The following is a 232676-nucleotide window of genomic DNA, read 5'->3' on the forward strand; positions in this document are numbered from 1 at the left end:
AAGAGCTGAATCGTCAGATGTGCAGGTAAAAACAAAAATAATTATTATCTGATGATTCAGCATTAACGTTACGATGTTGGGGCACCTTCAAGGGTGCGCAATCAAAATGATCATTCCTGCCCGTTTGACAAGATGGCCTTGTCTCCCACCACATACTTGCCAATTATCGCATGAAAGCTCTTTCATATGATAATATCGGTGCGTCTATGGCCAACTTTAATTTGCAATAATCAAGGAAGGAAAAACACAAGACTGAAGACTGATCTTGTTGTTTCTAAGATAAGGAAAGTTTGAATACATAAGCATAAAGGTGCTGAAATACCTTAATAAGTCATTGTGAATTTGCCTAGCAGGAACATTCATGGCATGTTGCACAAAATTTTTTTTCCAGCATTCCCTATTTATATATTTATGCTATAACAAGCAAGGAAAGAGTGAACTCTAACAAACCCTCTGATGCTGATCTGCCACAGCTCTGAGGGCAGGTACACCCACATCATTTTAAATGTGTAATACTGTAGCATATGGATGGTAAATTTCACTGATCATTAGGCAGCATTGAAGGGATTGTGCATCTTTGTAGTTTGGGGCAATGCAATTATGCTAATATATGTACATAATCTGGTTTCCACTGTGATTAATTACACCAGAGGCCTTTTAAGGGGGTCACATGCATAAAGATGACCATACATTTCACCCAAAAAAAGGGTATAAAATATGTGGCCAGCTTTATTATAGAGGGCTTCTAAAAGCATAATAATGGAATATTGTTTTTATAGCCATCACACACTGATTGTATTTGTAGACTAAGAAACTGCTATGGGCCATTCATATAAATATAAGGAATAGGAAAGGTCACATTTGTCCCGTGGTATCCCCAGTATTTAAATTTTCAGTATTATTTTTGCAAAGCCAATGCAGTGTGAAAAAAATATCTGACAGGGATGAATATTGAGTTGCCAAGTGTGTATTTACTGATAAGTGTGATGTGGTATAACGGTCAATTAACGGTAGCTTGTGTTGTTGCCATCTGTAAATGAAAGACCATGCTCTAAATTGGGATAAGACCTTTTCTTACCACAAACCCGAGCTGTTATAGAGAGATAGCAAAGGAGTGCTGGAAAGCAACACTGCCCCTTACTGACCAAACACTGCTTAACACCACATACGCTTTCTCCCAGCCTGCACCAAGACAAAAAATATAACAGTTTCTTGATCTTAGTGAATTATCCAGACACAAAAAGCAAGCATTTTCCTGAAACAGATGAATATAGCAGATAACAAACTGAGTAAACCAATAAAATGCCACAATCTCAGTATTAGTACATTTTCAGTACATTTTCAGTTCTGATCAGTGCCACTGTTTACCCACTTCCTGCTTCTTTTTCCAGGTTTCTCATATCTGTGGGTTTGACACGTATCCCGGATGCTTTCCCCCAAGTGATTGGCCACCATGAAATTTAAAGTTCTGTGTTTGATCCATCATGTTATGGATGGACGCAGGCAGCTGCTCAAAGAGACGTAGACAGTAGTGTAACTAGATATTACAGGGCCCCACAGCAAATTAATTCTAGGGCCACTACCATATCCAGAGGTTGCCCTTTTTTTACCAATAAATGTTGAAATTGCTCATTATTTAGGGCCATATGGGGCCCCCAATACCTCCTGGGCCCCCTGCAGCCGCAGGGTCTGCTTCCTCTATAGTTACGCTTCTGGACGTAGATAGTCTGAATGGAAAAAAGCAGCTCCAATGAGTATTATAGAGTACATATCCCCAGTTTCTGTATGTGGTGCCTTTACTTCAAGGCTACTGTAGATATATATATATATACCCGAGGGTGAGGACACATGCTTCTTGGCACAAACCCCACAATGAGATCAGGAAATTGCTGAAAAAGACCATTATAAAGACAATATAATGGCATGCTTACAAGTGGTTAAAGTAAAGTAAGAAATTAGCATAGATAATTCAACCAATAGATGCGCTTTTTCTCTACATGACTTACATAGAAAGTTTGTTGGAGTCAATCTTTTAGAATTACCGTAGCAATTTTACACGATTCAATATGCTTGTTAGGTGCTAACAGTGTGAAATGCAACTCTACTTAGGGTGACACAGGGCAGTGGGATTATGGGATGTAAGCAACAGGAGACCAGCAGTGCACCAACAGGCACAGGTGCTCGTCAGCTGCACTATAAATGCAAACTGAAATGTAAAAATAGAGAACAAAAATTTCCATGACATTGCAGCAATGCACATAAGCATGTATATATTTAAACCAGCCATGTAGAAATGTGATCTGTCACAGGGATTTGCAGCCTTTCTGTCCCAGGGCGACCAGATAGTAAAGGATGTTCAGAGACATAGTTCTGCAGCAGCAGCCTGTCTGGCAGAAAATAGATTACCAGAATAAGCCACTTGCAGACCTGGAGCTAAATTAAAATGGACCTGTTCCAAGAAACGCTTGAGATAAAAATAAAAATGTAAACAAGGGAAAAATGTTTCTAAAGCTGTAAGTTGTTCTAAAACAAAATAGGAGCTGTATTCTCCCTGTGCCCGGCTGACAGTATGCCCCATGTGCCATTTCCCTTTAACACCAGTACTTTTTAACCACCAGTTCGAGCATGCCGTATTTATAACCCCTGGAAATGCCATATAAATGTGGCTGAAAAGTAAAGGACTTAGCTTAAATCATTAAGTTACATTTTTCTGCTCTTAAATCTTCTTCTGTGTGTCAGGTATAGAAAACCTATCCACAACTTTTTTGTGAGCAGTATTAGATTAAAACATAAAATAAAAGACTGCAAGGGGAAAAAAGACATATAACTGCACCCAAAGCAGCCAGTATAGGTATACCCTTACAAACATGCTCAACACTGAAGATTTAAACAGTATATTGTTACAGTATTAAACCTGATTCCCTACAGACTGGCTTCTACTTTTCCTTTAACATACTGTAAATATGTTTTTGTTCTTTTTGTTTTCAAATGTACTCCATCAGGCATTTTGATAGTGGGCTCAGACATTTAAAAGATGTTCTTACTTGAACGCCAATGAATGAATGAAGAGCATATATGGTTGCGCCAATATCTCAATGGTAAATGCATACAGATAAAACAAATCCACGTTTTTTAAAAGGAGACATGTTTTTTGAAAAGTAAAAAAAAAAACATAATCTGTGGCAGAATGGCCGTTATTTCAATATACACAGATCTGACATGCCATCACAGCACAGTTTTCCACATGGGAACCCCCTTTTTGGACCCCAGCCTTTGAATAAACTCTAATGGAACCCTTCTCCCAAATCACTGAACGTACTGTATATGCTAACCTGCTAGCTTCAGTTCCATCCATCTTTAATCGGGCATTTAAGAAATGGAAGAACGAGTTTCCAACACTGTCCAAGGAATCATAGTACAATCAGGAACAATCTAAAAAACAGCTATAGATGGATTGGTAAAACCTTCCTTTATCACTTTATAGACATTAAGCAGCATGATGTAGAGTGACATCTTCACGTTATTGTGCTGATACTGTACATTATGGCAAAGTGTAGATCAGGGCTGTCCAACTGGCGGCCCGTGGGCCGCCAGTTGTCTGTTTACCATATGTAAGGTTTAAAAGGTATCACTAAAGAGATTAACTGGCCCCTGCATTGTTTAAACCTCAAATTCAGAATGTAATCCCCTGTATTGTTTACACCTGTGATCCTCCTGCATTGTTCACACTTGTGACACCTCTATTGTTTATATCCTAAAGACTTTACTGTTCACACCTGAGATCCAGACTGAAACTGCCCACATTGTTCACCTGTTCACACCTTATTCAAAATGCTAATGGGGCACGAGCACTGTGTCACTGTATGTAGTACATATTAGAATGATAGCTTTCCCTGTCTCCTGCTCTGTTGTGCCTTCCCGCCATTCTCTGCTTACTCAGTGCTGCTCGTGTGTGCCATTCTCTGCTTGCCCAGTGCATGCTCGTGTCTGCCATTCTCTGCTTACTAAGTGCTGCTTGCGTGTGCCATTCTCTGCTTGCCCAGTGCTGCTTGCGTTTGCCATTCTCTGCTTGCCCAGTGCTGCTTGTGTGTGCCATTCTCTGCTTGCCCAGTGCTGCTTGAGTGTGTCATTCTCTGCTTACCCAGTGCTGCTTGTGTGTGCCATTCCCTGCTTGACCAGTGTTGCCTGTGTGTGCCATTCTCTGCTTGCCCAGTGCTGCTTGTGTGTGCCATTCCCTGCTTGCCCAGTGTTGCCTGCGTGTGCCATTCCCTGCTTGCCCAGTGCTGCCTGTGTGTGCCATTCCCTGCTTGCCCAGTGCTGCCTGTATGTGCCATTCCCTACTTGCCCAGTGCTGCTTGTGTGTGCCATTCTCTGCTTGCCCTACTCTACCTGTGGAATAAAAGCCTGTTAGGGGTTTGTTCTTGGGGTTTGTTAGCATTTGGAAATTGTTGTTAAGGGCCCCTAAGGTGTTTAATCATGTGTTGGGGGGTTGTTGTATTATCTACAGGGGAGGATGAGGCATATGGATTTAAGGGTATGTTTTAACATAACTTCAATTTTTCACATATGAGTGATGAGGGATTTCCCTGCAGTGAGCACCAGCCATTGGTTTTTTGGTGTGCTACCACCGTTAATGTGGATATGATCTTAAAAGTTCTTGTGGTAACATGGCTGTGGCTTACAGTGGGTGTGGTTTAAAAGGGGGAGTGGCCAAAATTGTGCCCCTCGGTGCCACAGAAGTTGGACAGCACTGGTGTAGATAATTGATTAGCATCATTATATTTTAATTGGCATACCACCCCACAGTAAGCACTGCTATTTCCTTATTGTTTTATGATATATATATTTGTATCTTTCCATTCGTTCTACTTATGAGTGGAAACCATCAATAATATTATGTTACTGTGACCCCAAATCAGGCCCGGACTGATAATCTGTCCGATCGGGCATTTGCCCGATGGGCCGCTCCAGTTTGAGTAAAGTGGGCCGGGGAGCCTGCAAATAGAAGCTGAGAGCCACTGAAGCCGGACACACAGTGATACAGACTCCATCTCCTCTGCCCCACGACGTCCCGCGGTATTCTAGGCCGTCAAACCAATCGGGCCGCCGTGGCTGCATGCTGCTCATCGTCCCTCGCTTCCCGACCCCCCAGCGCCAGAACCTTAGCTGTCAAAACAGCAGATAAGGTCCCCGGGCGCAGTACGTCACTACACGGCTTCCTAGAAGGGAAATATGGCTCTAACGTTACACGGCCGCGTGTTGCAAAGTAATAATAAAAAAAAAAAAAAAAAAAGGAAGACTCAATTGGCAAGCATATTGACCAACCACATTCAGCTTCTGGAAAGGTGTTGCCCAAATAGCTTTAGCTGATTGGCTGGAGGGGCAGCGACAGCTCTGTACGCACATTATGGAGCGTCTGTTTCCAGCCCATTCCTGGTAAGATACTGTCCTCAATTTTATCCCAATCCCACGGATCATTTTCGGGACCTTTGAACAAAAGCCGCTTGTCATGCTTCACTGTTTATCCTGCTTCGCTAACAGCTCTGATGATAGCGCACATATGAGGCAAAGAGAACAGGGAGATTCAAGTAATTGTTTAGTCGCGCATTGTACATAAAAGAGGGAATAATAAAGGCTTTGATATAAAAGCGGTGCAGGAAGGCAGAGGAAAAGGATGGGATAAAAGCAGAAGGATAAATAAGGGTTAAACGGGTGGTTCACCTTTGAGTTAACTTTTAGTTGTTTAAAGAATGTCCAATTCAAAGCAACTTCTCAATTGGTCTTCATTATTTTCTTATAGTTGTATTACTTCTTCTTCTGACTCTTTCCAGCTTTCAAAGGGGGTCACTGACCCCATTGAAAAAACAAATGCTCTGTAAGGCTAAAAATGTATTGTTATTGCTACTTTTTATTACTCATCTTTCTATTCAGGCCTCTCCTATTCATAATCCAGCCTCTTATTCAAATCAGTGCATGTTGCAATGGTATTTTGGACCGTAGCAACTAGATTGCTGAAGCTGCAAACTGGAGAGCTGCTGGATAAAAAAGCTAAATAATTAAAAAAAAAAAAACACAAATAATAAAAAAAAATGAAAACCAATTACAAATTGTCTCAGAATATCACTCTCTACATCATACTAAAAGTTCACCAAAAGGTTAAGATAACTTTTAGTACTTTTAGATAACTTTTTGCCGGGGACCTGTCACAGCAGTGGGTAACCTCTCCTCCTGATATCCCGGGCAGCCGCAACCTTCACCGGAGAGAGAAAAGCCCTCAGTATGGAGCTGATAGTAACGCTGGGCCGCCCGCCTTCGGGGAGGAGAATAGCGGCAGCAGCAGTGGGGGTGAGTAGCTTTAGCCGCCTCTCTCACTCACGGATGTGCAGCTTTGGCCAATGGTCTTTTTTCCCCTGACCACCATATTTTTGTTTTGTTTTATGGGGGGGCCGACCACCAATTTTTATTTTTTAACTTGATGGGGGGGGGGGCAACTGGCCGCAAAAGTTGCACATTTCTATGTGGGCTGCTTCGATTTTTTGCCAGGGTTGCTTTTTACTCCCAGTCCGGCCCTGCCCCAAATACAATGTATTTTAGTTATTTGTATATAATGCAAGGCATAGATGAAAATATGCAATGTTCCTGTACCCTACAACCATACTTTTGGAAAAGAGAACAAAGATTTATGTTTTAACAGTAACTAAGAATATAGGACCAATGTTACAAGAAAGTCATACCACAACAAATGTTTTTTAGAATGTGATTCACACATTTTTGTCTATCTCTATTAAGGTAATGGCACAGTTTCTAAGCAATGCATTGGTAGAATCCAGGCATTTAGTCTGTGGAAGGGCAGTTGTGAGTGCTTTGGTACCAATAGAGCTGAAAATTCTACAGGGGCAAAAAGCCGGCAATCGGCTATGGAATGCTGACGTTTCTTCTTGGGTTAAGGTTACATCATTCTGTAACAGTCAGAAACATTGGAACTGGATCAGATACTTGCTGTCTTTATTCTACCAGCAGTAAAAAGAGCTATCTGATATTTGGTTGCTATGGGTTATTCCACTTGGGCAAATTCACCCAGAGAATCATCGGAGGCGGGTTCCAGGCAACTTGGCACGACCTAGTGATTTTACCTTTCCTTTGCCTTTAACTGTTTTCATTGTGCTGGTACTGGTCTTAGCCATAATGTCTTTACAGAGGCCTGCAGCAAAATATTTTTAGACCTCACAAACATAGTTTACTCCACCCACAAGTTACCTATGCTCCTGAACCACCCAGCCATAAGGACCACTTCCCCTATTGTTACACCCCTGACATATAAATATAACAGAAATAAGGAAAAGCGTGTCATTTTTATAATTATTTATATAATTAATGATATATAATATTTAATTAATAATATATAATTAATAATATATTATTATAAATTCAGACATGCTCTGCCATCTAGTGGTTTTCCTTGTAAGTACTGGTATTTGTTGTGAAAATGTAATTTAAAGCAAATTTGAAGCAACTAATAGCAGAATATATAAGAAGAAAAAATAAAAAAAAATTACTAAATAAAATATGAATAACAAATGAGTTGCCGTCCATTCTATAAGATTGCAAAAGTTGGTGAACCAGCTCTTTAATATCTGCAACATTTAAAAATATGGTGCAAACAATATATGGTGTTTTATATATACATGAATTGTGGTATAATTAATTGTATTTATTAAATTGATATTTGTATAGCATTTTTCACTGTTTTTGTATTTGGAATTAAAAAACCTCAAAAAATTAAATCATACATTTTTGGGCTCTCTGAGGATTTATTAATTTTGATTAATATATTACATGAAGTAATCTACAGTGTGCGGAAAATAAGATCTATAAAAATTTTTTGTTGTTGCAACTAATTATATCTATCTTACGCACCGCCGTACATGGCTTTCTAAGCTTCTATAATTTTAAATAGTAGTGTGCGCTGCCAACATATATACATCTTTAATATCTGCAACATAACTGTTCTGTTAATGTGGCCAATGCAGGAGAAAAACAAAACATTTTAGAATGGTACATCCAAGTAACTAGTATATAATAGAATTTGGTATAGTTGAGTGTGCATTGTACATTGCTCAATCATTGATATTTAAGCTACATCATTACTAAGCACCACAGTTGCATACATGCACATACATAACTCAGCACAGCAGTAATTGGTAATTCCCAACTAGTAATTTCCAGACAAGCTCAGTAGAGGGAAGCTTTGACCTGGTTATGCAGGCCATAGAGAGCATAAGGTCCTGTTAGGAGAGTAAAAGGGCAGGGCTTACCAGGCGTGGAGGCAGAGAGAGAGACAGCAATCTTCCTGAATCATCAGTGGGTGCAGAAGCCCGCCTGTCCTCCCCTGGTATTGGAATTGTGACAGCTCTGGTAGATGGTAAGTATGGTGGGGTTGGTGGGGGAATGCTTGTCTGAGTGGGGAGATGGGGTACTATTTCCCTGCAGTGTCGGACTGGCCCACCAGGAAAACTCCCGGTGGGCCAGGTGTCAGTGGGCCCTCTTGCTTCTAACAATTTAGCCTATTTCATGGTCACTCCCTATTGTAAAAATGTGTAATGATGGAAGAATAGAGTATAGTAAGTAGATATAAAAGACTAGGAAAATAAAGAGGTTGAGTGAGGGGAGAAGGAATAATAGTTTGGAAAGTGGGCCCATGGTCTACGTTTTCTGTTGGGCCCCTGGCATCCCAGTCTGACACTGCTCCCCTGCCATGAAGTGTGGTGGTACGTCTCCGGGTAAGGGTACCAGGAGGTAGGTTTGAGTGAGGCCATTCGATCCTACTTGCCCATACAATTGCAGCACATTTGGGTGGCCGGCATTGCAGTGGCCCATTCACTCGGTGGAGTAACTGGTTAGGCAAGCATTACAGTGGGTTAATGGTATAATTAGGGTTACCACCGTGTCAATCGTGGGGAACCCTGCCCAGTTTTCATTATTTCCTTCAAAATACCGGGCCGTCCGGGTCAAAACCTGACAGGTGCCAACCCTAGATATAATGTAATATTACAGTTACATGTTATCATGTTGATTTGATAAAAACAACAAATTGTTCTTCGAATTCAGCTTATTCTTCGGCATCTTCTTATTCTTAGTGCCACCAATTTTCTAAACACTACTCCTACAGTTTTAGGGGTACAACACTCAAACTCTCCAAATGTCTTCAACCTATAGCGGAGCAGCTTTCTTGTACTTTTCTTAGCGATCCTGCCCTCGGTCTTTTTAGAGTGGCAATCTGTGGGCTTTGGCAAATGCCAGGCTGGAAGATTACATAGACAGTCACTATATATAATGGGCCTGTGGGGGCTGTTTTTGCCTCTTTGTACTTAAAATGCCAGGGCCCATTTTGAATCTCAGTCCATTCCTGCCCCCAAAATATGCAAGATAGAAATCTGTTCCAATAGGTCATTCTCCCTTATGAAAGAAAGGCTACTATAAAACCGACATTTCCCTTTATGTCTGCCATGCTGCCTACCTTTTCTAGCCTTAAAGGAACAGTAACACCAAAAATGAAAGTGTTTAAATGGAATGACAATATAATGTACTATTGCCCTGGTAAAACTGCTGTGTTTGCTTCAGAAACACAACTATAGTTTATATAAACATGCTGCTGTGTAGCCATGGGACAGCCATTCAAGCACAGGATACACAGTAGATAACGGATAAGTTCTGAAGAATCCCACTGAATCATGTAGTGTTGCCCTGCACTGGTAAAACGGATGTGTTTGCTTCAGAAACACTACTATAGTTCATATAAACAAGCTGCTGAGTAGCAATGGCGGAAATTGAAAAACGGCTAAATGGCACAGGATAGATAATGGATAACAGATAGCATTATGTTCTACAGAGCTTATCTGCTGTCTGCTGTGTAACTTGAGCATACCTCCCAACTGTCCCTTTTTCGGAGGGACAGTCCCTCTTTTTACAGCTCAACCTGCAGTCCCTCATTTGTACTGGAAAGTCCCTATTTTCTCTGCACTGAATAGCCAGAAAAAGAAATAACGTTTCTCACTTAATTGGCTTTTAGCAGAGAGCACAGAACAGCTAACAGGTGCAAATAAGATACTTTGTAACAATTTTGAGACACAAAAAAACAGTTTAGATAAGGAGAAGTATTTTCAAACTTTCATAACCTGCCCAATTTTGTAAAATGAACATGGTAATTTGGGGGTGTGGCCACAGAAAGGGGCGTGATAAAAACATTTTGCTGTTCTACGTGTGAAAAACATTTTTGTCCCTCTTTTTACTTCCAAAATGTTGGGAGGTATGCTTGAGCCTTTTCTCCTTTGAATGGCTGCCCCATGGCTACACAGCAGCTTATTTATATAAACAATAATAATGTTTCTGAAGCAAACAAAGCAGTTTTACTAGTGCAGGGCAACACTGCATTATATTTTTATTACTTTAAAACAATTTAATTTTTTGATGTTACTGGTCCTTTAAAGCTGCCCTGAGACTATACCAATATTGCGCAACTCTAAACATGACGCACTTCCTCTTTTGTAAGCGATCTTCATCTGTAGAATCGCCATCTTTCACTCTGGAAGGATTTCCTCCGCCAAATCAGCTAAACCTCAGTCAGCGCTCAGATTCCAGGGTGGGCGTGCCCAAAGAAACGACGGACTTCAAGATCTCTGATTGGTTGCTAGGTGCCTGTGTGTCGCTTCGTCTTTTCTTGGCCGCGCCTGTGTCCATTCCGGAAGTCGGAAGTGGCTCCCGGTACACAGCACGGCTTGACACTTGGTATCGAGGGGTTTACCGGGGTGGAATTCTGAATACAAGCGAAGTAAAAGAATATTAATTTGATAGGTTCCGGGTCACTTAAGGACTCGGTCATCATTCGAATTCCGGTTTCCGAAATGTTGCCTCTATCTATTAAAGATGATGAATATAAACCTCCCAAATTCAACTTGGCTCGTAAAGTGTCTGGCTGGATCAGGTGAGTCTTTAGTAGTTTAAGACTTTATTGAAATGACTTTTTATTAAATCTAAATGAAGAAGTGATAAAAGGCAGGTCTTGGTAAACTCCACCAGGATGTGACTCTCAGTCAATATTTACACATGTGGAGGCTGGAGATCCATAAGTACAATCACGGGACCTTTCTCTATGCTCTGTGTGTTTAACCCCCACCTTGACTCACAAGCACATTTTCACTCTAAGGTTAAGGCCAGACGAGGAGATTCGGGGAGATTTTGTCGCCTGGCGACTTATCGCCACGTCTTTTGCGCGACTATCTCCCCGAACTGCCTCAGCGTTTTTTCCCCATAGGCTGCGCTAATGCACACGCGGCGATGCGTTGAGGCAACTTTGGGCGACTAATCTCATCGAAAAGCCTTTCCGCTGGCTAGAATCTAAATTGCCGGCGGGATGGCACTCTGAGCGGTTCGTTTTTCAAAGTCTACCAAAGTTAACTTGTGAGGCGACTTTGGAAAACTATGCGCTCCGAGTGCCATCCCGTCGGCAATTTAGATTCTAGCTGGCGGGAAGGTTTTTCAGGGGAGATTAGTCGCCCGAAGAAGAAGTGATTTGTCGCTAAAGCAGTAGGATTCAGGCTCTTTTTTTTTTTTCAAGCCCCCCATCATGTGACATTTGGTCTGACCCACCCCACTTGGCCCCAGATATGTGAGAACATTGCTGTATCAGCCATTCAACCTTAGTTCACCACAACCACAAAGGTGTTTGCCCCATGAATTCCAGTGGGTCTTTATGCTAAGTTCCCCGGAACATCAAATAAAGCAAGAAGGTATTGTCCCCGAATCTCAGTTTGGGGCCCTGAGGCAAGGTTCTGAATGTCCCCCTCCCCCCAGCCACATAATTTGTGAAATACTGTAGAGAATATTTTGTATGGTATATGCACAAGTGGATGGAAAGTGCCTTTTTATGTCCTCTTTCTTCAGAAATACCTCTTACCTTTGCTTATATCCCAGAATGTGTATTATTTATATTTTTATTTGTAAAGCGCTACTTGTGTACACAGTGCTGCTCTATAGAATGGCATAATTGCTCTCTGTAACTGGGTAGTTCACCTTTAAATAAGCTTTAAGTATGACCGTAAAAGTCTTTGGTTTTTTCAGATTATATGGCTAGGACTACACAAGCGATTTGGGCGCGATCCGACGTGCTGCGACAAAACGCATGCAACAAAAATAAGGTAAGAGATAGAATTGTCGCGTGGTGTTGCAACGTTGATCCGACGCAACACGACTTTCATGTTGCGTCGGATCAACGCTGCAACAGCATGCGACAATGTTATCTCTTACCTTATTTTTGTCGCATACGACAAGTAGCATGCGTTTTGTTGCAGCGCGTCGGATCATGCCCAAATCGCTTGTGTAGTCCTAGCCTATAGCTTTCTGCTATAATTTTTTTCAATTGGTTTTCATTATTTATTTTTTAATAGTTATTTGACTTTTTCTTCTGACTCTTTGCGGCTTTCAGGTGGGCATCACTGACTCCCTTCTAAAAAAAAAACCAAATGCTCTGTAAGGCTACAAATGTATTGTTATTGTTACGTTTTTATTACTGATCCTGCTATTCAGGTCTCTCCTATTCATATTCCAGTCTCTTATTCAAATCAATGCATGGTTGCTAGGGAAATTTGTACCCTGGTTACCAGATTGCAAATTGAAGAGCTGCTGAATTAAAAGCTAAATAACTCAAAAACCACAAATAATAAAAGGTGAAAACCAATTGCAAATTGTCTCAGAATATCACTCTCAACATCATACTAAAAGTTCTCAAAGGTGAACAACCCCATTAACAGGTGTTGTTGGTAGGGTGCAGTTTACCCTAGAAGTCAGGCAGTGGTTTCAGTGACAGACTGGAAAATAAACAGAAGGGAGCCTGAACTATAATACTGAGCCTGAATAATAATACTGAACTATAATATAAGTAATAGACAACAACAATAAAGATGTAGCCTTGCAGAGCAATAGGTTTTTAGGTTAATGACACCTCATCAACCATCCAGCCTTTTAAATTGCGAAAGAAGCTGAAAAGAGGGTAGAAGACGAAGACAATTAAGATAAAATATTAATTGAAGAAAACTGATGTAATGTGTCATTCTACCTTTTCTTTAATATGGAGAAACCCAGTGCATTCATCTGATAATATTACAGTTCCATCTTGGTATCTTGTTTCACCTTTTACTCTATATATCTGTTGTTTACCCCCTTATATTGAACATCACTGCAGAATATGTGAGAGCTTTATAAACATTTATGAGTAATACAAATAAGGCTTGTGAGAGCTGTGACAGATTTTGTGGATGGATTTCTGTCATATTGCGCTGACCTGAGAAAAGCAAGGCCCTATTATAGTTGTCTCAGCTCTAAGCAATATTCTTAGGCCCAGACCACTTATTTCTGCAACAGAGATGCTGGCTAGTATTAGTATTCGTGCGTCCCCTAATCCTATGTCACATGCATGTGTAATGATTGAGCTGGCTCTCATTATGCGCTTGTGTGTGCCTTGATAGGGCCCCCAGCACAAAGATCTTTCTCTCAATGTGGGGACCAGAGCTCTTGAAAACAAACTTAGAAAAATACTATTGCTTTCCTCTCTGGGGTGTGGGCTTTGAATTGGAAAACACCTTTTTAAGGTGATAGTTGCACTTTAATATGTACCTTCCTCCCTTTTACTAGTGCATATAAAAATCTCCAATTTTTAGTGACATCTGAAAATCTGTCATGTAATAGTGAAAATTATACCACAACCCTTACTTTCAGTGCTTATTAGTGTTGTCCTGAGCCCCATTTTTGTCTTTAGTGTCCTATTAACTGCTACAATCCCTCAAGCTAAATGTGAAACATAAGTACAACTTGGCATTGTTTCCCTAGTGTATCTTTTTTCCCTTTCTTATCAATTCTCCTGTTTTGTTTTCATAGATCCATTTTCTCCGACTCTACATCAAGGAACCTTTTTTGTTTTCTCTGTCTGAATTTGTCCTTTGCATTCGTGGAGCTTTTCTATGGAATTTGGAGCAACAGGTAACGGTCACAATCTGGAAATGCGAGGTTCATTTGCCTCTTATTATTTAAAGGGCAGGTTCACCTTTTGGACAATAGTGCCATTTCATAAAAACATTTTTTTGTAATTTATCTTTATTACTTTAAATGTTTCCTTTCAGAGATACATACCATAGAAACTGGGGATCGGCGCTGCTAAAACGCTCTCAGCTTTCTCCTCTGTTATGGGATTAGCGACAGACTCTGTGTAAGAAGCAGGCTGCTCAATAAGGAAGTTCAGGACTTAAAATGCACTGCACATGCTTGCTTTTTCCTTTATTTATATATTTTCGATTCCATTGGCTGGCAATATTTAGCCAATTGGATAGATACATTACAAAAAGTTTTTTTATGACATGGGCTGTTAACTAAGCACTATTGCTCAAAAGGTGAACTTCCCCTTTAACTGAAAAAAAAAAATATATATATATTTATATATATATATATTTATAGATATTTATATATATATTTATATCTATATATTTATGAATTCATTCATTTTGATGAATGTAGCACATACACTTGTTCAGAGCGCTATACTGTTTCCTAAGATATTAGCAATGTTTTAATGCTTATCTCAGGCTTTTTTCGCACAAGCACTAACTTGGAGTTGGCATCTTGGGTTTAAAATTACTGTGCACAAGTGTCTACTGTAGATTTTAAAACTGTACTACAGGACAAGTGATCCTGATGTACTAATGGAGGAAAGAGTGAATTTGGTCATTTTCCAATCAATGACAGGACCCAATATCTCGCTATTAATTGGGCTGAGCTGGGCCTCTTGCAGTTGGCACAGCTTAAATACCCCTTGAACTTGTGTGCCTTTATTTTCACTGTAGTCAACTTGAAGTCTTTCAGTTCCAGAACATTTTTAAATAGTTTTGGAGTTGTAAAAGGAGTTGGGGAGCAACACTAGCATGAAAAATGTTCTTGAGGTTCCAAATAAGTGCTGTGATTGGCCATTTGGTAGCCCATATGTGGATTGCCAACCTACATTAAGGCTCTGTTTGGCAGTGCACCTGGTTTTTATACAACCAAAACTTGTAAACCAAATCTTATTCAAAAATAAACACATGCTTTGAGGCCACTGGGAGCAACATCCAAAGGGTTGGAGAGCAACATGTTGCTCACGAGCTACTGATTGGGGATCACTGCTGTAACGCCATCTCTCCATTGGCTTTTAGACTGGAGGGTTTGTTTAGTAATCTGAGCAAAGAAGAACTGAGCATGCTCATAAGTCAACAGCCAAAGCAGATTAATGAGGAAGGGGGCTGAGAATAATTCTCTATTGCTATATGTTATTGCAACAGATTTCTAATCAAACTTGTACTTTTGGTATTACCTGAATGTTCATTGATATGTAGCAAATCATGATTTGTCTTTCTTTCAGCCTGGGTTTGATCTCTGATTCCTTCCATATGTTCTTTGATTGCACTGCATTGTTGGCTGGCCTGGCAGCTTCTGTAATCTCTCGGTGGAAAACAAATGAGGCTTTTTCATATGGGTAAAATTTGATTTTCTCATTTAAAATGTATGAATAAAGTCTGCATTTATTTAATGCCATTGTACACAATGTAATGATGAATGTAAGCAAGAAAAGCATGAAAGCATGAAAACCACTATAATCCTTTCTAACACACAAATAGCCAGTCTCCCTTTCTGCCATAACATAATGGTAGGGAACTGAATGCAGCATACTGCATGCCACATCTTATTTGTGATCATTATTAACATTTTTATAGAAGCTGGAAGGTTTGGAGACATTGTTTTTAATATTTTACTGATTGCAATTTACATTTTTAAATCATACCTTTTACTGCAGAGTGCTAGTAGTTTGTCTAGAAATGGGCAACTGTTGTTAAGTTTGGTTTTTTACCAAGTTGCCCTTCCACTAACTTTTAACTTAAAGGAACAGTTCAGTGTGAAAATAAAAACTGGGTAAATAGATAGGATGTGCAAAATAAAAAATGTTTCTAATATAGATAGTTAGACAAAAATGTAATGTAATAAAAGCTGGAGTGACTGGATGTCTAACATAATAGCCAGAACACAACTTCCTGCTTTTCAGCTCTATAACTCTGAGTTAGTCAGCGACTTGAAGGGGGGCCACATGGTACATTTCTGTTCAGTGAGTTTGTAATTGATCCTCAGCATTCAGTTCAGATTCAAAAGCAACAGATATGACCCATGTGGCCCCCCCTCAAGTCACTGATTGGTTACTGCCTGGTAACCAGGGTAACCAGTCAGTGTAAACCAAGAGAGCTGAAAAGCAGGAAGTAGTGTTTTGGCTATTATATTAGACATCCAGTCACTCCAGCCTTTATACGTTACATTTTTGCCTAACTATATTAGAAACAGCCTATCTATTTACCCACTTTTTTATTTTTACACTGAACAATTCCTTTGAGTGCCCAGTTTAGTTACGTGCAGTGAATTATTGCTCAAAAAAGATGATGACAATTTGAGCAGGAATCTTCTGCCTGAAACCGCACTGGGTGTTTTCAGACATTTCAGATCAAAGTTGAGTTGAGGTGTTTTATCCCCTGCCCAGAAGCTGCAGAACTCTTGAAATCATCCCATGGCCCACTGTTAATTTACTCATCAAAATATAAACACTGCATAGATTTTAAATATTCAGTATCCACTATATGTTGTAATGCTAGATTGATCATTGTATTTTTACTGCTAGCCCTGCTGCTGTGGCAGCTACTGACCAACTCACAAGCACAAACAACATACTTATAATCATTTGCTAAGCCTTATCAGATCCCAGGGTCATCCCATAGTAAAGGCAAATGGAACTTGTAGATTATGTAGAAATGCCATCAAATATTGCAAGTGTTATTTATTGTGTACAAACCTTTCATTGCAATTTACTTTTATGGTTTTATTAAAGGGGTTGTTCACTTTCCACAACTTTTATCACTTCAGTTATTTTCATATAGTTTGTCAGAAATAAAGACTTTTTGTCAATTACTTACTATTTTCTATTTATGATTGTTTTTTAATTTTGAAAAGAAAACTGTAAAAAAAGAGACATGCAAAGCTATTTTCTGGCAAACAATCCGAAAACAGCTGAACTGAAAAAGTTTTTGAAAGATAAACTGCCCCTTTAAACACTTTGATTTTAGTTTTTTAGGTAACCAGGATTGGTTGCTTTTAGATTAATTCTATGTAAGGTGTGGTTTTATGAGTTGTGCCTTTTCTCACTGTTAATAGTATACCTACACTGTTCACAGCTACAACTTCCTTCAGCTTATGCTTCAAAATAAGATGCATCAAAAGTTCAATGGGCCAATAGATGCATGTTAAAGGGGAACTATGAAAATTAAAATGTATTATAAGCTCCATTATATTGAAATAAGAAACTTTCTAAATATAATCAATTAAAAATGTTGCATTGTTTATGAAAAAGTTTATCTTCTAGGGATGCACCGAATTCACTATTTTGGATTCGACTTAACCCCTGAATCCTTTGGGAAAGATTCGCCTGAACCGAATCCTAATTTGCATATGCAAATTAGGGGTGGGATGGGGGAAACCTTTTTTACTTTGTTATGTGACAAAAAGTCACACGATTTTGCTTCCCTGCCCTTAATTTGCATATGCAAATTAGGATTTGGTTTTTAGTTCGGCCTGGCAGAAGGATTCGGCCTAATCTGATTCCTGCTAAAAAGGCCAATTCCTGGTCGAATCCTGGATTCGGTGCAGCCCTGTTATTTTCAATATCCCACTCTCAACATCTGTTTCTCTTCATTCTGTCTTCATGTAGGAGTTGAGTGTCAGATATTCATTGACAGTAAAATCCAATAGATCTTATAGGGGGGCTCCTTTTGCCTCGATAGAAGATGTATTAGAGCTCACTCTATTAAAATCACCAGAAATCCTGTCTCTCTACATGCAGGATTTGTGCAAAAGGCAGTTATTGTGTTAGATTTTGTTTGTTTGTACTGGAATCAGTTATTTGAGTGAGTTCTAATTCATCTGCTAGGAAAGGAAGCCCTCCCTATAAGATATATTGGATCTAACTGTCAATGAATATCTGACACCCAACTCCTGCATGAAGACAGAATGAAGAGAAACAGATGCTGAGAGAGGGATAATGAAGATAAACTTGACTATTTGATGCAGAATATTTTAATGGATTGTATTTAGAAAGTTTCTTATTTCAGTATGATTAAGCTTATATTAAATTTTCATTTTCGCGATAGTTCCCCTTTAATGTATTAGCCGTAGTATAGTTATGTGCACCCAGGTGACTATTCTTACTAATGATCTTTTTTTATTTGATCATTGTGTTGGTGGATTGCACAACAGCAGTGTAGGTGATCATTGTTTCTTATTAGATGAGCGTATCTGGTTTTTCAGTGTATAGCTGGAGTGCTTTTGCAAATAGATTTGTTCACACTTCTGATAAACACTAAGTTTGGGTTGTGGCGGATACAAAGTTATACATTATTTGCTTAGCAAAAATCCTAACAATGGAAACAGGATCTCAAACATACAATAATGTTGAAATTTGCTGGCTATGTTAACCTGTTTGGTGCCAGGGGTAGCTCAAATTGCCTGCCAATACTGTAGGTGATTATGGTTACGCCAGGAGACTACTACAGGTATGGGACCTGTTATCCAGAATGCTCGGGACCTGGGGTTTTCCGAATAATGGATCTTTCCGTAATTTGGGACTTCATGCCTTAAGTCTACTAGAAATTAATTTAAACATTAAATAAACCCAATAGGCTGGGTTTGTTTCCAATAAGGATTAATTATATCTTAGTTGGGATCAAGTACAAGCTACTGTTTTATTATTACAGAGAAAAATTTGGATTATTTGGATAAAATGGAGTCTATGGGAGACAGCCATTCCGTAATTCGGAGCTTTCTGGATATCGGGTTTCAGGATAAGGGAACCTATACCTGTACTATTTCCCATAAGAGCTTTGCAACGTGCTAGATATTTATTCAGATTGATATTTCTAGTATCCTGATGTTCACACATTAACTGAATTATATTTTCTTCCCCAGGTATGTTCGCGCAGAAGTACTGGCTGGCTTTGTGAATGGACTATTTCTTATCTTTACAGCCTTTTTCATCTTTTCTGAGGGGGTTGAAGTAAGTCAAGTTTTGTAACTTCTTAATCTTTTTTTATTTAAAGGCGTGTTTCACCTTTAAGTTAACTTTTAGTATGTTATAGAATAGCTAATTCCAAGCATCTTTTTAATTGTCATTTATTCTTTCTTTTTTTATAGTTTTTAAATGATTTGCCTTCTTCTTCTAACTCTTTCCAGCTTCTAAATGGTGATCACAAACCCCATCTTAAAAACAAATGCTCTGCAATAATGAAAAATTGTTATAGCTACTTTGTCTTCCACATCTTTCTATTCAGGCCCTCTCCTTTTCATATTCGGCTTTTAGAGGAAAATATTCGGCATGAAGCACCTCTTTGATATGGACACGTTCCTATGATTTTTATAGGACCATGTTGGTATCACTTTTAGTAGTATAACCTATAAGGTTTTGTTTGCAACTACTGGAAAAACCTGTAAACTGGATCTGTTAGTATCCTATTGTCATAAATAGAAAATGCCTTAGATCAGCTTTCTTGACCAATTGTTAGCCAAAACTGCACTTTTGGTTAATAATGACAGATTGGGAGGAACATGTATCTAGGTTCGAATTTTGAGTTCATGTGAATTTTGGATTCATGTGAGTTTTTTTAAACTCCCTTAAAGGAAAACTATACCCCTAAAATGAACACTTAAGCAACAGACCGTTTACATCATATTAAGTGGCATATTAAATATATAGACCAGTTTAGTAAGATTCTTTAAGTAAATCTTGCCCTTTTACATCTCTTGCCTTGAACCACCATTTTGTGATGGTCTGTGTGCTGCCTCAGAGATCACCTGACCACAAATACTACAACTCTAACTGTAACAGGAAGAAGTGTGGAAGCAAAAGACAGAACTTTGTCTGTTAATTGGCTCATGTGACCTAAGTATGGTTTGTTGGTATGTTTGTGTGCACAGTGAATCGTACGATCCCAGGGAGCAGCCCTTATTTTTTTAAAATGGCAATTTTCTATTTATGATCGCCCATAGGCACATACTACTAAAATGGTTTATTTACATGATGCAGGATTTTACATATGAGCTGTTTTATGTAATATATTTTTATAGAGACCTACATTGTTTGGGGGGGTATAGTTTTCCTTTAAATTCAAATGAATTCAAAATTCGACTTGGGGAGATTTATAAAAAAAAATAATCAAATTTGTAAAAGTCGGACTAATTTAAACCACCCGATAACTCAAATCGAATTCGATTTGAATTCAGTCAAACTTTGTTCAAGTTTTTTCTCCGAAAAAAAAACTAGAATGTCAGGAAGGCTACAAAAGACTCCAAATTGACCTCTCCCATTGACTTAAACAGTAATTTGGCAGGTTTTAGGTGGCGAATAGTCAAATTTGAATTCTTAAAGGGCCAGAGTATGATAAATCTCAAAAATCTAATTAGAATATTTTTTAAAAACTCGAATCAAGTTTGGATAATTCCCTAGTTGAATTTGAGAGTTTTGACCATAAAAAAATTTAAATTTTCAATTCGACACTTAATTATGCTGCCCCTTAGTGTGACCCATTGTTCTTACCATTCATGTCAATTGAAAGTTAAATATTGAGGGTTGCAATTATGTGCCTTAGACTTCAATATTTCTCCCATACCCTTGTGCTTTCTCTTTCTCCTCTTTTCTTGATGGCTAAGCTTCTCTGTTCTATGCATTAGCCATTTATGTGGAGGTCACAGCTAAGCATGGGGTCACTTTGGGATGCTGTGATACATTGGGTTGACCTCACATATCCAAAGGAATTTCTAATGTTACTGAAAGATGGAAGCAATCGTTACACTTTATTGTGATTATATTGCTACTTTAAATGCAGCATAGAGTGCCCTTTGGCTACTGTACATAGGCTGCCTTATTCCTTTTAATTCTTCTTAATATGTATTCAGTTTGTGATTCATGACCATGAGCTAAATCTTATGCTGGGCAGCTATAATTTCCTGCATTCATTGTAAGCTAATGTATATGCTAGGAACTGTAAGTAGCTACTTAAAAGAATCATGGTTTAATATCAAGAAAGGTGTGCGTTTGTATTCACATAGCCACAGACTAAAGCTGAAGATCATTCATCGATTTCACAGAGGAAATAATTTCTAGGAAAAGTTGTAGCCCAGCAGCAGCATTGCCATTGTGATTCAATATCACGATTGAAAGCTTAAATTCCACATTATGTGCATGCATTAACAAAACAATCAATATTTGGCATGGAACGGTGCACGTGGCCAGCAGGGAATTGTAGTTCAGATTAAATCACTGCCAGCTGGATTGAAATGCACAGATCAATGAATTAGATCTATCAATATACAGGGAACATAATCCTCACTTTCTTTATGTTCAGCAACAAACATTTGTTTTCTACCTATTGCGATATACATTTTTTATTTCACAGTACAATAAAAGAATGGTTTCATTTTACATGTGCTCTCACATCCGGGATCTTTTTAGATACCGTGTGCGAGGTATTTAGTAAGCAAAGATAATTAGTCTCTAAAATGAATTCCATCTATTTTAATATGTAGAAATCAGTTCTCTTTCCTCTAATTCATATTCCTGGGGGCAGTGAGTAACTATATGAACAGTCTGTTCTCTATTCATGTTTTTTCAATATACAGTAATGCCAATTTAAAAGAATTTTTTCATTATAAAAATAAAAACTAGGTAAATAGGCTGTGCAAAATAAAACATGTTTCTAATATAGTTAGTTAGCCAAAAATGTAATATATAAAGACTGGAGTGACTGAATGTGTAACATAACAGCCAGAACACTACTTCCTGCTTTGCAGCTCTTTTGGTTTTCACTGATTACCAGACAGTAACCAATCAGAGACTTGAGGTGGGCCACATGGGTCATAACTGATTACCTTTGAATCTGAGCTGCATGCTAAGGATCAATTGCAAACTCACTGAACAGTTATGTGACTCCCCTTAGGGCAGAACTACACGGCAGACTTACCTGCGTTTTCGGCGGATCCGACGCTGGGTGCCAAAACGGATGCGACGAGTAGGATGCGACAGGAACAAGGTAAAGTAATATGAAGTCGGATGGTGTTGCAGCTTTGATCCAATGCGACACGACTGTCGGATGAAGACGCAGCTTGCAGCATTTTCATCCGACAGTCGTGTCGAGTTGGATCTGACTTCCTATTACTTTACCTTGTTCCTGTCGCATCCGTTTTGGTGCCCAGCGTCGGATCCGCCGAAAACGCAGGTAAGTCTGCCATGTAGTTCTGCCCTTAAAGGTGCGGACTGATTTTTAGCTAACTAACTATATTAGAATAATTTTTTATTTTGCACAGCCTATCTATTATCCAGTTTTTATTTTTACATGGAACTGTTCCTTTAAGTGGCACTTATCAAATCATATATTCTGGTTTATAAATTCATATATTTTGGTATATTCAGTCTGTGGGACTCCAGTGATGTCCTTTATTTTAGTTTTTTCATTAAGATATTATATATGAATTTTCTTTTTATGCAGAGAGCCCTTGACACACCAGAAGTCCATCATGAACGTCTGCTTCCAGTTTCCATAATGGGATTACTTGTGAACATTATTGGCATATTTGTGTTCCAGCATGGTGGAGGACATGGGCACTCACATGAATCTGGTATGATTTACATAAGCTGATAATGAAAATGGGGGGATATATATATATATATATATATATATATATATATATATATATATATATATATATATATATATATATATATATATATATATATATATATATATATATATATATATATAGTCAAATACAAGAGTCCTCTGCACTCAACCCATTATCAATATATTTAAGACAGCGACATTTTGTGCATACTGCTACTAAAAAATGCCTTACCCTTTAAACAAAACAGGGATTGTTTGTCCATATATTGCAATATATTTAAGCTGGCCAACTACGTCAAAGTCATCCCATATCTGGCCAGTCCTATGCTCAATTTTATCTGATTCATTAAGAATTCTATTGCTTCATTATACATTTTACAAAGGGACTAGGTATTACCTGCAACTTAACTTGCTGCTTTCAAAGTAAACCTCCATACTTGGCTGCCCTTTTATTAGACACCAGTGGGATCACCTGACTATAGCTGGGAAGGGTGGGAGCTACAACATAGAGCTGGTCACTGCTCCTGTATAAACTATAACAAACAAGGGAAAGTTGTGCTCACCACTATTTTTTAAAACCATTAGGCGGGGGTGCAATGAGGCTGTGACCACAAAATACATATAGTCAAATACAAGAGTCCTCTGCACTCAACCCATTATCAATATATTTAAGACAGCGACATTTTGTGCATACTGCTACTAAAAAATGCCTTACCCTTTAAACAAAACAGGGATTGTTTGTCCATATATTGCAATATATTTAAGCTGGCCAACTACGTCAAAGTCATCCCATATCTGGCCAGTCCTATGCTCAATTTTATCTGATTCATTAAGAATTCTATTGCTTCATTATACATTTTACAAAGGGACTAGGTATTACCTGCAACTTAACTTGCTGCTTTCAAAGTAAACCTCCATACTTGGCTGCCCTTTTATTAGACACCAGTGGGATCACCTGACTATAGCTGGGAAGGGTGGGAGCTACAACATAGAGCTGGTCACTGCTCCTGTATAAACTATAACAAACAAGGGAAAGTTGTGCTCACCACTATTTTTTAAAACCATTAGGCGGGGGTGCAATGAGGCTGTGACCACAAAATACATATAGTCAAATACAAGAGTCCTCTGCACTCAACCCATTATCAATATATTTAAGACAGCGACATTTTGTGCATACTGCTACTAAAAAATGCCTTACCCTTTAAACAAAACAGGGATTGTTTGTCCATATATTGCAATATATTTAAGCTGGCCAACTACGTCAAAGTCATCCCATATCTGGCCAGTCCTATGCTCAATTTTATCTGATTCATTAAGAATTCTATTGCTTCATTATACATTTTACAAAGGGACTAGGTATTACCTGCAACTTAACTTGCTGCTTTCAAAGTAAACCTCCATACTTGGCTGCCCTTTTATTAGACACCAGTGGGATCACCTGACTATAGCTGGGAAGGGTGGGAGCTACAACATAGAGCTGGTCACTGCTCCTGTATAAACTATAACAAACAAGGGAAAGTTGTGCTCACCACTATTTTTTAAAACCATTAGGCGGGGGTGCAATGAGGCTGTGACCACAAAATACATATAGTCAAATACAAGAGTCCTCTGCACTCAACCCATTATCAATATATTTAAGACAGCGACATTTTGTGCATACTGCTACTAAAAAATGCCTTACCCTTTAAACAAAACAGGGATTGTTTGTCCATATATTGCAATATATTTAAGCTGGCCAACTACGTCAAAGTCATCCCATATCTGGCCAGTCCTATGCTCAATTTTATCTGATTCATTAAGAATTCTATTGCTTCATTATACATTTTACAAAGGGACTAGGTATTGCCTGCAATATATATATATATTTTATATCTAAAGTGTACAGGTATCCATTTCTTGCTATGATGTGGAAGCAACTGTTTTAGTAGCTTAGTGTAACATGGATGACAAGGAGTTTTTACATAAAAGAACATAGAACCTTGAAATGTAGCTTTGAGAGCGCAGTAGATTCTGCAATCTACAATACAAAGGGCCAGCTTTATCAAAATATGCCTAGTAGTGAGACAGCTTTGAGATTATGGTCAATTGTATAGTAAAACCTGTCACCATTGCAGCAGGTGCAATTAACACTTCTTTTTCTCTGTTTTTGTTTTTTTCAGGCCATGGACATAGCCATTCACTTTTTAATGGAGCTGTTAGTCATGGGCACAGCCATGGAGGGGGACATGGGCATAGCCACGAAGGGGGACATGGACACAGCCATAGCCAAGGAGTGGGGCATGGACACAGCCACGATCACAGTCCTAAACATGGCTATGGCAGTTCTTTTCATGGTGGGTGAAGAGGCTGTTTAATGTTTTTGTCCACATGTAATATCTTGAGTAGTAAATGACAATAGTAACAGAATGCTAAACAGGGCAATGCTACAGAAGTCTATTATACATAGAGTGTTCAATGTATCACCTGCTTTCATAGCTTTTATTCAAAAATATTCTACCAAGAACACGTCATGTGAGCTGGATTGGGCAACACAAGTGTTACTTATAGCTCTGTGTTGTGTGGTAGCATTGATTTTTTGCCTACACTTTTCTTCCTTTATAAAAAAAAAAACACACACACAAAAGGTTGGAATTTTGTTTAGATTAATGAAATAATATATGAATAAATAAAAGAAGAATAAATAAAGCAACATAAGCAAGTTTGCAGGTAGCAGACATCAGTGCGGTGCTGCAATTATCTGATACACGAGTATTCGCTCATGGCTGTTTGCTACTTTTTTTTCCCTTGCTTGGCTGGTTTTGTTTTGTTTTTTTGTTTTTTTTGCCTGGCTTGTAGAATTGTTTCGGTCTACGGGAACTGATCTGGCTTGTGAACATATTTATTTCTGCAAGCATGTGAAGAATCTTTATTTCTTATTATAGATGAGCCACCAGAGGAGCATAAAGGATCCAGTAAACAGATTTTAGAAGGTAGGTATCAATGACAACCAATACTAGCCAACTGTGTTATGGTAAAAAATTGATTGTCAGCTAGAGAAGAATACTTTTTATCCTGGGTTCTCTTTCATTCCAGTACTGATGTATGTCTGCATTAAAGGGAATGTGAAGTCATTCTTGGCTAAAATATACTACATCACAACGCCTATTTGTTTAGAAATTGAGTCTAGAATATTACATATTTTGTACGTTGGGTGTCTATTGTTGTTTGGAATTATTTTATTGAATTACATTTATGATTACCTTTTATTTACATGCATAAAAAAACTTAATGTCAGGTAAAACAATCATCAGATTATTTTCTGCTCCTGGTAGCTTTGTAACTTAACATGACTCAGTCAGGCCACCCCTTTTGGGACACCCATAACGACCTACACTCTTTGCAGTATCCACCCCTCCACTTACCAGCACACTTCTTCTTGGCCACTGGGTATTGTACAGTTAAACATAAGCCCAGGTTAATGACTTGCCCTTTTTATTATTGATTATTATTTGTGGTTTTTGAGCTATTTAGATTTTTATTCAGCAGGTCCCCAGTTGGTAATTTCAGCAATCTAGTTGCAAATCAATGCAACCATGCATTGATTTGAATTAGATACTGAATATGAGTAGGGGTGGGTGTGAACAGAAAGATGAGTAATAAAAAGTAGCAAGGGTCAGTGACCCCCATTTGAAAGCTGGAAAGAGTCAGAAGAAGAATGCAAATAACTAAAAAAAATTATAAAATATAAATTACGAAGACCAATTGCAAAGTTGTTAATTGGATATTTTATAACATACTAAAAGTTACCTCAAAGGTGAACCACCCCTTTAATATCATTTATAGCAGGGATCACCAACCTTTGGAACCCGTGAGCAACATTCAGAAGTAAAAGGAGTTGGTGAGCAACACTAGCATGAAAATTGTTCTTGGGCTGCCATATAAGGGCTGTGATTGGCCATTTGGTAGCCCCTATTTGGATTTTCAAAATACATTGAGGCTATGTTTGGCAGTGCACCTGGTTTTTATACAACCAAAACTTGCCTCCAAACCTGGAATTCAAAAATAATCACCTGCTATGAGGCCACTGGAAGCAACATCCAATGGGTTGGAGAGCAACATGTTGCTCACGTGCTACTGGTTGGGGATCACTGATTTATAGTAATCTTTTATATATATATATATCTATATATCTATATATCTATATATCTATATATCTATATATCTATGTATCTATATATCTATATATCTATATATCTATATATATATATCTATATATATATATCTATATATATATATATATATATCTATATATATATATCCAGTCTCATGCAGCATGTTTTAATGACTTCCAGTTACCATCAACCTATGACAGCCACAGTTATACTCTAGAATATCCCTGTATTATATTTATTATATAATGTTCAGTATAAAAAGGAATTCTAACTTGAATCTCTGTATAGGAGAAAAGAAGAAAAGTATCCCCGTCTTCTTAATAAGAAAAGTTACAAAAGAGTCTTTTGTAAGTCTTTTGTAACTTTTCTGATTAAGAAGACGGGGATACTTTTCTTCTTTTCTCCTATACAAAATTAAATACTGACGGAAGTCAGATCCCCTCCTCTTAGTCAATTTTTTTTATATATCTGAAGTTAGATCATTCTTTTTTTATTGAAACTTGAATCTCTGCTGATCTACAATTCTCAGAATTCCCTGTCAGCTGAATATTGTGTGGGTCTGCTGGAAGGTCTAGAACAGGTAGATGACTACTGGTAAAGCACTTCTTACATGGGACATAGTCATCAGAGACTTGAGGGGGGGCCACATGGGTCATATCTGTTGCTTTTGAATCTGAGCTGAATGCTGAGGATCAATTACAAACTCACTGAACAGAAATGTACCATGTGGCCCCCCTTCAAGTCGCTGACTAACTCAGAGTTATAGAGCTGAAAAGCAGGAAGTTGGATTCTGGCTGTTTTATTAGACATTCAGTCACTCCAGCCTTTATACATTACATTTTTGGCTAACTAACTATATTAGAAACATTTTTTATTTTGCACAGCCTATCTATTTACACAGTTTTTATTTTCACACTGAACTATTCCTTTAATGTAATAATGCAGCTGACTTTCATGTGGCTCTTTTGCAGGTGTATTTTTGCACATTGTTGCTGACACTCTGGGCAGTGTTGGGGTGATTTTTTCCACCATCCTGATGCAGCGATATGGACTGATGATTGCAGATCCTATTTGTTCCATGCTCATAGCCCTTCTTATTTTTGTAAGGTAAGTGTTGAGGCAACCTGTGGGCTTTAAAATCTTTTTTTATCAGCACATTGTAGCAGCTCATTGTCAAGATACCAGAGAGTAGCAACCAATCATCACTGCTGCTCTCCCCACACATACAGTATGTACAGATGGTTGGGAAGTATGGTCGGTATTAACCTGAGCAAGTATGGCCAGCTTTAGGATTGGTCCAATCAGTAACAGACTTGATATAGGGCTGTTAAAGTCCGAAACGTTGCCTAGCTTGAGCCACAAATAAATCACATTTTTTTCACCAAATCGGAGTGCTGCTGAAATATGTTTCTCGGGGGCCAATCAGTAACCTTACCACCATCCTCTGATCTCTCTCTGCTGTGTTTATAGACAACAATTGGCATGGCATAGATTTTTTAAACCCTAAAAATAAATATGGTTAGAAATGCCAAATTGTGTACATTGAACTTATTTAACCAGCCTAAAAGTTCATCATCTTTATAGTAGTAATGGTCCAGACCAAGTTGTCATAGGAGTTTTCCATCTTAGATTTAGTTTTGTTTTTTGTTTTGTTAGGAGAGTTTATGACACAGTGCTTTGAGAAGCTAAGCGTAGGGGTCATCTCAAGCCATGAAGCAGAAAATTAAGCTGGCCTGTCATATAAACTGGTGCTACAGGACTGATCTATTTAAATTCTGATGATAATTGTGCTGGTTTCTGAGCTGCCATGTACCACTAATTATTTCCTAATCTGCCTCAGCCTTATATTATGACATTTATATTGTAGATATTCAGTATATTGTGCATTGGTCCCTAAGCTCAGTAAGTGACAGCAGCGCAGAGCATGTGCAGTGAATCAGCAGAAAAGAAGACGGGGAGCTACTGGGACTTCTAAAGAGGCACAGGTCTTTTACTGCTAAAAGACTATGGTTGCCTTGCCAAATTATTTGCTAAAATATATATTTTTGAAAACAAAATGGCATGTGCATTGCCATTTCTGCCCATGTGTTTGGCCTTTTTGGTGCCCAAGCAGGATTCAGTTTGGTATTTGGCCAATTCTGTAGCCCTGGATTCAGGGATTTGCCCAAACCCTGAAAGGCTGGATTAGGGAAAATCCCTAAACATTTCTGTCCTTCTTTTTTGGTTAAGCTTTAGTACTCTATTAAAACCTATGGTGCTGCAATCATGTTCTTGAATTCAGCATATATATGGCACGTGTTGTACAAAATTAAAAAGAGATACTGCCACCAGAAATTATGCATTTTTTACATCTACCATAACACTGACTTTGCATGCTACTTATAGTTTTGCCATAAAGTATTTGCCCAATGCTTTTATATTACCTATCTGACTCCCTGTGTTCCTGTATGAGGGTGCTGTCATATTTGTGCAGCAGGAGTCCGTTAGCATTAAAAACTTTAATTGACTGGCTGAGATCGGACAGTCAGGTTGGCAAAACATTCAGGTTTAGAAACTTCAACTAATAATTACTTACAAAAACAGACCTCTCAGCAAAAAACGATCAACATGACCTATAGGTAACTTTTAATGTACATTCATATTTTAAAAAGTAGTTTTTTAGTGTCAGTATCACTTTAAGTGTATCTAGCCACTTCATTACTCACATGTGCTTTCCTGTCCCTGCACAAGGTGCCACGTACTTTCCAGAGCTACTTTAATAGATTATATTTCACCACGAGTTCCACACCCAAAAATACTTATAGCCTTAGACCAACTCATTTGCCTTTCCTGCATTCTAGAGATTTGAAATGTATTTCCTGCCATGCTGTGAGTTTGAAGCAGTACCAAGAACCAGTGTGTGGCATTTTTATGCCGCTTTATGTTTTTATTATAAACCACAAAGGTTATGAAATACTTCTTTAGAACAGTTGCTTGGGGTGGAGAGTGGAAGAGAATATAAGGCTCCCAGGGCCACCAGAGAAACAAAGTAGCTAGATGAGGAAGTTTAACAGAGCATCACCTAAAGTAAGAACCCCACCTAAACGGGCCTCTTATTAACTCCTGGGTGGGCAGTGCAGACCTCTTTCATGGAATTTATATGCAATGCCACTCTGAATTTGGACTATATACTATTTATATAAACAATAGTAGTGTTTCTGAAGCAAGCACAGCAGTTTAACCAGTGTAGTGCAATACTGCATTATATATTCATTTTTTGATGTTACTGTTCCTTTAATAGCATGCATTATAGGGATGCACCCAATCCAGGATTCGGCCTTTTTTTTTAGCAGGATTCGGATTCAGCCGAAGCCTTCTGCCCGGCCTAATAGAATCTGAATCCTATTTTGCATAAGCAAATTAGGGGCGGGGAGGGAAGTCGCGTGACTTTTTTGTTACAAAACAAGGAAGTAAAATATGTTTTTCCCTTCCCATCCCTAATTTGCATATGCAAATTAGGATTCGGATTCTGTTCGGTATTCGGCCCGAATCTTTCACGAAGGATTCGGGGGTTGGTCTGAATCCAAAAAAGGGAATTCGGTGCATCAGTAATGCATTATAAGTAGCTTGGCAATCTTGGTATGGATGTACTTGATGGTGGTCTTGCATATACTATTTTTTTGGCTAATTACACCATATTATTTCTCAGCCAAGACTTGCTTGCATCACTTGTGTATCCTGTTGTAGGTTATGTTTGAGCTACATTGCCTCCTTTTGACTTCAGTGACCCTGGAATGCTGCATTGTGGGAAAAACACATGCTCAAAATTGCACTTTGCTCACTGCCCCTGTGGATTTACATGTGCCTTTATTTCTGTTTTACTTACACTTGCACTCTAGAAAACCACAAGGGGGCACACAGGTTTTTATTATAATGTTCTTTACTTGGGTTTCATCTGAATAGCTTTTTTTTTTTTTTTTTTTTTTTTTTTAAAGACAGAGCTGGCATCACCTTCCATATTCTGACTTGTGTGTGCGCCATAGAGTGGGCTACATGTAAACTCATTTTAGGTGCCCTTCCTTGTACCAAATGGAATCCTTTCTGGAAGCAGCTGATTTATTTGCTTTTGCTGACAGAACAACAGAATGTGTGTTTTCTTCACTGCACAGGGATAAATTGTCACAATGTATAGGATATAATGTTTCATTTGTCTTCCTAATCCTGGCCACACATAGCATTTTTAATTAACTAGTTTGAATCTTTCACTAATCCAATCTTTCTCTGTTTCAGTGTTATACCTCTTCTTAAGCAATCCATTGGTATCCTGATGCAGCGGACTCCACCTGCCCTGGACCATGTCCTCCCTCAGTGTTATCAGCGGGTATGTACATGAGAAATCATTTCACTTGTTACCCCCTCAAATAAACATTTCTAACACATGGATTTGCCTGACTTTTTAAATACCCTGCAAACTGGGACAAATTTTTGGCTAGTATTACCTAAGCCCCCTCCAAAATATTGTGTGCAAGGGTTTTTTTTTTTGCTTTTTATAGCATGAATGTCAGTGCAACATCAGAATTGAAAGTAGTGATGAGTAATATTTTACACCGAGTTTTGCTGCCAAAATGACACCCATAGACTCCAATAAGTGGAAAAAAATGGAAGCGCAACAAAAAAAAAATGGACAACTATAGACTTCAATGCATTTTGGCAAATATTGCTGTTTTGTGAATTTTTGACAATTTGACAAAAGGCTTAAAGGAGAAGGAAAGCTACCAATGCAGTTTATTGCCAATTGATTAGCCACAACAGTGCAAGCTAGAACGCCATTTTTATGCTTTAGAATGCTTTTCAATACCTGAGTAAAACGATCTAGACATTGTCTCTGTTTGTTTAGGATAGCAGCTGCCATATTAGCTTGCTGTGACATCAATTCCTGTCTGAGTCTCTCCCTGCTTGCTCATAGCTCTGAGCTCAGATTACAGCAGGGAGGGGAGGAGAGAGAGGAGCAAACTGAGCATGCTCGTTCCCAAGCCTTGCAGGTTTAAACTGAAAACAGTACACAATAGAAGGAAAGAAATGTGGTGTTCCTTTTGACTCTGAGCAGAATTACTTTAATACAGATCTCTGATAAAGCTTACTTAGTTTTAACCTTTCCTTCTCCTCTAAGTTATTTCTCTAATGAATATTCTGTGTTTGGTAGAGTTGCACTTGCCATACAAGAAGCCATACTATCTCTTTTAGACATGAAACTGATTTTGTTTTGTTTTTTCTGCAGGTGCAACAGTTACAGGGTGTCTACCACCTACAAGAGCCGCACTTCTGGACTCTCTGCACGGACGTCTATATAGGCACACTGAAGCTAGTCATTGGACCAGAAGCTGATGCCCGCTGGATCTTGAGCCAGACTCACAACATCTTTACACAGGTGAGATACATGGAGAAAGTTATGAAATAAGCTAAATCTTTTACATTTGTAATAGAATATAAATCTAGTATTACTCCACAACTACTTTTAGAACAATGAAAGTTGTCTCTGTCATATCAATTTACTCTGGCAGCTGTTTTTGTCTAAATATACCAAGATGCCTCCCTCCGTTTTGGTAAAGGTTCTTCCTGTTTGTATGCATGTACTTTTTCTTGTGGTTACTAGTAGTCGGCAGTATGTGACCAGGAGCGAGACCAGAGTTTCTCATCTGCCCTTATCTTCTAGTATGCAAAATGAATTCACATTTTGAATTGGCACTACCTATCCTAGCACCCAGATATCTTCTGAAATTCCAAGCTAGAGAGATGTTAAATCATTCAAAAATACATTTAAATAATATCACCTAAATATCAGTGTATATATCTTACTTAAAATGAATTTAAAGGATATGTAAACCCTCTCCACAAAAATGTAATCAGTGAACAATATCTTTGAAATCTTTAGATAACTGCCACTCTGGTTGTTAAAAGGTTAACAGTACGGCTGCAGCATCCTCTTAATCACTTAGAAATCCTTCTCCTCCTCTAACCCCTTCTGCCCCCTCCCTCAGGAATTTGCTTTGGCCTTTGACTTTTGAGGACGCTCGGTTCTTCTCAGCTCAGATTACTTAACACACCCTCTAGTCTAACAGCCAATAAAGCGATAGCATTGCTGGTTCCCATAGAAACGCTGCTCTAGCTGTCTGATCCTATTGTTTTCTCCTAACCACCTCTCCTGAGCTCAATTTAACCCTTTCTGTGCTCAAGCCCAGCATAACTTTTTATCAAAGTATGCTGTGCCTGTGTAAACCTGCATTCTGCATTGCATGAACTTTACAGCATACATGTCCTGTTTGCAGATCTCAATTTTACTGATGTGTCGAGAGAAAATGGCCGCCGGGTGAAAACTGATATTTGTTTTAGCAAAATGTGATGATGCTGGCAAATGGAGGGGGTATATGCAGTACAAATGTTGTGGTTTGGGTGGGGGAGATGTGCCCAACTTATATACATGGTAGGCTTTTTTTCTTCATTTGTTCTTCATGAGACTTAAAGAGGCAATGATGTCTTTTCTCCTATCTCCTTGGCAGGCTGGTGTCAGACAACTGTATGTACAGATCGACTTTGCGGCTATTTAACCCACCAGATGGCTTCGCGGGACCAAAGTGCAGTACAGAACACTAGGATCTTCTCCTCTTATGCGATCCAGCAAAGTAGGGGTGCAGCCATTGGGACCAAATCTTGTATGACTCCTCTATGAGGAGCAGCCTCCAGTGCTTGAGGCCATGCCATCTTTTGTAAAACTCCCTTTTGTACAGAGATCTGACCAAGTCTCAGTTGTTGCCTTTTTTTTTTTTTTTTTAAACATCTGCAGAACCCATCACCGGCTCTCCCAGACTGAGATCTGCAGCAAAAAAGAACTGTATTGATCATGACCACGTTCTCTCAGTTACTGTACCAGCACTTTACCTCAGTGACACCATTTGTGTCAGTGAGTTCAGATTAGCATCAGATTAGGAAATAATTGTAGTGCAAAAATGTGATCCTCCTGCCAAAGGCTGCTTCAGCCCACCAAAAAGGGCTGGCAGTTTTTTTTTTTAATATATATATATAAAGTCAGCTTGTGAATCTCACCAGTGTTATACAGAGATGTGCCAGCTTTGTTCTTTTGAAATGAAGCAAAGAAGATCCATTGTGGGGTTTGTACTGACCCTTGAAGGTAGTATGGGACCTGCAAATCCCTTGTTCTAATTAAGTGCCTTTCCTCATCTTGGCTGGCCCTGTCCTGCCTACTACAGCTCAGCCAGAGATTCCAAGTGCTTTTGATTTTTATATATATATATATATATATATATATATATTCCAAGTACCATGTGAATGATTTGCTGCTGTTGAAGCCCATACACCTCAAAGTCATTGGATTACTGGTGTAAAATTGAAATATGAAATGACATCCACAAAATAACTTTACCAGTAAGTAAAAATATAAAAAAAAAATGTAATCTATTTCCTCTGAACCATTTAATATGAAGAAGACATTACAAAGGCCATCTTGCACAATGAGCTTTCAGTGCATCTTAACTGTGAATGTCTGGAATTCTCTGAGGAGCTACACAAGAGCCAGAACTCTTTTAACTGGAAACAAAACTGTCTGTTAGGATGATTTTAGCCATAGCCACTACTTGTGTTTTCCTATCTATATATTTGTTTTGTTTTTTTCTTCATTTTTTTTTAATCAATTTTTTTTTATCCTGTTCAATGGAAAGGCTTTTATATGAAGGTACTGCAGACGGTTGGAACACAGTAAGCAGGGAGAATATTTCAGTATTTTACTTACTGCACAAACTACAGGAGTAAAATTTTGCTTTTGTGTGCAGCGATCTATATTATATTGATTTTAAATTAGGAAACAAATAGCAGGTTCAGTGGAGTATATTTGATTAGCATTGACATGACGCAAAGATGTTGGTGTGTAGCAAGCTGTAAAACCTTAAAGGAGAACTAAAGCTTAACTAAAAAAGTAGCTAGAAATGTTGTACATTATGTTTTGGGCTTCTGTACCAGCCCAAGGCAACCACAGCCCTTTAGCAGTAAAGAACTGTGTCTCTGAAGATGCCCCAGTAGCTCCCCATCTTCTTTTCTGTTGATTCACTGCACATGCTCTGTGCTGCTGTCACTTACTGAGCTTAGGGGCCGACTCACAATATATAGAATAGAAATGTCACAATATAAGGCTGATAAGTAATTAATACAGATAATTACTACATGGCAGCACATAAAGCAGTACAACTAGCATCAGAATTTAATAATCGGACTTATAGCATCAGTGTATATTACAGACAAACCTCATTTTCTGCTTGATATTTTGCGACGACCCCTAAACTAAGCTTCTTAACTCACAGCCCACTGAGCATGTGAGTGTCACAGACACTTTCCAAGATGGTGACCCCCTGTTACAAGTTTGAAGTCCTAGATCATTGCTGCTATTGACAAGCTGAAACTTTAGGCTGGTACAATACGTTCTGTATATAAAATATGGCATTTTTAGCCATTTTCATTTTTAGGGTTTAGTTCTCCTTCAAACACAAGTCTGTCCAATTGATTAGGTTGTCCTGAATGATGTGGAGCTAGCTCCATTTGAGCTTTGTTCAGCTGCTATGCGCAACAGGGAAGGTGAGCCCCCACTATGCCATGCTGATAACAGGAATACATCCAGCCTGGGGCCAGGCCAATATGGCAGGTAGACTACAGCAAGACAAGCATATATCAGCCTTGGAGTATTTGTGTCTCGTTCAGGCCAACAGACAGAAGAGAGGGGTCTGCATTGACCTAATTTGGGATTCACCTACCAGTTCAACCTCCACCATAACTTCCCAAACAACAGGTTTTACTCACAGGAGCAAGTTCCATTAGCTGGCACCATGCTGGGCAGGGTATTGACACTGAGAATATGGCCTAGACAAGAAACCAGGTAGGTTTCACAGATCTAATATCCCCAGCATGCATTGCTTTCATCCAAAGAGAAGTTCAGTTTGCCCATCAATCACTTTCTTGTTACATAGGCCTGAGAATTACTCACTGAGGGGCAAATTGGAAGGGAAACAACATTATGATTTTAACTTTAACAAATAAAAAGTGCTGGAATTTGACTATTTTTTTTTGTTTATTGCCCAATTTTATTCATAAATAATAAAATACAAGTTTTTTTTAATGAGAATTTTTTTTAATTGGTTTGCTAGCAACTGCCATCTATGAAAAGCAATTTTAAAGGAGAAGGAAAGCTCCAAGACAGTTTATTGTCAACAGATTAGCCACAATAGTGCAAGCTAGAATGCTATATTTATTCTGCAGAATGCTTTACCACACCTGAGTAAACAGCTCTAGACATTGTCTCTAGTTTGGTGTAACATAGCTTGGTGTAACATCACTTCCTACCCCCAGGCTCTCCCTGCTCACTTACAGTTCTGAGCTCAGATTACAGCAGGGATGGGAGGGAGAGAGGAGCAAACTGTGCATGCTCAAGCCCTGCCCTGGAGTTTTATGCTGAAAACAGGAAGTCTGATACAGAAGCCCATGTGTACACAATAGAAGGAAAGAAATGCTGTGTTTATTTTGAGAGAGGACTCAGAGCAGCACTACTTTGAGGGTTTACTGGTGTATTTATATAGACCTTTCTGATAAAGTTTACTTAATTTCAGCCTTTCCTTCTCCTTTTAGCTGGCCATACATTCTATGATCCTCTTAAATTTTGAGGTTGCCAAACAAGTGGACCTGTCACTGTTATTGCCACTTTGGGGAGAGCAAAATTGAACTAATCCCATTGTTTGGCCCTTAGGCCAGTGTTCAGATCATAATATCCACTGTGCCAGCTGTCTGATCATTGACTGTATTAAAGCAGGAAAATGAAACCTGCAGTGGCGTAACTATAATACATCAGACCCCCGCGGTTGCGGGGGGCCCGGGGGACAGAGGGGCCCGGACCAAGGGGTCTGCTGAACTGAAATTCCTTGCACGCTGTGTGTGGCGACCAAGATTTCCGCTTGCCACAAGTAATTTAGCGGCGGAGCGCGGGGCGGATCTGAGGCTTTCCGAAGGGACTGCCTCGTGTATGCGAAGAGACAGCGCGTGTATGCGCATGCAGGTGTACGTGCGTGCGTGCATGCAGCTAAGCCGGGGCCCCTGAAGTTTTTTTTGCAGGGGGTCCCGGTTAGCTGTAGTTACGCCGCTGGAAACCTGCCTCATGGACGACTAGTCTGTTTGCTACATATTATGTTTTTGGGTTCCGTACCAGCCCAAGGCAAACGCAACCATTTAGGAAAGATATGTGATTTCAAATATGCCCCAGTAGCTCCATCTTCCTTTCTGCTGGTTTACAGCCTGTGCTTTGTGCTGCTGTCCCTTACCTGAACTTAGAGACCAACTCACAGTATTGCTGTATATATACACACAAAGCTCAGCTGCTTTAAGGTAACTTTTAGTATGTTATAGAATGGCCAATTCTAAGCAACTTTTAAACTGGTTTTCATCACTTATTTTTTTTATAGTTTTAAAGTTATTTGCCTTATTCTTCTGACTCTTTGCAGCAGGGTCCACAACCTTTTTTTACATGTGAGCCACATTCAAATGTAAAAAGAGTTGGGGAGCAACACAAGCATGAAAAAGTCCCTTGGGGTACCAAATAAGGGCTGTGATTGGCTATTTGGTAGTCCCTATGTGGACTGGCAGCCTACAGGAGGCTTTACTTGGCAGTATACATTGTTTTTTGCATTTAAAACTTGCTTCCAAGCCTGGAATCCAAAAATAAGCACCTGCTTTGATGCCACTGAGAGCAACATCGAAGGGGTTGGAGAGCAAGCAACATGATGCTCACGTGCTACTGGTTGGGGATCACTGCTTTGCAGCTTTCAAATGGGCGTCGCTGACCCCTTCTAAAAAGCAAATGCTCTGTAAGGCTAAAAATGTATTGTTATTGCTACTTGGTATTCCTCATCTTTCTATTCAGCCCATCTCCTATTCATATTCCTGTCTCTTATTTAAATCAATGCATGGTTGCTAGGGACTTTGCACCCTAGCAACCAGATTGCTTAAAATATAAATTGAAGAGCTGCTGAATAAAAAGCTAAATAACTCAAAACCCTTAAATAATAAAAGATAAAAACCAATTGCAAATTGTCTCAGAATATTGCTCTCTACATCATACTAAAAGTTATCGAAAAGGTGAATGACTCCTTTAACAGCTGCTCAGAGCACACTGGGCATGTGAATGTCACTGACACTCCTAACAAATTCCAGGATGTTGTGAGTACAACTTTGAAGACCCCAAACATTACTGTTATAGAGATTCTGAAACTTGAGGTTAGTGCAGTAAGTTCAGTATATACAATACGGCATTTCTACCCTATATGTTTTTTGTAGGGTTTAGTTCTCCTTTAACATTTTTCAATCAAATGGTAAAAACACAAGTAAGGGGGTTAAGGTGACTTTTTTTCTTTGATACACAATAAATATTGACATATTATGAAAGTAGACAAGGTTGGGGATGTTTTCTTTGGAAAAAAGGTGCTTGCGAGGGGACATGATTACACTTTACAAGTACATTAGAGGACATTATAGACAAATAGCAGGGGACCTTTTTACCCATAAAGTGGATCACCATACCAGAGGCCACCCCTTTGGACTAGAAGAAAAGAACTTTCATTTGAAGCAACGTAGGGGGTTCTTCACAGTCAGGACAGTGAGGTTGTGGAATGCACTGCCGGGTGATGATGTGATGGCTGATTCAGTTAATGCCTTTAAGAATGGCTTGGATGATTTCTTGGACAGACAGAATATCAAAGGCTATTGTGATACTAAATTCTATAGCAGGGGTCCTCAACCACCGGGCCACGAACAGTCCTGAACTGGGCTGCCGAGCCTAGCCCGCAATTAACGCCGGCACGCCAAGTCATTTACATATATGGACACAACTCGGTCTCACACAGTCAATGAGAACGTGTTGGTGACGGCCACAGGCAGCATCAGCTCAAAGGCTGCACTACCCCAGGCATTTGGCAAACATTTTTGTATATATTTAAATAATCTATTATTCATATTTCACTGAACCCACTGCCTAGGAAAAAGGTTAAGTGCCTTCTCAATTTACACAATCCTGAAGATTTATCTGGAAACAAATATTCTGACAAAAGTGTTTTTGGTAATGTGACTGCTGACTATGATGCCCTTCTCTCTTACAGCCCATGTTATAAAGGGGAGGCTTAGGAAATATGATTTGGTTTTCACTAGTTTTCTTTCATACTTCCTCTTTCAGATTTCTTCTGTTTTAAAAAAGCAAATATTAAATGCACGGTTCCTTCTACATTATTGTAAAATTACTTCATTGGCAGTTTCACCTCCAGTGCGTCTTGTGCAAGGGGAAGTTGAAACACGTTTTTCTTTAGGGCCTTTAAATTTTGAGTGGGGTTTTATAGTGCTAGAATTAGAAGAAAATGATTACATACTTAACCAACACTTTCTTACTTCCTTACCAGATAGTATCATTTACAAGAGGGACTTTCCCCTCCCCACACAGCCAACTGGATGTAACAGTAACCTCAAAAAATGAAAGTGTTTTAAAATAATAAAAATATAATGCAGTGTTGCCCTGCAATTGTAAAACTGCTGCGTTTGCTTTAGAAAAACAGCTATAGTTTATGTGAACAATCTGCTGTGTAGCATGGGGCAGCCATTCAAGCTCAAGAAAAATAGTAGAAGCTTTGTAAAATCCCATTGTCTACTACAGAACGTATCTGTTATCTGCTGTGTAACCTGTGCCTTTTCTCCATTTTCAGCTTTGAATGGCTGCCCCCATGGATACACATCAGCTTGTTTATATAAACTAAAGTAGAGTTGCTGAAGCAAACAAGCCAGTTTTACCAGTGCAGGACAACAGTGCATTATATTTTAATTAATTTAATACACTTTCATTTGTTGGTGTTACTGTTCCTTTAAGCCCATTGCGTACTACGCACCCCTGTATGTTATGGCTTGAATTCTCCTTTAAAGACTGGGGTCTTTAAAGGAGAATTCAAGCCATAACATAAAAAAACCCTACCCTATCCTTAAGTTTTTGGAAATGTTCGCGAGTTGTTTGGGACCAGAATATTACTCCAACTGTGCATGCGCCGAAAACAACGGTCTGCTTCCGTAGTTTAACGAAGAAAAAAGATGGCTGCCATGAACTCCCGAGGACAGAATCTGCACCAAGGGGTAAGTATAAAGTTAGGGGCATTTGCTCCGGGTACCAGGTAGGCTGGGGGAGAGGAGAGAGGGGTCTACGTAGGGTAGGGTTTTTTATGTTACGGGTTGAATTCTCCTTTAATCTTAGCTTTTGACAAAAAACTTAGGGAGGGTCTTGCAAATAATGCTCTGGGAAATGACAAACTGTTAACCGTGTGTAATAATTTTCCCTAACAACGGAATCCTTTGTAAGACATTAAGTACCCTAGCAATGCAATGGAGGAGGTAAAACAAGACCTCACACCTCTTTTGCTCAACAACAGAAAAACAGCTCATGTTAAAACTGATATTGACTTTACATCCAAACTGTAGTGTTCAAGAAAAAGTGTAAAAAGCAGCTCCATCCTGTGGCTTTAAAGCATCTTCTGGAGAGACAGAAGTGTGTCTGCACTACACTAATTTCTTTTGATCACTTGCTTTGGGGATGGCCGTCACAATCCACCTAGTAATTGTAGTTAATGAAGCCTCTTGACCTGTCTTACTTCCTCTAGGGTTGATGAAGATTCTCTCCAACGCTTTTCACATAGACGGATATGCATCTTACTACATCTAGTGATTTCATTTCACCTCTTGTTGGGTCTTTGGTTTAGGAGAAAACATTGGCAATACAACTTCTGCATTTAGATGGAAAGATGTGGCCACTTTGGGCACAGAGCTTGGATCTAGTCTATGCACCACTATATCTTCATGAACTAATGTCAATGGTTCTCTTGCTGGGCAAAGCCCGGACTTCACTGACTCTTTTGGCTGAGGCAATGACTGTTAAAAGAACCATCTTCTGTGTTAACAGAGTATGTGATAGCTTCTGAATAGGCTTAAAAGTCATCTCAGTGAGGGCATCAATACCATGGTGTAACACTTTTCTCTAGGCAGTCTTATTAGTGAGACCCCTGATATGTGTGGCATATTGATGGGTATATCACCAGTTCTTTACCAGTAAGTTGATATTGCTAAGTAAAGTGTTCCAAACCAAAAACTGCTTTGCAGCCCAGCTTGTAAAAATTCTAAAAGATGTGAAACTGACAGATCTATCAGAATCCCTCCATAGGCTGGAGTCCTGTTTTCATTTGTTCTTAGGCTATCGAGGGATCGGGACGCCCCCAGTCAAGCGTGACTGAAACAACTCAGGAAGATGTTTTAATGGCGTCGGATGGTCGCCGTTACTAAGGTTTGCCGGGCTGGGGGCGGCTTTAGGGAGCTTTTAGCGGATTATATTTCTCGTGCAGCTTCTAGTTGCTGATACCGGCACGTACATATTTTTATAGGAACGAGTCAGTATCACTTTAAGTAATTTTGTGACTATATACAATGAATATAACGGACAATCCGCTATACTGGGGATAAAGTAAGAAGAGGGATATTCCTTGTAGAATGTAGATGTTTATTGATGCAGCACACTTACTGTCCCGTGGCGTTACGCATAGTGAGCGCACAGATTCTTGCCCCCTAATTAAATCAAGTGCTATTATATCTCTCTCTCTCTCTCTATCTCTCTATCTCTCTATATATATATATATATATATATATATATATATAATATATATATATATATATATATATATATATATATATATATATATATATATATATATATATATATATATATATATATATATATATATATATATATATATATATATATATATCTCTTCTGATCATGCATACAAATGCTGCATTTTGCATTTTTGTGAGAACTGAACTGGAATGGGTACAGGCAGGCAGATTAAAATAGAATGGGTTAGCTCATGTGCTTAGGTGTGCCCAGCTCTGCATATCAAATTTGCATGAACCCCCCGCCATGTGCACAGGCCTTTTCACTACTACTTCTACTATTGCTACGAATCACAAGTTGTTTATTTGAAGTTAAACTTTATTTTCTCACTTCGTCAGCTGCAGATAAAACCACAATAAAAAGGAGATGGGAAAGCTGAACAGATGGTACTCAAGCTGCTCATGCAACATGTTTATCTATAGAAGTTTCAAAAAAGCTCATGAACATGGGCTGCTCTCCTCTGCAGTAAATTACTCCTCAGCAGAACTCAGGCTTGCTTTCTCATTACAACAGCCATGCCACCTGGGTCAGTTGCATCGAGTAGCAAGATGGCACGTTCACCCAACAGATGTCCATCAGAAGGGATTGAACACCCCAGGACTGCTTTACTTGCAGTATAATTTAGTTGGTCTGTTTAGGTGGTTATGGGCTGATGGCAGTAGCCTCCCTTATGACTCCAAGAGTCATCTGACTGCTTTTGCACTCAGGCTTATCACTATCACACTTACATTTTTACATGATTTAATAATTTTAAGACACTTATCAGGAAGACCTTTCCGGCTCATAAATGAGATGCAATTTCAAATATTATTATGGTTGACCAAGGGTGGTAACAACAAGAACATCTCTGGCTTGGCCATATGTGGACTTGTTTTGCCTTTACTGGTATCATGTCAGCCTTTTTTAAGAACAGGCATAGTTTCAAGTAATCTTTGAAAGAATTATATGGCACACTAGTGGGGGGATGTAACATGTTTAGTTATCGCAAAACAAGTTCACAAACACGCGCACATTAGTGACCTGTTTGAGAACAAATGGCTTTGGAGAACATGCGTAGTGTATGTAATAAAATTTCACAATCGCAAAGCATATTTTGCAGCAAAATATTTAAGGAAACTCCAGAGCAGGTGTTAACGCTAACCTTAGCTAGAGATAGTGAGTTATGTAATATTTGCCAGCACATGATTTTACATTGCGAGCAGTTTAGCGCCACTCTCGCATACTTCTTTAGTTACCAGTGCAGGCGCGTCAGTATGTCTATTGAGACCTTCAGTCCTAAAGAAGTATGAGAGAGTGGGGCGTCCCCCCAGTTAGTGTCTATTGCACCTTCAGCACACAGGCAGCAGTATAGACCAAGTGGCAGATCATTTCACTAATGTGCCCAAATATTACGACTACGCGATTCCTGAAAGCACTGTGCTGGCGGGTCACATTATTATTAATTTTATAATGGAGGCTGAGGGCCGTTGTAAATCTGAAAAGGGGCCGCAATTGGCCTGGCTGATTTCTACATTGTATCAAGGGTCATAACCAGTAGCACAGAAAGGGACAGACGAATTATGCTTTAAATATATTGAACAAGAATAGGGCAGTGGCCATGGAAACTCACTATGACGAAACTATTTTCACAGTGACTGTGCATTTTTCACTTCTGCTGCTTACAGACACAGGAATCTGCTGCTTACAGACACAGCAGAGTTAACGGCAAATATAACGTGTATATGCTAAAACATAAGCACCCTCAGTAAGAGATGCAACTAATGTACTCAACAAGGCTAAAATATTGCAAGGTATCCATAGCAATATATAAACAGTGAATGTGGTACTTTGATAGCAGGTGCACTTGAAAACTCTCTGCTTTGCTGTAAGGGCTTTAGCACACTGGCAGATTTGGGGAGATTTAGTCGCCTGGCGACTAATCGCCACTTCTTCGGTGCGAAAATCTCACTGTACTGCCTTCCGCCTGCAAAAATGAAAAATCGCCTGCGGCAATGCACTCACGGCGCTCCGATTTTTGAAGTCTCCAGAAGTTGCCTCACAAGGAAACTTCAGGCAACCTTGGAAATCAATGCACCCCGAGCGCATTGCCGCAGGCGATTTTTCATTTTAGCAGGCGGAAGGCAGTATGGGGAGATTGTCGCCCCCAAGAAGAGGCAATTAAACTAAATCTCCCCGTGTGCTAAAGCCCTAATAGTTCCAGATACTTAATATCAGTATTCCTATAACACACCCTTCTACTACAATGCTTTCAGCAGATTGCCTCCATACATTCCTTAGGCTAATGGCACACCAGGAATTTCCTGCCACCAAACAAACTCCCAAAAACCACCAGATTCACCTGCCACTAAGTCTAATAGCAAGTGTCTCTGATCCTGTATACGGAGAGGGAAATCGCATGACTTTTTGTCACAAAACAAGGAAGTAAAAACTGTTTTCCCCTTCCCACCCCTAATTTGCATATGCAAATTAGCATTTGAATTCAGTAGGTATTCGGCTGAATCTTTTGCAAAGGATTCGGGGGTTTCGGCCAAATCCAAAATAGTGGATTCGGTGCATCCCCTATCTGTTATCCACTATTTAACCTGTGCCATAAAGCATGTTTTCAATTGTTGCCATTGCTCCACAGCAGCTTGTTTATATGAACTATAGTAGTGTTTTTTGAAGCAAACACATCAGTTTTACCAATGCAGTAGTACATGATATTTTCATTACTTTAAAACACAAATTTTTTGGTGTTACTGCTCCTTCAAGGCCTGAATTAGAAAGGACAGTGGCAACAAAAACAGGATTTTCTTACCGGTAAATCCTTTTCTCCCGGGCCCGTACTGTCAGTGCAGACGTATGGGGTTAAACCTGGATATCTCCGGAGGCAGGACAAAAGAAAAAACTTTAAGCCTTTGAACTCCGCCTTCTCCCTTAATTAACCGGCTCTGGCCTTGCCACTTCAGTTTGCGTACCAAAGCCCTGGACAGGAGAAACTTGGAAAACATGCAAGGCATAATGGTATCAACATAAACAGTCATACTATTGACTATGAAATTAAACATCCTTTCTCTTTTTTTTTTTTTTATATATATTTAATTCATATATATATTAAAATATTTTTATTTCTTTTTAAATAATATAACAGGTAATTCTGGTCCGAAAGGAACCTTGGCAAACCGCCAACACCTCCTCTAAAAAACGGGAGGGACTTACTGCACTGACAGTACGGGCCCGGGAGAAAAGGATTTACCGGTAAGAAAATCCTGTTTTCCCAGGGCAGCCCGTCCTGTCAGTGCAGACGTATGGGGACGTTCAAGAGCCGTCTTCCCAGAAAAACAAGGGAGGGAGAACTTAAGGAGGTACTACTGCTTGCAGCACCTTTCTCCCAAAGGCTGCCTCTGCTGAGGCGAAAATATTGAGCCTATAGAACTTTGCAAAGGTGTGAACTGAAGACCATGTTGCCGCTTTGCAAATCTGTTCTGCTGTGGCACAATTCTTCAGTGCCCATGAAGTACTGACGGCCCTCGTAGAATGAGCTTTGACAGGAAACGGTGGCCGTCTCGAAGATTGCTTGTATGCAAAATTGATAACTTCAACTAACCATCTTGCTATCGTTCTCTTAGAAGCCGCTTGTCCTCTCCTTGGGGGCCCATAAGAAACAAAAAGAGCTTCTGATTTTCTAAAAGCTGTACGGTTAGAGTAATATTTTAGAGCTCTAACCACATCCAGAGTATGTAGACGTTTCTCTGCCTCGTTCTGTGGATTGGGACATAGAGATGGTAGTACTATATCCTGGTTCAGGTGAAACTCTGACACCACTTTTGGTAAAAATGATGGTATAGTCCTAAAGGACTACTTTATCCTTGTGGAATATCATCCAAGGAACTTTTACCGAGAGCGCTTGCAGCTCGGATACTCTCTTAGCTGAACAAATTGCCAGAAGGAAAACTACTTTCCAAGCTAAAAATTTGTCAGAAACAATCTGCTAGAGGCTCGAATGGAGGCCCTTGTAACACCTTTAGCACCAGGTTGAGGTCCCATGGAGGGGTGGGATCTCTGTATGGAGGTTTGATATGCATAACCGCTTGAAAAAATTGCTTTACTTCAGGTTGAATAGCCCATTGAAACTGAAAAAGCACAGACAATGCTGACGTCTGTGATCTTAGTTGCTCCCACACTAAGACCCTTGTCAAGACCTCCTTGGAGGAAACTTAGGAATTGTTGAATGGAGCAATTCTTCCATGAAATTCTGTTCTCACTACACCACGACTGGAATATTGACCAGGTTCTGTGATAGATTTTAACCGTAGAAGGTTTTCTTGCTCTAACTAAGGTTTTAATCACTTCCTCTGAGAAACCTCTGTCTCTCCAGATCTGGGTCTCAAGTGCCATGCCGCTAAGCGTAACATTGCAAGTTGTGATGCCTGACTGGTCCTTGCAACAGCAGATCTGGACGCAGCGGAAGACGCCATGGTGGTGAGACTGACATGTTCACCAAGTCCGCGTACCACGCTCGTCGAGGCCAATCCGGTGCAACTAGAATTGCTTGCACTTGCTCTTGATGAACTTTCTTTATTACTCTTGCCAACAGTGGAAATGGTGGGAATAGATAAACCCTTGTGAACTTCCATGAGATGACTAAGGCATCTGTTACTTCTGCCCTTGGATCGTTTGTTCTCGAACAGTACCGTGGAAGCTTGTTGTTTCTGTGTGATGCCATGAGATCTATCTCTGGCTTTCCGAATTTCTGTATCAGGAGCTGGAACACCTCTGGATGGAGAGCCCACTCGGCCTGATCGATCTTGTTTCTGCTGAGATAATCGGCCTCCCAATTTTCCACACCTGGGATGTATATTGCTGACAAGATTGAGCCCTGGTTTTCTGCCCACCGAAATATTTTGGATACCTCGTTCATCGCTGCCTGACTTCTTGTGCCTCCTTGGTGATTGATATATGCCACTGCAGTCGCATTGTCGGATTGTATTCTTATTGGACAATTTTTTAGCTGGTGTGACCAAACTCTCAGTGCTTTGTAAACTGCTCTCAATTCTAGCACATTTATGTGCAGCCGAGACTCCTTCTGCAGGTGGCAGTGACCACAGACAGCCTCTCGCAACATTTCTCTCCTCTGTCCACCACATCAGTTCTTTCCTTAGATCGTTTGTGAGTGGAATGTTTTGAGACAGATCTTTGTGATCTCTGTTCCAATGAGACAGAAAATGCCTTTGAAGCGGCCTCAGGTGAAACCGTGAGTAAGGAATGCTGTGGGCTGCATCATTCGCAAAAAACTTAAGGTCGCTGTTTGTAACCCTGTTACTTTGTCGTTTGGCAGTGCCACCAACCTTGTCCTGGAATTGAACTGCATTCCTAGAAACTTGATTGATTGACTTGGTAACAAGTTGCTCTTCTTGGCATTGATCAGCCACCCGAAGTGACGAAGTATACTAAGCGTTTGACGCGTCTGTTCCTCTGCCAATTCCGCCGTAGGAGACATAATGAGGATGTCGTCTAGGTATGGAGTTGCTTTTATCCCTTCCGTTCTTAGAATGGCTATTACTGGAGCCAATACTTTTGTAAACACCCGAGGTGCCGTGGTCAATCCAAACGGTAGGGCTCTGAACTGGAAGTGATTTTGACCCACCGCAAACCGCAGGTATTTCTGATGACCCAGATGTATCGGTATGTGCAAGTACGCCTCCTGCAGGTCGATGGTTGTCATAAAATACTGTGGCTCCATGGCGTTGATCACTGATCTTAGCGTCTCCATTCTGAATTTTTGCTTTTTTATATGAACATTTAAAGGCTTGAGATTCAGGACAGGCCTGTAACTCCCTCCCTTCTTTTCTACCAAAAATAAATTTGAATAAAAACCTCTGAACCTGAATTGGTGAGGAACTTCTACAATGACTTTTGCTTCCAGCATGTTTGAGATGCAGTTTAGCAAGCCTTTCCTTTTTACTGGATTGCGTGGTAGAGAAGAAGGAACAAACACTCTTCGAGGAGGAAGGGATTCGAAAGGAATTTTGTAACCACTTCTTACTATTTCTAGTGCCCACTCGTCGTGAACGAGCTCTTCCCACACTGGGTAGAAACTTAGAAGTCTCCCGCCAACTGCTTCGATTCCACCTGGTGCTTGATGACCTTCATGCATCTGAGGTCTTGGGCACGTTTTGCTTTCTAATTGGCTTGTTCTGACTTGGCCAAGTCGTTCTCTTACGTGCCACGTAGTTTGATGAACTAGTCTGGTTATATGAGTTACGTCTGAATGGACGAAAGGACCTAGATGAAGCCCCCCAAGATCGGTTGGACTGTCTTCGGTACTGATCCGGACGATTTTTTCGCTCCTTGTGGTAGAAATGCACTTTTTCCACCAGACACATCTGAAATTAATTGTTTCAATTCAGGCCCAAAAAGATGCTCCCCTGAATAAGGCAAAGAAATTAATCTACCCTTTGATGCATTGTCTCCTGACCAATGTCGAAGCCATAGAGCCCTTCTACTGACTACTGTATTGGCTGAAGCTCTTGCTGCCAATCTTATGATTTCCAATGCTGTTTCACCTAAAAAATCAAAAGCTGTGGTTATTCGGTTAAGCTCAGCTGTGAGAAATGAGTCTTGTGAATAATGTTGTAACAGTTCTTGAGTCCAGAACTTTGCAGTACGTGCCAGTCCTGATGCCGCTGTAGCCGTCTAAAAATGGCCGTTGTACTTGCGCAACCTCTTTTAAGAGCATTCTCCATTCGCTTATCCATTGGATCTCTGAATGCCATAGCATCCTCAGTGGGGAGAGTTGTATACTTAGACAATCTAGAGACCGCAGAATCAACCTTTGGTGGTTTATCCCACTTCGGTTTATATTCTTCAGGAATGGGATACTTCATAAAAAATCTTTTACTAATATTCACTCTCTTTTCTGGGTGATTCCATTCAGAATCAATCGTCTGTGTGATAGACTTAAACACTGGAAAACACTTTTGTTTTCTTGGCTGCAAACCTAGCACTCTATCTGCTTTAGAAGCGGGAGTAGCCGTGTCCTTTATCTCTAAAGTTTGTAGCATATCCCTCAGAAGGCGTCTCACTTGATCCTGCTGGACAAAAGCTGGCCCTTCCGATTCTGAATCTGAAGAATATACTTCTGAAGTTTCTTGACACTTATCTGAACTTCCCGACAAGGATTGATCAGAACTGAAAGATGAAGATGATGGAGACCTGTGTCTCCTTTTATGAATCGGGCGCTGTTTGTAACGACTGTTGTACAGTTGTTTTAACCCATTTAACAAGGTCAGAAAACTGTTGCTGCTGTAACCCAGCCGATGAATCTAATGGTGGCAACTCTTCCTCAGCTAAATGCCCTGTGGGGAATGTTGTGCCAATGGGCATGCCTCTTGGGTCAAAGAAGGGACTGGTCCATCCAACAAAGGCCCCACCTCAGGATCAGAGCTCCCTTTTGCACCTATCCCCTAGTATAATTGGAGGAAGTTGGAGGACTGGCTCCCCTCTTTGTGCGTTTGGACTTGAGCCTGCTTTTCCTGGACTTTGCCTCTACTTGCGGCATGTCCTTAATTAAATCCAATAATGTCTCAGGAATTTCAGAAATCGACATGGCAAAAAGGCGAGATAATACTCACAAGAATGCCTCTCAATCCTCGTTACAACCCAGAATTGCGGTCAACTCAGCCTGTAAGCAGCTCTACCGTGCTTTCTGCTGCACCTCCAACGCACACTTGCGCCCTCGAGCGAAAAGAAAAAAATACTTCCGCATTGAACTAACATCCCGCGAGAACAGAAGTACGCACGCCACGTACTGACATCCACTGACGTCACTCGCATCCGGCAACTTCCTGAGTGCGCTCCAACAGCCTCTGCGCCCATCGCAAAAAAACACAAGGCGGGTAAGCACTTTTAATCACCTCGCCCCAGCAGCACTCAGTGCCCCACCTAAGCCGGGACTCTAGACTAGTACCCTGGTGTGTAATTGCTCCTTATTAAAAACAGGAGTCAGAGTGCACTCACCTCGCTGATGCTTTTTCCTGGTGCAGGCGATTCTTCCTCTTAAAAAAGAAAGGGGGAATTCGCCTGTTCATTAACCCCCTGCATGGGTTAACAACCACTCTGCAGCCTCTCCCATCGGGCTGTCTTGGGTGTTGGTAAAAAAGATTACAGTGAACAGGCTCACTCTTTACACCTCCTGGGCTTATCTGACTGGGCGCTTAAGGTACTTCAGACATCTCCACTTGGCAGTCACAACTGGCAAGGAGGGAGAGCCGTGCCCAGTCCCCTAGAGAATGGACTCCGCACATTCCCTGAAAAATAAAACTAAAAGAGCTAACTACTCTAATTAATTACAAGGGGAATAACCCCTGGTCCTACCTCCTACTCAGGACAAAAGAAAAAAACCGAAGTGGCAAGGCCAGAGCCGGTTAATTAAGGGAGAAGGCGGAGTTCAAAGGCTTAAAGTTTTTTCTTTTGTCCTGCCTCCGGAGATATCCAGGTTTAACCCCATACGTCTGCACTGACAGGAGGGGCTGCCCTGGGAAATGCCATGTAGAATGTACAACTGCTTGCGCTCATTTATACTAGTGCTGTGGGCCAATTAACCGCTTGTGCCTACTTTGGTAGATCTTAAATCTTTTAGGGAAAGTACTCGGGAGTGATTTTGGCCAGCCCTTCAACTGTCCCTACGCAATGGAGAAGTCACAGGAGAAGACTAACGCCAGGTGAGAAGGATTCTCTTCAGTCCAGTGTGGCCTTAGCGTTGCGTAGGTCAGTTTTTTAAGCATATAGTGCCACAGATTATTTACTAGATTGAGATCAATGCCTGAAGGCCCTTCATGTTTTCTTGTTACACTAAGTCAATATTTAAAAAAAAAAGAAAAAAAAAAGCTTCAGTTATTTAAACAGGCTTGATCCTGTCCTCTTGCATTAGCCTAAATATGCAGCATCCTTTCTTTTTTCCCATGTTTAACAATATTCCAGGCCCAACTGATGAAAGCATCCCACAGCATAATGCTACAACCAACTTACTTCTCTGTATGGTGTTTTTGAGGTGTGGGAGATGTTAGATATGCACCACATATTGCTTCAGACTTTGACCAAAATCCTCTTTTGGTCTCATCTCACCACAAAATATTTTATCTATATAAATATAAAGAAACTTATCCTGGCTGAAGGGATACAATCACTCCAGGACAGTGTGCAAAGCTGCCACACACTTACCCTAAAAGACTCCTTTTAATTTCCACTGGAAAATGAGAGAATTGAAAGAATACTTCTGTATAATAAATAATGTCTTCTTTATAATATCACTTAATCACATTATTTCTGGGGGTGCTGCTTAGGCAGTAATAAAGCAAAGTAGAAGGAGTATGTTGGTCTGTCAGCACTACATGCGCTCGGTCTCATGTACTATCCAGCTAATATAATAGTGAAAAGATTTACAGTTGAGGCTGTTCCGTTCATGAGAAATGTTACTTTCCTTCTTTTAAAGCAGCAGCTTTATTCCTCGGATACCACAAATGAAAACAGTGCCTTTCAAGTACAAAAGCAGGGGAGCACAGCGAGCAGAAAGAAAATCTATAACAAACTTGGGATATCAGTTTTGTTTTCCTTTCATCATCTCCGTTTTAATAAAAGCTTTGGACAGTTCAGAATCCTTTCAAGATAACAATTTGGCTTGAGTATCATCCAGAATACATCCCCACTTAACATTCTTCATATATATAATAGGTAATTAAATATGGAATCACATAAACAGCTTTGCTTGGGTTTCTGTTAAAAGTATCACAAAGAAATGCTTTGCACGTCTAATATGTAACTGGCCCCTTGATAGAGACATAATATGAACAACATAACACAGTTAATAAATGGTGTGTTACTGGCATTGCATTGGTTATTGGTATACAGCAGGGCTTTCCAATCTGTAGTTGTCCGCTATTTGTGTATTTTAATTCCAGCATAGCCTGTAAGGCTTTCTCTAAGGTTATCTGCTATATAACAAGAACTAATGATGCGGTGTATATGGATTCTACTATGACAAATATGTGGAACTATCTTCTATATTTATCTGTTCAAAAGTGGATGGTTCCACAGCAAAGAGCTTTAGCATGTCCAGTTCTAAAGGGTGCATACAACCACTGATCGCCAGAGAGTGAAGAGGACCCCCAAAGTCCACCGAGCTTAGCTGCTGCAGGGTCCCGGCTGATATTTTCTGGTCCGAAGCACCAACACGAGCCAGTCCCACACAGATTGTGTTCTCCGTTAAAGCTGGGAAAAGAATATGAGAATAACAGTAAAGGCAAATAAGCAAAGGGAATTTTCCAGAACAGCCTCATACATGTTGACATGGGTTATGGCTATTGCTAATCTATCAATTGTCAGTACTTGTTGCTTGTCGCTTTGTTTTCCAAAGTCACCGTTTCCTCGCAAGGCAACTTCATCCCACTGGCGATTTACAGTATTGCTGACGGGAAAGCATTTTCAGGAGATTTTTTGTTATATATACTGTGCTAAGCAACCGCACTCTGTACACCGGACTTCTTGTTATTGTTTGCGGGTGCAGGGTCAATTGTTTTCATATGCAGAAGTAGTATATAGACCCGCACACCAATGTTTCTTTCCAAATGTTTATTTAGTGCATTAATCCGACGTTTCGGCCCACATTAGGGCCTTTTTCAAGGATAAATGATGTGCATTACAACTGTGCTTTTATACAAACAACCCCCATTTGAATTTGGCGCCATATCTGACGTCATCCACATCAAAAAAACTTTTTTTTTCTTCTTTTTTTGCATCACCCATAGTACTGTGTACCTTATATACAATATGTGCAATTTCCTACCACCAGGTGGCATCAGCGTGCCACCTGGTGGCACATCTCCCTGTGTTTTAAATGATTTTAATTGTTTTTCCAAGCTAAACAAGCAGAAACTTTGACAAAAGATGAAGGCTGAACAGTGAAGCTCATTCAGTTATAAAACAGTAGATGGAGCCATCTTGATTGTTCAAGAGATTAAGACCAAATCTCCCTGTGTGCTTTTGTCCTTAAATGATAATTAAACCTTTAAAATTAGTGAATGGAAAATTGACAGCTATTGCGAGCTATTCTAAGCACTTTTGCAATGTAGATTCATTATTTTTTTTTTATGTATATTCATTTTTTTTATTCTAAGCACTTTTGCAATGTACCTACATTATTTATTTATTTTTTAATTCCGAGATATCAAAGAATACATGTACTGTTGATTAGGGATGCACCGAATCCACTATTTTGGATTCGGCTGAACCCCCAAATCCTTCGCGAAAGATTCGGCCGAATACCGAACTGAAATTTGCAATCTGCAAATGCAAATTAGGGGTGGGAAGAGGAAAACATTTTTTACTTCCTTGTTTTGTGACAAAAAGTCATACTATTTCCCTCCCCGCCCCTAATTTGCATATGAAAATTAGGATTCGGTTTGGCTGGCCAGAAGGATTTGGCCAAATCCTGGATTCGGTGCATCCCTACTGTTAATATGAATTAATTTTGTTACATCACCACCACCTGCTGGTCATTTTCCAACCATTCTGACCACCTAGTAGTCAAAGAAGCGTTTTTTGGAGAAAGAAAGAGGCTGCTCTGATGTACTTCTGGTTGGGAAATGTTAGAAACCTTTCTCAAATCTTTCCTAACCAGAAGAACATCAGAGCAGCCCTTTCTCTTTCTCCTGACAACTTCTTTCTTGATTACTTGGTGGTCAGAATGGTTGGGAAAATGACCAGCAGGTGGCGATATTGTAACAAAAACTCATTCATATTAACAGTACATGTATCTCTTAATATCTTGGAATTTAAAAAAAATAATAATAGAAAAAGTGCTTATAAAGGTATAGGATCCCTTATCCAGAAACCCGTTATCCAGAAAGCTCCTAATTATGGAACGGCTGTCTCCCATAGACTCCATTTTATCAAAATTTTTAAAAATGATTTCCTTTTTCTATGTAATAATAAAACAGTACCTTATACTTGATCCAAACTAAGATATAATTAATCCTTATTGGAAGCAAAATCAGCCTATTGGGTTTATTTAATGTTTAAATTAATTTCTAGTAGACTTAAGGCATGACGACCCAAATTATGGAAAGATCCATTATCAGGAAAACCCCAGGTCCCGAGCATTCTGGCTAACAGGTCCCATACCTGTAATAGCTCTCTCGTCAAATTTACATTCAATTATTTTAAAGGCTTACTTATCCATTAAGCTCGTGAGCAACAGTGTCGGACAATGAAATGGATAGGTCTCCACACATTAGGGGCAGTTTTATCAAGGGTCGATTTGAAAATTAGAGTATTTTTATGGTCAAAACTGTCAAAATCGACTAGGGAATTGTTAAAATTCGTTTTAAGATACGAACTCGAATCGAATTCAATTTTTTGGGTCGATCCTATTCGCTCAAGTTTTAGAAATTCAATATATATATATATATAAATTTTGATTGGTCAAATTTCGAGTTCATGGCAGTTTATGGGCGTTTTTAAAAACGCGCATGAAAGTGCAAAATGTATTGTATAGGCTTATAGTGGAAATATGGGGTTGATGGAGATCAGGGCCTGGGCCCAGCAGAATTTCTCTGTTGCTCTTCCTGGTATTTTTAAATATTTTTGTTTCTTAAGTTATCATATGACTGGGGGGGGTGACTACACTTTTTTCTTTAAAAACAACATTTTCTGTAGCACATCCGACCAAATTTACAGGCCTAATTCACTATGGCTGCTTTAGAAGTTGTGTAGTTGCCGACTTGTAATATGGCTGTAGGAGGCAACCCAAATTCCAAAATTAAGTCAAGTCTGTAAGATTGCCAGCTGAACCCCTGAAAATGCTGTTATTACTAAAATAAAGTCACTGGGCCCTAAAGGATGGCAGTCATATGACTAGTGCAAATATTGTATATCAGTATTCAGTTATTTAAATGGGATCCATCAGACAAGTAGATGAATCCACCTGCAATGTTTCTGCAACCACATTTTTCCAGGAGCAATGCAACCACAAGTATAAAATGTATATGGGCCAATGTAATAGAACGTTCTATGTACTAGGTCTGTTAACACATAGGGGCAGATTTATCAAGGGTCGAATTTCGAAGTAATGGGAGTTTTTTTGAACTCCCATAACTTCGAAATTCAAAGAAAATAGACCAACCGAAATTTATAAAAAAAATAAAAAAAAAAATAAAAAAAAAAAAATAAAAAATCGAATTTGAATAAATTACTTAGATTTTTTTCAAAGTCCACCAAGTCAGTTCTAGGAGATCCCCCATAGGCAAAAACAGCAATTTGGCAGGTTTTAGATGGCAAATGGTCGAAGTTTTAAAGAGACAGTACAAGATAAATTTTGATATTCGATTAGTCTAATTTTCTTCAAATTGAACTTTGGCCGATTCGAATGGTCGAAGTACACAAAAATAGCTCAAAATTGTCATTTTTTTTTACTTCGATACTTTGATAAATCTGCCCCATAATGATCAGGTTTCAAACAGTACACCATCACGACCTGTCTGCGCAGTTTAAATGAACGCAGATTTCAGTCCCCCCCCCCCCGAAAAGACAAAAATAATTTGTGTTCATGACGACAATGGCACAAACTCCTGGCTGAGTCAGTTACATTTGTGTACTTATTTAATGTACTTATTTTGACTTTCTGTTCAAAGCATCCTCCCAAATGTCTGGAGGCACAGGAAAGAAGACACACCCAGTGCTCAAGATGAAGTTGACCTGTGTCTCTGCAGGATGTGGTATCCACACCCCTCAGGATGTTTAACTGTAGCTCTCAGTGAGAAACTACTAACAAGGATGGCTGTTTCATATTTGAACTTTCAGTTCACACTCGGCTAACTATCTCCCTCTATCAAATGGAGGACTGCTTTATATGTGAATTAGGGGAAAATCAGTTGCATGAAGGATTTCTATGAAAGCTCCCTGTGCCAACTACAGGTATGGGATCCGTTATCCAGAAAACTCATTATCCAGAAGGTTCCAAATCAAAAAAAATGCGGTCTCCCATAGACTCCATTTTATTCAAACAATCCAAATGTTAAAAAAGGATTTCCTTTTTCTCTGGAATAATAAAACAGTACATTGTACATGAGTCAAACAAAAAATATCATTAATCCTTATTGAAAGCAGAACCAGACTATGATTTTCTATTAGACTTAAGGTATGAAGATCCAAATTACAGAAAGATCCAGTATCTGGAAAGCCCCAAGCATTCTGGATAATGGGTCCCAAATATGTTGACAGTGACATCTTGGACATATTCATTTCAGGATTATTTATCAATGTGCAAAACTATCTCCAAAGAATCAATCCATTTTTTTTACTATTTTTCTTGCTTTATCTATTCATTGAACAGATATTCTGCGCAAAGACAATTTTAAAATGACTGAAATATTCACTGCCATAGGAATTTCTTGGGTATATTGGACTTTCAGGAGATATGGTTATATCTGGCACCTTTCACAATACTGCTGGGAGGCCAGTTCTACAGACTATACTTCTCTCTCTTTAGTAGCTTAAACTGGCCAAGAATAAATGAAAAATATACAACAGCCACAAATGTGTGGGTAAGACCTATATTTTCTTTATATAAGTTGTATTAACAAGAGTGATACTTACCAAGCTCTTCACCCAACTCTCTTCTGTTCTGTACAATTTCTAAAAGCTGATCTACTGCCTGATTCACAGTCATATAACGGGGCGGCTCAAAGACTTTCTTCCCTCTGATAACAGCAACGAACATATGTTAAATTAATTGCTTTTTGAAATCAAGTTGCCAGGATAGTCCAGAATGGGCAATGATCGCCTAATCACAACAATAAAAATCAGTCAATTATCTTCTCTCCACCAGGGCTGGGTATCAGGTATAGCAAACGCAGCCCCTTACGGTGGCCATACACGGGCAGATTAAAACTGGCGATTTCGATCCTTTAGACTGATTCGGCAGTTTATCTGCCCATGTGTGAGGGCTCCTGACGGGTCCTCCCGATCGATATCAGGCCAAAAATCGGGCAGTCAAGTTTTATTTTGTTTCTACGAACCAGGAGCGCATTGGCTAGTTGATAAGATCCTGCGACCCGTTGGCACCCATTTGCAGCATTGTAATCCGATCATTCGGCCCCAGGGCCGACCGCTCGGATTCACCCGATATCGCCCAGCCATTAGTGGGCATTTCAGGTTTAAGATCTGCTCGCTTGGCGACCTTGCCAAGCGAGAGGCTCTTATAGTGTATGGCCACCTTAAGTTAGTATCACAATGGAGACCAATAAATACACCAGTGTCAAGACGCAGTTATAAAAATGCATCCAAATTGCATTGGATATTTTGCAGATACAAACCCTTTATTTTGTTTCAATTACAATTCAGTCAATCTTTTGATACGTTGGGCAATCTAAACTGTTATTTCATGCTGGAATCAGTTTCATCAACCAGGAATTCTCAAAGAATTGTGACCGGATTGCTTTCGTTTCTATCAATCATACACGATAAAGTTGTCTGCAGAAGTAACAATGGCTGAGGGATCCTGAACACACTAGCTTGAAAGGGGTTTAGGCAGGTGAAAATCCAGTCCTTTCAGAAGTGCTAAATCAGAAGTGTCTGTGGACATCAAAGTGTGAAACTACAACTTCCTCTTTAGTTTGTCAGGGGGGGGGGGCTGAATTTAGCAAACATCAGGGTTGTTGGAGTTTGCAAATACTGAACCTGCCTAGCAAACCCTATCAAAACTACTCTTCAAACTACACTACAATTGTAAATTCTTCACATGGCTAACATGCAGGTATCCCACAAGCAAATCTCCCAAGATATAATATGTGTAGCCTGCAAGACATCCCCACATTTCATAAAAACGTTCTTCACTTACTTCATGAGGTTCTCTATTGATTGCTCTTTCACTTTTATATCTGCACATAAACAAGAGAAAGATGGTTACATTCAATTCCATTTATTTAAATGTGTATTTACACATCAGTTTAAGTTTATATATTGCTTCTCACAAGACAACAATAAACATTACGACAAAAGGGCCATAAAAAGTGTGAATGAGATGAAGAATGCCTCTCCGGAGGCAAGCAGCTGGGAAGTCATAATAAAACATATTGTATGGACATCTAGGCTTCACACTTCTGTTCAAATGCGTTAATGAAGAGTGGCACAGCAGTGCTGGACAATGATTAACTGCTGCTCTGTAAAGCTTATTATATCGCATGGAGGATTTTGAGCACCTGGTCCTCTCAATGAGGTTCAGAGTGATCAGAACTACTGGAGTGTCACCAGCCGAGCTCTATTTCACCCATGACTGAATATGGACAAGCCAAGCAGTCAAAGGAACAACTGACTTTGCAGTCCAGTTGTGGTGGATGATCAGTGGTGAACCCAGCCTCCACCATTATAAAGTTCCTGCCACAAGTTTTGGCAGGAAAATAAATTCATGGTAACAATATCATAAAACAGAAGATTATTATTCAGAGTCTCTCAATTAATCCAGCAATCTCATTAAGACCTCTGATTCAGGGTTACTTTCATCTGCAATTTTACATTTTACCTCAAATAATATTATGTACCACTGATCATTACCTTCTGTAATAGAGTTATATAAAGTGGTAAAGCTGAATATTATATGAAAGATCTCACCTAACAGGCACAAAGTATGCATCCCGCTTAGTCGGTTCCTCCTAATTTTGTCATAGAAGCTTTCGGGCTTCCACATGTCTGTCCAGAAGACTATTGAGACTGTCTCTCCAAAGTTATAAAGCTAGAAAGTAAATACATGATACTTAGAATGACAGGAACGGGCAGAAACAATCTCTTAGATGAACATTATTGTTATGACATTGGTGCCAAATAATGCCAATAGATAATAGAGACTTCCCACTGTTAAAAAATAAAAATTGGCTCTCCATGTCCTCGTTTCTTTACATACACAGTTCACCCTTTTTCCGTATGCTGTGCACACCCACCACTGACATATGTACCATGAATCATGAACTGTGGTCTTAAATAGCCATGCACAGGCCAATACTGCCTGCCAGCTCCACCACTCCAGAACACACTGGCAGCTGATTGGCCCCTGCATCAAACAATGGCCCACCCAACTGATATTTGGATTGAGAAATACTGGGGTCCTTGCCACAGCAGCCAGCGATCCTGACACACTACCTCCGTAACAGAATGAAATACTGATATTGGTAGGCTGCATTTCAGGCAATCAGTTTAATGAGAGAATTCTCCTACAACTACTGGGTTAGTTTAGGTTACAGAAGGGTTGCCTGGGGAAATTTAAGTAAAAGAAAAGTAAACTCAGATTGGTGTGTGTAGGCACAGCAGAAGTGCGCTTCATTCCACTGAAACATTCATATAATTTTGGTTCTGTAGATTCTGGCTATCACTGTAAAGACAGTCTATTCAAACAGCACTGCTGCTAAGCCTTCTGAAGGAATCAGTGAGCCAGAGTGCATTTCTTTAAAGGGATACTGTCATGGGGAAAAAAAAATCAAAATGCATCAGTTATTAGTGCTGCTCCAGCAGAATTCGCACTGAAATCCATTAATCAAAAGAGCAGACAGATTTTTTTAATATTTATTTTGAAATATGACATGGGGCTAGACATACTGTCAGTTTCGCCATGTCATGTGTCTTGTGCTCTGATAAACTTCATTCACTCTTTACTGTTGTGCTGCAAGTTGGAGTATTATCACCCCCTTCCTTCCCCCCCCCCAGCAGCCAAACAAAAGAAAATGGGAAGGTAACCAGATAGCAGCTCCCTAACACAAGATAACAGCTGCCTGGTAGATCTAAGAACAACACTCAATAGTAAAAACCGATGTCCCACTGAGACACATTCAGTTACATTGAGAAGGAAAAACAGCAGCCTGCCAGAAAGCATTCCTCTCCTAAAGTGCAGGCACAAGTCACATGACTTGGGGCAGCTGGGAAATTGACCAAATATCTAGCCTCATGTCAGATTTCAAAATTGAATATAAATAAATCTGTTTGCTCTTTTGAGAAATGGATTTCAGTGCAGAATTCTGCTGGAGCAGCACTATTAAGTGATATCACCCCCTCCTTTCCCTCATAGCAGCCTAACAACAGAACAATGGGAAGGTAACCAGATAGGTAACAAGATAACAGCTGTCTGGTAGATCTAAGAACAGCACTTTCACACAGTTACATTGAGTAGGAGAAACAACAGCCTGCCAGAAAGCAGTTCCATCCTAAAGTGCTGGTTCTTTCTAAAAGCACATGACCAGGCAAAATAACTTGATGGCTGCTTACGCACTAATATAACTTCTAAAAGTAGACAACTATTTGCAGTGTAATTTAGAAAAAAAAACTACATCATAAAAATCAAGACAGAATCCCTTTAACTTGTGTATGGCAGGATATAGTGCTTAGTGATGTGTGGGCCGCGGTTTGGCGGACCTCGCACGCTTCGTCGCAGGTGGGTGCGGGTTGAGCTCTTCTCCTGCTCTCCCTGCCCGTCACCATCAAATGCCGGCTTCCGGGTTCGTCTTTTATAGACACTGCGCCTGCTGGCCCCGCTCCTTTTGTGACGTCATCACTGGGGCGGTTCAGGTCTGTAAAAGGAACCCACAAGTGTGGAGGCGGCGGGTGCGGGAACTAATAGTCCTGAGAGATATTGATAATGCTATTGGGCAGGTCTACAAGTGAGAGTGTATTGCCACCTTCTCAAAGGGGATGTTGTCCTTCAGACGAAAGTCTGAAGTTTGTGAAATGAAAAACTTTTTTAACTGATGTTTGGTTTTTAAAATGAAGATGTACAAAGATATTTAACTCTTCAGCTCCCCTTTCGCTGTTCTAAACAATCTTCTGATTACCCATGGAGCTTGGTTTCCTGTTTCTGCCCCCTGCAGCTTGCCAAAAACCCAAAGTGCTGTTGCCCATGTGTCTTTCTTCTGGTTCATTTTCTTATCATTGATCTGATTGGCTGGAACCAAATCCAGGATTCGTTAGGGATTTTGCCTTTTTCAGCAGGATTCGGCCGAATCCATATGCCCGGCCGAACCAAATACTAATTTGCATATGCAAATCAATCGGCTGGGAGGAAAATCGTGTGCCTTTTTGTCACAAAATAAGGAAGTAAAAATGTTTTCCCCACTCCTAATTTGCATATGCAAATTAAGATTTGGTTCGGTATTCGGCAGAATCTTTCGCAAAGGATTCGTGGATTCAGTGCATCCCTACCTTTAATAGAAGTCCAGAAAAACAGAAACCTTATTCAGGCTACTACTTGGGTTTTACATTAGAGCTTTTAGGGATTTGTGTTTCAGCAGCAGGACCTCAATCAAGTGAAGTTATATTACTAGAACCAAGGACTAAATAAGGGGAATCCTAAAGATTACTACTGCTTGTAATCTTTGGGTTAAGTGGTCTTTTTCCTGTGGTAGGAATGTATGTAATTTTTAGCAGTCCCACTTTTCTACAAGCGAAGAGGGGTATGGGGCACTCAAAAAGAACTCCACAAGGGCCGCCAAAAATAAAGTTAAAAATGTAAATATTTATTGTAGATTTATTACAAAAGGAACAGTATCTCCATTGGCCCTACGCATTTCGTGCCCCCCCAAGGTACTTAGTCATGGGCTATCTTTAACTACCATGAAGTAGGTATTTATAGGAGACTTGACCAATGAGAAACAAAATTCAAAACATATTTAAATTCAAAGCAAATATACAAAATGATTGAATATAAAACAACATATTATTTACATACATATTATGAATATTTCAAGTTTAAGTTAGACCCTGAAGATACAAATGTATTTAGATAAATATAAGGCTACACTCAATTAAACTTTTTTTGCAAATAATGCCTGTAAACATATTGAGGTCAAGGCTTAAACTTAAATTACATGTATTGGTGAAGAGGATAGAGATACAACCAAGGGGCGGGACAAATAGTTCACATTGGGGGGTGTGTGTGTGTGTGTGTGTGTGTGTGTGTGTGTGTGTCTGCTCTGCTGGGAAACAATCATACTTATGAACAGTAGGGGGAGCCCCTGCCTTATTTCCGAGCCATTCAAAACTCAAGCAGCTTTGTTTGTTTCCCTAAGAGCAGTCGGGGTGACTGTGTAGAGATTTGTATTGGATTTTATTTTTGTCTTTACATCCCCATTTACTGTTTCCAATTCCAACTGCAGGGACAAAGATCATGGAGCCAGATTTAAACAAATTAACTGGGATTCTATTTGGAGGATTATTTTGCTGCAGTAACTAGTTCTGCAGAGTTGGAGAAAGTTTGTATTAAACAATACAAAAATGATACAATCCACATTTGATTACATGACAACACAGGACCCAGTGCAGTCTGCATATACTGATTATTAATCAGTCTTGCTGTATCAGCTTCTGGCAGATATTATTTGACTTGTGCTGTTTTGATAATTTATGATGATCCCTAAGCAGCCCAAACCACACTGAGCATGTGCATTGTCTTGGTCTTGCAAAGATGTTTAACAAAGTTACAAGATGGTGACCGCATTTTTTTATTAGGCTTGTGGTGCAGTAAGTTCATGTTTATGTTTAGTATACAAAACACAGCGTTTCTAGCCTTATTCTATTTTATACTTTACTTCCCCTTTAACCCCTATATTTAATTGCAAACAATACAAAACATAAAGTGATGAAACTAAGAATGTTACGGTTTTCAGAAAAAAATATGCTCATTTTGAATTTGATGCTAGCAACAAGTGTTATATTATTATTATTATATTATAGAAGGTTACGTTGCAATATAAGTTATTGTGTTACACTTTTTTTTTGCTCAATATCCTTTTGGCCAACTGATTACAATTAGGTGGAGTTGCAGTTCTAACAGTGTGCCAAGTCTGTACCCAGCACTGAATTTCTGCTATATAAAAGAAGATTATAATAAAGACATTCTGTCAGCATTCAAAGCATTAGGAATACGATGTGCACACACACACTTTAAATTTGTCAGACAGTGTATACTTATACATTCTTTCCCAGGACTCTGGAATGACTGCAACCAGCACAGCTCCAATGGGAATTGCATGGAATCTGCTTCCATCTGTACCTTATCACAAATCTAGGGGACCAGATGTCAGATTTTTTCCCACAGAAAATATACACTTAACTCTTTTTACAAATTGTGTGTACAAAATTCACTATTTTAGGTTCCTTTAATGCCTCATACAGGTAAGTAGATTCTCCATATTTAGCTATTACAGATTAGTGGCCAAGATTCAAATAACACTGGAAAGTATCTCTCTATGTAAGAATCATACCCCTATATGTAATAAAAAAGTTTGCCCAAGAGCAGTAGCTCATAGCAACCAATAAGACGTTTGCTTTTAAACAGGTGGCCAGTAAATGCAGTGCAAAGTTGACAAATATTATACCTTGCCCAAAACACATTAAAAACAATGTTTTCTTTTGTTGTGCTACTTCATCACAAAAGTAATACTGCTAATAACTCCAAATCTATACCACCATAGGTTTTTTCCATGAAAATGTTTTTTAAATGTATAGCTGAATTATTTGACGTAGTCTTCTGTCTCTTTCCAGCTAGCAATTTCAATTGCAATGTGGTTGTTGGCTGTCACTGAGCCTTGCAGAAAAACTACCACTTAAAGGTGGCCATACACAGGGAGATCCATTCGATGTCGCCAAGCGGATCTCTCCTTGATATGCCCACATTGAAGTGGGCGATATTGGGCCCAACAATCGGATCAGAACGGAGGCCAAACGGGACTGCATTAATGAAAAGATACGGCCGCGATCCAACGGGATTTTCTAACCTGCCCCTGATCGGCATCTGCCCGACTTTCGGCAGATATCGATTGGGAAAACCTGTCTGGGGACTCTACACACAGGCTGATAAGCTGACGACTTGGTCTGTCGGCAGCTTTTATTGGCCCATGTATGGGGGCCTTAAGACACTACTTTTTTTTTGTCATTTTTTTATTACTTACCGTTTATTTTTATTCAGGCTGTTAATTCATCTTACTGAAACCACTAGTTGGTTGCTAGGGTAAATCAGAGAGCTACTGCCATGTCAAACTGAAGAGCTGTTGAATAGAAAGCTAAATAATGAAAACCAAATGCTATTTGGGCAGTGCCATATTGCCAACCCCAACTTCATCCTACTGGCTGGCAGTCAGCAATCCTGAAAGATTTTCAATGCAAGACAACAGTGTTGAAAAGTCACTGTATACAATTTCAACAAGGATTTACTGTAACTTGATTTTGAAATGAAGTTTTGTTTTAAAATTCAGCTCTCACATAAATATATTTTATTCATATCAGAAGAGCTGGAGAAAAATGGTTTGCAGTTACATGCGTATAAGGCAGTTCTAATGTTTTCAGCTTGTAAAGACTTAATTTACTTATGGGTCAATTCAAGAGCAGTAAGGGATGCAAAACTGCACTCTGCACCTTGCATTTGAGCAGGTGCTAAAGTTCATGGCTTTAGCAATGTCTTGCATGCCTTTGTACTCCTACCTTGCATAGGCTGAATTACTCATAATGAAGGTGCATTGCAAGGGGTTGCCTAAAATCCACCCCTCCGCTCTTACACATGGTGATTGCAAGTTATGACCACTAGTATGCCATTCACAACTTTCTGCACTCCACAATAGAGGTGCAAAGAATTGCCCTTGACAGTACTAAACACAAAAAAGGGGTGTGGTACAAGCCATAAATATCTTGTAAATGATATCCTTAGAAACGGTGAGTACCGATGTCATCAGTTATAAACGGTGAGTAGTGATGTCATTTCTGTCACATGATTCACTGAAACTTGTGTATTATAATAAATAATAACTTGAGAAAGGGCACACAAGGCCCGAAACATATTGTGTGAATGGTAGTCTACACAATAAAAATCTAATCACAGCAGTAATGCAGCAGTTAATATATATATATATATATATATATATATATATATATATATATATATATATATATATATATATATATATATATATATATATATATAGTTGGTATCGATCTTATATAATCTAAGCCAGCATGTTTTCTGAGACAGTGGGGGTACAGCCTTTAGAGTACAGATGGGCGTTTCCCATAGCAGGCCCGGACTGGCAATCTGTGGGTTCTGGCAAATGCCAGAGGGGCTGCCATAACATGCCATTTAAAGTCAATATTTAGTGGGTTGGTGGGGAGCTGATTTGGCCCCTCTGTACTTGGAATGCCAGGGCCTATTTTGACTCCCAGTCCAGACCTGTCCCATAGGATATTGAACTAGTCTTTAAGAAAGAAAAGAAATGACATAAGCTACAGAATGCTTTATATACAACATATGCTTATTGGGGGAAGTTGTACTCAAGTCTTTTTAAATACAGCTTATTACACACAGCCCTTCAGCTGCTGCCACATACAAAGTTATGCAAAATTATTGTGACAGAGATGCATACGTCACAAAAGGACAGAACATACTGTTACTTCAGTTCATGTTACAAGTATTTCAGAGCGTTATTGCCATATAAATGTTGGCATTCAGTATGGGGGGTCAAACCCATAAAGAAAAGTAATCTTATGAGCCCTCTTCTGTGTACTTAAACAATAAACATTCTCTATTTTTAAGTAGGTTTCTGGCATATTAGCAGTTTTAGACTGCTAATATAGGCAACGTTTTCAGAGCTGCTGTACTATATAATAACTGGTAATGCAAGCGTCCGTCTAATAATTGCTGCTCTGCCCAGAACCGACAGGCAGAGAAAAACAACACACCACCAAGCATCTCACCTGAAGACCACAACAGCCCACAGCAGTCATGATGGAAGCATTGTGAATAACATGGTGCTGGATTCCTGCCTTAGCTGCTCGTAGGACCAGGTCACTATGGGTTGTAGCCCTGCATGACAGATGAGAAATTTAAACAAAAATCACTGAAATGAAAGATGCATACAGTGTTGCTTATCGGACAATGTAATGATGCATTTGTATAGTATTTCTGCACAATAATGGATTATTATTTACTGCCTGCAGCAAAAATTCACATCACAACTCACAAACCTGTATAATTGCACAGTACATGAATGAACAGTCAAACAGGTTTGTAACCTTTCTATAATTCAATCTACTGTATAATGCAATTAATATTTTTGGAGTCTTAGACATTTATGGGCAAATTCACTAAGATGCGAAGTTGCAACAGGCGCAACTTCGCCAGGCGTAATTTCGCCAGCGCTCCGCAAATTCACTAAAATCCGAAGTTGCTCTCAGGGGTAGCGTAAGGTTGCGAAGTTGCGCTAGCGTTGATTCGCTATGTAAAGCGAAGTTACACTAGCGAAGGCTAATTTGCATACGGCGCGAAATTCAAATTTCAATGGAGGAATACATATCAGCACTACAAATGCCTAGAAAACCTTCAAATCAGCAAATAAAAATTTTATTTTGCCCTACACATGTGCCCACTGTCTAGGTAAGTTGCCATGAGTCAGGAAATGTAGGGGGGAAGGAGGGGAGCCCCAAAAAATTTTTTGATCTTTTTCAGCCTATCACCCATCATGTAGAAAACACGCCAGCGTTATTTGGGACTTAGAAAAAATGTTGACTTTTTTTGAAACAATCCCTATCTACTCTATTGCGCTTCGCCAGGTCTGAGGTGGCGAAGGAAGTCTAGCGTAAAAGGTAGCGTTCAGTACACTGCGGAAGTTAGTGAATTTGCGTATACGTCGCTAGCGAAAATTCGCCTGGCGTAAGGGTGCGAAGTAACACTAGCGAAACTACGCCAGCGTTCGTTAGTGAATTTGCGCAGTAACGAAAATGCCAAAAGCTAGCGAATTAACGCTAGCATTCGGCGCTTCGTGAATTTGCCCCTTAAACTATTCATCTAAGCCAGAAAAAGGCTTTATTATGGCTGGGCCCCTAAAATGAGTAAGATGATGGTAAACATACTGAAGGAAATGAGTACTTCATGTATCAGCAGTGTAACTATGTGCTCTGAGTCACACATATATGGTGTCTATTTTCTCTGTTTTTTGAATATGCATACATACAAGACCATAAAACAATGCACATAAACTACCAGAAAATGCCTGAAATTGGACCATAGATTAATTTTGTTAAAGGGGAACTATTGCAAAAATCAAAATATAATATGTTTCCTCATCCTGAAATAAGAAACTTTGCAGATACAATCAATAAAAAATTTGAAATAATCAAGTGCCTCTCTCAGCATCTGTTTCTCTTCATTCTCTCTTCATGCAGCATCTTCGTGGGTGTCAGATATTCATTGACAGTTAGATCCAATATATCTTATAGGGTTGCTCCTTTTGCCTAGATGATGTATTAGAGCTCATGCTAATAAAATCATCAGAAATCCAGTCTCTCTACATGCAGAATTTGTGAAGTCAGTTATTTTGTTAGATTTTATTTGTACTGGAATCAGTTATTTGAATGAACTCTGATACACCTGCTAGAAAAGGAAGCCCTCCCTATAAGATATACTGGATCTAACTGAAGACAGAATGAAGAGAAACAGATGCTGAGAAAGGGATAGTGAAGATAAACTTGATTTCAGAAACAATGCAGAATATTTAATTGATTGCATTTACAAAGTTTCTTATTTCAGTATGCTGAAGCTTATATTAAATTTTAATTTTCGCAATAGTTCCCCTTTAAGCTGGGAAACCCATTAGGTAATATTAAGTACATAGGGATAACCCGATAAATCTCATTCACTTTCCAATTACTGCAGCCAAATATTGTGGATCCAAATCAGACTTTAAAATTGGACGTCTGTCATTCTGATATATGGAGGTCTCATTCAATGACATTGTGCCCCCAGTGATATATGTAGAGGTCACACACAAATGGTCCTTATGGGACACAATGATGCTAAAATGCTTACAGAAAGCAGTGTCCTGGGAAAACCAGTGACAAAAGAATGGGTGAATAAAAATGAGGCATTGCAGTTCGATTTGTAATGAGGAATGTAGAATGCTACCAGATATCCCCGGGGATGGGATCAGACGACCCCACTCGGCTTCCAATGCTGATGCAATATCCATTGGGGCACGCACAAGATTAAAGTGTATAACGCCTTTAATCAAGATGGATTTATATGATATGGCATTTTCTATCATACCCTGCTTTGAGCCTCAATAACATATTAACAGGTTGTTCTGATAGCTAGTTATACATTTGTTTCAAAATAAAGCACAAAATGCCAAAGAGGGTGCGGTTTTATTAAAGAAACAAAAATTGCACCAGCTTGTCATAATCCTGTTAAAATTCCTCATGAAATAGCATAATACATAATCATAGTATGGTGGGTGGGTGATTATAATCGCTGACCTAGGACCTCAGGCTAGCATTCTTTTTTGCTAAAAAGTGCAGCATACTTGCATACTACTGTAGAAACACCATGTTGCCATCTTTTTCCTGGATTACCCTATAGCCCAGTCCAGATGCTAACAACTTAAAAAGCTGGCTCTTGTAACACAGATGATCTAAGCAGAAGATGATGGTTGCAAAGTGATACTCTGGTACAAGATTATAATCACTGGGAGGGTACATAACATTTAGGTAACCCCCCGGTGATGAATCTTTCATTCTTCTTTGAGAGAAACGCAGAAGTTCAATACACTAATGGTAAAGTATAAACTCTACTGGACTATTGGACTGAACTGGTGGATAAAAACACTGGCATTCACACTTGTAAGATAATCGAGAGTCCTCTCTGGTCAATTATTTTTTAGAACTTTGTCAGCCATTAACTTTCTTCAGAAAAACAGAAACAAGAACATTAACAATTATAATCCCAGGGTCTACACAAAAGATTTGCTTGTCCAATTAAAATGTACCCAGGGAACACCTCAACCTAGCTAGACTTCACAACTTTTCTATCTTTCCTTTTTATTTCATGTCATCATGAACAAAGAGCTACACCCCCCTTGCCTTTTTGTGCCTGGTTAAAGAACTGGCTCCTAAAACCAGTAACTATCATTATCAATGGGGCTTTCTGTTCCCTTGGTTGGGACAAAATTAGTGCTACAAAAGAAAAAGCATTGCTACGGCTTTTTCTTTTTTAAGGGTTTTCGAATAGTATTCCTTGTTAATATTTGAAAATGTTCAGCTTATTTAATTTTTTTCTATTTCATTTTCTGTAAGTCATTTTTAAAAGACTTACAGAAAAGTCTTATTGCATTACGGCATTTCTGTATTTTCAAAGCTACCACAGCAAATCCTCTGTTTTGCTAAATTTTTGTACAGGTATAGGACCGGTAATCCAGAATGCTCGTGACCTGGGGTTTTCCCGTTAATGGATCTTTCTGTAATTTGGATCTTCATACCTTAAGTCTCCTAGAAAATCATGTAAACATTAAATAAACACAATAAGGATTAATTCTCTTAGTTTGGGTCAAGTACAAGGTACTGTTTTATTATTACAAAGAAAAAGGAAATTATTTTTAAAAATGTGGATTCATTTATTATAATGGAGTCTATGGGACTTTCCATAATTCATAACTTTCTGGATAATGTGTTTCTGATAACGGATCCCATACCTGTATAGTACCCTGGTGGCTAAATTATAATAGAAAATAACGTTTAGATTTTCCCTACAGACTCAAATTTGTGATGAGGGATATCTGTTTCCCTAGTGGTGCATTAAATTTAGCTTTAAATATGTAATGGTATATTTTTCTGTGGCATTCATTATTACATCACTCTTACCCAAAAGGATCACCAACCACGAGAAGTGCTACATCACTGACAGCAGCATCGCGCAGTATTTCGTCAGCCTCTTGCTCGACTGTCTCCCGGTCAGCAAGGATCAACTCCCTTCCATAAAACTCTTCCTATAAAGAAAGAAATTAAAACTCAACACATATGAAATCTTAACTACAGCCCCCCATCCTACCCAAATAAATCAAACCTGTAGTTGTACAAATGTCTGTGTTCCACAGTTAAATAATAGGAGCCACTACCTTAAAGGAACAGTAACGCCAAAAAATGAAAGTGTTTTAAAGTAATAAAGATATAATGCAGTGTTGCCCTGCACTGGTAAAACTACTGTGTTTGCTTTAGAAACACTTTATATAAATGAGCTGCTGTGTAGCAATGGGGGCAGCCATTCAAAGGAGAAAAGGCTTGGGTCACACAGCAGATACGCTCTGTAGAACATAATAGTGTTATCTGTTATCTACTATTTAACCTGTGCCATATAGCCTTTTTTCAATTTCGCCATTGCCACAAAGCAGCTTGTTTATATGAACTATAGTAGTGTTCCTGAATCAGTTTTACCAGTGCAGAGCAACAGTACATGATATTTTCATTACTTTTTTTGGTGTTACTGTTCCTTTAATGGCAGATATATAAACACACACATGTGCACCTCTGTAAAGTCCTTTTAGGCTACACCTTTTTTAATAAATGCAAAAGGTTCCCAAACTTTGGTGGAGGCAGCCTGCATTTTACCCAGCAACATTTGGTCTGAACGCTAAACTGCTATATACATTATAAAAATACAGTTATATTTTTGTGGGCTAAATGGTGCCTTGATATATAATACACATGCCCTGGAAACCAGGGCACCATCTGCAAGGTGTTTGTATTCCCAGCATGGGCTTCCTGTGGGTAAAACTACATACAGGCAGGTTAACCAACTCCTCATGAACCTGCCCATAGTGTGAATGTGATTAGATTGCAAGCTCCACTGGGCCAGAGTCTGATGTGAATGATGTATGATCTCTGTAGTGCACTGTGGAAAAAGTTGGTGCTATATAAAATGATATAATAGGGTTGTGGGGAAGGATACCTATGCAGCATCAAATATGCAAAAATAAATTAAAAAATGTTAACTTCCTGGTTCTATGACAACTAGTTCTGTTCATTAAACACAACTACTTATATTCCCTTTATTGATTGAAAAGAATCCAAATAATCTTATAATTCAATCACTGAACCAGACCCATCTTTCAACTAACCTTTGATTCACTCTCTAAGAACCCTTTTCTATTAAATGTATTCCTGAACCTCTATTATGATTTCCCTATAGCAATAACAAAATTACTAATGTAAGACTTGACTTTCTAAAACATTGTTTATTTCATTCAACTATTGGTGCATCTGGTGCTGGTGGGGGGAATGGGCACTCGATCCTTTAAAGGAGTAGGAAAGCTACGGAGGCATTTTATTGCCAATAGATTAGCTGCAAAAGTGCAAGCTAGAATGCTATATTTGTTCTGTAGAATGTTTTAGCATACCCGAGTAAAAATATTTAGAAACTCTCTGTTTGTTTAGGATAGCAGCTGCAGTATTAGCTTGGTGTGACATCACTTCCTGCCTGAGTGTCTCCCTTATCGCTCTGGGCTCAGATTACAGCAGAGATGGGGGGTAAAGAGGAGCAAACTGAGCATACTCACGGCAAGGAGTTTTAAGCTGAAGGCAGGAAGTCTGATACAGAAGCCCATGTGTACACAATAGAAGGAAAGAAATGCTGTGTTTCTTTTGACAGGGGACTCAGAGCAGCATTACTTTGAGGATTTACAGGTATATTTAGGTGGACCTTTCTGATAAGGCTTACTTAGTTTTAACCTTACCTTCTCCTTTAAATAGAAGGCACTTCCACAAAAGCAGGTAGTTGCAATAATAGTTACAATAAACTGGTCTGTGTTAACTACAGTATATTTCATCATATCACAAAGGACAATAAGCAATGCATGATTACTATGAGAGGCAAAACATATTCCAAGAAAGGAAGTACATAATAGACAATTTCACAGACTATACAAATGCTAGAACTGTGATAGATAATGGGGCCATAGAGATGTGAATGGCTGCAGTTATTAACCTACTGTTAAGCTTTATCACCCTGCCCATAACAGCACCCCCAGACAGTGTAGGTCCCACATATAAGCTGATCTGACCTAGGATACCTGTGGACTCAACAGTGACATCTTGCTACTTCTTCTTAAAGGGGCTGTTCACTTTTAAATTAAAACTTTTAGTATAATGTAGAGAGTGATATTCTGAGAGAATTTGCAGTTGGTTTTCATTATTTGTTATTTGTGGTTTTGAAGTTATTTACCGTAGCTTTTTATTCAGCAGCTCTCCAGTCTGCAATTCCAGCTATCGTGTTGCTAGGGTCCAAATTACCATAGCAACCATGCATTGATCTGAATAAGAGACTGGAATATGAATAGGATCGGGACTGAATAGAAAGAGGAGTAATAAAAAGTAGCAATAACAATAAATTGGTAGGATTACAAAGCATTTGTTTTTTAGGTGGGGTCAGTGAATGTCATTTAAAAACTGGAAAGAGTTGGAAGAAGAAGGCAAATAATTCAAAAACTACGAAGGCCAATTGGAAAGTTGCTTAGCATTCGCCATTCTATAACATACTAAAAGTTAACAAAAGAGAAGGAATGGTTAAAACTAAGTAAGCCTCATCAGAAAGGTCCACCTAAATATACACCAGTAAACCCTCAAAGTAATGCTGCTCTGAGTCCTCTGTCAAATGAAACACCACATTTCTTTCCTTCTATTGTGTATACATGGGTTTCTGTATCAGACTTCCTGCCTTCAGCTTAAACCTCCTTGCCCCGGGCTTGAGCATGCTCAGTTTGCTCCTCTTCCCCCGCCATTTTTGCTGTAATCTGAACCCAGAGCTATAAGTGCACAGGGAGAGACTCAGGCAGGAAATTATGTCACATCATTATAATACATAATACTGCAGCTGCTATCCTAAACAAGTTCTGTGTATAAAAATATCCAGGGGAAGTAAACTGAGTGGCTATATATATATATATATATATATATATATATATGTATGAATTAAACAATTTAATATCTTTATCACACAAATGCTCAAGGCATGCAGTTCCCATACACATATCCACTCTGTGACAAATAATAATATACAGAAAATGAAGAATTCACACATTGTAGGCACAGCATCCACAACATGAATGTGAGCATGCACCAGAGCAGCAGACAATTGGTATCCTACCAACGTTTCCTTTCTGACGGTGAGTATAGAGGTGTAAGCTTCTAGGTACACCCTGGCACAGCTGCGGATCACCTCCAGCCCTTTTAAAGTCACATCCTTCTCATCTCCGAGGCCTAAACCTATCAAATACAGCATTTTATCAAGGCAAAAGTCCTTTCTACGAGGGAGATAATAATAGTGTATCTAAAATAAGCCCTTTCTAATACACTCCATTCATTCTCACTGTACCCTCTGTCATCCCTAACCAGCCTATACTTAGAACAGAATTACTACAGAATCACTGCCCTGTCCAAAGAAGTGCCTCTGCCTCGCTGCCAGGCCGCTGCTCAGTCCCACGCTGTCAGTCCCTGTAGCGTTACGTCATACGGCAGAAGCAACGCCGCTGTGCTCGCTATGTTTGAGCGTCCATTTTTATCAAGGGCAACCTCTCAAGACGCTTAGCAATACGGGCTCCATTTGATGCTTACGCCGAGGACGCAGGAAAGCGTCGCCATCTTCAGTACTGGCATTTTTTTTTTTTTAAATTTTTATTTGAGTTCTGAAATGCAAACCTCTTTAAGGCTGCGCCATGTCTAGAGTTTGTTACAAAAGCCGGACTCTAGTTAATGGTTTATGAAATTTACTGTAGATTAACATGACAGCATTTTACTTTCACTTGAAGTGACTGGTGGCACTTGTAACTTACTGTTCTGAGGATCCTACATGGATAGATCTAAAATCCCAACTGTGCCCCTGTCTAGTGGGCATCACATTCCTCTGCTGGGTCTGGGTAAGTTACTATGGGATCTACTTTGTTAACTCATTTCTGTTTTTGTTGGTACTGATAGTTATGCTTAGGAAATGTTTTAAAAGAAAAGGGGCTATTCTACTAACTGCCATAGGTGCACTGCCACCTACTATTCTTCTATAAGCAGGGATGCCAGGTCGTTCATTTAAATTAGGGATGCGCCGAATCAAGGATTCGGCTGAATCCTTCTGCCCGGCAGAACCAAATCTGCATATGCAAATTAGGTTCGGAGAGGGAAATCACGTGACTTTTTGTCACAAAACAAGGAAGTAAAAATGTTTTCCCCCTTCCCACCCCTAATTTGCATATGCAAATTCGGATTCAGGTCGGTATGCGGCTGAATCTTTCGCGAAGGGTTCCGCTGAATTCAAAATAGTGGATTCGGTGCATCCCTAATTTTTTTTTAAAGAATGCTTTTTATTGATTTTCCAACAACAAAAAAAATTAGAGGATAGGAAAGAAAGAAAGAAAACAATAGACAGCAATAAGGTGGCTGGAGAAATAAGTGACAGTTATGGCGAAGTCGCTAGAGATTCAGTCCATGGAGACCAGACTTCTTCAAATTTCCCTGGACACCCTCTTGCCACATAAGTAAGCTTGTAAAGTTCCAGTTGAGAATTAACAAGAGCAATCCAGTGCCGCAAAGTCGGGGGTGAAGGTCCCATCCAGTGTAGAGCAATAGTCTTTTTCCCGTAGAACAAGAGCAGTCTCATTAAGGTTCTAGTTCGGGCTCTGGGTACCATGGAATCTACTAGTCCCAACAAACAAGTGGCAGGGTTAAGTACCTGGGGCAAGGCTAGTTCAGTTCCCATAAATTGAGTAACCTGGTGCCAGAACCGTTGCACAACTGGACAGTGCCACATCATATGAATAAAGTCGGCTAGCTGTTCACTACATCTCAGACAATGAGGTAAATCACGTTTACCCATAGCATGCAGTTTTTGTGGGGTAAGATAGGTCTGATGCACAATTTTAAACTGAACAAGTTTATCCCTAGTGCTAACAAGAGGTTTGTACAAAGATTCGATAATTTCGTCCCAGTCATCCTGAACTAGCTGAATCCCACTGGCTTCCCACTTATATTTAACCCTGGGTCGTGGATCATATTTCCGAGACAGAAGCAATTTGTAAGTCTTCGAAAGGAGCTTCGTCTTAAGTGGGCGAGATATCAGATCCTCAATATCAGTATGCTGCACAAGTGGGGGCGTGGGGAATTGGGTAGTACACAAATGTGCAATCTGCAGGTACCTAAACTCAGAGAGGTTGGGACGGGAGGTGACCTGTTGCAGGAGGGGAAGAGTATGCAAAACATTGTCGGTGTACAGGTGCCTAATTCGTTTAACTCCAAGTCTAGCCCATGTCCCTGCCTCCGTAAAAGTAGAAAAATGCACTAGATTGCTATTGCCCCACAGTGGCATTTCCGGAGAAATGCACCCCGTTTTATCAGTTAGGTGTAACATGGCATCCCAAGCTCTCTTAGTAGCGTCAAGTACCGGTGGTAAAGGGCTTATATCCTTCCTGCTCCTATATAAGGCATTCTTAAGGCTTTCTATGGAGGTAAGGTAGAGAGCTTCCAAGGTCGATGCAGGGTTTTCAGTGTCAAAGCACCACCAATTAGCTACGGGAGTACTCTGCGAAGCTAAGTAGTACAACTCATAGTTAGGGAATGCCAGGCCTAGATGTTCAGGTAAGGCATTCAGAGTAGCACGAGAGAGTGTCGGGGTTTTGTTCCCCCAAATGAATGCGGATTGGATACGATCGATCTCTAGTAAGGTTTTTTTTGGGATATGACACGGTGTGTTGCCCAGAATGTACAAAAATTTTGGCAGGAAAACCATCTTGCAGATATTAATTCTGCCGATGAGAGTGAGGGGTAGGTTTGTCCAATGATCCAAGGTCATTTTGAATTTGTGTAGAAGTGGCTGGAGATTGTGTAAGAGAAATGTAGACGGCTGCTTATGAATGTGTAATCCTAAATTCCCAAAGCGCTTGACAATACCCAATGAGGACTGCAAAGAGGTGCGGTGGTCAGCGAGATAGAGTAGTGTGTCGTCTGCGTACATTGAAATTTTTTCCTCAACTGTTTTATAGAGAAGCCCTCTCACTAGGGGGGAATGCCGAATCTCAATGGCCATAGGCTCAATGGCCAGAGCGAAAAGGAGTGGGGAAAGTGGACAGCCCTGCCGGGTGCCCCGAGATAAGTGAAAGGCGGGAGAAAGAATCCCATTAACTCTAATGGCTGCTTGGGGTGCACTGTACAGTAATTGGACCCATTTAATAAAAGTAGGACCAAATCCCATTCTAAGCAAAACTTCCCAGAGATAGGGCCACTCAATGGAATCGAAGGCTTTGGCCGTATCAAGTGAAACCACCAATCTGGATCCTATATTCTCATGAGACAATTGTAAATTGAGGAATAGCCTTCTAAGGTTAAATGAGGTAGATTTGGCAGGCATGAATCCAGATTGGTCAGGTTTCACCAAAGTCGATACTACCCTGTACAGCCAGTTAGCTAACACTTTGGCTAGGATTTTAGGAGGAGCATAGTAGTTTCCCTGGTTTTGGAATAAGGACAATGGTCGCTTCAGCAAATGATTTAGGAAGGGAGAAGTCTCGAAAGGCAGAAGACAGTGTTTCGTGTAGAATGGGGACAAGTTCTTTGACATGAATCTTGTACCAGTCTATAGGAAAACCGTCCGGTCCAGGGGCCTTCCCGGAGGGGAAAGATAAAATGGCTTCAGCCAATTCTAGTTGGGAGATGGGGGAATCTACAAATTTAGCTTGGGCCTGAGAAAGTTTTGGTATGCGTATGGTATTAAGATAGTCGTGCAGTTCTGCATTGGAGTAGTGGGCGGTAGAAGCATACAAAGCCTTGTAGAACTTGCTAAACGCCACGGAAATATCCTTAGGAGAGGTAAGGATATCACCAGAGCACGCTCTAACTTTGGGAATGGCTGTAGAGGTTTCCTGGGATTTGGCTAAAAATGCCAAGGGTTTCCCATTTTTATCTCCGAAGGCAAACATCGTGCTTGTATCATGGAGCATCTTTTTTTTAGTTAGTTCTATCCTGTACAGATTAAGGCGTCTAAGAGCAGCCGCAAATTCGGTATGGTTGTCCAAGGATGGGTCAAGTATGTAAGCAGATTCCGTGTCTCTCACAGCCATTTCCAAAGACCCTAAATTATCTTTACCATGTGCTCTCACCGCAGCTATAGACGCTATTAAGTTACCTCTCATAACAGCCTTGAAGGCATCCCACGTTATTTGCGGGGAAGCAGAATGTCGGTTATCCTGCCAATAATGTTTAATGGCAGTTACGGAATTGGCTACAACTGTCTCATTCCTTAACCAGAAGGGACTAAGTCTCCACTGTCTAGAAGCGGGATCTGGGAGTAATTCCAGGGAGAGTAATAAGGGAGCATGGTCAGAGATTGCTCTGGGTAGATATTTGACCTCACGTACTCTAGGCAAAAGGTCGGAGGAGAGCAGAGCTAAATCTATCCTAGATAAAGAGTGGTGAGTGGCAGAATAGCAGGAGAACTCCTGCCTCTCGGGAAACTTCCACCTCCAAACATCAGTCAAGCTATAAGCCATCGCCCACTCGGCAAGTTTCGAGGCGGCTGGTGCCGCTGCAGATAGTCTATCTATAGCAGGATTAAAGCAGGCATTAAAGTCTCCCATAATGCATAGGGGGGCAGGGGGTAATTGCACTATACCCTGATATATTAATATAATATAATATAATATAGATGGATTGGTCGGGCTTCCCTAAAATCGGTCGTTCGGCAAGAATCGGCGCGTCTATGGGGAGCTTTAAACGGATACAAAATACCTTATCTGGAACCCCTTTATCCAGAAAACTCCACATTATAGGATGGCTCTCACTCATAGAGTCCATTATAATTAATAATTCTAATTCTCTGTAATAATAAGAGATCCAAACTAAGCTGTTTGAATCCGAATTGGTAGCAAAACAATCCTATTGGGTTTATTTCATTTATATGATTTTTAGCAGACTTCAGGTACAGTGATCCAGATAACCGATAGAGCCCATATCTGAAAAACCCAGCTCCCAAGCATTCTGGATAATCCAATTTTTTTAAGAATTGGCTTATGCTTTGAATCCAACTCCGAGTGCAAGAATGTTGCATCTCTGGTCCAATCATAATTGGACAAAAAACACATCCTTGTATATATATCTCTATAGCTTTACAAGGAGTCAGATGTATGCACAATCAACATTTTTACCACCACTACTGTGGAATGTCTGTAATGCTGAAAATAAAAAGGTTTTGATGGCCTCATGTTATCTGTCGAGAAGGTCTGCAGAGAATTTGTTGGAGTTGTTAGATTCCTCTTATTATACATGGTTCGAGTTTTATCAGTAATTCACTTTGTTACATTTGTTGCAGTGGTAGTGTTATATTACTTGGTATCATAAAGCATGCAATTAGTGCTTTAATGTTAAACACACAGGGGCACATTTACTATGGGTCGGATATTCGGCCATCGAAGTTAAATCCTTCAAATTCGAATATCGAAGTTGAAGGATTTACCGCAATTCGTTCGATCGATTCGAAGGATTTTAATTCATCGATCAAATGATTTTCCTTCGATCCCAAATTGCTAGGAAAGCCAATGGGGACCTACCCCATAGGCTAACATTGTACCTCGGTAGGTTTTAGGTGGCGAAGTAGGTGGTCAAAGTTTTCTTTAAAGAGACAGTACTTTGACTATCGAGTGGTCGAATAGTCGAATGATTTTTAGTCGTTCGATTCAAAGGTCGAAGTAGCCAATTTGATGGTCGAAGTAGCCAAAAAAAAAAATCAAATTCTAAGTATTTTTATTCTAATCCTTCACTCGAGCTTAGTAAATGTGCCCTACAGTGTTAATTCAGTTTTGTTTATTAAGTTCATACCTGTTGGGTATGGTTTTACATTTAAAATATGTTTGTTTGTATTCTGTATGTGCACTGAAGAATAAGTGCATTTGCCTGAAACCTCTTAGACAGTAGTACTTTAGATGTAATAAATCTCATGCTCAGTTTGTTTAATGTTTGTAATATTTACTGTGATCTGCAAGTGGTTGATTTAGTTAGATCCAGAAGTGCTGGCTCACATCTTTTGTTGTAATTACTAAAAATGTAGAAGATGCACTCGGTGCAATGCTTCACATAGCAGGAGTCCTGTTAATGATATCAAAGTTTTCATATCAACACTTCAAGTAAGACTGATTCTCTGGTTATCCAAGGCCATGTTACATTTTTTATGTCCTATCATATTTTTAGTTCTGAACAGTACCTGAACAGGTGTAACTGAAGTGATTAGGAACAGTCATCATGACAAAAGCAGGATGAACACTTTGGGGGAAATTTACTAAAGGGCAAAGTGTCATTTTGGAACTTCACCGATTTACTAACAGGCGATGGCGTAATTTTCGCCAAGGAGATAGACATTGGCCCAAGTTTTTTATTTTACTGACCGTTGCTTCTATCGCCAGACTTGCCTTCGCCACCTCAGGCCAGGTGAATAAATAGGAGTTCCTCAAAAAAAAAGTAGAAAATCTTTCTTAGTCCCAAAAAGCTGCAGTTTTTTCCTTTTTACAGGGTGATAGGCTGAAAAAGATCAATTTTTTTGGGGGTACCCTCCTTCCCCCCTACATTTGATATTACACCTAAACTAAACTGTGGGCACATGTGTAGGGCAATATAAGACCTCTATATAATTTTATTAAGGTTCCCTGGCCTTGTGTAGTGTAATGTATTTGCTGCAGCATATATGGCCATTGTACTTTAACTGCACGTCGTATGCAAATTAGCCAACGCTAGCGTAACTTCGAACTGCTGAGCGTATTTTCGCTAGTGCAACTTCGCCAGCGTTCGGTACCCTGTGCTCAACTTCGGATCTTCGTGAATTATCGTTTTCCAGGCAAATTTACGACTTGTGAATTGTTGTCGCCTGCACGAGCGAATTTTCGCCGGTTAGTGAATTTGCCCCTTGGACCCTATGTAGTGTATGAAACAAAACACCTTCTTGCACCAGTATAAGGGTGCTTAGGTATACAGGTATGGGATCTGTGAATTGGAAATCCATTATCATAACCCAGAGTGCTTAGGAAAATTTTCTTATTCCAGTTTAAACAGTTCATTTGTGATATTATATTAGTGGTTTAATTTCTCTATATTCTAATTATCAGTGCCTTTTATTTTATAGTAACTAAGCTGCATACATCCATTTTAGTGGTAAAACAATTCTTTTTGATTTTAATAATGTTTAATTATTTTAATTAGCCTTAAGGATGGTACAGAAAAAAACCTTTATAGAAAAAAGCCCAGCAGTTTACTTTTAAAGTGGGTCTGTCACCTAGACATAAAAGCTGTATAACACAAGTCATTTTCAAATTAAACATGAAACCCAGATCCATTTTTATTAAAACATCCATACATATTGTATGGATTGTATTTGGAAATTTTAACTGTAAATCATATATTCCCTTCCCTGCCTATATGTATCGGGCCTAGCAATCATTTTCACTTTCCATTCTGCACTTCCTTAATGCCACTGCACTCCTAACATCTCTCCCTAATCATACTAAACCATACATTTGATTTTGGAATTATGCAACGCTTGTCTTGATAATAGCTTCAGCAAAATGTCACCTACGTGTATGCTCTAGTTGTGGATTACAAAAGAATGAAGAAAACAAGATTTAAATAATAAAATATCTTTACTAGTAATTATTTAGGCCTTCAAAGTTGGCAGAGGCTGATTTTAGGGATCATCACCATCATCCTAATGCTAATTGTTCTGTTTTCTGGACTGCCAAGTATCAATAATCGGAATATATATATATATATATATATATATATATATATATATATTTATATATATATATATATATATATATATATATTTTATATATTTTTATTTATAGATGTTTTTTCAACCACTACTAAATGCACAGAAAAAGCTTATAGTTTATTTATTTATTAGATGATCCAAATAAAAAAAAAAGCATGAACATATAGCAATGCAAACAAATCCAAAGAATACAAAAACCTCAAATTTCTTGTTTGTTTCTTTGTTGTTATACACAGCTCCCATTGATTTCTACATGGCCTTTGATTTTAGATGACGTACTTTTACATTGGAGTTTTTCATGGTTTTTACTCTTAATAAATACCAAAAATGTTGTGTTTAACAACCATTCTTCACATGCAAGATTTTTGAAAAAAAGTTTGAATCATAGTAAGTTAAGCTGAAAAAAAAAAAAAATATATATATATATATATATATATATATATATATATATATATATATCCTGCCTAACTGCTAATTGATCCAGAGGAAGGCAAAAAAAAAGCCTCTCCAGTTTGCCTCAGAGGAGGAAAAAATTCCTTCCTGACTCCAAGATGCCAATTGGACCTGTCCTTGGATCAACTTGTACTATGAGCTATCTCCCATAACCCTGTATTTCCTCACTTGTTAAAAATCCACCCAGCCCCTAAAGCTATTTAATGCATCAGGCAGCACAACTGATTCAGGGAGAGATTTCCACATCTTCACAGCTCTCACTGTAAAAACCCCTTCTGAATATTGAGGCTACTTTCTTCTAATCGGAATGGGTGACCTTGTGTCAGCTGGAAAGACCTACTGGTAAATAAAGCATTAGAAAGATTATTATATGACCCCTTATGTATTTATACATAGTTATATCACCCCACAACCTCCTCTTCTCCAGCGTGAACAACCCCAACTTGTCCAGTCTTTACTCATAGCTGAGATTTTCCATAGCTTTTACCAGCTTAGTTTCCCTTCTCTGGACCCACTCCAATTCAATAATATCTTGTTTGGGCACTGGAACTGTATGGCATATGGGGGTTTACCAGTGCTTTGTACAGTGGAAAAATGACCCCCTCCTCCAGCAAATGTTATTGCGTATCTATGCCCCTTTTAACAGCTCAAGACCTTGTTTGTCCTTGCAGCTGCTGACTGGCATTGCTTGCTGCAGCCAAGTTTATTATCTATAAGGACTCCAATGACTTTTTCCAGTATGGATTTGCCTAGTGCAGCTGAAGGTCCTTTTTTAAGTCCCATTAAGGGTAAAAGTGGCTTGCATATTTTTACATCCCAGGTGCATTACTTTACATGTATCTACATTGAATCTCATCTGCCACTTAGCCATAGTTTTTGCATAGTTTTGTGTCATCTGCAAACACACTATACATTATTCACAATTCCTTCCCCTGAGTCATTAAGGAACAAGTTAAATAAAAATGAACCCAATACAGAGCTTATTCCAAGTAGAGAATGTACCATTAACAACCACCCTTCCGATCCTGTAGCCAGTTTCTCATCCATGTGCAAAAATTTTGAATGTGATTCCTTAACAAATAATATGACCACCACGGATGTCAAACTTACTGGTCTATAATTGCCAGACTGAGATCATAATTCCTTTTAATATATAAATGACATCATCTTTCCTCCAATCCATAGGTACCATACCAGATGAAAGAGAGTCTGAGAAAATCATAAATGGAGGCCGGTCTAAAACTAAACTAAGCTCTTTTAGTACCCAAGGCTGTATTCCATCTAGCCCTGGTGCCTTCATTAATTAGTTAGGCACTCTCCACACTGCATATAAACGCTAACCTCAGATCCTAGACCAGCACTCCTTGTCTCTGAATAACACTCAGGCCCAGAGTACAATGCTAATGAGCAAAATCCCCTCTTGTCCTATAGCCATGCGCATATGCAGTGGAGTAAAAACAGAACTTTTAGAACAAAATCTGAACTTTTAACAACTACTCATGTGCATGACTCAGAGCAACCACAAGGGACCCCTGGGACAAGACAGAATGTGAAAACACTCAGAATAGTACCTTAGGGTTTAAGGTTAGTATAATTGTTCATTGGTGGGTGTGTAAGATTATGTACTGCTCGGCCATTAACCTTTTCTTGTTTTTTAAGGTGAATCTCCACCCAAAAGTAGCAGAAGGCAGTTCTCCTCCAGGTCTGGTGGCATCTCAGGAGTAAGAACCAGAGGTCCAGAGAAAAAAAGCAGGCAGATATATATTGCTTTCAATAGCAAACCCATTTATAAATTACTTTAAAATCATTTAATATTTTTAATGAATGTATATTTGAGCATTGCCTAGTATTACAGTTTGTTGCAAAAAAGGATTTAGGTGAAGATCCTCTTTAAGTCTAAACGGGTGAACCTGGACGCAAACCACACATTTTCCAAGAAATTTTTCTCTGCTGATAGCTTTCACTATACAGTATGCTTCATCTTGTGGCATAAAGCAGAATCCTATGTCAGACCAAGAGGTACTTGCATCCAATGCAAGTACTTCTTGACCAGCTTCCCTGTGGTCGCAGCAGCAATGGCAACTGTCCCTGCCAGTGACCATTTATTTAAGTGTGCTGGCTGTATTACCAAAATCTTATAATTTTGAGAAAGAAAATGAAGATCATCCCATAATGTCAGAGGAGGGTCAGTAGGTCGATGAGAACAGAGAAAAAGCAAATTCTGAACTGTTATTTTTTGTCTGTTTCCTTCTTAATAGTCCCAATTTCAGTAATACAACCAATGATGCATGGTTCAAAGAAGAGGAAATTCAAGAGACTAGAACATGTAAAGATAAACAAAGGTCCAAGACGAGATGTCATTCATTCCAGGGTACTAAATGAGTTTAGCTCTGTGATTGCCAAACCTCTTTACTTAAGTTTTCAGGATTCATTGAGATCTGGCATGGTGCCATGGTGTGGTGCCTCTATTCCAAAAGGAATACAGTTCTCAGCCTCAAAACTATAGGTCGGTTAGTTTGACATCAGTGGTAGGAAAGCTTTTCGAAGGGGTATTAAGGCATAAGATACTAGACTTCATTGCAAATAATAATATTAGTTTGTGCCAGCATGGTTTTATCCTAATGTTTCTATTTTTGCTGATGATACTAAATTGTGCAGCACTGTAAGTTCCATGCAGGATGTTGCCTCTTTGCAGAGTGATTTGACTAAGTTGGCAAACTGGAAAATGAGATTCAATGTTGATAAATGCAACGTTATGCATTTTTGGCAAAAATAATATAAATGCAAGTTATACACTAAGCGGCTTTTTTATGAAGCCTTTCAGGTTCAGGTTTTTTAAAATGGAAAAGATCAACATTTTTAAAGGGTAAAAAACTTGAATTTGTTAAGATTTATTATGCTCTGAAGCAGCTAAAAATCCAGCTTAAACCTGTCGAAGTCATGTAAAAGTAAATGGCCAGATGGTCCCTTTAATAATTGGAAGATGTGTTTTGCCTTCATGATAATGGATAGTTTCAGGCTGTTTGACACTCGTTTTCATTCGATTATCCTAAATATTTGTAGTTTTCATTTGATAATCCAAGTTTTCAGGTGACAATTTTAAATAGTCGCATGAATCTAAATGTTGCTCGATTTTGTCGCGACCTTTCTCGCATGTACTAGTAATTTAAGCCAGATCATGGTTGCGAGTTAGGTTGAATTTGTTTCATTAGAAAATTAGAAAAATATGAATTTTAGTAAATATGCCACTAAATGGCAGTGTGTTGGGGGTTTCCTTAATTAAGAAGAATCTATGGATTTTTGAAGATATCAAGTTGTCAATTACAAACAGTGTCATTTTGTGGCCACTAAAGCAAATAAAAAAAAAAGGGCATAAACTCAAGGGATGAAAACATAATTTTGCCTCTTCATAGGTCCCTGATAACTTGGCCACACCTGGAGTATGCAGTGCAGTTTTGGACTCCAGTCCTTAAGAGGGATATAAATGAGCTGGAGAGAGTGCAGAGACGTGCAACTAAATTGGTTAGAGTGATGGAAGACTTAAATGATGAGGGTAGACTGTCAAGGTTGGGGTTGTTTTCTTTGGAAAAAAGGCGCTTGCGAGGGGACATGATTACATTTTACAAGTACATTAGAGGACATTATAGACAAATAGCAGGGGACCTTTTTACCCATAAAGAGGATCACTGCACCAGAGGACACCCCTTCAAACAAAAGGAAAATAACTTTCATTTGAAGCAACATAGGTGGTTCTTCACAGTGAGGCCAGTGAGGTTGTGGAATGCCCTGCCGGATGATGTTGTGATGGCTGATTCTGAGGGGCTTGGTTGAATTCTTGAACAAGCATAATATACAAGGCTATAGTGATACTAAAATCAATAATTAATATAGATATGGACAGATTTAGTTTATGTGAGTGTATGGAGGGGTCATTATGAGTGTGTGTAAATGTATGTGTGCTGGGTTTCGTTTGGAGGGGTTGAACTTGATGGCCTTTGGTCATTTTTTCAACCCAACTTAATTATGTGAATCTTGAGGAAATTGAGCCCATGGGAAGGCACACTAGTTATTTTTTTATAAAATTGCCAGAATGCCTTTAATCTTGACTCCAAGTAAGTGTATTAAATATATAGTTCGAATATATCTAAGATTGCTTAAAGGAGAAGGAAAGCTACGGAAGCATTTTATTGCCAATAGATCAGCTGCAATAGTGCAAGCTAGAATGCTATATTTATTCTGTAGAATGTTTTACCATAGCTGAATAAAAAGCTCTAGAAACTCTCTGTTTGTTTAGGATAGGAGCTGCAGTATTAACATGGTGTCACATCACTTCCTGCCTGAGTCTCTCCCTGCTCTGGGCTCAGATTACAGCAGAGAAGGGAGAGGGGGGGGGGAGAGGAGCAAACTGAGCATGCTCTTGCCCAGGGCAATGAGGTTTAAGCTGAAGGCAGGAAGTCTGATACAGAAGCCCATGTGTACACAATAGAAGGAAAGAAATGCTGTGTTTCTTTTGACAGCGGACTCAGAGCAGCATTTCTTTGGGGGTTTACTGGTATATTTAGATGGATCTTTCTGATAAGCCTTACTTAGTTTAAACCTTTCCTTCTCCTTTAATGCCTAGTGGATGTCTAATACAAAAGAGTCAGACAGATTATAAAAAGAAAAAATAAACTTTCAGTTAGCTGTTATCTCAATTTGTTGCTTTAACCTGCTAATCCTTTGGCATTGTCTGAATGTAATTTCCAGAAGTGCATCAGACAAGATATCATGTCTTTCCTAAGGACTGATTATTGTTGTCTGTCCAGTGAAAACATGTCTATTTATTTTTACGTTGGAAGCTCTCTTCTATGGCACTGGGGGAGGGATATAAATGAGCTGGAGAGAGTGCAGAGGACGGGGAGATTTGTCGCCTGTGTTAATATCTGTGCTACCACAGCAGAAAAATGTCCCCGTCTGCCTGCACCCTTAGATTATAAACTCTAATGTAAAATACCTTCTTTATCTCCTGTGTTTGTATGTGATATTCTGTATATGTTAGTGCTTTATTAATGCTTCTTCATATTACAATTTATTTCATTATTAATAATAAATTGTACAAAATAAAATCTGTCACTCAGTTTTGAAAGGAACTACATGAATCTGTTATAGTCGTTTCACCATTTGGGAAGGCAACTTGATATGGTGAGGGATGTGTGTCTCCACACCCCCTTTTTAGCAATAAAATAGGTTATTTTGTTAGTATGTTATTTATTTTATTGTTTTAATAACTAATTTCATGCTAGTTTTTTACTTGGAAGTTGAGCGTTTCCTGATGATGCTTAAAGTATAGCCCCCATTTTTGTTTATTGGGCTTATATAAAAAATGTGCATAAACGCCATCTGTACATAAATAAATATTTTTACGCAGACAAACCTGATTCCACAGATTGAAAGGAAACAATGAGTGTGTGCTTTTCAATTCCTTACCCCCCCCCCCACACACATGTTTTGACTGTAATACAACTCTCCCTTATCTTTTTCCATTTTGAGCTGATGGATTCTGCGAATTGAAGTCCCTCTGCTTTCCAGAGAATCTGTTCACCACCCATTATGGAAAGCAGAGGAAGTTCACATTCCAGAATTCATAACGTCACAATGGAACAAGGTATTTATATCTGGAAGATCAGATAGTATTTCTGCACCTTTACTACATAAGTCCAACTGAAGGAGCTCAAAGTTAGTATATTTTTTTTTTATGCATTTATCTATGTTTAGCCAGAGTTCAGGGGGTCCTAAAGGGGGCCTGCTTCCTCATTAGTCACCCGCAATCTTGTTTGGGGTTTGGGGGTTACAGGACCAATACATTTGGGATCCGTCTGAATCGTTATTTTCAAATCAAAACAAGGAACAGGGAGAAACGAAAGATATTCCATGTTTGATTTTGTGAGGTAGATAGAAATAAATTATCAGTACACAGATGATCCCCCCAGAATAATACTTAATTGAATGCAGGGGGGTGTTTATAAAGAGCTCAGAATCTGTTGCCTAACTGCTAGTAACCGCTACTAATATGTTATTGTTTTAAAACAAGTAACTCGGCAATATGCAATTTTAATTAAATTGGCATAATGTGTGTTTAAGCATAAGTTCTAGTTACATGCGCGTGCCTGTATTGGCAGTTAACTGTTTTATTCAATGTTTGCCTGTTTCCAAAGCAACAGCACTTTCCACATCACTGTACACAATAGAGAAAATTAGATATGTATTCAATTCAATTTTATCATCCCCACTACCCCCCGATGTGTAATGCTATTCTTGCTTTCACCTTACTGATATGATTGTGTAGTGATTCATAACACCTTGCGAAGCAGAAACTGTTGTGTGTATATAGATCCATATGTCTATTGCTATAGGTTATTGTGTCTTTGGGAAGTGACCCTATACAATATGTCCTATGTACAATATTTCATGGGAAGATATATTTTTTCTGCTTTCTGGTATTTAGGTTTGTGTGCAAGAGCTGCCTATTCCTTGTAGGGATGCATCAAATCCAGGATTCTGTTCGGGATTCAGCCAGGATTTGGCCTTTTTCAGCAGGATTCGAATTCACACAAATCCTTGTGCCGGGCCAAACCGAATCCTAATTTGCATATGTAAAGTAGAGGCAGGTAGGGAAATCACAGGAATTTTCATCACAAAAGAAGAATTTTTCCACTTTTTCCGTCCCTGCCCCTAATTTGCATATGCAAATTTGGATTTGGTTCGGTATTCGGCCGAATCTTTCACCAAGGATTCGGCCGAATCCCAAATAGTGGATTCAGTGCATCCCTAATTCCTTGTATGTTTGAATGTTTTACATTAAAACTTGAATTGGCACAAAATGATGAAATCTACCTTAAAATGTCGTTAATCAAAGACCAGGAAATCCTTTATCTTTGTGTTCAAGGGAGAAGAGTCCCCTGTTCTGAAAAGTTGTCATATTTTTGTTAGCTTCAAAGAGTGTTTGAAATGAGCTAAGGAAGGAAGCTGTTATAGACATAGACACCACCCTGTTCCTTAGAGCCTTAATTTTCTGGACCTAATCCACATATTGGCTCAAAACAGTAGAGGCGGTTCTTAGTGCTTCTACATTTATTTCTTAAGGAATACATTGAGAACAGTAATGATTTAATATCATTTTAAAGGACAACCACTTCTGTTCTGTGTTTTTAGCAGAAAACATAATGCCCAATCTCTGCTCTGAATAGCAGCCTTTAAGGAGCTAAAATTAGCTTTTCTGAAATTTAGGGGTTTTGTTGCCCCAGTGTATATTTGTTTTTTGCACCATGATGAGATCACATTATGGTCACTATTACCCAGGGGTTCAATTACTTGCACATTTGCTATAAGTTCTGGGCTATTAGAGATCACTAGATCCAGGATAGCATGGTTTCTAGTTGACTCTTCAACAACTTGTGCCATATAATTGTCATGCAACAAGTTTATAAGCTTGTTGCCATTAACTGTCCTTGCAGTACTATTGCTCCAGTCAATATCTGGGTAATTAAAATCACCCATTAGCATTACTTTCCCCAAACAAGCAGCTTTTTCTATTTGATACAGTCATATAATTAGAATTCATTTCATTTATTTCATTAAGCAAGAATCATGTTTTTGTGAAAAGCAGCATATTCCTATATGCTGGCACTTAAATCTGGGATTTGACCCAAGCCAGAAATGATTTATTCTGCTTACCGTTTCTGTCTTTCTAAAGAAGTGGATTTTCTGTAGGAAATTTCACCTCACCCGGGTAACTGTTGCTGCTGAAGTAATGCATTAGGGGGTGCTGGAGACTGGGAGGGAGGAAAGAGGACCTTTGAAGTAAGCATTGGTCTCTCATTGTGAGTACTTTTCACCCTCTCATACCCAGCCTGGCACATTGTGCTGCTCAAAATGGGTTCAGTGAACCTGGAAATCTCAATTGATTTCTGTTGAGAGGCCCCAGGCCTTCCCATTGGCCAGATTTCTATGGAAAAAAAGAAGCTTCTTTCACCAGTTTCCAAGGCAACCTCTGAAAGTTGAGGATCCGAGAACAATTTGACTGAACTGAGAACAGGTCTGAGAATTGGTGGGAAAGACTGAGAGGGTAAAAAGAGACCCCCCTCCCCTACTAACTTGGCAGGAGTTATAAAGGACACATCAAGTGGAGCCCTTTAGAAGTTCTGTGCATGTCCTGCTTACTGAAAGAATTAGTTCTGTCTTCTCCATAAAGTAAATTTAATTTCTGTTTTTATTTGTGATTGAATTATTCATGTAAAGATGTACGTGTGTATATATATATATATTTATTTATTTTCAAGGTCACTGAGGGGACTGAAACGTCACGTTGGCTGTACATGCACCTTATAATACATTGTTTTTGATTATAAGAAATACCGGTGTTGCTGGTCTTTTTTAGCATAAATATGGAATCTCTTACAGTGCACCCAGGGATGATTTGAAAGCGGAGTGCTGCCCTGTTTGTGTGTGTGTGTGTGTGTGTGTGTATGTGTGTGTGTGTGTGTGTGTGTGTGTGTGTGTGTGTGTGTGTGTGTGTGTATATATATATATATATATATATATATATATATATATATATATATACACACACACATACATACATATAGGTATGGGATTTCATTTTTTTCTGTAATAATAAAACAGTACCTAGTACTTTATCCAAACTAAGATATAATTAATACTTATTGGAAGCAAAACCAGCCTATTGGGGTTATTCAATGCTTACCGTAAATGATTTTCTAATAGATTAAAGGTACGAAGATCCAAATTACAGAAAATCCGGAAAACCCCAGGTCCTGAGCATTCTGGATAATGGGTCCAATCTTTGTTCATATAGACTTGCTGAGGATATCAGAAGTTACCTTGGATGTCCATGGCTTCTATAAAAGCATTCTGCCTTGTGTCTTTATTTGGCAGTAGAAAGCCTCAGTGACTTATAATATCCTTATATTTTACAAAATCATTTTTGTACATTTATATTGTGTCTAAGGGAACATTTTATAATAAACCTAACCAAGAAAGTGCATACAAACTAAATTAAGAACAATTTTGGTATGTGAACATTGTCATTGGGAGTCTAATTCCAGAGCAGAAGAGGTAGTTCCTGCCATATGTGAGGAGTTCTTTTGGGTCACACCAGAATTGCAGGTGCTCCTCACAAGGGACACAAGCCTTACAGTGTTAATTTTTATTTAGGAAGGTCATAGTTATTCTAACACCTCTCCATGACCATTCCTAACAGCCTTCCTCTCTCATGCTCCACCTGAGATGAGGCCAGAGTCAAAATCTTTCCATTGCCATAGGAATTGGGCTCACAAATTTGATTTTGCTCTGTGGAATGTTTTTGCTGTTTTTGCCCATCCCATACTGTGCTGCCTGAAGTGAGGCATTGGTCTTGCCACGTGTATTTGATGGTAAATTACTTCTAAAGTAGTGTGAATTCTCCAAGATACTTTATATTAAGCAGTGCTTTTGACATGTGGACACACAGCTTTTGTTTATAAAGACAACAAAACGTGGCCAGGTAGGAGGCATGTATAGGGAAAATGTACAGAAATCAATGAAATAGAGGGCACTTCCACGATGGGCACATCCTGCCTTTGTGCCATAACAGGTTGACATTGCAAAGTTTTTGCTTTCCTGAGTGTTCTGCCAAAGTCATTAGTGCACAAGGAGGATTTGTGCTAGCTGGCAGCCTTTCTGAATAATGTCCATTCGTCCTATGCCTGGCATTCTACAGCTCATCTCTCACAAGCAGCAGCTCTTGAATCCTACCAAGCCAACTTAACTACTGGGAAATTGGCAGAGAGTGGAAGTGGCACAGTTACATAACTCCTGTGTGTGTATCATTTTTTTCTCAATCAGAACCAGACACATTTCAGAGAAAATCGGTGTTGATCTTGCAGAACACATTTTTCAGTTTTGTGCCTGCCCTGCTCAAGCACCTCTTTTATTTATTTTTTTGGCTTTTTGCTGGTTTACTTGGATTGAAACTTGCTTTCCACTCAATTTGTAAAATTTTGCAATTTTATATTATAACATGCAAAGTCATACTTTCCAATGTGAAATTGTATCAGTGTGGAAATCACTACTCATTCCTCTCGGGTAACCATGGCCTGATAAAACCACAATGCAACGCCAACATTTTCCTCACTATTCAAACCCTAGCCCCATGCAACGGCCATACAAATATAAGGTCCCACTAATTCAACTTCAGTCTAGTTATTCAGATAGATTAGTTGAGTTGATCATGTACTGCATCCAAACTCAATCCTTGCATAGCACATTTTGGCACCAAGCACCATTGTGCCCGGTGTGCCGGTTGATACAAAGGAGTCACCACCACCTTAAAAATGGCAGTAGCTCCTGGGTTCCTAGAGTTACCAGCATCAGTATGTGCAGTGGAATTGCACTTAAAGTGGAACTATCGCAAAAATGAATATGTAATATTAGCTTAAGCATTCTGAAATAAGAAACTTTCTAAATACAATCAATTATAAATCCTGTACCTTTTATAAAATAATCAAGGTTATCTTCAGGAAAGTGAGGTTGTGGAATGCAATGCCGGGTGATGTTGTGATGGCTGATTCAGTTAATGCCTTTACGAATGGCTTGGATGATTTTTTGGACAGACATAATATCAAAGGCTATTGTGATACTAAGCTCTATAGTTAGTATAGGTATGGGTATATAGAATTTAATTAAAAGTAGGGAGGGGTGTGTGTATTATTTGGAGAGGTTGAACTTGATGGACTTTGTATTTTTCAACCCAAATTAACTATGTAACTAACTATGTAACTATGTAATTCACTATTCTTCTCTCAGCATCTGTGTCTCTTCATTCTCTCTTCATGCAGGAGCTGGGTATCAGATATTCATTAACAGTTAGATGCAATATATCTTCTCTTTTGCTTAGAAAATGTATTAGAGCTCACTCTATTAAAATCACCAGACATCATGTCTCTCTACATGCAGAATTTGTGCAAAAGGCAGTTATTTTGTTACATTTTGTTTGTACTGGAATCAGTTATTTGAGTGAGTATAATTCATCTGCTACTAAAGGAAGCCCCCCCCATAAGATGTATTGGATCTAAATGTCAATGTATATCTGACACCCAGCTGCTGCAAGAAGACAGAATGAAGAGAAACAGATGCTGAGAGAGGGGTAGTGAACATAAATTTAATTCTATGAGAAACGCTACAGAATTTATAATTGATTGTATTTAGAAAGTTTCTTATTTCAGAATGATGAAGCTTATATTACATTTTCATTTTTGTGATAGTTCCCCTTAAAAGAATGGGTGCAGATGTAATTTTGACTCTGAGTACAAATGACACCATCACAATGCAATCCAGTGCAATTGCATGTAATTTGATTCAAAGAGTAATTGTGCACATTTTAATTCACTGAATTCCATGGTGCCATGTACAACAAAGGACTAGTTAGCCACAAAAACAAGAAGGCCATTAAAAAGTAATAATAATAAAATTGTAAGCCCATGGAGCAATAGGGCTGCAGGGGTCAGTGACCACCATTTTGAAAGTTGTAGACGTGGAAGGCAAATAATTTCAAAACTATGAAAAATAAATATTGAAGACCAATTGCAAATAAAGTTGTTAGGAATAGGACATTCTACAGCATACTCAAAGTTAACTTAAAGGTGAACCATCCCTTTTAATGAATATGATAATGTACTTTGCCTCTAAACTGCTACTGTTAACTCCAGCTCTCATTTTGTGTGATCCTGTATTCTTACTAAATCAGGAATGTGCCCAGACTGCAACTAGGTGCATCTGTGTTTGCTTTTCAGTTTAGTGCATATGAATTTTCTTGCTTACCACTAACACCCAGACCAGATGGAATGTATATATTATGTTATGAGTATTTTGTTATTTCAATAAACAAAAAACAACTTCAGGACTTAAAAAGCATTGAAAAAAACCTGTTTGTGGGATTGCCAAAGGGGAAAGCCTGAACGGCGTCTGAAATTCTTTAGAATCAGTGTTCCAGCATGATTTATTACTGTATCCCTGAATTATGTATTTATTTAAAGGAAAATGGATTCTTGATAATAAAAACATAAGCTAGGGGTTATAATTTATATCAGTTAATACACAGCTGTTGGGATATGATGGTATTATAATTCCGCCCTTCTTTATATGCTGTAACTATCATGTATTACACCTTATAAAAGTTAGCCTATAAATGTTATACTACATGTTCCCAACAGGAATGTCTCATAGTGGAGGGTATTCCCACAATGCACTGCTCTATGCTTTGACAAAATGTGGCATCCGCCATATTGACACAGCCAAGAGATATGGGAATGAAGTTATGGTGGGGAAAGCAATATGTGAAAGTGGAGTGAAGAGAGAAGAGCTGTGGCTTACCACCAAACTGTGGCCAGGAGACTATGGGTATGAGAATGCAATACAATCATGTCTGGATTCATGCAAGAGACTAGGAGTAGACTATCTAGGTAAGTACACTACCTACCTTTCCTTTTAGCTTGGAATATTTAAATTATAAAGGTAGATTGTCAAGGTTGGGGTTGTTCTCTCTGGAAAAAAGACATGAATACACTTTATAAGTACATTACGGGGCATTTTAGACAAATAGTATGAGATCTTTTTTTCCCATAAAATGGATCACCGAACCAGGTTTTAGGTTGTGGAATGCACTGCCGGATGTTGTTGTGATGGCTGATTCTGTTAATGCTTTTGAGTGGCTCGGAGTATTTCTTGGATAGGTATAATATCCAAGGCTATTGTGATACTAAAATGTACAATTAATATAGATATGGGCATATATAGTTTGGGACTGTATGGAGGTGTCATTGTGAGTGTGTGTAACTGAGTTTAATTTGGAGGGGATGAACTTGATGGACTTTGGTCTTTTTTCAACCCAACTTAACTATGTAAGCAACACAAAGATTTTACCATCAGTGATTTCAGTTATTGTAGAGAGAGAGAGAGAGAAGTATTTTTAGGAGATTTGTTGCCTGCAGTCATGCATTTTTATCTCCGGTTGTACACTCCCTTGTTTCTGCATTAGTGCAGGTCTGCAGTTTTCTGCAGCCTATTAAAAAGTGCACTGATCTGGTATTGATCCCACAAATACAACATTGACTGCATTATTCAGTTCTGAATGGCCCCTAACTTGAACTTCATTCAGACACACAGAGGGTGCAGGCCACAAAGGGGGTGGGTTGGTGGGGATAGGGTTGGCCTGCGATGCTGCACTCTGCACCTAATACTGGATTTTCAGTCTGAAGAGTACGGTATTGCCCCAGGTACAATTGCTTGTTTAAGTGAGCATAAAGGGGCAAACTGTTGCGCCCCTTAGTGCTCTAACACTTGTACCTTGGGGAAAGTAGATGCCCCCTAATGTATACCCCCTAATGTGTACCCTATTTCTTTGTTATTATTTCATTTCCATTCTTTTTGCTCATCGAGAGTGCAATATAATATCAGTCTGAAGGATAATTATAATATTCACTATTCAGCATTTTGTGCTGTGTAGAGTTGTACAAGAACTAGCCTGCAGGAACCTCATTGTTCCCAGATGGTTGGTCTTTCAGCTGTCTTGATTGCAGAACAGTTTTTAAGGACAATAATTAGTGACCCTCCAGTTGTTGAACTACACCTCCCAAGGACAACCATGACTGCATAGTACACCTGCAGTTAGTGTATCCCTGTTTAGACTGGCCTGATACTATAGCTGCGAATATTCCACACAGCCATATGTGTCTGTAATCACAGCAATATTTTTTTCCAACACTGAGATTAAATATTTTCTTGTTGCTGCCTTAACTATCTATATAAAAGTGCAATGCAATGATTCTGTGTACCTTTCCCACAACCTCCATGTCCAATATTTGTAATGAGTATTATTTCCTTTTCTTACAACATTTCTTGGTACAGATTGAAGAATCTATTGGGTAACCATGTGGCAATCCTTTTTTGAATCATGCAGCCCTTCTTCACAATAATATTCTGGGTGCATTTCTTATTTATATTTATTTACAACTGCAATTGTTGTGATGTATTATCCAGGAACCTGTTCTAAAAACTCTGGGAATCCTGTCTTCCACACAGTCAAATTTAAACAACCCTGTTTTTTACTGTTTTGATTTCTCTACCTTTTATAGTATTTAAAAATGGTAGTCCAGATTATGGAAACGCCCCTTATTTAAAAAGAAACCCCTAGCCTAAAGGATTAAAAGATCTGATTCCTATACAATTTAATGTCTTTAATTTTAATATCTCGCTCTGTCTCTCTCTCTCTCAATATATACAGTAATACACAAAAGCCATGAATATCTTGTAAATTATATCCTTATAAACGGTGACTACTTATGTTATCAGTTATAAACGGTGAGTAGTGATGTAATTTTTGTCACATGACTCACTAAAACTTGTGTATTATATTAAATAAAGGACCCCTTGTTGGAAAATATGAGGATATTAGAAGTCACTTCGGAGTTCCATGACCTGTATAAAAGCCTTCAGCCTTGTGTTTTTATATGGTCATGGAAATCCTCTGTAACTTATAATATCCTTATATTTGACAACAGGGGGTAATTTATTCACTATATATTTGTGTATATATATATATATATATATATATATATATATATATATATATATTTGTGTATATATATATATATATATAGATATATATAGATAGATAGATATATATATAGATAGATAGATAGATAGATAGATAGATAGAGATATATATAGATAGATAGATAGATAGATAGATATAGATATAGATATAGATATAGATATAGATATAGATATAGATATAGATATATATATATATATATATATATATATATATAATATATATATATATATATATATATATATATATATATATATATATATATATAGAGCGTGAAATGCCGGCACAACACGTGTAGTGATATAAGGTGCCTGGGTGCAAAGCTGAAAAAAGTGTATACAAAGGCACAATGGAAGCTCGCACTCACAGGTCTTAAAGTGAAGCAAAAAGGTTTTATTACAAAAAAGTACAACTAACGTTTCGGCTAGGGACCTACCCGAAATGGTAGTTGTATTTGTGTGTGTGTAATACCTTTTAGGGCTATTCCACACGGGGAGATAGCGACGCGTTTGCGGTCGCGGCGACAAAGCGCCGCGACCGGCGCAGGCGACAGTTTTGTATGGGCGCCTATGTAAAAACGCCTGTGCTAACCACACGAGGCGATGCGCTTTTCAACAGTCGCCTGAAAATGCCTCGCCAGGCTTTTTCAGGCGACTGTTGAAAAGCGCATCGCCTCGTGTGGTTAGCACAGGCGTTTTTACATAGGCGCCCATACAAAACTGTCGCCTGCGCCGGTCGCGGCGACTGTCGCGGCGCTTTGTCGCCGCGACCGCAAACGCGTCGCTATCTCCCCGTGTGGACTAGCCCTTAACTAGATTGTAGAAATGTATGGGAAGCTTCAGCTCATGTTGCTCCTGCAAGAGAGTATTTTGTAACATCCATATTTGGAGATTAGAAATCTATGGGGCAGATGTGTAAACATAATTTAAAGGTCTTGCTAGTTTTCCCATGTGCTTTTCTGTTTTTCTTTCTTACCAGGTGGTGTACAATGTTATTTAATTTCTGATTTTTTTCATTGGGGACTTTTTTCTTGTGCAGAAATGCTCCAGGAAGTGTTTTTTCTTGCCAAGCTCAATATTTCTATAGGCATTTATTGTCAGAATTTATCATATGAAAGTAAACGTTTTTCTAAATCGTTTTTTTTGCTAGATTAAGGCTCAGTTTATTATATATGAGACAATAAGGGCTCAATTTAATAAATATCAGCATTAATGGGTGTCCTATGCTGAGCTACACTGCCTTCTCACACCAATTGAAAATAAACATGTTCCACTGCTTAAAGGGGTCTTCCAATACAGTTGCCACCTGGCTGGAATCAGGCCCCCAACCCGAAGCCCGGTATTAGGGGAAAAAACTTTTTTTTCCCATAGTAAAAGAACATTTTAATCAACCTACCCGTATACATTTATTTAATATGTTTCATTGTGTTTTAAGTTGTTTTGTAAATACTTTTGAAAGCAATGTCTGTCTGTCCCTTTCCCTTCTAAATGCCTTAAGCTGGCCATAGACGCAAAGATCCGATTGTACGAATCGAGGACCGAGGCAGAGATCGGTCGGTTGGTCGATCGGACAGGTTAAAAGATTTCTGTCGGCTGCCGATAATATCTCTTGCTGATCGTACGATTTTCAGTGGGAGACTGTCACCAACTTTCGTACGATTGCTGTCAGGGGCAGAACATTGGCTGATCTGTTCTTTTGTTACTTTATTTGATCTGAATGGTTAGTGGCAGGTCAGGAGATTGGGAAGTCTGATCGTTACGAACGATTGGATCTTTGCATCTATGGCCAGCTTTACGCTAAAGCTGTGTAACAGTAGTCACTTCCCCTTTAGGTCTTTAATCAGCTGGCTTGCAATTGTATAACCTGCCAGACAGATACTGCTTTTAATAGTAATAATTAGCTTTTAAAAAAATTCAAAAAAATTCTGATGAATTCATATTGAAATTTTGTTAAAATTAACGTATATTAAAAAGTTGAGTATAATTAGATTTTCTTCTGTTGTGCAACCAACTGTGTTTTTGGGTGGAGGACCCATTTATGGCAATAGCAGAAGGTGAGATTTGTCACCCCCAGGAAACCTGTTCTACCCCGAGGCAATACATTTTGAAAAAATGCCTTTATATTTAGATACAATTGAGTCACTATATGTCAAACTCTTTACATGTGGAAATCCTGCTTTATCTCTGAAAAATGCAGAAGAACTGATAAGAACAAAGTGGCAGGTTTGGGGGGGATAGCTTTCAGGAGATGCTACCTTTTATGTGAGTCTTTCATTTTCCATTTAATAAATCCACCCACAATTATTTTTGCAAATGTTTGTTTTTTTTAGTTTGTTCTCATTAATGTAAAAAGATTGAATAGGACATTTTTTTGCAGCTAAACAGACAGAATACAAAATTATTTTCTGGTCCTAAGGGTAACGATTTGCATATTCTATCATCTCTGCACACAAAGCAGCTCCTCAATGTATTGCATCATTTTCTTCTATGCCCTCTTGCTTTGTTGTGGGAAAGTAGCTGGAAAATAAACCAAAATAAACCTTCTAGGTAAAAGTAAACAGGAACAAAGGCATTCCTGGCCAGAGAAACAACATTGTAATGGCAACTCCACCTTAACTGGGTACTTATAAACACGAAGTTATGAGCTGTGGGCACTCGGCTCCCTGACAGAGAAGGCTTTATACATCATTGTCAAAACAATTTAAATACATCCAAAGGAGTGTTCAAGTAATAAAGTAGTGTATTAATAAAGCAATGCATTGTACAGTGTGCATTCAATTCTGCTTATATCATTAATTCATACCAGAAAAAATGGTAGTGCAGAGCACCCATGGCCTTGCTATACAATAGGGTTGTATTACAAGCGCAAGCGTAGTGTTCAAAGTGCATAGTTTAGATGGTGTAGCATATGAACAAATAGAAATTGTCTTCCAAAGTGGCAAATTTTCAACAACAACAATAATTGTGTCATTGGGACCCCTCACTATCTAGCTCATCCCTGTCCCCTTCACCACCACTAAAAAGCAATGATAGCCCCTAAATTAGGTCAGATTAGTTTGTATGTAAGTGTAAAATAAATACTTTTTAACTCAGAAGCACTACTGAATCTGATATATATATGCTCTCTTTTGTCATTCTGCTTACTGACTCTTTAATTTAGTGTGAGCAATACTGAACTAAACCCAGTGCAAAAAGGCCCTTCTTTTTTATATTAGAATAGTGTAAAGGGGTTGTTCACCTTCCAAACACTTTTTTCAATTGAGTCATTTTCAGATTGTTCACCATAAACAAAGACCTTTTGTCAATGACTTTCCACCTTTTATTTTTCAAATTTTTCCAAAATTTAAAGTTTATTGTTCATGTCTCTAGTGTTCCAGTCTAGCAGCTGAGTGATCCAGGAGCATCTTCTAAACTGTTAAATTTGCTACATTTAATTGATATATTTCTCAGCAGTAGCTGTGGAATAAGCAACAGTTGTATCAATTTTAACAGCTGTCTTTAATGTAACTCAGGGATTCTGCTCAGCAGGGACAAGATAACAAATGTATTAACTAAATGTATTCATTTAAAACAGTTAAAGAGTTGGTGACCCCCACCCCCCCCAGAGGTGCTGTAAAAGGTGAAAATGATAGGAAACGTTGTACTTTTAATATTAGAAAAACAGTCACGGTGATTGGAAAAAGTATTTTGGGTGCACAATCTGAAACCAACTGAACTAAAAAGTGTTTGAAGGTGGACAGTCGTTTCACAGTAGGGGTTCTTTTGTTTTCAAACATTACATAAAGCAGAAAATGTAACTTTTTGAAAGCTTGCAGGCTGCTATTGACTGCCAACCAGACACTCCTTACTGAACTAGCAAACTTTGGCCAATATGTCGTGCCAGAGGATGGCCGGCTGAATTCATTGGGCATGGTCAGATACATTGATGCAAAGGCTTTAATAGCCCCATTACGTGAGGAATGCATAATGCCAAGTGTGCAGCTTTGTCCCAACACATCTGGGTGACCCAATCAGTGTCCTAGTTGCAAGTTATTGGATCAAGTTGATTTGGCCCACCACTTGGATGCTTGACAAAGGGGCGTGACCCCGAAACGTTGCACTACTGCATAATAAAATTGCAAGGGCTTGCCCTGCTACTACAATTCCTGTGTGCCGGTGAAATTCTTCTTACCCACCACTTGGATGGCCAGATTAGGCAAATATCTGCTTGTTTTGTGGACCTCACAAAATGTGATTTTTTAGAACAGCTTTACAATGCAGCCCCCCTTTGTCTATTTTGCATGTACAGCTAACTTTCCCAGGTATAATAAGGCCAAAGACAATTACAAAGCAAAAAAAAACAAAGCATTGTGGGCAAAGAACATGGCAATTTTTGCCCGTTTTTGCTCTTTTTCCAATACACCACATTAGTAAATCAGCCACTTTATATAATTTTTTTTCAACTACTAATCTTCCAAGTGTGTTTGTATTACAGTAGCTGGAGGGCAATAGCTTGGACCGTCCTACAATAGAGGCCAGCAAATTCAATGTCACCTTGCGTCTCACCTTTGCTAAAGACAAGACTGGGTTTGGTAGTGTTTGTTATTAAGTGACATTACTATATTCTGCAACCAATAAAAGTGAATTGTGAAGCAAACAGTGTAAACCCATTTAGGACAGCACAATTGCCCTGTCTGTGAATTTGTGTAGCGGGATGTGCTGGAGACAATGCAGCCTCTCTGAACTGGCCTTTTCAACTGCTCACAGCTTCCCAAGCCTTCTCCTAGTGCTTGTCAGGACAGGAATTTATTCTTTGTGCCATTTCAATGACCTTCATAAAAGAAACCTAATGGGGGGGGGGGAGGTATGCAAAGCTGTTAGAATCAGAATCTTAACCCCTTTATATGTCAGACTTATATGAGGATTTATATTTTTTAGTAGAGTAAATGGAGGTGATTTCAACATGGCACAGTATGGGTTCTGTTCCTGCAATGTGTGATCAGTATCTGTGATTTGTTGCAGTCAAAGGTCCTGATCTTTTTGTAATTTCGATTATATTTTGTAGAAACAGTATATGATGTCAGACTGCAGAAATATCAGCCTACCAAAAAGAGTACAGCACTTAATAATGTTAAAATATCTCGACTCACTGGATGCACATCATCTTCTCAGAACTTAACAGAAATAGACAGAGGGGTGTCCATGCATTATTAATACTTTTAATAGAGAAAATTTAGCTGTGTGCAATTTTATTTAGTGGAGCAGTCCCCAGAAGGGGGGGCGTAACTAGGCCTAGACTACTTCTCACAATGTAAATGTGGGGAATGGAAACATAAATTGAAGTATGGGGTTTTACAGGTTACTACCAGTCCCATCTGTCTGCAGACCATCCTGTGAGGGCAGGGTCTTCTGTCTCTGTCGTTAGGTCACTGCTCAAAGCATACCTCCCATTGGTTCCATGTTTTGCAGTACAGTTCTGATTGGCAGATAGTGATTGGAAGTTTCTACATTATAGTCAGATTCTGGGGTTTATTGGGTGTGTGTCAGGATGTAGCTGGATATGGCCGGGAGTAGACTGGCAAGAGTCCTCTGCACTCAACCCATTAACAATATATTTAAGACAGAGACTTTTTGTGCATACTGCTACTGAAAAATGCCTTACCCTTTAAACAAAACCAGGGATTGTTTGTCCATATATTGCAATATGTTTAAGCTGGCCAACTACATCAAAGTCATCCCAAATCTGGCCAGTCCTATGCTCAATTTTCATCTGATTCATTAAGAATTCTATTGCTTCATTATACACTTTACAAACATGGACCAGCTCCATGTTGTAGCTCCCACCCTTCCCAGCTATAGTCAGGTGATCCCACTGGTGTCTAATAAAAGGGCAGCCAAGTTTGGGAGTTTTACTTTGAAAGCAGCAAGTAAGTTGCAGGTAAAACTTAGTCCCTTTGTAAAATGTATAATGAAGCAATAGAATTCTTAATGAATCAGATGAAAATTGAGCATAGGACTGGCCAGATATGGGATGACTTTGACGTAGTTGGCCAGCTTAAATATATTGTAATATATGGACAAACAATCCCTGTTTTGTTTAAAGGGTAAGGCATTTTTCAGTAGCAGTATGCACAAAATGTCTCTGTCTTAAATATATTGATAATGGGTTGAGTGCAGAGGACTCTTGTATTTGTCTATATGTATTTTGTGGTCACAGCCTCATTGCACCCCGCCTAATGTTTTTAAAAATTAGTGTTGAGAACAACTTTCCCTTGTTTGTTACGGGAGTAGACTGGAGCATGGTCTAATTTGCCATAATTGAAATGTTGGTGTTGCTGTAGGGCTTTTTGGACAGTGGGTTTGGTTTGGGGAATATCATGCGCCGTCTGGCTGTGGCCAGGGTTTCCACCTGAGGTACTTCACAGCCTGGTAAAAAAGGTGCTTGATGCTGAGTCAGAGCTTTCTTGTTTCCATTAGGCAACACGTGTAGCCCACACAGTATATACAGTTGGCTATCTGTGTAAAACATTTTAACTGCTATACTAATATTTTGGGGAACTCTGGTTTTCACTTAGTACTTTGCCTTAATCTTATCTATCCAGTTTTCCTGTTCTTGCATACTTTGTCTTCCACCTTCAGCGAAACCATAACTGAATGACATGCTGTTTGTGTGAGGCAAGTAGCCATATGAGAGCCTTTTGCATGGTTGGAAATACACAAATGTGGTGTTTTGTACACTATGGGTAGCAGTAGGCTGCAACTTCACAAGCTAGGGTCAACTAATACAGTAGTTTGTCGCTGGTTAAGCACCCTGCTACAGGTTTACATTGTCACCAAGAACCAGACTGAGACATTGGTACATAACAGTGAAGTTGTTCGGGTGCAGCCTGTTGAAATGAAGCATGGCAATTGGCAGCTAACTAATCTTCTTGTAAAAATCCTATTCGCATTTTATTATTTAGCTTTAATATCAAAACCAATTTAATCTGTCACTATCAGTGGGATCAATAAAATAACATAAGGTCAAATCATAAGTCAATTTAATATTATGATGTTCGCTTGAAAGGAGTACATATATATGCTGCATAGATAGGCCTGCAAGAGCAGTTGTTTGTATGATATACTTACATGAGATATGAGCAGGACAGAAGTCGATTAATAATATTTATAGGGAAATGTATAAGGAGGCTGGGGAGACAGGATACTGAAAAGTACACAAAGATATAACGGTAAGATGTCAGTTTATATAAAGAGCATAAGCTCGGCAGGAAGTCAGCAGGATGTTAGGGTATATTGAGGGTTTGAACAAGAGGGAAGGGTTAGGCAATGTAAGAATATAGTGAATAAAGTACCCCCTCTTGTAAAATATAAGGATATTATTAGTTACCGAGGAGTTTCATGACCATATAAAAACACGAGGCCGAAGGCCGAGTGTTTTTATACAGGTCATGAAACTCCGAGGTAACTTCTAATATCCTCATATTTTACAACTGGGGGTACTTTATTTATTATAATACACAAATTTTAGTGAGTCATGTGACAGAAATGACATCACTACTCACCGTTTATAACTGATGACATCACTACTCACCGTTTATAAGGATATAATTTACAGGATATTCATGGCTTTTGTGTATTATAAATATATATTATGGGAAGCACAACAAGTAAATAAGGAGTACAGTAAGTTATTTATATGCATAAAAAGGGTTTAACAAATGAGTTTGGATTCACTATTATCAAAAAGCTCACTGCTTTTTGTGTACTTGAGTGTTTTCTGGCCAAAATCCATCCGATGTTTGTACAGTGGTAGATGCCATTCGTGCCACTGGTTGTAGGTACAGAGCATTTTTAGGTATTTCCTCCATCATTCAAAGACTTGCTGGCACACCTTAGCTTTCCTTATACATGTAGGCTGGAGGTTTGTAAGCAACCTATTTTGCAATCTAAAAAAGAACATGCACTGACACAGAAGTGTGTTTGAATGAAATATACTTGATGAAGGGGTTTGCTTCTGAAACATGGCACTTTAAACTTGCCAATATCATCCATGCTGTGCAACTGTACATTGTTTCTGTTATCCAAAGCAAGGAGTGGTGAAATGACTTTTGGGGTTCCATTTATTTTGAAAATTAATCAGATACCTTAGCTGGTGAACCCAAAGTCCAACAAAATGTAATTGATTTGACAAATCAGAATCACAAAAGTTCAGCCCATGCAGTTCCAAGTTAGCTGATAACTCCAGGCACATGCCAATAGAACTTGTTTTCCCAGTTCTAGTGATGAGCCATATTGGTGGGTGTACAAAAACTGATGCTCATACAGTTTAGCTAGAAATTACCAAACTTTATTAAAGTATTACCTTAGATCTGTGTGATCCGCAAAACGTATCTAGATGCAACTTTGGCAAAAGCTACAAAAAGTTAAACCATTGAAAAAAAGTTGAAAACATGTGAACCCATCTTATACAGCGGTATAATAGTTGGAATAGGAGTGCTTCATTATTGAGGTTAGTGGGGGTGAATATAACATGATAGGAGTTCATTTTCTCATGTCTTGTTTGATAATATTTTATTTTTTTTAGTAAAAAGTGATTTTTTTTCCCCCCCTCTTCTCAGACTTGTACCTTATGCATTGGCCTGATGCTCATGTACCAGGTAAGAGTGCCAGGGAAGCAAGAGCAGAGACTTGGCAAGCACTGGAGGAGCTGCACGAAAAAGGTTGGGAGCTCAATTCTTTGTGTTTCATTCAAGACTATATGATTTGATGCAGCATTACGTTGAAAGTATGTTTCACCTTAATTTGCAGTTTGAATTATTGTAACATTGGTTTCCATGTTATTGATTTTGGTTTAGATCAATCTAGGTAACAGGACTTATTGAACATGAGAAACTTATTAGGATCTATGAAACCTGTTCATTTAGTTCTTCTGTACAGAGACGATTGCTATCAGTAAAAACTTAATCATAGATCCTGCCAAGCTTTGTAGCAGGTAAGGTATCTCCAGGTCTCACTGAGGAACCCACACATAGCAACATTTTTTCACTACCTTTATACTGGCTTGATGTGATCTCTTGTCTTATAAAAAGTTCTTATAATCATTTATACAGTTGTCATTACATCATGCAAACTACCCAGTTTTCTTAATTTGCAGTGTGCCATGATGGGAATGTAGTATCACTTGCTGTATTTGGAATCCAAGACAATTTAGTATCAGCTCAGTCACCTACTTAAACCTCAATGACACAGGAGACATGTGGGAAGTACAAACAGAAAGTGAGAAAAAAATGAAGTTAAGTATCCATATGACCCAAGCAAGGTGCACACAATTAGTAGTAGCCAATTGAGGCCCGCATAAGAAGAGGTGTCCACATTTACTTATTATTGATAAATTTCCCCACAACCATATGGGACTTAGCCTCTATATGCAAATACAAATACACAATACAAAATATCCGGGACCATACAGATTATCTTAAAAAGCAATATTTATTGTCACCATGCCAAATGTCTAAAATCAATTAAAATAAGCAGCGCTGCTTAGGGGGTGGGGATCCCATTTATCCTATTTTGCATATGTAATACAATACAACACAATGTAAGAAACTGCGTGCACGCTATAGATCAAGACCTCCAATATATGTGGATTGCAACCAACTGGATAAATCCGTAATTGAGTGTTCATAGGATGAGGAGAGCGACAGTCGTCGCGGCTATAGTATGGGTAACCATTCAAGTGCTCAATTTGATGGTAGAAAAAGTACTTGTTGGAATCAGTTATGAGATATCTGATTTAGAACGGCATGTGAGTATAAATATAGGCACTAGAGGAGGGAATATCCTCTATACATATCCAATGGACATTCAAATTCCGGTGCTCTGGTGGTATGGCAATCGCTATATGATGGTATTTATCCCACCACTCCGCAGCAAACCACTGTTCAAGATAGAAAAATTACTGACCGTGATGGATCACCTCTCACACCGGCTGCTCATCGCTCCATACTCACATCCGACTCCCGCAATCATTTGAGCTTCTGATGCGCGTCATCCTCAAGACGGAAAACAGGAAACCGCAAATCCCCTCCATCACGGTCAGTAATTTTTCTATCTTGAACAGTGGTTTGCTGCGGAGTGGTGGGATAAATACCATCATATAGCGATTGCCATACCACCAGAGCACCGGAATTTGAATGTCCATTGGATATGTATAGAGGATATTCCCTCCTCTAGTGCCTATATTTATACTATTCAAGACTGCATCATCACGGGCACTAAAGAATTAACCCCACACCGGCTTCGCCCTCACATGCCGTTCTAAATCAGATATCTCATAACTGATTCCAACAAGTACTTTTTCTACCATCAAATTGAGCACTTGAATGGTTACCCATACTATAGCCGCGACGACTGTCGCTCTCCTCATCCTATGAACACTCAATTACGGATTTATCCAGTTGGTTGCAATCCACATATATTGGAGGTCTTGATCTATAGCGTGCACGCAGTTTCTTACATTGTGTTGTATTGTATTACATATGCAAAATAGGATAAATGGGATCCCCACCCCCTAAGCAGCGCTGCTTATTTTAATTGATTTTAGACATTTGGCATGGTGACAATAAATATTGCTTTTTAAGATAATCTGTATGGTCCCGGATATTTTGTATTGTGTATTTGTATTTGCATATAGAGGCTAAGTCCCATATGGTTGTGGGGAAATTTATCAAAAAATGAAGTTAGTTATCTGGTGGCAGTTAGGGTTAATTGGCAGGCCATGCTGTTTAGTTAGACATACTTAGAGCTGCACTGACCAGATAAGCATTGTTATCCAAGTGTCACCCTTCTGTTGTGGTAAAGTTATCATAAACCTCAGTTTCTCTGCTGAAAATTTTCATGGTGTAAAGTTGCCTTTGAAACAAACAATGTCAGCTGCACTTTTGAAAATAGTGGTAGTAGCAGTGGTGATGGTTATTCTCAAGACTCAAGGTTAACATTATAAAATGCAATAATCTAAGAAGTAGTTGAGAGCACCCTTTTATACAGCAAGTGGAAGCTTTACTCCATATTGTTAGAAAGAGCAATGTAACAAATATTTATTGAATTCATGCACTGAAAATACTAAATCCTATACGGAAAAGATTTGGCCGAATACCAAGCCTTAATTAAATTAAATTTAAGGTTGATAAGAAAATGTAGACTATATCCACCTCATCAAAATGAGAGGTCAAGCCTAGAGGATGCTTCTATCTGAACTTATAATAGATAAAGCAGATTACTATGGGCCCCCAGCAATGCACCTTTTGCTCATTTAATAAAGCCACTGCTGGGTAAAAGGTGCAAAATACAGGGTGCACACAGATCTATTCCTTAAGGAGCAATTACAAAAGCTGTGGCTTAATTTTGCTGGAATTCTTGGAAATTATTGAAAAAAAAAAATGCACACTGAACTTATTTTCAAAATAAGCCGTAAAAAATTTAACAAGTATTTTATTATTTTTTATATTATTCAGCTCATTTGTATCTTGTCCTTTCATAGGCCTTTTTAAGCTTGAACCACTTATGTGTTGTTGGTATCTTTAATATAATAATTTACAAACTCATTTTAACCCTTTAAGTGCCACAGAACGTAGAATCTACGTTCTGTGGAAAAGTAACTTGAAATGCCACAGAACGTAGATTCTACGTTCTGCAGCACTTCCGGGTTCTGGAGCGGAGGAGCGGCTGTTAGAGCCGCTCGCTCCGTTCCGCATCGATCCCCTGCCCCTAGGCAACGAGCAGAGCAGGGGATCGAGTGGCCCCTGGGGCGCGATCGCCCAGGGGCCCAAAAACAGCAGCAGGCACGTGTAACTTACGTGTCCTGCTGCTGCAGCCTACACCGCGCTGGATATCTCCGCCCCCACAGCACAGGCACACAGAGGACGTCGCAGATCTCTTCCTGAGGCCCTTCCAGATCGCCTGCAACAGTCTCCAGCGATTTTTTCAGGTTAGTGCAACAATTACACACACAAACACACCAACACACACTTATTACAGTAATACACACTTAGATTCACACTTACACACACTTACACATACATTTTTGGGGATTGGGGGGGTCACTTACACTCACTGCACTTACACACATGTGCACACGCACACACGCGCACATAACATGTAATTTACCATTTGTACACACGCACACGCACATACATGGCATTGTGGCTTTTTTTTTTTTTTTCTTATCGCATCGTTTCTTTTTTTGGCTGAAAAAAATGTTTTATTGCCATTACGAATAGCGTATTCGCTAACCGTACTGTGCAATATCTTTTTTATGTTATTTCGGTGATTATATTGCAATTTTGGGTATTTTGGTGCATTTTTAGCATTTTTATTGAATTTTTAGCCATTTTATTGCATTTTCAGCTCTGCGTATGTTGTGTTCACTTGTTTCTAGCCATATAACCTGTTTGGCCCAGCTAAAATATTCAAACTGTGATTCTGACGGCCGATAACACGAGTCTGGAAAAAAAAACATTGATTTTTGTGGTTTTATTGGATTTTTTTGCATTTCACTCTTTACTGCCTTATTTTGTTTTGCCTTGTAAATTTTATTTACTATATATCCATTTGGGGGTCTCTGTGCACCACATAGTTTGGTATATCTATGCATATTGGGCATCAAAGTGTTCAGTAGACCCCTGGCGTTCATATTTAGGATGTTTTATGCTGATACGTTACGAAATGTGGGGCATATAATGGGGTAAAATTCAAGCTTTGTGACGATTTTCAGAAATTTCATAAAAACCGTTATGTTCAGCATTGCTTTGCAGTTTGGCAGTTTACAGTAGAAACATTTATTTACCCATATTGTATTCGTCAGAATGTGTACTTTCTGAAAATATATGGTTTTCTGGGGTCTCTGTACTGTTAGGGGGGTCTAATGTCGCATAATACACACTCCAGGTGCTTATATTGCAGCAGCCAGCGCGTCAGCCGTGAAAATGTATATACACTATTGTCATTTGGGGGTCTCTGTGTGCCACATAGTTTGGTATATCTATGCATATTGGGCATCAAAGTGTTCAGTAGACCCCTGGCGTTCATATTTAGGATGTTTTATGCTGATAAGTTACGAAATGTGTGGCATATAATGGGGTAGAATTCAAGCTTTGTGACGATTTTCAGAAATTTGATAAAAACCGTTATGTTCAGCATTGCTTTGCAGTTTGGCAGTTTGCAGTAGAAACACTTATTTACCCATATTGGATTCGTCAGAATGTGTACTTTCTGAAAATATATGGTTTTCTGGGGTCTCTGTACTGTTAGGGGGGTCTAATGTTGCATAATACACACACCAGGTGCTTATATTGCAGCAGCCAGCGCGTCAGCCGTGAAAATGTATATACACTATTGTCATTTGGGGGTCTCTGTACGCCACATAGTTTGCTATATCTATGCATACTGGGCATCAAAGTGTTCAGTAGACCCCTGGCGTTCATATTTAGGATGTTTTATGCTGATACGTTACGAAATGTGTGGCATATAATGGGGTAGAATTCAAGCTTTGTGACGATTTTCAGAAATTTGATAAAAACCGTTATGTTCAGCATTGCTTTGCAGTTTGGCAGTTTGCAGTAGAAACACTTATTTACCCATATTGGATTCGTCAGAATGTGTACTTTCCGAAAATATATGGTTTTCTGGGGTCTCTGTACTGTTAGGGGGGTCTAATGTTGCATAATACACACTCCAGGTGCTCATATTGCAGCAGCCAGAGCGTCAGCCGTGAAAATGTATATACACTATTGTCATTTGGGGGTCTCTGTGCGCCACATAGTTTGGTATATCTATGCATATTGGGCATCAAAGTGTTCAGTAGACCCCTGGCGTTCATATTTAGGATGTTTTATGCTGATAAGTTACGAAATGTGGGGCATATAATGGGGTAAAATTCAAGCTTTGTGACGATTTTCAGAAATTTGATAAAAACTGTTACGTTCAGCATTGCTTTGCAGTTTGGCAGTTTGCAGTAGAAACACTTATTTACCCATATTGGATTCGTCAGAATGTGTACTTTCTGAAAATATATGGTTTTCTGGGGTCTCTGTACTGTTAGGGGGGTCTAATGTCGCATAATACACACTCCAGGTGCTCATATTGCAGCAGCCAGAGCGTCAGCCGTGAAAATGTATATACACTATTGTCATTTGGGGGTCTCTGTGCGCCACATAGTTTGGTATATCTATGCATATTGGGCATCAAAGTGTTCAGTAGACCCCTGGCGTTCATATTTAGGATGTTTTATGCTGATAAGTTACGAAATGTGGGGCATATAATGGGGTAAAATTCAAGCTTTGTGACGATTTTCAGAAATTTGATAAAAACCGTTATGTTCAGCATTGCTTTGCAGTTTGGCAGTTTGCAGTAGAAACACTTATTTACCCATATTGGATTCGTCAGAATGTGTACTTTCTGAAAATATATGGTTTTCTGGGGTCTCTGTACTGTTAGGGGGGTCTAATGTTGCATAATACACACACCAGGTGCTTATATTGCAGCAGCCAGCGCGTCAGCCGTGAAAATGTATATACACTATTGTCATTTGGGGGTCTCTGTATGCCACATAGTTTGGTATATCTATGCATACTGGGCATCAAAGTGTTCAGTAGACCCCTGGCGTTCATATTTAGGATGTTTTATGCTGATACGTTACGAAATGTGTGGCATATAATGGGGTAGAATTCAAGCTTTGTGACGATTTTCAGAAATTTGATAAAAACCGTTATGTTCAGCATTGCTTTGCAGTTTGGCAGTTTGCAGTAGAAACACTTATTTACCCATATCGGATTCGTCAGAATGTGTACTTTCTGAAAATATATGGTTTTCTGGGGTCTCTGTACTATTAGGGGGGTCTAATGTTGCATAATACACACACCAGGTGCTTATATTGCAGCAGCCAGCGCGTCAGCCGTGAAAATGTATATACACTATTGTCATTTAGGGGTCTCTGTACGCCACATCGTTTGGTATATCTATGCATACTGGGCATCAAAGTGTTCAGTAGACCCCTGGCGTTCATATTTAGGATGTTTTATGCTGATACGTTACGAAATGTGTGGCATGTAATGGGGTAGAATTCAAGCTTTGTGATGATTTTCAGAAATTTGATAAAAACCGTTATGTTCAGCATTGCTTTGCAGTTTGGCAGTTTGCAGTAGAAACACTTATTTACCCATATTGGATTCGTCAGAATGTGTACTTTCTGAAAATATATGGTTTTCTGGGGTCTCTGTACTGTTAGGGGGGGTCTAATGTCGCATAATACACACTCCAGGTGCTCATATTGCAGCAGCCAGAGCGTCAGCCGTGAAAATGTATATACACTATTGGCATTTGGGGGTCTCTGTGCGCCACATAGTTTGGTATATCTATGCATATTGGGCATCAAAGTGTTCAGTAGACCCCTGGCGTTCATATTTAGGATGTTTTATGCTGATACGTTACGAAATGTGTGGCATATAATGGGGTAAAATTCAAGCTTTGTGATGATTTTCCGAAATTTGATAAAAACCGTTATGTTCAGCATTGCTTTGCAGTTTGGCAGTTTGCAGTAGAAACACTTATTTACCCATATTGGATTCGTCAGAATGTGTACTTTCTGAAAATATATGGTTTTCTGGGGTCTCTGTACTGTTAGGTGGGCTAATGTCGCATAATACACACACCGGGTGGTTATATTGCAGCAGCCAGCGCGTCAGCCGTGAAAATGTCTATACATATTGTCATTTGGGGGTCTCTGTGCGCCACATAGTTTGGTATATCTATGCACATTGGGTATCAAACTGTTTAGTAGACCCCTATGTTTATATTTAGGATGCTTTATGCTGGTAATGATACATGGACAATACGATGCTGGAAAGTTGAAGCTTTGAGGCAATTTCCAGATATTTCACCAAAACCGACAACTTTGGGAAAGCCTTGCGACTCAGTAGTTTGGAGCAATAAGGCATGGGTACCCATTTTAGATTCTGTAGAATGTGTACTTTCCAAAAATGTATGGGTTTGGGGGGTAAACATATATTTCTGTGTTTTTACCCCACAAAAATGCAGTCAATGTGTTGATTTTTCATTAGCTGAAGTTACCCACGGGACTGTTTGTATGCACTAACTTCATTTTGGGGCCTCTAAATGCCAGATACTTTGGTAAACCTATGAACAATGGCCACCAAACTGTTCGGAGGAACCCTGGCAATCATATTTAGGGTGCTTTTTCTTGGTGCATAACGATACATGGGTGATATGGTGCTGAGAAGTTGAAGCTTTGAGGAAATTTTCAGATATTTCATCAAAACCGACAATTGTGGGAAAGCCTTGCGACTCAGTAGTTTGGAGCAGAAAGGCATGGGTACCCATTTTAGATTCGGTAGAATGTGTACTTTCCAAAAATATATGGGTTTTGGGGGGTAAACATATATTTCTGTTTTTTACCCCACAAAAATGCAGTCAATTTGTTGATCTTTCATTAGCTGAAGTTACCCACGGGACTGTTTGTATGCGCTAACTTCATTTTGGGGCCTCTAAATGCCAGATACTTTGGTAAACTTATGAACAATGGCCACCAAAATGTTCAGAGGAACCCTGGCAATCATATTTAGGGTGCTTTTTCTTAGTACGTAATGACACATGGGTGATATGGTGCTGGGAAGTTGAAGCTTTGAGGCAATTTTCAGATATCTCACCAAAACCGACAATTGTGGGAAAGCCTTGCGACTCAGTAGTTTGGAGCAGAAAGGCATGGGTACCCATTTTAGATTCTGTAGAATGTGTACTTTCCAAAAATATATGGGTTTTGGGGGTAAACATATATTTCTGTTTTTTACCCCACAAAAATGCAGTCAATTTGTTGATCTTTCATTAGCTGAAGTTACCCACGGGACTGTTTGTATGCGCTAACTTCATTTTGGGGCCTCTAAATGCCAGATACTTTGGTAAACTTATGAACAATGGCCACCAAAATGTTCAGAGGAACCCTGGCAATCATATTTAGGGTGCTTTTTCTTAGTACGTAATGACACATGGGTGATATGGTGCTGGGAAGTTGAAGCTTTGAGGCAATTTTCAGATATCTCACCAAAACCGACAATTGTGGGAAAGCCTTGCGACTCAGTAGTTTGGAGCAGAAAGGCATGGGTACCCATTTTAGATTCTGTAGAATGTGTACTTTCCAAAAATATATGGGTTTTGGGGGGTAAACATATATTTCTGTGTTTTACCCCACAAAAATGCAGTCAATGTGTTGATTTTTCATTAGCTGAAGTTACCCACGGGACTGTTTGTATGCGCTAACTTCATTTTGGGGCCTCTAAATGCCAGATACTTTGGTAAACTTATGAACAATGGCCACCAAAATGTTCAGAGGAACCCTGGCAATCATATTTAGGGTGCTTTTTCTTAGTACGTAATGACACATGGGTGATATGGTGCTGGGAAGTTGAAGCTTTGAAGCAATTTTCAGATATTTCACCAAAACCGACAAATTTGGGAAAGCCTTGCGACTCAGTAGTTTGGAGCAATAAGGCATGGGTACCCATTTTAGATTCTGTAGAATGTGTACTTTCCAAAAATGTATGGGTTTGGGGGGTAAACATATATTTCTGTGTTTTTACCCCACAAAAATGCAGTCAATGTGTTGATTTTTCATTAGCTGAAGTTACCCACGGGACTGTTTGTATGCGCTAACTTCATTTTGGGGCCTCTAAATGCCAGATACTTTGGTAAGCCTATGAACAATGGCCACCAAACTGTTCGGAGGAACCCTGGCAATCATATTTAGGGTGCTTTTTCTTGGTGCATAACGATACATGGGTGATATGGTGCTGAGAAGTTGAAGCTTTGAGGCAATTTTCAGATATTTCACCAAAACCGACAATTGTGGGAAAGCCTTGCGACTCAGTAGTTTGGAGCAGAAAGGCATGGGTACCCATTTTAGATTCTGTAGAATGTGTACTTTCCAAAAATATATGGGTTTTGGGGGGTAAACATATATTTCTGTGTTTTTACCCCACAAAAATGCAGTCAATGTGTTGATTTTTCATTAGCTGAAGTTACCCACGGGACTGTTTATATGCGCTAACATCATTTTGGGGCCTCTAAATGCCAGATACTTTGGTAAACTTATGAACAATGGCCACCAAAATGTTCAGAGGAACCCTGGCAATCATATTTAGGGTGCTTTTTCTTAGTACGTAATGACACATGGGTGATATGGTGCTGGGAAGTTGAAGCTTTGAGGCAATTTTCAGATATTTCACCAAAACCGACAACTTTGGGAAAGCCTTGCGACTCAGTAGTTTGGAGCAGAAAGGCATGGGTACCCATTTTAGATTCAGTAGAATGTGTACTTTCCAAAAATATATGGGTTTGGGGGGTAAACATATATTTCTGTGTTTTTACCCCACAAAAATGCAGTCAATGTGTTGATTTTTCATTAGCTGAAGTTACCCACGGGACTGTTTGTATGCGCTAACTTCATTTTGGGGCCTCTAAATGCCAGATACTTTGGTAAGCCTATGAACAATGGCCACCAAACTGTTCGGAGGAACCCTGGCAATCATATTTAGGGTGCTTTTTCTTGGTGCATAACGATACATGGGTGATATGGTGCTGAGAAGTTGAAGCTTTGAGGCAATTTTCAGATATTTCACCAAAACCGACAATTGTGGGAAAGCCTTGCGACTCAGTAGTTTGGAGCAGAAAGGCATGGGTACCCATTTTAGATTCTGTAGAATGTGTACTTTCCAAAAATATATGGGTTTTGGGGGGTAAACATATATTTCTGTGTTTTTACCCCACAAAAATGCAGTCAATGTGTTGATTTTTCATTAGCTGAAGTTACCCACGGGACTGTTTATATGCGCTAACATCATTTTGGGGCCTCTAAATGCCAGATACTTTGGTAAACTTATGAACAATGGCCACCAAAATGTTCAGAGGAACCCTGGCAATCATATTTAGGGTGCTTTTTCTTAGTACGTAATGACACATGGGTGATATGGTGCTGGGAAGTTGAAGCTTTGAGGCAATTTTCAGATATTTCACCAAAAACCGACAACTTTGGGAAAGCCTTGCGACTCAGTAGTTTGGAGCAGAAAGGCATGGGTACCCATTTTAGATTCAGTAGAATGTGTACTTTCCAAAAATATATGGGTTTGGGGGGTAAACATATATTTCTGTGTTTTTACCCCACAAAAATGCAGTCAATGTGTTGATTTTTCATTAGATGAAGTTACCCACAGGACTATTTGTATGCGCTAACTTCATTTTGAGGCCTCTAAATGCCAGATACTTTGGTAAACCTATGAACAATGGCCACCAAACTGTTTGGAGGAACCCTGGCAATCATATTTAGGGTGCTTTTTCTTGGTGCGTAACGATACATGGGTGATATGGTGCTGGGAAGTTGAAGCTTTGAGGCAATTTTCAGATATTTCACCAAAACCGACAATTGTGGGAAAGCCTTGCGACTCAGTAGTTTGGAGCAGAAAGGCATGGGTACCCATTTTAGATTCGGTAGAATGTGTACTTTCCAAAAATATATGGGTTTTGGGGGGTAAACATATATTTCTGTGTTTTTACCCCACAAAAATGCAGTCAATGTGTTGATCTTTCATTAGCTGAAGTTACCCACGGGACTGCTTGTATGCGCTAACTTCATTTTGGGGCCTCTAAATGCCAGATACTTTGGTAAACTTATGAACAATGACCACCAAAATGTTCAGAGGAACCCTGGCAATCATATTTAGGGTGCTTTTTCTTAGTACATAATGATACATGGGCGATATGGTGCTGGGAAGTTGAAGCTTTGAGGAAATTTTCAGATATTTCACCAAAACCGACAATTGTGGGAAAGCCTTGCGACTCAGTAGTTTGGAGCAGAAAGACATGGGTACCCATTTTAGATTCAGTAGAATGTGTACTTTCCAAAAATATATGGGTTTGGGGGGTAAACATATATTTCTGTGTTTTTACCCCACAAAAAATGCAGTCAATGTGTTGATTTCTCAGTAGCTGAAGTAAAGTCCTGAACAATTTGGATGTGCTAACTTCATATTGGTGTCTCTAAATGCCAGATACTTTGGTAAACCTATGCATAATGGGTATCAAATTGTTCAGTGGACCCCTGGCAATCATATTTCAGGTGCTTTTTCTTGGTACCTAATATAGTTTGGGATATGCGGAGCAGCAAAATAAAACCTTTGAAATGATTTTTCAGAATTTTGAATTTTTTGTTGAAAAACCGCTATGTTCAGACAAGCTTTTATGTTTGGTAGTTGGGAGTAGAGAGACATAGTTACCCATTTTGTAATCGGCAGAATGTGTACTTTTCAAAAATGTATGGTTTTCTGGGGTAAACCTACGGTTTCAGGATTTTTTTGCCTTGGAATCTAAAGCATGCCGTTTTCTGCCTTAGTGCTTTCAAAATTCGGTAATATACTGCCGGGAGTTTTTGCTGTACAGAAATCCTAAATCTCCCTAAAACTATACATATCTGGTATTGGCACGTTCGAGAGACATAAGGCTTTCCAAATCAGTTGGATTTTCATCCGTAAAATGAAATATTTTTCTGGTATAAATTGATATACGATGAAAAATGGTAATTTTTCATTTTTTTTTGGTATTTAGCACTATAAATTTTTTTGCACAGGTGGAAATACATGAAAACTCAGGCAGATTTAGAAAGCTCAGTTTCTACCGAAAAAAACAATGTATAGTTTTCCTAGGTAAACTATAGGTTTCCCCTCAGAAAATGCCCCTAAAGTGAGAGAGCACAAAATGTTTCAAAAACGGCTGGCATTTCGCGTAACCAAAATGTGAAATTCTGCTGGCACTTAAAGGGTTAAGAAATATTTGACACCATCTACTATGCAATATTAATCACACGCTATTGTTGATAGTAGTCAGGAAAACGTAGAAAAATTCTTAGGTACTTGTAGAACTCACCAGTTTTGAAGGGAGGTCCAGGTGCACTGCCCTGAACCCTCAGCTTAGGGAGCGGACCACCATATAAAGAATAAGGGCAGGCACTAGCAGAGACCGGTCTTCCAAGCAGGCTTGTCAAAACATATAGTAGTTTATTTTGGAACTCAAGGATACAACCTCACCACCATACGTGTTTTATATCTCTCAGATACTTAATCATAGTCTATGATTAAGTATCTGAGAGAGCCTATGATTAAGTATCTGAGAGATATGTAACACGGAAGGCGGTGAGGTTGTATGTATCCTTGAGTTCTACAATAAAATACTATATGTTTTGACAAGCCTGCCTGGAAGACTGGTCTCTGCGAGTGCCTGCCCTTATTCTTTAAACCATCTACAATGCGTCTAGGCAGAAACAAAGTAACTTTATGGGCAGCACAGCTCAGTGGGTAGCACTTCTACCTTGTAGTGCTGGGGTCCTGAGTTTGATTATGTATTGAGAACTGTCTGCAAGGGGTTTGTATGTTCTACCTCTTTTAATTTTACTATGGTTACTCTAGTTTCCTCCTACACTGTCCTACAGGCTAATGTGGGTTGGAAGGACTTCAGATTTGTCAATATGTAAAGGTCCCCATAGACGCAAAGATCTTTCGTCGGTGAACGATCGATTTCAGTGCAATCCGACCAATTCATCAAATAATCGTGAAGTTAGTGGAAATCGAACGATCGTACAATTGATCAGCCAGGTTAAAAAAATGTTATCGGTTCCAGTGCAATCTATCTATGTTTGCAGGGCCAAGCAGGCAGCTACCTTCAGTTTTCCTGGCAATATTGCCTGAAAGTGTCTTTAAGTTGATGGACAAATCGTACATTTAAACGATCGTTTCGAGATAATGGTGGTTTCACGATAACAAAAAGATCTTTTAAAGATCTTTACATCTATGGCCAGCTTAAAAGTCTTATTAAAGTCTTATAAATGGGGCAGTGTGAAGAGTGAGCATAGTATGAATGCTATAAAAATATAGATTCCCAGGTTGTTTCTACTGTAAATTACAAGTAAAACAGTGATCAGTGAGCATTCAGTTGAATGGGAAGCACCTGGCTTACACTGGCTTATTGTGTTTTTAAGTGCTACCAACAGCTTCTGGGTGATCTGGGGAGTATTGGTGCTTTAATGGCTACCACTAGTAGAGGTAATCGATATTCTGTCTGCTTTAGCCCTCTTCCTATATACGGGAAAAACAATGCTAAAAATTGAAATGGGGAGCTGAAAGTTCTAGTGTAAGTAGATGAGACTCCTGATACTTCTAACAATAGATGAAATTCTGTTTGGGAGGTTTTTTTTGTGCACTGGGTTCATATTCATATGCTACTTAAAACATATGCTATATAAAGGAATAAACTGAGCAGGGGCTGCACAAAATTCAGTTTGAACATGCATATAATCAGATGGCAGATAAGCAAACTATATATTTATTCTGTATCTCATGTTGAATTATGATTAGGTTAAATATTCATTAACCCATGGGCATACAGTAGTTCATTCAGCAAACAATTATTAAAATGTAGCCAGTCAAATTAAATAATAATAAAATAATAATAATCTCCAAAGAGGCTGTGTTTAAAGTGTACTTAAAATAATTGGTAGAATACTTGCTTGGCTTTGCAAAGCAATAGTATTTAAGTGAGCATCTCTACAACCAAGGACTACCTTTGGTTTGCTCAATACAAAAAAGCCATGTAAAACCTTTAATATTGGCAAAGTAAGCATTTAGCATTTGCAACGGTTTCACAGTTAACTGCAAACTTGTAGGTTTATTGTGTTAGAAAATGATTAAATACCATATACATATTCTGACCATTTATGCTGTTATTAATTTTTAGGAATTTGTCGCTCTATTGGTGTTAGTAACTTTCTAATCCATCACTTGGATCAACTGAAGGAAGACTGCTATGTTGTACCTCACCTTAACCAGGTTAGCACTGCATTTTAAAGTTTAATGGAGTTGCACTGAGAAAATTACCTGTCTGGGTCCCCTTTCTTGTAAACGATTGTATACTCTATTGAGCAGGGTCCTCTATACCTCTATTATGGATTAGTGTTTGTATGGGATTTCATACAGCGATGCAGAATATCTTTGTGCTTTATAAATGCACAATAAATTAAGTCAAAGTCAGCCGGACATATTTAGGCAAATTTATCAAAATGTGAGATTAGGACAGAAAAACTCACTCACTTTCTATTCATTCCTATGGGATTTTTAAAAGCATATATTTCAAATGGTGAACACCATTGATAAATACAGTTTGAAAAATCCCCTATGAATGAATAGAAAGTGAGTGAGTTTTTCCGTGGGGAGTTCTAATCTCTTATTTTGATAAATCTGCCCCTTAAAGGGGTTGTTCACCTTCCGAAACAATATTTTCAGTTCAGTTTAAAGACTTTTCAATTAATTTCCATTATTTATTTTTTACTGTTTTTGCAAAATCCAACTTAAAATTGAATGTTCCTATCTCTGATGTTTCAGTCTGGCAGCTCAGTAATTCAAGCGCTAACTCTACATTGTTACAATTTTGCAACATTTAGTTGATTACTCAGCAGCATCGCTGGCGTATTAGCAACTATTGTATCAATTCTAACAGCTGCCTTTAATGAAACTCAGAGATTCTGTTCAGCAGGGACAAATATAAGAAATGTATCAAGTTAGAACAGTTTACAGGGTCGGCGACCCCCCTCCCAGAGCTGCTTTAGAAGGCGAAAAATTACACTTTACACTTCAATATTAGAAAAACAGTGACACATAGAAAATAGAAAGTAATTGGAAAAATTTGTTATTTCTGATGATCTATCTGAAAACAACTAGTTATTTGAAGATGAACAACCCCTTTAAAGTTTTTCTTGAAAACGTTTCAACTGAGTTGAAGTGAAGAATTTTCAAGAAGAATGTTAAATGGTCAGTTGCCTTTGACTTAATTCTACTAGATACCGTACTAAATTTACCAAGTTAGAAGAATTATTGCTGAGATAGGCAGGTTATGTAATAGAACTTTAACAAACAGATGAGTGGGTTTACTTAAAAGGTACAGTAAAATCCTTTAACGAAACGTAAATGCAATGAAAACCATTATAAGCCAGAAGGTATTTGGGCAATTACTGCTATGTAAATAGAATTATCCCACAAACCCCCCCAAAAATGAGGACTTTAATTCTAACTTTAGGAATAGTGGGCAGAGACCTGCAAAGCTCACGGATCAAAGGCCCCTCTAGAGAAGAATGTAAAATGTGTCTTTCATTTATAGTCCTGTCAAAGTTACCTCTCTTAATTGGAGGTTTGATTTGGAAAGGGCCTTCTAACAGGCGTATCTTTTGAAGGTCTTGTAGCTTACAGTTGTTTATTAGACAGCTTGAAAGGATGTTAGGAAATACTGGGAATATAATGTTATTCTGACATCATGTGTCAACAAAGTTGTACAAATATTCATATTTCAGAGGAGAATTTTCAATTAAGAGTAAAAATCACTCTCTTTTGCTTTCATTGCTACAAATTTTAGCAGTTTCTCTATTAGTTGCACTCCCACTCTCCTTGAGCCCCAGCCAGCTCATTGTTTTCACACCATTGTCGTGTGTTGTACTAAAGATATGAAACAGGAAATGACCAACTTTCCGTATTACTGGGAAAGAACTGTTCAGAGCTACATACTCCTGACTACTTTCCACATGTTATTATTCCTGCAAATTCCTCTGTAATTACAAAACAATGAGGTCACTGGACAACAAATTAAGTGGAGCTCTCCCAATGTAGGAAAGCAGAGGCCTAAAACTATGGCCCAGCTGAACATATATTTGTTGTTCTCGCATCATTTCCCATTATGTACGTATCTATCTACTTTGTATTTTTAGGGCAGGGTTAGAGATAAGGGGATTGTTTATTTTACAGCCTTTGATTATAGTTGTGGGGAGGTGCTAGTTGTAATACAGTAGAAGTTGGAGGGCAAAATGTAAATATTGTTTATTGCAGAATGTAAAAACAGATTTTTTGGCTAAGTGCCCCTTTTGAGGTGCTGGACAAATGCATAGAAAGTTCTAAAACTAGCCGTCTTAATGAGTGATGAGCCTACTACCAGTGTTTTCTCTTGATGATAAGGCATTTATCATTTTCACGCACACACATACACCCATATTGATATGATTGATATTGATAGGATTGCATCATTAATTATTTTTTTCCACAGGTTGAGTATCATCCATTTCAAAAACCACAGGAACTTGTTGATTATTGTAGAAGGAATAATATTGTATTTGGGGGATACTGTCCCCTGGCCAAAGGACAAGCCCTGAATCACCCTACAATTCAGAAAATTGCAAAGAATTATGGGAAAACCCCAGCTCAAATCTGTATACGCTGGAGTATCCAGGTGAGCAATTTGTAACATGTGGCATAGTGGCTTGGAAGGTATATCTCTCCCTGTCGTGTGAGTAAATATGGAGCATATCAGGAGCTGTGTTTAGTGAGACTGAAAGGCCAGTTCAGGTGGTGGGATCACCTGTTGAAAAGGAGGGCTGTGAGTGAGTGGGTGCAGCTAGGAGACCCCTGGAGAAAAGCTAAAAGACTTTGAGTTATATATTAGTAATTTTCCTGGATTCATTTGCCCTAATAGTGTATGAGGCACTATCCAAAATTTCCTATATATTCAGCCAGGGGACCAATCTATTCTGTTATAGGTATAACTTTCATTTGGTTGTTGCATATGCAGTGCAGTTTCCTAGTTTTTTGGAAGAACCTTTCTTTGAACAAAACATAGATGAATACCTACTTGAAGTTACCCTGGGTGTAGCTGTTTATTGCTTTAAAGAATGTATTACCACTTATCCAATTTAAATGAATTCCCACATGGTACTAAGACTGGACAGGCAGCAATGACACAAGTCCACCTAAGATGTAATTGCTTGTGAAGTACCATAACCAGGTTCGGTTTTCCATTTTAATATAGTTAGCCAAAAATGTAAGCTTGAAAGGCTGGAGTGACTGGATGTCTAACAGAACAGAACACTACTTCCTAAGATTGCCATATTGGTTAATTGTAGGCTATTTTGAGGATGGCTGCATGCAAAAAAATGCTGATAATGTTGCACATTACCCAGAATGAATACTATTATGACGTAACAACTTTCTCTCTTTAGAATGGTGTTGTAACTATCCCAAAGTCAACCAAAGAGGAGAGAATCCAGGAGAACTGTGAGGTGAGATCTATTTGATTTTCCTGTTATTCTTGCAGTTAGTATTTTTATAATGTATATAAACTAAAGTTGAAGGTGCTTATAGCTATATATATATATATATATATATACATACATACATACATACATACATACATACATACATACATACATATGTGTGTGTCTTTATTAATTCTCACATTTATGTCTTAATACTGTCTGTAAGCTAATTGTTTTGTTTGGTTGAATTCAGAGAACCAGTTTTTGTGACTAATATGTAATAAGAGGTACACACTGGAAGAAATATGGTTTAACATGCAGTGGGGTAAACAGGAAATTATCACACAAACTTAATTTAGATAGGATATATTTAATGCAATATTGTGCAACAGAAGAAAATTGTGAAAATGTATATTTCCCTGTTCTTAAGGTAGGTGGGCTGTTTTTTTTTTTTTATAAAAAACTATTGCTGTTTTTTTAATTTTTTTATTTCTTGTCTTCCCCCATGAAACAATCACATAATATCCTATACTAACCTATCCTATACTGCATACTTCAAAGTCAAATAGAATTTGGCATCTTTCTGTTTCTGGTGGCTTGAAGGTCCAAAGCAGGGCTTTAGTAAGGGATATCGGGTATTTGTGGCCATCCACCAGCCAGATTAGTACATAGCACACAGCTAGAACCTAGGAACAGTGCTGTCCAGCTTCTTCTGTATACTGACTAGTTATCTGACATACCACATACTTTTGGACCGCATTGTATTAAAATAATCATGTTACACAAAAACTTCTTGGGAGCCCTTAGACAGATTGGGACCCTCAGAGGGGTGCATTTGCCAACTAGGTTTCTAGTTGAATAGGTCTGCACTGGGATCATAAAATGTATTATAAAAGAAAATCTAGGATTATAATTGGAATTGTTTCACCCAAAACTACATATGTCAAGCACAATTCGCCTGGACAACGATAATTCGCGAAAATCCGAAGTTGCGCACAGGGTACAGAACGCTTGCGAAGTTGCGCTAGCGAAAATACAATCAGCAGTTCGAAGTTGCGCTAGAGTTGGCTAATTTGCATACGGCGTGCAGTTAAAGTACAATGGCCGTATATGCTGCAGCAAATACATTACACTACACAAGGCCAGGGAACTTTAATAAAATTATATAGAGTTGTTATAATGCCCTACACATGTGCCCACAATATAGCTTAGGTGCCATATGTTATCAAATGTAGGGGTGGGGGAATGAGGGTACCCCAAAAAAAAATTTCTATCTTTTTCAGCCTATCACCCTGTAAAGAGGAAAAGACATCAGCGTTTTTTGGGACTTAGAATTCTTTTTTACTTTTTTTGGACTAAGTCCTATATATTCTATTGCACTTCGCTTGGTCTGAGGTGGCGAAGGCAAGTCTGGCTATAGAGGTAACCTTCAGCAAAATCAAAAACTTAGTGAATTTGCGTAGTAACGCTCTTTCGCCAGAGCAAAATTCGTCTGGCATTACAGTGAGAAGTTGTGCCAGAGTCTATCTCCTTTGCTAGCATAATCACGCCAGCGCCCGTTAGTAAATCAGCGAAGTGCCGAAATGTGTCATACTGGCGAATTTTCGCCAGCGTTGGCCAATTCGCCCTTTAGTAAATTTGCCACATAGAGTTCAAGATCTACTTAAAGTGCCATTTCTAGTAGTGGGCAGACCAAGGTGTAAAAGGGTGAGCCTGCTGATTATGAAATACCAAGCATTTTAAACTGCATGGTCCACTCCAGTGGAACAATGGCACTCAAAAGTCCGTTCTCTGCAGACAGCCACTGTATAGAGGACACTGTTTATGGCACTCGTGTTTTCTATATAAAAGCAGTAACATAACTCCAAATGATCTTGATATAGATGGGACAGTTCACAAAGGGCGACAAGGTTTTGTCCCTCTGGGCTACTCATAGTATGTTGCTTTTCATTGGCCTGCGGGGAGTAGTAGGCCCAGAAAAATTGTCCCATTTAACATTATGAAAAGAAGGGAGTTGCAGATAGGGGAACATTAAGGGGGTTATTAACTAAAAATTCCCCGAAATCTGAAAAATTTGTGATTTTTTTTGTGTTATAATAGGCTTTTTCAGGAATTTATTAAACCCAGAGGGCTAAAAAGCCCGAATATAAAAACACAGCATCTCAAACCTGTCAAGGTTGCATAAAAGTCAATGGGAGCATGTCTCCGTCCCCCTCCTTTGACTAGCAGAGTCATTTTATTCCTCCCTTACCTTGTTCCATGTTAAAGTGATGGATTCTCAGACTTGATGTCCCTCTGCCTTCAGAGTTTGGCCACCATGTATTTTACCCATTAGGGGTCATTTGTAACAAGGGAAGCAGGGTGCACAGTGCAAAAATGTACACAATCCACTATGTATATGCATATTGCACCCTGCCCTGCATGCTAAATTAGGTCTCTTTTCCAAGCACAGAGAACTGTGGATGCTCACAGGAATGCATTACTGCCTGCATTTGGCAAGTTAGGGAGCAGAGATGGATAGAGGCTGCAGCATGGCTCTATAAATGCTTTAAAGCATGTGGTAAGGATAGGGCTGGCTTGTATCTGCTGATGCCATTCTCTGCATAGAACATTGAATAACGATGGATTTAATTTCTTTGACACTGATCAACAGAAATAAACTTGTTAAAGGTATAGTTCAGTGTGAAACTAAAAACTGTGGAAATAGATAGACTGTGCAAAATAAAAAATGTTTCTAATATAGTTAGTTAGCCAAAAATGTAATGTATAAAGGCTGGAGTGAACAGATGTCTAATAAAACAGCCAGAATCCAACTTCCTGCTTTTCAGCTCTATAACTCTGAGTTAGTCAGCGACTTGAAGGGGGGCCACATGGTACATTTCTGTTCAGTGACTTTGTAATTGACCCTCAGCATTCAGCTCAGATTCAAAAGCAACACATATGACCCATGTGGCCCCCCCTCAAGTCTCTGATTGGTTACTGCCTGGTAACCACGGTAACCAGTCAGTGTAAACCAAGAGAGCTGAAAAGCAGGAAGTAGTGTTCTGACTGACTTGTTATACATCAAATCACTCCAGCCTTTATACATTACATTTTTGCCTAACTAACTATATTAGAAACATTTTTTATTTTGCACAGCCCATCTATTTACCCAGTTTTTATTTTTACACTTAACAATTCCTTTAATGTCAAAGTGAAAACAGGTCTCTGCAAAGTGATTTAAATTGATGTGCAATGAAAACGTATATATATATATGTAAAGTCCCCTTTAACATGACACATGTAACTCATCACTGGTGCGGCCGATTTATTTGCCAATGCAGCCGATGTTATTTTAAGGTGATATAATTAGTTACATGGAGATCATCTGTGTGTAGTCAAGGTGATTATTGTATAAATATGAGTAGATGCATATCAGCAAAATCAAACTTCTGACGAGTCAGTATTGTGGCATAATCTGTGGCACTCCAAACAACTCTGTGAAAAAGCGATTGAAAACTACAAGTCAGGTGATGGATACATGAAACCTTCCTCTAAATAAGTAAACCTTTGAATACTATTAAATCAACTGTTAAGAAATGGGAACAGTATGACACTGCTGTAAATCATGGAGAAAATCTGATGCTGTGTGCAATAAACCGGAAGGGTCATTTACAACAACAGATGCAATGCAGGGTAATAACAGCCATGAGGGTGAGACGCATACAACGCAATGGTGGCCGATGAGTCAAAAAACACACAACTGTGCAGACACAGTTTAATGAATTTCAAACGCTCAGCATTAAAATAGCACCTCTAAGGGATTATTTAGGGACAAGTACATTCCATATATTGATGCAGCTGCTGCGGAAACCTAGGAGCTTCTGCGACTTCCAAGGTAGCAGTAGCTTTAGGGTGCCCCAGCGCCAATAGGCAAATTGCCAGGGATCCAAAACAGAATGAATAAATGAATGCACTTGGATGGAGCACCACTATGCAGAAATGCAAGGAGCGACATTTGACTCAACTACAGTACCTGTAATGAATTACATTGTTTTGAGCAATGACTGCATCCATTTTTTGTGTGACCACATCTGCAGTTGCAGATATAAATGCCACCTGTAGCTTGGGAGAAGATTTGTATTCCATTGATGACCGCCAAGCATAAAGCCAAAATACGCAAGATTACATTAAGAACAACAATGTTAATGTGCTTTAATGGCTAGCAAATAATCCAATGAATAATTTGTGGCTGAACTTGTAAAAGGCTGTTCAGTTCATTCATTACCATGCAACCTAACAGCTTCAGCAGTTTTACAAAGATCAATGGGAAGAAATTGTAGTGTCTGGATATGCAAAAATGATAGAGACCTATCCACACAGACTCAAGACTATTTGTTGCCAAAGGTGCATAATACTGACTTGAAGGAGATGTGCACTTATGTATTTATGTATATTTTTATTTGTATAGCGCTCCTTGAGGGCATAAGCACTGTATGTAATCAGTTAATGTTATTTTCATTGTCATTAATGTAACTCACCTTGCAAAAGCCTAAAAACCAAAGAGGAAGAAACATAGACATAACTTGCTGGGTTTCAATAGGTGAAGCCTAAAAACCAAAGCGGAAGAAACATAGACATAACTTGCTGGTTTTCAATAGGTGAAGCTAAAAACCAAAGAGGAAGAAACATTCTGAGATCTTATAGCTCTGCTTTTAGCCAGTTCTCATCAATAAGAAAGAAGGGACATCTGTGGTTAGGATCTCTAATGTGTGTTTTCAAATTCTTATGCTTAGAAGGAAGAAGGCTGTGGTACATTCATTCTACAGGCAGCATCTAGATTAAGCATTAATATTAGTTAAAACCAATGGGCAGTATACATACATATTTTGTGAAAGGCTATTATAAACAGATTTCCCTTATAGTATAGTTCCTTGTACCCCGAATGGCAGATCTGGAATTGAACTGTTTAGTTGTACAAATCAGCATCTGGTTGGACCCCTATTTGACTAATACTTCATATATTGGACATACAACATGCCCAAGTTAAATCTGTTCATTAATAGTTCATTAATAATGCTAAAAAGGGAGCTAGCTGTCATAACTCCAATTTAATAATGCAGGAAGTATGTTCTCAAATCATCATGTACTATAAGAGCAGCATCTCCTAGCTGTTATAATAAAGGCCTGACACAGTGACTAGTCCATAACTGTTTTCTTTTTCTCTCATTCGCCATTTCTTTAAATGATCTCATTCCCTTTATTTTTCTTCTTTAAAAATCACATTCAGATACTCATTGTGCCTCGACTTCCTCTTCACAACCCTCAAAAAACACTTATTAGCCTGCTTCTACTACCACACCTTTTTTTTTATTTTTGGACCTAAAAAAACTGGCATTTAGCACAGTGTTTGGCTCTGCGATTCCATGCTTTTGGCAAATGCCTGCTTCTACCCTCAATCTAACATGGTTGGCTAGCATAAATAAATAACAGTCTGTCGGCCATAGGGGTGCTGGTGGACCAATTGAATAAACAACATATTGCTTTTTATGCTTAAGCATTGGAGTTGGGTATTTGATGCCCATGTTAAGGGACCCTTTGCAATACAGTATTCTAAAATATTTTTCCTCTCTAGCATAACCACTTAAATCTTGTTTTTGTGATAATGTATATTTAACAGGAAACTATAACTGGGAAAGTGAGCTACAGGAGGCATTATCTCCTTTGAGACACCAGTGCAATACAATGTGCAATTCTAAAGTGCAGTTTTATTGAGCAGCCATGCAGGTCTAGTGCACAAAGACAGGTATTCTATTACTAACAATAATGTGATCAATCAAGAAAATTCCATGTTCCAAATAGTTTTTTTTATCATTATAATCTTATCTATCTTCAAAGCCTTCTGTATGTTAGGGGAACTGACAGACAGTATTTTACCTGGCTATCTAAGGAATTCCCATTATGTGGCATACAGTACTTTGTCTCTGAGTGCTTTTATAAACAGTCGAGTTCCCAGTGTACTTTTTATTTCAAGTGCATTCTTTATTGTCTTCTGCCACTTTTCTACAGAAAATCAAAATGAAAAAGTAGGCACTATCAGTAATTTCCAAAATGAGTGCATTTCCATTCGTGCCAATTTACTTAACGAGTACAAGATACTTTCTTTCTCTTATTCAAGGGATAAACCAAATCAGCCAAAAATTAAATTACAGCTACATAGCTGAAAAACATAGGGTTGAAAAAAGGCTTTCAAGTACATCAAGTTCAACCCCTGATACAGATCTATCTTACATACACTTACATATATAAACTATACACCAATACATATGCTAACTAACATATGCAAAGGCATTAATAGAATCTGTATCACAACATCACCTGACAGGGCATTTCACAACCTCACCGCCCTCACCGTGAAAAACCACATTTACCACTTCAAATTAAAGGTCAGTTCCTCAAATAGGAGTCTCTGCAAAATCAGATTGCCATATTCAAAGCTTTCTGGATAATAAAGGTAATATACCTACAGTATTTCTGTTGAAACTAGAAAGTCCATCAGTTGATGCAGGCAATTCAGCATTTAAAGAATTTCTACCTAGTGTGCAGATTAAACGACCTATGATCCCTTACTGCCCATATTGCCCTTAACCAAGAATACATCATTAACTTTAGTTTGTAGATTTAATGGCGTTTGATGCCCAATGGACATTTCTGTTAGTGTCTGGTTGTCTTTGACAAATGAAAACAAAACACGTTCATAAAATAATGATTTTTGACTTAAAGGGGAACTAAAATTTAATAAAAGCTTCAGCATACTAAAATAAGAAACGTTCTAAATACAATAAACTAAAAATTCTGCATCGTTTCTGAAATAATCAAGTTTATCTTCACTATTCCACTCTCAGCATCTGTCTCTCTTCATTCTGCATGCAGCAGTTAGGTGTCAGATAGTCATTGACAGTTAGATTCAATATATCTTATAGGGGGCGTCATTTCCTAGCAGATGTATTAGAGCTCACTCAAATAACTGATTCCAGTACAAACAAAATGTAACAAAATAACTGCCTTTTGCACAAATCCTGCATGTAGAGAGACATGATGTCTAGTGATTTTAATAGTGAGCTCTAATACATATTCTATGCAAAAAGGAGCCACCCTATATGATATATTGGATCTACCTGTCAATGAATATCTGACACCCAACTACTGCATAAAGACAGAATAATGAGAAACAGTTGCTGAGAGGGGGATAGTGAAGATAAACTTGATTATTTCATAAACGGTAAAGAATTTTTAGTTTATTGTGTTTATAAAGTTTCTTATTTCAGTATGCTGAAGTTTAGATTATTAAATTGACATTTTTGCGATATTTCACCTTTAAGGAAGTGGGGGTCATTTACAATCCCCAGGGGACACAAGTATGCTAAGGGCTTATTGAGCACTGGTGCCTCCATGGTTGCTGCTCACTGCTCTGAGCATTGGATAAAAAATGTGCCATTCTGTGAACAGAGCAGCGTTAGGAGGTGGGTGTACTTCCTAACACTTCATACCCTGCATTTCTGAATGACGCAGGAGGAGGGACATTTACCAGCCTAACCCTGCCCACCCCTCACTAATGCAGCACGGTATGACTAATGTAGTCAGTGTTGTATTAGTGAAAAGAATGTCAAGGTCTGTGGCTATTTGCATAAGGTCGAATGCAGTGTGAAAAATGCAAAATAATTTTTGTCTTTTTTTTAAAAAAAAACTTTGTACATTGACTTTTGACTTCGGAAAAAAAAAGCCCCATTGTCTAATTTCTCCAGTGTGTACCCGGTACAAACTCTTGCATGTGACCTACATCATGTTCCTCAATGCATACTAACCTTCAATACCTGCATTTCCCCAGGTGTTTGGTTTTGTGTTAACAGATGAGGACGTTTTGACTCTAAATTCCTTGCATGATGGCCGTCATGTTTCCTGGGATCCCTCCAATATTCTGTAGCTGTCACAGGTTTGACCATTCTCCTGTCTTATTAATGCCTGTTGACTGTGACTGTTTTTGTGCCTGATCTCTCTCGTGGCACCAGAAATGCACTACCAGATAAAAAAAAAACCAACTATTTCCCAGTGCAGTGCATTCAAGTTGAATAGAATCAACTAAGTTATTTTTCTGTAGGGAACATTTTTGTTGATTAAACATACATAATCATTGTGATAGAAAGCCCTCCCAGCACTTTCTACTTTAATCGTAGAAAGTTTCATTTACAACAAATTCAGCTATACAGTATCTTACACTAAGATATCCATACATGGGATGATGCTTGACTTGGTCACTCTTGGCTAAATTGAGTTTGTCATCACTTATTGATTGTGGCAGCTTGAATTTGTTGTTGGCCCAAAAGCACATCAGAATGTTAATGTGGCCCACAGGCAACTAATCCACACAGGCTCCCTATGCCATCTGATCATTGGCCCTAATCAGATATTGACAGAACGATCATATCAACCCAACCATCCACTTGTTTGTTTACTTGACCAGATGAGTGGATCTTCCTATATATGGAGGCCAACTATTCCCAACTGGATTGAATTCTACATAGAACACTGCAATGAAGACGGAAAGGCAGAAGTCTGAACTCTCCTTTCATGTTCCCTAGCACTCCAAAATAGTTGGTCCAATGTTTTTTCTTGATCGTCTAGCATCAATGACATCTTGACAGTCAGTATTATATCAGTCTTCTTGCTATCTAAGAAAAGTAGATTACTGTGCATTTTTGGTTTGCAGCTACAGGTATGGGTCAGTTTCCTGGAAACCTGTTTTCCAGAAAGCTTTGAATTACGGAAAGTCCATCTCACATTGACTCCATTTTATCCAAATAATCCAAATGTTTAAAAATGATTACCTTTTTCTCTCTAATAATAAAACAGTACCTTGTACTTGATCCCAGCTTAGATATAATTAATCCTTATTGGAAGCAAAACCAGCCTGTTGGCTTTATTTAATATTTAAATGATTTTCTAGTAGAAATAAGACATCATGATCCCAATTCTGGAAAGATCCATTATCCGGAAAACCACAGGTACCGAGCATTCTGGATAACAGGTCCCCTACCTCTATTACATTTGAATTTAATATAAAACCATTATATATCAAAGTAAGCATTTTAGCAAAATCTAACATACAGTTTTTAAGGAGAGTAAAACATAGAACTGTAATAATTAATCTGCAGATTCCCTTAACCACCAATGTCATATAGCCTAAGCCTAGCCTCCTATCAATTGTTCTATCCACTCATGAGGAACAAAGCAAGACTGGCTTTAGTCCATGTAAAAAAAGACCAGAGGCTTTTGAACAGAAATATAAAGGGAGACCACAAGGAAATAAAGCTGCAGCATGTGAAATCAGCGTTATTGTTGCCCCAAGGCCTGGGCTTAATATTTATGTTGCATTTACCTTTAATGAAATAATCGCGGCTGTGCTTTAATTTTATATGCTATTTGTGTCTACTGCCTCTTGTGTCTTTCAAAATTAATCTGCCTGATACATATGGCTGTTGCTGGTTTTGTCTCCTGAACATATGGACTATAGGCACTGAGGGCCTCCAGTAAGAAAATACTTTTTGCTATCAACAAAACCACCAGACACAATACTAGATCATCCATTCATGGTTTCATCTTCAAACATATCTATATAGTTTGAGTTCTAAACATCAATAACAATTTGCAGACTTCAGTAACAAACAGTTCACATCATTTTCAAAACACCATATGTTTCAGGAAAAACAAGAAGTGCAGGAACTGCACTGTGGTTTAACTTCAAAGAAGGCTTTTGTGTTGGTTTTTATTTTTTTTGTTTATTAAAATAGTTGGTCAACTAACATAGGCCAGTATTGCAACAAGTTATGCAGCCTCACTGTGCAAGATAAACAGCCCAACCTCTCCTATTATCAATAAAAAAATATTCCCACACATTCTCACTCGCCCCTTGTCTGCTGGGCGAAAGATCAGTTGCTTTCATGCCGCTATAATAAAGAAATCTGTTTTGCATTATCTTTGTTTATATACACACACAGAACTTTGCACTCGTGTATATGGGGTATGAGTATATAAATTGCTTCTGGTTAGTAGCTTATCACTTTCACATCTTCTCTTTCATCTTTACCATTTCTTAATTTTTTTTTTTTCTTTGATTCCTGTCTCATCTTCTCTTTCATCTTTACCATTTCTTAATTTTTTTTTCTTTGATTCCTGTCTCATTTCATTGTTCGTTTTGTTAACCCTTTTTTTTGTGCACTGGTATACTTTTGTACCTCACAGTGTATGCTGGTGGTAAAAAAAATGTAGATTTGACTTTAATTTGTGTTTTTTAAATGTTTATATAATAGGATGATTTTTTTTTTTTTGCATGTCCCTCTTTGCTACCTTGTGTGGCTGCACAGATCAAGCAAAAACCATGGTTTTAACTAATACTGTATATGACATTATTTTTTTGTTCTCTAAAATGCACATATTAAAGGAGAAAGTGGGCGCGATTACGTTTAAAAAAAGCATTGGGGGCTAGAAGTCGTTTTTACTGCATTAAGGTCAGTTTTTGAATCTGACCACTTGTGCAGGGTACTAGGGGTGAGTGATGTTTTGGGAAGATCTACCCCCTTTCTCAAGAGCACTTGAGAAAGGGGGTAAATTCCTTTGAAACATTGTGTGGAGATCTCAATAAACCAAGAATATAGAGCACATTTTGCAGTGGTGAGTGCCATCTGATATTCTATATATAATCGGGACTCATATGGATCCCTTGATCAGCAGAGTTCCCGGATAGAGCACCATATTTCTTACACAGAACCTGGAATTGTATTGGGTGAGTGATGTGGTAGAGGTTCTGTAAGACGCCTATCCCCTGCACAGCAGGTGTACTGTGTGACATTAGGGGACCCTTCCCCCTTTAGCAGGGTAACCGTAGGGCTGTTTCCTAGGCGGGGGCATATATTCACTTTCTAAAAACCACTGGAAAGTAGGATCTGAGACATCATCGGTCATGAGCAATTATTTTATGGTAAACCCCAGAAGAAAAGTAGGCTGTGGTTGTGTTTTTTTTAAAATAACTCTTCACCAGACAGAATGGGGTTGTCATACGGCTAAAAGGCATCCTAAAGAACTCTATTGATTAGAACTGGATTTTAAAGTTTGTTTATGCTCCCTCTGCCATACACTGTGCAGAAGCCTACAACCATAAGCAAACTGCCATCATTTATTCAATATATATAGATATAGATATATATATAGATATAGATATACTATAGATATAGATAGATAGATATAGAGATAGATAGATATAGATAGATATAGATATAGATAGATAGATAGATAGATAGATAGATAGATAGATAGATAGATAGATAGATAGATATAGATGGATATATAGATAGATATATATCTAGATAGATAGATAGATAGATATATATCTAGATAGATATAGATAGATAGATAGATAGATAGAGATAGATATTTATAGATAGATATATAGACATATAGATAAATATATATATATATATATATATATATATATATATATATATATATATATATATATATATATATATATATATATATATATATATATATATATAGCACAGCATGTATAGCTCATTGAAATGTGGACCATGACAGGCGTTCTATTTTGAGCCTGCTTATTTCTATTTTCATATACATAGTTGTACAAATAGGCATTTCTAAATAGAACCACTGGCTTTGTGCTGCAAGAACATAATTCCATTGCAAAATAAGGAACAACAATCCAGATCTGTACATTTCCTGCTTACTGTGATATATATTCCAGTTATATAGATAACTGACTTAATAATCAGAACCTGTATGGGGCTTGAGATCTCTCATTCAAATAGTAGTGTAATCGCAGTGCTGGATGGGCCCATGTAAAAGTCCCGATTGAGGGATGCAAATTACGCAAGAAGAAAGAGGGCTTACTGCCTCCAGCGTGAGAAACTGAGGATTCTCCAGATCACTTCAAAAAATCATCATGTCTCACTGTCTATGTTTACAAGACCTGGTGTTATCCAGCCCTGCTGGTCTCTGCTCTAAGGGAGATAACTCTGGAAGCTCACATTAAGGAGGATGTAGTGTCCCTGACCCAAAATTATATTTAGACGAATCATTCCCTTCTATATGTTCACATAAAGGTAAAGTTTACATCCTCCAGATAAATAAAGCACATATGAATAATAATCTTCCTACAAAAAGAGTGAACTCTTTATTTACAGCATTTTAACTGTGACATTATATTTGATTAAATACTATACATTTACCCAGAATTCCGGATAATCATTGATATCTCTAATGACCATAGTAAAAGACTGATAAAGGAACACATTAAGAATCTTGGTCCATTTGATAGTATTTAGAAACCAGGGCCACATCTCACATTCTTCCTTCCTTACATTCTTGTTTATTTTTATTACATATCACTTGCCTTCTTAACAGGCATCTGCCTTCCTCCCACTTCCTTTCTTTCTCACTCCTCCATATCATAAATATCTATATGTCCCCACTGCTTTTCTACTGGCTATTTTGTTTCTAGCACAGAGAAGTAGTAAACTACTTGGACATCCTTGGTTTTGATGAGGTGATGCCTGACAAGTGTATCCTTATTGGTTGCTTAGCTTTTAATCCCTTTCCTCCTGAGGCTTAATGCACTTGGGACAGCAACACAGATGTCAAACTTATTTCCTTACAGCGTGCATTACCTATACCTCACATCATCAGGATGGCCGAGGATGTTGGGAATTTCACTGTCCAATTTCCAAAACCCACCAGCACATCCTGGCCTCTCAATACAGTTGAAAGGGATCGGCAGCCCTTGATTAACACTGTTAGAAAAGAAAAGACCGACACTCAGGACTCCCTGCAAGCGGGCCAAGCCCTGCGTGTTTAATGCAACGTTACGTTTCAGGGGCACACCCCCGAAACATTACGTTGCATTAAACAAGCAGGGCTTGGCCCGCTTGCATGGAGCCCTGAGTGCCGGTCTTTTCCAATAGGGAATTTCACTGTAACACAGTTTGTGGCCTGTGGGCCTCAATTAACAGGACTCAAGTGCCATTGCAGTGTTGTTTTCCCATAATGCTGCATTTTTTAGGATTCCCACCTCATTGCACCCACTGCTAGAAGGAAGTGTTACTAGGATGTAAGAACAAAACTTGAAAGCTGCATCGTTATGGGTGCCAGGAAATATGTGTGTTTCTTTACACCAACAGTTGCATGGAATGTTGCACATAAACCTAGTACCTTAGCCTGCAATGGCAGGTGTAAAATACAGGGTTCCATAAGCCTTTGCTGTGTTGCTGTTATAGACTAGACCTGCAGTAAGCACTTTTCCATGGCATTTCAGTTCCTGCAATTTCCATTTATTTTAATGCACCCAAATCATATGACCAGTCTTAGGAGAGCTCATATTGGAAAGCAAGAGCATTAACGGCTACAAAATTGAATTCGTATTGATGCAATTCAGAAAGGTGCTTGCCTCCATAAATGGTCCTTAGCAACTTGCGGTGAACACCAATGCTCCTGCTTAGCTTGCTCTGATGAAAGCAAACACCAGTCAGTTGGGTTTTCTGTTTGGGCATTCGTATAATGATCATCCTGAGGTGCTTTAGATCATTTTTGTTGCTTTAGTTGCAGCCTGTTTTTCAGATTTTTATATTAAACCGATATATATTGTACTGTGCAGCATTTAAACATAGAGAGCAATGGTTTGACACCTTTTTATCAAATGAGATAATTCATGGCTACTTCTATCAGTGTTGCCCAAGGGCTGGTCAGACTATGATTTTGTAGTCAGATAGAAATGTTCCCCGTTTAAAGGTATATCAGCACCAAATGTGTTTTAAAGTGTTTTAAAGGAATGACAATATAATTAACTGTTGCCCTGCACTGGTGAAACTGGTGTGTTTGCTTCAGAAACACAACTATAGTTTATATAAACAAGCTGATGTGTAGACATGGGAAAGCCATTCAAGCCATTCAAGCAAAGGATACACAATAGATAGCAGATACGTTCTGAAGAATACCATTGTACACTACAGAGTTTATCTGTTATATGCTGTGTATCCTGTTCCTTTTAACCTTTCTCTAGCTTGGCTGCTCCAATGGCTACACAGTAGCTTGTTTATATAAACTATAGTAGTGTTTCTGAACAAACACACCAGCTTTACCAATGCAGTGCTACATTACACTACATTATGGGGGTAATTAATTAAGCTCCGAATACCCGAAATCCAAAAATTTCAGATTTATTAAAGTCCGATGGAAAACTCGGCATCTCAATGCTCTCGGGGTCCTGTATTAGTTAATGGGGGAGGTCCCAGTGTCTGCGCTGCTGTCAGTATTGATATCTGATGATTTCAGGGATTTTGGGACAAAAATCTGAAAACAACGAAATATTTGGGGTTTTTGCGAAAACTTCAGACTTTTCAGTCAAAGGTCTGAAGTTTGCCCAAACCTATTTTTTTGAATTATAAATAAGGTCCATTCGGGAATACAGAGTTGCTCGGATTTTTATCTTAGAAATACTGAGATAATAAATAACCCCCTATATTTGTATGACTTTAAAACACTTTTTGGTGTTGCTGTTCCTTTAAGATAAAGTGAAGACAACTTTTTAAGTTTTTTTAAGACAATATTTATTCAACTAACTGTAACATTTTGCTCATTTGCTGTCTTCTCAGGGCACAAATAAAAATGTATTGCCGCTGGACAAGACACTTTTCGTACATGTTTGTTGTGGGCAGGTTGGACCTGTTGTTGCTTTGAAATTTCTGCAGAGCATTAAGGAAATAAATGGCTTGCATGTCTCTAATAACTGCTGCCAGATGACACAGCAGCCGAATTGTCATTGAAGTGGTTTTTGTTTCTGCCCTCATTTCTAATAATGAGAGTTTGTTTACAAAGACCAAACAGTAAGTATATTCAGAGCAGTTGGATTTGAGGGCCATTAAGTGCGTTTAGCTTCTTGTGGCTCATTTGCTGAAGGGTCACGTTGCAGCAATTTGCATAGAACCTGCCACTTTGAACCAAACTGGCAAGTTGTCCTTTTCCAGTAGCCCCACAAATAGAGGTGGCTCAGTGCATGAATGACAGAATGGTGTTTAAAGGGTAAATTGGAACATGCATTGGATCTGAGTGAGACAAAAGAGATGAAAAGTGAATAGAAAGTATGCAGAAGCAGTGCAGGAAAAACAACTTCTGTTATTGATTGTTATACCATGTGACCGATTCAGAGCTTTACAATTTAGGCCTGTATGAAATTGCCACACTAGTGAAGATTTCTACGATTCACAACTTCTGTTTACTGTATGATAGATTGCACCCTAATGTAATGCTTTCAAGCTAACAGTCTATACTGTATGTATATATATATATATATATATATATATATATATATATATATATATATATATACGATTCTGTGAAACAAGCCTGTGAGATATCATACCACAGTCCTTATATGTAGCTTACCAAAGCTTTAAGATAAATCGGACCCTCATACATAGTTGGTTATGTGCCAGGGTTACCACCTGGTAGTTAATTTACCTGATACATAAGAGTACTTGAAGCCCATGTTATTAATGTTAACTCTGTTATTAATAGGGAAGATAGGAATGGTAGGCAACCCATTAATTTACCAGTCTGGAACACAGCATCTTGATGCACAGCTTATAGCTTGACAGGCTGAATATCTGCACACTGATGTATAGAGCACTGTATCATAACACAACAGAAATTTACCGGCATAGGTGCACCAACAAGATATAAGCTGTCAAGTCATGTTCAAGCTCTTATGATAGGACCCCTCCAAGCTTGCTGTTGGAACAATCATCATCATCATCATCAACAATCCACCTCTGATAAGCAGCTCTCAATTTGGAGGCCTGTTTTGCATGTACATGATTAGTAATTAATATAGATAATTACTACCTGGCAGCACAGAAACCAGTGCAATTAGCATCAGAATTTAATAATCAGACTCAGTTTATATTACAGTCAACCTAATTTTCTGCTTGATGATTTCCAACGACCCCAAGCTTAGCTTCTCAACAGCTGCTCAGAGCCCACTGAGCATGTGAGTGTTGCAGACACTTTCCAAGATGGTGACCCCATGTGACAAGAAGTCACCATTGCTGCTATTGAAAAGCTGAAACTTTAGGCTGGTGCAATAAGTTCATTATATAAAATATGGCACTTTAAGCTATATAAATTTTTTGGGCTTAGCTACTTTGTGGGATGATATGTATGCGTGGTGGGCTATATAACAAGTTGGAGGGAGAAGCCTGTATTTTTTGGTAGATCATGTGTAATGAGATGACAGGCAGATGAGAAAATGCTGTAGACCAGTGCTTTGCAAGCCCTCTAACAATGCAATGGTATATGTACATTAGATAGAGACTGAAAGAGGAAGTGCTAAACACGTTCATAATGAGCTTGTTATACTATAGAAATGTCAGTTTGGTTCTGCTGTACCACCAAGCCTCACATACGTGTCACAGTCAACACCAAGGCCTCAGGCCCTCATCTATTCAGGACACCACAGCTGAAAATTCAGTTATAGCTACTGTACCTGTGTACTGTATAACATTTTAGAATGCCTTCACAGGACAAAATGGATGATCATAACAATTGTAATGAAGTGAGAGAAGGTACGTCTTTGAGGCCCTACCACATAAGCAAGAGAATACAAGTTAGTATGGCCTTAAAGTTTAACAAATCAGCTACAAAAAGGTATTACACACTCCAAAAAATGAAAAAAATATACTGTAAGTTTATTCACAACAAATCACATGCACATAATGTGGTTAATTGTTAAACTCTTCGTGTTTTCAATTTTTGCAATCCCTTTTTATGCTTGATTTCACAATCTATGGAGTTAATTAATGGGCGGCCGCCTCCTCAGGATTAGCACCTCATCTATGTCTCTGGGTAAGCAATACTCTTGAGAAACACTGCCCAAGTACACATTGAGGCTTCTGAATAAGAACAAAGTGGTTGGCCTGTATGAATACAATAAACCCATTACAACAGCATCTTCCTGGATCAGTCTTAGTTCAGTCTGTCAAGTATTGCTATTTTTATTCCTAGCTGCATTAATTTAGGTTCTGTCTTTAAAAGACAAGGAAAGTGATAATCGCCAGAGGGTGCCAATTTATTAGGAACCCTAGCTTGTTTGCATCTATGGACAAGGGCTTTTTTCTTTCTTGGAAACTAATTGACAGATGGGTGAAGGGGAACAAATTGTTGTAAACAAAAGTCTGACCATCTTATAGATTTATTTTAGGAGGCCTCATCATTTTTATTTCTTTTACTGTGTTCTAACTTCCTGAACTTGCCTTCTCTGCGGCGCTGGTGTTTCAAAGGATAACTGGCTATTATCAGGCAGGGATATTCAACTCCAGCCGTATTGTTATTGGGATTCTCCCAGGCTACCAACAATGCACTCACTGTTCTCAGTGAACAGAAGAGATTTACTTCTTACATAATCTAGGGAATATCAGGCAGAGCAAACAGTGTGTATTATAGATAGCTGCATATACATTTCCTGCATATACACACTTGTTTGTTTGGTGGTTTGTGATAGATGGATGCCAAGTTGGCTTGGACCAACAAATGCTATGGTATACATTTTTATTAAACATTCTACAGTTGATTTATGGATAACTTGTTTTATTGCTTGCAATTTTACCCCTTAAACCTTAGTATGTAAATTAATTCAGGGTCACTTTAAGGCAGTGATCCCCAACCAATGGTTCATCAGCAACAGGTTACTCAACAACCAGCTCCACATAGGGGCTGCCAATTGGCCTTATTTGGCCCCCCTCAGACTTTTTTCATGCTTATGTTGCTCCCCAACTGTTTTTACATTGGAATGTGGCTAATGGGTAAGAAATGTTGGGGTGATATTCAGAGACAATTTTCAGTTGGTTTCCATTTTTATTATTTGTGGGTTATTATTATTTATTGTTATGTAGCTTTTAATTCAGCAGCTCCTCAGTTGCCATTTCTGCAGTCTGGTTGCTAATTACCCTAGCAAAAGCTCAGTCACTTAAATAAGAGACTGGAATATGAAGAGAATGAAGAGTCAGACGGCAAATAATGAAAAAACTATGAAAAATAAAAAGACCAATTGAAAAGATTCTTAGAATGAATCATTATTTATAATACTAAAAGTTAACCACCCCTTTAAAGCTTATTCTAGTTTTCCAGGTCTCCTTTCCCCAGGCCAGTAATATCTGGGCACACCTGACTTAATAGTGCAGAGTATAAGATCACTTTTATCATGAACATATATGAAAACGATGGCAAACGGGGCAAATTACACACTAGATAAATTGGGAAAGTAGTCCTTATTGTATTACAGGCATGCGTTTTGCAGTAGATGACCCTTCTGTTGGGGTTTAAAACACTGTTAATTTATTAAGGGGATGCAAAAATTGTATTCATAAAAAGTGGTTTGTACCTGGCTGTGAATAGTGTGCTAAAGGATAAGGTAGACCTGCCATGTAAGGGGCAGAGCATTGGTGGGCACAAATGTAGAAGTGCCTGTGGGTATAACGAGCATCTAGAATCTAGAGTACATAATGCCTGCCTTGAGCAATCTCTTTAGCCATAAGTGCTAAATGCATGGTACAGTAATGGTCATGACCAGTCCCTGAATAAATTAGCCATGGTTCTTTTTTATGTTTTTCTAGAATTTTAAAAGCATGAATGTATTTAATTTTTTTAAAAAATAGTACCTTTCGCCTTTTAGATGCGGAAAAACAGTTTTGCGTATGGTTTCTCACCTCACACTTCAGGGTGTTAATGATAGAAACCTCCAGTTTTCACAGTTTAGCAGCCACAGTAAAACTGCCGGAACACAAAGGTCAGGTAATAAAATAAAATGGCAGAGGTGTAGGAAAAGGTGCTACTTCCAGCACCTGTCACACAGAGAAGCCTGCACCTGCAATAACACTTTTGCTTTCACCAGAGAAAAAAAACACAGCTTTGCTCAAAAGAATGAGAATTTTTTTTCCATTGGCCTTTCAGACATTAATTTTACTTAAAGAGGGTATAAGCCTAAAAGTAAATAAGCTTTTCCAAAAACATTTGTATGCATTTTTTAATGATTTAGGGGTCCGTTTACTAAAGTGCGGTAAATCTGACTTTAAGTTTCCGCATGTTATCGCTGAGAATATTTTTACGCCAGAATATTCGCAGCGACTAAGTTTACTAAACAGCGATGCGCTCAGAAGTCATTGCGATCACTTGCGGTAACTACGTTAAGGAACCAGCTTACGTTAGCGGTAATTTTAGCGAGTTGCGAATTTTCTGGCGAAAAATTAAGTTTTTGCGAATATTTATGCTATAAAATAGTCTTGTTTTATGGCGGTTATTATGGCAATTTTTACTGTGACATTTATGGCCAGAAATGCATCTTCAAAACTTATAAACTTTATTGACTGATGATTATACCATCCAACAACATCTCCAGAGTAACACCAATCAAACATGTCTGCATCATATAAACCCTTCTGCCAATAGAATCATAGGAAATGATACCAGTCAATCTCTTTGCTTCATAGAAATGCACAGTTTAATGTAGCCAATCCCAATGAAACCAAAAAGCGTAGAGGCTGACGAATCGTTGGACTGTGATGCCGTTGCCAATAATACGACTCTGAGCTGAAACTGCTGCTGTTGCACCAGATAGAAGCAGAAGCCAAAACATCCTGTCAGCAATAGCTACAGATCTGTCTCCTGTCAGCAAAGAATGATGGGTAAAAAAAAAACATTATTATGGGATATTTCCTGCCCCTTGAGAATTTTCTGGCAGAAAAAATACTTTTACGCCACTTCATATGTGGCGGTAAAAGTTTGCGAATATTCTGGCGTTAATTTTGTCTTTAGCACATTTCGCTGTTTAGTAAACCATGCGTTAATGTGTACGTAGCGTTATTTTCAGCAAATGCGATAACTGGCGAACAATTATTCTTGCGCAAGAAAATTCGCAAATTTATATTTACCGCAGGTTAGTAAACTGGCGATAACATATTTGGCGAAAATTCTGTCTATATATTGTGCGAATATTTTTAACGCACTTTAGTAAACGGACCCCTTAATTTATCTATGGGAATTCTGTGCCCCCTGGCACTGCAGACATTGTGCAGAGCTCAGTCAATCTACCTGAACTGTGACTGTCACTGCCTGTGAAGAATTGGGTGGCTTGTGTTAGCTACAGGGCCATGTGCCGCATGATACAATCTTTGTTAGCAAACATATACAGTGTAGGTATATTAGTGCTGCAACTGCTGTTGGACATCAGTCCCATATAACGTGTATTCTCCAACAACAAATACTCCTCTTTAGGGTCAGGCCACACAGGGCGTTTTGGGGAGATTTGGTTGCTTGGCGACTAATCGCCTCGTTTTTGCGGCGACCAATCTCCCCAAACACCTTCCCTGACTCTGCGCCAGCTAAAATTAAAAAAAATGCCGGCGCTAATCACACGCGGCGGTTCGTTTTCCAAAGTCGCCAGAAGTTGCCTCAGGAGGAAACTTCGGGCAACTTCGGAAAAAGAATCGCCATGTGATTGATTGACTTGTGTGAATTATTTAACAGCAGCCACTAGCTCCCAGCTTTGCCAAATTGATAGCTGGGATGTCCCTTGGACTGTTTACCTGTTATTCTCTGCAATATCACACTAGAAAAGCAGTTTGTAGAGAAGATCCATTCATATGCTGTATACAGTATTGGACCTATTATCCAGAATGCTCAGGACCTGGGGCTTTCCGGATAATGGATCTTTCCATAATTTGGCTCTTCATACCTCAAGAAAATCATGTAAACATTAAATAAACCCTATAGTCTAGTTTTGCTTCCAATACGGATTAATTATATCTTAGTTTGGAAACTTGGAAAAGCGAAAAAGGAAATCATTTTTTAAAATTTGGATTATTTGGATAAAATGGAGTCTAAGGGAGACAGCCATTCCGTAATTCAGGGCTTTCTGATAAAGGATCCCATACCTGGTAGTAGATATTTAACACATATGAAATTAAGCAAGTAAGTGTCAAGACCGCCGGGAGCGCGAGGAGTCGCGTCCGCTCCCGGCGGCGAAGAATCCAAAATGGCGGCGCCCAGGCAACCCACGTGGGTTCCGACGCCGGCGGCGCGGCGGGCGCGCTGACGCTGGCGCAAGGGCGCCAAATTCGAATATAAAAGGACGCCTGAGGCGCCAAGATGGCGCCCGAAAATAGGATTCTGTTCCCTGAGTATTCCTGGGTTCCCTTGCTGTTTCCTCTGCTTATCTGTCTGATTCCTTGTTGTGACCCCTTGCCTGGACCTGGACTTCGCTGATTCTCTGCCTGCCATTGACCCCCTGCCTGGCCTTGGACTTTGTTTGTATTCTGCCTGTCTTTTGACCTGTGCCTGGACTTTGATTATTCTCTTGCCTTACCCCTGGATACCACGACCCTGATTCCTCGTGAGGGGCTTCCTCCTAGATCCGGACTACTCCCCAGAGGGGGCTCCCGGCTCCCTGACATTATTTTCGGGCCATGGATCCTTCTGAGGAAGCCACACCTCATGTCGGACGAGCGCTCCGCGGACTGGCATCCCGCATGGAGGACTACGAAAACCAGCAGGTTCGCATTGGGCAAGCACTCGATGTCCTGCTAGCTCAAGTGCCTTCTGCGCCCTCCACTGCTCCACCTACTGGAGATCCCCCCATGGCGGCAGCCCCTACGAACACAAGCTACCCGACAGGTGAGCCTCGCATTCCACCTCCCCCTCGTTTCAGTGGGGACCCACAAGCCTGCAGGGGATTTGCCACGCAATGCCAAATTCAATTTGAGTTCCAACCCACACAGTTTCCAAGTGAGCGTTCCAAGGTGGGGTATGTGATGTCTCGATTGGAAGGCAAGCCACTGGAGTGGGCAACGTCTCTTTGGGAGAAGAATTCCCCGCTGACTTTTGATGTTAAAGACTTTCTCCAAGCTTTTCGTATAGTCTTTGATGCTCCAGGTCGGGTTATGAACGCCCCTGCCCGTCTCTTGCAGCTCCGGCAGGGAAGCCGCAGTGTCAATGAGTATGCTATAGATTTCCGAACACTGATGGCGGAGACTTCCTGGTGTGATGACGCTTACAAGGCTGTATACTACCAAGGCCTATCCATCCGCATCAAAGATGATCTCGTCTCCAGAGAGACTCCTGACACCCTGGAAGGGCTGATCGCTCTATCCATTAAGGTGGACACTCGTCTCAGAGAGCACCAGGTGGAGAGAGAGCGCAGCAGACGATTTTCTCCCATGTTGGCCCCTCGCTTTCAAAGGCCGATTCTGCAAACACCCGCTGTTCCTGTGACTCATGTGTCGACGTCTCCCTTGGAGGAACCTATGCAAGTAGGAAAGACTCGCCTCTCCGAGCAGGAAAGACTCCGAAGACGTATGGCAGGTCTCTGTTTATACTGTGGTGGGCATTCCCATTTTGCCAACGCCTGTCCTGCCAAAGCCAAGAGTTTTGTACCCCGAGGTATGTCTCAGGTTTCTCATGTAGGGGGCATCACTCGAGGTCCTCAGGAGAAGTATCAAGAAAATTCACGCAGACTTCTCCTTCCTTTGCAGATTCACCTGGCAAGTAAGTCTATCTTCGAAAGGGCCTTCCTCGACTCCGGAGCGGATGGCAATTTCATGGATGCCTTTTTTGCCGAACGCATGAAGATTCCCCTGCTTCCATTGTCTTCACCCCTGCGAATTACCGCCATAGATGACAAACCCCTGGAGTTTGAATTCGTCACAAAGTTCACGGCGGAACTATCTGTACAAGTTGGGGCGCTGCATCAAGAAAAACTTTCATTCTTCATCATCCCCTGTCCTTCTACTCCAGTAATATTGGGTCTTCCGTGGTTACGTCTGCATAACCCCACCATAGACTGGTCCACTGGGCAGATCTCTCGTTGGAGTTTATTTTGCCTGCAACATTGCCTTCCGCCAAAACCCCTCGAGAAGGTGAATGTCTCCTCTGCGGAATTAAAGACTTTGCCCTCCACTTACAAGGGATTTTCCGATGTGTTTTGTAAAAAGTCTGCAGAGTTCCTTCCCCCACATCGCTCCTACGACTGTCCGGTTGAACTCCTGCCAGGAGCTATGCCCCCCAGAGGGCGCACCTACCCTCTCTCTCCTGCAGAGACTACCGCTATGAAGGAGTACATCCAAGAAAATCTCCAGCGGGGGTTTATCCGCCCTTCTACCTCTCCTGCAGGGGCTGGGTTCTTCTTTGTGGAGAAGAAGGACGGAGGCCTTCGGCCTTGTATAGACTATCGGGGTCTGAATAAGATCACCGTGAAGAACAGGTACCCCCTGCCCCTGATTGCTGAGCTCTTTGACCAGCTGAAAGGGGCAAAGATTTTCTCCAAGTTGGATCTCCGGGGGGCCTACAACCTCATTCGCATCCGGGAGGGTGACGAATGGAAGACGGCATTCAACACTCGGGATGGGCACTATGAATATCTCGTTATGCCCTTCGGCCTATGCAATGCCCCTGCCGTCTTCCAGGAGTTTGTTAATGATGTGTTCCGAGATCTCCTAGGAAGGTTCGTAGTCGTATACTTGGACGACATCCTGATCTTTTCCAAGGACCTTGAAAGTCATCGCTCCCAGGTGAAGGAGGTACTCTCTCGTCTGAGGAAGAACTCTCTCTTCGCCAAGTTGGAGAAGTGTGTCTTCGAGGTATCCAAGATCCCCTTCCTAGGATACATTATCTCTCCAGAGGGATTTGAGATGGACCCCGTGAAAGTGTCGGCCATCCAGGAGTGGCCTCTCCCTTTGAGTACCAAGGCAATCCAGAGATTCATCGGATTTTCTAATTATTATCGACAGTTCATCCGGGGGTTCTCTTCCCGCATTGCACCTATTCTGGCCCTCATCCGGAAAGGGGGTAAACCCGGCCTGTGGCCTCCATCTGCCATAGAAGCTTTTCAGTCCTTGAAAGAGGCCTTCACTTCCGCTCCTGTTCTCCGACATCCCAATCCTGCACTACCCTTCTGCATCGAAGTTGATGCTTCTGAAGTCGGAGCCGGAGCTATCCTGTCTCAGAGACACTCCACTGATGGGAAATTGCACCCCTGTGCGTTTTTCTCCAAGAAGTTCTCATCCGCAGAGCAGAACTATGATGTCGGGAATCGGGAACTCTTGGCAGTCAAGCTTGCCCTTGAAGAATGGCGTCACCTCCTGGAGGGCTCTGAAATTCCTGTCCAGATTTTCACAGATCACAAGAATCTGGAGTTTATACAGTCCCTCAAGAGGCTAAATCCCAGGCAAGCCAGGTGGGCCCTTTTCTTTTCCCGATTTAACTTTGTTTTGACCTATCGCCCAGGTTCCAAGAATCTGAAGGCCGACGCCTTGTCTCGTAGCTTCACTCCGGTGGACCGTGACCCTGAGAGGCAAGAACCAATCATTCCACCAGTCAAGATCATTGCCTCTCTGTATCCCCAATTTGCCGACCAGATTCTGGCTGGGCAGTCCTTGGCTCCTCAAGATACTCCGATTGGCATGGCCTTCGTCCCTCCAGAACTTCGCCTGGCCATCCTACAACAAACCCACTGCTCCAGGCAAGCTGGACATCCTGGTCCGGCCAAGACCCTTGAACTCTTGAGGCGCCTAGTCTGGTGGCCTGATATCCGCAAGGATGTAAAGGACTTTGTGGCTGCTTGTAATGTCTGCGCCACTTCTAAGCCTAGCCATTCCCGCCCCAGCGGGTTGTTACAGCCTTTGCCGGTTCCCTCTCGTCCATGGACGCACCTCTCTATGGACTTTATTGTCGAACTTCCTCCCTCCGGTGGGAATACTGTGATCTGGGTTGTTATTGACCGCTTCAGCAAAATGGCCCATTTCATTCCTTTGAAGAAGTTACCCTCTGCGGTGGAATTATCCCAACTCTTTATTAAGTACATCTTCCGCCTGCATGGTTTCCCGGTGGAGATCGTCTCCGACAGAGGCACCCAGTTTACCGCCAAGTTCTGGCGTTCCCTATGTAAAGATTTGGGAATAACACTTCAATTTTCGTCTGCCTACCACCCGCAGACGAATGGGGCAGCTGAACGTGTGAACCAAGCCTTAGAACAGTTCCTGAGGAACCACGTGTCTCTTTGCCAGGACGATTGGTCTGACCTCCTCCCGTGGGCGGAGTTTGCTCATAATAATGCATGTCATTCCTCCACAGGAAGGTCTCCGTTTATGGTGGTGTATGGACAGCACCCTCAAGCCTTTCCTCAGGACTTCGTGTTGTCGGACGTCCCGGCTGCAGATGATCTGGCAGCCCATATGCTTGCTATTTGGGCTGCAACCAAGTCTAATCTGGAGAAGAGTGCTCTAGTCCACAAGACTTTCGCGGATCGCCGTAGAAGGCCCTCTCCTCCCTACAAGGTGGGTGATAGTGTCTGGCTCTCTTCCAGGAATATTCGCTTGAAGGTGCCATCTCCCAAGTTGGGTCCGAAGTTCCTGGGTCCATTCCCCATCTTGGAGATAATTAACCCCGTAGCCATCAGACTTCAACTCCCACCAGAGATGAGAATCCCCAACGTGTTCCACGTCTCCCTGGTGAAGCCCACCATCTCTAACCGTTTCTCTGATGTCCAATCTCCTCCTCCTGCCGTCTCTGTGGAGGGTCAACAAGAATTCGAGGTGGAGAGAATCCTTGATTCCAGAATCTCCAGAGGGTCCCTTCAGTACCTCATCCATTGGAAGGGCTTTGGCCCCGAAGAATGCTCTTGGGAGGGACACCGTGATGTGCATGCTCCTCGTTTGGTAAGAGACTTCCACTCCAAGTTTCCCCAGAAACCAAGTCCCGGTGGTCCTGAGGCCCCCCGTGAGGGGGGGGTACTGTCAAGACCGCCGGGAGCGCGAGGAGTCGCGTCCGCTCCCGGCGGCGAAGAATCCAAAATGGTGGCGCCCAGGCAACCCACGTGGGTTCCGACGCCGGCGCCGTGACGTCAGCGCGGCGCGACGGTCGCGGGCGCGCTGACGCTGGCGCAAGGGCGCCAAATTCGAATATAAAAGGACGCCTGAGGCGCCAAGATGGCGCCCGAAAATAGGATTCTGTTCCCTGAGTATTCCTGGGTTCCCTTGCTGTTTCCTCTGCTTATCTGTCTGATTCCTTGTTGTGACCCCTTGCCTGGACCTGGACTTCGCTGATTCTCTGCCTGCCATTGACCCCCTGCCTGGCCTTGGACTTTGTTTGTATTCTGCCTGTCTTTTGACCTGTGCCTGGACTTTGATTATTCTCTTGCCTTACCCCTGGATACCACGACCCTGATTCCTCGTGAGGGGCTTCCTCCTAGATCCGGACTACTCCCCAGAGGGGGCTCCCGGCTCCCTGACAGTAAGAAGACAATAACTGTAGGAAAAGACAATATTCACAGATACGTAGGTGTTGATATCGAAGTCTATTTTGCTTATTATACATTATCTGGTCTTATCTCTAGTATGTAAGTAATACTTTTTTATGTGCAAGTTTAATGATGACATTTTATGGGCATTTTTGAATGATTTTTAGTTCTAGCACACATACTTTTGTCATAATTTAGGTTTGGTACTTATAATGATGTCTTATTTACATTTATTGCCATTCATTTTAATAAGGTAGTGAAAGTGGGTCTTGGAAAGTGCTGATTTAGCGGGACAGAACATATTGTGCCACCCTGTCTTCTCTCTTTCCTTTATATGCTATGTGTTCATGAAGCCTAAATATAGCTGGGTGTTAAGAATTTCTGCAACCCTTTCAGTATTAGCCTGTACAAGCTTTAAATCCTTTGCTGTTTCTGTGAAGTGTTCCTTGTGAAAAGGTACAACGAGCTATGCAACATTATCCCACATTAATCCTCCTCTTTGCAAGAGGCAGCAACCCCCTTGGCACTGAAAGGATTAATGAAATGTCAGTAATGGTATCTTATCCCCTCATTAATTAATTTCCAGTCACTGAGCCATGCTCTGGGAAAACCCTCACTTCCCATGCCAAAAGTGCCACACGCAAACTGGAAAATGAAAAGATTCCAGAGTGAGCTCTTCTCCATAGCACACACTCATGTTATCCTGCTTTTTTATCTATGCATAATATATTGTTCACTGAGTAATAACACCGGGAGGCTATTGGCTGGCCAAGGATACTGTTGTTACACCACTAGTATTGGCTATTAAAGAGTTGAATTGCTAACCTGATCCTGCCAATCACATCAACTGATTACAGGTATTGCATCTCTTATCTGGAAACCTGTTATTCAGAAGTTGCAAATTAAGGGAAGTCTATGTCTCATATATAGACTCCATTTTAAGCAAATAATTTACAGAAAGACGCCTTATCTAGCAAGCCCCAGGTCCCGAGCATCCTGGATAATACCCTGCATACCTGCATTAGTTAACAAGTTTTTTTCATTCTAATAAGTTTGTCCTTTTTTGTGCAGGTCTTTGTATAGGATAGTTTGTCGTAAAAGGACACACCATTTAATACATCTGTATAAATACTCTGATGGTAAATATTCTGACTTCCTGACCCATCTTCTGTGCAGTATTAATTGTCATTCTTTTCTTCTGATAGGAGTCATGTAGCTTTTGTATGTAGCCCATCATGCACTTGGACAGAGCAGTGTTTTAAAGGGGTTGTTTACCTTTAAATGACATTTTAATATGATGTAGAGAGTGATATTCCTAAATAATTAGCAATTGGTTTTCATTTTTTTATTATTTGTGTTTTTTTCAGTTATTTGGCTTTTTATTCTGCAGCACTCCAGTTTGCAATTTCAGCAATCTGAAATCCAAATTGCACTAGCAACCATGCACTGATTTAGTAAGAGACTGCAATGGGAATGGGACCAGAATTCATAACCACGAAGACTAATTGAAAAGTTGCTTAGAATTAGCCATTCTATAACATACTAAAAGTCTAACTTGAAGGTAAACCACCCCTTTAATGACTAGAAGGGAGCAGCAGTTATTGCAGAAAGAAATAAGGAATAAATTGTTATAGCATAATATCAGGATTCTCCATAAAGGACCAGCAACCCCAATAAAGATAAATCGCCAAAATATTAGCCAACTTGCACTGAAGTCTGCAGCACTGCTGAGTCTTCTTAGTCCTGTACGATATAACTGTAACACAGCCATCCATGTTAAAGTATCCTTTACTTGCACTATTATGCAGCAGTCATAGACAAGACCAGGAATCTGCGCAGAATAATCCAAGACTAGATTTGCACATGCGCAGATGGCGCCTTATCTAAGCCTTCGAGAAGGAAAAATTTGATGCATGCACTGAAGTTATTGGCGGCCATCTTTGTGACGCTATGTGAGGGAAAATGGCGGCTGAGATAAAGAAAGCAGCAGATGTTTTTCAAATTTAAATAAAGTAAGATCTATACGGTAATACTAATTTAGTGGTTGTGGAATGTTAAGGGGATACAACAGAATGGTAAAAACAGCTTTAGGGGGGTTTCCTTGTCCTTTAACGTACAATGGCTTCATTTGTTTGGTTTTTACACTCAAGTCAGAGCCCCAAAACTCAAATCAGAGCCCCAAAACAGCAGCTCTCAGGGGTTGTTTTTCTTGTTCAGATGGAGTGTAACTTCAGCCCCACAGTTTGATTTATTTTAAAAAGCCCCCAAACATATATTGTGTCGCTGTTGCTGATATTCTAGGAAAGGATTTGGGGGGTTTTAGAAAACGTGATGAGTTCAATCTATTGCTTTTAGGAAAGCCTCACCAGTGATATATTGGTACGAGAATATTGTTATGATGGAAAAATGAACATATGAGAGGTACATTATCTCAACAGAAACTCGTCACAAAAAACAATGTGCCAGGAAAAATGAAAAAATAAACAAAGAGTGGAAGGGAGGGGACACTAGGAGTGACAAGGGCACTGCTTCCTGTCTGCAAACTCAACACATTAACCCATTTTTGGCTGGAGAAGCTGCTCTCTGACACATAAACAGTACAGCTTGTGTAGCCAGCAGAGATGCAGCTAAACTAGTAGTTAAATAGTGTTTTGTTTCCTAGTCCTGTAGGAAATGTGCTTCAGTTGACATTAGTAGGAGTTCCTTGGTTTTCACTGTGCACATTTTGATTCCTCACTGGCACCAAGGAGTTCAGACTGCTAAGAGTTTTCAATATAGTTTTGCTAAACACCTTCCTGAAAGTTGCGTTAAGTGTCGACAATGTTGTTGTGGGAGAATGCGATCTACTAGTACATAACTTCATCAATTTCTCTCTCTACTATATGCTCAATGGCCAAAGGAATAGATAAAACACATAGTATGACCACATTCCTCTTGTTTCATTTATTATGACCAACAGCCTGCAAGATGAACTCCTTTTGCTTTTGTCATGATGCACCATGATCTGGTTGACACATTCACTATCTATAGTCTATCAATCAAATCTATTGATCAATCGAATTTATTTAGCATTAGTTTATCTATCATCTATAATCTATCTATTTATAAATCTAATCTATTTATCTATCATCAGTCTATCAATCGATCTATTTATCTATCTAGCTATCATCTCTTTAATTGATTTTGATGGAAAGCACTCAGGGATTAGCATTAAAGTGCTATTTACATTGTGCAAAGTATCAAGGCATTTTGTCATGCAGAGCAGCAAATCCTATATATAGGAGGCCCCTGTCATGCCGTTTGGCTTGGCCCTCATTTAAACACATAAGTTAGGGCAAGCGAGTGGGCACAAGGCACCTACCTGACCAGTTGTTGCTTTGCACCGGACAGGTATGTGCTGTGGTGCAGAATGTAGCCATTATCCTGTTTTCATGTGTTTTGCTCCTGGAGCAAAAATAACAGGAGTCCTTTTTGTGTGCAATTTATGCAATTATATTATGTTTTTATTAAATGCTCAATATAGCAACCCTGGCGTATACCATTACAGGACTGTTGTCTGTGGTTTTTAATTGTCTGTCTTTACTGAGAATTCTGATCACTTTATTGCTGTGTTGTTCTTATGAGAAAGGCTCATGACCTAAAGTAACTGAGTCTTTTTTTGTGATTTATGTCTCTATATTCAGACAATGTCTTTGTCTGACTTTTCTTTTCAGACACATGCATATATTGTGTTTTTCTGTTCCTTCTGGTCTATATATATCTCACGCACAACCCCAACTATCCCATAGGTTTTGCAGATTTCTCATGCATGCTATCTAAATGTCTCATATATTTCTTTACCTGCAAGTTGTGACTTGCTGTACACTTTTTTCCCTCCCTGTTCCTCTGTCTTTTTTTACCATGAAAATTCGGCACCTATACGAAGATCTTGGCTAATTTTGCTGGCCCTGTACACCATACAGAAAGAACCGAGAATAACAACAATACAAAGTTACTTGCTATTCAGAACGCCTTGCCTTTATCAGTGGCCACAGTGGAACCCAACAGCGTGTCCTTTGGCTTTGAGGAAGTTCATTCAAGTAATAGCTGTAACAAGTGAAAGCATTTATGCATCACTGGTAAATGCAAAATACAGCACTGTACCTAAATATAAAAACTCACGAATCCATGGTTGTATAGTAGCACAAATTCAAAACCTAAAACTGTTTTACATGGCACTACTCATTTTAACCATATTGATTAGTCAATAAAAATACTCGCCACGCCACTGATACTGAAAAAAGACTGATTTTGGGTTCCAGAATAAGTTTCAGACTCTAGACCCAAGAATTGGTTTAGAATCAGTTATAAGCCTTGTTTTCATTACAGTGTTCTACTGCAGATACAAATTTCACATTATAAATGGAGACCCAGCCTTCATAATATTGGGACCCATGTTTTGGGGTTATTTAATAAAAGGGTGAACTTTGCTGCAGGTCTTGTGACGTATAACGACCAGTCAGCAGGTAGTATTTACTGGTCACCTGTTTTATTGGTTGCTATGGTTTACTACATCCAGCAAGCGATTTCCAGTGTTTTAAAATCCTCATAACCTTCCAAATAGTGTTGTGTGGGTCGGAAATTTTCAAACCCGCACCCACCCCTTCCCAATCCGAGAAGAAAAGAAATTTCTTCCCAAACCGGACACAAGTCCATCCCGCCCCTTTGCTGACATCAGAGATGACATCACAAGGAGCAAACACCAACAGTTTTACCACCACCGACCAATAACAATGGAGCCCAGCCACAGAACACAAATAAATAAAGTCATATGTGCTTTGACTAGGAAGTTTAACCCGCACCCAATGTGCAGGCCAAATTTTCGGATTGGTCCTGCAGGTTTCCGTCCTGCCCATACATCTCTATTTCTAACTGGATGTTTTTAACTATACACACTACATATGCTTTAAATTTAAGTTTTGCTCTTCATGTGGATGTTCAGATCTCTGATGGAATCACCAGTAAAACAATGAATTCATTACAATAAACAAACTAGATCTGTACATTAGCTGACTCAGCGTGAGTCACATAATTATAACTGCTGTTTTACCATTCGCTGTTAATTATATTATGTCATGAATGCTCTTTTTTGCACATTATATGCCATTTCCATAAAATCCTTTGGATTGTTATGTATTGCTGTGTGCTACATTACACCAGTGCAGTAACTCACATTGAACAATCAGACATTCATTTTATAAATTGTGTTAGCCTGTTCAAAGCTAATTGCTGGTTTTATTTATACTAGCAGCTGCACTTGTGCAATTTGGCAACAATGGATCCTATAGTCCCAAGATCATTTTGAAATCAGAATTACTTATGCAAAAGTTGGTCTATTTATATATGTCCTGATCTCGCCGATTTGTGTACACATCAGGCTTTCTGCTTTCTATTCAGCACTTGGCCTTTGCTAAAGTACACGCGCAGGTGTTCTTCAGACAATTAAATGAGAGGAAATGCAAACAATTTCTTACCTTCCTGTTTAATCTTCATCAACAATACATAAATCCAACATAATCTCTCGTGTGCAGCATCTGATGTCTAGTTCTGTTACACAGATGTAACACTCAAAACTCATTGTATCCTCCAGTTCCATGTTATATTATATAAAGAATGTAGTATGTGGTATCCAAGGGTCTCAAGGCAAAAGCAGCCTATTGGGTTTGTTTAATGTTTAAATGATTTTCTAGTAGACTTGAGGTATGAAGAACCAAATTATGGAAAGATCCCTTATCCAGAAAGACTCTGGTCTTGAGAATTCTGTATAATAGGTCCAATACACATCCATACATCCATTTACACACACACACACACACACACACACACACACACACACACACACACACACACACACACACACACACACACACACACACACACACACACACACACACACACACACACACATATATATGTTGAGCACTTCTTAAAGGTTATGCAGTCTGAATTAAAGGTTTCTTACAAGAAAAAAAAAGTAGCCTGTATAGAATTGTTTTCCGGGAAAGCCCACAAGAGGCCCTGGTGTGAAATAGATTCACATTTTTTAATCTTTATTTAGACATTTTCTTTACCTATACAGAAAGCTCCGAATTATGGCAATGCTCGATTTTATGCAAATAATGACATTTTTCGCTGTAGTAATAATGTTTTGTACTTGATCCAAATGAAGATATAATTCATCCTTATTGCATGCAAAACCAGCCTGCTGTGCTTATTTAATGTTTAAAGTATTTCTGGTAGACTTTAGGTATGAAGACTTAGGCTATTATGTTTTAAATAGACAATTTTTTGTTTTTTCATAATAAATGTTGCTACTGCATTCATTACCACTAGGTATTTGGTTATAGCAACCCACTGGACTGGGGTTTAATGTGTTGAGACCAAAGTGTAACTATTTGGAAATCTCTTTTTGTAAACGACTATATTTACTATACTTTGTTAGCACATACACATGCCACTACTTCAAGAAAACCTGTATGAAGTACAGAATGATCCATTATCCAGAATGCCCTAAGTCCTATGTCTAAACCACTTTATAGCTAAACTATCTGAACTGTTTATTCCAGCAGACCTGCAGATTGTCCTACTATATTCAGTGTACTTGCCCTGAGTTCATGTAATAATAAAGGTGCTTGAGCCCATTGTCTTTTGTAAAACAGAGGCTCTATTGGAGGACCAGATTTTTTGGTAAATTCATCACACCTTTTTTTTACTGGTCTCTTGGATAGCACTAGCTTATTTGAAGTTGTAAATAGAATTTAAAGCTCCTCGTTCTGGCAAAAATAGGGCTTTATTCATGTGGCCTTATTAGGTAAGGTGATCACATTCACATTCTTTGTCATGAGGCAGGAAATCTGCAGAGGGAATCCATACTTGAATACACTGTAGCACACAATAGCTAAATGTGAAGTGCAGGAAACCCTACATATATGATCCCTAAATTGTGGCTAACATTGCAGCATAGTAAGCCAGTTCAAGAAGATGAATTGCCTGTTCTTGTATTGTATGCACAGCCTTACAACTCCTCCACTGGCACTGGGCTATTCTTCACAATATTGATGATCCTCTGTGCCTTTTCTTGCAGCATAAATAGATTTCTGTTCTTCTGAAAAGAGAAATCGCAACGGTTATTTCAAGGAGAGAACCCCTTTCGGGCAATGACATTAGAAAAGAACACTGCTAACTGTTGGTGCACTGACTGCAGACAGTCAGTCTAGGAAAAGAAAAAAGGTTTATGGACCATACAAAAACAATTTAAATGTACCAGGGCAGTAAAGAGGACAAGCTGAAATTACTTCTGGTTGGATTGAGGCAATGGCACCAATCGCAGAACTGGAGATGTGGATAAGGCAGTCTACTCGGTAGCAAATAGTAAACAGAATATCTGCATTGGTGCCTGTTGCTGTTACTGGTATGGAATCCATAATCTGGAAACCTGTTATCCAGAAAGTACCACATTATGGGAGGGCCATCTCTCATAGACTCCATTTTAATCAAATAATTTACATTTTTATTGGTGGGTTTAGTTACTGTATTGTTTAAAATAATTTTTTAGCCGATTTAAAGATCCAATTTACAGAAAGACCTCTTGGGTGCTAGGGATGATTGTCCTCTTAAGTGTCATTGCTATTAAAAGAAATGTACTACTACAGGTATGGGATCCGTTATCCGGAAAACTGTTATCCTGACAACTCTGAATTATGGGAAGGCCACCTCCCGCAGACTTCACGTTAATCAAATAATTATTCTGTGATAATAAAACAGTACCTTGTACCTTCCCAACTAAAATAATCCCAATTTATTAATCCTTATTGGAGGCAAAACCATCCTATTGGGTTTAACTAATATTAGAATGATTTTTGTAGACTTGGGTATCCAAATCACGAAAAAGACCCCTTATCTGGAAAACCCCAGCTCCTGAGCATTCTGGATAACAGGTCCCACACCTGTACTATAGGAAATGTTGGCATTGATCTCTTTTGACAGTATCAAATCTAACAATTGTGTTGTTCTGTACGTGCAGGTTTTTAACTTCCATTTGGAACAGGAGGACATGGATTGTATATCTTCCCTGAACAGTAATCGAAAACTCATCCATTTGACCTACCCACTGTGGAGAGGCTGAATCTAAACAAGCTTAGGACTAAGTCCTGCAGTCACTGCACATTTCTACTGTCTGATGGGTCAGCAAAGTACTGGGAAAGAATGCATTACGGTCCCACCTAGATACAAAAGGGAGGACAGAATACCAGCAAACTTGCTTATTTCTCCAAATAAAGCTGAGCATGGAGTGTTGCTAACATAACAATTCTTATTCTTGTCATCAGTGACCTTTTATTAGTGATTAGCCTAAACTGAATTGCTAGATACTTGAACTGCAAATGTGCCAATTACAACTACTTCCTTAAATTAACTGGAATGACTGAAAAAAAAATCACAAGTATTTTAATGAAAACAAGATTATATTTGAAAGTTGGTGTTTTTGAAGAGTCTATGCTTATTGATATTATACAATATTCCATGTTCCTTTTTATCATGTGTATCACAAATATTTTACTCGTATTGTTACAGGTGACACTGAAATAACAATGTAACGAGAAATAAATGACATTTTGTTCTTCACTGACCATCTTTTGTATGTATGTATAACTTTTTTTGTAAAACGCTGTTAGTAAAGTTGCTGTACCGTGTTAGCCGGTAAAAATGTTATAGGGAAACCCTTTTGAAATAATAAATAACAAAATTGTTATAAAGGTGATACCTTTATTGGCTAACTAATATAATCATAGAAAGCTTTCAGAACATTTTAGTTTCTTTTTAGTTCCATTTTAGTTCCTTTTTCCAGCTTGAAAAAGGAATTAAAATTTTCTGAAAGCTTTCTATGATTATATTAGTTAGCCAATAAAGGTATCACCTTTATACAAATTTTGTTATTTATTATCCCTGACTCTCTGTGCTCTATTCGCCTTTATGCGCTTATGCGCTTAAACTTGCTCTCGTGTGCAAATGCGAGACTGAAGAAGTGCTGAGTATATAGGCAAAGAACGCGTTTGTTTCCACCCACTGCTGTACTTTTGATATTAATAAAGCCAATTAGATATTGGCATGACTCCTCTGTGTTGATCAGCACTCAGAAGCAAGCGATACAATGTTTTGACTGAAAATCCAACTCAAAAATTTTAATTTACAATTTCGAACCTTAATAAATCTGCCACTTAATGTTTAAATGATTTTTTAGTAGTCTTAAGATATGGAGATCCATATTTCTGAAAGACACCTTCTCTGAAAAACCTCAGCTCCTGAGCATTCTGGATACAAGGTCCCATACCTTTTGTAGGAACCTAAAATGAAATGAACTGTTGTTGCCTGTTCAGTTGCCTATTGAGTTGCCATTCTTATGCCCACTCTTTTATGGATTTGAAGGATCTACTATATAACAGAGAAGTAATAGTTTTTAGTGAAGTGTATCCCTGGTGAAGAGGAATTTGGAAACGTTTATTACGCCTTTATGACTAACAGATGTGATTATACAGCATTATGGGTAAGAGAAATCACTTTTCGGAAATATTTTCACAGTAGTTGTACATAGAATGGTAGGTTTTGCAGAGCTTGTCCCTGTAACCACTAGTACATACTTTACCTTCTCCCGCAAGCTTGGTAATTAGAACTTCCTTATAAAATAAAGTTGCAGAGCCTTTAAACACAGAGGCACTTAAACCTTCCTGGCACTTGAACCATCTTGGCATCTGTCCCTGCAGCATTTTATTAGGTCTAAATAGAAATATTTGATGTTACCAGAATCCAGTGCATTAGTGATGACTTATATGAATTAGTAAGAAGTTTGGATGCTACCTTAGACATACTAGTCTGTAACAGGCAGATATGGAAACAGGAAAGGCAAATGTGTGTTAAACAGATGTGTAGGGCAGCGGCAATGCTTCAATAGATCATTGTAACTGTGCAGAGGCCAGCTTACTAGCCTATCATTGGATTCAATGTCTTACTCTAGGAAGAGCAATATTAGGGTAATAACACACGCAAGTTTTTGTCACCCAAGTTGCTTTGTGGAAGAGAGACAAGGCACTTGATGTCAATTCAATGTGAATGGGAACCACCTGCAAGTCACTGGTGCTGTTAAGAGACAAGTTATTTAACCTTAAAAAGGAATATCTCTAAAAATGGCCTATTTTATATACTGCTCTTATATGTATGTATGTATATATATATATATATATATATATTCTATACCAATCTGAGCAGTAAACTGGGCATTTGGGTATACAGTTAAGCTGGCCATAGACGCAAAGATCCGATCGTACGAATCAACGTACAATCGGACTTTCCCATCTCCCGACCCTCCACTAACCATAAAGATCAAAGTCTTACCATTCCGATCAAATAAAGTAGTAAAAGAACAGATCAGCCAATGTTGTACGATAGTTAAGTCTGACAAAGCTAGTGACAGTTTCCAACTGAATCGTCCGATTGGCAATACACGCAGAGATATTATCGGCAGCCGAAAAATTTTCTAAACTGTCCGATCGGCGAAACGACCGATCTCCGCTGGACGAAAAATGACGGGACTCTCCACACACGGTTCCAAAAATCGTACGAATCCATGATTCGTACGGTTGGATCGTTGCATCTATGGCCAGCTTTAGGCCTATAAATATTTGGACAGAGAAGTTTTTCTACTTTTGGTTCAGTACAAAAAGATTTCATAAAAATGTGAGGCACTAAAGCCTTTTTTTTAACACAATCACTTCACTTCAGGGCTCAAAAGTAATTGGACAATTGACTCAAAGGCTATTTCATGGGCAGGTGTGGGCTTTTCCTCCGTTATATCATTATCAATGAATTGTGTTAAAAAAAGGCTTTAGTGCCTCACATTTTTATGAAATCTTTTTGTTCAACCCACTCAATTAAAGCTGAAAGTCTGCAGTTCAACTGCATCTGAGTTGTTTCACTTAAAATTCATTGTGGTAATAATGTACAGAACCAAAATTAGAAAAAAGTTGTCTCTGTCCAAAGATTTATGGGCCCAACTGTGTGTGTGTGTATGCAGGGCCGGCCTTAGGCCTATTGGACCAATTGGGCCCAATAGGGCCCCGCACCTCTGGGGGGCCCCGCACCACAGGGCAGCACAGATAATATTTCCCTCAGCACATGATGCTGCCTGGCCTGCCCCCAACTTTGAGAGTCCAGCCCATCCCCAAATCCATAGGTCTAGCCTGCCCCCAACTCTCATAGGCCCAGCTTTCTTCCAACCTTGATAGGTCTTGCCTGCCCCCAATCCAACCAAGCCTGCTCCCAAGCTGAATCGGCCCAGCCCCAAACTAATTGGCCCAGTCCACTCTCCTATTTCCTCCCTCTCTCTCTTACCCTGTGTGCCCTTATGTGCCCCTATTTCATCCCTCTCACTCTCTTACCTTGTCTGCCCCTTTCCTTTCTATTTTGTGCCTTGTATGCCCTTATTTTCCTAAATACTTGGTGTGTCAGTAGCCAGCAACACTTTGTCTAGGGGCCCCGCCAACATGGTCCCAATTGGGCCCCACATTTGATAGGACCAGCCCTGTGTGTATGTATGTATGTGTATATATATATATATATATATATATATATATATATATATATATATATATATATATACCCAAATGCCCAGTCAGCTTGGTATAAAATGATGTCTAAACAGTGGATACAGCAATGTATGGCGGCGGCAGCGCCCCACTAGTACCAGGGGCAGCAAAAATGCTGCTCCTGGTACTTTAAGAGCGAATTTCTGGTGGAGGGGGGGCAGCAACTGCTGCTGCCTCAGGTGGCGGAGGGGCCAGGATCACCTCTGTGTTTTCCTATACCATATCTGTAAGCTTGTGAGCTAAGGGGAGTATGAGGCTGTTCAGGCTTGTTTCTTGTGTGAGTATTTTATTGCACAGCTGGGATGCAGCTTTGAGTGTTATCAATATGACATATTGCAGTATCTCTAAGGCTATTCATATTCTTTGCACTGGTGGTTTTGATACTTGTAGCAGAAGCCATTAGAAGGCAGAAAAAAAACTAAAGTGGTTTAAAGATGACTTTTCACCGCAGGTTGGCCCTGATTATAGTGCTGCTGCCCCCTAAACTAGCCCATTGGAGTCTGGGGGTTACAGAGAGAGTAGAGACTAGTCACTACATCACGTGAGTCCATAGAGAGCTAACGCTATACACTGGGTGGTGCAGCACTTCCTCCATTCCTGCCATAGAAAGAGGTAGAGATCCTCCTCGCACTTGTCATTACGTGACAGTGAGAAACACGGGGATCCCCTCAGTGTGAGTGAGTTCCAGGGAGGGAGGGGCGCAGGATCCCCCCAGTATCATTGAGAGGAGCGTGAGATGAGCCGGGAGCGGGGTTGGGAGGAGGAGGGGGAGTGCGCAGTGATTTCTAGGTTGTGCCTAAAAGCAACTTCTCCGCTCTGTCCCAGCCCATCAGCAGCAATCGCTCCTCTTATTGTCACACAGCGAGTGCCATGAACAAGTGCTGGGAGCGACCCGATCACTGGCGCAAACATGGTGCAAACAGTCTGGCATGAACCGGCTCATCTGCGTGGGAAAGCGGAGTCTTTATGGGTGACTGGCAGATACTGATAGTACTTTACCTGACCACTGCGATTCTTCATCTTCTGCTTCTAAAGGTAACGCACAGCTGCATCTGGCACCTGGGACACCCCCGGGCAGCTACACTGGATGCGACTCAGCAGCAGCAACAGAGTCGCCTTATTCCTTTTATTCTACTGGGCTGCTCGACACTAGAAACATCGCAGGACACATTTAGCTGTTTCAGACTACACTGCTTGCTGCTATTCTTCTGCTCGCTTGTATCAGTCTTTTCAGCTTTCTGTTCCCACTACTAAGTCATAAAAGCTCCTCTAACTGCTGGGGTAAGTGTCTTGTATTGAGGCACACAGACTGGATGGATGGATAGATAGATAGATAGATAGATGATAGATAGATAGATAGATAGATAGATAGATAGATAGATAGATAGATAGATAGATGATAGATTAGATAGATGATAGATTAGATAGATAGATGACAAACAGATATATACATGATAGATAGATAATAGACAGATAGATGAAAGATTAGATAGATAGATAGATAGATAGATAGATAGATAGATAAATCCTTATTATCCTTTGATCCATTCATCCTTAAATCCTTTGATCCATACATTTATACATGTGGCCCAGAATTCAAGGAATCCCTCCAGTACAATTGTGTCTGCATTGCTTTACAGCAGGGGTGCCAAAAAGGTAGATCTGGCTCTACTACCAGTAGACCTTTAGCTGGTGATCAGTAGATCTCAACAGCTTGTCTAAATCACCCTCCTGTTTCATGCTTTTTATTCAGATATCATTTACGTTGAGTTTACATAAGAAATAGCTAATAAATATAACAATCTACATTTTCTCATACATCAATATTTAAGTAATATTTTCCATTTAATGCTAACAATGCTTTTATGGGGCAACATCACTAAAAATAGACCTCGCTTTAGTAAAGTATGAGCCTACAGGGAAAGAGTGCAGGGTGTAAGTGCATCTGATGTAGACCAGTGATCCCCAACCAGTAGCTTGTGAGCAACATCACCGACCCCTTGAATGTTGCTCCCAGTGACCTCAAAGCAGATGATTATTTTTGAATTCCTTGCATAAAAACCAGATGTACTGCCAAATAGAGCCTTCTGTATTCTGCCAGTCCACTAAATAGCAAATCACAACCCTTATATGCCATCCCCAGGAACTTTTTGCATGCCTATGTTGCTCCCAAACTCTTTTTATTTTTCAATGTGGCTCACAGGTAAAAAAAAAAAAAGGTTGCAATTAGCAACATTGTAAAAAAAGCTTTGTATCACTGAGAGAGCAGTAAAGCACTGGGTGCCAGGGCTGTGATACAGGGCTGGGCTATTCACTAGAGCAGTGATCCCCAACCAGTAGCTCATGAGCAACATGTTGCTCTCCAACCCCTTGGATGTTGCTCCCAGTGGCCTCAAAGCAGCTGCTTATTTTCGAATTCCAGGCTTGGAGGCAAGTTTTGGTTGCATAAAAACCAGGTGCACTACCAAACAGAGCCTCAATGTAGGTTGACAATCCACATAGGGGCTACCAAAAGGCCAATCACAGAATATATTTGGCAGCCCAAGAACATTTTTCATGCTTGTGTTGCTCCCCAACTCCTTTTATAACTGAATGTTGCTCACGGGTTCAAAAGGTTGGGGATCCCTGCACTAGAGAATAGGGCTGCAGAAATATTGGTCACACAAAATAGCCTGAGAAAGGAAGCTGGGACATTATTGAGTTTTAATTTCTTCCTGTGCTGCAACTGTACCAGTCTTTCATCCTTTCTTCCAGTTAGAGTTTCTTTTTTCTGACTGTTGCTACAGTGCTGCATTCCTTGCAACAGAGCTCCCTTGCCCCATACACAGGCAGCTTCCTGGCCAGCCCAGGACATTAGAGTAGAGCCCATACTAACAGGGTTGTACTACAGTAGCTTCTCGGGTGCTGCAAGTCCTATAGTCCTTTGCTAAAATTAAATTATTATTTAAGTGAGTGATGAACCTCTTTGGAATATCGGGGCACACACTGCTTTGATTCAGTTCCTGCGCACCCTAAAAACAAAATTTGCTATTATTTAGCTGCATATTGCCGTAACTGAATATTCTGAAGGACCCGCTGGAGAAAGATCTTAAAATGGTTTTAAACTCATAACTAATCATATTTTCTCCTTTTAGGACCAATTTATAGTGGTTTCCTTAAGACGTTACAACTCCAAGGCTGCCATCTAGTGCTCATCTGGGAGAACAACAGCAGCTATGACTCCCACCAGCGCTAGCCAGTACTACAATCAAGAAATCATCATTAATCATTACAACTACACTGGAAAATATAAAGACAACCCAAGTACCGATATGAAGCTAACATCTATTATCTTCATTATAATTTGCTGCTTCATTGTGTTGGAGAACATCCTTGTGCTTCTTACCATCTGGAGAACTAAGAAATTTCACCGACCCATGTACTATTTTATAGGCAACTTGGCTCTCTCGGATTTGTTGGCGGGAGCCGCCTACACTGCCAACATCTTGCTGTCTGGACCTCACACTTATAAACTGACGCCAGCGGAATGGCTGATAAGGGAAGGGAGTATGTTTGTTGCTCTTTCTGCGTCGGTCTTTAGCCTTGTGGCCATTGCCATTGAACGCTACATCACTATGCTCAAAATGAAGTTGCACAATGGAAGCAAAAGCTCCAGGTCATTTCTCTTGATTAGTGGATGTTGGTTTCTGTCTCTTATTCTTGGAGGTCTCCCCATCATGGGCTGGAACTGTATTCTACAGATGTCTGCCTGTTCAACAGTTCTGCCTTTATACCACAAACATTATATTCTATTCTGCACCACTATATTCTGCGCCCTGTTGATAGCGATTGTTATCCTTTATGCACGGATTTATTTCTTGGTAAGGACTCGCAGCAGGAGCTTAACCTTTAAAAGAAACCTTGAAAGGCCCTGCAGAAGCTCGGAGAAGTCCATGGCATTGCTCAAAACAGTCATTATTGTGCTTAGCGCCTTCATCCTGTGCTGGTCCCCTCTATTCATCTTCCTGCTGTTAGATGTTGGCTGTAAAGTGAAGACTTGCCCTGTCCTGTTTAAAGCGGAATATTTCTTATCACTTGCTGTTCTTAACTCAGCCACCAATCCCATCATTTACACTCTAACAAACCGGGAAATGAGAAGAGCCTTCCTTAAAATGGCTTGTTGCACTCATTGCTCCATCTTTGGTTCCAGCTCAAAAGTCAAGAGGCCGATCATCACAGGAATGGAGTTCAGCAGGAGTAAATCAGACAATTCCTCTCACCCGCAGAAAGATGATGGTGAATATCCCGTGACACTTATGTCCTCTGGGAATGTGACATCGTCATCGTAGAAAATGGGAGATGCTTGAGATGGGATACTTTGTGTTGCAGTTGTGCAAAAGCACTAGAAACACACATCTCCTTATCGTCCAGATGATGCCAAGGATAACCCCCAACAGCATAACATTAGTTCTGAGTGGAGATGCAAAGCACTTGGACTGAATATAAGGAAAACTGAAGTGCACAGGCCTTCGTACTAGACACCCCCCAAACTGATCCATCTGAAACAGATAATGTGCATTTTGGGGGAAGCAGGCAAAGGAGGATATACTTAGTACTGTTTTATATTTAGACTGACAGAAGAGAGGAGTTGAAAGCAGATCCTTTAAATTGATATCATGAGATGTGTTTAATGGTATGGTTAACATCACTTACCAGGCAATTAGAACTCACTATAAATCTATTGAATTTCTCTGTTGCAGATGTTATTTACATAGCACTGTTTGTATTTAGGGTTAATAAAGGGTGTGCTTATAAAGGGTGGCTAACGATTTGTGAATGAGTGTATGAGCCAACACGCCAGCAAAGTATCAGAAACACAAAGCTAAGGTCTGGGCCATGCTGTGATTTGTACCTTTGCTCCCCAAGCTGTAGCTTAATTATAACCCCCAGTATTCCTTTAGCAAACAAGGTTTAGAAAGTCTGTTTGAATTATGTATTTGAAGTAAAACGAAATCTTCTTTGCTCAAAAATATTTTACTAATGATGGGCGAATAAATTCGTGAAAACGTCCGAATTTCACGAATTTTTTCGTGAACTTTCTGCTATCACGATTTATCGTGAATTTTTTGCCGTTTTTCATGAATTTTGCAGGAAATTAGCGAATTTTGCAGGAAATTCGCAAATTTTGCAGGAAATTCGCAAATTTTTCGGCGAAGTGAAATGGGAGAGATTCGCCCATCATTTTATACATCTGTTTTGAAACCTTCATTCAGGTTTTTGGATTTTCCCACAGACAAGATGGAAGATTATATATATATATATATATATATATATATATATATATATATATATATATATATATATATATATATATATATAATTCCAAAATTAAACTGCACCCGCGGGTCTTCTTCATGTTTTTTATTCAACGCTTTAGCCCTTATACTCGGGCCATCTTCAGGAAGTGCAAGTGTAAGAGTTGAAACATTGAATACATCATTTTTTAAAAATGGAAGAAGACCTGTGAGTGCAGTTTAATTTTGTAATTTCATATGGTATGGGCTATAAGCGGCACCCATACAGTTGCCTAAATTTTCACTAGATGGGATTGTGTGTATATACATACATATATAATATCATGGTGCAAGGTGTTCTGCTTCTTTCAAGTGTAGGTGTAATACTGCTCAGGGCCAGATTGGCCTTCTAAAAACCAGAGGATGACATAGAGGACCTCAGCTGAAGCAGTCCCACCTATCTTTCTTATTCCAGCCATAGGCACATACAGCACCCATAATATTTGGCAATGTCTACCTGATGCATGAGACCCGAGACGTCAGCTTTTCTGATGGCTCCATAGGAGATAGTTGTGGTTCCAGACAGTCTGGCTAAAATTGGATCGGACTTGCAGCCATACATGAGACCAAAATCAATTTCTGAGCTTTGCAGCTTCTTTAACTAGTGAACCATTAAAGGTGAAATTGATGCAGTAATTTAATTCCTGGATCAATGTATGGAAAATGTATTTCTGAAGTTATACTCACTGCCCAATAGCCAGCACATACTGTTAGTAACTCTTTTTGCATGCACTTGGCACTTATTTATGTACTGGTTATGCAGTCCTGGATTTTCAATGGTTATAATCCCAGTTTCACTTACCTAAAACACCAGTTGATACAATGTTACAATTGATACGCTGATACAGTATTATAGATTGGGGATACACTGATACAGTGTTAGAGATTGGAGATACACTGATACAGTGTTAGAGATCGGGGATACACTGATACAATGTTATAGATTGGGGATACACTGATACAGTGTTAGAGATAGGGGATACACTGATACAATGTTATAGATTGGGGATACACTGATACAGTGTTAGAGGTTGGAGATACACTGATACAGTGTTAGAGATTGGGGGATACACAGATGCAATGTTAGAGACTGGGGAGGGGATTCATTGATAGATCTTGCTGTCTCCTGTACTGTGCCGCTTTATGTTACGAGCCCTTTAAAAGAATATTTTCTTTATTAATTCATGTATGTATAGGGTTTACTTTATTTGAAATAGCTACATAGCTCCCTTTTACACAGTACATAAAGGTTAGGGAAACTGTGGCATTCCACAGCTGCACAGCTGCACAGCTGCAGAGCTACAATTCCCTTTGTTTTCTAAACTGTAAAATGCAAGTTGGGGACTGTAGTTCTGCAACAGCTGGAAAATTCACAATGAACTGTTCCTTTGCTTTATCATATTCTGCAGCCTGGCACAGATATCTATATACCACTCGTGGCACTATCGCTTGGCACGTATTAATATTTACCAACTAATTCCCTTTATCCATTGACCAATTGCAGAGATGTATAGCTTCCGGCGTGACTCTGTGCTCTGCATTAGTCATGGGAGTGTATATTGAAATGACTGCAACATGAAGCTGTGTGTGTGTGTGAATGTAATGGGTAGTATTACTTACAAGCAGAGAAATTCTCTGACGTTACAAATCTGTGTTGTTCTAAACGCAAAACCGTCTGTGTGTATCATATGGGCTGTGTACAAAAACACACACACTTGTTTGATGCCTTTTATAGAACTCATATCAGTGGAATTAAACAGTTGTATGTTTCGTTTTGTTTTTTTTGTCATTAGTAGTATTTAAATGCCTCTGACTTTTCTTTGTTGAATTTGTACAGAGCAGTATTTTAAACTTTTAATAAAACTGATTTTTTTTGTATAAATCTCTGTGTGTGTATGTTCCACAGTCTGGTAGGGAGATCTCCCCCAGGAGACTTGTCTTCTGTTTATGGAGAAATGCTCCACACAACTGCAGCTTCCTCTCCGGGTTGGAAACGAGGGAATCAGGATATTGTAAGGATCCAGGAAATTCCATCTGTGCAAGAAGTAGTAGACGGGAAATTACACTGAATTTACTACTTCACCCTCCATATCTGGTAGATGGAAGTCATATCCCACTTCTGTTGTGTTTAGTTGTCCCAAGTTGGGGTTGTTTTATACTGGGCACCTGTAGATATTTAGCAGATATTTGGATATTGGTTTAGAATGACACTGCATAACAGTCTGCAGCATGGAGCTAGGAATGTATATGAATAAAACTTCATATGTGACTGTATTTAAAAATGTAGGTGGATAAGTCACATACAAGCTATCTCAGTTCACACTACTGGTCCAACAGTGGATGGTCACATTCAGGTCTGGACTAAGAATTAAAATAGGCCCTGGCATTTCAGGTACACAGAGGCCCAATCAGCCCCCACCAGCCCACTAAATACTGACTTTCTATGGCACCTTAAAGCAGCCCCTCTGGCATTTACCAGAACCCACAGATTGCTAGTCCGTGCCTGGTCATGTTTTTCCTTTAAAGGGAAAGGAAAGGTAAATTAACTGGAGTGATAATAAATTGCTGGTACCCCCTTCTTCAAAAAAAGTGCACCATCCGGAGTGCTGAGCCAACATGTTCTTCTGGTCTTACAGCCCCCCCCCCAGTTGGAATTGAGTGAGCCCATGAGCAGAATTTCTTCAGCAGTTCTTGTACTGTGCAAGGAATTGTAAAAGAAGGAGATGATGAGACAAGAGGAACAACAGAACAAGAGAAAAGAGGGCAAAGCAAGTAATGACAAGAAACAAGAATGAGAACAAAAGTCAGTATTTAACATTTTCTTGTGCAACCCAATCTGCCATGAGCAGCACAGCTCCCTATTTAAGGGTGTGAAAAGGAACACAATTTGGCATAAAGTGTAAAAACCCCTAAAATAAAAGAGTTGAATCTTTTTTGATGAGTTCATCCCCAGTATCCATAAACATTGGGGTCTAATGCAATGAGCTAAGCCTGAATTCATAAAGCAAATGCCAAAGACAAAAGATTCCGATGACTTATCATTGATAGAGGAGGTCAGCATACAGACAGTAACCTTGGAACAGATCCATGCAGAACTCTTTACTGGAATCAGCTTTGTCAGAGAATAGGAATGAAGATGACCCTTTTGCTCAGTTTGGACAGTTACACTACTACAGCGGGATCATTTGGCACCAGCCTACAGAATGAGCTGTTTAATTTGGTGATCTTTGTATTATTTGAAATCACATGACCAAGAAGAGTTACCAAAGCCTCACCGATAAACATTTAAAGATGTCAGATTAGAAATATGTTGCCTTTTTGCTGTATTGCATGTTTTAAAGCTAAACATTTCTAAATAATAGAGCTCTTCCTATATTAAAACTTCCTATAGTTATATTAATAAAGGCATTTTGGATTCTAGGTTTTGTAGCATTCCATCACAATGATATTTTTGCCATCCCACACCATTTTTGCTTATTTGCACCCATGAAGTTATTGCATATCACCACCTCCCCCATATTCAAGGGTTATCTTAGACTTTGGTTTATGATATAAACTTAGAACCCCTCTCATTCTCAAGCAGACCTCTAGGTTAATAGAACTATGTGATAAAAGTGACTACTATTCTGTAGTTGTTTGGCCTTCTTAAAAGAGAAAGATCGATCAGAGAAAGAAAAATTAGGCAAGACCATAGTATGTGAGGAGAGGGCACCTAATGGGCTTGTTACCATAGAAAATCTTGTGCTTAGAAGACCAGTTCTACATGAATTTGCTTTAAAGGTTTACATTTCTTTAAGTAATTTAAAAAGAGACTTTCAAAATCATGATGCCTTCCACATCTTGCAACATTCTTAACCCCCTAAATCAGGGGTCCAGGGGCATAACTATCAATTATAGCAACTGCAGGAGACCCAGGAGGTATAGGGTAGGGGCCCCATGAGGCCCTAATTCATATACATTTTAAATAAATACTTATAAAATAAGTCAACCTCTAGACTTTTTTGGGGCCTGAAAAATAATTTGCTGGGGGGGGGCTGCAATATCTAGTTACACCACTGCCTGGGTCCCCAACTTTTTATACATGTGAGCCACGTTCAAAAGCAAAAATGAGCTACTCAGACTGGCAGATTCCTTATACAGCAGCCAACTTGGGACATACCATGTGCTCTGCAGGGGCTTCACTAAATAGTCTTCAGATAATCTGCAGTGCAAACTCAGTAAAATTGCTACACAACACACAGGTATAGGATACATTATCCGGAAACCTGTTATCCAGAAAACTCCGAATTATGGAAAGACCGTCTCCCATAGACTCCATTTTATCCAAATTTTTTAAAATTGATTTCCATTTTCCTTGTAATAATAAAACAGTACCTTGTACTTGATCCAATGTAAGATATAATTAATCATTTTTTAATGTTCACATGATTTTCTAGTAGACTTAGGGCATGAAGATCCAAATATAGGAAAGATCCATTATCCGGAAAACCCAATGTCCCTAGCATTCTAGATAATAGGTCCCCTTCCTGTACAGCACAGCACATTCAACATGATGCAGAGGAAAAATTAACATCTAGAACAGAATATTAGACTTTTTCATTACCAGAACAGTGACAGAGCTCTTACCTCTCCCATAAATTGTAATGCCCTGGGGAGGGACCAGACCATTTGGCTGTATTCACAAGGGGGTTTAGGGAGGGCCCATTACAGAGATATAGTCTGGTATATGTTCTCCACTGATTTAATCTATGATGTCAATCAGGTTTAGATTCTGTCAGAAATCACTTATACACACCTACCAACTGTCGTGGGACAGTCCCGATTTTGACAGTTCAACACGGAATCCTGGGTTTATTACTGAAATGTCCCGACTTTCTCATTTATCTCCTGCACTGAACAGCCAGAAAAAGAAGTTTCTTACTTAATTGGCTTTTGGCAGAGAGCACAGAATATGGGCCAGATGACCTTGGATACTATTGTAACAATTTAAGATAAGCAAAGGAGTAATTGTAACAATTTAAGATAATAAATGTTTTGCAGCTTAAGGGTAATTCACCTTCATTAGCAAAACTGTAATAAGACATAAAAACCACAGAAATGTGTTCAAACTTTCATAACCTGCCAAATTTTGTAAAATGAACATGGTAATTAGGGGATGTGGCCACAAAAATGGGTGGGGTCAAAAATGTCACTGCACTCGCGCAGTGTCCCAATTTCTATTTCCAAAATGTTGGGAGGTATGCTTATAACCAGTTTTGGTCCTAATAAACAGTTGCCTTAAAGGAAGAAGCAGGAAGTAGTGTTCTGGCTATTATGCTAGACATCCAGTCACTCCAGCCTTTATACATTACATTTTTGGCTAACTTACTATATTAGAAACATTTTTATTTTGCACAGCCCATTTATTTACCCAGTTTTTATTTTTATACTGAACTGTTCCTTTAAATCATGCTCTATTTATACAAACTCCCAGCATGCCAGTGATTACTGCAGTCCATCAGATATTGGTATGGGCTGAAGTTAAACAACACCGGGAGGGTTCTAGGTTGGAGAAGTGTAATTTTTCCTCTTGTTCAGGTATTTCTTTTCTGTATTTATGACCACCATAAATCTAAAATGTGACATCTCTTCTTTTCTTTTTTTTTTTGCCTGGGAATACAGTATCAGCAACATACTAAAAGGTCAAGACTGCAGGTTTCCTATAGGAAATTCCAAATATTTCTGTGAGACAAAGGTTTTGGAAGTGAAAAGGATGTTGGAGAACAACTTGAAATCCTCAGGAAGAGATGACTTCATCCCATCACTCCCAGACAATGACGTGGGGGCTGCCTATCTCCCCTAGTCACTGGTCAAGTCCTCATCTTCTTGTAATGCCCACTATTTCCTGCACAGTCGTCCCCATCCTGACGGCAACTCCAAAAAAGGGGAAACCCAGTTTGTAGCTCCCACATTAATAGAATGAAAGAAAAACAAATTGTTCCTTATGATGAAATGAGTTTCTAGTGAATCATGCAAACAAGCCTTGTTTGCTGGAACCCCATGGAAATCCAACTTCCAAATACAACCTATTAGCAAGGGAAATACACTGATAAACTGATAAAGAAATGCTTTCTTCTTTTTATTCCATTTTGGCAAAAGTAAGTGATAAAACAAATTATCCACATATATTACACTCATAATCACAATTATACTTAGAATCGCTGTACACCTGCTGAGCCTTTGTATAAATGTGTGTAGGTAGGCTGCTGGTTGCTTTTACTAGACGGAAAGAAAACAAGGAGTACTTCTGTTCATTTATTTATGGTAGTTTTCATGGGGGGTCAGTCCCATCTGTTTGAGGAAGTTTTTTTGAAAGTCTGAAACAAAGGTTTGAGGTTGCCAAACTACAGCTGCCGGGACTGAAAAATATGTAAGGTTTGCTGTCGAAGAGCATTAAATGGATACTGTCATGGGAAAACATGTTTTTTTCAATAAGCATCAGTGCTGCACTGAAATTAGTTTCAAAAGAGCAAACAGATTTTTTTACATTTAATTTTTGAAATCTGACATGGGACTAGACATATTGTCAGTTTCCCAGCTGCCCCCAGTCATGTGACTTGTGCTCTGATAAACTTCAGTCACTCTTTACTGCTGTATTGCAAGTTGGAGTGATATCACCCCCTCCCCCCCCCAGCCGCCTAACAAAAGAACAATGTGAAAATAACCAGATAGCAGCTCCCTAACACAAGATAACAGCTCCCTGGTAGATCTAAGAACAGCACTCAATATTAAAATCCAGGTCCCACTGTGACACAACAGCCTGCCAGAAAGCAGTTCCATCCTAAAGTTCTGGCTCTTTCTGAAAGCACATGACCAGGCAAAATGACCTGAGATGGCTGCCTACACACCAATATTACAACTAAAAAAATACACTTCATGGTTCAGGAATGAAAGTTTATATTGTACAGTGAATTATTTGCAGTGCAAACAGTGTAATTTAGAAATAAAAAATACATCATAAAAATCACGACAGAATCCCTTTAAAGGAGAAGGAAAGAACAAAACAAATAAAGTTCTATATATTGGCCTCAAAGTGGAGAAATACTTACAAAAATCGTCTTTCCCTTTAGCTGTATTCAAAGATCGATTACAATTCTGCTAGTTGCATGGAATGCAGATGACATCCCTCTCGCTAACAAAACTGGCTCAGTGCTCGTATGCGCAGAAGAAATTCTGCAAGCCCTGCGCATGCGCACATCATCCCCCATGCGAGCGATGCTAATTAGGTCAGGTGGTACAAGGTACAATTTTGCGCCGTTTTTTCAGCAGGGGAAAAAACGTCAATGGCATGGTGTAAGTGCTGGAAATTTAAATTGGGTCATGAAACTGTAGCGGTTCAGGAGGGGTGTGATCAGGCAACAATTTAAGATAGGTAATAGAAATGACCTTTCCATCTCCTTTAAGGGCCACATCTGCCCTTGAATCTAATGCCATTAGTTACAGTGGTGCTTTTGATGGTCAATGTTCCAAAAAAATCAAATGCATTCTATAGACATATTCACCTCTTCACAGGCCCTCAAAAGATTTTCCAGTGAGAGTGCTTGCATTATCTCTAATAGCAGGTCTAACATGACATGTGCAATGTTGTCACACCAGTATTACATTGTGTTATCTAGGTGTTCCACGGGGCCAGTTCTGATGGCGGCCCTGTAGAAATCCGAGTGGAAAACTCATAAAGGCACAGTGGAAGCAACAAGGCCAGTTCCATTATGCCTTTATGAACCTGCATAAAATCAAATAAGGCAAATCAACCCAAAGACAATTACCTGTAACATAGTTCAATACCTTGCATACTTACATACATACAATTTTCTGGAAAGGCAGTAATGCTGTCAAAACAGGGGTCAAAATTATTTGTCAACTAAGACACTACAGACTCAGCCAGAATTCAGGCGTTAAAACATCAGCCTTCCCGACCAATATCTGGTCAGGGATCTTGGGTGAGGATTGAATTGGGCCAAACAATGGGATCACCACAATGTGGACTATCAGTGTGTGGCTAAATATATTCCAAGCAATAGGGTTTCCATGTTATTGCAGAGATGCCTGTTAGACTGTGCTTAAATTGGCCTGTTCCTTAGAAATCACCCTCCTTGTGCCTCCGTGAGTTTTATATCATCGAAAGGTAACTGTTACACAGTATGGTGTTTATTTTTGTATATTATCCGACTGTGAGGATTGGATCCAAGTGATTTACCCTAAAGCATTGGATGGCTGCTATAGAATAATGACTGTTATAGACTGTTTACTGTGTCTCTGCTAGTGAGTATCCAGGAATGCGGAGGCTTATACATGAGATGTTTAGTTTAAAGAAAAGAGAAAATATACATCTTCAAATGCCTGTGACTTGTGAAAATATACCAATGAAATATCTTGCAAACCAGTCAAACAACATGTTATAGTAATTTAAATGTAATGTATGATGGCCAGACTTGGAATGGTTAGAAAAAAAATACCCTTCCTTCTATGTTTGTTTAAAGCTTGGAATACTCAGCAAGAATCACTCATTGGCAGGAATATCGTAGTGGATTTTTGCAGAATATGGTCCAAGAGGGGGCTAAAGTGTCCCACTCTGATTACTTTGCACTCAGGACATTGACTGATCACATGTTGGGGCAAGTACAGTGTATTGACCTTAGACTGCTTAGATTCACCAATGTAATCCTCAATTGACTGTATATTCCAACCTGTTCATGGAATATCTGAAAGAGCACTGAACAGATAACAGTTTTAGAAGGGCAGTATAATCAATTGGTTTGATATATTTTATCTTTGGGGCATGTCTGTGTTATAACTCAAGCAGTTTTCCATCCAGAAGGTTGACAGAATAATGTTCTAAAACTGGCATATGCCTAAGAATTTGATTTTCCTAACTGAGGTGGAAAGCAACGCCTGCTAAAGACTGACATATGTACTATGAATTCTTATGTTCTCAATGTACCTTTTGGCCAAAGCTCTCAAAGGGTCAACAATATTACATTAATCATTTCATTGCAACTATAATTGACCATAGCATATAATATAGTTACAGTGTTTTCATTCAAGATGGATTCATAGCTGGAGACCATACATTATATATATTATAATGTGCAAAATCCATTTTAGTGAGCATTTACAGCTAAATAAGCAAAGACGGGTGCAAATGTGGCAAGTAAAACACCACACTCCAGGTCGCATGGCATACAGAAAACTTATTGTTAAGATCTTTATGTTGGGAATACCCTGATAATTTGTGCCATTTTTCATGAAAAACTGTAATAAAAAAGCCCATGAAAAATCAGAAACAGGTAATTCTAAATATGCAATGATAAAACAGTAAAATATATGAAAATGTCACAGTAATTAAAAAATCAAATGGATTTGAAATGGAATTAACAACGAATGATAACTAAACAGAGATTTGAGTGAAAAATGATTCTTCACAGGTTAAGAATATATCTCCTTAGTCCCCACTGGAGTATTTACAGTATCTTAAATATGACCATCATTGCAACAAGATCTGGAATCACTTAAACCCCTGTGGTTTTATTATTCCTAACTGCATGGCCTCTCTCCCACTCACATCAGTTCACTGTATGAAATGTCTAGAGCAGGGGCCCCCAACCTTTTTCACCCATGAGCCACATTTGGATGAAGAGCAACGTAAGAATGGAAAATGTTACTGGGCAGGTCAAAATAGGTGCTGTGATTGGCCATTTGGTAGCCCCTTTGTGAACTGCCAGTAAACCTGTTATTATGCAAATAAAGCTTGTCTTCAAGTCTGGAATTCAAGAATAATCACTTGCTCTGAGGGCACTGGGAGCAACATCCATGAAGACTCCAGTCTTATTATTCACTAAAGTTTATACTACAAAAGGCTTTACAATTGCCACCTTTTTTTCCTACCTCAATGTATTGCCTTGGATACATTTCTGTAGTTAATACGGTTACCTTGCAGTGCTTTCTACCGAGTGTATTTCACACATAAATAATACAGGTACGGGCTCTCTTATCCAGAATGCTCAGGACCTGGGGTTTTCTGGATAAGGGTCTTTATTTGATTTATTATTTGATTACTTGATTACAATTTTGGATCTTTTCTAGATAACGGTTTTCCGGATGACAGATCTGCAAAGAGTTCTTCATGTTCTCCAACTACTCTTAGCATTTGCATGGGTTTCCTCCCACTCTCGAAAACATATAGGCACGTTAATGGCTCTTAACTTTGTGCTATAGTGTAAATATAACAAAACCAGTGTCGGACTGGAATTCCAGGGGCCCACCAGAAAACTTTAGATGGTGGGCCCACCGGTAAACAGTGACCAAGTGCCCGCTTTCCAAACTATTCTGGAAAACTCTCTGAAGTCAACCTGTTTATTATCCTAGTCTTTTATATCTACTTACTATACTTTATTATCATTATTATTATTATTATTACTATACTATACTTCCATTATTAAGCTTCTTTTTTACCATAAAGGAATAGGAAATGACCAGGAAATAGGCCAAATGGTTAGAAGCAAGAGGGCCCACTGCCACCTGGGTATCCTGGTATCCCGGTGGGCCAGTCCGACATGAAAAAAACAAAAAATGTCTTCAAAGCTTTGTGGAAATGATTTGGAGCTACACCTTTAAATGTAATTAGCTGATTAAAAGTCTCTATTGTGATATATACAGTATATATACAGTAGATCCCCCATTTTACAGTTTTCAGGGGACCAGAAAAAAATGATGTAAAATCCAGGAAAATGTAAAATCAGGGAAATGTATTATGCATAATATTTAGGAGGGACTACAAAACAATAATGTAAAATGAGGGAAAACTTAAAATCAGGGGATGTAAAATGGGGGTTCTACTGTGTGTGTATATATATATATATATATATATAATATATATATATATATATATATATATATATATATATATATATATATATATATATATATATATATATATATATATATATATAGTGTTATTTTAGGCAGCACTCCGCTTCCGTGTTGCTGGTCTTCCTTTGAGTATATATATATATATATATATATATATATATATATATTATATATATATATATATATATATACATATACAAAGGCTTGGGCACACACTGCAAGTACAAATACCTGGGTGCTGAACAGAAAAATTGTATATCCACTCAAATATGCTGACGCACACCAGGATTTTTCTTCTAGTGATTTATTTTATTTCATCGACGTTTCGATCCCCAGGGGGATCTTTATCAAGATAACAAAACACTCAATTGTGAGAGATTATAAAGACTCACCATCAGTGACCCAACACCAAAACACCATTTAAAAACATTGTACTAACAAGATTTCTGTTTGCATATAAATATTTTCCAATACTTTGGTTCAATTTTCTTATTAAAATGACAGTAAACCCATACAGATCCATATATAAAGCACGTTATAGGAAAAGATTATATGAACAATATTCGTTCAGACCATTGGGAGCAACTGTATTTAGTGTCTTAATCCAAAAAATCTCCCTCTGTGACAACAGGCGGTTCCTCACAGAGGGAGATTTTTTGGATTAAGACACTAAATACAGTTGCTCCCAATGGTCTGAACGAATATTGTTCATATAATCTTTTCCTATAACGTGCTTTATATATGGATCTGTATGGGTTTACTGTCATTTTAATAAGAAAATTGAACCAAAGTATTGGAAAATATTTATATGCAAACAGAAATCTTGTTAGTACAATGTTTTTAAATGGTGATTTGATATTATGTTTTTAAAAAAAAGAGGTGTTTTTTGTAATACATTTTAAACTATCTTCTACACGATTGTATGGATCAAACAACATGTGTTTATGGCACCATGCACTTTCTTTTCCAGATTGTCCTATACAACTGACCATTTACCTCACAAGGTTCACGAAGGGTTAACCAGCTTAATTGAATATGTGGGAGGTGTTTTGGTGTTGGGTCACTGATGGTGAGTCTTTATAATCTCTCACAATTGAGTGTGTTGTTATCTTGATAAAGATCCCCCTGGGGATCGAAACGTCGATGAAATAAAATAAATCACTTGAAGAAAAATCCTGGTGTGCGTCAGCATATTTGAGTGGATATATATATATATATATATATATATATATATATATATATATATATATTGGTTTTAAAAAATACTGTAGTGGTGAGCACAACTTTCCCCTGTTTGTTATAGTTTATACAGGAGCAGTGACCAACTCCATGTTGTAGCTCCCACCCTTCCCAGCTATAGTCAGGTGATCCCACTGGTGTCTAATAAAAGGGCAGCCAAGTTTGGGAGTTTTACTTTGAAAGCAGCAAGTAAGTTGCAGGTAAAACTTAGTCCCTTTGTAAAATGTATAATGAAGCAATAGAATTCTTAATGAATCAGATGAAAATTAAGCGTAGGACTGGCCAGATATGGGATGACTTTGACGTAGTTGGCCAGCTTAAATATATTGTAATATATGGACAAACAATCCCTGTTTTGTTTAAAGGGTAAGGTATTTTTTAGTAGCAGTATGCACAAAATGTCGCTGTCTTAAATATATTGATAATGGGTTGAGTGCAGAGGACTTTTGTATTTGACTATATATATATACATATATATATATATATATATATATATATTATATATATATATAACATTTTCATTGCCAAATGAAACTAAAGACCTGATTGGTTGCTACAGTTAACGGGACAGGTACAGTTTAGCGCCTATATTAGTAGGTAATCATTTTCTGGTCACCTGTTTAAAAGCAAACATTTGATTGAAGGTCAAGGTATTGAGAATGTGATCAGGGTAGGTTACCGAAAACAGGAGAATCAGAAGAATATGCTGAACATAATGTCTCACTTAAGCAGCGTGGGCAGCAATTATTTGTTTGAGCATTTCCTTGTCTTTTAATGGAAAGATCAGTGAGATTTGCAGTGAGTACAACCTGGATGAACAGGCTCAGCATGGCTCATATTCTTTTTGTGTGTTTGTTTTCATATTTCTCATTTGTCTTGAAGTACGGCAGCAGCATTTCAATTTGTCATCTCCAAAAGAATGTATTTTGCAGCCTGGCTAAGGGGAAACAGAGGTCTATTAGTGCCATCTAGAGGTACCTTCATTAAGTTGCTTGGGATTCTATAAGAATGAGTATTCATGGTTTGTTCACTTTTATTTCCAAGGGATCCATTCTACATCTAAATCAAGATTAGAATCTGATTCTCATGAGACCTTTGTCTCTTCTGTACGGAACACCAAGCAGGCTTTAAGTCAAGCCCAAATGTTTTTGATGGGGTAGGGAGGAATATGTAAACTTTTGATTGTCAGTGCTCACAACATAAAAGGGATATTTAGAGAAGTGTGCTGAAAGAAAACGGCTCAACGGATCTATCCCCCAAACATAATTTAGAATTTTCTATTTTTAGTGGTACATGTATGTGAGATTAGCAGTTATATACTGTTTTTAATTGATCATAGTATGGTTTCAGTTCAACAGCTTTTTGAAGGCCCAGAGTATTAGCGACCCTCTCTGTCTATACCTTTTCTATGCACTTCATGTAATCAGTTAACCCTCAGATTGCAGACCCGCAGTTGAGCCAAAGACACTTTGAAGAAATCTTCATCAATCAATGTTTTGGTTGCCTACAGCGCTGCACAATATGTTGGTGCGCTATAAATACACGTTAATAATAATTATAATAATAATGATATGCAATAATAATGATAATAATAATATGTGTTAACACAATCCCAGAACCCCAGGAAGGATTAAAGCAAAGCCTAGTGCCCGTTGAATAGCATAAAAATTGCATAAAAAAAATATATTGCAGAAGTTTGCATGATAGCATGTGGATTTTATTTACTCATATTTTGTCTGAGTGATTGCAGCCCTTATGGGGAAAAACGACGACTTTTACAGAATTGAATCTTGTGGTTATCAGAGTCTGCAGCTAGAGGGTGATAAATGTCAATTAGATCTGTATTTAGAACAGCACTGATTCACTGGGTTCATTAAAAAGGCACAGCCATATCCAAGAATGCAATGAATGAATGAATAAGATGAACATTCTGCCCCATGTATATATGCCAGCCTTTTTATGTAAATAGGAAATTCTGCAAAAAATGACATATGATTATGAGACAGTTTACAGCTGCTGTTAGTTTTTTATTTTGGTTTCGTATGTGAATATTTGCACTTCTGCACCACAGAGGGCAGTAGAGTTTAAGAAATCCAAATACAATCATGTTTGGTTTAGATAATACCGCCATATAATTAGTTAAAATGTGGTAAGAATTAGCAACAATTAGGTTGAAACTCTTGTGTTGTATTCAAAAAATAATTGCTCTGTAGGCTAGTTATCGTCTCATACTGCCCACTTTATGACAAGGCATTATTATGATTTTTTTTGCTTCAAATGTTATTTATTTTAGCAGTTTTCAAATGACAAACATTCAAAAGGCTGGATGGAACTCTCCATATTTGCTTGCAGATCCAGGTTTATGACTGTGAGTGGCTGCATGAAAGATACTTACACTGAGATAAGGGTTTGTGCTGAGCCTTCCAGCACAGTCTATAACGGAGAGATATTGGTGTTTGATAACTGGGTAGTGATGTGTGAATCTGTCCCGTTTCGCTGAAAAATCTGGGCGTTAAATTTTTTTTTACTTTTTTTAAATTTTCTCACTCTAGATGCATCAAAGTCAATGGGCGTCAAAATGTTTTTCTCAGCGACAATTTTGTCTTGGCGACTTATTGTCTCAGCAAGTTTTCTGTCCAAATGCATTAAAGTCAATGGACATCAAATTTTTTTTATTTACACGCAGACACACGACTTTTTTGTCACAGCAAATTTTTCCTGCGGCAAATATATGTTGTAGTTTCGCCAAAAAAAATGCAGGTGCTGAAATATCTAAGTTCATCGCAAATCCATGCCTGCCAAATACATTCGCTCATCAATGGGTAGATGAGCAGTGAATTAGGTGCTATATTTACTGTAATGGCTAGGAGGAATACAACTTATAGCAGTAGCACAGGTACAAAAAGATACAGAATGATCTTATTTTTGAAACAGCTTTTCATACAGGTGTTAATATTATGCCTTGAATAAACTGCCCAAGCAGAATATCCTGAAGTTCTTGGGAAAGGAGTAACTGAGCTCTAATTACTGCTTTTCTTGTCCCCAGTCTTTGTTTGTGGAAAATGACTCTGCTTTGTCTCTTAATTGTTATGACCTCAGCCTGGATGACAACAGTTCATTGCCTGCCACATTCCCAAAATCAAGACTGGATTCCAATTGTTTTAACTTCAACAGGAATGACCTTGTCTGGTTTTATCCCTGACTAAATTATTTGCTGCCTGGGTTTGTGTATTGGGAACTCTAAAGAAGTCAGCTCTGTATCAGCACTGCTGCAGAAATTTATTGGGGCAGCATACCTCCCCACATTTAAACAAGTGTAAAGAAGGACAAAAACATTAGAAACTATACGAGCAGCAACATTTTTGACCATGACCATTTTATGTTCACACCCCTAATTACCATGTCCATTATACAAAATTTGGCAAGTTATGAAACTTTGAACACATGTCTGAGAGTTTTAGGGCGACATTTTATGTGTTACACCAGTTTTGCTAATGAAGCTGAAATTGCCCTTTAAGTTAGAGACTTAGCTTGAAAAAGGCTTATCTTAAATTGTTACAATTGTTTCTTTGCTCATCTTAAATTGTTACAAATGTATTGAAGGGTAGCTGCACAGTGTTCTGGGCTCTCTGTCAAAAAGTCTCTTATTATAATTAAGTTTCGGAAACTTTGTATCTTTTTCTGGTGTCATTGCAGGAGATTAAAGAGAAACGTGGGACATTTCAGTAAGAAACCCAGGACTGCAGGCTGAGCTGTCAAAATTGGGACTATTCTCAAAAAACAGGACAGTTGGGAGGTATGGGGCAGTGTTAAATACCCAAATGGCTAAACCAGTGGTGGAATTGGAAAATGACGTGCAGGGATGCCAGGGACCCTCTTCTTTATTTCTGTGCAATAGACACCCCCCAGGGGGGATGCAAGAGTTTTGAATCACAAAACTTTTTTTATTGTAACAAAGGAGCTTTCTCTTGCTCCTCCCCACTTCTGCATGCAAATAAAATGGAGAGGTTAAAAAGCTCAAGTTAAAATAGCATATAGAAGATAAAGGTAAAGAAAAGATTGCTGGGAGAGAAGTAGAGAAGAGATGAAGAAGTGATATACAGACAAATAAGGAGAGGTTATAGAGAACAGGAGAGAAGGAAATAGGGGAAACAAAATAGAAAATTAAGTTAGTGAACGGTAGCAGGTTGAGAAATGGTGAGAGAATGATATATATTTAATAATGTGGGTTAATATAGAATAAACTGGGATTGTGCTGTGTTAAAAATACACAATACACAGGTAGGGGGCTGTGCTTACAGAAGCTGAATTGGCAGCCAAGAAAAGTAATGGGCACAATTTTCATTTTGGGGTCCCTAAAGGCCACGTAATCTGTGCATCAAACAGTATCAGACTGTTTATTGGAAGAAATTACTAATGGAAATAGCATAGTGACTTTGCTTTAAAGTGGGTGAAATTGTCAAAGTGTTGGTGGGTGAAGCTTACAATTATGGGAGGGGTTTGTTTTAGTACACTTTTTTACCCCACAAATCAGTGGTAAAATAATCTGCTCACCGCAACTACAATCAATTGGAGCCAAACATTAAACATTCACTGGCCCTACATCTTGAAATGGTTGTGACCTAACATATTGCTTTTTGTTGTCTTTGCCCTTTTGCAGTAAATGATATTTCTTTCTTTTGTCTCATTCTTCTGTTATTTATAGAGCAGCATATCATATGTCATGCATCTTACATCACTTCCGCAGGGGGGGGGGTGAGGGGAGGCTACAGGCTGAGGTCCAGTACTAGGGTGGCATCTGACCTAAATGCAGTGCTGATAATAATATCAGAGGTTTAGCGCCCTGACCATTGGAAGGGTCATAACCTGTGGAGGGGAAGGCCAGGTACAGTAGTCAGTATGCCACATGAGATAATTAATTTGAATATCACCAACATGTATGAGGATTGATAGTTTCCCAGGTGTCCTCAGCCACGTGAATTGTATGCTGATAAACTTTAGTCACTCTTCATTATTCAGTTTTGTAATTATTTGCCATCCTCTTTTGACTCTTTCCAGCTGTCAAACGGTGGTCACTGACCCCAGTAGCCAAAAACTATTGCTCTGTGAGGCTACCATTTAATTGAAATTGTTATTATTTTTATTATTTATCCTTCTATGTAGGCCCTCTCCTATTCATTCTTGTCTCCCGTTCAAACCACTGTCTGGTTGCTAGGGTAAATAAGACCATAGCAACCACATAGCTGCTGAAATACCAAACAGGATAGCTGCTGAACTAAAAGCCAAATACTGGAAAAAAAATAAAAAAAATAAACCAATTGCAAATTATCTTAAAATATCAATGACTACATAACACTGAAAATGAATTTAAAGGTTAACAGATTCCATTGAATTAAATTGATGGGTTTGTGTTTGAGTTAAGAGGTGGTGGGATTGTCATAAGTATGAAAGGAAATAATGAACAAGGTAGGTAGTAAGATATGGAGAAAACTTAAGTTTTGAAACTTCCTTGAATATAAATACTCATGTATAACAAAGCCGGAGAGGGGTAGATGTGAATAATCTCACCATTTATTTATAAGAGGAAGATTTTATTAATGCCATATGTTTTGGACTACCATACCTTATGTGAAACTGGGAACTTGAGTTATCCTGAAGTTATGCATTAATGCAATAGAAGTTGTTCTTTTGTGTATGCAGGTGAACTTTAATTAATTTCCGCCTATTAACCCAACTGCTTTGGACCGATAATCAGTAGATCAGTAGAAGGTATTAGTTCCATGGTTCCCCAACATCAGTAGTCGCATTTGCACACCAGCAGGAATTCATTGACACTCATCGCAGCCATGTGGAGGTGAGAGTGTTTGGGGTAGAGTCCTGCAGCAGGTCGGTTACCTGCGGGATGAGGATAGAATTTTCGGGTGCGGCTATAGATGTGGGTCTGCTGGTTGGGTTGCAGGTCTCATCCATATTTCTTATCTTATTTTATATTGTCTATAATTTATTCCTTTTAAAATGTCTTCACCCACTTCTGATGATGTCACGTACAGTTTGCAGCAACAGCACCTCCCGTTTAATTTAATTTATTTTTTTTTATCCGTTGCGGATAAGGCTGTTGCAGGCCGGGTTTGACAGTGGATCCAAGCTGGGTCGTGGGCTGCGTTTTGCAAGTTCGGGTCTCAAAAATTGTTTGTTGCCCTAGTAGCATACATTTTAGCAGCAATACATGAGCAACCTTGTGTCCACGTTAGAGTGTACAAGCTTGTGGTTTCATTTTAGTCTTATAATGTTACATCTACTTTTTTGCTCATGCACCCAAACATTGTACTTTGTGGGGTTTATCAGCTTACACATGTTTGTCCAAACTAGTTAAAGCAAGTACTTAGGAAATAAAGACTATAGATAGAGAGCTAATATATATTTAAAGGCGAATTGTCACCCAGATATTCAAAGCTGTATACTAAAAGTCCTTTCCAAATAAAAAAATTAAACCCACATTTGTTTTTTAATCCACACATCCACACCTGTTATAAACTCATTTAAAAGTTTCAGCTGTCAATCATTTATTTCCTGCCCCTCCTCTATGTCTTAGGCACAGCAATTACTTTCTCTTTCCATTCTGCATTTCCTAGATGTCTTCCAAACATTCCCCCTCCCTCCTCACCATTTAATTGTGTAGCCAGTACATGGGCGTATCTGTTTAGTCCCCTATTCTGGCACTTAACAAGATTTTGGGATGATGAAGCTTGCTTTAAAAAAGGCTGATTTTCTTCCTTCGTTTTAACTTCCATTACACTGTGATCTAATTGATTACCGTTACATGTGCTGTGCCAGCTGGGGAAAGAATCACTGTCACCATTTAGCATGGAGGAAGCTTTCTAGTTCTTGAGAATGACAGCCTCCATTTTTTTTACATTTCCTGTAACAAGAAGAATCATTTTGTGTGTTGAAACTTTCTATGAATGAACATATGGCAAACTATTGTTCATAAAGCCGTGCATGTCTTCCATTAAACGTTCTGCATGATGTAGACTATGGCAGTCTGAGCCTAATAAAATAGTTTTTTTTATTTTTTTTATATTATAGTTTTTATATGCAATTTTCTCCTTCCTTCCTTGTAGTTGAAAAGGAAATTGTTGCATGGTTAGCAAGGTCAGCAACATCAGTCTAAGCCAAGATTTATATTATAATTATTATCTTTATTATTTAGCTCCCCAGCCTGGTTCTCTCCCTTTTCAATTTATCTTCCAGGCTGCCATTCAAACTCTCTAGCAACAGTATAATGGTTATAATTCAAAACTGGAGAATCACAGGACAAAAATCATGATAATTAAAAATTCCTAAGAATAATAAGGACAAAATTCTCATTGTTCTGGAATAACATTGTCTATAAGTGGTAAATGTGATAGGGACCTTAGACTGTAAGCTCTACTGGGACAGGGACTGATGTAAATGATGTATAGTCTCTGTAAAGGGCTCTGGGAAGAATTAAGCACTACACAAATAAAGAATAGCAACAGCAAGCTGCCGCAGGCGGTGGAGGGGCCAGGATCGCCCCTGAGACTGGAATATGAATAGGAGAGGCCTGAATAGAAATATGAGTAATAAGTAGTAATAACAATAAATGTGTAGCTTTACAGAGCATTAGTTTGTTAGATGAGGTCAGTGAAGCCCATTTGAAAGTAGGAAATAGTCAGAAGAAGAATGCGAATAATTAAAAAACAAATCACGAAGACCAAGTAAAAGTTGCTGAAAGTTAAGTGAAATGTACATTTTATAACATACTAAAAGTTCACTTAAAGGGGAACCATCCCTTTAAAACAATGTCATTGTCATATATAGAATCCTGCACAGGCCCCAGGCAGGCTCAAGGTCATAAAAATCCCTTGGGTGGGGACAGTTGCCTAATAATTTTAAGGCAGTAATGAGGGCAGCACCTGTATAAGACTGTGACCCACAAGCACTTAACAAGAAAGGGTCAGGTAGCTTTATCAGTACTTGAATATAGCAAAGTGTGACAATGGAGGTAGTTCCTCCAACCAGAAAAATGCTTTTTTCTTTCCACTAACCACAGGGACCCTTGAAATAAATAATCTAATTGCTGCTGCTTCATTGCCCCTTAGGGGCTAATAACCATCTAGCGCCATTTGACTGACTTTTGAACAAAGAAAAATGGAAAAAAACAAAGAGCAATGATGACACTGGGACTGCAAAGTCTTTGCCTTGGGATCATACCACCCCATCTGATTTAGAGAGTATTAAAGCCAAACAAATAAATATAGCCCCATCCCTACTCACAGCCACAGACTTTCTATAGAATTCACAGAATACAAATAAAGCCTCTCCTGTGCATGTACCTCAGAAAGTAGTGGAAGCTTTCCGGCACACCATACAGTATATATATTAAGTGAATGGGCAGAGAAGGATGATATATTATTGCAGCAGTCATTTTCTTTCTGCTTTTACTTAATATTTCAAGCTTTTGTACTTACTGTACAAGTGCAATTTCTTGTTTTCTTGCTATAGTTCTCCCAAGCGTGCCGTTGAACTTAAAATGACATAGCTGCCTTTCCTCTGTTAATATTGTTTGTCAAATATAAATAAAATATACATATCGTCCATTACCACACACCTAAACGGGACACACATCTAAAGTGGCGGCAGCAGAAATAAAGCTCAAACCTATATATTTTTGTGTGAGTTGAGCAATTTCTTATAGTGATTTAATGTTCCATGTTCCTGTTTGAAATGATCCATTTGGCAGCTGTAGAGTAAAGGATTTGCTCCAAAGGCCCCTGCACTTTTGTGAATGATTCACTGGAGACTGTTGAGCTTGCCAGGGCTCCTTGCAAGTCAGTCTTTTATCCTGCACACCCAGTGGGCAATCAGATGAAGATGTCAGCAGTTCGTGCAGCGAAGTTTTTGCAGCAGGATATTGAAGTTACCAGCAGGTGCAAAACCAACAACAATAACAGCACCGTATAAGAGAGTTTCACGTGCATTACTTTTGACCATGTTCAAGTGAAACTTATATACAATTTCAAGCAATGTACGTTTAGTCTTTAATTAAGAGCAATTTGTACATGGGCAGCAACCAATCAAAATCTGATGTCATAATTCTAACTGTGCTAGCCAATGAAATATGGTTTATATCAGTAACAGCCCTGGAGAAAGCTGCCATTATTTTATTAGGCAAAAGAAAATTTATTTTCAGAAAGTTCAAAGAAACTATTTTCTCTTTTGGAAAAAGAAAATCTGGTTTTAAGGAAAATGATGTAAATATGTTTTAATTTTAGCTTGTCAAATTTGTTAATAAATAAGCAAAATGTTGACATCTAGTGGTTGGTTCTTCTATAACTTCATACCTATGAGCCTTATGGGTTTCACATTGTAGGCATTGATTGGAGCAGAGGTTTCTTAACTGTGTGGCTGTCCTCTCTGGGGGGTAGTGGCAGGGGACTTGGCCTGAATATGTATTTGCTACCCTAAATATTCTTGAAACTATGACTGAATGGCAACTGGAAGCCCAGCTGTAATGCCAGTTAGCTTGGGATTTGAGGTGAATATATATTTGCTGTCCTAGATATTCTTGAGTCAGTTATTACTGAATAACTGATAGAACTGAGAGCCCAGCTTGAAGGCCAATTAGACTGGGGTTGATGTGAATATATATATATATATATATATATATATATATATATATATATATATATATATATATTTGTTGTCCTACATATACTATGATAATATGGTAAATTACACTATTTTCCTATATCTTTACTTATTTCATAAGCTAAGAGTGACACTTACATTGGCCCTTTAAGGAGCTTCAACAGAAAATTGACAACCAGTGGTCTAAAGTAATTAGAATAATGTAAGCAAATGTCTGATTATTTGATGTGGTTTGCAATACATTTTTTAGAATAGTGGAACTTCCAGCACTCTAATGACAGGCTATCTTTCCAAATTAAATCTAAAACGGCACTGCAGTGGTAGAAGGGTATTATTTATCAGGCAGCTTGAACATGGCAGGGGAAGTAATAGGCCGCAACCCAAGGATTGTATTATACCCCAAGGATGGAAAATACCCCAGGAAATTTTTGGAAAATGTATTGATAAATAAGTGGGGGAGGGATGCGGGGGAATGCGTGCGGATTAGGTCGGAGTAGATTTCAGAAAATAATGAGATAAATTTGGACCTCCTACTGTTGCTCTGCCCTAGGCTGCCCTATAAGCCAAACAACAGCCAACAGTCCACAGAACTGTTGAATATATCTGGAAAGTTAAATTTTACCAGTTACATTTGCAATGTTAATTAAGATGCATACAACAAACGGAATAATTGCACTGGATGATAGGTTCATTTTTGCTTTTCCTATCTCCCCAGGGTGCAGGCTATGAAACCAATAATTAATTATTTAGATAAGGACCGCTAATCTCTCCTCATTTTCTTAGATGGCTAATATGTAGTTGCTCCAAAAATGTACTCCCTTTTGCAACTAAAATATATTATATCTAAAGCACATTTTTTTAGATTTATAATAAAATCTATTATTTGACGCAGCATGTCACAGACCCACCACCTCGGGAGCACAAGACTTTTGGGTGTGGCTATTAGAAGCCCCAAACTGTCACACATCAACCACACTCAATCACTCCAGCAGTTAAAGGGTTAATTGACCATACCCCACTGCTTGCAAGGGCTTGCACTAGCACTTTAAAGCAAATGCCATTGCAGCCTGTGGGTGGCAATTTGAAGTTGCCCTGGGCTAATAAAATGCTAAATGAAAAACAGAGTCTCCTTGGAAGGGTTGCAGTCAGAGAAGCCTTAGCAATGAAACATTTATACTGCAACGGGGGAAACCTTTAACACCAAGCACTGGTTCATAAGGTGTAGCCTGTGCAATTGACACTAGCAGAGAAAGCAGCTCAGGTCTGACTCCCAGAACAGCAGGAGATGCTATAGCAGCCTGGTAAAGGTCAGGGAACCTGATGACGGATGGTAGCTGCGAGGGATGAAGCTACGACTGACTAATTATTCCACTCGCAATATTCATTGGGATCAGTGAAATCTGTGAACAAAAGTTTATTCCCTCTGCGGCCTACGAGTGTTTGGCAGAGAAATCCTTATGTGAAATTAAAATAAGTATTCCAACAGGAGAACTGAATGCAGAAGGATAGAAGGGGATAATACCAGAGCCGCCTTACAAACAGCATTGCCCCCTCATTATGCTTTTATGGCAGCAGCCTTTCTATTCTGTGTTCCGCTCTCAGATGAGACATACCATGCAACAAATGATCTGAGACTTGCAGTCATTTGTTCCTTTGTGAGAAGCTGCTATTTCCTACTAATACACTGAAAAAAACCCAGTTATTTTCTGTCCCTGTGCTTGTTTGGAAGGAACAAGGCTCTTTCTACATAATTAGCCTGTTCTTGAAGGAAAAAAAAAGCCATTTTGTTATTCTGAAGCAATGGCCCCTTTTCTAAGACACCAGTGAGTGTGGTCATTTGTGATGGGGAAGGCATGGCTCATTTCAGCCTTGGGAACATAAGCTAAGCACTGTGCTAAAGCCTACAATTAAACAAGGTTGGGTTACATTATAGCATTATCTTTTTAAAAAATACAATATTAGGTTCCTCTTAATTATATGTGCCCACAGCAGGGATATCCAGTCTATAGTTTTCCAGCTACTGCTGTATTGAAACTGCCACCATCCCTCTATAGCAGGGACCCCCGACCTTTTTTACCCATGAGCCACATTTGATTGTAAATAGTGTTGCGGAGAATTACAAGTATGAAAAATTTCCTGGGGTGCCAAATAATGGTTGTAATTGACTATTTTGTAGCCCCCTATGTGGATAGGTCTAAAGGAGGATCTGTTTGCCTGTTTACCTGGTTTTATGCAACCAAAACTTGCCTCCAAGCTAGAAATTCAAAAAATATCAGCTGCTTTGAGGCCAATGGGAGCAACAGCCAATGAGCAACATGTTACCTGGGGATCACTGCTCTACAGGGTCCAACAAGGGAGGGCAATCTCTTTGGGGGCACAATTGGGGAACCTCTATCTTAAGACATTGTTATGTATACTCTTCACACTATAGTTGCATAAGTTGGGTAGTACAGGCCACGTGTAGGTGGTTTTGCTTGGAAGAATATAGCCCTAGGAATTAAAACTTTATATAATGTAATATTTTATTATTTTTCTGTAAGTGGCAACCTTGTACACTTGGTACAATTATCAGTCATTTGCGATGTATTTCTTTCCATGATATTTTTGACCGAGGGTTACCAATGCCTTAGATAGTTAGAATTATATACCGTATATGTCACATGGAAATAATTGGATGCTTCTGAACCATAGTACACATACATTTTGTTTTTCTGGTCAGAAAAGGAAATCATGAAGACGTAGCAACGTAATGATACTGTGCATGCCGTATGGTCTTTCTCATGCATTTAAGGAACAGAATGTTGAGAAATTGCTAGTGGGAACAACTTTGTGGATCTATTCCTGGTTTTATTTGGATGAAAGTCGCACATTGCCTTCCTTTTATTAGAAGAGCTGCTCACAGAATTGTAACAATATGCAAAGCGTCATTTAATGCACAGTTTTTTTCTTCGATAAAGCCGCCAGGCAGATTTATAATGCTAACGCACTGCTGTAATTTGCTGTTTTGGCTGTTTATTTCTTTTTTAATTGTAAATATAATGTTCGCTATTTCACATTTGCTTCTCGTATGGCAGCTTTGATTTGTTTCTTTGTTTTCAATGTTGTATGTTTAAGTTTACAAAAATGGAAAAGATGTCACTGAAAATGACGTCTTAAAACAGGCTAAATATTACGCTGGCAATACATCTAGCTAATGAATAGATTTCAAATGAATTACCTCTTATATTTCTGCTCAAGCAGTGCTCTCAGATTATATTCATGACCAAGTGTGGGAATAGGAAAAGTTTGCAAAATTGCAGCACCCCTACTTAAGATGGCCATAAGCTAACCTAGTTTCCAAAAAGTGATACTGTATTTATACTGCCATGCATTATTGAGTATTATTCATGAAATAAGTATCATATCATGTGTTCTGGGGGCATTAATCATCAAGTTGGTATTGTGCCTAGTGTCTGGGGGCAGTATAAATTCTGTTGACTCTGTATTTATGTGGGCCTGGGTTCATTGTGTAGGGATTATAATATGGACAGCATGTTGGCTCAGTGGGGTTCGGAATTTGATTCAGGCTTGTCGGGCACTATCTGCAAGGAGTGTATAAGTTAACCCTGTGCTTGTGTGAGTTTCCTCCAACAACATACAGGTAGGTTAATTGTGTCCTGATAAGGTTGACCCTACTGTGGGTAAATTTGAAAGGACTGTACTGTACGTTCCTCTGGGCCAGTGTTCTCTGCCTATAGGCGCCCTCAACCACTAATAGTAAATGTCCATTCCGTATCTGGGGAAACACAATATTTATGAATGTGGTAATGACACATCAGGTAAGGGGGTGTGTCAGGTATCGGAGCGAATCTGAAGGTATAAGTCTCCCCCACGCTTCCCACTGAGCTGCGTCCTGAAAGTTGGTACAGGACGGTCCCAGATAAGGAATAGCAGGAGTGCCAGGTGAGCCCGCAGAATAACAGTTCGTAAATAAGGACTCAGCACTTATCTGCAATCGAAGAGACGAAGTCAGGAAGCAGGTGCCAATTGGGGAAAATCCAGCATAGTAGTCAGGGAAGCCTATGTCAAGATCAGGAGTAACAATCACAGGAATCCAGGGATAATCAGAAGAATAGTCAGGAACAAGCCGTAGTTGTAATCAGAATAATTATCAGTAGTTAAATATGCTTAGTGTCAGTAGGGCCGATCACCTCGCATTGAGCCTAGGCCTGAGCGACCTTTTAACCCCAGAATGCACGTTTACGTTAGAACGCGCGCTTGCGCAAGAACACGCGCGCGCATCAGAACGCGCACCCATGCTAAAACGCGCATGCGTATCAGAACGTGCACCTGCGCTAACAACAGGCGCTGGCGTGGGGACGTCGGCCAGAGTGCGAGAAGACGAACCTGACCTGCTGGGTCCTGACAGGGTGTCATGTGTAGGCTTCATTTCCCTACCAGTGTGTCATCTTCCCTATCATTTCTACATATTTATAGAAAATAAATATCTCATTGGCCCTTAGGTTGATGACTATATCCTGCCTAACTGTAACATAGTGCTTTGAGAGGGGTGGTCCTTCCTTGTTGGCCTGCAGCAGTTGAGCTGGGTAGATATCCATTGTGCTTGGAATCAACAAGGCTCCAGAAGCGTTTGACCCTAAAAAGACAACCCCGTGTCGGGGAGCAAGGACCCTGTAAACAAGGTTAGCTAGAGTAGAGCATAGCAACTGTTATAGCCAGTGAGTTTTAGCCAGTAAGAGCAGCTTTGAGCCCCCACAAAGAGGAGAGGCGATTGTAGCTCTCCCCCGGCTCTGTCTGTAGTGAAGGGACCGCAGTACTGACAAAGGAATCAGCCTATACTTTCTCCCTATTCCACATATACTGTAGAGGATCCGGATAGGGTTGCCACCTGGCCGGTAAAAATAAGGGTTGATCCCAATGTTATTAATAGGGAAAAAAGATAAATATATAGGAAGGCCGGTATTTTACTTTTAACTCCCACAACTATTTCTTCAATGGTGCCACATTATATTGAATAAAGCCTTGAGTTATTTTCTTTGCATAGAACCCCTGGTACCCTTATTTCTATAATTTTACATTTTTGGCAGTTTAGAGGTGTAGTGTAACAACATCCCCACATGTTTTCTTCCACATAGCAAAGGCCCATACTGATGAAAGACGGTATAATGTAACCCATGCTCTACTCAACTAATTGGTATTTACTTTTTAAGCCGTAATAGGGTTACATATGTACTAAAGGTACAGGGGAAGTGACAGTTTGGAAACGATGTTTTAACAACCAAAAATGATCCATTTCCCTAAAACCTCATTAGATGCATGTATAATATTTAAAGCCCACGCTTTTCTTGTTTTCAGGCAGTCCCCAATATTCATGTAATGTCCTTCCATAACATGATTTTACATTCTCACAAAGGACCAATCACTGCTTCTATCCCGACAAGTCTCCCTATGCCCAATTTTTGATCACCCCAGTTTGACCCAGTGCCATGGTGGCCAAATCACAATTCATAATTATAGCAAGCAGGCCATTTTGTGGACACTGTTATTAAGACAAGCCTTGTATCATCTCAGAATCTTGTTTGTGCACCAGAATGGGGGACCTGATGTCCATCCCCATGCCCTGGTTACACAATTAAACGGTGAAGAGAGCAGGGGAATATGGGGAGAGCAGTGACATCTAGGAAGTGCTGAATGGAAAGTGAAAGTAATTGTCTGCCCCGCTTCTATGCCTAGGCATAAAGGAGGGGCAGACAATATTTGCAATTTACAGTCAGTGCAGTATGTTTTCTAGGGGCGTCCCATGATTTTTCAAACTATTTAAGTGCCTTGGAACCAATGCAATATCCCATGCAGGGTTTGCTCACCTATTTAGCATTCTGTAGGCTGTATGTAGGTTTGACCAGCAGAGGGCAGCGGTAGAGCAAGTGTCTGTCAAAATCAAATCTCTGGCATGAACAATAATCTTCATCAATGGAACTAAAGCGAAGGAGTGTGTTTGATTTGGAAGTAAATGACACAGATGCGCCAAGTGTACAAACACATCTGAGCATATGAAAACCATTCCTTCACGGTCCAACAACTTGTAATTCCAAGTCAGATTTAGAAGGTGACGCCTCTCTGCTCCCAATAAAACCTTTTTATTTTCTCCGGGTAAATCCTGTCGCCTCATCATATGACGCAGAGTCCTGTCTTCAAGAGGCGTCTTCTGCTGTAATACACATGCAAATGATGCTCGTTCTTTTCTTTTGTGGGATGGAGAATTTTTGTGCTATTTAGGAGATGAGTAGATACTTATTACCCTATTGATCGCTGCCATTACTATCAGTGATTTCATAACATAACATATCTCTGCTGCCTTTCTAATTCTGGCCTGTGCTGTGGGTGGATATAGGTGGCATTTGCTAAACAGATATATAAAACCAGCAAGAATGAGGAATCACAACTACTTTTTATTTAATGGGTAGATGGGTAGTTGAATGATTAACCACTCTTTTACGTCTGTTGCTGTTACATTATGAACCTCCCTCTCAGCTGGGTCCTTTCGGGGTTATGGTGGAAAGGGTTAGGAAAGGGAACTGTAACTCTAAACATGGTGAGGAAATATGAAACTGAGTTATATAACAATGGTTAAGCAAGTACAGAGGATTGTGCACAATTACCCATAGTGTTCTATGCTCATTACAAGGGCCTTATGCTCAAGGTTCCCAGCACATTCACCCCAGGTACTAGGTGGAGACCGAGGAGGAAGAATCATGGAATCCTTTCCATTATATAACCCATAAACATAAACTAATCACAAGAACCCTGGGTCAACTGAGGGAACCTCCCTCCCACAAGACATAGGTAATAGAACTGGGGCTTCCTTAGCAATATTGGGAATTAACCCTCTGGGTCCTCTACATATATTTATAGCTATAGTTGCATTCTCTAGGTTTGGCACTGCCTGGTGTTTTACTGCCCCAACTGGTAAAAGTAATGTTAGTTGTAAATTTTGTTAAAAGTTAACAGGTAAAGTCTGGAATTTGTATCAGAAAAGGTGGGAATCCTCCGCATTTGACCCCATAGTATGTATTTTGTAGAGGTTAATATCACTGCAGTGTCCCTTTATACTTGGCTTCATAATCCCCAACATTCCTGATTATAAAAGAGAGATATTTCAGGCATTTCTGATCTGCACAGGCCACTTACAGTTACACCTAGCCATTCCCAGGATAACCCAAGCCATACCTAGTTTCTGGTAGGCCCAAGCCTTTTTTTATAACCTGCATGGCTAGTGCCAATGGATGGAATAATCAACCCATAAATACCCTTTACTGATAACTAGCCTGTCAATGAATGCTTATTTCCTGCTGCAAACTATACTTTCCATCACATTAGTGGTTGACAGACACCCAAATAATATAGATGCTGGCAAAATTATGATGAAGTTTAGAGCAATATAAACATTATGCACTGGAGATAAACACCCCCTTATTTACTATTTTATTTACTATGATACATTTTAAACATAGAAAGATGTTAAAAGATTCCCCATGAATGTCATAGAAGGACAATGACCAAAATGTGACCCACTTTGTTGAATTGCTCAAATGCATGTGCTGCTGCCTATGTGTGCGCCATCCCAAATTAAAAGAAAATCTTTGCCCAAAGCTCTTGTCTGGAGTAGGAGTACATGCAGACAGGGGCACCAATACATATAAAAGTAAATAAACTATACATAACCAGTTAGCCACTTTTAGACATCTACTATTAGAGCAGTTAAAGGAAAAACAATAACAAAAATAATCACTAACATATGTAAGGGATCCCTCCTATAGAGTATTCTTTGTAGCTGTAGTTCTTGGTCAGCACAGCATGTGTGTGTGTCCCATATTAAATTTCTAATGATACCAGCCAGTACAGAGCTAAAGATGGATGATGCTCGGCCGTGCATTGATTTCTGCTTCAAGTAATTAGCTGTCATAAGCACAATGACATTCAATCAGTGTAACACTAATGACTTCTTCCTTCCTGACTGGAATGGATTTTTAGAGGTATCAGAAGTTTAAATAGATATAGACAACGGGATTTTATCGGGTATGTTTTATCACCGTGAAGACAATTCTCTACTCTGAAGTACAGCACTATCCAAAACAATATATATTTACAAGCTGTTTGTTTCTAGGATGGAAAGGCAAAGACACATTAAAGTAATGGATGTTCTGCGCTGGCTTTGCCAAATGGTAGCATGCATCCCATATTTTACTTGCAAAGCATAGTTGTAAACAGAAAGCAAGCCTGGTCTTTAGGCTCTGTAGATGTTAAATACAGTTTTTACTTATCGCACTTGCTGTGTTTTTCAATTCCTACTGTTGCTACGGTGCTACATTTTGGATGTCTATGTATCTGCCTGATCCTAGATACTGTTCTGTTATTTGAGTGAATTCCACGTATTTGCTTTTTTCTTCCATGAAAAAGAAACCAAACACTGGATTTCCTATTGGAAATAGTATTAATAGTATTAGTAACATATTCTTCTAATTGTGATTTTAGTCCTAGAATTAAAGATATTTTAAGGGATGTTTATCCTATGAGATATGTACCAAATAGTGTGATAAAAGTTTGATCTGGATTTTCAATCTCCCTCTCTCCTGTTTACTTTTCAAGTTGTAATGCAGTGGGGAAAATTCAGTTGGCGTCACACTGGTAGATGTCATGCAGATTCTCCACCTATCAAACTCAAATACAGAAGGTCTTGCTGGATATTGCTTAATTTGTACCTAGACCATTACTATACTGTATAAGAAAACCTGACACCAGTAATATTTGACAGCCTTGAGTTATAAATACTGAACAATAAATTGGAGAAAGTCGTGATGAGAGTTGGTAAAAAAATAAGGAATGGGGTATCAAAAAAGATTTCTTTATACTCTTAGTAGAGAACGATTGATATTGTGCTGTACGATTGTTACTGCCAGTATGCAATATCTAACTGCTGATTGATTAACTGGTTGTACAATGAATAAGCTGCTTATTAAATGACCAATTCATATACATTCCCTTTGTTAATAATAACAATGATAATAATAATCATCACTGTATGTTCCATCCTCTGTACCTTATGCTCTGCTATATAATGCAGTATTGCTCAGTTTAGCCAAACAAGCTATTTTTTATCATTCTCAAGATAATTTGCCCACTTTATGGCACTGGATTGTTAGTCTATAGCTGAGATTTCTATTGTGCTGTACTGTATTATAGCTGTCACCCACGAAACACAAATATGCAATATATATTGCACTGAATATTTATAGAGAAAGTGAATGCCAAGCATTTTTTTACTGAAGGGGTCTATTTTTCAATTAGGTAGTTGAATATTGTGTTTGTTCACAATGACAAGATGACTAGTTACAAAGTAGCAGCAGATGTTTTGCTCAGTAAGACATGGCTACTCCAGAGGTGTACTTCACATATTCTTAAAATGTTTATAAGATGAGTCTTCTTATGAGATGTAGGTAATTCCTTTTCAGATTATCCAAGGCAGGGTAAGTCACATGTATTACTAATTAAAAGACTTTAGGGCTCATTTACATCCATAGACACTGTGTGCAGCTGTTGGGTTTTCCCCACCGCGAATTGTGTCTAAAACCACTTTCATTGAGCATGGAGCTGTGCAAACCCTGGAGTGACCATCACCTGCTGACCAGGAGCTAGCTCCAGGGTTCCCTTTGTGCCTAAATTATTGGCCAGATACATCACTCACAGACATGATGCCAGGCAGACTTCTAAAATCTTCATAAATATGGTGTCCCTGCAGAGGCTACAACTGCCCCATTCCCAATCACATTTCCCAGACTGGCAAATAGTATTAGTGGCTGCCAAGATTTTTTTAAACAGGTTTGCTTGCAAAGGTCACCCAACAGGTACCCCCTAACTATTCACTGCAGCAGGGTTGATGGGCATGTCCCATCCTGTCTGAGGCTCCAGGGTACTGTTGCCAAGCAGGAGAAGGTGCATCGAAAGCCAAACCAGTCCTGGTTTTCATTGTGAATATTCCTGGTAGATGGTCCCTGATATTGAGTCTCAAATAGAATGCGACAAAGATGATGGAAGCAAACCTCACTGCATAGATTGTGGGAAGCAGAGTCTTGGCTGGAGGAAACTGTACAACGTCGTTATTGTATGAGAGAAAAATATTGAATATTGTTGTATATCTTGTACACAAAATAGGAAATACCATAAACAATTTGTACATACCCATTTTTGTTTCCCAGTCTCATACACTGAGATATTATTCCCTTCCTATAATGCACTCCTTTCCTTATTCTGCACAAAGTTTCATACAGTGACAATTTTCTAAATCTATATTTTGTACTCGTGTTATAGCTGTATCATTGTCTCTCACTACTCTTCGTTTTCATTCTGTATTGTGCTTCTCTATTCCTTTCAGTGTCCTCATCCTTCTCCTTCCTTCTTTTTTGTATCTCAGGGTTTTTCTTATTAATTTTTCCTTGTTTTTCTTTTTTTCTCGCTATCATCCCTACCTTCTTTTTAACTGTGTAATTCTGTATCTATACTAGAGCTAACTCTAAAAAGGCTTGTCTGCTTCACAGACTCCATTGAAACACAGGTTACAAATGAACTAAGGGCTTGGAAATTCCTAACTGGTTTCAAGAGTTAAGAATTTCCTCCAAGGTTAATAAATCAAAGTCCTGTCCCCCCTGAAGTCTTCTCTTTCTCTCTCACTTTTCCTGTCCTGCCCATGGACAGACTTAATTGCTTTACATTTTACAAGCCTCCCCCTGCAGCCTAAGAAGCTATACCACTTACTGAGCACGTTTGGACGTTACAAGCAAATGCTCCTCCGGGAACAAAATCAGCTGAAAACTAATGTGTTTTCTATGTGAATACCTAATAACAAGGCACACTGGGGTTATGCACAGTTCTCATGTCATGTCCACTTCCATTTCATCACTTCTTTGCTCTCATCACTAATAGAGAGGGCTAAGGACAGGGATGGGAGAGTGTGTTGGATAGAGAGTAAGGTGGGGAGGAGGGTATTATTAGAGCAGAGGGAAGAAGGGTAAGAGCTTTGTTAAACATGAATATAGATAAATGGGAAGATAAGGAGAAAGTAAAAATGTTATGGGCGATTTGGGTCATTTAAGGATAAGAAGGAATGAACTAACAACAAATGTTCAAGGATAACAGCCACCATAGGGATAGATTATACTGTAGATATAATAAAGGAAATACTATGACATGATATGGCTCATCAACCTACAATATGTCTCATAATTTTGAAGTTGAGTTGTAAAACAGATGGGTGGACAGTATTTGCTATGTAAATGGCTGCATAATTAATGCCTATTGACCTGTACAAAATTTTGTTCCATTAGGTGTAAAACGGTCCAATGTGGTGCTATTGTCATACACAAAACTATAGCAACTGTGTAATTTGGGATTTCTAGTATTTAGAACCGTGGACAGTGATATGATAAGTAAGAAAGGTTTTTCATTATTACTAGAGCAGTAATTAGTTACTCTTAAAAAAATAATTCTTATGATTCTCCTTTCAGCTGAAGGAGGCTTCACTCGTGCCTCTTTCTGGTTGCAGGAGGCTTTCTTTGTCTCTCTCACTGGCTGTAGGAAACCCTTCCTTGTCCTTTCATCATGCTGCTGGAATCTTCCCTTATGCCTTGGTCTGGTCTCTCTTCAGTTGACTAAAATACAAAGACTTGAGCTTTAAAAACATGCTTGACAAAGGGGTCTGACCCCGAAACGTTGCACGTTTGCAGAATAAACACGCAAGGGTATAACCCTGCTGTTACTAGCCTTTGTGTGCCAGTGTCTTTTTGGACAATTTGCTGAGGGGGGTGCCGATCCCTCCAACACCGTGCACCAGGTGCCGAATTTCTGAAGGCCAGGGTTGTGCGAGCGGGCTACACTACATTGCTTTAAAAATATTTGCAGTTTTTGTGAAAAACGGTCTTCATAGGTGTGTGTTTTTTCTTCTTTTTTTGTGGTTCACCCAGTAACTGGCCAGTTGTCTAAAGTGTGTATTTTGGTGGCAATAGGGGGAATATGTCCACGTTGCAAGTGCATTTGCGCTGTCTATACCAGAAAAGCCAAATTTCCAGTTAAAAACAGAAATTCAGCTCTTAAAGTTACTATTTGCTGCCACCGATAACTTGTGGGGTTCTACTGTCTCAGGAAAGTTTCTCAACTTACCTCATTGGCGCAGCGCCCCTGCATGATAAAACTCATTTGTTTGAGATGGCTAACCTTCTGTACACTTGCTCATGGTTAAATGTAGGTTTTTATTGGGTTCATATAGCTAAATATACCGCCACTATTTTATAGCTGTATATACTCCATAGCTATAATAACTTTCTAACAAGATCACTTCTGAATTCTCCCTATGGCTGGGTGCACTTGTAATAGATAAAGAAAGTGATATTCAAGAGGTACAAATTTATTCAACCTCAGATATTTGAATCACTAATCTCAGACCCTGTGGCAGCAATCCTCTGGCTCAAGGTACTGTTCTACATTTTTAATTCTGGAAAGGGAATTAATACCTTGTTTATAACAGAGTTTTTTGTCGATTTATTGTTGGGTAAATGTTCAGCTGAGCAGGATTCTTGTAGTGCCCAACTCACTTGAGTAGTTGTGTTGAATTATATATATCCTAAAGCTGCCTTACTATTTTTCGTGACAAGATTAAACTCTGTTTCATCCACAGGCAGCACCACCAATGGACAGACTATAAACAAAAATGGCAGAAGGCTTGATTTACACAAGTAATAACATGTGTACTAACATCTCTGAGACTTGGCACTGCTAATGTTTCTCTCAGCAATAAGATCCAAACAAAACATTATGGTTTCAAACTCGAGTTTAATAATGAATTTGTTTGGAGAATTTGCACATGAGTTTTTCTGCAAACATTGGTGGAGAAGTAATGGGTGACCCAAATCTCAGGCGTAATTAGCATCCTCATTAATCACCTTTTTTCTCATTCTTTGTGTTTTGTAAACACGTTTTCCCTTTACTAACGAAAATTGAATGGGAAAAAAAGAAGAAAGTGGATCAATACTTAGGTCATTATTTTAACACCTTTTATATTTGATGGTTACACTGCATTTGTTAAGTCTATAAACATGTCTTTTAACAAAATTATGACTCTAACAAAGTCACAGTGGCTATAGTGTGCCTACCTTTGGCTGATTTCCAGCCTGTGTGTGTGTGCTGGACATTGTACAGATTGGACTCATGCTGATGTCAAACTCTCACTAATTGGAGAGTCAAAATCTCAAGAGATGCTGGAGGAGGACACATTCCACAGTTCCTGACACTTCTGGTGCACTGGAGGGATTGTAAGGGCAGATTTGTCTCTCCTGCTTCTAGTAGTGTCTTAGAGCGCTCTTGTAACCAGAGGGTGCTCTCACATTGGATTGTATCAAAATCTGCATGCACATGTTCTGGAGCTAAAACATGACCATTACACATGTTTTGGCCTTTAAATAGACGCCAAGGCCTTCAGTCCTTTGCAAAGTGATCTGAGCCTTTTCTGGTAAAAACTCTGAGCTATGTTCTCTGCCTGTTCCTGACTGACTGCCGTCTGGACCTCTGCCAGAATCTGACCATGTTTCTGGAAGTTCCTGTTCTCAGCACTCCTGCCATTACTCCACTGAGCCCAGATCTCTTCTCAGCCTCAGGTGCTGGTTTTCTTGTGGGGCTTGTAGGAGAGGCTTATTGCATCTCTCATGATTCCTTAATCAGGTTTGTGACACCTGTAGTATTCCAACAAAGTTAATTTAACGCTGCAAGATGGTGGAATGTTTTATTTAATAAAGTTTGACCAAGCTGAGCATGAGCTATTTAAACAACGTTAATTGAAATCAACCTCTATACACCTTCTAAGCAAAAAAAACTACTGGACCGTCCAGCTTTAAAGAAGCTTTGAGCTGAAAGACAATATTACAGTTACACTCCTTCATGATAGACTAGAGATACTGGAAATAGACTGCAAGCCCATCCGTTCTCCCTAGATGACAAAGAATTGGCTTTAGAAGCTAGTCATGCTGCTAGTTTAGGGGAGAGCATAACATATCACAGGTCCTATTTTTTTTCATCTAATATGTTGGCTGACAAAGTAAAGTAAAAAAAACTTGGATTTACAGGTATGGGACCTGTTATCCAGAATGCTCAGGACCTGGGTTTTTCCTGGACAACAGATCTTTCTTTTATTTGGATCTTCATACCCTAAGTCTAAAAAAAAAATCTTCCAAACATTAAATAAACCCAATAGGCTGGTTCTGAATCCAATACGGATTAATCACATCTTGGTTTGAAGGTATTGCTTTATTATTACAGAGAATAAGTTATTACAGAGAATAAGAAAATCAATTTAAACATTTGGATTATATGGCTAAAATGGAGTCTATGGGAGATGGCCTTTCCTTAATTCAGAGCTTTCTGGATAATGGTTTTGGATAATGGATCCCATACCTGTATTAGAATAGGAAAAATTCCAAGCATTCTGGGTAACAATATGGGACCTGTTACCTTACCTGCATAGTTTGTACAGAGGCTTCTCTTGGGCAGAGGTTTCACATGCTATTTCTCTATAAGTAATACCTTGTGGGCTTCACTACCTGCATTCAGGATTTCTGTGTATAGGAGGAGTGGGATACATAGGTTGCATATTATTTCGGAGCACAAAAGAAACCAGCTGAGAAGGAGCCCTGTACCTTCCATCACATTATGGCAGGTGTAAAGTATGGGGCTCCTATGTCCCGAACAGTGCTGTGTGTCTTGTATCACATTTTAAATCCAGCGCAGGGAGTAGTAGTAGCAGGGAAAGGCTAACCACAACTGATTAGTGCAGGGGGTGCTAAATGCCCAAGATATGCCCGTAGCACTCCTACACTTACACCTAGTGCTTTGTAAATTATAATATAAGGGCTGTATTACTGCAGGGTAATGGTTCCCCTCCCACATCATGATTTATCTGTCACCTGAAAGAGATCGACTGACAGTTTGGGCATCCCCCCTCTAATATGCTAAGAAACTGAACTCTGATGGCCACATTTTAATGAAAAAAATTGGAAAAAATGTGTGGTTTATGAAGGACTGGGGATGCCAGTTTCATATATCACTAATCACAAAAAGTCCCCTGCAGCACGTATTGACTTCTAAATCCATAATTGGTGTTTCTTTCCGATGTGATTGCAGCAGATTCACTTATTACTGTGATAAATTCCCTGGGTTATACTGTATCTGCCCTTTGCTACTCTTGTAGCTGCAGCTACAGTTCTTGTAGTTCTGCCTGTACTTTACTATTTATGACAGTGAATTCTGAATTTTGCAGTTATATAAAGGATTAACATTGCATTATATTGAGAGTATAGCACCAGAACCTTTATTGCCATTGTGTCTCCTCTTAAACTCACAAAAGCAATTCTATAGCTTCTACTTATAGCTTCCCACTGCTGCTGCAGATTTTAAATGTACAGAATACAGCTGTGTTTGGGGAAAACTGCATTACTTCTGGAGCCAAAAATAATGTAATCACTGGTTAGGAAGCCTTTTTATTCTTTTATTTTGACTCATTAACCGAAAGAACTGTTTATTTTGTAAGACCCAAAGGTTTTTTTTTTGCCACGAAAGCTTATTAAAAATATAACTTTCTGCGAAAGAAATCCCTGCCTGATATTGTTTTCTATGTATAATTAAAAAATGATAAATTTTTTTGTCTTGGGTGCTTATAATCGATATTTTGCTGTATAGCCAAGACGCATTTACTCGAGAGCCTAGAAAATACAGAGCGAACACTGTAAGAATTCATAGTTGCTTTGCAAAAAATTGGACTGTAAATTAGATTCTGCAAATTTTGTTGAGGTCGCTGGCAATTGAAAATATTGGCAATTTCAAACTCATGGGCTTACTGTGCTATTTGAATTGTGAAACATCTGATCCCACTTTCACAACACTATCAGGCAGAAAGGAATAATGCAAAAAAGAAATTCTTTTTGTGAGGTTTTTTTTGTTGTTGAAAATTAAATATTTGAAGAAAAATATCTGAAGAAATATGTATTTTGCTTGAGTCCCCAATGTGTGGCTTTATTTCCATATCTATGACTTATAAGTGATAGTTTCCATATAAGGCTTCCATTTAGCAATTGAACATTAACTTCTTTTTAAAAGTCAAGCATTAATAGGTGATGCATTTAATAGGATATTAAAGAGGAGGTGTATCCCCTTGAAGCTACTCCAGGTTTGATCCTTGTGAGGTGGATTATTAGATTAGAGGTGTTGGTCAAGCTGGAATGAAAATACACTACCCATCAAGGGAGCTGCTATTTCCTTGTAGCTTGGCTGCCTTTGTGTAAGAAATCCCCACCACATCATATCATATAAACTAGTCTGATCTAATGACACATTACTATGAACTTTAATTACTAGTCAAATTGCTATATGCTGATGTAAAAGGACGTAATATTACCCTCCTTCAGGCTGCCAGTTTAATTTTGCATGGATAGCCCTACCTAATTTAAGGTCCCTGGGATGAATAATGCATTTAATATCTTTACATCATTGTGAATGTTTTTTTTTTCTTGCTCGAAAGACATTTGGCATATTTAGCCCCTTCAGTAAGCGCTTATCATTAGCATTCATTTTGCTATAAAAGAATTCCATAAGGTGACAGCCCTTAAAGTAATTAAGCTCTTACTATTCTGTTCGTACCATCTGTCTATTTCCAATTTCTCTTTGTATTCGCTGCTATAATGCTGTTTACAATTCCTTTCCTCCAGCTAAACTACAAGTTCTCTTGTTATCTAGGCTGTCTTCAGTAGGGCTAACAATCTTTATATTGTCTTTGTATGTGAATTAATCCAAATCTCCAAGTTCTTTGAACAATTTGAACATCTATATCCTCTGTATAGATTCATATGGCTCACAGAACACACAGTACATGACAGTAGAACAAAGGGGTTGACCATGTGTGCCAGATGCTTCAGTAAGGTGGGCTCCAATTGCTGTGGTTAAAAACTATACAGTATGTAAAGGAATAGGGGCAAATTCACTAAGCGCCGAAGCGCCGAACGCTAGTGTTAATTCGCTAGCGTTTGGCATTTTCGTTACTGCGCAAATTCACTAACGAATGCTGGCGTAGTTTCGCTAGTGTTATTTCGCACCCTTACGCCTGGTGAATTTTCGCTAGCTAACTACGCAAATTCACTAACGTGCGCAGTGTACTGTACGCTACCTTTTACGCTAGACTTCCTTCGCCACCTCAGACCTGGCGAAGCGCAATAGAGTAGATAGGCATTGTTTGAAAAAAAGTCAAAATTTTTTCTAAGTCCCAAAAAACGCTGGCGTGTTTTCTACATTATGGGTGATAGGCTGAAAAAGATCGAAATTTTTTTTGGGGCTCCCCTCCTTCCCCCCTACATTTCCTGATTCATGGCAACTTACCTAGACAGTGGGCACATGTGTAGGGCAAAATAAAATTTAATTTGCTGATTTGAAGGTTTTCTAGGCATTTGTAGTGCTGATACGTATTCCTCCATTGAAATTTGAATTTCGCGCCGTATGCAAATTAGCCTTCGCTAGCGTAACTTCGCTTTACATAGCAAATCAACGCTAGCGCAACTTCGCAACATTACGCTACCCCTGAGCGCAACTTCGGAATTTAATGAATTTGCGGAGCACTGGCGAAACTACGCCTGGCGAAGTGCGGCGAAGCGCGGTGAAGTTGCGCCTGGCGAAACTACGAATGTTAGTGAATTTGCCCCATAGTCTCTGCACACATACTGCACCTGTTATTCAATGTGTGATCTTCATAAACTTTTTAAGCAAGCCTCCATATGTATATTACTCCAAAAACATATAGGACAGCAAACAAGTCCTCATCCTAAGTCTCACCTTTATGGTCTTGGTTTCCAGGAATATCAAAGTGGCCATAATTACAAATTTACCAGCAATGTAGTTGCCTGTAATTTGTAATACTCAAATTTAAACAAAAGCCCTTGGCCCTCTTGGAACGTACCTTTTATTTGTCTTCTTGCCATTGCATGATGTGACCCTGCCCTTTTTGCTGCACGACCATGTGTCTCTGCCCATTTTTGCATCATGGCTGGCCCCAACACTGCCAGGTAAATTTTTTTTGAAAAGGTGGCAACCCTATACACAGTGGAACTGAAGCTGAGGTCATCCCAAATACGCGAAGGAGGCATCTCCGGGCTGACAGGGCAGATCTGCTTCTCTCAGCCTGAAAAAATACACAGGCTGATAACAGCTGGATACAAAGTTCCAAATTATAGAAGGAATTACGGAAAGACCTCCAGGCCCGGATTTCGGGCTTCAGCATTCCTAGGCCACTGGGTCCGAGCACCCAGTGGCCTCGCGAGACCACCACTCACCCCAAACATGCTCAGGAACGCTGGGGATTCCCAGTGCTCCTTAGGTTGCGGTCGGGCGGCCCGGGCCTTGCCACAAATAAGGGCCTATCTATAAAACCCCAGGTCCAGAGCATTTTGGATATCAGGTCCCATACCTGTATATAAATAATTATATATATATATATATATATATATATAAAAACAGGGGGGTACTTTAAAGCCTTTAGAGTGCTCCCACAACCCCCCTGTTTTGATATTTTATATTTAGCCAGGAGCTGTGGCATAGCTTCAGTGGTTGTAGCACCCCATACCCCCCCTTTAAACTAGTGGTGATCCTATGCTTTTAAAATTGGGCGTTTGTTTTGGGAATATCTCTCCTTTAAAAGCCTGATTGCTGGCTGGGGAGGATTTAGCCCTCAGTGAAAAAACAGCGTTCAATGGACATTGATTACAGGTAATGCTAAAATGCACATAAAATATAAAACAAGTTAGGGACCGCCATTTGGGGTTTACCTTGACGTGGTATGGTGGCTTATCAATTTTATGATCATAACTTTGTAACAAAATAACCCCTGTTTTGGGTACATATGCAATAGCATTTATTATACTTATATATATACTTTAAAGCCTTTAGAGTGCTCCCACAACCCCCCTGTTTTGATATTTTATATATATATATATATATATATATAGTGAATAAAGTACCCCCTCTTGTAAAATATAAGGATATTATAAGTTACCGAGGAGTTTCAGGACCATATAAAAACACGAGGCCGAAGGCCGAGTGTTTTTATACAGGTCATGGAACTCCGAGGTAACTTCTAATATCCTCATATTTTACAACTGGGGGTACTTTATTTATTATAATACACAAGTTTCAGTGAGTCATGTGACAGAAATTACATTATAAACACCGTTTATAACTGATGACATCAGAACTCACCGTTTATAAGGATATAATTTACAGGATATTCATGGCTTTTGTGTATTATATATATATATATATATATATATATATATATATATATATATATATATATATATATATATATATATATATATATATATATTGAAGAGGGTGATTTATTTATTAAAGGAATCCAATATTTGTCATAGTGGAGGTATCATTCTTATATCTGCTTTATTGAGCATGACTTCTTTCCAGTTTCTGTCCTCGCTTTTTAGAATGGCAGTTAAGGAGAAAACATACAATTCAGGTGTATGTAATTGAAACCAGCGATGGTTAAGATTCTCACACTATCATCACCCAAGACAAAACACTTGTCTCCATGAGAATTCCCAGGCAGCTTCTTCATTGTCCGTCCTGTCTCAGAGAAACAAAGCAGAAACTGACTTGCTTATTGATATGGCCTTATCTCAAGCTCTGGTCTACATTCAGCTTAATTTGGCTTTGAGAGATCTGCATCGCTGGAACATCTAAGCTTTCATATTTGAATTCATGAACACTTATATCAGGAAGAAAGTCAGTCTTATCCTTTTACAAACCTCTTATCTTCACAGTGACATTTCAAGGTCAATGCGATGCACAGAGACTAAAGTATAAATGTGCCGGGCAAACCATCTATCATGCCATAAATGTGCATTGTACAAGAGTCACTGCGGTCACCATCTATCTTCTACCTGAGATGCAAACATTTTCTAATATGAGCAATGGCTGAAAATCCCCAAAATTTGTCACATCGTATTGCTACAATTATGACACAGTCCCCTTCCTTTATTTCACCTTCCTTTTTAAATCTTCTCCTTTCTGCTAGTGAGAGTTCACATATTTCACTCTGACAGGACAATTTCTAGTTCTCTGCCTTTGGCTGAGATGCTATCGAGGGGCTAATTCATTGTGGGCATTTCCGAAAGCTGAAACGGCCAGCTCAGATGTGTTCCCATTACCTCATCTAATGATGAAAAAAAGCCATCAGCTCAGTTTAAATGGATATTGTTAAAAGAGAATATTGCTTAAGATTTTTTTTTGTACATTATTTATATTTTGGGTAATTGCAAAACTTTACTTTTGCCAGATCCTTTGACTTTATATGCAAGGAACAGAACAGTGCTTGGTGTTAGAGAGTACGTGAGCAGATGGTGTTTCCAGAAAAGAAGACAGGCCCATTACTAGTAGTGTTTAAACTTATATGAAATGGTGTTCCCACGCTGATTGCTCTAACTCGATACAGAATTCTCATTTTCTGCGTAACTGTTAAACTGTCATAAAATTCTGCTGATATTTTATCCAGCGATGCTCCAAGAGGATGTTGTTAAATTGCTATGCCAATATTAAACCATACATTTACTGTGTTCCATGGACATTCAGTTAGAATAAAGCTTCCATGCTCACCGACTAGTGAATCGGTTGCCATTACTGTTGCTATTATCCTCCACAGCCCATAACGTTTTAGAATATAATCACCTGTCAGACAAATGAAAACTATGTGTATTTTTAATTACACTAAGAATGCTCTCTGCTGTAGGATTTTTACCTGTTCAGACTAAATGGCTCAATATGCACGCAGCACATGGTGCACTTTTCGGATGCAAATCACTATGATTTTCTCCCACATTGCAGCATTTTTCCTCTACCTAATAAGGCTCATTTACGTCCACAAGTGCAATTCTAAATGCAATAGTTTTTTTCTGATAATGTAGTGTTCTTCCCAGAATTTTAAAATTGTTGCAGTCACAAGGGGGCATTGTGTCTATGAGAGCCACTATAGAAAAGTGCAAAAAGTAATATAAGAAAGATTAATTCCGCAAGTGCAGTTACAGTCTAAGCAATTTCTCCACCGTCCATTGTATGCAGAACCACTTTATTATTTGCAGTTAGATGTTCTCCCTGAGTTTCTTCTCAGTCCTTCCTGCCTTCCATTCTGGATTGAGCACTGCTGCCCCTAAGGAGAAGCTACTGCCAACTCCTGACCACGTGATAGCTCCAGGGTTCCATTCACACCCAGCATCAATAGGTGCAGTGCACTTGTGCCTAAATGATGGTGTGTAGACACCACTTGCACGCCAAACACCAGAAGAAGACTTCTGCGCAATTGCATCAAATTTGCAAGAAAATGCACATGCAGTTCTGTTAATTTTGCCAAAGTAGACAGAATTGCCTAGGTGCAGCAGATCCGAGTCAAACACATTGCCCTCTTACAACTGGGATTCTCTGATAATACGCCGCATTGACTGCAAAAAAAAAACAAGGCTCAAAATTGATCTCAAAATTACACATTGTTCACTTGCAGATGTAAATGGTCCTATGGGTTTTAGGGCTCTTACTGACGAGCGTTTTTACCTGCGCAGGAATAGACGCATTACATTTTTTCCAATGGGGCTGTACTCACACAGGCGCGTGTAGGCACCGAACACAGGAAAAATGCAGCATGTTGCGTCTCAACTGGCGTTCGGCGCCTACACGTGCCTGTGTGAGTACAGCCCCATTGGGAAAAATGTAATGCGTCTATTCCTGCGCTCCCCTGCGCTCCCCTGCGGCTGAACGCAGAAAAACGGAACGCAGGGGAGCGCAGGTAAAAACGCTCGTCAGTAAGAGCCTTTACACACAACTCACTTCAAGGAAACTGCACTTGCAGCCAATAATTTCTCAAGACACTTACTCCACATTCTGTTTGAACATACAGTACCAAATAACTGAACCAACTAAGGCAAAACACATGATATGAGGAGTCACTGCTAATATAAACTGTTCTCTAAAAGCATATTGCAAGCTTATCCACACAGAGTGAAGCAGGTGTAAGCAGTAAAGTATATGCAGAAATTTGAATTAGTTGGGACTGAATACATTAAAAATTATTTTTCAGCAACAAAATGCTCGAACCAGCTTCCAGCACAGGACTTGCAAGAAGGCCTAGTGGCATAAAGCAGGAATGGACTGGCACATAACAGACATGTTCCTGGGCACAAAACAACCCATTAAAGCTTGGCAGCAATACAGGCATCTGCCATGCACAGCAACATCGTTCTGTTTAACCCTCCACTTTGGCAGAAAGTCACTTGGAAGCATTTATAATCAGCCAAATATTTGACTGTAGAGAATATGTTACGGAAGCTGGCATGTGGCACCTTTCAGGAAATTTTAACTGTTTTATTAATGACCTTCCAAATGACTCTGTGTAATGGTTCCAGAGCCTGCTGTTTTGTTGCTCTAAATCCAAGGAATGTGTTTAAACAACATGCATACATTGTACTGTGTAAGCAAACACTGACTTGTACACTTATTCACTGATACATATGGGCTAGTACAAAATCTGAGGGGAATGCCTCTTAGGAGGGGTCTGTATTATGTGTTGCTATGATGGTGCAAGAGAATCTCAGCTATTGTATGTGTGAAACTACTGCAGATCCTGTTCCATTTAAAGGAAAGAAAAGTGAAATATATGCACGAATAGGTGCAAAAACTTGTGTCCATAAATTGAATGTGATTTGCACTGATATATTTGTAGATATCCCAGAAGCAGAGAATACATATTAAGGCTGAAACTAGGGTTACGCAGAATGACTTACTCTGCTCTGGCAATGAGGTGCTGTCCACTGGAGGTTAGGGGGGATCTTATGGTAAGCGGATGAGAAAAGAGATGGTGGAGAGCAAGAGTGGACACAAGATGAACTTACCTTGGGTGGCAGTCATTCCAGGCCCAGCTCTGATGGATATTCTCCTACATGCCCTCCAATAGTGTGTGATTTTGGAAAAGTGTGGATACAGTTTCTTATAGGAAACTTATAGCAAATCAGGGCATTTATAAAGTATAGGGTTCTGTTGTGCTTTAGAGCGCTACATCCTACGCCTAAAAACTCCTAATGCACATTATTACAATAGATAAAATAATACATTACTGCTAGCAGAAAACTGCACCAGCCCGGGGGATTTCTCTATGAGCACCATGGAGAGATCCTTTACTGTACGGCTCCAGGTTGCTCAGGTGGTAGGGAGTACCTGCTTGCCCATGTGCAGATGGAAGTGATTATGTAAATACGTCACGTCCGCACATTATGTAACTTTAATACTGCACATGTGCCAATGGGGCACACTGATATCCAATGTCTAGAGCTAAACCAGACCAAAATACATTGCTGACAGGGGCTGCTGATGTAGGTGGTGCCACCTCCAATTCCGCACTTACAGCTTTAGGACTGGAGTTCAATGGGGCTGCATCAAATGCAGTGCAGTTTTCTGGTAACAGGAGCCCCAGCTTAGACATGTGCCTAGGGTGCAACAATATTAGAAGGCACGTACCTACCCTGTCATCTATCTATAGTCCGCCCCTTGTCCCCAACCGCCCGCTGATCATTTACCACCACCACATTGCAGTGTCACCAGTATGTATGCTGTCATTCACATAGGGGTTAAAGTGACCGAATGAGTTGCCTAAGTCACCCTGCCGGCTCGGCCTGACATTGACTATAATCATTGAGGATTGATTATAGACAGTGCCAAGCCAGCATTTATTTATTTATCTATCTATTTGTTTAATGAACAGCAAACAGAACTATATACAGAATTAGAACATCCAACTGTCAAAAATAAGGATAGCACTAGTCACCTCCAAGTTCTATGTACCTTTATATGTTGTGTTATTTCTAAAATCATTATATTTCATAGCAGGGGGTTATTATCCCAGATATACTGCTTTGCTGCAGTTTGGATGTATGCATTCAAATTTAGGGTTAAAATATTGACTTTCATGTGCCTGCTAAAACTATTCAGGATTTAGACTTTTGCCTGCTCATGACCTCTCCCATACTGCTGTAGTTTCAAGAGGAGACGACCAAGACATCAAAAATTAAATTTTAATAACACTGTCAAGAATACATGTTTTGTAGGGAGTAACTGACTCAATTGACTAGCCAGACTCAAATTTTCTGTCTCTAACTGTCAACATAACAGATTGCAATGAGATGTCCATGCTACTCCGGGGAAATGTGCGGGAGAGATTCAATTATCTGAGGAACAGATATACTTAAGGGAAGATGAAAATGTACATGATATAACAGAAAAAAAAATCTTTGTATTACTCTAAGAATCAGAATTAGCTGGCGACAGCATGCTGAGGGGCCACTCATACCTAGAGGATAATGTGAATAAAGACAGCGAGGTAATGGGGCAGAATAAACGGTCCATCAGTGCTTGTACTTTATATTCAGCAGACTCAGGTAATGAGTGACAGCCACCAGAACACACACATCCCTATATTTTGCAGTGACCAGGTTGTATTTAAAGAGGAACTGTTTCTATAATAAAAAATATCACTAATCTGTACTGAATATTTAATAAATCTGTGTCCCAAACAGTATTCATTATTTTTCTTTAAATCTAACAATTTACTGTATATGGGCATTCCTCAACCTAACAGTTTTATTCAACTACAAACACCACACTCATGCTGATGAATTTGCCCTGGTCTAACTGGCTGATTCCAGCAAAAGTCTGGAATTTGCAATGCCCAACTGACTCACAGTTGACAGTTGCTGGCAGTTGATCATAGCACTCCTATGATATATAGATACTATTAGACTGTAACAGACTCTTGGGTTCAAATCTTCCTTTCTGGTTCAACATTTGGACAGCCAACTCCTTCTTATGTCATAACAAGGTTCTGTAGCAATGATAATGTTATTTTAACAGTCACCATGGAATAGTAGTAGGAGTATCCAGGGCAGAGAAGAGCTGGACAGACCTGTTCTGACTTGGTGGTAAAGGGCAGTTTCAGTCACCCACCTGCTATAGGTTGTATAACAGTTTATTGAACAATTTGACCAAACAGAATTGCTGCTACAGTCATATGAATTACCCAAGACCGCACCAAAAAAAAATTCCACCCCTCCCCCCAAAAAATTATTTTAGAACCTGGCTCTGTTTATATAATATATATCTGGAACGGTCTAAGTCCTAAGACGGACGAATGGCTAGTGTCAGAGGGTTGATATTTGTCACCCCCGCCCTCTATGACGCCATAACGCTATAGGGCCTAAGGCAGGATGGACTATAAGGGCTAATGGTCTACTGTGGACAATGGTCACTCATATAGCTTATACTAGGCCATACAAACAAAAGATCATCACTCTGTTACTTAAATTCCAGAGTGTCAGCATAACGCCAGCCTGTCTGATGGGGCCCCTTTTCGGAGAAGTGCTGCTCAAATTACTGGAAATACCACAATGGCCTTGGTTAGCCAATAGCTGATTGCGAGGTTGTGGACCGTTGGAGCTAGGCACAGTATGTTACAACATTCCTTTGATAATATGTAAGACTAAGTAAATCATTTAGACATTAATTGTACAAGGAGGAGTCAGACTATGTATGGTATTTCCGTGAACCCTTTTGTCACTATTACTGTAAATGCCTTCTGAAAGCTATATAACGCCTGGACCAAGAGGTGGGTCTTTGGTAAGTCCTTGGCTGACATTCTGTGTGTTACTCCAACAGCTTACCCAGACAAAACTGTTATGTTGTATTATGTATGAATAAATTGCCTGACTATTACTAAAGGTTTTCCTTTACTGAGTTTTGTCTTACACGAGGTCAAAATGGTACTACTAAAAATACCATCATATGGTGACCCGCCGACTGTGATCCAGTTTTTTTCCAGTCATTTTTTTCAGGCAATGGAGGGCTCCAGGCTGTGTGCTACTGGAGTGTACCCGTGGAGCTCTCAGCTTTGCTCCCGGATGTCTGTAGTGTACCCGTGGATATTTCTTCTCCCGGACGGTTTTCCTTGGAGCTTTACTCCCGGATGGTTGATTCACGCGCGTAAGTGCCCCTGGGTGGGGCATATATGTTTTTTCTAACTTCTTCTTTTTGCCTATTGTTTTGTTAATTGTTGTGTTAATCAGCTGAAATTATCTGCCATTCATGATAGGAATCCGTAGTTTCCTTCCTGTTTTTGTATTTTGTACGTCTCTTATTCCTTATCATGAAGTGTAGTCTAAAACATCTTGAAATAGAAATTACACGTGTACTGTATGTTGTTTGATGAATGCAAAAGGATCCATGAATGTTGAATGTTTGCCTAGCCGAGTGCGTGAATAACTTTAGTGTAACTGTCATCTGTGTGATGGTGTACATGAGAGAATTTGTGGCTCTATCTCAGAGTCTGCGGTTCCTGTTTATGGGGCGACCTAGCAGGCCAGAAATACGGAAAACTAGGTTTTCTGAAGGAAATTCTGTAGAGTGTGAAGTGTGAATCACTTTCCTGTCCGTTTGAATTGTCAGATGAAAAACGAGAGCCATACAAATATCTAGGTGTTGTCCATCTGCAACTTCAAACCTATTTTCTCCCTTTCCACTCAATTGTAAGCCTGTTCTAAATTACAGAGAAAAGTATAACATCATTTTTTCCTGCAGGTGACACCAGTTTATATGTCTGTTTGTTTGCCCTGTTTGTTTTATAAACCAATGTTAATAGCTCGCTGCTAAGCTTTTTTGCGTCCTACAGGTCTGTTAGAGCATATTTTGAATGTAATACTTGTGTGTATGTTAGAAAGAAAAGGACTTGACTTGACTTGACGGTTATATGACTTTGATGTGTCTGTAATGAATATGTTTACCTTACTGTTTTTGGTTCTCTTTAATGTTTATATGTTTTCATAGGTACCTCTTGTAATATAATATTTGTTCTATGTGTCTGTCACTAAAATATTGTCATTTTGTCTTAGACTATCATGTCACTATTCGTATCTTATCCTTACATTGTCTTCTTTGTTATTATTCTCATAGTAACATTAGTTCTCTTGTGTATTTCTGTTTGTGAATGGGTTACTCGTGAATAAGGTTAATTCACTCCACTTGTCTTTCTTGTGTTAACAGAAATATTAGTGTTGTCTCTTTAAATGTTCTCTGTTATAGTTTTTTGTCTCAAACTAACCTTACTTCTATTTTTTATCTTTATGTGTCAGATTGATAACTGTTTTCTAAGGGTATTATGTTTGATTTGTGATCTGAAAAAAAAAAACATGTTCCATCAGTTTAGAATATCTAACAATCCTCCTAGATATACTAGTTGAGTGCCCAAAACATTTTAAGTTTCAAAGCCTTTGTTAAGTGTCACAGTGGAGGGGACAAGACTGCGTTTTCCTGGCCAGAAGGCGATAGTATTCTTCCCTCACAACTTGAAATTCTACTGTGACAGATAAAGGATACGTGTAAGAGTAAATATTTTACTATACAAATTGCATGCCATTAGATCTAGCAGGCTTATGCCAACCAATGGAAAATGATATTTCTCACATATACTTCAGCTGAGACATTACACCTATTCTCTGCTCCTTGCTCAGCAAACTTAGATCCAGTCCTTTATATGGATACTAAGGAGCAATTAAATGCCATTTAAATGTGCCTATTGGCAACCTTAGAGTGACACCGGGTTACACAATCCTAGAACTTTTGGTTCCACAGACGGTGCAGCCCCAGTAATGAAGATTCTTATTGAGCTAATGGTTCAGAATGTTTTAAGCTTATTAACAGTAGTACTTCCCCTGAATATTCTGAAGACAAACTTCCTGCCGACCAAATAAATCAGGATCAGTTGTTTCACACTGAAGTACTTAATGGTGCATTAGACTTCCAGCACCCTTTAGAGGAAATCTAATTCATAGTCCAAACAATAATAAAGTAGGATTCTATTTGCTGGTACTGTCATAAAAACTACATTTCCCAGAATCCTCCGTTGCACGATATTTCAGATGCTCAACTTCTCTCACTGTTTTGTAACTTCCTCTTTTGTCAGCCCGCTGGCTCAGGAACTTTTAACCACAGCAAATATTTTTAACTTTACCATTTCATACTCATCTGTATTTTTTTTTCTGTATCTCCTGCATCTGGATCTTTTTCACCAACATGAAGGTAAACTTGATGCAGTTTGGATCTATACCCGATTCACTCATTGGTACAGGTTAAATTATTTTCATTATTCTCTAGACAGATGTGAATCTATTATTTCATATTATTGTACTGCATTTGCAGTACAACAAGAGGGGAGTATTATATTGTGAGTTATGTTGTTGTTACTATTTTTTCTAATTAAATAAGCTTCAGTTCAAAAAAATGCAGTTTATGTGCTTGTGCTGCTGCTAAAAAAAAAAAGAAGAAAAAATTCTCCCGTAATCTTTGCACTTGTGTATCTTGCATCACAAGTCTGCAAGTGTAAGAAAATGCAGAAGTGACTTCGATTTATTGTTGATTTTGTCTGATAACCAGTAATTTCACTACCAAATTTGTAGAAATAAATGATGCTACTAAAATGGGTCTATGTCATTCTCATTTAGGCTAAAAATATAAAAATATATAAATATATATAAAGGTACAAGAGAGAACTTGTTAAATGTTTTTCCTGGTTATGATTAATCAATATTATTTTGTTATAAGAAGGAAACAGTACAGGTTGTATTTGATAGTTTACACAATTACATTTTCAATTCTGTTACAAATTTGCAAATGACACTGATATTAAGTGGAGTTGTGTCTTTGTACCATCCCACTTCCAACAACACAATTACTGGCAGCATTTGGTTGGATTTATTCCCAGCTGTCCTGTCAATTCTCCGCAACAATCCTATCAGCTGTTGTGAACTTTCTCCATTTGAATTAGCCACAAGAAAACAAACGTCCTTCACTCATATCATAAATGTACAACCACTTCTCATTACTGACAGTTCATACAGTTTCATTAGAGTTCTTTAGCTAGTACACTAGATTAGTCAGTATTATCAGAACACCAGATATTGTCACATTGTCTCTTTGTTTCCAGGTTGGTGATCTGAGCAAAATTCCATCAGTAGCTGTTGAGATTATTCCAATCCATTCCAAATAGAACAGCTCTCATTGATCACACCACTGAAAGAAACTCTGCATGCATACAAAGAGCCATTTCAAAGTTTGCCATTCATATCTGTGATGCCTTTACATTTTTGCCTATCCTAATATCGAAACCATGGACTGATTATGAACTCTTAAAAAAAAAAACTGTACAGAGACTGCTGCATTGACTGAATACAAGTGACTGTTGAATATTTCTTCATATGCTTATCCACAGCCATGATGTCTCTCTGATTGGACTTTCCCCTATAATGAACTGATGGACTGATATTGAAACGGGTTAATTTTAAGTTTTCAATTCATACAGTATTGAATGTGATATAGTTAAATTGTGTACAATTTATAAGAACAATGGGAATGTGATAATGTAATATTTTCTCTATATGTTTAGTTTTAGATTAGTTATGAAAACAACAAAGGTGAAATTGTATCTGTTTAAAAAAGTTTTTAGAAGGGAAGTTTCCTGTAATTACTTATTATTGTATTATTGCCCCAGGTCCTCAGCTCTATATGTAGCCGGTTGTGTGGAAACAGCACTGATGTAGAAAAAAGAAAAAAAAAAATGTTAGACCCCATAATAATAGAACTCTGTCATGTGCTAATATTAGTATTGAGTAGAGTCTAAATTCCAAGACTAGTCCCGCCCATAATGTTAAATCTATAAAAAAAATATAAATCTTATCACCGTCATAAACTAAGCTCTATAGTTAGTATAGATATGGGTATATAGAATTTGTGTGAAAGTAGAGAGGGCTGTATGTATGGATGCTGGGTTTTCATTTGGAGGGGTTGAACTTGATGGACTTTGTCTTTTTTTCAACCCAATTTAACTATGTAACTATAAACATAGAGGTTGTTCAAATAAATAGAGTAGCTGACCAAAATAGTATGATTTTAGATTAGCATGTGTTTTGATAGGAAAAAGAAGGTTGTACTCATATTGTTTCTGAAATGTTTGTTGAATGTCATATAGTCAAAGTTTTAGAGCTGCAACAATAAGTGTATTCTTTTTATAGAACAGTTCAAACAACTCCATTGGAAGTTTCATTAAGTCTATCCATGTCATCCTAGCATTAATACTTGGTCTATATTTCTCTGTTAGAATTTGTGCTATAAATACCTCCCCCCAACTTCTGCTCTCATTTGATTTACATCTATAAGATAAAACTTTTCTCAGCCATATGTGGGGAGGTTTGAAAGAAAGAAAGAATAATTTTTTACTTTTCAATAGTACTGAAATATCAGTATTATCTTACTCAGGATGATTATTACTATGTCTCATTATCTCTATGCAATGATTTCCTTTTATTATCTCTCTGTAATTCTTTATTTTGCTTTATTTTGAAACCTAAGTTCACTATAATCATATATTTGCTTAAATCTTAGGCTACATGTTATATTCAGACAGCTCTTGCTTCATTGTGCGGTTCCAGCGGTCCCTAGTCAAGTTAGTTCCTCAAAAACAGGAAATACCTCTAGCCCCCTAGCTTCCTGTTTTCTTTGTTTTCACTCATTACAGCTTTTCAGCTGCACTTCTGTACTGGTGCTGCCATGACGTTGAACTGTAACTCACAGTAGCGCACACCACTGTCCCAATTATAATAGACCTCCCTTGTTCCTGGGGGTCCTCTTAGCACTCTTACTGTGCCTGTAATATACTAATGTGAAACATCTTTAAATGTTTCAAGAGAGGAATGTTTATATAATATATATCTGGAACGGTCTAAATCCTAAGACGGACGAATGGCTAGTGTCAGAGGGTTGATATTTGTCACCCCCGCCCTCTATGACGCCATAACGCTATAGGGCCCAAGGCAGGATGGACTATAAGGGCTAATGGTCTACTGTGGACAATGGTCACTCATATAGCTTATACTAGGCCATACAAACAAAAGATCATCACTCTGTTACTTAAATTCCAGAGTGTCAGCATAACGCCAGCCTGTCTGATGGGGCCCCTTTTCGGAGAAGTGCTGCTCAAATTACTGGAAACACCACAATGGCCTTGGTTAGCCAATAGCTGATTGCGAGGTTGTGGACCGTTGGAGCTAGGCACATTATGTTACAACATTCCTTTGATAACATGTAAGACTAAGTAAATCATTTAGACATTAATTGTACAAGGAGGAGTCAGACTATGTATGGTATTTCCGTGAACCCTTTTGTCACTATTACTGTAAATGCCTTCTGAAAGCTATATAACGCCTGGACCAAGAGGTGGGTCTTTGGTAAGTCCTTGGCTGACATTCTGTGTGTTACTCCAACAGCTTACCCAGACAAAACTGTTATGTTGTATTATGTATGAATAAATTGCCTGACTATTACTAAAGGTTTTCCTTTACTGAGTTTTGTCTTACACGAGGTCAAAATGGTACTACTAAAAATACCATCAGCTCACAATGTAGAGACCCTGTTCTATTGGATCTACAAATAGTGAGCAGGCTGCTGTCAAGATTTAAACATCTGAGTCTGGCTCGGTTATCTTGATTCCTGATGAACAAAACTGTAGGAAAATTCACTACATGCATTGAAGTCAATTTATTTTTCGAAGCAACATGTACTTTTCTTAACACAAAATACATTGAAGTCAATGGGTGTTTTTTCACTGTGACTTTTTTTCATTGATCGATAATCCTGAAGTAAATCATATGCAGACTCGAACTGGGCTGACGGGACACCCCGGCGGCTCAGATCAGCTCCCAGCTCCCTGGCGATCTCTCCCCAACCGTAAATTGCAGGTACACACTGGTCAGGGCAGGGGGAAAGCAGGTTGTGTTGAAGGGGGAACCAGAAGTTGGTTGGTGGGTCAGAGGCTTTGAACGGGTGTGTGCAGGCCACTAATGGAGCAGCCCCAGTGGACCCGGACCCCCAAGTCGGACACTGATCTTATGCATACAGAGAGCCTGGCTTTGACTAGACAAAGGTAAATAAAACAGTTTAATTGTGCTTGAACTGTGTCCTATGCTTATTGATATGCCACATATTGATTCTTTTTTAGAGCAAACTAATTGATTTCAGAATAAATCACATTACATACAGGGCATGCTTAACATTTGAGAGCAAAAGGAAGGTTTTACACCTGTTATAATGAAAATGACAGTTCAAATAGGAAATATAACCAGACATCCGTGTAACAGAATAAAAGAAGTGAGCTATATTGGAAATTATCACAAGAGCAGGAGACAACAAATATGCCATTAGTTACTCCTGTGCATCTTTATTGGGGAGTCACTGATGATTGTAAGGAACAGTAAAAGGAAATTTGAATAATTATTGTATCGATAGGTGCTTACCCTGGTGGTCTAGTGGCCTCCGACGGGGATGCCCGGCGAGTGTGTCCTCTTCTGTTCAGCGCCGGTTCTCCTATGGCTTCGGGGTTTTACGCACCGGAGTGATGACGTCATGGAAATCCAAAAAGGTATTTAAGGGATTTTCGTATGTAGCTTAGTGCCCGTTGTTAGATCTACTTAGTTAGTTCCTGGGTGTATATTCTTTGTGAATCCTGCTGTTAAATTGGTTTTGACCCTTGCCTGTTTGCCTGACTATTCTGAACTCTCTAATCTGACCCTTGCCTGCCTGCTGACTATTCTACACACTCCAATCTTGAACCTAGCCTGTCTGACCATTCCTTGTTTTCTGCCTGCATCGACCTTGACTGTCTGACTATTCTTGTACTCTGCTTGTGCTGGGCCGGCTTGACTGCTTCAATGCCGTGTTGTCTTCCATTTCAGTATCCGTGGTGAAACGATCGTGCCCCTTTGCTTGTCCAGAACCTTTTGCATTGCTCCTCTTTTAGTAAGACCTGGCAGCATCCAATTAGCTGAGGGCTAGTGATGGGCGAATTTGCGGCGTTTTGCTTCACTGAAAAATCTGTGAATTTCCCGTGAAATTCGCGAAACGGCAGAAAATTTGTGAAATGCCACGTTTTTGGCGCTGACGTCCGTTTTTTCGACACCAGCGGCGAATCACGCAAATTTGCGTCTGCCGAATAAATTCGCCCATCACTACTGAGGGCTCCTCCCGAGGTGAAAGGCGGCTGTTAAAGGAAGAAGCAAGAGCCGAGACGAGGGAGCCTAGCACTGTTTCTGGATTTAGGGTGCAGATCGTGACAATTATAACACAAAACTTAACATAACATTGAAATTAATTAGATTTGGTATTCAAATGTAATTTTTCAGTAATAAATATACCCCCCTCCCATTATTTGAATGCTTGGTTCCTTGAAGACTCAGGTTAAAATTTACATGCAGGGCTGAATTTAATATTGGGCCCTAGGCTGGTGCACTAAAGCAAAAAAAAAAAGTTTCTCTGCCCATAAGTAATGGGATGCTGACCATGTAAAAACTCCAGACACAGGTATAAATACCCCAGGTCACTGCATGGGTCAATCAACTGTTAAACTTTCCCCAAAGCAAATTGCAGGAGAAACAAGCAACTCACTGGCTTTTTCCTATGGCCCAGATGAATCACCCCAAGCCCCTAGCTGAGCGTGAGTGAAACGCTGAGTAGGCAAGCACTCCCAAAAGGGTCAGATTGAAGATGAAACATGTTTATTTCTCATAATTAAAATCAAGGACCACCTAATGCATTTCACATCTCCAGATACATAATCATAGGCTCTAGGCTGCTGCACCCTCATGCGCTCACTCCCCTGCCCACTTGTAGCTTGCACCAACCCCCTCCTGTTGGTTTGGTGAGCATGGATGTTTATTTGAACTTGAGCATTTTCTAAAGCAGGACCATAAAATTTTAAAGATATACCTGTATATATATAAACCTAAACATCAGGAAAAAAAAACCCTGACCCATTTGAGCAATTTGGTTTATGTATGACAGTGTAGAAACTCTTTCCATTTAATATAAATAGATATCCTTTATAAACAGAATGTCCTATAATATAATGTTCATGTAGCAAAATTGTTAATTATCTCTTTTGTTGCAGTAAATGCATAAAAAAACACCTTATTAGAAAAGTTCTGACTCAACAATAAAGAATGATTTTGTGGCATTACATTGTTTCTATGTCCCATACATGATAAATGCCCTGGTTTTAACAAACCTTTTCTCTGATGCAAAACTGATTTGTTCCACAAAAATAATCTAGAATCCAGTTTGAAGCGCCGTATCTACTGTGTAGCATGACTGATTTTATATAATAGATTATCTGTTTTATACAACAACACAGACTTTGTTAAAGCAAGATTTATTTTGTGTCAGAAGAATGCTTTTGTGGATATGGATATGTATGCGCTGCAAACCTTATTGTGACAGAAAACGACATTGCATGTACTTTAGCAATCATGTATTGTAGGTTGTTTTCTTTATAACATGTCAGCTGGATGGCACCTATATTTAATATCCTCTATGTGGGTTTGATTGCATTAAGGCTGATATATTTCTGTGGTTGTAGCAGTCAATAAAATCACTTATTCTTGCCAAGAGTTACTTGCTGTTCTGTTAGCAAAAATGATCGTCTTCCACCTGGAAATGACATTTGTCCTTATTGAGTTTGACAGATTGCAATGAATTATTCAGTATCTCTGCTCTTCTATCACACCTGATATCACTGTATAAATCCAGATCGAAACAGCCACCAATTATTTAAAATTCCTCACAATACTTCAGCAATCGTTACAAATATAAGATGCATTGGCTTTTATCTCCAGCTGGTTCCCCTCCACCTACAGCATAACCCACAGCTACCCTCCATTAAAGAGAATCCTCTCATATTCACTCTTATTTAAACAATGAAATGCTCCGAGTGCCCTGATCCCTCAGATCTCTGTGCCGGCTGCTGCACCTTTGATGCTGAAGCCAATGAAAATGTAGAAAATGTACCTCTAACTTTTCAATATACATTCATTTAAAAGGCACTATTATTTTAAAGTTATTTGATAATTCTATTGAGAGTGGTATTCCCTGCTTTTCCCTGCTCTTTTGCTCCTGAATACATGAACCATCCAAAATAAATGAAGCACGAATCAGCTCTTCTTTAACCAAGACTACAGTTCCCACGTTACCTTGCATACTTCATTGTTTCTCCTTTTTTATGTCTATTAAGAAAATGCAAGGAATTGTGGGAACTGGAGATGAGACGGCTATATTGTTTTGATGTAGTAAATGTCCCAATTATGCAGTAGATCCCATACCATAAAACCAGGATATGAGTCTCCCAAAGTCATTTTAATATCTATGATCTGCGGGTTAGTTAATCTATTGAAATTGAAGATCCCATACCATAAAATTGAAATGACTGAATTTTTTTTAAATAAATGTATATTGGAATGTATACTGTACATCTCAATTTTATTTGTGTGGGATATTCGTCCTGAGTTCTCCTTCAGTGCAAACCAGTTTATAGACCTAGCACTTTGCAGTGATCACCTAGTAGATGAAAATTAGCTGATTATAGTGAAAGGTTTCACTCAACAATATACTGTAAATATTATAAATGGTAGATTTAAGATAGGACAGGATAGGCTTTGGCCCTGGTCTGCCGCATAAGGGAACCATTTAAGAGCAACATACAGAAGACATATATTATGTAGTAGTTATAGTAGATATTTTCACATTATATAAAATACAATATTTTTCACAATCAGGCATGTGTGGCCTTCACAAAATGTTGCTCAATTGCAAATAGCCATTAGATAGCAGCCTGTAACGTAGATACTAGGGGGCACATTTACAAAGGGTCGAAGATCGAGGGTTAATCAACCCTCGATATTCGACCGTCAAAGTAAAATCCTTCGACTTCGAATATCGAAGTCGAAGGATTTACCGCATTTCCTACGATCGATCGATCGAAAGGAAAAATTGTTCGATCGAACTATTAAATCTTTCGAATCGAACGTTTCGAAGGATTTTAATCCATTGATCGAACGATTTTCCTTCGATGATAAAATTGTTAGGAAGCCTATGGGGATTTTCCCCATAGGCTACCATTGATGTTCGGTAGGTTTTAGGTGGCGAAGTACTTGGTCGAAGTTTTTTTTAAAGAGACAGTACTTCGACTATCGAATAGTCGAACGATTTTTAGTTTGAATCGTTTGATTCGAAGTCGAAGTCATAGTCGAAGGTCGAAGTAGCCAATTCGATGGTCGAAGTAGCCAAATAAAAATTCGAAATTCAACGTTGTTTTTCTTCTATTCCTTCACTCGAGCTAAGTAAATGTGCCCCTAGGAGTAGCACATCAACAATAGCTTTTGGGTTTGACTTAACTGATTTATACAATTATCATCTCCCCAGTTGGCCTGTAACAGGCACCCTAACTTCACATTTGCTGTAACGAGGCCAACCCAGAAGCCATTTCTACTGGATAATGTGGTGCTTTTACTGCCTTTTCCAATGGTTATTATGGTGGGTATAATGAAATGAGACAGCAGCATCTATGCACTGAACGTTAAGACTCCACTCTAAACCATGAGCTAGATAGAGTGCAGAGAAACCAATCCTCATATTTTAAATAGAGAAGTCTATACCACACTCCTAGCCCATGGCTTGAGAGCCCTTGTTAGATACTCACATTATTTGGGAATGGTAGACCCAATGGAGGGGGCCCCATGGGTGTTTTGGGGCAGGGGTTTTGGTGTATCTATAGTTACACCCAACCTATAAAGAAATTAAATAAATAAAGCTATAATGAAATGAAATACATTTAAATAGCAAAAATCTTAACTATGGGTGAGTAGTGTATGGTTTCCCTGTGTGTTAATAAGTCACTTGCTTATTTCACACAGCTGGTGTAGGTGGGGTTTAGGGCCATAAGAGGCATAAACGTTCAATTTTAGATTGTTTATTTTTGGGGAGCCCCCCGTCAGGAATGTTTATCCTTTATTAAACAGAATGGAAGGGAATGACCATGTCTATGACTATGTTAGTAAGTGTTATTCCCCCATCACTTATATATAGCCAAATATCTGTAAAATCATGAGCAGGCAGTTGGAAGTGCGCACATTTTCCTCACTACTATGTCTGATACTATGTCTGATACTCCTTCTGCTTTCATACAGAACAATGAATTCTGATTTAAAGGGTGGACTCGTTATTTTCTATGTCCTAGAAGAAGCGATCACAATCTCGCCTGGGAAATGACAGCAATCATCATTATAATATTAAATGGACGATAAATTCTCTTGCACGGACCCTGAATCTGCCGGTGTCACTATCTTAAAGGACAAATGATGTACATTATGATCCAAGAACTGCAGCAAGTGGCATAATAAAAGAGGAGCTCCGAAGTGTCACCGATTAGATTAACTCCTTCTGTAAAGTTAACCATTTAGCATATCTTGGAGTTATTTCAAGACATGAAACACTGTGTCTTTAATCATTGCAACTCAAGGGACAGTTCACTGGCTGATTTTATTATTTTATACGTTATCGATGGTCAGAAAAGGAAAATAAAAGAGCTCAATACTTGATGGATGAACTCTGTGCAATAACAGGCAGGCAGTTATATTAGCTCTGTATCTGTCTTGGGTAGCATTGAATTCCCTTAATGTATTTACCCCTTTTATCTTTACTGAAAGGTTATGATTCAGATAAATTACCATTGCCATAATGTGGCACTTACAGTTCCCTATTGTGTGGATTTTGTGCCAGAATATAAATAAGAAACCAATCCTCACTAAATGTAATTATTATTATTGAACTGCCATTTAAAAAATCTGACGTTGACCTGGTCTTGGTCTTTTAAAACATGTGTTAAAACCTTTTTTCAGATACTGTTCCCCACGGTTGGCTGTGGGTAATATGTTACTTTTTATTAGAAAAATACATTTTCTGAGCAGATTTATTTTTTCCAATTCATTCTCTGGGTACAGCACTAGTGTGGATGTGTATTTTCAGCACTTATCAGGTTCTCCACTTCACTCAGCATTTGAATTGATTACATTTTAAAGAAATTTTGTGGCTTCTGCATTTATGGTACAGCGCTTCATTAGGATGAGAGTAGGGAAAAATGAGTGGATGTGATTTGATCTATAACTCAATTTAGCTCGGTTTGATCGTAAGATCTGGGTCAGCTCAAGGTGGGAAGGGATGGAAATTGACTGCAAACAGTTTTAAAAATATTCATGGATTCATTTGGGCATCACAAATTGCCATGATTTGTAGTATTTCAAGAACAATTGCTTCACTTATCATTAGTTTTGTGCTATGGGTTTTCACCTATAATATAATAACCATAAAAAAGGTTTCGGTTCATTAAAATTAATAAATGCAGTTTATAGAAAAAAGGGAAGACTTTATATGATATGAAACAGATATGAGACCTGTTATCCAGAATGCTTGGGACCTGGGGGCAGATTTACTAAAGATTGAAGTGGCTAACGCAAGTGACTTTTCGCCACCATTGGGACAATTCACTAACAGGCACAGGCGCCAATTCACTAGCGAACGGCACTGTCGCTAACGGTCAATCGCACTCTATCGCCAAATTCACTAAAATGCGGATTTTACTGAAAGTTAGCTCTTTCGCCAGAGTTGCCTTCGCAACCTCAGACCAGGCGATGTGCTATAAATCAGCTAGATCTTCTTCAATCTTCTGTCACTTACATCATATCTTGTGTGCTGAAAATGCATTAAAGTTTAAAAAAACGCTGGCAACTTTTCCTTTTTTAAACGGGATTGGCTGCAAAAGTCCTAACTTACTTTTTTGGCTAACCGGTTTTCTCCAGACATTTAATAACATATGGAACATTCATTTTACAGTGGGCTCATGTGTAGGGCATTATATTAACTCTCTTGTCTTTATTAAGGTTCCCTGGACATGTGTAATAAAAACCGGTAACTTAAACCATTTGCAGCAACATTTATAATAAAGACCTCCATACAACTTTAGATTTCCCGCCCTATGTAAATTGACCTAAGCGCAAGTTCACTAGTGAAGTTTCACTAGGGACAAATGAATGCGCTATGAAATGCTCGCACAGCCGAAGTAAGGCTAGGGAAAAGTCGCCAGCGGATGACGCCCGGGACGAAACTTTGTATTTTAGTTGAATTACCGTGTTCGTGGAGTATTTGTGCCTGGCGAAGTGGTGCGGTAGGTGCACAGCTGACACTGGCGAAAATTCGCCCGTTTGTGAATCTGCCCCCGGGAGTTTTTGAGACAAGGGATCTTTCTGTAATTTGAATCTCCACAAAACCTTAAATATACCCATTTGGATTATTTTGCATTTAGCATTGATTAATTATAGCTTAGTTAGGGTTAACTACAATTCATATAGTTGTGATAAATGCCATTGCATCTGTCCTGCCTCTCCTACGGAATTGTGCACCCATGCACCTATTGATGCTGGTTAACCCTGAAGCTACACCACTATCCTAAATGTCTTGCATCAATAAGCACAACAATATTGCACCAAAAGAATCTAATGCTGTTACACAAGTTACACAATCTCTATTCTCAAAATATTTGTGATACAATTAGCAGACAAATTCCATGCTAATATTAGGTTGGTAGCAACTTTCTGTGTTGCCACAATTATGGGAAAACATGCATTGTTGATGAAAAAAATACATTGCAAATTAATATTTAAAACGACTCTTTATCTCTCCCCTCACTTGGCTCCAACCAAAATTAGTGTAAATGCACAGTTGCTTTTGCCTCTACTAGACCTCCCTGAAACAAAGGGGAATCTGTCCATGGAAACTGTAGTGCCTTTATTGTTTCTTGCATATAGTGGTTCTGTAGTGGCCATATGCATGTAGCCACAGAGGTGAGGGCATACTGTATACTGGCAATTCTGAGCTTCTGAATGTTCCTCTCTGTCAATTCACATGTATCTTATGTAAGTAGCTTTATGGGCATTAATTATGGATGCAGGTGTAAAATAATGTTTTTGTTATTATTTCATTATTTACCTTATTAATAACTGACCCTATGGGGGGGTTAGTCATCAAAATCCCAAATTTTCTCACTATTTTCTGAACGACCAAATCCGCACAGACTTTTCAACTTTTCATCCCTATTTATTAATACATTTTCAGGAAAAAAAATTTGTTCGGGAAAAGACTTGATAAAATTGGGAGAAAAATCAGAATTGTACGATATTTCAGATTTTACACTCAAAAACTCTGATTTTCTGAATTTGACACCCGAAAACCACAGATTATTGGACAAAACCCAGCACAGTTCAGGATGTCAACGGGACATCTGCCATTGACTTCTACATGATCTCGGCAGGTCTGAGGTGGAATACTTTTTTTATTCAGACTTTTAACACAGTAGGAGTTGAATAAATCACAAAAAATCTAGTGTTTTTTTCCTCAAAAAAAAAATTGTGTTTTTCCCTTTAAAAGTCCGACCAGAAAACATCGGACTTTAATAAATAACCCCCTACATGTTAACGGTGGAATGACCGGAGAAAGCACTGAGGGCACAAATGCGTTAGTTAGTTTGACCACTTACCCACTACCGATGTAATCACATATTGTGTGTAAATAAAAGCCATTTTTCAAAGCAATTAGTAGCGATTCCGTTGGATGATTTGGTCAGCACTGAACTGCGGGTCACGTGGAATGTTTCAAGTTCCCGCTTGAAGTTGCCGGGTTACTGTGGGAGCAGCTACACAGCAAGAGGGTGAACTCTGCTTATTTTCACAACCCTTATTATTGTGGGATGTGGCGAAAGCAATGCAGACTACAAATGAGGTGAGACAATATCTACCAAGCAAAAAGTTCTTCAGTGCAATAACCTGCTGAATCATATAGTCATATAGTGCAAAGTCATCCATCATAGTGAGCACTAGTGCCAGAGCCTTTTATGTTTTGAGTTATATAGTAGTTTGTATTAAGCTATATTTTCAGCAGTCCTAATTAATGTATATTTAAATTGAATGCATGGGTGTTGGCCACTTATTGTAATAAAGAGCTACGGCTAAAGCCAGCCTATTTACATAAAAGCATTTGCTAGCAACAGGCATTAGCATGGGCAAGCGTTGAGAGTCTGCATGCATTGGGGGTTAATGAGTGTTGCTTTGGGCAGCAATTCTACTTGGTCTGGCTCTGATAGCACTTTACTTTGGGTAGGTGATATAGGCATTGGAAAAATACTGACAGTACAGCTAACCTGGCACACTGGAATTACATGGTTCTCTGTTCTTATTTATTTTACAAGCCAGTATACATAACCAGCCACAGGCAGTTTGTCACAGCATGGTGTGAGAGCTTTCAAGGGGCTCACAGCAAAATCTAACAAAATGCAGCAATTTAGCATGACACCTGTGTCAACGCCCCCGACACTGAATGTTCTTCCATTGCTCCCTCCTCTGCCTGCTACTTGAGGGCATAAAATTCTCTTTTTTTCTGCTCTGCAGGGTACAGGAGGGATGAGAAGCGGGGAAAAAACTCACATGAATTCGAAATTCAAGCCTTCATAAATGTGCCTCCCTGTTTAATAGTTTCCAATTCAGTGCTATATCAGCTTGAAGGACCAGGTTATTTATTTACTTACTGGGCCAATCAAGTTGCTGAGATCTGGAAAGTGAGTGGTTTTCTGTCTCCCCTCAGGATAAGAGCAGGTCTGTTTTACTTTTACTTTCAGTCCTCAGTATTATAGCAAATCTGACTTTCTCCCAACATTTCTGCTTTCAAGAAATCTCTTAAAACGCACTTATTCAGAGAAGCCTAGCCTCACTCTACTTAATTACTAAATGCAATACCACATACAGTACCACATCTCTCACCCACTTAATTCTGATCTTGCCCACTCCCACACCTTGTGTCTTATTCCCTTTACTTTAGATTGTAAGCTCTTTTGCACAGGGTTTTCCTCACGTTTTGTACCTGTATTGGTTGTGATGTATGTAACTTCATATGTTCTACATATGTAATTCATGTGATATAGCGTAGTAAACTCATTTATTTTACATCGCTGTGAAATATGATGGCACTCTATAAATACATGTTAATAATAATGATAATAATAACAATAAAATGATTGATGTTGCCTGGATTCCAAGACTATTGTGTTATTAAGAGTGCTGAATATCCCAGCAAGTATTGCTAATAAATAGATCTACTTTGTTTGGCTCTGACTCCATGAGCAATCCATACTAAGGTCTTTAATATTTTATGCTATAATTAAACACCGATTCTTTCTTCCTTCTCTTTATGGTTTTGAGAGTTGTGGGCCTCCCTGCTTCCCATTAAATCCCCCTCAATACCCTGCCTCCGGTCACATGCTAGATTTTACTGCCCTCATTGTTTGCATGGAGGAAAAGGAATTTACAGCAAGTAGGTAATTGAAATTCCCATTATTAAGATCACTTCTGTTCAGAGTCTTTGATATTTCTTGTAATTATGTATTTCCCAGTGCAGGAATACTCTCAATTGCAGCTACAGGGTATGGACAAAATATCTCTTTATTTAACCCACAACAAATGTGTACATTTTTTTTATTGAAGCAAAGTTTCTATTGTGTATCCCGCAAGCTTACAATATACATTACAGGCATACCCCTATTCCTAAATTTAGTAATATCTGGCTTGTATTTACAGACAAACTCTCATTCACGGGATCCATATCTGTGACTTTGCTGGAATATACTCCCTGACTGGCACACTTTAATACTTAAAGGGAAAGTTCACCATTAAATCGATGTAGTTGAAGCAACTTTTCCTTTGTTCTTAATTTTTTTGTTTTTATACTACCTGTTTCTAGCATTCACCTGAAAACATTATTTGTTTGGGTCAATGAAAAACAAAACAAAAAAGACTGAATAAGAGACTTTGCTTTCTCTTTGCTCTCTTTTAGTACCTATATTTCTATTCTATTCTATTTGGGACTAGTGATGGGCGAATGTATTCGGCAGGCGTGAATTCATGGTGAATTCGCACGATTCGCCGCCGTCTCAAAATTGCTCAAAATTCACCGGCGTCCAAAAAACGGACAGATGCCAGTGTCAAATTTTTTTTGCCGTTTCACGAATTTCGCGATTTTTTCTGCGAAGTAAAACGCCCCAAATTCGCCCATCACTATTTGGGACTTCTACTATTCATTCTTCCTTCTGACTTCCTGACTGCTGCTAGGTTGCTAGCATATTCAAGGCCAAGCAAACAGATAACATTTCACAGCTGCAAAACAAAATTAAAACCGCAGGTTTCCTTAGAATCCCATTGTCTACATCAGTGATCCCCAACCAGCAGCTCGTGAGCAATACATTGCTCTCCAACCTCATCTTGGATGTTGCTCCCAGTGTCCTCAAAGCAGGTGCTTATTTTTGAATTTCAGACTTGGAGGCAAGCTTTGGTTGTATAAAAGCCAAAGCCTCAATGTAGGTTGTCAATCCACATGGGGCTACCAAATGACCAATCACAGCCCTTATTTAGCACCCCCAAGAACATTTTTCATGCTAGTGTTGCTCCCCAACTCCTTTTTCTTCTGTATGTTGCTCACAGGTTCAAAAGGTTTGGGATCCCTGGTCTACATCATACTAAAGGTCTATTTTAAGGTGGACTACGCCTTTCAAGATGTACTCTGTATTTTCAGCAGTTTAATGGGCTACACTTAACAAAAGAATAAACCATTCCATTCACAGTACCAAGTGGCAAACCTGACAGAACTCCAGAATCCACATAATTACTTTCTGGATTCCATTATCAGAACTTATTTGCTCTGCAATTTTACTTTCCATGTTTAAACAGCCCCAGCAAGTAATTGTCTTAAATCTAAAAATATTAAAAAATTTTGAAATTTTCACTGCAGAGAAATCCACGTGAGAAGGAACAAATAAATAAAAAAAGAGGAGAGCAGCGAGCAATGAAGACGTGAGAGCATTTTATCCACAAAAACTCAAACCCATATATAGTTATATGGTTAAATCGGGTTGAAAAAAGACAAAGTCCATCAACCTCTCCAAATGAAAACCCCGCATGTAAATGCACGTACATTGGTAATATCAATAAAACATTTACAGTTCTGCAAAGAGAGCTGAATTTGGATGAAACCCAGTTAATGAAAAGGGGAGGACATTTCTGTACTTAAAAAAAAAGAAGACCTTTAAAAATATAATTTTAAAGACATGCAGGTGCTGATTATCTTGGAATAGGTGCCAATCAAAGTGACAAAATGACTGACTGAGCTGTTTTTAGTTTAATGTGCGTATCCTTGAAACAAGTACCGTTGTCGCCCTTGGAAATTGTGAACTGTGAGCCCATGGTTAGGAACTAAACATATAATATCTTTGTGCTGTTAAATATAAGCATTCATCAAACAGTGTTTGAAAAAATATTATTTATTATTAAAATTAATATAATAAAATTATTATATTACTCAAGGAAAGACATTGACTGTTGGAAACTAAGATTAAAGTCCTTACCTGGTGCTGACACTTTTCTTCCTATGTTGTAGGTGGTCTTGTTTCTTTGTGGTTAATCATAGTCACTGTTGCATATATTTCAAGGTAAAAATAAGTTTAGAATGGTGACAGTATAGGATGTAGGAGTTGCAATGTCCCTCTTCTTTTCATACAATGGTGTAAGGTGCATGGGGAACGGTTGCACCTACCTGTGAATACCACACTGGTGGGCATATTTTGCACAGTGAGGGCAAAACCCTGTATTGTAGGGCTTGGTTTATGGTATTTTGTTCAACTAATACATTAATTGATGTAAATGTCCCAAAGGTCTTCAATATTAGTAGGTATGGACAGAATTCATTGTTTTAGGGATTGATCAAATAGCAAATCCTTCACAAATGATTCAGATCATTAATGGGGGAATAGAATATGTTTCATTAGTGTAAAAAAACATTGGCAAACACCTTTGTAAATATTAACAACCATGTTTGTGCCATTTTTGGCCTCAACGTCTTCCTCACAAAGTTTGCGGCCAAATTGCTTTTTTGAACGTTAAGGGGCCGATTTATCAAGTGTCGAATTTCGAGGTGATGGGAGTTTTTTTAAACTCCCATCAACTCGAAATTCGAATAAAAAAAGACCAAACTAAATTTATTAAAAAAAAAATAATCACATTTTTTAACTTCAAGTGAATAGGCTGTATTTGATCGTTCATATTCAATTCAAAGTATTTTCCAAAAAAACTTGATTTTTCAAAGTCCACCAAAATAGGTTCCAGACTCCACATAGGTTCTAGAAGGTCCCCCATAGGCTAAAACAGCAATTCGGCAGGTTTTAGATGTCGAATAGTTGAAGTCGTATTTTTAAAGAGAGAGTACATGATAAATTTCAGTATTCAAATTTCAAATTTTTTTCAAGTTCAAATCGAATTTGGACTATTTCCTATCTGAAGTACATTAGAATTAGCTTGAAATCCGAAATTAAAAATTTGATTCTTCAATAAGACCCTTGATAAATCTGCCCCTAACAGTATATGTAATAAAATTTCATAATTGCAAAACATTTTTAAAAACAAATATTTAACAAAACTCCAGAGCAGGTGTTAAAGGTTTGCAATGCGCAATAAAATAATAGTTGCAAGCTTTAGTTGCATAAAAACCAGATGTATTGCCAAACAGAGCCTCTTGTAAGCTACCAGTCAACACAGGAGCTGCAAAATAGCCCATATTTTGCACCCCCAGGAACTTTTTGCTTGCTCATGATGCTTTTCAAATTTTTTAAAAACCTGATTGTGGCTCACAGGTACAAAAGGTTGAGGATCCTGGTCTAGTTCATCTGTTGAGCACAGTTATCAGTGTGTTCCTAG

General features: G+C 39.0%; 4 protein-coding genes across 8 annotated transcripts; 3 read left to right on the forward strand and 1 right to left on the reverse strand.

Annotated features, from left to right (window-relative positions):
* Positions 1–10881: 10881 nt before the first annotated feature.
* slc30a7.S (solute carrier family 30 (zinc transporter), member 7 S homeolog) lies at positions 10882–36086 on the forward strand (the record flags this gene model as incomplete). The annotated part of the gene is given in 11 exon segments (NM_001095955.1): positions 10882–10981; positions 13930–14031; positions 15440–15553; positions 19075–19162; positions 22647–22776; positions 24938–25111; positions 25700–25747; positions 27901–28036; positions 31199–31289; positions 32187–32336; positions 33466–36086. Coding segments are annotated over 11 exon segments (1161 nt in total). The 3' UTR covers positions 33514–36086.
* A 15213-nt stretch (positions 36087–51299) lies between these two features.
* dph5.S (diphthamide biosynthesis 5 S homeolog) lies at positions 51300–73053 on the reverse strand. 2 transcript variants are annotated; one of them, XM_018259412.2, is made up of 7 exons: positions 72670–73053; positions 69393–69517; positions 65457–65565; positions 58347–58467; positions 57577–57616; positions 56334–56437; positions 51300–51950 (listed from the first exon to the last, which is right to left on the reverse strand). In XM_018259412.2, the coding sequence occupies exons 1-7, from the start codon at positions 72802–72804 to the stop codon at positions 51715–51717; spliced, it is 870 nt and encodes a 289-aa protein (XP_018114901.1). In that variant the 5' UTR covers positions 72805–73053; the 3' UTR covers positions 51300–51714.
* Positions 73054–73131: 78 nt separating this feature from the next.
* On the forward strand, positions 73132–156625 carry XB5731323.S (uncharacterized XB5731323 S homeolog). Of its 3 annotated transcripts, none has more exon segments than NM_001093501.1 (8): positions 73132–73438; positions 93018–93266; positions 104013–104114; positions 118240–118331; positions 120589–120771; positions 121538–121597; positions 129441–129545; positions 156022–156625. In NM_001093501.1, coding segments are annotated over 7 exon segments (849 nt in total). In that variant the 5' UTR covers positions 73132–73371; the 3' UTR covers positions 129537–129545; positions 156022–156625.
* Positions 156626–160397: 3772 nt separating this feature from the next.
* Positions 160398–166849, forward strand: s1pr1.S (sphingosine-1-phosphate receptor 1 S homeolog). Of its 2 annotated transcripts, none has more exons than XM_018261082.2 (2): positions 160398–160669; positions 162769–166849. In XM_018261082.2, the coding sequence occupies exon 2, from the start codon at positions 162850–162852 to the stop codon at positions 163960–163962; it is 1113 nt and encodes a 370-aa protein (XP_018116571.1). In that variant the 5' UTR covers positions 160398–160669; positions 162769–162849; the 3' UTR covers positions 163963–166849. The 2 variants fall into 2 exon arrangements, with proteins under 2 accessions (XP_018116571.1, XP_041417481.1); XM_041561547.1 differs by lacking the exon at positions 160398–160669 and adding an exon at positions 160696–160915.
* Positions 166850–232676: the final 65827 nt, after the last annotated feature.

The sequence above is a fragment of the Xenopus laevis genome, chromosome 4S (genome assembly GCF_017654675.1).
Source record: "Xenopus laevis strain J_2021 chromosome 4S, Xenopus_laevis_v10.1, whole genome shotgun sequence".
Lineage (NCBI taxonomy): Eukaryota > Metazoa > Chordata > Amphibia > Anura > Pipidae > Xenopus > Xenopus laevis.

Coding starts and splice junctions, on each gene's coding strand:
- dph5.S (XM_018259412.2), bottom strand. CDS start 72,804: ATGCTGTATTTGATAGGTTTAGGCCTCGGAGATGAGAAGGATGTGACT. Junction 58,468..65,456: donor TGGGCTGTTGTGGTCTTCAG/GTGAGATGCTTG, acceptor TTTACTTTCTAG/CTTTATAACTTTGGAGAGAC. Junction 57,617..58,346: donor GCATACTTTGTGCCTGTTAG/GTGAGATCTTTC, acceptor GTTTATGTGCAG/ATATAAAAGTGAAAGAGCAA.
- XB5731323.S (XM_018259635.1), top strand. CDS start 73,372: ATGGATAGATCTAAAATCCCAACTGTGCCCCTGTCTAGTGGGCATCAC. Junction 73,439..93,017: donor CATTCCTCTGCTGGGTCTGG/GTAAGTTACTAT, acceptor TGTTCCCAACAG/GAATGTCTCATAGTGGAGGG. Junction 121,598..156,021: donor GAATCCAGGAGAACTGTGAG/GTGAGATCTATT, acceptor CTGTACGTGCAG/GTTTTTAACTTCCATTTGGA.
- s1pr1.S (XM_018261082.2), top strand. CDS start 162,850: ATGACTCCCACCAGCGCTAGCCAGTACTACAATCAAGAAATCATCATT.